General features: G+C 34.5%; 8 protein-coding genes across 8 annotated transcripts; 3 read left to right on the forward strand and 5 right to left on the reverse strand.

Moving 5' to 3' along the window:
* Positions 1-17,032: 17,032 nt before the first annotated feature.
* Positions 17,033-174,597, reverse strand: LOC144446260 (RNA-binding protein 41-like). The gene is made up of 7 exons (XM_078136012.1): positions 174,567-174,597; positions 162,735-162,802; positions 151,749-151,922; positions 144,764-144,968; positions 94,061-94,277; positions 34,941-35,088; positions 17,033-17,531 (listed from the first exon to the last, which is right to left on the reverse strand). The coding sequence occupies exons 2-6, from the start codon at positions 162,773-162,775 to the stop codon at positions 35,060-35,062; spliced, it is 666 nt and encodes a 221-aa protein (XP_077992138.1). The 5' UTR covers positions 162,776-162,802; positions 174,567-174,597; the 3' UTR covers positions 17,033-17,531; positions 34,941-35,059.
* Positions 174,598-174,882: 285 nt separating this feature from the next.
* On the forward strand, positions 174,883-182,484 carry LOC144446703 (MSL complex subunit 3-like). Its single transcript, XM_078136523.1, has 11 exons — positions 174,883-174,987; positions 175,657-175,739; positions 176,594-176,689; positions 177,143-177,234; positions 177,747-177,787; positions 178,189-178,299; positions 178,790-178,965; positions 179,539-179,709; positions 180,010-180,680; positions 181,298-181,382; positions 181,925-182,484. The coding sequence occupies exons 1-11, from the start codon at positions 174,883-174,885 to the stop codon at positions 182,028-182,030; spliced, it is 1,737 nt and encodes a 578-aa protein (XP_077992649.1). The 3' UTR covers positions 182,031-182,484.
* A 6,107-nt stretch (positions 182,485-188,591) lies between these two features.
* Positions 188,592-190,945, reverse strand: LOC144446658 (anaphase-promoting complex subunit 10-like). Its single transcript, XM_078136473.1, has 3 exons — positions 190,853-190,945; positions 190,308-190,459; positions 188,592-189,756 (listed from the first exon to the last, which is right to left on the reverse strand). Exons 2-3 carry the CDS (start codon positions 190,450-190,452, stop codon positions 189,350-189,352), a joined length of 552 nt encoding a protein of 183 aa, XP_077992599.1. The 5' UTR covers positions 190,453-190,459; positions 190,853-190,945; the 3' UTR covers positions 188,592-189,349.
* Positions 190,946-191,954: 1,009 nt separating this feature from the next.
* LOC144446668 (anaphase-promoting complex subunit 4-like) lies at positions 191,955-205,552 on the reverse strand. The gene is made up of 21 exons (XM_078136486.1): positions 205,508-205,552; positions 205,124-205,381; positions 204,134-204,239; positions 203,680-203,884; positions 203,236-203,307; positions 202,744-202,855; positions 202,053-202,178; positions 201,580-201,663; positions 201,023-201,109; positions 200,050-200,234; positions 199,474-199,574; positions 198,691-198,742; positions 198,018-198,120; positions 197,505-197,561; positions 196,514-196,753; positions 195,417-195,520; positions 194,318-194,419; positions 193,990-194,061; positions 193,239-193,436; positions 192,897-192,999; positions 191,955-192,185 (listed from the first exon to the last, which is right to left on the reverse strand). Exons 2-21 carry the CDS (start codon positions 205,232-205,234, stop codon positions 192,060-192,062), a joined length of 2,346 nt encoding a protein of 781 aa, XP_077992612.1. The 5' UTR covers positions 205,235-205,381; positions 205,508-205,552; the 3' UTR covers positions 191,955-192,059.
* Positions 205,553-206,794: 1,242 nt separating this feature from the next.
* LOC144446261 (rho GTPase-activating protein 19-like) lies at positions 206,795-216,600 on the forward strand. Its single transcript, XM_078136013.1, has 11 exons — positions 206,795-207,008; positions 207,490-207,570; positions 207,816-208,025; positions 208,374-208,630; positions 208,882-208,974; positions 209,601-209,852; positions 209,985-210,098; positions 210,483-210,554; positions 210,908-211,123; positions 212,286-212,483; positions 216,466-216,600. Exons 1-11 carry the CDS (start codon positions 206,795-206,797, stop codon positions 216,598-216,600), a joined length of 1,842 nt encoding a protein of 613 aa, XP_077992139.1.
* A 1,051-nt stretch (positions 216,601-217,651) lies between these two features.
* On the reverse strand, positions 217,652-221,980 carry LOC144446779 (ribonuclease H2 subunit A-like). The gene is made up of 6 exons (XM_078136614.1): positions 221,804-221,980; positions 220,642-220,840; positions 219,937-220,024; positions 219,343-219,480; positions 218,320-218,534; positions 217,652-217,793 (listed from the first exon to the last, which is right to left on the reverse strand). Exons 1-6 carry the CDS (start codon positions 221,934-221,936, stop codon positions 217,652-217,654), a joined length of 915 nt encoding a protein of 304 aa, XP_077992740.1. The 5' UTR covers positions 221,937-221,980.
* A 1,323-nt stretch (positions 221,981-223,303) lies between these two features.
* LOC144446936 (uncharacterized) lies at positions 223,304-227,215 on the reverse strand. Its single transcript, XM_078136782.1, has 3 exons — positions 226,120-227,215; positions 224,352-224,618; positions 223,304-223,896 (listed from the first exon to the last, which is right to left on the reverse strand). The coding sequence occupies exons 1-3, from the start codon at positions 227,213-227,215 to the stop codon at positions 223,583-223,585; spliced, it is 1,677 nt and encodes a 558-aa protein (XP_077992908.1). The 3' UTR covers positions 223,304-223,582.
* A 6,340-nt stretch (positions 227,216-233,555) lies between these two features.
* On the forward strand, positions 233,556-237,863 carry LOC144446262 (metabotropic glutamate receptor-like). The gene is made up of 2 exons (XM_078136014.1): positions 233,556-235,580; positions 237,390-237,863. Exons 1-2 carry the CDS (start codon positions 233,556-233,558, stop codon positions 237,861-237,863), a joined length of 2,499 nt encoding a protein of 832 aa, XP_077992140.1.
* Positions 237,864-242,449: the final 4,586 nt, after the last annotated feature.

Consider the following 242,449-nt stretch of genomic DNA (forward strand, 5'->3'; position numbering starts at 1 on the left):
TAGTAGTCTATCCGCAGAAGTGCCAGCATGTATACTTCTTCTGAAGGAAGTAATGAAGTGCAGATATGTCAATCATAATTTATACGCTTCCCATTATCAACATAATTATACCATTTCTACCAGCGAATTATTAGAGCTTTTAAACCTGTCTTTATGTCTGTACCACGACGCAAACGTGATCAAGCGTTTCTCTTTAGTTTGGAAAGAACAGTAAATGATCATTAAAGTCCAAATGCCATAAAGCAATATGTTCATTGATTCAGCACAGTAATGCCCGTGGTCTCTCTATAGCAACGGTCGCTGTATCTAAATGTACCTATTTTACTGAAGGTGTTGGTTTAAATATTGATGAGTTGCTGTATTATTTCCATTCAACTGTTATAACATGTCAGCAACAAAGCATGGCCTAGGACTGTTCTTCAATTAAACCTTTTCCTCTTTCTGTAGTTTCTTATAAAATAATTATTAAATTTGCTTACTGTATAATTACTTTCTGTATGAAGTTTTTCCCTTGGAAAAATAAACGAATTGGAATCATATTGATTAAATCTTAACCTTACGAACAACTGCAATAAACAAAAAGGTGTTTTCTATAGTATTCGGATTACAAACAAAAGATTTCAACGTTCCTTGCATTGGCTGCAATACAAAATTAAAATCATGATAAATAAAATATGTTATAAACAATGTACTTAGTCTCTCCTGTCATAAGTAAAAAAGTACCACTGTGATAGGTTTTCATGTAATTTCAATTTTGTATTTTACTAAAATGGAAAGTACTATAACAATGTGTCACATCTGATGATTACTCCTATAGAAATGTAACGGATCAAACGATGCGATTTAAATGCATAGCAATGTCTGTATCTGTCGGTCTAAAATCACATGTTTTTCTTTTGTTTGTTAGTTTTTGACCATTTACACCTTTATAGGGAAATAATACACATTTGTTTCCATAAGGTTGGCATAAAAGGTATTCATGTTAGAAACGCGTCTTTCAACAGCAATACAAATCCTAGCAAACAATTACTGACAATTCTTTGATTCGACGAACTATCGCGCAAACGTATTGAGCACTGTAAGTTTATATTCAATACAGACGACATGTAGAATTAGACACACCATGATTATCATATATGCACGTGAAATGGTGGTGCTATATGTCACGAAAACTAAGGCATCTAACAAAAGTTGGAAAGAACATACAAAACAGAACACGCCGAAGTTGGACGTTTTATGGCACACACAAAACAAAACAAGCCGATATTATATGTTGTACATCTCATGGCAAGAAAGGTAAAGAACGAGCGATATTTATGTATATAATTGATCAGTTCATACACAATACAGATGTAATTCTCTTTATAGTTTATTAAGATTATGGAGATAACATTCTTTATCATTTAAGAATATTACAGCTGATAAACAATTTATTGTGTTCTTTAATAGGTTGTTTATTTTAAGTACATGTAAAATTGCACTTCCTTGTCGGTACATAGATATATTCAAGCCTATGCCTGACAACTGTTTACATAATTCTTATAATTTAACATAAATTTATAAATTGAACATTTATTAATATTTATAATCGCTTCAATTGATAGATTTTGTCTGACAAGGTTTAATGGCAGATCTAATCATTTGCATACTAATGAGGAACATATTGTACATTGCACACATTTTGTCATAGATTCGATGACGTAGTGACAAAACTTTTAAAAAACGTTCCTTTAAAACAGGAAAATGACCTGTTTAGGTTACCTAATTCTGTAGATAGCACTAGTATCGAGGAGTGTACACTAAAATTGTCATAACTTGGCAAATGATAGTTCTATCTGTATTGAAGCACAGCAAGAACTCCTCAATGTTGCAATGATATATATGTCAGCGACCACTTTACTGCCTGAATAATATAATCGTTATTGGGTTTAATGGAAAATACATGCCATGTAATACACAAACCAGACATTGCAATATTCGTATGTTTACATAAGGGTTAAAAAGTTCCGAAATTGAATATTTTATAACTCAATATCCCTTCAACACAGGGAGATTACATTTTTCTTTGACAGATTTTCAATGGTACTGGGTTATGAATAAACTTACACGGGGAGCAGATTATATCCACAAATACCATACAAATTGTGAGTATTATAAACGTTATCCTCTCTGCCAACTCGTTGCCTTGGGTTAACCACCCTTTCAATACCAGTTATTTGATTGACTTTGAAAAAGAGTTATATTATTCTAAAATGGGGTCGAGAAAATAATATACCAAGCTGAACCTTATTGTTTCTACCATATACTTGTACGTCTTGAAAACTGCCACAATTTCAAAAGCTAAGGAAGGCGATATCTTGTTGGGATTTAATTTCCTCGTGCTCACTTCTTTTCCTGTTCAAATAGGTTTACATAGATACTGCGTATAAACAGTTTGTCTGTATTGATAGAGACTAAATCACCAACGCCTGACACCACTCTGTTTGATTGATATTCCCAAGAGATGATGTAGCACTGTCAAGCCGCGAGACATAAACTGCCGGCAGGACTGAACACATGAAATTCAAAGTAGACTTCTAAGAGAGGTACGTAAATGGGGAAAGTAATCTCTGTTAAGCTTACATTGACATTTTAGTAACGATAGCGGGATAATTCACACTATTAGAGCGTGTTTTAAGAATAGCTGTCATTATCCTGTGTGGACACCTAGCCTTTTCGAACGTTCAATGATATTGACAGAATGGACATTTTTACCCTCTGAAATGTCGACTGTAGGCCAAGAAAATCATATACATTTGGTAAATTTGTTGGTGCATTTTTAACAATATGATAGCGTAATTTATAACCAATGACGAAATCGTGTATGTATGTATGTATGTATGTATGTATGTATGTATGTATGTATGTATGTATGTATGTATTTAAGTGTGTGTGTGTGTGTGTGTGTGTGTGTGAATTTTTCTATGTGAAAATATATATTTATCGTAGGCTTTTTCTTCGTCACAGAGAAAACTGCAGAAATGAACACGGGAATCCCGTTTTCCTATCAAGGAAAACTCTGTATATGTCTAACAGCAATAATATTTATATGTAGGCCGAGCGGCTATACCAAAAATCCATAACTTTATGACAGTGTGGTATGTAGAACAAATACTATGACAGTCTATTTATATGTATGGCACGCATTACGCTGCGATAGGTTGACAAGCTGTACTAGAGCCAATAAAGCAAATTATTCCGAGACACAAACGATCACAATTGTGGTAGTGGAATAATATACATTGGTCGATATATTTATGCATTTCGGTAAGTTAGTATCGATTACAATAGTAATATTCAAAGGAATCCAATCCCGACGTTCATGTAGATAAACAAGAGATAAAAAGACGGAGATTTCCTGTGCATCCTCGCCCACGTAGACAAAAATGGTAAAACGACTCATTATTAACGTTTTTTTCCGTTTGAAGGTGAGGGAGATATTTAGTGAAAGCGACAAGACAAGACAAGGACGTACGTACAATACACTGAAGACTATAAGATTACAAGAGTGTCTATAAGAAGCATGTGCTTTATAAATAAAATTATAGAAGACGCGACGTGAAAAGTGATAGGGACGGACCGTGTTAATAAATCTAGCTCATTTGTATTCGTGTTGGCGATCTAGATATTCAAGCAAATCAAGCGAACAAAATGTTCAACGGTGGCAATCACAACGGAGAAAATTGCTCACCGTCTACGCTTCATTTCACTAACAGTGCTTTGCTGCGTGGCCTGGTCTCTCAATATCGACAATGTAGCATTTGTGCCATGTAAGAGAGCTGGCTGATTGCTCAGTTTTCAAAGTTTCAAGTGAGGTACTTTAGCAAAACAATCAGGCACGCATACGAATGAACCAATGACTGGTTTGCGTAGCCCATGATTGGTTTACGTAGCCTATGATTAGTTATGTAGCCTATGACTGGTTTGCGTAATCCTGGCTGGTTTGTATACCCATGACTAATTTGAGTGGCCTATGACTACTTTGCATAGCATATGACAAGTTCCTGTACCCTATGGCTAGTTTGCATACCCTATGACTGGTTTGCATAGCCTATGACTAGTTTGCGTACCCTATGACTGGTTTGCGTACTGTATGACTGGTTTGTGTACCCTATGACTGGTTTATGTGCTCTATGACTGGTTTATGTACCCTATGAACAGTTTGCGTAGCCTATGACTGGTTTATGTACCCTATGACTGGTTTTGCATACTGTATGGTTGGTTTGCATAGCCTATGACTGGTTTGCGTACCCTATGAATAGTTTGCGTAGCCTATGACTGGTTTATGTGTCCTATGACTGGTTTGCATAGCCTATGACTGGTTTGCGTACTGTATGGCTGGTTTGCATAGCCTATGACTGGTTTATGTGCCCTATGACTGGTTTATGTACCCTATGAATAGTTTGCGTAGCCTATGACTGGTTTGCGTACTGTATGGCTGGTTTGCATAGCCTATGACTGGTTTATGTGCCCTATGACTGGTTTATGTACCCTATGAACAGTTTGTGTAGCCTATGACTGGTTTGCGTACTGTATGGCTGGTTTGCATAGCCTATGAGTGGTTTGCGTACCCTATGACTGGTTTATGTACCCTATGACTGGTTTGCGTAGCATGACTGGTTTATGTGCCCTATGACTGGTTTATGTGCCCTATGACTGGTGTATGTGTCCTATGACTGGTTTGCATACTGTATGACTGGTTTGCATACCCTATGACTGGTTTATGTGTCCTATGACTTGTTTATGTGTCCCATGACTGGTTTATGTACCCTATGACTGGTTTGCATACTGTATGACTGTTTTGCATACTGTATGACTGGTTTGCATAGCCTATGACAAGTTTGTGTACCCAATGAATAGTTTGCGTAGCCTATGACTGGTTTGCGTAGCCTATGACTGGTTTCTGTACCCTAACTGGTTTGGGTTTAAGGGTACGCATAAAGGAATGTTAAAATATTGTATTAATGAAGTCACATTCATAAGTAAAAAATACTGTCAGTACTAGAGAAGTCACTGACACGACACACGGATGAACTCTGTGGGATTCAATTTTGAATAGTTGTAGTTTACTCCCTTGAGAGATGTTACTAACATTTAAAAGACGTGGCTAGATAGGATTGAAGAGAATACATCCTGTAGGATAATTGTAGACGTGAAAGCAAGGCGATTAGATTCTTTGATCATGACGTGGTACCAAAATACAGTAAATGTATTCAGATTACTGAAGCTTACCACATGTATCCTTAGAAGCAGATAAGACTTAGTCTTGTTGAGTTTGAGTTTCTCTACATATCCGAATCTAGATAGGAGAGTTACATGCCTCAAATACTACCAGACCAGAGTAACTGTAGAGTTTTAATTAGACGGCATGATAATTTTTGTTACATCTGAAGCAAGCATACAAAATCATGATACATTTTATCTCACTTTGAACACAAATCAACATTAATGACAATGTCGGACGAAACAAGGAAGAAAGACTCAAACACAGAACTATTCATTTTGTTCACAGTGAGATAAAATGTAACATTTCATGTGCAATGCAGGCTATTAGTGCCTGTATTTTGTTTGTGTAATTTGTAACAAAAAATATTTGTGCAAGATGTAAAAAACACCGTGTCGCCTTATTGAGACTCTATAGTCACTCTGGTTTATGTAGTAGTGTGGACAAATACAGAATGAATATGAAACACTGTTTACTTTCCATCTCATAACACTTCACAATCATATAGTTATTACGGGGATGCTATATAATATGTGTTACAAAGGTGCTCTCACTCTGTAAGAACATTGAAGCTTAATTCATAATTTTTCAAAACTAAATTCCACATATATAGAAAATTTATAGTTGCTACTTCTACTGGCTAAATGGTTAACTTTTTTGGTGTTTGTCATCCGTATGTGTCCAGCAATACTGAAGCTAAATTCAAGAGAACACATATCCAAGATGATTGCCTGTAATGATTTAATTTTGTGTTTATGCTCTAGGTGTAATTAATTCTGTGAGCTGAAACTTGTGCTATTCTCAAGTATAGACACACAAAGATACACACATGGCTACAAGACTTTTTTAGTGCATCGGTTCATTGCTATTAAATAGAGGTGTACACAAAAATAGACTTACATGACATAATATTGGAATGGTTTGTTACCATGGTATATAGCCATTATTGAATAGAACAAGATGGTCCTTAGAAGATTTTAAAAATTCCACTGGGAAAATTTCATATTTTTATATTACAGGATATCCAAACTTTGATACATGATGGTATTTACTCACATTCCAAACCTATGGGCATGTTAGACCATGTGTTGGGCAAACAGTGGTCCATCGGAAAGGTGACAATTCACCATTCAATAACAAAACTACTGCCATGGTATAGACCCAACAAAAAGTACGCTGTGTTACAACATATGATATAAATAAAAGTCACGACATATCATGACTACCGCTTGGGTAGGTGTCTCCATCACAGTTGTAGCTGAATATGTTCCCTCAATACGTCTTCTATAAAAGCAACAAAAGGTAACGTGTAATGCCGAAGAGACGTCTGTATCGAAATGGCATGCAACCACCTTGTCTCCCGTGGTGCTATAGACAGTTCTGTCGTGTTTAAATATATTACTGTTAATAATTACAACCATATGAAAACAACATGGAATTTTATGCGTGTAACATTGAAGCTTATGTGAATTGCCACTCTAGTACGAAGAACTGGGATTTGCAGAGAGTGCTCTGTAAATCACGTTCTCTGATTCCTATTTCGTTATAATCATGAGGAGCAAATTATCTACTTTCGGTGTATTTCGCACATTTTAACTTAATTTGCTGGAAAAAAAAGCATTAGCCCTTTCGATGGTTTTCTTTACATCGCGATACGTGTTCTATAAAGTAACGAAAGATAACGTGTAATGTTAAACAAATATCTGAGTTTTGCAATGAAATCGCACGCAGTCACCAGGTCTCCTGTGGTGATACACAATGCGTTAGCGCTTGAATGTTGATAAACAGTCACAGCCATATGAAAAGCAGCCCTGAATTCGTGTTTAACGCATGTAATAGTGAATCGCTACCCTAAAGTTATAATTCAAAGTAATGAGTTCTTCAAAGTACGTAAGTGTGCTTTGTAAATCAAGTTCTGATATGACCATTAAGCTGAACGAGTTGTGAAAGTGAAAGTTCTGTACTTTCGGTGAATTTCACGCATTTAAGGGAAAAAATCAGCAACATTTTCAATAATTATTTGCAAGGAATAATACAAACAATAATATTACCTATTGAATGCGGCGCGACGCACCATGTAACATTCAGCTACACATTGTATATCGCAGCAGTCTGCTATAATAAATCTCATATATATCAAATATTTACTACCAAACCAGACAGCAGTTTCTTTTTTACGTCTAACACGAGTTTTGTAACAAATTACATAAAAGAAAATACAGAAAGTGATAGCGCGCACGCATGTGAAATGATATATTTTATCTCATAATGATTGTGAACATAAATCGGATGACACAAGGAATATCCAAACTAAAAATTGTTAACAGTTCGTGTGCGTGTGCGCTATCATCAGTGCCTGTATTTTGTTTGTGTAATTGGTAACAAACACAAAACAACCATTGGGCTCTAGTCTTTCTGGTTTGGTAGTATCTTTACACACAACTTAACAGCTATGATGAACTGTGCGCACAGCACCTTGTCTACATGAAATACAGCACAACTCTGTATGTTATACTAATGAATAATTAAAAGTTATATGTAAGATGGTCTTGATAAGTTACGTCTTGAAATCTTAGTTGTAAAAACTCTCCCGCAAGTAAGTCAGAGTTACTTTCTGTCTTCTGCCAACTCCGGGGGGCATACTCATTAGGCAAACATATTGAAGTTCAACCCCCAAAAAAGAACAACGATTTAATGATTGTCTTCGTGACTCTTCCCTGTCTTTATCTCCCATTCACGAGTTTCTTAAGTAAATCCGGAGATGATTACTATACTAATCAAACATACGAAAATTACCACCAGCGTCAGAGAATGAAATCTGTCTCGCCAATGGGCGATGTTCAGTAATGCACAAGCAAAGGTACTTATACGAAGAAACTACATAAAAATATCCGTTGGCGCCCAAACCATATGCCCTCAGGATTGAATGGATAAGATCCAGTACTTCAAAGTGGTGTTTGTTGACCTTGCCGCGCCCTTACAAATGTACATGGCAAATATGCAGAACACGACACATCGACGGACAGTTACCTAATTCCTTGCTTCTACTAAATGATAAAATTATTTGATAAAAGTGATATTTTCTCTCCAATCGAATGCAAATCTCAGATCCTAGGTGGAAAGCATTTCGGAATTTATGCTTTAGCGGTAGTATACTTATACTATACTATACTTAACTTACACTGATTTGCCGAAGGTACAGTGTCTATCTACTTCCTACTTTTTTCCTTTGTCTGCTGGAAAAGTTTTCATATGGGGATATGTTTGAAAGTATACATGTATCTCTCGTTTTTGTGTGCAGGCAATTGTAATAAATAATTCCACCCCTGTGGTAGGTATTACAAGGCAAACAAGTGATAAGATAGAGAACATACACGTAGTTCGTCCTTCGTAACATCATAGTTCATTAAATGGATATTGCTAGTTAAAACTCTTTTGTATATACGTGGTTTATCTGAGACACAATTTGGCATGGACACAAATACCATTGGTACACATGTACGAATGTCAATAATTGGTTCGCAGTTATAACGTTCGTTTAATTCAGTGGTGCTTAGTGATTTTTTAAAATAATATTTGATGTTTCCCTGTAGTTGAACTTGTTGAATAAATACAATAATAATTATTATTTATTGAAATAATATACAGCCGCATTAGCACAACTCGTGCTTATAAAAAGTCAGAAAGTACAGAATACATATTAGCTTCGTTTTGGTATTGTTTCATTCTCGCAACCAGAGTATAGTTTTCAACTAAAGCAACGACAAATCGAGGGGGTGTCTGTTAAGCGCCACCTCGAAGAGGCTAGCAGTTTTACGAAGATGTGTTGTTTGGACGGCTTGGACTCACAGTAGTCAACAATGAGGATCAGAGGTTTGAGTTTGCAGTTCACTATATATAAGAATTGACATCTTAACAAAGTTCGTAATTTGGTATACACGTAAGTTTACGTTTTCGTACGAACCGTTATGATAGACTTCTCGACACCATTCCAAATTTATACACTACTATTAGTGTAGCTGCATTTCCAAATTCTATTCACTTCCTTTACTCAGAAGTCACCGCCTTAATTTAAATAAAAAGGGAATATCATGAAAGTTAGAATAATTATTATATTAAAAAGGGTGATTCGTCATCATGACAAAGACACTTGTTTTCTGGGTTATATCTTTGGGTTGCTACATGGTTCAAGCAATTACTACATGTTACTTATACTATGTACATAGACCTTGAACTTTACAAACCCATGGAATGTTTTAGAGCGCAGCAAGACATATACGTTGTTTGATTAACTAATCAAACGATTGTCCAGTATACTGACGATCAAAGCTTTGAGTTTGCAGTTCACTATATATATGAATTGACATCTTAACAAAGTTCGTAATTTGGTACGTCAGTTTAAGTTTTTTGTATGTATCATTACCGTAGACTACTCGACAAAAATATGACAAATTTGAATTGGAATATTTGATATAGAAAGATGTTCACAATGGTTAGAAGGGTTATCCATTATCTTGTTTATATTATCTCTTTTGCTCACGTTTAGACATCGCTAATTTATTTTTAGAACACGAAGTGAAGATATGTGCCTATCATGCCGACATAGGTACAATTTATACCGTCTATTAGGATTTACAAGTTCATTTCCTGTAAGATGTATCGTTTATAAGGTTACAATAAAAGACAAAATTAGCTACTAAAACTACACCTAGGATTTTAAGAGGACTGACTTTCCTTACATGTGAACTTTTTGATGCTGCTTATTGTGAATAGACAAATGTCTTTAAAAACAAAACATTAAGTTGAAAAAACACTGTAAGCTTATACTGACAATGGTCTCTCAAAACAAAGATTTTATAGCAATGATTGGTAATAGACTGGAATCGCACCACACAGGTATTTCGTATACAGCCGATACCATTACAAACATTAATTAGTGCTATGGCTCATTACAATTTAGATTGTATTAAAAAACGAATTTTATCCTAAGTAATATTTTGATCACAAAATTCATTGATGTGTCCAACATTATGGACAAAAAGTATTTACAGGTAACCTAAAGAGCTCTAGGAAAGGCGTCAATGATTACGAAAACAATGTTGTGCTGGTTGTTCAAGCGTGCACTGAGCAACCATTTCTGCTAGAAATGATCTCTTCCTCGCAGTTTAGCTAGAATGTGCGAGAAGAAGACATTCCCTCGCATGACGTATGCGAGATTGACATTTTTCAGAGCCTCCCTACGACAATTCACAACTTCGCAGTCATTCTGCAAGATTCATTTTAGAATTACCTTTTATTTTATATCTCTTCGTGAGAATTATAACATCTCGCAGTAGCCTTCTTCGCAGGGTAACGGTGAAAGTTTAGTCGTATCGAAGAAAGTCAGTGAGAAATTAAATCGCATGGAGGCTAATGGTGTTCTGGTATCTCATGCAAGGAAATAGCGTTTTCTAGCTATAGGACGTTATCGAAAAGCTGCCAGGAAGTAGTGATTTCTCGCAGAAATGGTTGCGTAAAGTTTGTGTTGAAAATAAACAACGTATACATTTGATCGGAAAGACTTGGGATCATATCAACACTCTGTTAAGAGGTTCATTTGGTGGATATCTTTATACTATGTGTATTTTGTATTGAAAACGCCTGAACATCACGTATATCTTTTTTCACTAAAGTACACGAGAATGGACTGGAAGGTATGCAATGGGTCAATTTCAATCTTAATCTCAATATGCCCGGATTCATAATACGGTGGCTCACAGATTGATTATGAAATATTCATTAGATCTCCAGGGTGAAAAGCCTGTGTCAGATAAAGAAATCCAACGCAAATCATAACCTTATAAAGAATTGAACTCAGGGTGATTCCATCAGCCACCCCCACAGGGATGAACAAACAAGTACTTGAGAGCCATGGAGTATTCAAGTGTTATTCCTTTAGTTCGTACGTACTATAAATATTTCATGGACTCACGTGGTTGTAAGTTTTGTTGAGAGGTGATACATGTCAGATATATCATGATCTCTTGATCTTCTTTGGATTGAAAGTAATCCCGGAGCCAAGTAAAACCTTAGTTAACTTGTCTCAGCAATACTGAAGTCACGAATTTTGTTTCCATTATCCTTACGATTAAATGTTAGCAGTGAGGTGAAACACTAGTAGCCAATATGATTGGTTTGTGTATCTACACCAGGGATTTCTGACATCACATTGGCTCCAGTGGTATTACCTAGATACCTTGTACTGTATATATGCATAACATTGTTTTCCGTTTCAAGTATAAATTCGCAAAGAAATATTGGCAATAGTGCCATTTCGTTAAAGGAAGGAGTGGAAATTAATGGCACATTCTCTTCGATTGTATAGCCACATGGCACATTCCATTCTCGTGCATACTGGTGCGCTTTAATGTTGTTCTAACGTCAATGTGGTAGGTAGTAGTCGGTCAATTTATCCAGCTAGTAGACAATCAACATCTTAAAGGGTTTATAGAAAACATTAAAGACAGAAACTAGTCTCAAAAATATGCAAGAGAAACATGTCTGTGTATATTTCATAGCAGACACATCACTTCAAAGAAATTATATGTAACTAGTGTATGAAATATTGGAGTTTGATTCACTTTTTGATCAAGAAGATAAAAATTGGTTATATATTTGACAGATACTTAAAGTAAGTTTCTATGTATGTCGTTTTGATCCTGAGCTGCTGGATTGGTAGGTTTTAAACCAAATGTGGCTATTATTCACTGGCATTATCATGCATATGTGTATATGTAATATTGATCTATCTCCCCTGAACAAGATTTCGACGAAATTGATAAAAGACAGATGAACAGACAGACGGAAAGAACCCACTGCAATACCCCCTGCTCACGCTGTGCCTGAAAGGGGGGGGGGGAATAAAAAGACACGCGCGCGCGCACACACACACACACCCGCACGCACGCAAGCGAAAGTATATGGACGAATAACTCTAGCAGGAAATGCTACTCGCTTACCTTAATTTAAACAAAGAACTTTTGGAGAAAAAAAATGACAACATATATTTGATCGTGAACACATATGTCCAAGAATCTACATGCTGTTTATACATATTCACTTGTTCTCAACTGTGGACCGATTCATATATATTGACATTAGATGTTACTTACCGGACACCTTTTTTAAAACTCTCAACAGTGACACCTTAAAAATCCTGTTAACTTCATTTTACATATAAATGAGAAAACTCCCAATTAATCTACCTTGGCGAATGTAGATATTTAAAACTGATTTAATTTCTAAATATTTGTGTTTATCTGCTATTGATATTTTACCATATTACCATTTATATGAGTTTGTGTTCAATTTAGACGTTTCTTTTCAAAGTTCCTTTTTTTAATTTCCTTTTCACTGTGAAGAGCCGTTGAGCATTTTGAATATATTTATGGTACAGTATTTATACATTTTGTTCTCTACCATCTGAATCTGAGTAAATTTGATTTCATTTATATTGCATGTTCATACATTTGCTGATTTGATATATACCCGTTGTTTCACAAGTACCATCGTTGTAAAAAAAACATCTAGTTCACTCATCTACACAATGGGGTACTTAAAAGATCATAAGTTCATGCTCTTTAACACTGGATAAGATTCTCAAATCCTGAACTTCTGTCAAAGCATATAGATTAACTGTGTTAAATAGACAGGTTTTACTCGAGTCTCTCTGTGTTAAATAGACAGGTTTTACTCGAGTCTCTATGCACTGATTACCAACACAAGAGGTATTTAAAAATATATCAACGTAATTAGGGAAAATACATGTAAATGCTGCTAGAACCGGAATGTGATAAAAACTTATAAAGACAAAATGTTCTTGGTCCAATAAAGTCAAAAACAGTTGATGTTTTGGGAATATCCCTTCCAAGAGCTGAATTCTCATACTGTTGAAAGTGTTGGACAGATAATATAAATTTGAAAGGGCTGAAGAACAGTGAGCTCTTCCAATCATCGATTTCAACGATCAATGAAGTCAATGAAAGGTCAAGAAGGGGCTGAACCAGCAAGTGGGGATAAAGTATAATATGTATCTGGCATTTGTTTGCCATGAGATTGTGATTTTGGGGGTTGAAAAATTGATATATAAGCCTACAGCCCAGTGCAGTCACTTCCCTTGTGGTGTTTGTATGGATGAGAATATTTAGAAACATAAGTATATTATTTCGATAGTATACAGTCCTGTTTATACATATATACATGTATATAGATAGATATTAATGAGTTTAAAATGATATTTTCATTTACCCATTTTATTTTGTGTATGTATATTTTATATTTGTCTTTCTAACATGGTTTCTGGTCTCCTTGTGGGGTATGGCACTGTACAACATTTTACCCACAACTCTCTCTGATTTGTAGTGTTGGACATCATCTCCTTGAAGTCTGACAAATCTCACCGGTGTATAGGGTTTTGTAAAAATATTTTTTTTTTCCATTTGGCAAGCGTAGAATTGCCACTGATGAGTTTCTGAATACCCATTTTCATCGGCTCTGGTATCAATGATTTATTGTAGAAGGAGTAGCAATATATTTTAGGAATTTGTCAGCAGATTTTCTTGAAAGACATGCAGAATATTTGCAACGAAACTAAGGAAAATATATGCACCTGTTATGACTTTGCCAAAGATATAGATTTATTTGAATAGGTATGACAAAAGAAATTTACATACTAAAACTCATCATACACACTGACTGCCCAAGTTATTTACACTTTGACATTGAAAAGTGTTTTATTCACAGCACATGCTTAATTTAGTTGTTAGTACATTTCTGTACAAAATTTAGAACTTTATTTTTGATTCCTAAGCGTTCTTTTGCTACATATTAATTAAACTTAATTAATATGCTTAAAATGTTGAAAAGTATGGATTATTGAAGAAGTTATTAAATAAGGAACCTCCAAGCATACCAATCAGAGATAGTTGTGGGTAAGATATTGTACAGTGTATGGGCTAAAATATCCCCAAACTTGGTATCATGGCATAAAAATGTCAATAATAGAGAATTAGTATCCCTCCGAGATCGTAGAATGTTAAAATGCTTCTACGTTATATTTCTTACATAGATGGAAAAGGGATGGTTAGATCTGTCATCACCATCTCGTGTTTCACCAGAATCAGTGATACAACTCCCCCTACATAAAGATGAAACTTTCTGTAGCACTAAGTTAGAAACTGACTTGGAATAACCAAGATTAACATACACATTTGTGTGGTATCAGGAATGTATAAACAAACATAAATAATTTGTTTATACAGGATAACTGATGACAATAAGAACAAAAATCTTGTCAACTGTTATGTGTAAGGGATGGAGTCCTTGTATTTCCTGGGATGTGATAACCCCTCCTGTAAATATCTATGAATCTGTAGGTTTAGCATAATGAAGTAGAAATATCGTCCTCATCGCTGTCAGCTATTTCAACACTTTAATATCGAGAATGTTTTATCTTAATAAGTTTTTAATATGTCCCTGTAGTTTAGAAATCAAATATTTGTGCTTTAGCACTCTTACAAATGCCTAAGATGTTAAACAAAGCAGGTAACAATACCCAAGAGGTCACTAGTAGGCCAGATTTGAAATGTGATCTAATCATACTAGAGAAAAGAGTATTTTGGATGGCATTTTGATTGAAAGTTATGAAACATACCTGGTCCTATACTCTGCTTTGTAGTTACAGTAGCATGCTGTCTTCTAGCTATAACAAAGAAATGCAATATGTGATCAACTGACCTTAGGTAAATAAAAGAATGCTTAGAAAAACACTGTCTAACACCCCTTTGGCGTGTGCATACTACATGTTTGTAGAAGATCACTGATAGCTTTTGCTTTGTAATTCATGCTGTTTTACACTCAATATAGCACACAGACATAAATCAGAGATATTCAGTGAGACGCCAGTGAATAGAATGTACATCGTTGGTACACATCAATTCTCAGGCCTTTGGTATAGCATTAATTAATGAATTCATAATGTGAAGACATTACTTGTGCCTAAAGCTACAACTAGAGTATTCTCTGTCACAAATGATTAATGGGATATCTCTTCCTTTGGGGCAAACCTACACTTGTTAGTACTGGTAAACTTGCATGTCTAATTTTACAAAGATCAAAGGAACAGTCATTGCAGGAAGGTACAAATAACATAGGTAGACCACAGACCCTAGGGTTTATGGCAAAACATTAAAGTTTTTTTGAGGACATTTACACCAAGGATAGCATCAAATACAGGTTTGTACTTGTAACTGGGGGGAGGATATCAAATTATCTTTAACAGGAACATCACAATATATACTGAAAACACGAAAATCACAAGAGAATATATTTGAAGAATTATATTAAGGAGTGTATAAATCAACTCTTTGTTTTTTGAGAAATACAAACTACTTCCTACATTGATGTGATTTTGACAGCATTGAACACTGAAACATCACATCAATAAGACTCAAATACAATATGGAGAAGTTTCAAACACTTTAACAACAAGTTTTAGAGTGATTCAAATGCCATTGACCTATTTTAAACTACCGGAGTACCAGCTCAGTGGAGCAAACCTAATTATTCTAGTGCCATGTTGAATTACCCCATCCTTGTGATTCCAGTCAATGTTTGTAGTAATGTGTTACTACTTGTCGACACCATTCAAGTCAATGTAATGCTCATATTTGACAGCCCTTCAGTTTCTCAGCAAATTTTCAAGCATCAAATGAATCTCCTCCACCAGGGTTTTCTTAAATAATTTAGTGTAATGGTTTCGTAAATACAATTTTTCATTTAAATCTCAATTTTGGAGAAAAATTACAAAAGTTTAAGAAAAGCCTAACAAGTCTCCCATCTCCTTTCTCAAGTGTAACTCAGGACACTTTGATGTTTGTGTAAAGATGAACAAACTCTCCAACTGTACAGACTAGATATATCCATGAGAGATTGCCTGAAAGCCTACATATTCTCTGAGTAAGTATGCACACTGTGTTCATAGTATACATTTATGCCAAGGTATCATATACACCATTCAGATATTGCTGAGTGCTTACAATGTCCTCAGGAATGCAATTTCTTTCCTGTAGAAATTTTGCTTACACTCTTTTCACTTCACAAACATACAGAGTAAGATACAGATAAGTCTCACATTTAAAATGTTCATGTTTATTGTGTATTTGTGTGATATATACATTGTACACTGTGGCAGAGCAGACTAAAGTTGTCTCTACCAGTGACATTTATCTCAAATAACTATCATGGTTGTTTTTCAATAAAATGATAAGAAGTAAAATACAACCACCCAGTGTAGTACATCCCCGATGATGCTGATGAGATGTCAGCAAAAGTTTGGGATTCTCAACTAATTTTTTGACTCTGAGAGTAGAAATTTTCATAACCAGTAAATAAAATACATTTCACAGAAATTGAAATCATCTCAACACAATACATGATAATACTATTCTTCTAGCCTAGCATCTGAAATGATCCTTTTAAAATGAAGAATTAGATACAATGTTTCAAATGTCAAAAAGATTAATACATTGTATCATTACTTGCTAAGCACTGTAAAAGACATGCCTTTATTCATTACATTTTATGTTCTTTGACCTTACTTGTAAAACCACAAGTTTTTATGTGGGGTAAGTATTACATTGGGTAGTGGTTTTAAATAGTGAATAAAATAAAGTTAATATATAATCTATGTAGGTTTTTTTTTTTTAGCAAATTGAGATTTAATAAGTTTTTCTTACATGTAGATACAATTTAATAAACATACTTTTTCATAACTTTTTAATACATCACATGGTATGATAGTAATCACCAGTTGAAAGTGCCAATTTCACTATAAATACCTGTGCCTTTGTTTTATATAGCACTCTGGCATATTGGGTGCATGCATTTGCCAGCTGACTGTCAGTATATATGTTTCACTTTAGAATCTTACAAAATTTACTGAATGACCTTTAGAGATGTGATGTATTTACCGTAACCATACCGCCTATGCCTTCTGGTACAACACCATGCATAATCAAATAATGCTGGAAATCCACATAGACTGGGTTTTAGCTTAATCTGGCACACTTAAGTTGCTTACAGGTGCACCATATCAACTTTCCTTTCTTCCTCGTGGGATGTCTGTGCATCACACAGCTCTAACTGTGTCTCCCGTATTGTATTATGATAGGTTTACCCTTCATTTGATAGCCATTAAGTAAGCATAATGCCTTCTCAGCTGACACCGCACCTACAGGATCACAAAGAATATGTTAGGTCTGTAGGCTTTTCTACGTGACATGTAACACTAAAAGATTTGAATACTGTCATTTTATACTATTTTAGTTTCTTGAATGAACACAACGCAAAACATGAGAGCAGCTGAAATGCAAGCAGATATCTGATCTACTGCTAGTATGTGGGAGTAAAAGAATGTCAGCAACTTTTTTCAACTTGTTAAGCTGACATGATACCATGATTAGGATCATAATTCTCTATTCTCTGACTTATCGTACCACAATGCTTCTATGAAGAATGTGACAGAACCCATGATGGTGAGTGCAACTGTTGCATACTAGGGTGATTTGCATGAGTGCTTACATGTTCTCTGTAGCTGTACTTTCATGAGTGTATTGAATGGAAGTGCAGCAGAAAACACTGCAAGGTGAGTGCAAACAACCCTTAGTACCAACACTGGAACTAAAAGTCATGGGGGTCTGTTATTATTAGATATGTTTACCCAAAGCAGCAAATTCTGAAAAAAATCATACACTGTGACCACATGATTTTTTGTACAAGAAATGACTGCTTATTTGCATATCATCTGCATACATGTATAAAATAATGTTTTCAGTACTGCACTGTAGTGAAATTACCACTAGTATGTACATACACCTAATGTAAATTATATGTAATATTTGACAAATTTATCCATACAAGCATGCTGCTCTACCCCTTTTTAACATTTTAAGCATTTTGTCTTTCCCCCTGCAACAACACCATTTAGTCATCAGGCACTCTGGTCCTTTATCACAACAAATTCCCTCATCTAACAGCATACAATGCAGCAGAAGCAAATATGATGTACTAAAACCTTGCCTAGCAGTTTTGTATGGCTCAGGAATAATGTTATGTGGACTATTATGATGAAGACTTCACCAATATTTTGAAGTCACGCATGTGTGAACAATGTGAATTTACATCCTGGATTAGACCAGTGGAATCAGGTTGCAAGCTAAGATTTTTCCGACCATTTTAGTGCAGTACAAAGTGTAACTTTCTTGTAATCATAATGTAATGTTGAATATTTAAGATAAAATTTTTAATTAATAATAAAATTAACAATGGTCAAATTTATTTGCGACTTCAACTACATCAGCTGGGCAGGACATTATTACAATTATAATTGATAGAAGTGCAAGGGGATATACACAATTACTGACAATATAATGACAAATGGTATAATATCATATTGCTTCCTTCCTCAGTACCCTTCAACTCTTCAAAACATTTCCTGTTGAACATGAGCAACAAAAGTCTCAAAACCTTGTGGGCAAGATGGAGTCATATTTGCAACAGAAACCTGAAGCTCATACTTTTCACCCCATGAGATTGACATTCTATACTTTATTTCATATGACTGCAGTTTTCTATATACAATTTTCTATTGCAAGGATTTATGGTTCATACATGTCTTGGTCAATCTTTATGATTTTAAAAACAAGGAGTATTGGAAAAGTCAAAATAATATATTTTTATAAACAATATCTCAACTTTTGCAAAAATGGATATCACACCCTAGGAGCTTTAGATAGTTGCATGTGTGTGGCATCATCTGGGCAGGACAACATCACAGCTTTAATTGCTAGAAATACAAGGGGATATAAATATTTATTCACAATAAACACAAATTTATGGTTATCCTAAAAAGTTGATTTATGCAGTCAAACTTGAAATTACAGTAAAAGAATCTAGTGAGTTGTTATTGATCCCTGTTATCATTAATTAAACATGAATTTTGAGCCATTCCTATATTCATCAATTATTCAAAATGAAAGCAATCATTTATTTACGCATTGGAATGATGGTGGAAGTGACAGTGGCAAATGTAGGATGCTGTCCTGTGTTCAATGATGATACTTTAATAACATAGATTTTTGTAAAAAGTGTTGCATCTATATGTACAAATGTAGGATGCTGTCCTGTGTTCCATGATGATACTTAATATACATTTTTGTAAAAAGTGTTGCATCTATATGTACACTTACATTGATGTGGGTAAGAAATACCTTTGTTTGAGTATAATTATGTTTGGGTAGAGTTAAAAGTCCTTGGTGTCTTTGTTTCAGTTCCATGGTTATTCACATACATGTGTGCTACTGAAGGCTGTCTACTTACTGGATCTTCCACTCTGGCACACTTGTTCTCTATGAAGTATGCTCTAAAAGCAATTTCAACCCGGCAACCATACAACAAATTCAGTTTTAACCATACCCCAAAAGCTGTTATTAGATTGCCCATATATAGAAATTTACATAATAATTGTATTATATGTTAAATATACATATTACACTACACTTGTTCATAAACTCCTGTGTTCTTTGGATTCTTTGCATGTGTACACTTACTCTTGTAATCACTCCCATTGTGACCAATTAGGTTAGATGGGCATTTTCAAAACTCAATAAGTTTGAAATTGCTACCAGGACAAGCTGGATAGAGAATGAATGTATAGTGGAGTCACAGATCCAGCAAGTACACAGGCTTCTGCTATTTTCAGAACTAGCATACCAATATGTTGGAACATGTGTGTGTGTGCACGCGTGCATGCTGGATGTGAATTTTAAGGGATCATATCAAATTTAATTGGTCACATGAATGAAAGGACATTTATACAAAGTTTAGATGTCTGAAATAAATCAGAAACATACACTTTGACAGCAAATCATACGCTTCCTTGTAATGTTCTATAGTGGTGATATTCTCTATTCGACTGTAGCTTTTCAATTTTAACTCTATATTAACAAAGATCTACATATTTGCAAAAGAATCAAGTGGCAAGGACATTATTTAGAAAATATCATGGCATGTGAACTAATTCAATAAAACACTTGCTCGCTTACTTTTCAGCTGAGTTGCTGCAATCAAGTTTCCATATTGAAAGAAGCAAGTCATTTCATTTCAATTGTTCACATTCAATATTAATGTTCCCCCAAAGCTTTTTACAAATACTAAAAATGAGCTACTTGACTGTTGTACAATATTGATTTTGCGAGTGTTATCACTCTGTATTGATCTCCTAGTACATATATATAGTCTTCTCAAAGTAGAAGATCCAACAGTAATGCAGTATGAATGTGTTTTGTCTCATGTCTCTAGGGATCTTGCAAACATAAATCTAAAGTGAAAGGGGCTTGTGCTTGAAGGGTTACACAGGTTCAATGACATTATACAGTATATTGAAATGAGCTCTCTGTAGGGTGCACAGTGTACAGTCCAATTATACATTTGTCAATCAAAGTCATACCTACCATATATAGTTTACAAAATTTAGCACCAGCTGTGGATCATGGGTGTTAATTATAAAAAGGTAGGGATATATCGTTTTATAGGTTCACATGATTTACTTTCAGTCACTGGAATGAATTAAATTATTTTTTATCCCATTTAATTTAGGTATGAAGAGCTTACTGCAAACTTTCTGACAATGTTTTAGCACAGTTGATGTACAACTTAAATAGAGAATTACGCCACCCAATACCTATCTCTTAAGTGACAAGACATCAAACAGATTTCTTGCATGATTATTTGACAATGATTATGGTGTTTTATTTACGCGAAACTTTGAATGACAGATAATTCTGATGCAATTTCCAAATACAAGAAGTATTCAAGATTAGCCCATTTCCTTGTCAATGATCATTCGACTCACCTGTATTTGCATATTAACATGTACTAAGTCAGGAATATCCCTCGACTAGGATAGTTATCCCAATTTGGTATCGGAGATAAATGACCTTGAGCACACTGGCATACATAACTATGACATTTCACATATGGAAACAAGTAATACATACTATGCTTTCTACTCTCGATGACCTTCAAAAAAGCCAGGGGTCAGACATATGTTGTCAAGCACAATTTTTCAGTACACGTAATTGCCGAGTATTATGTCTGAAGTAATTTTATCTAATTATCCTGATCAGAATATATATTGAAAATACATTGTATGTTTTTCTTTCAGATTGGGTGATATTCCTGATGCAAAGTTTAATGTTTATCTTGATTGATCTACATTGTATTGTGTTGATGAATAAAAATTATTAGAGTGTTCTATTTGCTGTCATGATTAACAGAATACCACACAATTATTATATTTTATCTTTTACAGAAATAATTTATTCTAATGTGAGCCTAGATTCCTCTCTCTCTCTCTCTGATTGGTCACCCTATTTTCAGCAGGTGAATCCTCACCTTGAATTTTTGATTATTCAAATAAGCATTTATAAGGCGAGACAACCCCTATCCGAGACACTTCCAGAATGGGCACCTTGCTGTAGGTAGCATCACTCAACTGTCACTAGATTCAACCAACATGCCAAGAGTTCAATTAGTTATAATTCATTATATTTCTTACTTTAATTAGTCCTAGTACTCCTACTTAATGAATTTTTGTCATGTTTGCCTTATCATGCATCTACTTTGAGCTGTGTAAACTTTTGTATGCTTTTCCTTTTTGCATACTTATTGTAGGTTAGTTTCCTATTGTTTACATGTTGCGTGAATAAAGTCTATTATAAATAATTATTACCTAAAACTCAAAATTTTTGAGATAAGTTGCTTTTTATTTATTGTGGCAATCAAGCAAAGTTTTTCATATTATATATTATGGAATAAACAGGTATTTTTTTATTTATTATGACGACCAAGCAAAGTTTATCATATTATATATTATGGAATAAACAAGTAATAAAAGTAATGTTACTGTAGTATTATCTTCTGAATATTTTATCCATGAAATGGTTTCTACAGACTTTGAATCATCATTTCTTCAAAACTGTAAGTACGCTCTTGATGAAAACAAGCTAAACCTAATAAATTAGTTGTTGTCATCATTATAAGTTTTTCAAAAATTTGTTGAAAATTGTGAACTCGACGCACAAATACGTTACATACAAGTCAAAAATAATAACAAAATAATTTTACAATATTCTCATAAATTTACCTGCTCTGAATAAGCTTCATACTTACAATTCCAACTAAATATTTAAAGTAAAGAAAATACTATCCTGATATTTTTGACACATAATCACCCTACACATATCACATATTCTTGTTTGTCATTGGCAATGTGCTTATAGGTTCATTCATCACTTCATAAAGGTTTGAACAAAAATCTAAACTAATCACTCGGCGAAACATTAGACGGTACTGATGGATGCAGAGATGACAAACCAATGTCCTTAAACAAAGTGAACACTTATAATCATAACATTATTAGTGAATAACCTGTGAATGTTAATGGGTGAAGGAAAGATTCTTACCATTAGAAAATGCTTCAACTTGACAAGGACTATAAAAACTGATTTAAATTAAACTGCACTAAATTTGTTTCTTACAGACAAGATGTATAGGGAAAATAGCATTTGTTTGATGATCGCTTGAAGTTATTAAACAATGTGACAACAGCACAATTACAAACCCCTCAAGAAATTATTGTTAATTTAGTAAATTTGCTCATACAAAGTGCCTTTCAAATTGTCAATTTATTGACATACCCTGTAATCAAAAGTCAGATGAAATCATTCCATGCTTTGTCAAGTCTTAGTAATGAATACTCTTGGAATTCTTAATAAGATAGAATATACAGCTGTCATATGCCTTGATGGCTTGAAATGTGTAATTTCCAAACTCAGAGCAGCAGGATACTTTGTAAGTATTCACAAACTCAAGAGTGGACATGATTTTCCTCTCACCATGTTCAGTCAAGTGTATATGTCTACTTGAATTTGATACTTGCAGCAGGGAATTGTTTATTGGTAGACATACCTCCCTAGACACTTTATCTGTCATGATCTGGTTCAATACAGTTAGCTAGAAATAACTCATCACATTGCTGAGTTGTTTAGAAGTTTACCACGCTTCTGTTCAAAAGATATCTATTAAATTGAAAGATGATGACAAACTCTTGTGTGGTCTACATATCATGTCTTGCTGTTTAAGAAAGATTCTGATGACAAGCAGCTGCTGATTAGACAAATAATAAACACTGAATTAAGACAGTTGACCGCTGATGGGCTCTAAATCAAATGATATCACAAATCAATGCAATAAATGCTTCATAGGCAGAGGTCCTAGGTATCCTATTTTGTTATATTATTGGTCTCAAGGGATTCAAAGATGGGAATTATGCAATGATGTTACCTGTATTAATATGCAAAATTATGGTACTCCTGCAATGCTATTTAGGGTTAGCATTCTCAGTTAATTTCAATCCAGAGAATTAGTTTTGAGATATTGATTATACAAACAGAGATGTTATGGAATCTATTAAAAATGCCATTGTTATGCTAATATTTCACACAATACTGCTCTACAGGAATAAAAACTGAAATAACATATGAGATATTCTTCATACACATGTCTAGACAGTGGACAGTTTCTGCAGGGAGAGTCTTTTTGAATATTTCAACAAGACCATCAGGGCAGTATCAGCCTGTAAAATAGTTCATACATACATGAGTGTCTGTGTAATTTTTTTTTGCTACTGTATAAAGAAATGCCAGTGTCTTTGTCGAGACTGATACAAAGAAACATTCACTTCTTTGGCAAGGAAAGCTGCAAGCGTGATTCTTACAGTCGCTTTTCAAGAAAGTTGCTGTCACTTCATGGTTTGTATGCTTGTTTGTCTATATTGACGCCTTGCAAACCTGTCACCATTGTTCACCATTTAAATCTTGTCTCCATTTTGATTGTTAAGCCAGTGCACAAAGAAAAAATACACAAAAGTGACATAATTTAATTTATAGATTGAATCAGACATTCAAATTTTCATTTCCGATAGTGTATTTTTAGAAGGACGTGTATAATGTTACCGTAGAATGTTAATGGAAATGTACAATACTAATGGCTAGCAAGCCTTTAGATACTCTTTGTACTGTAAAATTCTTCTTAATCAATCAAACACTATGTTGTTACAGGTGCAATTTCAGGAGGGTCAATGTTTCCTAGAAATATGAATACATAACCAGAAATATGAATGCTTAAACAACTGTATATTAACACCAGAAAATAACAATTTTATACAAGGGAGCCACACACAATATCAATATCATGTGTATCTGGTAGAAGATGACAAAAATATCGAAAAGCAATGATATCTGATATTTTTAGGAATTGTTAACTGTATGTTCAAAGAGATTTGTTTAACAGATGGATGCTAAAAGTTGGTGACATTTTGATATTTATAAATGGTAAAATGTTGAATTGATAACTTCTAATGGCATTGAAGGGCTAATTTATTCATAAGCTTTACAGGGCCATAATTCAAAACGTATTCTCCATTGGTTATATATGCAAAGTTGAGCTATATGTATGGCAATAATGCATACTAATAAAGGCAAACCGCTCTTGATCATTAATGCCAACAAATTCATAATGCCTGCCCTCGTTCAAATATGTGTCAATGCACTAACATTTGAAAATTCTACACAGTACTAATGTTCATCTGACCTACATTTCATTAATCATATCAAATAATGATTTTGCTCGATCCAGACACAGCCTATTCTTCTATCCCCTTGTACCTATACATAATTTTATGTTACCAAATAAATTTATTTCATTACACGACTCTGCTTGTTTGGTGTTTTAATTATATATTCATGTTTTTTGAGACTGCTAGACAACAGCTGGCTGACTAGAAAAGACTATGATGATAGTCATTTTTTTTTTCATATGTTAAATGTTCATATTTTGGTTTCAAGTTTAATAACCATAACATAGTAACACATTAAAATTTACTGTTACACCAAAGGATTCTTGGGAACTATCTTGTCAAACTTTGCACCATATGTGTCAATTATGATTTAAAGCAAATGCTGTAACTGCAATGTTGTAAGGATATGAGGCTAATAAGTAGGGTTTTGACATGTCAAGATTACAGAGCCCTTTATTCTTGTTAAGATTCTTTACGCACACAGTGAATGTATGGAATTTCTGATCAAAGTATCTACCGATACTATTATTACTTCAGAAAGCAATGTACACAATGAAATATGTAAAAGTCACTCTTTGGTCTTAGCAATGCACACCCAGGTTGTATGCAGATAGTCACAAAGCTACAATGATTACACAAGCATATGGGAGCCACCATTCTGGAAAAGTGATCAATGTCATATACACGGCAACCTTGGTCATACAGTTTATTAGGTGAAGAAAAGTATGTAATTAGTGTACAAAATATATATAACATATGACACCATATTTTCTTTACAAGACAGTGCCAATGCCATTGTAGCATAACTGACTTTCAATACTGATATTAGTCATAGCTGTGTCGTTAGCCTAATTTGCAGATCATTTATCATTTTTTACATTTTAAACATATGCTCATTGTGAGTGGACATGAAAACTTCCATATCAAGTACATCAGCTAGCTGCTTTTTACTTAACCTCTTTTGACCAACAATTCTTTTTCTTTAAAATCTAACTTATAAACCAAGAATTGGATATCTTCAATATACATGCAATTGTTCCATTGTTCATGGCCCCTCAAAATATACTCAGAAAATTATAAAATAGAAGGCTGATAAGCCCACCAGTTTTTGGAGTTCACAGTTTTTCCTTTGTACCCTTTTTTGACCTTCATATTTACATAAAAACTAAACGTTATTACTATCATTATCACTGATCCATCCATTCCGCCTTGATGACTCTCCATTCTAATACTTGTAATACACACGTTCACCAAGTACAACATGTCTATCAACCCAGCTGTTCATGACTGTATGTTTTGACCCAAAAATCAATAGTATTTAATGTGAAATTTACATTCAAAGAATTTCCTCACATACATGTCCCATACTCACAAACACATACACTGTACTATCTGAATATCACTGGTAAACCCTGGTTCATTAGTTGCACTAAAAGAACAATTTCAAGTAATTTTGTGTAGGGATACTAGTATGACAACCACACGTACATTTGGACAAATTGATTTTAAGCTAGGCACTAATTCCTGCATACTCCTCTTTCACCATCCTATCAGAATACAGGATAAGCCAGAGTAATTGGACTGGTAACTATAGCAACAAATCGGCAGCTTGGTTCACCTACATGTTCAGTGAAGAAATTTCTGATTTGAACAAAACATATTTGGATTGGTTCGTGGTTTACAAGCAAAGTGGGAAAAAAGTTATACAAATGATTTTTTTAATAATGAACCATAATGTAGTTCACCTAAAATAGGAATCAAAGAAATAAGGGAAAAGATGATCAGAAACAATTTTTTTTACATATATCCTTCCTGATTATGCCATCACGAACAATAAACTGGGTCATTTGTATTTCAAATTAACACTTTCAACCTCCTGCCTCTTGTCAACCCAAAACATCTTGAAAAACACCGACTGAAAGCTATTTGTACTCCATTAACATAAGTAGAACTTCAGATGGGCCACTCTTTGTACATGCTGATTGACAGAACAGAAATAACTTTGAAATGTGAGAAGACGAGTATCCAATAACTGTAATACAGCTTTACATATATGTATGCCCAGGATCACATTTATCTCAATGTCTCTGCGTATCTCGAAAAAACTAAAAATAACATTCTTACTGTATCTATTTTGATATTTTCAATTGCCTTTCAGATTGAATAGCTGACAGGAATCACGCAATGGTATTTTGGTGTATGTATAAATTCCTCGCTAATAATGTAGATGTCGTGATCTAATCTATCTGTACACTGGATCAGCTGGATCAGCTGTAATAGAGTGAGCATATATAAGCATTCCATGGAATGTCATTTGGGCTGGGTTACATTTCTATCATCTGGTGACATGACAATGTTATCCTACACAGGCCGGGCTATTTTGGTCCTGCCACACTTCCCGCAGTCAGGTTACTCAATGCAGGACTTGTTTTCTGTAATTTGTAGTCTCACTAGGGAGGATGTGACCCTGACCTTGTTTTCTTACATATGCAGTGTACCCCAAGGAATAAAGTTGATATGAATCAGGGTTAATGTACAGGTTAACAATCTAATCAGTTGGAAGTGATAAAATCCATTGACATTTTAACACTATTTTGTGGTGGATATAGTAATAGTTCTGGTTCTTTCATAATTCACAAGGGAGGGGGGGCAGTACAATATTTACATGACGGCTGTCATTGCTCTTTGTGTAAGTTAATATCATTCTTCAGAAAACTACAGTGTTACATCAATGCCACTGAATATATTTTGTTTTGTGGTGTCAAACATTCAGACAAATAGTCAATTCATGACTTTCAACTCTTCGTCACTTTTCCATGTTCACTTTTGTCTGCAGCAAGTATAGTTTCAAACAATACAGCTGACTTACTTGTTATAGAGTTCACGCTAATTATTATCTAGCTATTAATTCTGAGTATTAAGTATTATCAAACTTGTGTGTAGATAACGTTAAATACAAATACTCTTAATGAGGGCACCTTAGCAATTATCCAGACTGGTATTTGAATGTTGTATGTGCATTCAATATGCAAAGTAGTGTATATCCATACATACATAGTGTACAGTTTAACTTTGAACCACTACTTAGAACAGAGTGTATATATTTATGTCTTTAATATATAATGTACAACAAAGGTAAGAATATTTAACATGAAATGCATCTTGGAAATAAACTGTAAACTTTTGCTGTTTATACTTTGTTCATAAAAACTCAAGCTCATTCTCAATTAAAACCAAGAAAAAAAGTCAGGGGTCACCATGTAAGTCTTTGAAATAGAGGTCAAAATATATCAAAATTATGACATTTTAGAATCCAACATGGCTACTAGTATATAGAACTGAATACTATGTTTACTCTACGGGAAAAGACAAGTTTAATGATTTCCATGAAAACAAGATGATGGACCCTAATTTCTTTTATTGTTTCAAACGGGTCGAAAGCAACCTTTCATGTAGTCGGAGAGATTTAAAGATTTTTGAATTTCAGTTAAATTTACCCTAATTAATTTACCCATTATCAATAAGCACAACTTGCAATCATGTCTCTTTATAACTCCTACTCTTCGACCCAACATGTCATCCATAGATGACACATAGGCTACAAATTCACACCTTTAAGTGCCCCCCCCCCCCTTAAAAACAAAGCATCTTCCCTATTTAGGCCATATCTGTCATTACTATTTACACTTTCATTGAAGAGGTCTACAGAGAATACTTAATACATTCTTGTAGTGCTGAACATTAGATACAATCTGAAAGATTAGGTAAGAATCATATTACACAGCTTACCTCTCCTTTGATGTTTTCCTTGTCAGATTCTTTGAATGATTTTTGCCAAATTACTTTCCTCAAATACTGACAACATATGTAATAAAATGAAATAGACAAACTAACACTATTGTTTTTCTATTATGTGATTTTGTTTACAATCTGTTATAACCACAGTAATGGCATTTTGCAAGATGAGGTTAATGATTTTTCTCGGGTGTTCTTTCCATAGTGCCAAGCAATGTTGCAGTCAGTAGCGGCCATATTTGATTTGTCATAACGACCCTACCATTCAAATCAAATAAAAAGAATGGTTGTTAAAGCCAGATTTGTCAATAAACGATACTGTTGAATAGCTAGTTATGTTTGTATCATGAGAACAAAACTTATCAAGTTCACAATGCATGGGAGTGGTGATTGAGTGGTTGGGGACAGATTAGTAGTTGTGACCGCAATATTTATATTACTGTGACAGTATGTCGCATTCTAATTTTTGTAGGACTTGCATATAATCATAATGTAAAGGTCTAAATAACGATGTATTTCAAAATTCAGTCAATGCATTCTACTGCAACATACCCAGCAAAGGTTTTCATCATTACTGTATCTAAAAAAGTAGCGTATTAAATAAACTCAGTGATAAGGCCAAATATATCTGATGCTGATGACACTGCATTACCTTATGGTAATGATGCACAGGAGCTTGAGAACAAACATGAAATCTCCAATAAAGACAACAGATTTCAGTTGAAAGAACACAGAAACTCAACTAGCTGCCTCAGTTAATTCTATGTTTCTCATTGTTAAACACCTTTAAAGTGATGGGTTAGTTGGTCGATTAAACGTTACATTAAAAAAAAAAATCAAAGTATTAAAGTGTCTGTGTACATGTTGGTGATACTTTCAATTCATTATAACACTTTAATGGTCTGAAAATGACTTAAAAAAGACAATTAACGTCAGAAGGAAACTTTGAATCATTTGTTTGTAATATAAAAGATAACAAATTTCAGCAATAAAATGATAAACTTTGCTCATGATCAGATAAGTACTTGAAAGATGGGGTTAAGGTTGCTATTTTATAATCAGTGACATGTTTTTTCATAATCCTGCCATTAAGGGTGTCAATTTTTTTCTCTCACCAGATTTAAGAAATATAGGATTGGTGGGGTCATGAGAAAAAGATTTAACTATTGCCACCCTAATTCAGAAAAGACATCTGTATAAAACAACAGGCCCTCATGTAGTGAATGCAGTAATGCCATAATACTCAAATAGGCAAAAAGTGGGGTAAATATTATGTATGGTATATTACACTCAAACAATGTTCCCTATCAGATGGAAAGTATATCAAGAAATGTGATCATCTTGCAGATTCCTATCCAACAGAAATCAACCTCCTGCGGCTAGACCAATGTCGTTAGATGAAATGATTAGTAAAAATATTTCCCTTGAACACTAATGACCTAAATGATTATATAAAATAGACTGTTTTATCACTAAAGGTGGACTGAAGGACTGGGTTAGACTGCCGATTAAGATGGCAAATGAATATGACAGGGAGACAAGATTGACTCAGCTGTGTTAAGTTATTTTACAAAACTGTGAATAATGTAATCATAGTAAAAACCTCTGAACTGTTAGTGAATGGTATACTCTCCAACCAGACGCCCTTCTTTTTAGTTTGTATTTGACTGTAACTGATGGTTAATAAGCTGTATGATGTTCAGCTGTCACAGTTTACAGTTTGTAGACAGTCCATTGCATGTATAAAGAGACACAGAGTCTGCTGGACTCGACTCAGATGTGTTTTGATGTTAAGCACTCCCGTTTGCATTATGATCTCTGTACCTAAACATACTATAAACTGTGTACATATTGTCAGTAGTTGTCTGCTTCTCTGCTATACAATGCATTCTGCTTTTAATGATGCTCCATATGTTTCCGGTGTGTTCATCACAGTATGTTTGTTTGATGTGTACACAGCCTGTCTGCAACATTTCAAAGGTATTACAGGAAGATATTAGTACACTTTTGCCTTTCCTTGCTTTTACTTAAACATTATGCCGTCAGCTTTTAAATCATCAATGCCTTCAAACATTTTCCAAGTCACTTAGAAATGACAGTCCATATTCCTGAAACAAGTTGTGAACTTTAATACTTGATACAAGAAATTTAATTTTTGTGAAATTGTACTCGGTACGTGCAACAGCATTTAACCTCATGCTCGAGAGTCATGTAGAAGAATGTTGACTTATTCTCATGTGCATGTGAAGCACGTGGAGCAGAAGTTATGGTGCCAACTAAGAAAACGAATAGTCATTTATTTTTATGATACGCCTAGGCGATAATATTCTATTTCAGGTACTGAGAATTGGTCTTGTGATTCTCCATGAACACTCATTCATGGAATGGCTATGAATACGTTGGTGATACATTGAGGCCTTTATAAACAAATGTATGTGTATTATGGAATGTAGTAAGTATAGAATGAGTGTAGAATGGCTACCAGTACTTTGGCTTCCAGACTTCAATATCATTTTTTTTTTTTTAAAACAACTTTAAATCACATACATAACATATGGTTCAACAGGTGAATGAATGGCAAGGTTAAAAACATGCTTGTATAATTATGCACAGTCATGTATCGTGTATTTCAGTGTGGCTTTTGGTGATAAGCTGGCAATTTACTTTTTTCCATGTATTAAGTATAATTTCAAGTACGTGCTTAGCTCCTAATTGAGAGAACTATACAATATAAGTACATCAGACCCTTATAAAGTTGTGGTCACCTTCCAAGTCATGATTGATGTGAGCAAGATGCTATATCCTGGATTATATTAATTTCTCATTTGATTTTCAGGTTGTTGTCCTGAAAAAGGCACTTTTTTTACTCTTTCATTAGTGAGCATGTGTTAAAGGTTTAAGTCTTGTTATTTGATACTGGAAGTATACAAACGCTTTAGATGTGAAAAAGATAAAGACATGACACCTTATATCAATTACTAACAAGGTGAATACATCATTGTACCCCACAGCCTCTTCTACGGCACCATCCAAGACGCACTGCCAAGTGGCCATGGTTTCATTCACATACAGAAGCAGTATTTATCAGTAGCTTTGTATATCAACACTACAACTAATCAGATTGCCTCATGCATACCACATGATATACAATGCCTTGGCAAGACACCAGATACGTACACTGAAAACTGACTTGGGCAAGTTGGGTTCTTGTTGCTGAAATTTAATTGGAATGATATGAACAGAAAATAACGACTTATAAATCTTGCTTGGAAGTATCAAATAGGGTTTGTACCGTCAGGTACGATCGCGAGTTTGTAGCAAGTTAGTACAACAGTCATACAAGTGTTGTTTACATATACAATACTTTTGCTTGATTTTGGGTTGAACGTTAATAAGGGGCCGGTCGTTTTTTTCGGCCAGGAGGGTGTGTTGTGTCAACATGCTGTTGTTTTAGTTTGTGTCTATCTCAGAAAACGAAAGGTTCAAATACCAGGGTAATATCTCTTTTCAACTTCTGTTTCAAAATCCCAAGACAGGTGTACAATGTTAATATGATATTTGGAGATAGGAGTTCTGCTACAGACTATAAGAAGTGCAATGTTTTAAACATTAAAACTTGTCTGATGAGGGCATGAGACAGACAAGGCAAATGTAGCCAGAGGTGTTTCCATTGGCAATTACCTACTCTAAGAGTAAACTGTAATGCTTAGTCACTGAAGAGTAACATTGTAATGTAAGTGCAATAATAACTAACAACGTAGCTCTGAGCAATTTTCATTATCAGTGAAAAACTTGTCAATTCTCCTTGAAAGTTCAACAGATCAAACTATTTAGTGACTATTCGGTGACTGAGAAATGCAACACTGGGAAAAATTACTTTTCTATTCTGTGTATGCAAAACCTAGCATGACCACATCTCATGGAAAATTTGACAGATTAAGTCTATGTGTTGATTAGGTTTTTGCCTGTAGTTGTTCACACTGTGTTTGTCAAATTAAATACGCTTCAAGTCAGGAGGGTTTGATCCCTGGTATATCGGGTCACCTAATACATTAAATGTATCAATGCAGTGTTATTAAATTGTACTAGACTTAAAGTTTGGTGTACAAGCCATGATTAAATCGTCAATTTGACAGTTTCAATAGTTGTAAATTTAATTAGAATTTGTACAAGTGCATGTTGAAAGTATTGTTAGAGGGTCCAAGTCAACAAATTTTAATCAACATTTTCATTTAACCAAAAGAGACTTTAATTATAGCTTGGTTTCCACAACTGGATCTGATGAATGGCTGGTATCTGACCTTTGACCTAAGATATTAAAAGAACAATGTAATATATTCAAGATCTCCTATCATATCTACGAATCATTTCAATCACACTGTGACTTTACAGGTTATCTAAATAGGATAAGGAGAGATGTATATATATGTGTGTGTGAATATACAATGCTCTTTAAACAAAATACAGTTTCAGTCTTCATTTCAAGGTAGTTGATATTTAAAACACATTCTCACATTTATATACATATAGTCCGAGGCAACTCTGGCTTGAGTACAGTCAGGTGTATTTGGTAGCTATCATTCTGTTCTCAGTTAGCAATCCAAAGATCCTAACCCAAGGTGTATTCATTTTGAAATTACACAGTCACAGAAATTGGTAAACGAGGCCTCCAAATGTCATTATTTATTCAAATTAAAGAAAAGTATGAGCCGAAAGTCATGTTATTGAGGCAAAAATCAACTTTATGGAGCTGTGCAGCTCAAAAAATTGAAATCAGAGATCATTGAAAAGGTTGCTATTAAAGGTTGAGAAAGAAGTAAGTGGATTTCTTGACAGTTTGACATATTTCACCCGGAGATAATCCGTGCTGCATCAAAAGGTCATGGGATTTGTGTCTGCCTATATTGTTAAGGGCTTTTGGATCTATGACTGAGAATGTAAGCATACCAACCAAATATGCCTGACTCCATACTTCAAGTCAGATACTAGTATAAGTAGTGATGAAAACTGTCAAACATACTGTTGAACTTTCACCATGGTGAGGAAGATCAAGGTATATAGGTAAGAATACTAATATTCATAGGTTTTCTAGTCAGAAAACATAAACTTGATTGGCAAAGATATGACATAGCGAATCTCTTAAAAGTGAAATACAAAACTGAAACTTGATTGGCAAAGATATGACATAGCGAATCTCTTAAAAGTGAAATACAAAACATAAACTTGATTGGCAAAGATATGACATAGCGAATCTCTTAAAAGTGAAATACAAAACTGGCCGGCCTTTAGTCTTAATCCAACAACAAAAGTCATTGTAGCAATCAACATATACAAATTTGAAGCAAAGTCTTAGATATTTAGACTGCTGAGATATATTTTAAATTGTAGCTTAAACTAATAGACAAGAACATTAGCAATTATTTGGTTTTGTGAGGATCCTGATCTTGAAAGTAGTGTTAAGGTCATATCAGCACCTTTTAACATGAAGTCCTTCTCTCAGTGTAAAGGCAAAAACCTGCAAACTTACATTTAAGCATGATTTTTGTGAAAATTATCTATTCCAAATAAATCAATCTATCAAGCAATCAATCAACCAACCAACTAAAAGACATTGTTTCCTTATCAATCAATCAATCAATCAATCAATCAATCAATCAATCAATCAACCAACCAATCACTCAATCAACCATTCACCCACCCATCAACCAACCAATCAATCATTCAATCAAGCAAGCAATCAATCAATCAATCAACCAACCAATCATTCACCTACCTACCTACCCATTAATCAATCAATCAATCTATCAATCAATCAATCAATCAATCAATCAATCAATCAATCAATCAATCAATCAATCAATCAACCAACCAACCAACCAACCAACCAACCAACCAACCAACCAATCATTCACCCACCCACCTACCCATCAATCAATCAACCAATCAAAAAGTAACTTCTCCTGCAAACCTCTCTGTACACAAATGAAAATGTTTTCACCAGTAGGTGTATTATTGCTATTAGCAACCATGAGATAGTGAAAGTATGGTCTGACTTTGATAAGATTGGCATATATGCAATTCTTTGATATGTATAACATAATAATATATTCAACATCAATTTTGATTATAACAGAATGTAGCACTTACTGTCGAGGGTAACAAATGCCTGACCTTTCATGCGCCCTGATAATAGACGAAATAGGATTTTTGGTCCCTGTGGCTGCTGGTATCTAATGAATAGAGAAATCAGATCGGTCTCTGCCACTTTAGGGCTTAGGTTCTTCAAATACAACACCTGCAAGGGAATCACAAAATGCATTGTTATAAAATTATACCCTGAGGAGAAGCAAACCCAAATATCACTTTGCTTGAAACAACATCGTTTGCTAGAATCATTCACGTTAATCGAACATTGTGGTAACCATTTACTTAATATTCAGCACCGAGATGGCTCATGAGGGAAAACAAACTATCCTTAAAGTATGTCTGTTGAGACTTTACAAATTGGAATATGTTCTTCACGACTGAAATATAATCTTGCCCAATACAAACTGTTCATGTTACTGTACTTTAAAGATCAACATACTAATCCAGGAATGTAGATAGGAGTTGATTGCTGGAAAAAACAAACACATGTTTTCTCCTTTTTTCGTAATTTTACAGACTGTTGAATTCTCAAATGACCAGGAATGTTTTACTTCCATCTACTTCTTACATTCTTCTACAGCCACCAAAATCAACTATAGCTCTGATTATACCATGCACAAGCCAAATTATTGTTTCTGAAGAGAAAATATGGATTTTATACCCTTAGGCTGGCTGTTCTATATCATGACAACCTGTGTCTACACCACTGTTCCATGGTTAAAATTGACATTATTTTCCTGATTTTTCAGAAATTATGCTTGAGGAAGTATAATCATATTATTCCCTACTGTTTTATTTCATTCAGCTGGAAAATACTTGTGACCTAAAAGTTTTGCAACTGCAGTTGCTAGATGAGGCACTTATGTCACTCATATTTTCCTTTGCTGAGCGAACAGAACTTGGAATAAGGTAATTATGTGTACTACATGTACAACATTCACACCATGTTATAATATTAGAGAGCATTCAATTTCAGTTGGTCTATACAATGTCATCATTAGAAATCCATTGATGTAGGCATTCTTCTCCCGTTTGCACACATTTCAGACAGCTATACATATATTATACCTACAGCTAATACTAACATTCTTGCACAGTAGAAAATGTATGGCATTTTCATGGTATTTGATATCGACATATATTTTCATTCACAACAACATTATGACTTCATAATTATACGTAACTAAGACATCAGTAAAAATACTATCAAAGACTTTTGCAAAATGGTGCAATTTTATATATAATAAACATATCAAGACTTTGAGAAGTATATATCAAACATTAGATGTAAACTATTTTTGTGTTGTAGAATAGAAATTGATATTTGACTCCAATTTTTTTGTATTGTAGTGGTACTAGTGAAGTTACAATATTGGAATCTAATTTTTGCTAATGTCTGAAAGATTCAGACGAAAGCTATTTAGTCACTTCAAAGACTAGATTCCAATGAGGTAACTTCACTACTATTATCTTTGTTGTTGTCTACACGCTACTTGATACATGTACATACACATACATGATAATTGAATACACTACTGAATTTATTTTTTGCTGATCTATTTTGAAACCCTGTAACAGTCAAAAACTAGTCAGAGTTTTTGAAACTGTGTTTAGGAAGCCATTTCCCTTGAATTCTCTTAGAGGGCCCCGACTACCTGAGTTAAGATATTAAGTGGTAGATTCCTTGCATTTGTCCCATGTATACTTTCACCTGAGATTTCTTTTGAATGATGTTCTTATCAATTAAGTACATATTGTGTGTTTAAAATTCAGATCATAATGAAAGGCGCTGTTTTTTTCCCCATGATATTTTCCATTCTGAAGTAATACCAAGAAAACTTTGATGAAACCAGATCAAGTGTATTAAAGCTGCACGATTTAACCATCAGTCTGCCATCAGTTGTTACAAAAACCAACATAATTCAGGTACCTTCAACGGCAAGAACACAGCAACCTTTGAAGTTTGCAATCTCTGCTGACAGCAACTTCATTAATATTATATATAAGATGTCATTTGTCTGACTGGGCAAAGTCTTTGTGATTAATTTCATAGGCTAGGAAGATTAAAGCTGCATAGGAATAACCAAGTATCACAAATCCCCCTTGGTCTGTATACCTTTATTAACATTGGCACTGACAAGATGGGAATAATAAGTGAAAGAAAATGTCAACAACAGACTCTAGTACCATCAACAACTGGTGGCTCATTTGACGGATGTTATTACCGTACTATTATTACAAATACCATATAATGAAGGTAGGCAAAGGTCGTGCCACACTGTTTGATTATCCTTTCTACGAGTCCTTTCCTCGTCAAATTCGGTATTACTGTTCATTTTACCTGCACTGAGCTTGCTGATTACTTGGATAAGTTGTGTGGATCATAATAACTTCTTCAGATGTATGGGGAAGACTTCAATTTTAAATCACCCTTTTCACAATGAGTGTAATTGGAGTAAATGTAGACTGATTTTCCACAAAACACCAGATTTTTTGTAATTTAAACTCAAGCTCTGTCCAAACTAGTCTTCGTGTCAACAGAAGTGGAGACTTCTAAAAGTGCATATTAAACTAATGAGGTTGCATGCTACTCAATATGTTATTTTGTATATTTAACTAATTTGGTCAAATATTTATTCAGCTACAGACCTCTTCAGTTTTGATAATATTTTGTTATTTCATTTTCCAAAAATACTGCAAAATATATAATACTGTCAATTTCATTTGAAAATCCAGCAGATATATTTTGTAGTCAAAATGGGGAGAATTAATTCAAGTTTGTTAAACGTATATGATGCAGCAATTGAATGATAAAGTACAAAGAACCATACACAGCCTACATGGTGTTCATAGTATGACAACATTGCATACATAATATACTGTTGGTATGATATCAGACTTGTGCACAATATTAAAGATGAAAAGAAATTTTCTTCACTTCAGCTCTACTAAAAGTGATAGGTCAAGGTCTGTGAGTGTCCACATTTTAAAAATAATTGAAACATATGTTTGATACTGAATACAATAAATTTTTACTACAGAAATATTATATTCCCTCGAGTAATGCAAAAATCAATAGTTGAATTTATTACTAGTGATTTCAAAAAATGGGTAAAATGAACCTTTCAAGTTTCAGACTCCAGATATGCTAATATTCCTACATTTACAAACTTTACTAATTTTTTGTAAAGTCAAAACTATGTTGTTTCAACCTGTTAAAGTAATATTTCTTTGAGTAACAACTCTTCTCTGAGATTTGTTTGCGAAATATATAAGTTAAATGAATCAATTTCAAAAATTGGATTTTTAGCTACTTTTACGGTGAAATCAATTTTGTATATATTCTGTGGGTTTTATAGACACGGTTACTGATTATTTCTAGCCAACTATGTACAAACTATATAAATCAATATAATCCTTATTGCATTTATTTGAAATTTAAAGCAATAAATGAGAATGGGTAAACTATGATGCAACTTGTCTTTTCCCATGACAATTTACCATCCTCAAAACATGATAATGTCCTATGTTGTTGGGGTGTGTCATCGGTTATTGGACAGTATTGTCACTGGTTGTTGGACAGTACTGACAATGGTTGTTGGACAGTATTGTCACTGGTTGTTGGACAGTACTGACAATGGTTGTTGGACAGTATTGTCACTGGTTGTTGGACAGTACTGACAATGGTTGTTGGACAGTATTGTCACTGGTTGTTGGACAGTACTGACAATGGTTGTTGGACAGTACTATCACTGTTTACTGGACAGTATTGTCACTGGTTGTCGGACAGTAACAGTATTGTCACTGGTTGTGGAACAGTATTGTCACTGGTTGTTGGACAGTAACAGTATTGTCACTGGTTGTTGGACAGTATTGTCACTGGTTGTTGGACAGTATTGTCACTGGTTGTTGGAAAGTATTGTCACTGGTTGTTGGACAGTATTGTCACTGGTTGTCAGACAGTAACAGTATTGTCACTGGTTGTTGGAAAGTATTGTCACTGGTTGTCAGACAGTAACAGTATTGTCACTGGTTGTTGGACAGTATTGTCACTGGTTGTTAGACAGTATTGTCACTGGTTGTTAGAAAGTATTGTCACTGGTTGTTAGACAGTATTGTCACTGGTTGTTAGAAAGTATTGTCACTGGTTGTTGGAAAGTATTGTCACTGGTTGTTGGACAGTATTGTCACTGGTTGTTGGAAAGTATTGTCACTGGTTGTTGGAAAGTATTGTCACTGGTTGTCAGACAGTAACAGTATTGTCACTGGTTGTTGGACAGTATTGTCACTGGTTGTTGGACAGTATTGTCACTGGTTGTTGGAAAGTATTGTCACTGGTTGTTGGAAAGTATTGTCACTGGTTGTCAGACGGTAACAGTATTGTCACTGGTTGTTGGCCAGTATTGTCACTGGTTGTTGGAAAGTATTGTCACTGGTTGTTGGACAATAACAGTTTTGTCACTGGTTGTTGGACAGTATTGTCACTGGTTGTTGGACAGTAACAGTATTGTCACTGGTTGTTGGAAAGTATTGTCACTGGTTGTTGGAAAGTATTGTCACTGGTTGTCAGACGGTAACAGTATTGTCACTGGTTGTTGGCCAGTATTGTCACTGGTTGTTGGAAAGTATTGTCACTGGTTGTTGGACAATAACAGTTTTGTCACTGGTTGTTGGACAGTATTGTCACTGGTTGTTGGACAGTAACAGTATTGTCACTGGTTGTTGGAAAGTATTGTCACTGGTTGTTGGAAAGTATTGTCACTGGTTGTCAGACAGTAACAGTATTGTCACTGGTTGATGAATAGTATTGTCACTGGTTGTCAGACAGTAACAGTATTGTCATTGGTTGTTGGACAGTATTGTCACTGGTTGTTGGACAGTATTGTCACTGGTTGTGGGACTTTACACACAATAACGTTGTGTACACCTGGCACTTGTCATATGTCCAGTGCACAAATATATCTACCTTCAAGCTCCCTTTGAAAATTTATGCATAAAATTGGAACTACCATATAATAAAATGACTTATCAGTGAGCATTTAGTTACGATTAACTGGTACATAAAACATGATATTTAGCTTGCATATAATAAAACAGACATTATATTACTTGGTACAGGAATACTGTATAACAGATCGGATGGAATCCATATATGTTTGTGTGTCGCTGACTTATCCACAACTAGAAAATGACATTCAGTACCAGGTTGCCATTGGAGTACTAAGTTACATTTAGGAATGAAGAAGTGGGAGTGGAATACAGATTTTGCAGAATAGGATAGGAAAGATTATAACTCAGTTGGACTAAAGGGTACTGTAAGGTCAACTTTTTTATACAATCAAATGAATGAATCTAGCTTGAATTTGAAGTATTAATTCTTAAGAGCATACCCGGAAGCTTTGAATACTAGTATTGTATGCAACCAGAGTGGCTTGAGACTTTGTAGAGGATTGGGTACGTAATGGCCAGTAAGAGGATCAGCTTTTTGAAAAAAGTTGATTTCATGAAAAATGAAGATGCACCTTATTTGTTGAGAAAATACCCCTCGACTTAATTAGAAATAAGCCATGAGAATAGTAGATCCCCAGTAAGTTTTTGACATTTTGCAGATTTTTCTAATCAAATGGCTACAAGGCAGACTGATTACATGGAGAAATCGTAAATCTGTTTCCCCAGTAGAATAAAGTAAAGCCCATCACGTTTTTCTAAAAAGAAGTTTGTTGTGGATTTATGATAATCAATAGAAACATCATACTTTGTTTGATATCTTAACAGAACTATCATACAGGGCACATGTTATCAAAGCCCCTACTCTTATGAATACATGTATTACATAGGGGAATATTCAAATCAGTTTACTTACAGACCTTTAGCATGGAAAGAAATGTTGGTGTCTGATCTTGAAGTCACGACTTTTAACATTTTCAAAACTTCTTATATACTTTTCCTTCTATTCATATAATTAATTCATGAATAAATCATAATACCTGAGGGAGAAGAACTTGTGCCTTCATTACGGATTCTTTATATAGGCTATATTACTACCAGCAAAAAATGAATGCTTTCTAATGATTGTGTCTTTTGAATCATCTCTTTTATGGTTTGGATGTTCCTAGACCAGATAAGAGATTAAACTCTGTGACTTGTCAGCTTGACTGGAAATATCACCAGCTGTGGGGTTGAGGGTGAAGAAATTGTGTCAACAATTCAAAGCTTTCACAATTGTTACTCTAGACTGTGTCACTCATTGCTTTGATGAAAATGAAACTATCTCTAAATCATTCACCATTTAGATTATTTTTGTATGGCAGCACCTGAGATCTCTTTTTGTTAGATTTATATTATTGAACAAGGATGAATTGAATTTCTCCTCTTTCTATTTAAAACTTGATTTAAAATAGGATTTGACTCGGAGGGAATTTGTCTACATCTCTGACAGTCTCATTCTAATAAAAATGAGGTCATTCACATAGCAGATAGGTTTTTTTTTATATAAGGGATTACAACATCATTTTTGATTAGTTTTGTTAGAGGGTATACAATTGTTGTTGTCAATTTGTGATAAATTGCTACTGCTGATGAGTAAAGGAAACACTTCACTGAACTGTAGTACTGTGTTTTGAAGGATGAAGAAACAACATGAGCTCACAGATGAATTTTGAAAGCCTAGGAAAGAACAAAATAACATAAAAGTTAAAACTTTAATATATCACACTAAAAATGATATCATAATTTAAATTACGATTGAAACATACAGGTTTAATTATTTGTCTGTGACCATTCTGAGTCTGTTTGACTGACTTCTTGAAGTATACAAAAAACCTTTATGCTACATGTTCATTTGAAAATATTAATCACTATTTTATAATTATGAATATACAAATTATCATACACTTGATACTATGTTCATAATGTATGCACTGAAAAAGAGCAATAGTAGCTTTGATATAAAATTTGCCATCAAATAAATTTTCCCAGATGTGGCTGGAAGAAGACAAATAGTGCTAGTTTCAGAACCAACGGTTCTGACTTATATTAAAGTAATGTTTCACCTGTTCAGATTGACAGGCTTTGTCAAACTGTCTGCTTCTTTGCAGTAAACCTTCCTAGTGACAATGCCAGAAAACAGACAGTTTGACAAATCCTGTCAACCTGAAAAGGCAAAATATGACTCATAAATAATTTGAACCTTTGTTTGTTTTTTAACAGGATATATTTATGATTATGAATCACAAAGATTATAATATTTATGACTATGTTTTATTAAGCTGATTAACGTATTCAAGGATAGGAGAAATAACGTATTATAATCAGCCACTTTCCATTATACAGACAGGGAAAGTAATTTAAATATCATCACAACAATATTCCTAACTTCAGTCACACATACAAGCGATACATTTAGTATTCAAAAGAAAGAATTTCCAGTGTAAAAACATCACCGAGATCCAACATTTTAGCTTCTAATTGACCTGCCACTGTACTCATTATTCTGGATCAAATAAAATAAGGCATGTTCGAGAAAGAAATACAAGCAGCTGTTACACAAACATCGAGTTCATCAAAGCCATCTTATAGAAAGCTTGCTGTGATATGTTTCAGTGTAAATATTGACAGCTTGATAAGGAATGGAGCAGATTGATTCATAGACAAATAATGGTACCATCAGATTGTAAACATACAACTTTACATTGTTTGCTTTTGATGTAGTAACTGTATTAAATTTCAGAACAGGTCTGTTGGCTTTGACAAAAGTCTCTGACAGTTCAATTGAAAGTAATGTATGTTGACAAGTTGGAACTCTATCTAGGCTGACGATAACAAGAAATTAATATCCCCATGCACATACAGAGAGACAGACAGACACAGAGACAGACAGAGACATGCAGATAGACACGTTTACATTGACCTCAGTTTTGCTCTAAGGTGTTTAATCCATTTTCCTTTCCTAGAGTAATAACAATAAACTAAACAAAGTCAATTACTAATACGCAATAGGCTACCTTACCAGTGACAAATTGTGCCAAATGCCTATTTACCTGCCTATCTATCTTAATGGTTATGAGATAGGTTGCAATTTTGTCAAACTAGTACATGTATTGATATACGCTTTAGTTAGTTTGTTTTCATCAGGTTTAAACTCATCAAATATTCTTGACACTATTACTGAATTACTTCTACCTTGTCCGCTGTCCAACTTGCTTGAGTAGTTAGAATTGATTTTCGCAGATTAAAAATAGATCAATGACAAGGTTCTTCAGGTTAATGGAACACGATCTTCATGTCTGTGCTTTTTCCATAGTTACTATGGTTTTTTAAGATAATCTAAATTTGATGCAAAACACAATTTACCTTAGCAACATCTAACAAAAAACTGTAGTTATGGAAGACAGCACCAGCAGACATAATGTGATAATTGTGAAATATTCGTACAGAATTCAATTGTGGTTTGTAACATTCTTTTCATACTTTTTACAAGTACCATACCACGAGTACACTTTCTCCATGTCATCTTTGTGTATTGGTATTGTGTTATTTTAGAGTCCAACTTTTATAAATAATTTATTTTTTAAAAAAAGAAAAAAAAGAGACCTATTTAAAAGTATGAAGGGCTTTGACAATTTCATCTTATACATTGGCCTAACTTTTATTGTTTAAAGAAAAAACAACAGCTTAACATCTATAATAAAGGACAATATATTTATGAAAGTGAATAAAGTTTTGAAAATTTAACAATTTCATTCTATACATGATGGCAGACAGTGAATAAAGAACAATCACACACAGATGCTTGACATCTCTCCATGTCAAACAGAAGGAAAACAAACAACTCATTATTATCTGTAGACATTTAGGATTTTTGACAAGGTTTTTTTATACATACTTGTACATGAACAGCTGCTTAGTATCAGATTTCTGACTTCATAAATTTACTCCACTACTTGAAATAAAACACTTTGGTGGTAACAGCTATCCTTATCACCATGAATTAAATATTGGTCTTGTCATGTGTTATAGGTATTGATTGCCATACAAGTCAAACAGACACAGCAGGTTTACAATCAAAACCTTGTTAATCTTGGTGAATAGATTGAAATTGAATACCGTACAAAAATCTAGAATTGACTGAATTAAAGAACTGACATTTCTGCTAATTTTAAAGAAACAGTTTTATTGCCTATTTTCAAGACTTTTCCTGATTTTCAGCTGGTTGTGTGCAAGGTTTTTAAAATTGTCATCTGGTAAGTCACACACATATATTAAAGTGGAACAGAGATACATATATTAACAATTACAAATGTACAGAACACAAATATAAAGACATTATACTAAAGAATCTATTAGTATATCCTACAATAACATACATGATGCATGGTTTTCATCAGCTTTTGTTGATCACTGTATTTATATGGAAACTCTTTTGTAAACATGCAATATTATTAGTTATTAAGCTTAAATAAATAAGCTAGCCATAGTGTACTATGTGGTTCAGATAAAAAAAGACGTAATTGATATCAGTCCACAATATACTATAGCTTATTTTGATTAATTATGCAAAGAATAATATTTTTTTAAAGCAACCTAATTCTGTCATTGAAACAACAGACAAAAGAAACTGACAAATACACAGTAATGAAAATCTATTTTAATTCTCTGTTTTATACAGCGATTGTCATGTAAAAGGGGTATTCTGTCAACTACACTGAAGAGTGAACTGTTCTCTACACTATTACATGTACAATTCACAAATAGTTGAATATCCATTCAAAACCAAATCCTCCAACAAAAATTCACTGAAGCAGCTCTCATGCAAAATAACATTTATCCACGTCTAAAAACATAGTAACTTGAATATTAATCATTTGACCACCTGTGTTTGATGACAAAGTACACCAGTTCTGATATCAGCCTTCTGTAGAAATGTTTACCGATGAATACACTTCAAAGCTTCTAAATATATTGTGTTGACATATGATAGTATATACTTTATTTGCATATTAGATGTCTATTTTGTTTTCCTATTGGTTATGGTCCATCATAACAAAATACATTAAATAACGATCTTCCTAACTTGCATATTACCTCAGACCACTAACGTTAGTGGTCTGAGATATTACAGATAAATGCCACTTCTTCTTATTGGTTATGACCCATAACAAAATATGTTGTTTAACAATCTTACTAATTTGCAAATTATAAAGGAATGCTTCATCTTCCTATCGGCTATGATCTATCATACCAAAATGCTTTTTAACAATCTTGCTAATTTGCATATTACAAATAAATGCTTCATCTTTCCATTGGCTATGATCCATCTTACTAATTTGCATATAACCACTAAATGCTTCATCTTCCTATTGGCTATGATCCATCATGACAAAATACGCTGTTCAACAATCTTACTAATTTGTAGGGCATATTACAAATAAATGCTTCATCTTCCTATTGGAGTATTGGCTACAGGGACTTGCCAGCATTGGTTGGCTGCAAGATAATGAAACCGCTGTGCAAATACTTTGCAAGGCCTGTCAACCTATACTGACAGACTAACTGTGAGTCAACTAAAATTGGCACACTTTAATAGCAAGATTTCATTAATGTTTTTGTAACCTGTAAGGGATGAAAACTTATTACTCAACTGACTGCTGGGGTAAAGTAAACAAATTGACTTCATGTAATACCTACTGATATCTGTCTTCCGTCATCAAGAATAACATGATGATTTAATAACTCTCAGTTTGCCAACATGGAAGAACTCTGATAACCTCTAACAAGTGTTTGAACCACGACTGGTGTATGTGTGTGTGTGTGTTTCACAGTATAATGTACATTGTATAGTGTGACCAACACACTAAAATCAATTAAACTCTTCAACCCAAACTATATTACATGTATATTGACATCATACATAATAAATGACAATCCTTACAGTTTGCAATTAATTTCAAAAGAGAAATTTGATTATTATGCAAAATGGGATACAAGTGCCGCTTACTGAAGGATAGTTAATAGAGAAAAACAAATTGACAGAAGCGTTATTCACACATTGTCTATTAAGTTGAAACTGAAGACAGTATTTAGAAAGCACCTATTAATAAATGCTGTTTTTCAACACAATGACTTGTTTCTTGCAAATTTGACCTTTAAGTTAGGTACACATCAAGTCGAGCATAAAGATTTACTTGTCTCTATACTAACTATTGTTGGACTGACAAATTTTTATTTACGAAATTTACTACATTTTCTGCAGACTTCAGATGTCACTTCCAGGGTTAGCCAACATTAGTTAATGATGAAATCAAGAAGTAAATCCCTGGTAACATACAGTGAAGGACATTTGATCAAGTAAGTAATATTGTGTAAACAGTTATGATATGGAGAAACAGCATTCATTTGACATTAAAACTCACAACAGGTTTCAAAACTCAGAATCAGGTTTCATGTATCCTTACATATCCTTACATAAAGCTTGCCGACACTGTACTTCTCACACTTTTACCTGACAACGTTCTTGTGAGGAAATGTTCTGAGCACTGACTTTTTGGTCAATGACATCATAGTGATATATGCTTGAAAAACACTCACCTATGTAAGGAGCAACTTCACTTTGGTGTTAACAACATGGTCAAATAGAAATCTCATACCATACAAACTCTAGACATTTCAAAGTTATGTCTACAAATGGGTGAAAACAAATTATCTGACTCATTCACTAGTACTATTATTGATATATATATGCCGGGGGTGGGGGGGTTACTCCCATAGAAAGGTATATGGGTATGTGCCACCCAAATGGGTCACTTTTCAGGAAAAAAGCCCTAAACATGTGTCATTAACGTTTCATCTAAATAACCATGGGTCGATAACATGGGAAACGTCTTCATGCTTTAGAATTACATTCACAGTATCAGAATAAAGGTAATTGACTGGATGATTGTGACTGGAAAGCCCTAACAATGAGTCTGTTTTTGAATTATACATGGGTTGATTTTATAAAACTGTCTGAAAATTTGGGGAATACCTCCTCCAAAAGTCTATTATGGCACTTATATTGAAAGGAGTCACCAAACATCATATTTTCTGATTTAGGTAATTTGAATATGTGGTCACCTCTCTACCCCACCCCATCTGTTCATGTATTAGCAGACAGGGGAGGCAGCGATATTAACTAACAGTAATATTATCTGTAACTTTACCAAGATAATAGCCTCCAACAGGCAAATTTTAATAACAGTACATGTCACATGTATATAAAAGAGGACATGTCATGTACATATAAAATCATTAATAAACTTTTTATGGTGATGATCTAGGTTTGCCTGTATTATTGTGGTGCACAGCAGACAAATGGTTCAGGTTGGACAGAACGCAGATGACTGATGGAAGTCACTGTTACCATGGTATCTCCCTAAAGGCACTGCCTGTAGGGCTAATAAAAAACTATTATGAGGAAAACGAATGTTTCATGAGACATGTTTTATTCATGTGTTCAATTTTTAATATGAAATATTTAATAACATCACCTACATACTAACCATAAAGAGAAATATTTTTATGGTAAAGTATTTAATAACACATCATGTATTGATATGTTACTTAATATAAAACGAGGTTATCTTTACAGAGGTATGATTTTGGGGATACTAACATTTTGTTTTGACTGCAGTCTTTGATTGTCTGTGTTAGATTAATCATGGTAATATCAATAAATATATGTAGCTCTATGTTATAATGATGGTTGTTCGCAGATACACAGACTTTAATGATTAATCAATCATTATTTGTGGATCAATCAACTGATCTATAAATTTCATTATTACATGGCTGTGATGTATATTGCGTAAATCTAAGTGTTGTTGATGTTACAAGCCTAATTTATCATATGAATGTTGACATCTGATATTGCAGGCTACTGGGAGGATGAGATATAGTTGCCTTCAAATCAGCCAACAGTTATGAATAATTTGCCTCTCGGGGATTATACTCAAAAAGGATGCATATATAAAACTTACAAGTATACATTTCACATTCAGGACTATACCAAGTACACAATGAGCCCAGTCTCTTCCTCGTACTTTTGAAATTTCAGTTAAACTGATTGATTCCATTTAACCCCAAAGACTAAAATTTGCTATCTTAATTTACAAGGCAAAGGTGTGAAAATTAATCAGGTATCCAGTCAGGCAACACAGAATCTGTAAATACTCTACTTGAAAACCTCCAACAGTTTCAATAATTGACATCTTTTGAGTAATTCAGAACTATTTCAGTCACCAACAGTAATTTTAACAATTAGCAGACAGGAGTGGTGATTGACTGTATGTGAATGAACATACTGCTTTTATATCTAGAGTAAATCGCCTCAGGCTATATGATGGTTTCCTTTTCCACTTGAGGCTGCAGTCTTCATATTCCATTCACGCTTCAATTCCCTGAACTTTCACTTTCCAAATAAAATAGAGATGGACACATGTCACCATGAAAAAGTGAGGTTGACAGTATTAAAGTGGGTGACATTAAGGATAACAGATCACTTTGACAATAAATTATCCTTAGGCCTTGCAGGAAAATTGACGTCAGCACATTTCAACAAAAGAAATAAAATATTCCATTCGGTGACTCGTATATATATATAATTCCATTCACATGCATACACTGAATATGTACTCTATAATTCATAGTATGTAAATTATACAGCATAAATATTGACCAATATATTCCTTGATATTGATTTCTACATTTAATGTTGATTGAAACAATATACCGTGAAATACGCAACAAAGAAAGGTATTATGTCTCTCAAGTACTCTGTTACAGAGCGGAGTTAACATGTATACATATTAGAAAATCTGGTAATACCAATAGCAATTTGCAAATTGCCTGCCACATGGCTATCGATAGTACTCAGTGGTTCTGTCTATAGCTTTATCAAATGTACAAGGATCAAAGTAGGCATGCAAGATTTGTCTGAGTGCTAACTTATCCCTTCACCATCATGGTCTTTGAAGGTTCTAAACTTTAAAAAGATGAAAGTAAAGTACTTTTAATGCAAGGCTGAAAGAGCATACTGGGTTAATGCATTTATGAATATGTCAATCACTTCAGATTAGACAATTATGATAGCTAAGTGCAAAGTGCACATAAATTTATAAATAATGGTGTTAAAGATTGGTTTTCTCGTCATTATTCATTAAATGTTAACATTTTAAAATGAAAAAAAAAGTGACAACATGTGCCCTGGTACTTCTACATGTAGCTATAATTATACTGAAATCATGTCAGAAGAGCTAATGACACAGCAAATATGGTATGAAATATGGGATACATCAGGAATGAATTATACTGTTTCCGACTCTGACAATATTTCCTTCCTGATCTCATGGCATTTTACAAATTTTATCCTTGACATAAAAATTTCAGGTTATGTTTTTTTTCCCATCTAAGTTAATTTTAATATTATAAGTAGGTTAACTTAGCTTTATTTTTCAAAGTGTATCAATGAAATCTTACAATCACAGTATTGTTGGGGCAGTCTTCAGAGAGAAATACATCTATATAGAATGTTAGAGAATAAAATCATCTATACATATAGATACTTAAACTGTTCAACTATTTAAGTGGATGGGTACTTAAACGAGAAACCAACAGCCTTTGACAAGTACTGACTCAAGCTACTTAAATTGAAATCATTTCCAAGCGACAGTACAAAGTGCACGGGTATGTGATTGATATTGGAGACTTATCCAACAAGGCCTGACATCATGAAAGTCAATACAGCTGTAACTTTCTCATTATGATAGCAAGTCTATGGATTATAAGTGACGGCTTTCTATCATAACTGTACAATCCATCAGCATTTCCTGGAGATGTGCCTGTTAATAACATGGATAAGATGGCAGGTCTCATCTGCTTGTCATTAAAAGTACTTCTCAAATGGCAATTCTAACAAATTGCATGCAATGTGGCTTCCGACAATTAGATCTTGGTTTGGCACAAAAAGTAACCATTAAGTGCAAAATATGCGAATGAGGAAATTATCAGTTTTGATAAGCAATCACAACTAAACTGGTCAATTCATTCATATTTAAATCATTGTTAATTGCATATAAAAGAAATTTGCATATACAACTACATTTGCACTGTCGCATCATTTGAGCATGTGAAAATATCAAGGTGTTTGAAATGAATAATAAGTGAAAACATGAAATGCAAGGTATGATCTAAAAATGCTCACATGTGCTTTGTTCACCATTATCTCTTTCTTGAATAATGACTAATTAGTAACCCTCTGAACACTTAATATTACATAATAAATGACTGAAATATTATGTCAGTTCAGGTTTGCGTTATCTACATTGCCCAAGTCACAGGTGGCATATATTTGATAATAGCTAAGTTAACATGCATGGTGTAAACGTAATATGCATTAGGGTGACCTTATTTATTTCTAAGTTTGCCATCAATGGGTCAGTTGGTTTGTTGGCTGAGAAAGAACCCCCTAAGTATAAAGTGTTAATGAAATTTCAATTTTGGATGACAATAGGTAATTTCATTAAAGATCTCAAATTTCAGCACTAAAAGCAATATTGATGACTTTATCATTAATCAGTATGCAAATGAAACTAATTAATATGCATGATTTAAATAAGATATATCCAGATGTAGCCGTTGCTTATTGGAATAGGCCATTCCAAAATTTGACATGGTGGCACTCTACTTCCTGTCTGTGTGTACCTTGGGGTATACATGGTAAAGGTTACTCAGTTAATCATAGCACACTGCTGCTTTCCTCAATGTCTGAACAATACGAAAAATATCCCTGATTTACACTTCTACAGAATACCATGGGACAAAGCTCTTGAGAATCGGTACAATGAGGTGATGATACCCCAATTTGAGCAAGGGTGCTATATTCTCAATTTCATGTTTGCAGTTTGGAATGGCCTATTATATACAGCTCATTTGGAATAAAGGCCCCAATATATTACTAATGGCAAGACAACTATTCAATTTTCTACACAAATAAGCTCAAAAAACTAATTATTAATAAGTATGTGCACCATGGGATATTTGAATAACATTTCACTGAAATAGTCAGCTATTCTTACTATATTGATAACACAGACAAACATACACATAAACAGTCACTGTCCCATAGGTATCTTACTCGTTGCATTGACTGGGCTTTGAATATACATGAAATAAAAAATAATTCGTCACTGTCTGTATTTGATGTTTATAAATGCCCTATAAAGTGTTTCCGTTGTGGTAAAAACAGACATTATCTATCTCTCTCTGTTTAGTAATTTCAACACTGATCTATGAAGTATCACAAGGTTAAAGATGATATATGACTTTATCCCTTATCATATGCATCAACATCAAACCTGGAGTACCTATATAGCTGTCGCTACATTTTACAATTTCAACTTTATCCTTTGGGGTATCTACAAATGTAAGTGGTTTTGCTTTTCAATCTTTACTCTATGCATTACCATCAATTTTTGAATCTCCCTAGCTACATTTCATCATTTTGACACTTATGCATTAGAGTGCATGTCTACAAGTAAAATTTCTTTGTTGTTTTTTCTTCCTGGTGCCATGCACTGATATACAGACCTTGGCTGTCAATCTTTTCACGTGATAGTCTCTTTCTTCTAGACTGTAAGAAACATCATGTGTTAAATCAGCTTTAATCTGGCTTCTCTCCATACATGGAAATTTTAGACATTTTTAGTATTCATATAAGAGCTTCTGCTTGACATGTCTACTGTTAAAAATATTCCCAGCTATTTTTCTTTCTTCAGACAAGGAAAATACAAGGGGCTTATTACAGTCACTACTTGTCTATAGTGACTAGTAGTGACAAAGCCCTTTAATAGGTCACAAGTATTTTCCAACTGAATGACGAAACATATTGGGAAATAGTATAATTATACCTTAAGTCCAAAGTATGAAAAATTGCAAAAATAATAAGTCATATGAAATGTTTTGATTTGAGGACCACAAAACTAGTGACATAGATGCAAGTTGTTGTGATATAGGATGACCATGGTGTAAAAAGACATATTTTTGTTCATGTATGTTCAACATAACTTGCATGTGGTATAATGTTGTATCTTGACAACATAGAAACTTGTTAGCTTCCATTTCCCAGTGGTAAGCAAAACAGTTGATAGGTTCAAATGGATGGTTCCTCACAAAGGAATTATTATTTCTAGCTAATTGTTATCTTTGGATTGACTAATACACAACATACTGTACCATGTCGTTTCGCCATAATATATAATTTCTCAATTCAACAATTCTGGGAATTATTTCTAGCTAATGGTTATATTTGGATGGCCTAATTCTGCAATTGTCAATATTTTCGGTATGTCAAACTGACTTAATTTATAAAACAGAAATTCGTTTAATGAATTGTTTCATTATCATACACTTGGGGCACAATATCCTACTTCAGCATGCAGTTCAAATATACCTAGGCTGCACAAACCTCTGATATGCGTGTGATTTCAAAGAACATATGCCTACTTTTTAACATGAGGTTTCGGAGTTTCTGAGTACACAATTGAATTCCATGTAATTGATATATCTAATAACCCCTTGTACCATCTCGTTGTGTCATTAAGTCCTAATTAGGCTGCAGTCATTCACTCTTAAAATTTTATTCCATTAGTCATACAACATTATAAAATACAACACCTAAAGTACTAAAATACGAAAACATACATTAACTCAGCACTGTCACTTATCTATAATTTATTTCTAACCTATTTCTGAAATACCATTCATTACTGGTCATAAAAGATAGCTAATTTCATAAGAGCTAAAGTACTCAAAGATACAGAAATGTACTTTTTTTTACATTCATTTCTGAAAAATTACTTTCTCAATTCAACAATTCTCATAAATAATTTCTCCTTCCCAAAGTGCCAATATACTAAAATACTAAATCAATAATTCTATGTCATTTATTTTCACCTGAATTATTGCTGTCCCCACTTAAAATGTTCCATAAATAGTTCCTAATTCCTGTGTGTTGAGATCACTGGTAGCGCATTTTGAATCATCTGCATATTTCTTTTTCCAATTCCTTAATTTCACTTTCTAATTTTCATATTACATGAAATATTAATATTAATGTCAATATTGAGCAGTTTCAATATTTTCTTATCATCTAGGTGTTAAGATGTACACATCAATTCAGCAATGAGTGAAGAAGAGCCCCTTTCCTCGGAGACAAATTATTCAGTTTTGTATATTGATTAACTAACAAATATTGGGTGAATATCAAATTTCATTAGCCGTTTGTGTATCCAACAAGTCCTGGGAGAGTTAGTTAGTTCAGTTGACATTTCTATCAAGTAGAACAGTCTATAAAAATAGTGCTAATGGCACTGCAACACAAATGACTATACGTGTACAGAAATTCACTTACCCGTTTACACCAACCTGTACCTAAACTCAAAATACATGTGTCTTGCTATCTTGAAATTTGTAAATCCCTAGTGTTCAGAAAGTTTTAATTTGAAATTAAGCATTTTCGCACTTTTCTCTGTTGTACATTTGTGATTGGTTGATGGCAATATTCTGTGTATGCAAACTATACCTTTAGCAATACGTCAGGTACTAGAATATCTGTCTCCATTGAGAATAATCTGAGATATAAAGCATTCATTTATGAATATGTTTGCAGTCTAGGACCAAAATCATATTTTCACTCCTACACTAGCGTTGATGACATTATCTTAGATCATCTAGACATAGATTGAAAATTAATCACTATTGATAATTAAACCAACAGGTATTTTATGAAAGCAATATTTTAAGCACAACTACACTAATGAACAATCAACCATCCTAATGATCATTGAATTAATTCAACTTATCTTGAATTCCACAACCAAATTACCGGACAGAAATATTTTATGAGGCATTGGGATTTGTTCAACTGATAAATGGATTTATGGCCTACAACTATACAAAATAATTTGCAACACAGTTTGATGTCTCATTAAATACTTATAGACAAATATTTAAATACTTCAACTCACTTGATAGGCTCTGTGTTTGCATAAGTTTTTGCTCACATTTTCTGCCCCAAAATGCTAACTGATAATGTATTTTCCTTGAATAATCAACCAACCAACCAATAGTAACATCACCGACATCAACACATCTCCACATACACACGCAGACACATTTCAATCCCTTTAGCTTTATTGTACCTCAGGTCAGATGTGCTAAAAACAGAATATTGAAATCCCAGCAAGCTATAAGAGATAACAGGTGCCTTGTGGTCATTATGCACAGGAAAAGGAACTGTCCTGAGGCACTGCAATGAAAACAACAGTCACAATAGAAAGAGTAGTTCAAACAGAGCATAAACTAATATGCTACGTATCCACCCTTATATTATCTGAGATGATAGACATTGTTAATATATGTTATAAATAGAATGCTGGCTCCCCATTGAGTGCATAGAAAAATATTCCTGGCCTTAACTAAGTTTAGTAGAGATTAATGCTTCATCAAACCTAGACTAGGGAGATATCCATCATACCGTAAAACATTTGCACATTTTAATATTTGGTGAATTACCCATGGATGTGTTTATTTATATGTGAATTTTAATTGTGTTCTTTTTTCACAAGTGGTCCCTAGGAGTTCAGCGTTGAAATTACTAACACATGATGCCTTGTCATTATACACTCAGTACAAAGTTAACAGCCCTTAGATGTAGAGAGACAATATCCTTAATGTTGGATAGCATACTGTTCATGGTTCAAAGAATCAATAGAACTGTAAAATATTGTTTGTATGGAATGGTAAATTAGAAAAGAATGTGATGTTTTGATCCAGGTAAGTAAACACAGTAAAGACAGCAAAAAATAGTTACTTTGGAATGGTAATTAGAAACAAATGTAATGTTTCAAGCCATCTACTATGGACCTTGATCTTGCAATGATTTAATATTCAATGTTTAATGTCTCTAAAACTGAACATGAACATCATGAACAGAGACCAAGGATATAAACTATCATCTGGAAATACTGCCAGTTTCAAGTACCATCAATTTTAAATACTGCCAGTTTCAACTACCATCAGTTTTGGATATATTACCACTGACCAATTAATCATGATTGTGTAATCAATGTCTGAAGTAGACGGATTGAAATATTGCATTCGTCATTGTTCCAAAGTAACAAATATAGTTCACTCTCCCATCCCAATTTTGTACTAACACATGACAAAACCACAGTAGTACACATCCATTGTGATTACATACCCAGCTTCCTAAATGCATGAAAATGATAACTGCTATGTGTTTGATACCTTATGTACACCAAATCATACTATCTTTCCCTTAAAAAATAATTGCATTTATTTCCCTTTATTAGTTCATCAGATAAGACATATTATTATTATGCTAGTTCAGAGAGAGGCATTAACGTTGAATAATTAAATCATTGTGTGATCAAGGTCAATAGTAGATTGTTTGAAACATTACATTCATTTTCAATTTACACTTCCAAAGTAACTATATTTTACTGTCCTATCAGATAAGCTGTTCAATAAAAGTTTTTATGAAATCATCTTCATTGTTCAATCAATTCACAACTTGGGTTCAATCAATACACAAATTGTTATATCAATGAAATCAATGTTCAAACAGTTTTTCATTAATTTCATAAATTTCATAAATTGTGTGATCATTCATCATTTACTAAACACTGCAACTTATTAGCACTGTATATATTTCAACTGTTTGGTAAAGTTGTCATATACCAATGCCAAGTACAATGAAATGGCAAAACATTGATTTTGGTTTTTGGGCAAATTTCAATCTTTCGTATTGATAACTGCAGTATTTGAAACGGGGCATTATTAAGTAGGGGAAATCTACCTGGGTGTCCATGTTATTTTACCTGGGTTCCCAAACAATATTACCATAGACTCTATGGGGAAACACTGCCATTTTACCTTTCTCCCTTTCTCAGTTTCTGTTCATGGGTTTCCCAACCTTGGCAAAAACACTATGTAAAATAAATATTCTGGATACTTCTATACCTGTTTTGTGAACTCATAATTGACATAAAATGTTATTGTTTTGTAAACTCATAATTGACACAATTTTTTTTTTTTTTATTTTTTGTTTTTGTGCTGGGAATTTCTCCAGCGATTTTCTGATAGACATATACACACAATCACACATAATGCTACAGAGATCCATTCAGGTTTGGGACTACGTGACAGGGCTATGTTGCACGCTCTCAGTTGTGGAACTATTCAGGCAGTCCACAGGCTATCCCGGAGTCACCCAGGCCCAGCAAACATAGCACCTGTGGACGCCGTGTGTGTAATCATCCTCGACTTTTTGAGTCATTATTCCATGGCAGGAGTTCTATATAACGTGAGCTGAGAGGGGAAAATCTAGTAACTTTCCATCATGTACAATCAGTTTTAGAAGCCTAGTGGGAACTATATATTTATACTTGTTATTACATATATATTACCAATAATGAAAATACCTTTCTGATACTCTTACTAATATAAGACTATATTTCAAGATGAATTTCCTTTCTTATTTTGTTGTCCCGTTTCCCCAAACTACCAGGGGAAATTTAGCCATTGCCATATCACTGTCATAATATAGTTACTGTTAGATGACAGATAGCTAGCCTAAGCATTCATGGTGACAATGTTCCCTTTTCTCAAAGTAATATTTTTTATTTGAGACAATAGCTTAGCTAGTCAGTTGACGTTTGTAGTTGACATGATTTCTTGTTATGTTGTGTCGGTTGCTTCTCTTTAATGGTACTATACTGATATTGATTCAAAAGCAATACATAAAAAATAATTGAACTTGTGTTTTATTATATTGAGACTGTGTAAGATTTTGACCTGTATGCAAAGTTATGATGTGCTGTCTCGTTCTGATAGTCAAATGCCTAGAGTGAACAACTAAGCATCTGCAAGTTGCTGGTTGAAGCCTTGCCACTGCCATTTTCTGCTTTTCTTGGGCAAGATTTAACCACGACTGTTTCCTTCTCCAAAAAGATCAATGACATTTTGGTAAAAAACTTAAACTCACAACTAGACAGATGTGTCTGAAATTTGGTGGCGATGATTCTAGGAATGTGTAGATGAAGGATTGTACATGATATTTTTGTCATAATGTTGATATGCAAATTCTATAAAACGTTACTTTTGGGTCAAAAATCTCTAAGTCTAAAGCTACTGGGCAGGTAGGTCTGAAATTTGGTGTGGATATTTCTGGCAATATGTAGTTGACAAATTGTTCATGACATAATGAATCCATTTATGATATATTCACACTAAATTCATAATCACACTTGTTGAAACAGTCTGGATGTCTTTTAAATGACAAAGAAACCAAAATAAAATGATAAAACTTTGTTTTATTAAAAAGGTCAACATTTAACAGTAAATGATAACTTTTGCCAATATATGCATTCTAGACAGGTGGCGTAACACCATTTTGGAGGATTGTTATATGACAGATAAAAGCACAACATTTGGCATGAATGTTCCATAGGATCTACTTATTGATTTTAGAAGGGAAGTCCTCTTCATGGTGCTGCCATCTTTAAGTTTACTGCATTATTTGTTCTGATCTAGCTATAGAGGGCATACTTTTTTGTATTTCTTGGTCAGATTCCATAAATATAGGGTAGGTCATCATGTCATGAGAAACACATACATAAAAAGGGCCACCCATATTAAGGGAAATGCACTTCTCTGCAAATACTCCATTGGTAATACATAAAACAAGTCATATTTTTTTTTATATAAATGACAAACAAGGCATTTAGGTGAAAATCCGTCCTATTTTGTCTGCATGTGGTTGAGTTGACATCACAGACAATACTCTATTGATGTATACAAGGAGCTGGGGTCATCAACTAAGAATAAAGGTTAAGGATAAGTCCTGTTGTACTTCCGAATAATTGTTACTCATACACACATACAATATACCATTGCTGTCAATCACAAATCAGCATGGAGCCATGAAGTCTGAGCCTCACAACACAGTTTACTGATTCCAACAACTACCATTTATTCATCCATAGATGTAGCCTGATGGTTGCTAAGCATTTCTTTCAATGATAATATTTTTGATGATTGTAAACTGAAAACTTTGCCATAATGATCATTTTACCTGCAGATATATCAATTAATATGATCAAAAAATAACAAAAACCTACAGTTTAGGAGTGGCAAAATCAGTTCTGTGTTGCATATTTGCCCACTTATGTAATCTTCTCTGGGTTGAATACCCCTCGGTGCAATGGCTGCTTTTGTATTTCTTTAATTATTTACACCAAATCTTTATCTTCCCTGCCTATGACTGTAATCCATCGCTTACGTTATCTCCGTAGCATGCAGTTAAAATAGATACGTAATCCTAACACAGCTCCTCTCAGGGCATTTTATGCTTCAAAACATTTACTTGAAAAGGAAGTGAATTTTCAAATGTGAAAGTTCTACATTTCACTTGTGAAATGCTATGGATAGAGGCCCAAAAACAAATACCATAAAATAAATCCTACAGTGCTTACAATTCTTCCAACACATGGATTTGCCACCGCACATCTACTGTTATCAAGAGACATGCTATGATGACACTAGGACTACATCTACTATTTCTTTGGGTTTGTAGTCATTTCTGTCTGTTCAGGCTACATCAAAGTAATGCATTTCTTGGAAAAACCTCATGTTTTTCATTCACATAGAACTTGTATAAATCATGTATTGTATTGATACAGATCAAAGAAACAGACTTTGCTTTGAGGGGAAAAAATCAGCTTAAGTTATCAGAAGGAAATAGAAGTCCTACCTTATTTGGTTGTCCTGGAGTGTAATCTTTAAATCTGGGTATATTCCTTATTTCTGTAAGACTCAGTCTGTTTCTGACAATCTCTTCCTCGGAGATAATCTCTATGCAGCCTTTCAATTGTATGTGTCCACTGCAAGAATGTAGAACCTGTTCCGTATTTGCTGTTGATTTTGTGGGAGCTGATATACTGTCTACAGCAGATGACGTCTTCTTCTCTGTAATATCTAGATTGATGCTGTCTCTTTCTGGATGTTTGGTTTCCAAGCTTGCAAAGTCTTTCAATTTTACAGTGTTTTCTTTCTCTCCTTGCAATGAACACACGTTCTCATGTTCTTGTGTTTCTGTGACAAAATTTGGATTTTCACACCCTTTTGTAATGTTATGTATCAATTCATCAGTGTCATGTTGACTTTTCATGGAAAGAGTGTCTTCCAATGTTTTAGGTCCAATTACAGTATCTTCCTGATTATCTTCATTTTTATACTCCTTTACCTTTTTCATTTTCCTTACACATTTTGCTGACTTGGGAAACAAATCCACAGCAATACTATCTAGATGATTCATTGGGTGATTTGGAGCCATATAAGAAGCCGATTTCTCTCCTGGAAGTATGATTAAAAAACTAATAATGTGAATTTTGATATAAATAATATTTTTGATGGAAGAAAGGACTAGAACATAATGGAATGAACAGTGTTAAGCAATTCTTTAAGTACTTTTGTGTCTATCATGCCAGTTTGTATGGTTTTAGGAAAAACATAGAAAAGTTGTTTTAATTTTATTTATTGAAATATCCACAAAAATTATGCATTTCTCATCCACATGGTCACTTTAAACTTACAACAATCAAAATATTTTCATATTTATTACTTGTTATATTTACGTACGTGTAAAAAAAATATTAAGTGGACAGAATGCATATTATTTAGGTAAATCAGTAATAGTGATGTAATTTTATGAGTAGCAATTTTTGTGATTTATCTATAATATGTAATTTGTCAGATTGTACATGTCATAAAAACCTTTCGTTTATAAAAACCCCTAAAGTTCATTGTGGAAAAATGATTCATTTATTTGACAACTTGATTAATAATGCAAGGAAATCGATGCTAATATAACTTTGCTTCTGGCACTTTACAACTTAGCAGTCGTTTGTATAAATTTTTCAATTTTTAATCTTTTCCAGCTATATAGAAGTATTAGACAGGTGTGACATTCATTTAATATTGTGTTATGTTTGTTCATATATATACAGATCCTTTGCTGAAATTATGAACAAAATGTAGAAGATTTAACCAATTATTAGCAAATGTTCCATTTTTATAAAGCCTGCATATTTTGTAGTAAGAGTAGAATTAGTTTGTTTGAATATTACTATAATTCAATTGCTTAGCTCTACCTGTCCTTCACTGTCACAGGTAAGAATGGATTTTTAGACTGCTTTTAAATTATTTCAACAAAACAGGTGAATTATTTTAGTTTCCTGTATACTTTGATTTCCAGTTTCAAATTTCAAAATGTTTTGTCTAGTCATCATTTGAACTTTTAAATATATACGCATACTAATATGATACTAAATTTGTATAATAAAAAAACTATGTTAATCAGCTAATTTCCATACTAGTTGACTGGTTATACAGCCTTTAAAATGTATTACATTTCCCTTCTCTTGTGTTGATTCCAATCACCTAGAAACTTTTACAAAACATTCCAATGATTTGTAAGTCCATGAATACTAATTGACTAATTAGCATGTTGGCAAATTAGCTTTTTTTGTATTATTGAATCCTTCATACAGTATATTGATTTCTATTTATCAAGTAGGGTTAAATTTTATCAAATTATCCTTTCGTCTTTTATATCTATGTATACTACTATGTATAATTTGCATAACCTGAGATTGAAGATCCAGTCAGTTGTAAGAAAATCTGTGAATTCTAATCAGCTCATATCCATATTAACATAGAGTTCGAATAGTACTCAGTTGCCCTTATAATATGTTGCTTCCAGTTGTCTCAAATCCTCTTTGAAATTATTCTGTCAACTTTTAATTCGTGACTACAGACTGTGAACTTTGTGACACAAATTCCATCATTGACAATTCTCAGTACATGAAATAGAATATTAATGTCTAGGCACATCATAATAAATAACGAACATTTGATTTCTTGGTCAACACCATAATTTCTGCTCCATGTACTTCACATGCATTACTATAGGCGTCTCTAGCATTAGGTAAAATGCTATTGCAGGTACCAAGAATTCAACCATTTTAACAATAATTGACTGGTAGGTACATATTCTTATATAGGTCAGAAACATTTACATATCACCTTCATATTCAACAATTCCAACTCAAATGAGGTAAGATAAATTAGCAGAAGTACATTTGTAGAATTTACATATTATGATAATAATTGTGGTAGTTCTTAAAGCTCGTGGGGTCAATGGCATAGCTGCCCTTCTCTAAATGACTTCATTTTGACTAGAGGAAATGAAACCATTATAGTGATTTTTCATTACTTTCGTATAGCACACGTACGGCCAATTAAATGCAAATTTTTTTATTTTGCCGCAGGCAAGATTATACTGTATATAATGTATTCCATTATACAAATGACAAGAGGGCATAATGATCTGCTGTTTAACAGAAAAATTCTGAATACTACAATTTGCAAGGCAGCCCATTAGGTGTGTAAGTAGGATTACATTGATAGAGTTAATATCCAATGTATATATATGAAATTTACTTTATATACAAAATTCTTTAGAAAACACCATGGTGACCAATGATGTAGCCGACCAGTTATGAAAGACTGGACCAGTTCGGTGCTTTAAGGAGGAAATGAAGTCCATTTGGAAGGCATATTGCAAAATATATAGTTACAGGTACACTAGCTGCAATTGGAATGTTTTGAGAATTAAACTGTTTTGTTAGTGGTAATGCCTTACTCGTAATATTGTATACCCTCAACTGTATTAGTGCTTACACATTCTCGTAATAGTGGGAATCGGTGGTGAAAGGATTAAATCACCTGTGGGTAAACATATTTGTGTAGCTGTATGCATCATATTGTACAATCACCATGATTTTGACCAGTTACTCAATCTCTAATAAAGCATGTACACTGTCAAAATGTTGGTATTTTAATTTAACAATTTTCAGTGAATATTATTGTTTGTTTTCTGATCGAAAAAATAACCCTCCAGTTGCAGCTAGTGCAGCTTTAAAAGGAAACGCTAATGCAAGGGCATTGTGGTGGTTGTCTGGTTTAAACGAAACTATGGACTATTGGGTTGTGAAGATTGTAACATAAACAGAGGAAGATATCAAATCAAATGTGCCGAATTTTCCAATGAATATCAAATTGCATGTACAAGATTAGTAACATTCCAAGTTTTGCCTATATTCATTTACTAAAAGTAAAGTTTATATGATTAAAGAAATTGCAACCATGTACATGCAGTTCCCCAAGGGGTAGACAGGTCAATTCTCTATATTTTAAGCCTATACATGGATGATATACTTCTTGAAAATTAATGAAATTAGAGGATAAAAAGTACATGATGTCAATCTATGGCAAAAAAGCTTTTATGTACATCTAATAAAATTACAAGTTAAGTAGTCATATTCTATTTGTCCAAACTTGACCTAATACTTACCCTTTGCTCAAGTTCACATGTCGTCACATATATATATATTGATTCATGTATTATCCATACATTTGAGTGACAGCCACTTTACTTTATGAAATCACTCTCCATCCACCAAGTGCTCAATTTCACATCATAACAAAGTAGCTTGCCGACAAACAACTGAGGCAAGTTGGCCATTTGGACAGGAGGCCCGGACTCCTTATAAACATTGAAAGTACCGACTTGATGAAATGGGTGATTGTAATTACTTTACTTAGGAAGCATTGGAACCAGGTGAACAGTAGAGTAGTTGTGACATTCAATTTTCACAATATAACTAGGTATGTTTGTTGACTCATTGAAAACTAGGGATAAGTTTGACCCCTAAAGTGAGTGTCAGTATATATGTGTCAATCTACTAAAAGCAGAACTAATCACAGTGGCAAGCTATTGCCGTAAACATGTAGCTTGTCTGAATAATTGGGCTGTGAAACTTCTCCTATGTACTGAAAATATAGTCCTCAAACTGGGACATAATGCATCAAGTAATAGTTATCTCTGTGTGAGTGCCAACCACTTCAACAGACACATTTTTCATATCAAACAATGGTAGTCGGAACCCATCTAAAAGATCGGCTCTCCCTTGTACTCGAGAGACTTAACATATGGTTGTCACCTTTTAATAACTACACACACCTATAGTGCAAATGTATATTATAATGATGTCACCTAGGATTTGTGACAGGTAGGATCAAACATCTTGCTAACAAGGTCATTTCAATGGCCTTTGTATCTATTCAACTTGAGTCTTATGTATATAGTTTAGAGTTCAGACTATTTAATAGCATGACACTGATAGAATGGTTTTGAGCTGTAGAAGCACTCTAATTACATTCTAATATTCCATTCATCACTTTCACACCATTCACCACATTCCGTTGACTCATTTTGAAGTGGTATGTTTTATAAAAAGAAGTCATTATTCTCCCCACTCCTAGGACAACTGAATCATTATCTATTTACACCTTTGAACTACTTTACTATGAAGTCATTTTTGCTGAGGATGAGTGAGAAGAACAAGTCTGAAGGTTTTTTCATTTTGATCATACGAGCCCTAGAATACATGGTGTGAATGAAATATATCACATAGAAATTTACACAGCTAGCATACCAATTTCAAACCAATCCATTTAACAAACATCCCAAATATTACATCCACATGATCCAAGTATAATAATATTTCAGCCAAAAGATTATAATATGACAGATTTGCATCAAAGTTGTGATTAGGGGATTTGTGATGTACAGTACAGAATCTTTGAGAGAGAAAATGTTGGTGTTTTAGAAATTTAGAAACAAGTTCTTTCAAAAGTGAGTTTGACAACCAAATATGATTGATAGAAATGGAAGTATACATTGTCATGTATAATTCATGGATAATGTCACCTTTCTTCGTATGTGGGAATTTTACTGCAAAAAGAAGAATGAAGTGAACTAGTGGCCTTGGCTTCTTTACTAAAACAAACACAATTTGTGGTATTTTCTACTAAAAGTATATCTTTTCATGGTTGGACATCATACCTTCTGTAAATGCATCGTAAACATGTTACGACTTTTTCAGAAATTCATGAGTCACTGTAGACACAATTGATTATATACACATCATTCTGCAATTTCTCTAACTTCAGGGTTCAACTAGTAGTGATTGAAACCATGCTTGGCTTTTCCAAGCTTTTATTGAGTTAGTTATTTGTGACGTCTGTTTTTCTGTGTGTTTTGTGAAGTTTGTTTTGCCATAAATCTTGGAGGGGTCCTGTACAATATCTATGGTTTTTCCCTGTCCTTTGCAAAGTTTGATTTTCCTAAATTTTTTGTGGTCTGCTTTTCCCTGTTTTGTGAGCAGTTTGTTTCTCTCTATCTTTTGTGAGTTTTTTTACCTGCCTTTTGAGTCTGCTTTTGTGAAGTCTGCTTTTCTTTGTTCTTTGTGAAGTTTGATTTTCCTGTCTTGTGTAAATCATGGGATGAATACAGAAAATTTCTATTGATATGACTTATTAATCATGTCAGGTCATTTAAACTTTTTAATTATATGAGAATTTAAAGAAAAAATTGTAATTCAGCTATTAATATATTCACTTTCTGTTAATCTTAATTCATGGGAGAAGCTCTCCTGGACGTAGTTCTAAATCTCTTACCATTGCAATGAGATTAAGATGTAGTCTCCGAATAAAACATTAAGGTTAGAAATTGTCAGAGTGGGATGGATAAACCAATACTGTGAACTCACAAACATCAGATTACTTTTCATTTTCATTCAACACCTTTTTATATTGATGGTGTTTGAATGCACGACACAGGCAACACAAGAAATAAGAAAAACATAATGTCATTCTGATCTAATTAGACACTCTACTGCTGGTAAAGTTAATTGACAAAATACTGTTTGACTGCCATTTCAAATCAATACCACATTCTGTGAAAAAAGCCACAGAATATGCAGGAAATTAAAAGCTGTGCGATCATCACTCAAGGTTCTGATCAAACTGTCAGGTATTAGATATAATGGCATTGACGTTTCTACAAAGTAATATTATTCATTTGTTGAGTAAATTAATTAAAACAGCCGGGGTATTCATATAACTCCTACTACTTACTTTGATGAAAGTATACAATTGAGGTCCTTAGGTGGATACATGATCATATACAGTTCACACTGACTTCAAAAGTAAATCTTGCCCATATTCTTAAGTCCTAGCAGGGCTTCTCTTTGAAAAAACCCACTTTGGGGCAGCACACTTCTTTATTAAATATAGTATATATAGGTTATTTGTCATTCTATTTAGTTTGTTTGCCTACAGGCTTGCTTGGAAAGTCATTGATAACATCCCCTGGCATTTTACATGATGTGATGGATAATACTTTCATTTCCTGTACAGCCCTATACCTAAGGGAAGAAAGAAGATTTCAAAATTCAAAAAGTTTAGCAGTTTAATTATTTTGCTTTGGTGAAAGCTGATATGACATTAAAGCTGTACTATAGCTGCAACTGAAATGGTTTTTTTTTTGTTTTAAAAAAAAAATATTTTGTTACTTATATATGTAAAGCAAAATAAAAAAAATTGTGTGTTTCCGATAACGCTGCCAAGCCTAGTGTAAGCCACCAACCCTATTCATTTTTTAAACATTTAAAACAAAAAGTTAAGAAATGCTTTGTCTTCTTGAACTTCATGTATGTCAGTTCCCCAGTGATGTCTGTACACATTTCATCAAGCTATCACAGAATGGGTATTCTGACTGACATTTCATTTGTTTTCGGGTCGAAGCAATATTTTTCAAAAGAAGAGCAAAAAATAAAATAAAATGAAATCCCAACCTACCTATCCTACTTTAATACTGAGGCCATGTTATCGGAAACACACAATTATTCTTTTTTGTATTGAACCACCTGTAAATAAATGTATTTGTGCAGCAGTATACATACAGATAGTAGAATCAATCCCATCAAATTGATTTTTGGGTCCGCTCTCAAAAATAGGCACTTCCAATGCGATTACAATTTCAATCTGTTCCTGTACTACTTATCGATACAACCGACTCCTAAATAACATGTAAAATGTTTGATTACTGTTATTTTAACAATTTTCAGTGAATTTATTGTTGGTTGTCTGGTCAAAAAAAATAATACTCCAGTTACACCTTGTGCAGCTTTACCAACAACTTAAGTTTCATTTCTTGATTACATGGTTTCAAAGATATTTCTGAAATGTCTATAATGTTTGTCGCCAATATTGATATCATTTCACGTAGCAAAGGATAACATATTATTTACAGTATATTTTATTTTTAGCTTGCTAGTGTTTCTTAATAACAATATTAACATTCTATCAACTGTGGAGCTGTCTAGACATGGAATATTCTGTTCAGAATGATACCATAACTATAGTTAGTATAAATTAGACTTCGCAACCTTACTCCATACAATGTTCTTGAACAAACCAGTTTCATCCAATATACAATGGTAGTCCCTTTAAAGAGCTTCTTATATACATGAGAAAATGATACATTCCATTTTCATACTTGCAAAAAAAAGAATACATGTAACACTAACTGGCACCTGTCATACCGAGCAGCTATCTCATATGACGCATTATACTGTCAGATATGAACTTGTTCTTTGGAACATGTTATTTTTGAAATATTTCATCAAATAAAGCTGAATTAATCCTCTATTTTGTTGAGATTTAGCATTAAAGTTGTACAGTCAACAAATATATATACTAATACTGTATCCTTCCAAGTAGTGTACTTGGTAAAATATAGTTTAACAAGAGGGTGAAAAACTGTCAGGTCAGCTACCTCAAAGTCTAGTGACAATTAACATCTGCAGTCATTCATTGGATGATTTGGTCACCAGAAGGTGGAGACTTTGATGTAGAGAAGCTAAATACATTACGGTCAATGGGTAGTTTGAAATGCATTTAACTTCTTATTACTTCACTCAAGAGGGCTCACCTCCATGTTGCCTTGTTCATTCATAATAGCTGATACCATGAATAATAGTGGTCGATGGTATACAGACAGTAAAACACCAATAAGTAGATTTCATGACAATTACTTGTTCACGTTACAGACTGGAATACTGTGTATCTTCTCAGTATAAATGCCTTCCTGTATAAACTGATTTGTGATATTGATTCATATTGATGACAATTCCACAGACCACATTTTTCAAACTTTAATTCTGTAACTTTAAGTTCAATGGAATGGCCAAACCAATTGACAATGATGGTGAAGGAGCAACACATTAACTTAGTATTTCAATATATTTAATATTCAGCTTAGGCCTAAAAAATAAAAATTGTGTGGTTCCGATTACGCTTTTAGAATAGGAGGGGCAGGTAGATTATTTTTTCTATATTTTTTTATTTTTATTTTTTTCATTTGTGAGTGTCTAGTTCAGGTAATGTGTTCCATTTTCCATATGGTGTTTGTGTTATTGTCTTCTTCCCAACAGATGTACAGCCATTACAGATTGGAAGAACAGTTTTATATTGTCTTTTTAAGTTTCCGCAGCCACTATTTCTCACGAGAATTCACAATTTTTGTGATTTAATTATTTTTTTCCTCAAATATGGAAAAAAAAATGTTTAGGTGTCGGCACTGTAAAACTAGGTGGGGTCATGTAACTGGAACCAAGCTTCAGCTGTAAAACAAAACTCCCTAGCACGGTATTTATTCAGAACTAGTTTTTACTTTAGGAATGCATATATTTCAGATTGTGCCAGCTGTGGTTATTTTATATATAAATGATTAACTTTTTCCTTTGCCACTAAGTGAGCTCTAAAAACTAGTTATTAAGTTTTACAAAATTAATATGTGGCTTCAAGCCAATTATAGCTGTAAATGTCTGTATCTAACCTGTATCGGTTACAATTTTAACAACGTGTCATTTTTCAATAAACAGTGTTTCAAACCACAATATCAGAAATTTTTTTGCCATAAAAAAAAGAAATTAACTCAAACAAGTATAAATATATCCTATGACATGCTGGCTTAAGGGAATAAGGGAATTCTTTATCTTTTACAGTTCAACAATTTTTGTATCACCATGGAAAAAAATGAAAACATGCTGAAAAAAATGTAAACGTGTTTCATAGTCAAATAGTACATTAATACAATAAACCAGACTCAGTAGTAATGTGTATATTATAATCTTGTTTTGTTCAACTTGTTGTTACGACCTCCAAAAATACACTGGTGCATTTGCTTGCTCGAGGTAAGCAGGAATGAGGTGTTTCATGCAAAGACATATAATGTAATTACTGGCAGTAACTCGATCATCAAAATATAAACACCACATGAGCCCCAGATCCCATAACTCTGTTTACTGATAGAATGCTACATGTTTTAACAATCCAGTACAACTGTTAGTGTTACTTTATAATTTCCACAGATATAAACAAACTGATAAATGCATCACTTGAACCTTCATCAGAGGTACCCGCTGTTGTTTTGTACGAGTTGTATTGTTGTTTCTACCTAATTTTGTGTTTGTGTGAATTCCTTCCTTGGCTCACCTCATTCAAGCAAACACAAAATTACAGTTTTCTAGACAGGGAAAATATCAAACTTGACAATACTAATTGCGTCTTTGACTGTTGCTACATGCACATAGATATGTACAATTTATTCTTTGAGAATTTTAGCTTGAAAGAAGATCACTCATGTATCTGCCCCTGACATGAAAATGTCCGTCTGGTACAAAAATGAATGCCTCTTTATGTCATATTGACTTTTGTCATTTTAGCATGTGAATCCATATGTCATAAAATAGAAATTTCTGTATGAAAACGTTTAATAATTGATCTATTTACATAGACTACAAAATTCATATGTACATATAAAGAAAATATCTTGAATAGTCTGCAGTATAATGGAAAGTCTATTGACAACCTGACTTTAATATTTTGTTCCCCAACCTTTCAATCTCTCAAATATGAATATATATCACTTTTGCAACCTGAATGGTATCCATGACAACAGGAATTTGGTTGATGAAGAAACTCACACTTTTTTGTAGAAGACACATCCAGCCTTGTTCACCCATTCATTGAAATGAAGTTCCGTTAGGGTCAGACATGTAGAAGTTTTATCACAGACAGTGACTTTTCACAATGTGGCTGAATTTGTTGCAGCTAAATTATGACGGCAGCGAGTATTGAAAACATATGTATGTCAATCCCTTTAATACTCTGGAATTAATACCGATGCAATTATTGGAAAGACAGGCACAAAGAGATGTCTATAAATTGATAAAGATTCCAAATGCAAGTGAGATTAATTGTGATGTTGGGATAACTTACAAAATAATGTCATGACATCTATTATAAAGTTGTAATTACATACATGTACTAGCATTGTATTTAGTTCCTGACCAGGAATGTTCTAACTTAAACCATGCAGAATTTGAAATCAGATCACTCCTGCATAATACATGGTGAGGTTTTAACATTAACACGTAAATTGAGAATACTATCAAATTCATACACATCCAATCAATCAATCAAAAGAATTTGTATAGCTCCAAAATCCAACACGATGTAATGTTCCATGGCACTGAACAGGAACAATAGTAGATCGTAGTAAAAGTTAGAAAGCTCTTGCAAGCATATACATGTATGTCATGATATCCTTCTTGAATTTACCGACAGTTTGTGATGAACAAAGTTCCAGTAGTATATTGTTCCATAAGAAGGGTGCTGGTCACAGGAGTGCACGCTCACCATAAGACTTTGTAATACGATGGGGTACGTGGTATACCCAAATAAGAATAGCTTACACACACACTCAAAATGGAAATATATAAATGCATCACTGCATGTCTTAAAATTAATCTTTATTCTTTGGCATTTACCATAAAATCCAATTGAATGTAACCTTTGCAAAGTTAACAGTAGTCAAAATATTGACAGTACACTGTCAGCTTGACTTGTGATAGAGTGTACAACATTTCATGCTTAATGAATTCAGGTTCTATCAATAGAGCCATGGCTTATCTCCAGTAAAAACTACAAATTCAACCACTTCATGCATACCTACGAAGATTTAGCATTTTCATATAAATCTTAAATCATTGGAGAATACCGAGTTAAGTGTTACTTCTAGCTGAGACTTAAACACTAAAGGCTAAAAAAAATTGTTTCGTTCTGGTTACATGACCCCCACCAAGTTTTTCGCTGCCAAACCTTAACTTTTTGTTATGTATTTGAGAAAAAAATAAAATCAAAACAATTGTGAAGTCTCGCAAGAAATAGTGGATGCGGAAACTGACATCAACTTGAAAAGACAATATAAAACTGTTCTTCCAATCTGAAATGGCCGTTACATCTGATGGGAAGAAACGAATAACACATACAGAGACCATATGGAAAACAAATGGAACATATAACTACCTGAACTAGACTAGACACTCGAGTACACATGAAAATTTTTTTTTTTAAAAACAACCACATCTACCTACCCCATCTATTTTAAAATTATATATAAAAAAATCGGAACCACACATTTTTTTAAGGCCTTATATAAACTGATGTACACAACAAAATCTTCTTTCAGTTGAATATGAATTGAATATAAATTATGTTATGACCTTAGTTTTGCTAGTCTAAGATCATTCATAATGAAGACAACTGTGTACAGTCAAAATCAAAAGGCTTGAATGAGTGCAAGTTTTCACTGGATGTATGTGTTAACAAAATTGTAGCTGTAGTATTTGCAATATTCCTGTTGATTTTTTTCACTGCACTGCACAGAGATTTACCTTGTTTGTGCCATTATTGTACAACCAATAAGTCTCATATTTATTGGGTACTTTGTAAAGTTTTATATTTGCAAGGCATAAATGCAAGGTCAAAATGAGCCAAATATTCTGTTAGCATAACATAACCAATATACATGAGGGTCATTATACCATGCACGAGCCAAGTGGAACAAAAAATATGGAATATATACGCTGGTCGTTCTACATCACGACAGCATGCATCTATGTCATGACAACGCATGTCTGCATCACTGGTTCTGCTGTTTGCGAAATACGAGTCAAAATGTTCAAAATTGACACTACTTTCCTCAATTTTTCTTTGATATTAATAGTGCTGATATAATTATCCTATTTTCCAATATTTTTCTTCATTCAGCTGCAAAATACATATGACCTACTCATCTAGCGACTCATAGTGACAAAGTCCCCTTACGTCACTCGTATTTTCCTTGACTGAACGGAGAAAAATATTGGGGAATAACATCTAAATGTCTGTTGAGGTGAATTACAAAGAACAGCCCGGACCATACTTATACTAAAAAGTAATAGTTAAAACGTATGCTTTTACACTTTGTGACATGGACTGTTTTTACACTGATAGTGTAAACACTCACTAATGGATTATTTACGCACTTGTCTATACTTGTAATGTTCAGATTAAAAATTTGATTGTCAGAAAGAAAGCTGGCCTTATGGTTTATATCCACAATTCCACAGTGAATTTCTATGCATGCATTGTAAAAATCAACTGACAAGTCATCTGTGAGATTGCTGTATCTACAACGTAGGTTTATTTTATACAGTATAATGACACTTCGTATCTCTAAATTGATAATTTCAATAACTATATACTGAACAAAGACAATTGAAAGAAATCCCTGACTAACAAAAAAAACTTTTGTTAGTCTTGAGTGAGGTCGAAGTTGAATGTTAGAGTAACACCCTTTATCTTAATGATTCAGCAAAATAGTTTTAAAAAATCGATGACCTCTACAACTGGACCAGAAAAATTCCACTATCACTTATTGTGACACCACAAGTCAAAATGTTCCAAATTATCTTTCCAAATTTTTCGCAAGTTATGCTTGAGGAGGTATAATTATATTATATTATATAGCAACTCAGTGACAAGGCCCCTTAGGTCACTAGGTCACTCATATTTTCCTTGGCTGAATGAAGAAAAATATTGGGGGTTAATATCTAATTATCAGGAATGTTATCATTTTAAGTCTGTTTATGTTGACTCAAATTTCATTTCATTCTTGGTATTTAACAGCTGAGGTAAAACCACTTAATTCTTTATTCAGCAGAAAGAAATAAACAAGAATAAGAATGAAATGACATTGCATATGAATGAATTGAAGTAGATACAAACTTGGGTTGCACCTGCCTTCTATCAGTCAACACTGTTATATTAATGGCGTCAGTAACTTCCCTTCAACCGTACTAAGTGATGTGAAAGTGGTTGAGATACTAAAATTTCTATAAACTGGGATTTCAAAACATTTCAAGTAACAGAGCCAGTAAGTGGACAATGTCTAGAAAGGAGTGTGTATGTCTAATGTGTACTAATGTAAAGAGATGATATACAGACATTCTGAGTGAAAAAGGGGCACTGCAGTAAACAGAGACACGTATAGTCAATGGCAAGACGTCATTAAAAACAATGATCACATTCTAGCATTTTTACATTAAAATTTTTCACAATGAGTCACAGAAGGGGTGCCATGTATGTTGTCACTACTGATTAATGAAACCAGAGATCTGTTTTTATAATGTATTTATATCATTTTACACCATATGTCTTCTTGTTCATGTTTTGGAGATTACTGTGAATGATGTGTTCTCCTGCTAGAATAGGCTTCCAAACAGATGTTTGTCATTAATCAGCACAACATACATGACATGTATTATGTCTGGAATATGAATCCATCATACATGTAAACTTGCATGCTGCCTTTCATTTACACTGATCTGGTTCATATTGTCTACATAGAATGGCAGTTTCTCATAACTTGGAGATGTGACTGTGCTCAAACCCATGATCAGACTGGATTACAGTGATAAATGTCTTGAGCTATCAGTAGTCTATTGCAGCTGCTATTGAGTGATTAGCTACCTCTTATATTCCAGATTTACAACAAACAGAAGCATTAATTGAATGTCTCCTACATTTCCTAGTTCTTTCCTTTTCAATTTTGCAAATCAGTAATTTCTTATGGACAGATAATGCCTCAGGATTATCTCCGGAAATGGTGGTGTTTTTATAGGTTAATACTGATAGTAAAATTACCTTGCACAGATAAGAAGAAATCACTGTGTAGATTGCTGTACTTTCTAAATAAATATATAAAAGATTGGCAAGTCTCGATATTAAAAAAACTTTTAATAACAGTATTCAGTTTCACTTAAAAGGGGGCAAAATATAGTTGAACATACTTTCAAAACATTGAGACTGATTATTGCCTCCCAAGAGCTTTGCAAGGGAAAGACATGAAACTAGCACTGGCATCAAATTGACCTAGGGCTGACATTGAATGAAACTAGGGTTGTCAGTCAATGAAATTCACACTGAGTCAATGAAACTAAAGCTGACAGTCAATGAAACTATGGCTGACAAGCTGTCAATTTAAACTAGTAATGGCATTTAATGGACCTAAGGCTGACATTCAAAGAAACTGTTAAACACTGAGTAAATGAAAGGCAGACAGTCAATGAAACTAGCGGCATCAGTCAATGAAACTAAGTACTACTGAGTCAATGAAACTAAGGTTGTCAGTCAATGAAAGTGTGGTTGATGAACAGTCAATGAAACTAGTGCTCACATCCGATGAAACTAAGTTCCTTGATGCTATGAAGTGGTAAATGTATGATTACAACAGGTTCAATTTTTCAAAACTTGTATCAACCATTAAATATTAATTTCATAACAAATACTGACTAAAAGCAAGCCAAGAACAGACTGACATGACTGCATTGGAATAACACACACAGTCTGTAATACATAATAGTGTGCAACATTGAATTGGTGTGAACGGTAATTTCCAAAAACAAAAAAGTATCTGAAAACAGTCTTTGAATAAAGACATCACTTTATTCTGAACACTCAGTATATTCTTCCTAAATAACAAAAGCAAATGTACAGTACAGCTTGCTAAGTTAAATATAGAGGTAAAAAAAGATTGTAAAGTATCTAAGCCAAACTGTAGATTTATCTGTCTCATTATTAAACTCTAACAGGAAAACATGACCAAATGTTGAATAACTCAATTGCAGGTATATGCATACCTATATATAGAAACAAAAGTAATCTGGTCTACAGTTTCCAAGTGGAAGATGGAAGTACTTTTAATATCAGATAATATGTCAGGCTCAAAATATTCATAAGAGATGAAAAATTGAAGATATTGTGTCCCAATTAGCAAATCCTTCAAACCCCCTCTCAGATATGTCAAATGCATCAAGGTACTTTTTATCTGGTTTGCAGTCACAGGAATGGAGTTGAATACATAAACAGTTGATAAAATAACCAGTGATAGAGGATAATCGACAATATATAATAGGATAGTCTACACAACATTTCAGATGCTCAGCTTGCAGGTCAAACTGGTGCAAGTTTTCTTTTATTCCGACTGCAGTTTGAATTGTTAATGTCCTGTCTAAATCTTAATATCTGTTGTGATGGTGACAATTTGTATTATTTATTTTAGTCATTGTGATACATATTTCAATGTTACTATCTGTATTGTAGTTTGTATTTTATGTGTAGTCATGAATTCAAATTGTCCAATGTTGGGATAAATAAAGTTTCTAAGTGATATTCATACACATTGAAGATCCATATTGTTGTTGGTGAAGATGAATTATAACAAAGTACAGGCAGTTATTCTTAATGATACAGAATAAAAACATAATTATTAATTAATTTGAAAGATTGCTCATTATGAGAGTTTTAGTAATGAGTTATTCTTTGCATCTTTAAAATGCAATGATTGCTTCAAAGAGTGCTGCCCAAAGCAATTCCACAGTGTAATTTATATTTTTAAAACATTTCAATGCAGCTGGAAGCAATTTCTGTAATTGCAAATGATGAAGATTTTAAGATGTCCACTTGATTGATTACAAAGTAGGCTATTAAACAGCTGGACCTATCGTTGATGAGGCAGGGTGTTTGATAACAGTCTACAAAGATGATTTTCGGAGGACGAGTAGCTATCCATAGCTGAACACACTTGTGCCTAAAATCAATTTTATTGTGATACTGTTGTCAGCAGTAACAGAAAAAATATACCATGTGAGCAAGGTGAATAAATTTCAAACGACAGTATCGAAACAGTGATAAATTACACTTTTGAACAAAGCAATCTAGAAATAGCTGTAACTGCTTCCAGTCACCCATTGCTTTTCAATGAATCATAAACAGTCTGACTATAGTAATAGCATATTGTGTGGTTTGTGTAATTATTTTAATGGCTGGTGTTTATTTTCTAGCGGAGTTTTCTTTTATGTGCTCTTTTTATTTACATTTGGGAATTGAAAAGTGAATTTATGAGCCATCACCCATCCTTGTAAAATGAGGACAGATGTGGACTTTACACTCCCTGGAGTATGAATCCCCATGTGAGTGAACATCAGTGATGAAGAAAAATGTATACCATCATAAATCTAATTAATCTCAAAGGCAATGAAGATAAGTATTCTAACATTTTTATTTGTTATTGTAGTTATGAGAGAAATATGTGTGATTTTCACATCAAATATGTTTTATCAAAAATTCACCTTCTTCAAGTCTATGCACTACCTGTTAGGACTAATAACTAGTTTCTAAAGGCAATTCAGTTTACAAAGATTTATTTTGAATTTTTACAGTTACAATATATTTTTTCCTATAGCAATCCTGCTATGATGAAAGAAGTTTTGGGGAGTTTCGTTTAGGCCTCAGAGGTTTTCATGACCTAGAAAGATTTTCCTAATAACTATTTATGATAACTCTTGGGATGAAATTATATAATCCGTGATTATAGTTTTTTTATATGAAATTCTACAGAATGTGTTAAAACATTTTCATAAAGCTGTTGTCAGATACACTCTTCATCCTGTTCACTGCAAATTTGATTAATGGTATATTTCATAGTGTAATGAATGTACTACATTTCATACATAGGTGATTTCAACTCATCTTTATTTAATATCTTTACCTGTGATTCTGCCTAATCCACTCTGATGGGTGTCAAAGTATATCTATTCAATCTATATCATACATGCGTCCTTGGGGATTTATTACATTAACGCTGTTGGCTCTCTGGCTCAGAAAAATGGAATTACAAGATTTATATCCAGAAAGCATACTACACATATACATGACAATTTCACTGAAATTAAACTGAAGCTTAGTATTTCATAATTTACACGGTTATTTTGATTTAAGTTTGTTTTAATTCTTCCTGATATTAATGGCTTTCATTTATTACTGCACATTATATATTTGGGGTTAATATCGTTTTCCTAGTACTCCAACCTAATGTAAAAATATGAGTTCGTTGATAACACTAGAATCAGTCCAACTACAATGCATAGGTGCCAGTGAATCACAGAACCAGAATAGGAAATGAGAATGCTATGTCCTCCTTAGAATGCTCTAGAGTATGCCTTGTTTATTTATAGCTCATGTTTCTTATTTTTGTTCAACTGTTGACCCTGTCTGCTCATGCACTTATTGCAACGTATAATTCAACATTGTAGTGTTCACCTGCCCCACTTTGAGCATCACTTACAATTGGCATGCATTCATATCTTATGTCATTACATCAGGCAAGGGACTATTATCGTTAAGTCTATATTTTCATTACCAATCATTTAAAGACAATGAACCCTTAACGTTCATCATCAACATTGTATTTCTTGTACAGATAGGAAGAAATTATACTGATATGCATTCTAGTCATATGAATAATTCAAATGAATCATACCTCATGTTTTGCATAACTAATCTCGAAAACCAACATTGTCAACTTTTGAGTGCATTGAGTATAATGAAATCAGCCAACATCTGTTCATAAAGTACACATGGTACAGCTGTGTGAGGTTGTTATTCCACTGTTTTTACACCCATCTGGTGATCATTTGGAGCATTACAGTGACAAAACAATTATAAAAAGAACAAAGGATGAAATTGATAAATGATATTACCTGACCTGTGAATCATAAATAAAATTTCCACAATAGTATCAAGTTAACAAGTGTAGTATCATGTCCTATTTTTGAAAAGCCAAGATCCACACCAGTGACTGCAGTTAAATGCAGGTGTGTATTACTAAAATACTGTCCCTGCTTCAATTCAATGGTGATGCTGGACAGTATTCTTTTTTGTGTGGAGTAGGTTGGCTGTATGACTATGAGGACATAGTGGAAGAAGCCTGCACTCAAAGGAATCAATAAGAAATATAGAGCAGTTCGAAATCATAAGTGACTGTGGGTGTATAATTGAAGAGTGAAGCTGGATGTAACATTTCTAATATTCAGTGTGTACATCAAAGCAAGATGTGGGTGGTCAACATGTTATGATGTGTACAATTCCACTGATATGGGTACATGTCAACACTATAGTCTGGGCGGGGTACACAAGACATACGTTTACATGGGTACATATTGGCACTATAGTCTGGGCAGGGTACAATTAATTGTATAATTGGTATGTGTTGACACTACAGTCTAGGTAAGGTACACAAGACATACCCCTACATGGATACATGTTGACACCATAGTTTGGACTGTTGACTGGGTACTATTATACTTACATGGGTACATATTGACACTACATAGTCTGGACTGGGTACAATGACATTTACATGGCTACATGTTAACATATCATGCCAGCTAAGATAGAGGGCTCACATATTCCTGGATGTATAAGACATTGCTGGCAATATGAATATACCATATCCTCAGTACATGTAGCTTTACCAAACAAAGAAACCCTAGTTGTTTGCTTATTGTTGATTGTAGACAGCACCCCTTTGTGTTAATGGTTTTCAAAATTGTTCAAGTTGATGTAATTGAGACCACAAACTGTTACATGATTACATACTTTCCTCGATGACTTACTGTGATACTTACATGCCATGGCCCAGCTTGTGATCTCCTAAGTAAAAGGGTAAAAGTTATTGTCTGAAGCAATGATATGCAGGTAACATCAAAGGTATGATAAACTCAACAGGGCGTATGCTATGATTTATGTAGAGGTTAAATTTGTCTAAATCTACAGAGAAACTACTGAATGCTCTCACTGCTGACACAGTATCCTAGTTGGTACCTTGCCAATTTTCTAGGCCAGTTCTTCAAAATGACTGATTCCCAGGAGAAATCACAAAAAGAGGTCTTATACAGTATCATGTATAACCATTAGACATTGCATCACACCTGCTATAAAAGATATATCAATTTTGTGACTGGACTGATCAAGTAATATATACGATGTTGCCTGGTGGCAACTAGCAACTTAAAGAGGTACTGAAATTTGACCCAATATGTCCTTTTATAGAACTAATTCGTATCGCATAATTTATTTGATTGAATACTAAATTATTATAGATGTTTTGGCAGCGACTATTGTTCTTGGTATGGTTCAATGATATTCATCTACCATTGCACGTTTACTAAATTTACTGGATCAATGACTTCAAATTACCAAAGCAAATTCCTCTGGAATGAAACAGTCATAATTTGTCATGGTCTGTTTAGAACACACCTACTTCAGTCCATGGAGATGAAAATTCATTCAAAGTTACCCCATGGTATGATAAAAGCACAACAATTTGTCAAACTTATGCACCCAAAGGCATCCATGCCTAATTGCCATAAAAGTTTAATAAAATATGATGTCCACATGACTTGAATGTTATAGTAGACAAGCTAAAGTTGAAAACTGCAGCCACTCTTCTGGGACAAATACATGTAAATTGTTGACATTTATCTTCCATATTCCTGAGGGTCTTGAATGGTTTTGTGTACTGTTGCATGACTATAACAATAATGTACAAGATACCATTTAATTTGCAGGGGTTTTTCTGGGTGCCTTGACATTGTAGTTACAGTTGGGTAGTTGCTATATGAACAATTTATTTACTCTAGATACTTCATTAATTAACACTGACAAATTGCTTGACATGATTCATTGGGTCTCATATGGTGTTCTGTATGGAAGTAAAGGGTAATAAAGCTCATTTCCCGACCCACTGAAATACATGCACATTAAAGACTTCATCATCTCTATGTTGCTCACATATATCACATACTGTACAGGGGTGAAAAAATCCACTGGTCCTGGGTCCGGGACTAGCATGTTTTTTGGGGGGCAGACCACACAAATTTTACCTTGTCTGGTCCGTCGGACTAGTACTTTACTGTTAATAACTATGTTAAAAAGTCATCTGAATATATTAGCTTATAATATTTTGGCTGACATATTCCACTGTGGTCAATCAATTTCTCCATACAAACAGAATTTTAAGCAATGATCAGAATAAAATTCTTTATAAAATTCCTCATTTTTATTAAAGGTGAAAAGTTACAAGGCTATGCCAAGTCCAATACTATCTCCTAATAAGAGAATCATTAGCACAACTAGTTGTTCTTATGGTATGGATTACATATTCACATTACAAATATAGAGTCAGTTATCAAATTGGAGATGCCAATAACATAACGTTTCCTAATTTTAGCAGCACCATTAGCAGTAAGTATTAGCATCAAGCACTTCCCCTTATAGGTGATACAAATGTAAATATCATCTAAACGGCTTTGAACTTAACTTTTTCCTTTAAACCAACACCTCATGAACTTGTTCAATATATGTTCATATAATGCATACAATGGTAACATAGAACATTCATACTACAATGTATATATAAAAGGTATGAATTAGCTACAATATAGTTTTTGTTATTACAAATTTTAACTAATATATTATCAATAAATGACAAAAAAAAGTAATCTGATTCAAATTTAGTATTCAACTTAAGGTATGTAAATGAAAGTAGTCTCTGAAATACAACCGGCAAACTTTTCATGTATTGGCAAATCTTCTTCTGTACCTAATTCTTATAGCTTTCTTTTTTACATAGTACCTTTCTTGTATAGATTATCAAAGTAATAGCAAAGTCATCAAAGTGTACATCTGACCTGCTTGTCTTTTAAGTTTGGTCTAAATTGGGTTCATTCATGCAATAAATATGGATTTTAAAGACACTTTCATGTTTAAGAAATCAACAAGTTATAAGTAGAGTTACTCTACTTTCGATGATTACTCTGCTTCTTAAGTGCTTCATACAATTTCATCTAGCTAGCAGTTAAGCCATGCATAGACTCCTGTGTTATGCAGGGACATGATGCTGTTTCTAGTCTGGATCCATTAAAAGCACTAGATCACTAAAGTAGATGCATTGAGATACAAATAACCACAATTCAATGCACATTGCACCAAAATAGAATTTGAGTTGCTGTAGGCTACTGAAGTATGAAAATAATTTGAAAATGGAATCTATCTAAACTTGCCAGGAACTCTAAGAAGGGATATGCATGAAAGTAAATGAAATCTCATCTGACTGGGATACTTGAATAGAATAGATAAGTTAGAGTTCAGTTTTCTAAATAGTTCAGTTAAAAGTACTGTGCCCTACATGGTGTGATTGCCTAACTGCTATATGTACTTTGTGCTGTAGATTCCCTTCCAGATTTTATTTCAGGATCAAAAGTCACAAAAAAATTGCAAATTTCTCATTTGAATCCTTTTTAGATTCCATGTACAGATTCAGACAGCCACAACCACTCTGATCCTTCACTTTACTTCTTTCTAGATATCAAGTTTTGATTTCAAGCAATAAAATGCAAATTTTCAGCATCTATTTAATCCTGAGACATACAATTGGACATGACTCTATTGCTAATGATAATTCCAAAAGCAATATTGATAGTTTGATGACACTTTATCTGGCAAATAGCAACACTTGAGGTCATTCTGTCAATGGGATCTTTTTCTCTAGTTGCTATCATCACATAAATCTCAAGCACATATTAATCATTAAAAACAAAATTTTGCATTGAAATGTTATTTTCAAGTGGCTTGGCATCCTAATACTAATTGACAAAGCTGAAATGAAGCAAAGATAAAATTGTTCAAAACAAGAAAGAAGAGATATTTCAGAACTATTACAGTCCAATATTATAACTTTAAGGTTTGACGCTTAAGGGCCCATTATTCAATCCCAGGTTATCACATTACCATTATCAATTTGGCAGTCTCAGTTCAAAAATGCTTTTGAGAAATCAATGAAAAGTCATGTCAAATATGTTTATAAATAGCAAAAAAACAATTTCATGTATTACCGGTATTAGTTGGATCATCAGTTTGTAAGGGTCAATCATTTATTGCATTTTTACTCAAATCAACAGCTTGTACATTTGTCATTTGAAATCTGTCACAAAAACCACAATAGAAATAAGACTTAATTGCATTCATTCTGAAACACTCTTGTGAGGTTGCCATCTGATAATCACTGAAATCAGTGACATGATTTTTTTTCTAATCCTGCTGTAGAGGGAAATGTTGAAGAAATATGTGATCAGTCAGGTCATGAGAAACAAAGAATTAAATACGGCCACCCTTAGAAACGTTAACGGTTTATTCTTTTCTTGATGACAAATTTTTTTTTGTGACTCTACCCGACAACTGTTTCACATACCTAATGTTTAATCCTGATCCTAACTGGGTTTTTAAGTAAAAAAACTACTCTTACAACTCTTCTTGTCAAATAGAATGATTACTAAATGATTGCGTTTTAACATTTTCTTTTCTACAAGTGATTGTGCGTTCTCATGCAGAAGATGCAGAAAGAGTCCTTAGTTGGCCATTCAAAGCTGCAACTCAGTTACTTCACGTGCGATATACAGAAAACCATTACCAATGGTTAGATCAAATGTTGTATGCTATCCTTCAGGCAATAAAGGAAAGTACTTAATGCCATGGTTATGGAATAGGTAGGAATCCCCATGGGGTTCTAATCACTATCAGATTATGGTACACATTACAGGTAATATGTACCGCAACTAGACTACTCATTTCATTAGTACTTCTAGAAATGATGCCTTGATTGTTTACAATGAGTTTGTACATGTATTACAAAACAGACTCACTATCAATTGTACATGTTGTTCAATATCATTAAACTCATTTTTCATATAGTTTGATCTCTTGATTCAGAGAAATTATGTACCTATAAGATTTAATTTACATGCAGGAATATCTCTTTTCTAAATGGTGACGAAAATGTCAAATATGATGTGATGTGATGTAATGAGAAAGCCTTTGACAAAAAGTTAGATTTAATTTACTAAATATTTGAAGATTTTTCTTTTATGACTGTAAAGTGCATCGATACGCAAACACAGCATGAATGTTGAATTAACACTAAAATCACAGTTGATCGATGTATGATCATCCTATATACTATTTTGTTATGCATGTAAAAAACATTCTATATATAAATGTGTCTAAAGAACTGCCACTCTGAAGTGTTGCAAATATAGATATGTGATTTTGAATATGCAATAATATTCACATGTATCCCATTCATACAAATGAACCATACAGACTCAGCGGTCTGTTTCTTGCAGTGCTTTTCCAAATAAGTTTGTATTTGTTTATTTTATACTTCTTGTATATATCAAATATATTCCAAATAATTTGGTTACACTGCAGGACTTTTTCCCATAAATCACTGAATTTCCCCTTTGTTTCTCAGTTGTTGTTCGCTGAGTATGAATTACACAATGTATGCAAAAACATTTCATATAGCTTATTAAAAAAGAACAGCAGTTGTATTATTAGATACAAAATGTGTTATTCCACAATATATAAGGGCCTTGTTACTTCTCGTCTTGACCTGTAGTGACAAAGCCTTCAGGTTATAGTATTTTCTAACCGAATGAAGAAAAAATATTGGGGAATAATATAGTTATATGACCTCAGGCGTGATTTATGAAAAAATGGTAAAATAATGGCAATTTGGAATCATGTATGACTCATAATTTGAACACCACAGAATCATGGCATGGAATGACCAGGGTATCTGTTCAAAGATTAAACTAGTCAAGAGTTTTTAAATAATAGTGAAAAGGTGATTCTAGCTTTTCCATGTTAACTTTTTAATACTTGACAAATGCTTCGGATGTGATTTTATACCCATAATTATTACATTAATGCAAAACCACGTCACATGCAAAAAATTGAAATGGCATGATATTTTTTTTAAATCAAACCTTTGACGTAAACTATTGATCTGCTTAAACAACCTATTACTATACACAGTAAATTTACCAGAATGGCAATGACACTCTTGTGTATTGCGGAAATTTAAAAACAGCATGTAACTGGAAAACTGCCTATTTACCAATTCCTTTCACTAAGGAATGTCAATCATGGCTGTAAATACTATATGCACCACACTGCTATACTTTAAACAAATATGGAAGAACTGATACTTGAAAAAAATAACATTTCAAGATGCCGTCATTCCAGTAGCTATCGTACCATCCCTGTGAGAACTCCACATAGATGCATGCTTTTACTTTGTTTAAAATAGATTTATCTATACAGAGAATCACGACCTTGCCCCGACCTGTAAGTCAACGTCCTCAAGATAGCCTTTCAGATAACAGAATGCAATGCATGTCATACTTTATACCTTAATTGAAAGATAAGATTCCGAAATAGAACGATTTTAGGACAAAAACTCAACAATAATGAACTTGAAGTCTAAAGATCTTTGATGATGCATAGTTCTACCTCAAATTCATAGTACATTTATTAAACAAGGTGCCTGAATCAAATAAAACATCTCATAATGCAACAAATGAAAGTCTAAATTAAAGTAAGTGGTACTTAATTTGATATTTACTTAGTTTTACCAAGTCAGAAACAGAGAAAATGAAACATCAATAGACAAATATAGGTAATTATCACACTAATATGAAATATTTGACAACTAACAAACATGTAATTTAAGTAGCAGAATTAAACCTAGGGTGAACATCGATCGATCGTATAAGGCCACAACAAACAGCAGGGAGGCAACGTTGTACAAATACACAATGCACTGAATTTTTGATATTCAAGTCTGTACTGGTTAGCATAACGCTGTGTGCTGTGGTTAAATGTAAGAGAATTTATAGAATGTGATAAAGAGAAGATTATCTGGCATCTTCCAAGCCAGTTTTCAATGTCCACCAAACAATGTTCTAATCCACAGGCACTTGTAAGTATGTACAAGAATAGTTGTAAATCGAAACATAATTGCTAACAATGAACAGGTGCAAGTAAAAGGATGAAATGTCTGGCAGATGTTAAAAGTGAACTACCCTGTTATGAATGAGTTATTCAAGAACAATAAAAAATAAGACCTATCACTTAAATATACTCCTCTGACTTCAAAAGAAAGACTATAAGTACTTTATTCATGGCTTCATTTTTCACGATCGATGAATGAAGACAAAGAATATAAAAGCCAAAAGGGAAGGTTCATCATTATATATCACCTATATATCTGAGATAGCATTTGAGTAATGATGTTTTAAATACAACATTGGGATACATATTACACTTAGCTCATTCATCACATGATTATCAAAATGAATAGTTACATAATTATTTACAATGTGACAAACCTGGGTTAAAATGTGAGCATTAACAGTATAATTTATGTCTGTAATGTAAACAGCATATTGCCACAAACTCTTTAAATATAGCTCTTACTTGTGCTAACGTGTGGTGACAGGAGTTGAATTATCATTCATCATTGGAATGTGACTACTCCAATAGTAAGGCACTGTAAGGTCATTCTGAGGTCATCTTATCATAGAGATGAAAGTATTAGGTGACTGGAGGGGAAAACATAGACAGCAGCATTATAGTTTTCATTTTTGAAAATCAAAATATTTTGTAATATGAAAATTCTTTTGTAAAGTCAAATTCTCATTCAGGTTTGCCATAAATAGTATCTCGTAGCACAGTAAATATCAAACACATATCGAGGAGATCATTTGAAGTTCATGTCTAAAATGTGCTGTATCTCCTGAACATTCTTATTTCCTGAGGTAAGTACAAAGAAATTCAAGGCAACTTTTTTGTTCATTTTTTCAGAGACATAAAATTGAAGGAAACCATAACTAGAAAAGTATGAAACTAAAACATCATTCACATGTGAGTAATGCACAAAGTTAATGATCTGTTACTGCAAATACAAACTGCCATGTTTACTCAGATGATCTAAACAAATATTTTTCTTCTGCTGCAAATTGTTGAAAATTTTTCATAATGAGCAGATATCATATGAGGCTAATCCCTGGTTTTTGTCATGTACATGTGATGCTTATATGGATCAAGACAGCTTAGTCTGTCATATCCATCAACAACACTTCCTTCTTCAGGCAACAACTCTGACGTATTCAATATCAACAATCTAAAGACTCAGCTCTCTTGCATCATTTTCATGAAGGTACTTAAAAGTGAGTTCATAAACTGAAATCAATATTTATGTATTTGCAACTGAGATAATGAAATGAAAGGTGAAATCTATCAGTCATTCCTGACAACAACGCTGGGTGTGCAATAAAGCTTCAGGCTGATTCATAGCATCATTCATCACTGCTATCAACTTTGTGCATCCAATGGAAACTTTGAACAACCTTATCATATACCCAGTATCACTCCAATTTAATTCAATGGTGAGCGCATCAAACATCAAACTCACACAATAATTTTCCAAATCATGCACTGGCAAACTTTGCCCAAATACAGCAAATGGAATGATCATTGATATCCGTTTGCTCCATGATTTGACTTTTATTTTTTTTACTATCTTTACATTGTTGCATAATTTACATAACTTTAATATGTGATTCAAATGATGTTTCTGTGTCACGACATATAATTATGGTATATGATAAAACTTTTACATCCTAGATATGGGTTTTTTGGACCCTGGCTTTAAGACAACCAGCCATTCTGCCATACATCGATCCACAAAGAACATATCTGGGCCTGAAAGATTATTATACAAGATCCAGATGAGTTTATAACAAGGTTGTGATTTCCTGTTATTTAGAAAAGAAAGCAAATTTCTGACATGTCTAATAATTATTCCTCAACCTAGTATCAGGAAAATAATATGTACAAAAAGCTTTTTTCATGATTATTTCTTTTCACTTCACTTTCTGTTATTCTTGTTAGTTGAAATCACTCCGAAATTCATATATCCATAATTAACATCCTTTTTGACAAGCAACTAAAAATGAAAAAATACCATTAACAACTTTCGATATGTACATGTAGGGGTATGTAAGTAATTAAATTGTACATACAAATCAAATCCAATATGTGGATATATATTATTCACAAGTCCAATCTGTACTACAGCTGCTGGAGTAATTACTCCTACAATATCAGATATTGTAGTTAAATATGGATTCACTCAATTATCAACGAAGACAAGCTATAGCACTTTGTTCATGTTAGTGTTCACTGCATCTGTTTGATACATAACAACCACATAGAAACAAATAAGGAACCGCATATTCTACATTAATATAACAAGATCACAACTGTTTGCTACATTTTTTCTGAAGGAATAAACCATTACACATACTGCTACTATGGTAGAATCAGACATGCACATGTTTGCATGTTAGTTCATTTCATTTTAAAAGACCACAGTTTCTAGAGACATTTTGTCCAAATGGAATGAACTAACATGCCACCATGCAGACATCCTAAACTGCTATCTTAAAGTGTAGAATGTACAGTTAATTATTGGTTTCTGTGTGGTTGTATCAAACAGAGCCAGTGAACGCTAAAATGAAACGAGTTGTAATTCATTGAATTTTGAGACGAGACGTCTCCAAACTTTCATTTCAAGTCTCTATTAAATGGTGTTCACATGCTACAACTGCATAATGACATAGTGGTACAAGTGATCAACAAAACACATGCAGTCTTCAGACAGGTCAAATCCCATCAGCGAGTCAGCTGTACAAATGACAATATATCATGTAAACAGCAGAAGTATGTCAGAATTCATTAGAGAAAACACAATGTCGGTATTTGGGCAACATGTCAGCCATCTTGATATAACATTGTATTATCATATTACACTTATATAAAAGTTATTCTGACCTTTAGAACTACCTAAACATATTATAAACTAAATATAGCACAATGTCCCTGTTGCTGAGGAGGTTACTTGTCCTGCTCACATCAAGTGGTCATTCACCTGACCTTATCTGCACTTGCAAATGTTTGAGCAGTCATATGTAAGATACAGCTGGAAACCTGGCAAAAATTGAATGATGTCTTTCTCCTTGTCCTTGGAAATTGTGACAGTTTAGGTGTTGAAACATTTTTAAGGGTTCTGCTTAAGAATTCTTTAATATCAAATTAATCTTGAATTAAACTTCTATTGTCCTTGAAAACCTCAATTTCACATATTAAAGCCTTCAATGAATGATTGATCATGTATTTTCATAGCATCTATTTTAACTCCAAGTTATAGTCCAGAATGTTTTGTACTCAGATTATATTATATCCCTCTTCTAATGTGACACTGAACTACTAAATTCTTCATTCATGTCTATGAAGAAATAAAACTTAATCACTTGCACAGGATATTCACATAAATGGGAATATTTCACCACATCTATACACAGGTGATAGTTTTCACTAAGAAAGGTCCCCAGGGACAGGTTTCAGTGATGAGGTACTCATCAATCATTTGGAAAAAAATGTAACCTAAGATTGATGCAGCTGTCACACGAGATGTGTTCGCTGACATGAAGAAAAGATAAATAAAGAATCTCCACACTGTCTTTCAGACAAATCATTATGTAATTAAATGGAGGACTTGTCATTTGTGATTAGAATTAGTTTTTTCCTGATGAGTAAATTCAAGTATTCCATTTCCTATTAACTTGGTTGGCATAGTGTGCCTTCTGGCAATAGAAGATGTATAAGCAATTTTATCACCTACCTTGGAGAGGTGTCTGTAACATGTACTCTTTTTAGACCTGCTTGCCATTTCTCATTCATTACCTGCTCTAAAGTTAATTCATCTAACAAGCCAGTCACCTGTCCACCCAATCATTACAACATTAGATTTTAAAGGCTCAGGCTGACACTCACCGGTCTTTGTGAGTTATAATGAACAGCCAAAGGCTGAAAATAGTTGTTCTTTGCAGCATTCTATATTAGGATATCTGCATGTATGTTGTAACTGTTCACTCACATACATACATATACACACGCTTACTCACTTTTTAGTCTAACCACTCACGAGTACAAACATAAGTATAGTCCTGAACTCCTCATTTTCCAATTTTCTTGCTAGATAATGTCATCAGCTGCAATATTGCAAGTTGGCTCAGACAACCCTGATCACTATAATGGCTCTCATTGTGATAACAATCTTATTGATAGCTACTTCATGAGTGAAAATGGCTCTTGAAACCATTAAGATGTTTCCCAATGTGGCTTAATATGTCTTAGACTTATCCGAACGTGATAATTTTCTTACCAGGTTTTTTCCTTCCATTGCAGATTTGCAGCATATGCTATTCATGAAATTATTATGCCTGGTCCATCTTGAAAGAGATTTGGAAAGTTTTATCAATCAAGCTTTGGAAAATTCATCAATGAATGCATTTATGCTCTACATACCATATGCAATAAATTGTTATATCTTGATGAAGCCTTGAAACTCTGCTGAAACGTGCTTGAGCTCTCCGTTAATGGAAAACTAGTAATCAGAATAAATATCACCAGAACGTACATTGAAACAATAAAATCCAATACTTGTTGATGTACATTGTTAGCTGAATTTTATACAGATTGTACTTTTTCTGCTGTTTGTATATTAACATTTATCAATTGTTAAAGTCTTAAACAAGTATCCATTCTCTATTTCAAATGTATGCAAAGTTGAGTTAAATGACAGTGCTTTTTAAGGTAGAATGTGCCTCGAAGATGGAAGTCATTGAAAATCAGAGCTCGCAAAATCTCTCCAAAATTTGCCATACGAAAGCTTGTTCCTAATCCTTTTGGAATAATAAAAGAAATTATGGGATTCACCATCTTGTTTTCAAATTAATTGACAATCTTTTATTTTCAAATAGATAAAACTATTCAGCGGCCATATTGAATTCCAAAATAACATAATAACTTTATTAATACTTTGATTTCTTTTATAAAAGATTTGTATGGTGTCCACTGATTTTTTTTCTTGATTCCAAATTAGAATGAGTTGGAGTTTTCTTAAGCAAAGTAAAAAATTACACCAAAAGTTTTAAATGCTAAAAGCATGTGTGAACTTTTGAAAGTCTTATATTTTTGGGAGGACAGGTTTGCATAACTGCAGCCACATGTCATGCCAAACTGTAGCTGATTTTGTAATTACAATTTGAACATTTCAGCACTCAGAAAATGATGTATTGGATCTTATCTACCTTAAGACATGTGTCGTGAAATTTGTTAATGCTGTACACACATCCTTATTTAATAGAGCTGCATCAATCTGATATGTTATTGTAATCATACAAATGAACACAAATGGACCTCCTTCAATAATGCTAATTGCAACTGTAGAAGGTTCTTTGACAATAGCCTGCTATAACAACAATATTCCTGTGCTCTATTTCAGAAAAGTGTGTGCCACCTGGCAATGTTATACAGAATTTAATACCCCATCGCTAATTACATGGAAAAATGTCATCTTACAATTGTAACAACTCTGCTTATTTGTGACATTAATGTGACTGGTTACTGTGTTCATATATGATAACACATATCCGGAGTATTCAGGCTGACATTCATAGGAACTAGCTAGGTTGTTGACATAGCTTAAAAAGTTGTAAAACTGACAGGCTGATATGTGGTATACATTCAGATTTAACCAATGATTGTCTAACTCTTGGCAGACTTCGACAACAAAGCTCTATTCTTACTATTTCTACTTTTACAATATGTCTTCCTCTACCAACTTTTCCCTCATTTCACCACTATCATGGTCACAGACAACAATGATATGGGAAACAAAGATTGGCCTTTATACAATGTTCAAATATGGAACAAATGTTCAGTTTCATTCATTCATAAATTTGTAAAAGGTCAGATACTATTGAAGAGTACTAAAAATAGTCAACAGCATGGCACTTAATGCCTAGACTACAAATTGGATATAAATTAGTGTAAAACCTAATGTAGTAACAGAGTGTCGTGAAATATTTTTGTATCAATATGAATTCAACATACTGAAGTCTACTGGGGTTTTTTCCGTGTTCTTTTGAATTGTTTTGTCTATTTTGAATAAACATATGGAATGACATGCATGACTGAAAATCAGAAATAATGGATACTTCTGTAAATATCATTATTGAATCTAGCATACATGTATGTTTCTGATCTTTTATATTCATTTCAATTCAACATTTTGAAATAAACACATTTTCAGCAACGTTTTCATTGTTCTTTTTTGGTATTTATTGAAAGGATACATAGAAAGGAATAACTCAACATATTTCCAAAAGCTCCTTATGGCAGCAATATTTGATTTCTGATTGCTGCTTACATTGGCTTGTAAACAAAATGGTGGCATGGATCCACGTTTCATTCCATAGTGTAAATTTTGCAGTATGCAGTACATTTTGCCATAAACACAGAATTTATTATCATCAATGATGGTGGGTGAACCATCAAAAATAAGTGTTTAATATATCAAAGAAATAACTTTTAATTTAATTCCTGCACAACAGTTTTCAGTATGTAGTATTTAGTATGCAGTATGTTGTACATTATATGGCATGTACATGCGCATGCATGTGTTTATTTGTTGACAACAGTAAATGTCCTCAATCTCTGAGGGTTGTTAGATTGAAATGTATTTGATGGATCGCCACGTTAACCAGGTCTTTAAGAAAGTCAACCATAATGTATACAACCTATGTCACATTTGTAAATACTTGAATCAGAGTGCTTATGAAACATTGGTTTATATTTTAACCAGTTCTCATCTAGATTATGCAAACTCCATATTGTATGGAATACCTCTGTATCTGTTTGGGACATAGCACACATAATGCTGTTTGAGTAAAAGGTTTGAGAAAATATGACAAAATGTCACAATCCTTCATTGAATTACACTGACTGCCTGAAAAGTAACAGCAATTTTGCTAGTTTTTAAGGCCTTGAATGATACAGCACCTGTGTATATCGAGGATATAGCTCTCGCTATTTACAGATCAATTTATCTGAAACTCTATCCGAATGAACTGAAAAGGAAACTTTTTAAACAGTATTACATTTCATGACCATGTGTACTACAGTCATTTTAGCTATTCTGTCATTATTTTAACCACTGCACACTTTACCTTGTTATCTTTTTATACTGTATGTGCATTGCTTATGAATATTTAAAATAACAAAAGGCATGTTTAATTACAGAATAAAGTTAATAATAGTAGGAAACATAGTCTTGGCCGGTGTTGATGCACCTCATTGTATGTCTAACACACTTTAACATGCTGAATGCATTCATGACAAACTTGTGTAGCTACAGTTGTATTGTTCATTTATAAATGTCTGTTTAACACAGCTTAAAGGTAGCGATAGAATAAACAGGTGACTTTCTTAGATCTTCTCTTTCTTAGATGGAGATACTGACCCCCTCCCCGCCCCCCTTCTGGACATGAGTCACACAACACTGTGTCATATGGCCGCATCACTTACACAATCACCTCAGCATCACACAGATACTGTGTCATATGGCTGCATCACTAACACAATCACCTCAGCATCACACAGATACTGTGTCATATGGCTGCATCACTTAGTGACTTACACAATCACCTCAGCATCACACAGAACTGTCATATGGCTGCATCACTTACACAATCGCCTCAGCATCACACAGAACTGTCATATGGCTGCATCACTTACACAATCATCTCAGCATCACACAGAACTGTCATATGGCTGCATCACTTACACAATCATCTCAGCATCACACAGAACTGTGTCATATGGCTGCATCACTTATACAATCACCTCAGCATCACACAGAACTGTCATATGGCTGCATCACTTACACAATCACCTCAGCATCACACAGAACTGTCATATGGCTGCATCACTTACACAATCACCTCAGCATCACACAGAACTGTGTGATATGGCCGCATCACTTACACAATCACCTCAGCATCACACAGAACTGTGTCATATGGCTGCATCACTTACACAATCACCTCAGCATCACACAGAACTGTGTCATATGGCTGCATCACTTACACAATCACCTCAGCATCACACAGAACTGTGTCATATGGCTGCATCACTTACACAATCATCTCAGCATCACACAGAACTGTGTCATATGGCTGCATCACTTACACAATCATCTCAGCATCACACAGAACTGTCATATGGCTGCATCACTTACACAATCATCTCAGCATCACACAGAACTGTGTCATATGGCTGCATCACTTAGTGACTTACACAATCACCTCAGCATCACACAGAACTGTGTCATATGGCTGCATCACTTACACAATCACCTCAGCATCACACAGAACTGTCATATGGCTGCATCACTTACACAATCACCTCAGCATCTCACAGAACTGTGTCATATGGCTGCATCACTGACACAATCACCTCAGCATCTCACAGAACTGTGTCATATGGCTGCATCACTTACACAATCACCTCAGCATCACACAGAACTGTGTCATATGGCTGCATCACTTACACAATCACCTCAGCATCTCACAGAACTGTGTCATATGGCTGCATCACTTACACAATCGCCTCAGCATCACACAGAACTGTGTCATATGGCTGCATCACTTACACAATCATCTCAGCATCACACAGACTGTGTCATATGGCTGCATCACTTACACAATCACCTCAGCATCACACAGATACTGTGTCATATGGCTGCATCACTTACACAATCATCTCAGCATCACACAGAACTGTGTCATATGGCTGCATCACTTACACAATCATCTCAGCATCACACAGAACTGTGTCATATGGCTGCATCACTGACACAATCATCTCAGCATCACACAGAACTGTCATATGGCTGCATCACTTACACAATCATCTCAGCATCACACAGAACTGTGTCATATGGCTGCATCACTTAGTGACTTACACAATCACCTCAGCATCACACAGAACTGTGTCATATGGCTGCATCACTTACACAATCACCTCAGCATCACACAGAACTGTCATATGGCTGCATCACTTACACAATCACCTCAGCATCTCACAGAACTGTGTCATATGGCTGCATCACTGACACAATCACCTCAGCATCTCACAGAACTGTGTCATATGGCTGCATCACTTACACAATCACCTCAGCATCACACAGAACTGTGTCATATGGCTGCATCACTTACACAATCACCTCAGCATCTCACAGAACTGTGTCATATGGCTGCATCACTTACACAATCGCCTCAGCATCACACAGAACTGTGTCATATGGCTGCATCACTTACACAATCATCTCAGCATCACACAGACTGTGTCATATGGCTGCATCACTTACACAATCACCTCAGCATCACACAGATACTGTGTCATATGGCTGCATCACTTACACAATCATCTCAGCATCACACAGAACTGTGTCATATGGCTGCATCACTTACACAATCACCTCAGCATCACACAGAACTGTGTCATATGGCTGCATCACTGACACAATCACCTCAGCAGCACACAGAACTGTCATATGGCTGCATCACTTACACAATCACCTCAGCATCACACAGAACTGTGTCATATGGCTGCATCACTTACACAATCGCCTCAGCATCACACAGAACTGTCATATGGCTGCATCACTTACACAATCACCTCAGCATCACACAGAACTGTCATATGGCTGCATCACTTACACAATCACCTCAGCATCACACAGAACTGTGTCATATGGCTGCATCACTGACACAATCATCTCAGCATCACACAGAACTGTGTCATATGGCTGCATCACTTACACAATCGCCTCAGCATCACACAGAACTGTGTCATATGGCTGCATCACTTACACAATCGCCTCAGCATCACACAGAACTGTGTCATATGGCTGCATCACTTACACAATCATCTCAGCATAAGACTATAACCAAATCATCAACCAATCCTTCAAAGTCGAACATATTATTTACACTCACTGGTTGTAAGATGACTTAGCTGATCTGCTCTGTCTGTTCCTCTGTATAATGATTTTTCAATTTCCATTTCATGTCTGCTCATAACTTTGACATGTGAAAAGGTTTCTGGTTCCTTTTCAGCCAATTTTTCTTCTCTTGATTTGATTTTCCGTTCTATATTCTTCAGTTTTGCTGCATATGCGGCTGGGGCCATTCCAAGTTTGCTCTTCTTGGCTGGCTGAAATAAGAAATGAAAAGAATAATGATTACATATCAATAAATTATTATATCCATAATAATCTCCAATATTACTCTTCATAGTCTGTCTGTCTGTCTATTCGACTGTCAGTCTACATGCATACATGTATGTACGTAAGTAGGTACATACAATACGTGTGTGTGAGTGTGTGTGTGTGTGTGTACAATCATGGGTATGTGTGTGTGTACGTATGTATAAATTTGAGATCATTTGTCGCAAGAGGTCGTTTACAGCTCCTGCAGTGCGAAAGTCTCATGACCCTGTACTATCCAGAGTCGTACACTAAATCATGTAAAATATGCAATCATCCCACTGAAACAGTATCACACATTTTGAATGGCATAAAGTCACAAGTGGTTTGATCAAAGCTGGTTTACATATAAGGAATTCCAAATCCATCACCAAATATTGTAGTGTAAGCTCAATAATAGGTTCATACAAAATTTGGAGATTGAGATGTAGGTACTATAACAACCAGATATCACGTGAACGTTTGACATAAGTGACCAAGAGAAACTCGTTCACTAGTCAGTATGATTTCCTGCAAGGTATTGTGTGTGTATTCTGTAAAGGAATTATGTATACTAAATACTTTACCTCTACATGCTAAGTTGGAAATAAAAGAATTTGATATGTATGTATGTATGTACAGGACATGATGTATTTCTATGGGTAGCATCAAAGTGCCACATCTAATGCCTAGAGTAACGACATTGACTAAACGTAATGTGTAAAGATAACATAGTGTAAAATGGGAACACAGTCATCAGGAACTAGACTATCAAAATACATAATACCCCACATCATTGTTATTGCTTTGCCATGTCATCTATTTACAGTCATGAAGTTAATAGATAAAAGTGAGCCATTTCATCTCCTTTCTGTGCTTTCTTGTCTCGTTTACTGTAAGTACTGTCAGTCTTGTTTACTTTGTGTATTGCTTGGCTTATTTATTTTGAGTATGGCTTGTCATAATTGTTGTCTTTGCGTACTGTTATTTTTGGAAAATTAGACCTTAATGGATATAGTTATTTGTTAGAGAAACAATCAACTGTGAGAAATTGCCTGTCAGATTAATGTTAAAGATTGAAAAGTCTTTGTATTAAACCTGGTCACTATAATTGACAAGAATCGACATACTTCCACACTTACTGCAAGATTGTCATATCATTACCTATCTTCAAACTATATTCTCTAGTGTTTGCCATTAAAGTGACAATGTAACAAAAAAGTTTGCAAGAAGGGTCATTCATTAAGATATGCATTAATAAAACTCAACAAAGATTGCCTATTTCTTATCTTTTGGAGGTGTCCTGTCTTGTGTGAAAATAATCTAATTGTCTCATACATTAAACCATCATTTCTGATACAAGATTAAACTGAAAGTCATGGTTTTGCCATCAAATCATATTACAACTCTAGACATGCACACTTTTTGGACGAACCTACGCTACAATATAATACTCTTCAAGACAATTAATTATGAAATCTAATTAAAAAAATAAATTAATGTCTATTGACTAGATGGATAATATCATGAATATTTTATGTATTAAGTTTAACTAGCTCAATCACTATCATAGATAAGGGAAGTCAGCACTCAACCGTGATGGTGATATAATTGCCTTACTGATGATAACAAACAATGTCATGTCTATATTTTAATGAGTAAAGGTGTTATTGATAACTCAAAGTTTTCTTTAGAATGATATCATATGACAGAATTACAGATGTGGTGTACTTCTTGGTATTTGCTGAGAGCTTGTGGTGTTATCTGCAGCTATACATTAACATGCATAGCGAGTACAGCAGAAAACATCACAAGCACAGGTATGATATAACGTTTTTGGTATTGTACAGCAGGGACAAATACCACTGTGTATGCCAATGCAAATAATACTGGTACATAATCTTTGCATCTATGGCAAACATTTTACCCTTTCAGTGGATTCATAACTTGATAATTATAACATATTTTATTACTCTGGTCTTTATTGGAATAACATTTTCATCAGAAAATGATGGAAAGACATGTTGACCTCTTTAATTGTGACTGATTTTGACTTTACTGGCAATGAACCTGATGTGTGATGATTGGTTGGCCATTACCTGGTCGACACGATGATGACACAACCACAGTTAATGTCAGTAGCTTTACCAAGTTCAAAATTGTAAAGTTAGGGTTCACTCAGAATATACTTCTGTATGTATCACTATATTTAGCATGTATGATGTTGTGTTGGTGAAAAGAATGGCACAAAATTTAATAAACCTCAGATATCTTTACTGTAGATTGATCACAAAACACCATCGGTTATTGCTAAACTTTCTGACACAATCATTTATTCATCTGTTTGAAAAAAAAGATCCTGCTTCAAAGTTCACTATTTCATACAAGTAAGCACAAAAAGATGTGCTATACACAACTGGCATAAAAAGATGTGCTATATACCTTTAAGTATTGACAACTGGCTATAGTTCGTACAAACACGTAAGTTGTGTTTTACAAGTTGTTCATCATCCCTACACTACAGCAGACTACCTAACTTAAATGTTGAATGCTTTACAGACACCTAGTAGCATTTCAGATAGGAATACTCCGTAGACATTAAATTAAGATTAGCATTTCAGTGTATTCTTAATAGACACAGGAATTGTCTAAGTCTGGTAACATTTTAAAACAATCGAGTCTAATTCCTTGAATCAGAAGCAACACAGAGTGCATGCAGTGTTTTATGATAAAAGCTTTGATACAGGGCAAAAGAAGCATAAAGATAAAAACACCGTCAGGAGGGATTGGTTATATGAAACTACTATTAAAAGGAAGAAATAAAGATAAGAATAGAGCCATGTGGGGATTTGTTCTGCCAACACGGAGTCTTCTTTACTTAAGTTCACGCTAGAATACTTATGCTGCAGCCTGTGCAGGATTAAACATATGCATTAAGTTCGCATATCTTAAGTAGTCAACAAGCTTGGGAGGACACTATTTCTTGAATTTTTCTACTGAGTACTTTCTATATAATGAACTTTCCTTTTATGAAGTTTTTGTGGCTTCCCTTTGAATGGCAACATCATAGATCATGCCACTTTTTAAACTCAGCCCTGGTTTAACTGTAACATGATTCTCAAAACTTTGCATAGTTCATACCTCATTCCCAAATATGATTTGCTGTTCAGCTGAAGCAACTGAAATTGACATAAGGAGTCTTGTCATTACAAATCGAAGATCTGTATGTCACAAGTATTTCCACATGATTGGAGATATATAATTGGAAATTATATCATCGTACCAGAACAGGCTTTAACTGACGTGAAATTAAGGAGAAAATAATACTGCGCTTGTGCAGAATCAATGCATTTACTACATTGTTAAGACATAGAACCAAAAATAAAAATCCTGTACTTTCTGTTCAAATGCACACAACTTGGCTTGCACGTACAAAGTAAAAGAATAGATAATTGCTCATGAAAGCTACACTAGCTGCAACTGGAACATTTTTTGAAACTGTTTTGTTAGATGTAATAACTTACTGTAATATTGTACAGTACACCTTGAACAGTATTGGATCACCAAACACATTTGTGTAGCTATACACATAATTATGGTAAATCAAATCCAATTGATTTTTAGGTCCACACACTAAAATCAGCACCCAATGTGATCATGATTTCAACTTATTACTGTACTACTTATGGAAAAAATAGACCTCTCATTATCTTGTACAATGTCTAATTATTGTATTTCAACAATTTTCAGTGAATATATTGTTGGTTGTGTGATCGCAAAAAAAATACTCCAGGTACAGCTTGTGCAGCTGTAAATTCCAATTGTAAAAAGGGCCTATAGTATTCATCATGTCTATGGTATAGGCTTGGATGACACAAAGATATTATTATCCAGGTCATGTTCATGTACTCTTCTCCAATATACACATCTTGTACAGTGTACAATGTAAATAGTACATTTTTTCTAATCCATATAATTATGTGTACACACAAGGCAAATTATATTCAATTCCAATTACACATCACATTTAATAGATGAATTAATTACTAAGATTAGATCAAACACCCAGTGTTTATTTTGTTATGCCTTCTTTAAAAGCTAAAGCATGGTCAGATTTCATTCGCATTCACGGCCAACACACAGAAAATAATGGGTTCTTTCCAAAGAAATGTTTTATCTGTGATTGTTAATGCATATACATGTAGTGTGATACAGGAGTCATAACTCATTACCATCAAACTGTCAAAAGACAGCATGTAAAACAGATTAGCCTACTCAAAAGAGTGTTATATTGGTCGTTTTATTTGTAAAGACCAAGAAGGAAATATTAAAAGGCTAAACAGTGCCTGGCCCATTAATGTGAAGCTTTATTTTAGTAGTTAGCTATAAATTAACCTTTTGTGTGATACCTTGAAGGTGTTACTTCTATATCATTGTAAACTAGATGGTTTTACTTCTTATGTGTGGATCATTGCAGCTTTGGTGTCTAACTCCAGATCATCATTATTATCACATTAAGCATATATATAAACACACACATGCATGCATGTACACACGCACGCACACACACACACACACACACACACACACACACGTGTACATTTGTATATATGCTAATACTCATGTCTTGTCATGAACATTTCTACTCAGAGTTTCTTGAAAGCAAATCCCAATTGTTTGTTGATGTCTCACCACCATTGTCAGGGGTGTACTACAATGGGCTATTGTCATTGTTGTACACCCTGATGATGCTGACGAGATATCAGCGAAAATTTGGAATTTGTTTCCAAGAAATGTTTGACTCCGTGACTAAGAATGAACCCAGAGTCCATGACCATTCATTCTTGCAATACTCAATTTATGTCATTCGACAGAATTGTTCATATTTTCTTACCTTTTTCTACCAAAGTATTGTGTTGCTTCCAATGTGATATTAGATTTTAGCTATTTGTATCTATTTGCATCACAATACTTTCAACCAATTTTGTTTTCTCTTCGACTTCTGGCAAATAAATATGTACTAAGAACCAAACAATTATCAAGTGTATTTTGTTTGTGGGTACATGTCATGTTTTTAGAATAGATTTGCATAGGCACAAATTTGCATCACAATACTTTCAACCAATCAATGATCAAGCATGTCTTGTTTGCTAGGTACATGACACATTTTTCGAATAAATTTGCATAGTAAAAATTTACATCATGCTATAAATTACCAAAACAAAGCCAACCACATTAATATTTCAAATAGTAATATGTTCATCAGGAATGTAAAACAAGTATTTGATGTGTGAAGCCGCCTTCCCCATGTACACATCTCATAGCCTAGATTCTTGTCTATATTGTTACCCATTTTCTAAAAAATGAATTTTAAAAAACTTATCATTTTCAAAGTAAACGATCTTGAAAAGAAATTTCTAAATTGGAATACAACATATACCATGTACTGTAAAAGAAAGTGACAATATTGTCCTGTCCATTAACAATTTGGCTTTCTTATAAAATACATTAATTAGACCGCAAGTGAATCTTAATTAATACAATCTGGTCAAATTGATCGGAATATTACAGTATAGTAAGCTACATTTATTTGGCAGCACACCCCTTCCCCATCATTTCAAAGTATAAATCATATTTTCCATAGTTGTGTATAGCAACCATAGTGTGCAATGGTTACCTGTGTAAACATTTCTTCATCAAATACTGAACAATAGCCACATGGATGACAAATGGGTAATATTATTTTGGATGTATTAAATCCTTAAAAGTTAATGACGTCATCCTTAGAGTTTCCCTGCTTTAGAGCCTTCTTTACCAAGACTACTATTGCTAACAACATACAATGTACTAACAGAAGAACTCATGCTATGATGACGGCACAATTTATCTGATTAATTCTGCAGTTCTGAGAAAAGACATCAAATCCTACATTTCACAGCTGTGCAACAGGAAGGGAAACTGCTAAGTCAGTGTAGGATACCCCACTCTGATTATTCATCTGGATTAAACCAAGTAGTTGCTGAGATGAGAGATAAAAGAAAAACTGACTTTGTATGTATGCAGTGTAACAAACAACAGTTAACTGCACTTTTCTGTTATCTCTGTTCTGATTAATGTCCAGGACGAGTTTTAAATAAGTCTTTCATCTGGACATATGGGTAATGTCCAGGATGAGTTTCAAATAAGTCTCTCATCTGTACATATGGGTAATGTCCAGGACGAGTTTCACAGAAATCTCTCATCTGTACATATGGGTAATGTCCATGATGAGTTTCAAATAAGGCTCTCATCAGGACATATGGGTAATGTCCAGGACGAGTTTCAAATAAGTCTTTCATCTGGACATATGGGTGATGTCCAGGATGAGTTTCAAATAAGTCTCGCATCTGTACATACGGGTGATGTCCAGGATGAGTTTCAAATAAGTCTTTCATCTGGACATATGGGTAATGTCCAGGATGAGTTTCAAATAAGGCTCTCATCTGTACATATGGGTAATGTCCAGGACGAGTTTCAAATAAGTATCGCATCTGTACATACGGGTGATGTCCAGGATGAGTTTCAAATAAGTCTCGCATCTGGACATATGGGTAATGTCCAGGATGAGTTTCAAATAAGCCTCTCATCTGTACATATGGGTAATGTCCAGGACGAGTTTCAAATAAGTCTTTCATCTGGACATATGGGTAATGTCCAGGATGAGTTTCAAATAAGTCTCGCATCTGGACATATGGGTAATGTCCAGGACGAGTTTCAAAGAAATCTCTCATCTATACATATGCTGAGTCATATAGGTAATATTAAGAAAACCCAATATATCGTATGATGTATGAATGTTTTCAATGTCATCATGAAAACAATTATCAAGTGTACATACATGTATAGTAAAAGTGCAAGTAATAGGGTGAACTTCACTTGAAGTGTAGGAGAGATTACACTCTAGATTAAAATTAAAGGCTTTCATATGTACATGTAATACAGATAATCACAAAAACGCCTTAAGATTAAAATCTTATGATTTGTAACTGTTTTGAATGTCATTGTGAAAACCATTATATCAAGTGTACATATAGTAAGTGTAAGTAATATCTTGAAGGGCAGGAGGGCAGATGTAACTCTTGATAAACAATGTCACATTACTTAGTGAATCATTGTTTAGTCCATATGACATGAAATGCATAATTTTTGTGTTATCTCCAGTATAGAGTAGGACATACTAGAGTGTTTTGGGACAAAATGTTAATAGCTCATGCAGCGGCCGCCTAGCAGCTCAATAATTAGTACGCATGCGCTTCCTATATACAATGCGATGTTTTTGTGGTGGTTTTACCCAAGGATGCATTGCAGCACAATGACTATGCATGCACGTTCGTTCTACATACAATGCACATTCTCCACATGGAGGGCACTATCTACAATATCATCATGAGGCAGCTGGTCACAAATGAACCTACCCTGCACGAGATTATGAGCTTTGCCTAGTTATGATATTAAATATGGCAGTCATGGAGAATTGTGTCATGCAAGTGTAACGATCCCTATAAGTCAGCATTTTGATAGGATACGTTGTTTGATATTCCACAGGGATGGAATGTGACATGATATTCTAATTTCTACAACAAAGTAAGATGTATCTTAGGACTACATGCTAATAATTATGATAGTCGAGATATGTGACATGAAATTCTAATTCCAACCACATGGAGATCATTTTACCAGGAATGTGTAGCTAATTTTAAAAGTATCATGTAAAACTGGAAAAGTAGGCAGTGGTACCTACAATGGAGACCCATGCATTTGCACAAGAATAGAAATATAGTGATTCAATTAGTGAAAGAATTTTAAAACATAAATTCCTGAAAAAGCAGCTGGCAGGAAATCATGGTTGTTTTTGCCCGCTACCTGTGACACTTACTACAGCACTGTTTTACTCAACATGCATTTATGACTTCAGTTTTACCAAATATGTCATAACAGCAGCAGTAACTTTGTATTCAATTTAAAACAAACTTATTTATAATGAAGACAGGTATAATATTTATCTATATAAATTTCTTTTCTAAAGTCAGTAACTGAATATACTGTCTGTAAAAATGAACAAAAATTGAAGAATTATTTATTAAATTCTTCTATCAGTCATTTTTGTTATTTATTAATGAGTTGCTCATATTAACAAGTGGATAAATATGTCCAATAGAAATTGTCCCAAAACTGCTTTAACTCTCATATGTACATATTGCAAAAAAAAGTTTTTGTTTGTGCCTATGTTAGTAAACTGAGACCTCAATTACCAGAGTAGTCTCTGATGCAAAACCCAACCAAACATTTACTATGCATAATTGTTTGCATCTGTTGTAAACATTGTTATCTATTTCATTTATTCAACCCAACCAACCCAACCCAACCTAACCCAACCCCACCCCACCCCACCCCACCCCACCCCACCAAACCCAACCCAACACAACACAACACAACACAACACAACGCTATGCAATGCAATGCAACACAACGAAACGCAACGCAACGCAACGCAACGCAAAACAAGCTATGGAAACTGTTTTAAGGTTGCCATCCGCAATAGAATAAGGAGATAAATAGAGGAAGACCATTTGTAATAATTAAGTTTTCCTAAAACAGACAATATTATTATAGGTTCAGAGAGGTTAAGCTACATGATAAATCGTAACCTCAACTCAACCTGTTAGTGTTTAGTGATGTATAAACAAAGCTACATGTAAAGATAACCATCTTTATGTCTATTTTTTTACTTTTAAAGAGATCTTAATTAGCTTGCTAATCTGATGGAACCTTAATGGACCAAAGGGACTAAAACGACCTCAATTTGCTAAATGAACTAGAAACAAATTATGTTGATGAACCAGAAAGACATTGATTTATCAGATGAACTAAATAAACAATTAAGCTCTCTCTACATATGCCCCTTAATGTTTTGCATGCTTATCAAAGTCAATTATGGTTTCTGTTGTTTCTTTATAAGCTTTCTTTAAATGCCAATGCCAGATTAGGATTATTTCAGTATGAAATACAGCTATCTGGCAGAGCTCAGTAATAAGACGGTCCTGGACTCAAGAATGACTGTATGTTGTTCCACTGATAATAATAACAATAATAATTTATAATAATGTTTATGTTTATTTAGTGCTTTCCCACGCTGTGTTCAAAACTCTACAAATTATTACCCCTACCACGAATCTATAGCGGCGCAACAGCCCTTTATACTTCCTCAACTCCCTGGGGAGCATACAATCTATGGCAGCCTCTGTAAGTACATAGGATGAAGAATTCACATTGCACCCTCTATCCTACCAGGCACCAAATTATATAACTCGGTTGACATGGTACAAATCTTGCCCAGGGACTTTAACCATTCAGAAACAAACAGCAGTGATGAGGCTTGAACATGCAACCTGCAGATTCCAAGCTGACCACACTAAACATTCAACCATCATGGCTCAATGTATTAAAGATATTAGTAATCTAAGACCATGGGATCTAAACATTGGGGTTTAAGCTTTCAAAATATTTATGTAGAAATTTGAGTCATCCTTGGTTCATTTAATGTTCTTGGACATTTGAAATGTATACTTCATAGAGGAGCGACTCAAGTCAGAATCATACTGTAACATTTCATGGAGGAGACAAGCCATTCTTGAAATATCAACACATTTGTCATTAGTCAGTCAGTCTTCTGAAATGTAACTGATCAAATATTTGTTTAAATATTAATATTGTCCAGGTACAACTTAATAAGCAAATTGCTATGAAGCATATACTTTATACAAAAGAAAATGTCGAAACATTAACATATTAATACTGATCAAATATTCATAAAAATATTAATATCATCCCAGTACAACTTAATGAGCAAATTACTATGAATTATACCCTTCATACAAAAGAAAAAGTCATTGACAAAACATTAACATATTAATTATTAGGCTTAAGATGTATAACGTATAACTGATCAAATATTCTTTATAATATTAATATTGACCCAGTACAACGTAATGAGCAAATTGCTATGAACCATATACTTCATAGAAAAGAGAAAGTCACTGTTGAAATATTAATATGACATGATGTATAACTTATAAATGAACAGATATTCATAAAAATTAAGATAATCTGCTAATCTGCATAGTAAAAGAAATAAAACATCAACTTCTAATTTTTATATTTTAAGAAAAAACACCTTGAAAACAATTGGCAATTGTTATTAGTAATTGGTTTTCCAAATCTGATTGATCTTTTCCGACATCAGTTTTGTATAATGATGTTGTGAAGAAGTGTCCTTATTGCCTCATAAAATCACTGGATTGGAAAATGAAACGGCAATATATTCATATAAATTATTTAAGAACAATTTTTTAACACCCAAAGACAAGTAAAACAAGTAAACCATTTTCCAACTTTTCACTTTCAACTTTTCAACAACCATGATATATGAAATAGTGCATCATAACTTTTAATTTCAATCGCTACCAAAATCTTTCTGTTATCTCATGTATATTTCATGTAAAACATATTCACCATCTCAACCAGTGAGGGCGCTGTGGCTGCATTGAAAGATATAATTTTGTTTATAGTAAACTTGTATTTGGAAGATGAAGTTGGTAGTTTTGCAGTCTTGAACTGAACCCAATTTAGTATCAACACTAAGGTTCCATTAATAAAGTCACTTACTCTATACTTAGTTCAGATACATATTTCTGTGTTTTTCATTGTAATTTTTCAACCACAGGAATGTATCACCATCACTTTCACTTCACCCTGTGCACTTTATTTGCAACAAATGTCAACTACTTAAACCTTTATTTCTGCTTTTAATGTATACATTAACCTCCACATCCCTTGAAAATGGAACATCGATACCTTCTGCATTTCAAATCATCGGGACAAATTTCCATTGCACTTTCCTTGACGCCTTTCTATATACATATACATATACCAGCATCTATCATCTAAAGATAAAGTTGACCTAATTTTTGGAATACGTTAACACAGTCAGACTTTAATCGTAACAACACATCAGTACAATTCAGAATATTGACAGATCACAGCTTTGTACCCTAGGGATAGTGACCTTAGGTTCAACTACTGATGGAAGTTAATATGTCATCAGAGACATTGTATAAACTTCATCTGGTTTTGACATTTTGATGGATATTGTTGCAGTGTACACTCTATGTCACAGTTTGGTTCAAGGGCCCACATTTCAGGTATATTACAAAAGGCATGTCACTTTTCAATAAACCTATTGGCATTATACACCGTTACAAAACTGTCTGTGTTGTGAAATTCCCAGCTGAAGCAGCATAGGTTATAATTCTCATCTGGAACCTTAGAGGTATACATGTACTTTACTGTAAACATCTTAGAAATTTAACATAAAACATTTAGAAATTGGTTTCTATTTGTGCTACATCTATACCGTACCTGTATACAGATGTCTGTCGCAGTGTCAGCAGTTTGTCTGAGAAAAATTTATCAATGGAGAAGAGAAATAAATAGAAATCCTTTTTCAATATATGAGACAGGATGAGACAAGATGTGGCCTCAATTGTGAAATACATGTATGCTGTTACTGGTAAAGATATTTCCATAATTACCTTTCTCACATCATATAGACAAGCAGAGTGATATCTATATTCAAACCTTGACTACTAAATTATTGACATCTGACTATTGAGACCAAATACACTCTTAATGAAACTATACCTCACAGATTGTCACACGTCAAATATTTCTGGTAAAGCTTCAAAAAAGTCAAAAATGGAAATTATAACAAAAATCTGAAATTATCAAAAGTAAATATAAGAATTGGTAAAAAAAAAAAAAAAAAATCATGATGAACCATAATATGATGGATAGAGTTCTAGGAACATACTGCGTGGACATTTAGATTTGAATTAAAATTACGCATTAGAAGTGATAAATTATTTCAGTATAGTTGGTCATCATTAATATGTACAAATGAACTTTACAAGTTCACTGTTGTGTAATAATGTACGAGGATGGGGGAGGGGGAGAGGGTATGCGTTATTCACACTAACTAATACTGAAGCCATTGAGGGACAGCCCTCAATGGACTTCTTAGGAAATAAGCTCTTGTAAGTTGTATGCTTATTTATACAGAAATATCCAGTATAAATAAAGATATTGTTAGGTACATGTTATATCATAGACCCTATTACAAGTATAGGATATTTAGATGTTATTCCCTGCTATTTCTCTTTGTCCAGCCAAGTGACCTAAGGGGTGTCTATTGACTTGTAATGACAATCCTTAGGTCATAAGTATTTTCAGGTTGAATGAAGAAAAATATTGGAGAATAACATCATTTACCAGTGTCAGTAATATCAAAGAAAAATTGGGGAAAGTAATGGTAATTTTGAACATTTTGACTAATATTTCGAACTCAGCAGAACCAGTGAGGTAGACATAGCACTTGTCATGACATAGAATGACCACAGTATATATTCCATTTTTTTGTTCTAAATGGCTCGTGCATAGTATATAAATGGTTATATACACAATTATACACATCCATTCATCACTTTTATTTGTTGAGTGTTACACACCAGTTGAAACACAACTCACAATGTTAGGTTTGCCAAGCACTGGATTTTACATATTAAAGTCTCATGTGTCATTTGTGGCAAATGCACAGAACACTGGGATTCATGGTCACTGAATCTTTCAATTTAAATGTTAAGAACAAAATCTATCAGATTACTGGGTAATTTTTTTTTCTGAAAGCCAAAAATCTAAAACAAAATTGGTTCACAATCCATACCACAATATTAATATTCAATTATTCAATACACAATTATTCAAATCTAAATTTCAATAATTTCCAAATGTAAACATTCCACTGTGGGAAGGACCCCCACTTCGACCCCACCCCTGACATGCATTTTAAAGTGACTTGGATGATTGATGCATTTCACCATGGCTTTCTAAGCAACATGGGAAATAAGGAAACAAATCAGTACAAGAGAACAGCTCACATCAGGATATACCTTGGGATTATACCTGATACTTGAAGAAAAAATACATGAAAATTATGAATTTTAATGTCAAACTCTTGTTTGTAAGTGCCCCAAAACATATGGAAGATGAGCAACACACAACCACTGCTGCACATTAAAGTACTTATTAACTGTACTTCAAGTTTGACAGTCACATTAATGTGCTGACATTGTATGTTTGTATCAGGCCAAAATCATGTTATGTTTTTAATACAGGTTTAATCCATAAAACCCATGACAACAGAAACAAGGACTTATGAATAAATTTGCTAATTAGATTTCTCAACTTCTACAAGGCTCAAGATTCCCATGTATGTCATAAATGATGTATTCACTAGATACCTTTCGTAGACCCCATTAATAGGGTTGTCTTTTTTGTAAAGAAAAAACACACCTCAATTTACACAGTATTATGTTCTTTCCATGGCAATTTATACCTATCTTAAAGCTGCAACAGCTGCACCTGGAACATTTTAAAAAATATTTTGTTAGGTACAATAACCTAGTTTTAATATTGTACACCCTGAATAGTATAACATCCCCTATGATAAAGGTATTCTATAGCTGTTTACACAATAAGATCAAATTCAGTTTTGGGTCCGCACGTAAAAATCAGCGTCCTCAACAGGGATCAAGATTTCAACCTGTTTTTGTACCGTTCACGGATAACATGAACCACTGGTTAATATGTACAGTGTCTATAAACTATTGGTATTTTAACAATTTTCAGTGAATATATTGATGGTTGTCTGATCAAAAAATGATACTCCAGATACAACTTGTACAGTTTTAAAGTGAAAATTCAAAACCTAGCTTTGGCTTAGATTCAAACTTGTCACTACACTACCTACATGTAATATTGACCACTACATGTATTTTTATATTAGTAAAATATAATATGGCATAGTAAATGACCAATTTCTAGTGAACATATTGTTTGGTTATATGATAAAAAAAAAATGTTCCATGTGCAGCTAATGCACTGAGGTTCAGCAATACTTGAGATTTTTAAAAATTTCATATAATAAAAAAACACACCATTTTATGAAACCACTAGTGAAAACTAGAGACAGAATGCAGTATTCAGGGACTAAACTGTTAAGTAACTGAGTGCTTTATCTATCTATACTTCTTACTTGTGAGATAAAATAAACACACACAAATCACTAATACATGCAATAGTGATCATCAAATGGGGTCAAAGGTTAGCAAATGCTTCCGTTTACTATCAAAGTAGTCTGAAACATATCTTTACAATGACTACCTTTTAGTGACTGATACTTTATTAAGAACAATTGTACTAAAAAGTTTTTTAATCACAATTTTTTTAAAAATGAAATTCCTCTTAAACTTTTCTAAATGTCAAAGCAGGACCCTGTAACTTGTCATCCTATTAATTTGGAAATGACAGGCAATTTCCTACTTTACCAATTTAGATACAACTTTCATCCACTGTGAGATCTGTTTATCTGGGGCCTGTCAATCAAATAATCTGATAGTATTGATGGAACTTTTAGACTGATTGGAAAAAAACTTGTTGGCTTACTCCTGCAAATGGAATGTCTTTAGAGATAAATTCTCTTCTTTGTTGTTCCGACGATGTCATCACGACGCCCTTATTTGGGGGGAAAGCAACACTGATCGCACATACTGACTAAACCTAATGGCAGCAGATATATTCTATCGACACTGTGATGTACTAACAAAGTAGAAAATGCTTCTGGAAGAGTCTTGGTGATGTTAGTAGCCTACTTCTTTGAAGATCTAAACAGTAACTCAAGTTTGGTTTTTAAAAAGCTGTTACTGTAATATCAGACCGTAAGATGCAATGATGTCATTCAGACCAATTGGTCTTCTTTTTATAATGGGTGTTGGCTGATAGGTGTTGCACAACACATCACATCTTAAAGACTACAGTAACTGTTACAGGAATATATTATTAGTGAAAAAACATTTAGTCTGTATGTGACATATAGAAATAACCTAAATCATACATCACACAAATTGGAGGACTGTCTGAACAGCAACACAAGTTCACTTAATAGCTATTCTTTATACAATAACACTGCTTTGAGCAAAAGTCTGTTCTAAAATAAATACAGATCACTAATTTAGATAAAAACAGAAATCATCAATGCTTTAACATTTATTTATAGTCAATTAAGCAAAAAATATTCATCAATGTTATAATGGCAATCATGCCACACAACATATAAATGCATGAAGTAAGAAAGTCATTACCACTGTCACAAGATTGTATCAAGAATAAAATGTAGGTGAGGTTGCAGTAAAGAAAGAAGTGTTATTTGAAGCAATGTGTGCTTGACACTCACTGATTGCTTACCATTCAGATATCAATATGTTAAGGTTACTTCAAGATATTCTGAGGTAATCAACTTTTTTTTCTATCAGTTGGCATGGTAGGTTTTTTTCTAGAAAGCTTTTGTTAACTCTATGGTATGTGGAGATTACCGAACTATGCACTACTACAACTCTACAACTACAGAAAAACAAAGATGCATTTGCTTGAACGAGGTGAGCTAAAGAACAACTTCAGGCAAAGAGAAAATTATAGTCTGAGTGGCAAGGCTGAAATATTGAAAAAAAATTGCCCGACTTGAAGTTTTTGGCAGTATATTTGAAATTTTGGCAGTATATTTGGTTAGAGTAACATCAGGGCCTTCAGAAAACTGATGTTGCCCCTCTGGATTCTCTTGCGCAAACTCACAGGAGACGGTTTCTATGGTAACATTGACATTATTTTGAAGGATGCTAAAACATTAAAAATGTCATATCTCGCGACCCAGAAATGATATAATCATGATTACAGTATGTTTATATATATTTTAGGGGACAGGGAACTCAATGATTACATGACCTTTTCGATGTCATAGTCAAAATTCAAGGTCAACTTAATTTGTTGCACTTTCATCGAAACATTCATTGAAACGTTTCTGTATACTTCCATCAGATATGACTGGTAAAGCTGTAAGTAGGTCAGAAAATGGCAAAACATACAATCTTTCCGAAAAACATGAAAAAAGTATATATGAAGTTGTTTTGTAGCAAAAAGCTGTTACCAAGAGAACAGCTGTCAGTATCCCCAATTATATCAAAATGTTTAAGTGCTATTGACATGATGTAAGTGTTTGTATATAGGGTTTTGGGAGCAAACAATTCACTGATTACATGATCCTCTCGGTCCAAGGTCAAGGTCATTGTCAAAATTCAAGGTCATCTTAATTTTTTGTAATTATCAAAATACCGTCGGAATCTTTTCTATAGCTAACATCAGACATGATCTTTACAGATGAAAATCGCTCAGAAAATAGCAAATTATAAAGTCTTTCAGGAAAAATACAACAAAGGCATATACTGAGCTATTTTTATTACAAACTTCTGTTGGCAAGACAACTGTTATCAAGATCACCAAAATATTAAGGTACTGAATATCGCAGCGTACCAAAGTGCTACAGATATGATGCAAGTGTCTATATATAGGTTTATGGGGACGGGCAACACACTTATCACATGATCTTTTCGATCCAAGGTCAAAGTCATAGTCTAATTACGAGTTCACCTCAACTTTTCACTTTTATCGAAACACCCACATAGGTGTTTTGCTATAAATTACTGCAGACATCAGATAGCAAATTACAGTCTGTCATAAATTTTGTAGCAAATTTAAGGCATATTCAGGGTCAGCTTACTATGGGGTAAGGGAATTGTCGAGAAAGGGGTTCTGAAAAGGAATGACGCCTGTACAAACAAGTACTATAAAGATAGCTACTCCTACTTTATTGACATCCAACAAAAACCTACAGATCACACAGAAATGAAGATTTTCCTACATTCCATACATATTGGCTCAAATTTGATATTGACCTTCATTTGATTGGTCAATTAGGAAAATATAGGATTGGTTAGTAGAGATTGTTTAGACTTGAGATTAATTAATTTGATGTAACTTGATTGATTATGTAAATAGCAGGCTAATTACCGAGGCTAATTACATTGTATCTCTTTGCATGAAACTTGTCTCATTCCTGCTTTAACACAAGCAAGCAAACACATCAGTGGTTTTTTGTGCAGGTTGTAGTATTGTGCATGTGGCATCAGAAGGTCACAATACACAATGTAAATCTGAAAATACTAAAAATTCAGACATTTCAATATTAAACTTGGAAAGGCAATAATACCATGTGATAAAATTTCATTGCCAACAACGACCTGCCCTTTCAATGTAATAATTATCAACTTCCGTTTTACTGTGAGAACACAAGTATTCCATTTGAAAGAATAAAGGATCAGATATATACAGGTTCATCAATATTCTCTAACTATAATTTCATGGCAAGATAAACCTTATAAGCTGACAAAATACTTGTTAGTATTCATTATGGCACAAGCTGAGTCACTTGATATTAGTTTGATTTCTGACACGTGATGCACATGTTACTATTTTCATCATATATAAAACATATGGACTCAAGCTATCAAATACTTCAATTTAATAGTATACTGTCACAGTAATAAACTGATTACAATATTGTATTTGGAAGGGCTAATCACATACAGCTCAGGGGTCATGCGCTGCACCTTCCAATGTGAATATTGTTTTGAGATGTTTACTAACAAGAGCTGGACACTAAAATGCAAAGGTTTGGTTGTTCTTTAAAGCACCATATGTAATCCCAAAGTATATTTTGGTTTGATCTGTTCTTCTGTTTTGATTGCCTCTCTTTCTGTTCTCTCTCTTCATTGCTCAATGAAGTGCAGGGGTCAGTCAAGTTACATGTGTCAATTAGGGTCTCCCTCCCCCACCAATGGACTGTTAAAGTAACAATAGTAGTTTTTAATTAAAGGGCTGAAAATTTTCAATTGAATTTGTATTTGATTTATTTATTCATTATCAAAGGTGATTCTCAGTATAATAATTTTCACAACTGCCATTGGAATATTTTTAATTATTTCAAAAGCAACAAGAGGCAGCATAATACTCAAAAAAATAAAGGTTTAAATTTTCATTGTTTTAAAGGTTGTTTCTGTGGTCTTGAACAGTACGAGTGAGTTTGAGGAAAATGTCATGTAAACAGTTCACTAATATTTTTGTGCAGTATGGTTAGATTTGAAAGGCATACCGGTATATCCATGTGCATATGTACTCTATGAGTATATTCAGTGATGTAGATAAGAAGTGATGGTTGGTAAAAACTGGCTATCTATAATTTCTTGCTAGTTAATTTTAAGGTATTTGTTTTAAAATTCTTTGTTTCCAACCACTATTTAACCATTGTCGGGCAGCTTTATGGGTCTCTCTCATAGGTATTATCCCCTACTTTTCAGATTTTACCGCTACTTTTAATGTTTCATATCTACATGCCAATCCATCCTTGTTGTTACCCATGCAAAATGCATTATATGTCATTTTTTTAAACATATTTATCTACTTTAATACCTAACTACCCTGTTGGTATTTTAAAAACACAACCATTTGGTTGTTTCTATGGATGTGGTCTTGTTGCTAGGGAGACATGTATTCACTTTCTTGGATATATCTACTTGCCTAACCCATCTTGTTGTCATCTTTGCAATACACACACTGTTCCACCATTTGGCTGTTTCTATGGGTGTGTTCTCGTTGCTAGGCAAACCTTAGATCATTTCTTGAATGTTTATACACATGACTACCCATTCTGGTTTTTATCTTTGCAATATACAGCATCGTTTGACAGTTGTTATGGCCATGGTGTTTGTTGCTTAGGAAAAACACTGTTTAAAGGAAACAATTTCAATCCATTATATTCTGGGAAATGCTCTGAGTGATTTCTTTATACAGACATATACACACGAAGACATGTACACCACATATGATTCTACAGATTTCCATTTAAGTTTTGGACTATATTGCATACTTGCTATATCTCATTACTATGGAACTGTTAAGGCTCTGCCAGCTACGCCACATTTATCCTGAGTCACCCAGGCCAAGCAATACATAGCACCTATGGGCTCTGCATCAGCATTCTCGCAAACCAGAGCTGTTATTTCTTTCGCGACACTGCATCATGGACCAAAGGGTGTAGCGAGCATGTAATTGATTGATTTATTATTTGGTTGAATGACTGATCGATTGAATGATTAATTTTTGTGGTGAAATAAAACTTATTTTGTATGTGATATTGATCAATTGACTCATTGATTTTTGTGGTGATATTAACCTTTTTTTTCTTCTTTCCCTGGCTTCTTTTCTCTCTTTCAGCTGTATATAATTCTCTCTTTATTGACTAAATAAAGACATGTCTCTTCTTATCTAAATTAAAACACTCCTAATCTTATAATTGCCAAGAAATGGTTTCATTAACACTTTGCTTTATCTCTTATCTTCTGGGAGATTATCACACTCATTCAAGCAAATATATATAGTTAGTGCTGTTTGAGTGTTTGTCTGGTGTAATAATCACCTAGTAGATAAGAGATAAAGCAAATTTTCATGGTAACTGATCACTGCTAATAATAATACATTGACAATTAATTACATGCTCACTGCACCCTGTGCTTAGATGGTGCCATAAAAGAGGCTGTGGTTTACAACAATGTGTGTCACTAATCACCCCGTACTCTCAAATCATTACTGCAGGATCGAGTAACCCCAAATTCCCACTAGTCTTGTGAATGAGACAAGGTTGATTGAGTGGTCAGCCTACCAATCAACTCTGTGAAACACTCACAGGTCAGTCACAGAATATCCCTTTTCCTGTGGGATTTGAACCTGTGACTTCCTGACTGTTTTGGCATACAATTACTTCCTAAAGTTTACACTGCACTTTAACTGCAAAGCCTACAGGTATCATTAAGGTTTTATCTTGTTTAGTCTACTTAAAGTTTAAACAACTTAGTGATAAAACTGTACCATTAGCTTTAATTTGTCAAAGGGTGACCTGACCAAGGTAAAAGTCATCATGCTTGATAATGCATGCAATCCTAGTATCATGAATAGGTACATATTATCACAAATTTGATGACAAGGAATGTGCGAGTCATATACCTATGTTTAACAGTATTAGTTCTTTTTTTTTTCTTTTATAAGAAGGAAAAAAGGAATACATGACAAAACACATTACAAACAAACCACAAGACTAATACAGGCAATTTTTAATGACAACCATGCCATTTGACCTAGCAAATTTTGTCAGCGAAACTTTTTGTAAGAGAAAGGAATTTATGTACAATGTTTAAATATGTACGCTTACTTATTCATAAGTTAAAGATTTGCATTACTTTAGTGTCTTGTAAGCCCTAGGGGCTGGGTGTGGCTATGGGTAAGTCCACACATGACACTTTAATAAATAAACATAACATAACAACATAACATAACATAACATAACATAACATAACATAACATAACATAACATAACAGACAACCAGAAACACCTACATGTCAAAATAAGTAATAAAAGAACCCCATTAATCAATATGTTTACCGAGTATATTCCTAGGGTGTTAGTTCTAGTGAAGACATTGACTGATGAAATTATAATAGTTCCCCTGAAGTCACTGAAACACACGATAGCAGAGCTCATATGTAGGTCAGGTCAGAGCAACTTAATGTATTTTGGTCCACACATAGCTCAGCCATATCTCCACATATTGTGACCTCATTGACTCTCCCAAAGGTTACATATTCAGCTGCTTGAGAAGTTTCAGAAGAAGTGTTCCAAATATTGTCCATTAACCAAATTATAAACTCATACAACTATAAGGTAATCTAATGAAAAGTACACCACAAGTAAATACATTCACTGCCATGAAGTTATCATACGTTCAGCTTTGACTAGGAGGCCAGCTACACTAAAATAGAAATTTAGAATAGCACCGACCTGACAAAATCATTGTCCTTACACACAATGTTATTCCAAAATCAAATTTAAGCCACTATCTCCATCTATCTCAAGCTATATATACACAAAACAGACTTATCTTTGTTAAACTTTAGCTCCCTTCTCTGGCCACAGAGGGAGCTGTAAGTGTTGAGATGACCATTATGCTCACTATCACACATTTAATACTTAAATATTCAGATCTAGAATTTGAAGATGCATTTGATTTCGGTGAAGAAATTATTAAACCGGTGCTAGATAAATATAATATATTTCTTATTAAATCAATTCTTGATTATTTCTCCCATAATTATGTAAATAATAATCAACTAATATATCACATGACCAAGGGATTTGCAATATTTAAAAAAAAAAAAAAAGCATTTCGAAAATTAATTGTCAGTTGCTACAACAAATCTCAAGAAATATAACCAATTGAAAAAACGTACCTCATTACCTTAGCTACAACATGGGTGTTAAACAATGTACCTCATTACATCACCTAGAACCTAAACGTGTTAAGTTGTCTAGACACAATGCTGTATTGGAGTGTTACAATAATTAGATGCCCTTGATAAATTTTATTACTTGGCAAGAAAATCTAGTTATCTCATGAGTAAGTGGATAATTCGTGATACAATATAACACCTTACTTCATATGTTTATTAACCTAATATAGTACATGTATATGAAGGAGACTGAATGTGTCACACTAGACACTACAGTCCTACATTACTGTCAGCCCATTTCATGTTATTATCGTCTTATGTTCCTTACGATAGACTTACACATTGCACAAGACAACTAGCAAATAAGTTTCACAAAGATATCTAGACTTGTTTTCTTTCATTCCTGAAACATGTTTTGAATATTATTTTACAAAAGTATAATATTTAGAAGAAAAAAAACAAGCAAGTCCTTGATGTGTGGATTTATGTTCTTTACTATTAATAACCTTTCATATTGCAGTTCAAGCTGCACTGCTCCCATAAGTATCTGAATTTCTAAATTCCTTGGTTGAGATTTTAACCATGTTTGCGCTCAAATCAACTCAGCTGTATTAATGGGGACCTGATGGACAGATGTTAGTTTGTGAATGATTTGATTCAGTGCACTGAACAGATGCTGCAATGGATTACTTCCTAGGGAGTTCGAGAACTATAAAGGGGTGCTGTGCTACTATAGATTTGTGCATAGTCCCTACACAAAATTTCACAATTTTGTAATTTCACAATTTCGTGTAGGGACTACGATTTGTGCCAAGAGTATTTAGTATGTATTATGCTTTGAGCATAGTGTGGGAAAACACTACAAAAATGCATACAGAGTATCAGTATCCTTATAACTATATTTGTTTAATATCTTCCAATGGCTTTTTATTGGGTTTACTGTCTTATAAGATATTTAAAACTTAACGCCACAAAAGTGTCTAAATTTTACAAGATTTCCCATACTTAGTCATAAAGTTCTAATCCTTGATATTATAAATAGATATTATTCCTTAATATTTCTGTTTGTTCAATCAAGGAAAATACGCCTGACCTAAGGGGTCTTGTCACTACAAGTCAAAGATGAGTAGGAAAACCCCCAAAAGTATTTTCTATACTGAATGAACAAAAATATTGGGAAATAATGTAATCATACCTACATGTACATACCCAGGGCTCGAAATTAACTTTTTTCTTTGGTTGTCTTAGTGGGCTACCAATTTCAGAAACTGGTAGTCCAAGGATGTTGACCAACAGTCCTTTATTTCTGAACTGAAAAGAGTTCCTCTATTGGAAATATTTGTTATTAAAATATTTTCATGTCAGTAAATCTTCCATCCTTTAAATCATCGCATAATTAGTGGTAGCCTGTGCGGACTACCGGCTGCAAATTATGGTAGTCCCATGACAAGAATTGTAGTCTGTGGACTTAGTCTACATAATGCACATAATTTACTTTGCAGCACATGAAATGTTCTGCTCTGTTCTTTTGGTGATATTCAATAAAAACATTCTGATCGTAAGTGTGGCAGGCACATAGATACATGTATACAATAAAATTGCTATATTTCACTCCCTGTGAATATTGCCATGGAAACCATAAAAATGGTAGAAAACATTATACAAACATATGACAGGTAGTCATCTTTTTCTGTCACAAATATGATTGTGGATTAAGGAAGATACTTTAACATCAAAACTCATTTCACAATTTTTAAGACTAATAAGAGATCTTTGGAAAGGCAAATTCCTACATATGACAATTTTGATCAATATAAAATATTTCCCAGAAACATAAACATTTTAGATAGGTTGAGTTGTGAAAGAGATGAAATACTACACTGAGAAAACAGTGTATGTGAAAGGATGTCAGTAAAAATGATGATTAAACAGGTCATGGAACTACTATAAATTAGTTCTCATTACGCTGAATGACAAGTATTTCCTCCCTAACACTATCAAAGTCAAAACATATTAACTGTTACATTAACGTACCATTAAACTACTTAGTATTACCTAATGAAATCTAATGAGAAGCAGCTTATCTCAATTAGTGTTTGTTTCCCAAAGGTGAAGGATAGGAAAGGTGTCTTGATAGTTATGATTATCCAGCTTACCCAGTAATAACAGAATAATCACGGGATTGATACTGTCCACAACACTTAAATCAGTTTTTCCACAAAGGTTTGCTGTTCCCTCTGTATTGCACATGAGTAATATAACATACTCAAACATTGTAGCAATACACTAACCCTCCAAGTATTCAGACATGGCCATGTTATTCATTTAAGTGTTTAGTTTCTTAGTATTGCTCGATTTTGTTGATTTGATCAAACTTGCAAATGATCATGTTCAACTTGGAAGGTGGTTTGCACTTTCTCTGGACACATCTCCATGACTGACTGAACAAGAACTAGAAGGAGACTACACATGGCTTTGCCAATCATCTATAACTGCATACACAGAATTCTTCGGTAATTCTTATCAACTAAGTTTATCTACAAAATCACACTGTGTTGTGCCCATTCCTTAATACACACAGGTCATATGACTTTTATTGTAATATAACTGTACTGGCTATGAAACCTGTTAAACATGTGTACATGGCATTGAGCACTGTCCAGTTTGATAGATTGGTTATCTGTTACAGTGTTAGTTGATCAGTCCAATGTTAAGAATTACTTTGCCAAACACAAGGATTAAACACCACAGCAATGAAGCTGAATAGAAGATTATGTGTAGTCCAATTAATACATTTTGATAGGATTTGTCAAACTTTTGTCGCACTAATTTAAAACATCAAAGGGAAGGATTGGAATATGATTGATAATACTTTTATTCTCTCTTTCTATTATGTATACAACTTGATTTAATCCATGAAATTAGTTCAGAAGAAGGAAACCTTAGTGGACATCATTATATAGGTGAAATCCTGAGCTACTTTATTTGATTCTCAATGTACAACTTGACCTCATGCTCTGAAAGTTCATTTTCAGCACAATACACCTGATAATGATTTTGAACTAATGTCATAAGCTGAAGTATAGAACATCAAAAGTATCTGAGATAAGAAGTGAAACTAGTCTTGTTGGGTGTAGATTGTGATAAAATCAAGAACTAACTTGTAGCACAATCAATTGTTATATGCTTAGAATTTTGGCAAACCGAAAGGAAAATGGGCCAAGTTTTCCATATGATTAAAATTTTACATTGATAAACACCTAATATTTATTCATAACCTATACTCTAACATCCTTGAAAATGTATTAACGCTACTTGTCTTTTTCAATTTAGGTTATGAACAAACGAGAGTACAAAATGTATACATCAGGCCCAGGGTTCTTCTGTCTTGCACTGCATTGGGTAGAACAAATTTCAAAACATCTTATCTATTCCCTCTACTATCCACGATGTGATTTTAACAGATCACAAGATCACATTCCGTTCCTTCACATGTGACCTTGTTGACTCACAGTGACAGGTTGAGATTTGTTATGCCTATCAGTCACACAACTGTTCCAATGCTATCTATATTACCACTCTAGGTATACACAGATTACACTAAGCTGATGTCTTGATAATACTAATCCAAACATGTCCAAATCTTGTCTCTAAATATCATATGTCACAAACAGACCTGTGCTCTTCATTCTAAGTCACTCAACTTTGATAAATTCTTTGGGTTCATGTCATATTCACTTAAAACACGTATGAAATACAACAGTAGCTGTATTTTGTTAAACTGGAAATATTTCTTTCATAAATTCATCGGCTGGACTGTTCATGCCTAATGTGTAAACACAACATCAAGTCAGTGTAGACAGTACCATCAATGACTAGTAGCCAGGTAATTCAGTCAGTGTAGACAGTACCATCAATGCAATGACTAGTATACAGGTCATTCAGTCAGTGTAGACAGTACCATCTATGACTAATAGACAGGTAATTCAGTCAGTGTACATAGTACCATCAATGACTTGTAGACAGGTAATTCAGTCAGTGTAGACAGTACCATCAATGACTAGTAGACAGGTCATTCAAACAGTGTAGACAGTACCATCAATGACTAGTAGACAGGTAATTCAGTCAGTGTAGACAGTACCATCAATGACTAGTAGACAGGTCATTCAGTCAGTGTAGACAGTACTATCAATGACTAGTAGACAGGTAATTCAGTCAGTGTAGACAGTACCATCTATGACTAGTAGAGGGGTAATTCAGTCAGTGTAGACAGTACCATCTATGACTAGTACACAGGTAATTCAGTCAGTGTAGACAGTACCATCTATGACTAGTAGACAGGTCATTCAAACAGTGTAGACAGTACCATCAATGACTAGTAGACAGGTAATTCAGTCAGTGTAAACAGTACCATCAATGACTAGTAGACAGGTAATTCAAACAGTGTAGACAGTACCATCAATGACTAGTAGACAGGTTATTCAGTCAGTGTAGACAGTACCAGCTATGACTAGTAGACAGGTAATTCAGTCAGTGTAGACAGTACCATCTATAACTAGTAGACAGGTAATTCAGTCAGTGTAGACAGTACTATCAATGACTAGTAGACGGGTAATTCAGTCAGTGTAGACAGTACCATCTATGACTAGTAGAGGGGTAATTCAGTCAGTGTAGACAGTACCATCTATGACTAGTACACTGGTAATTCAGTCAGTGTAGACAGTACCATCTGTGACTAGTACACAGGTAATTCAAACAGTGTAGACAGTACCATCTATGACTAATAGACAGGTAATTCAGTCAGTGTAGACAGTACCATCTATGACTAGTAGACAGGTAATTCAGTCAGTGTACATAGTACCATCAATGACTAGTAGACAGGTTATTCAGTCAGTGTAGACAGTACCAGCTATGACTAGTAGACAGGTAATTCAGTCAGTGTAGACAGTACCATCTATAACTAGTAGACAGGTAATTCAGTCAGTGTAGACAGTACTATCAATGACTAGTAGACAGGTAATTCAGTCAGTGTAGACAGTACCATCTATGACTAGTAGAGGGGTAATTCAGTCAGTGTAGACAGTACCATCTATGACTAGTACACTCAGTCTGGTAATTCAGTCAGTGTAGACAGTACCATCTGTGACTAGTACACAGGTAATTCAAACAGTGTAGACAGTACCATCTATGACTAATAGACAGGTAATTCAGTCAGTGTACATAGTACCATCAATGACTAGTAGACAGGTAATTCAGTCAGTGTAGACAACCAGTGTACAGTGTCATCAAACACTATGAGATAGGTATTTCAACTAATTAGATGGCTTGAATACAGTCCAGTGACGGGTTAGTGTAAATTGTATAGAGGAATCAATGACATGTACCTCATTGTAGCAACTGCAACACAACCCCACCGCTTACCCTATATCAATAGTCATTCAGTCAGTCTAAAAAATACTTCTTGAGTTTGAATTACACTGAACAAAGTAAAGATTTACTTCCATTTTTCACTTAAAATTCATGACAAATGTTCCTCAGATTATGCCTGAAATAAAAATTCATAACATTTTACAGCAAAAAGTCAATGAATAAGTCATGCATCATAATTGATAAATGAGTAGCCCCCTGACATACTTTCATTTCTATTGAGTGTGCTGCAACATACAATGTTGCCATTTGAACTCGTTTAACGACAAGACATTGTACACACTATACATCTTTTCAATTCATCAGCTAGGGAAAGTGGTGGCCAAATTAGAATTTTAAAGTGGCCATATGGATGAGAATTTGGTATTTATTTTGGATTTTTATTTTATAAAACAGCTTCACTATGTTTTTCTACTTGAAAAAATAATGTGAAATAACATATACCAAGTCCATGTTCATAACTCAATACATTACAAAAAGATGCAAAAAGTGCAAAAAGTTTGTTATTGTACGTACAATAACAAACATTTTACACATTGTTTAATGTTTTGCCGTTTATTGAGTTGCAAACATAGACTTGGTATATGTTATTTCACATTATGTTTTCAAGTAGAAAAACATAGTGAAGCTGTTTTATAAAATAAAAATCCAAAATAAATACCAAATTCTCATCCATATGGCCACTTTAAGAGAGACAAGTTAATGGTAAAGTATCATCAAAAACATTTAATTTGTACCTTGACGACAGAATTTCTCCTGTTGTTCAAAATATTTTTCAGAAAACCCACACCGTGATGACTCTGATGACACATTTCAATTTGACGTTATGGATTGGTAAAGTTGTTGATGCATGCCACATGTACAGTTATGGGCACGACTTGGTTATGATTTGCCTCATAATTGGATGATGCATGTACATTTTTACAATTCCCTCATCTGACATTTATGTTGTATTCTGTTTGCCCAAGGTTAGGCAATAGTCCCACTTCCTTAGTTCCTATAAAACACCAACATCTCTAGATTTGACTGAACAAAATACTGTACCAGAAAAACTGCACACATCTCTCAATTAATCAACAGAATGTAGGTTTCAGACATGATAACTCAGCCATGTGATAGTGCGTGTCCTGTCCGTACCCCATTGCAACACTTCACCATTTATATGTAAAATACTTGAATGCACTCAAATATTTGAATTACAGAAGCCTGAATTTAAACTACAGGGTAAACAATGAATGAATGATACAGAAAAATCACACATATTTATATATACTAAATACTGATGTACTGTAAAGGAAACATATTTGCATGGGAGCAACGTTATGATGAACAATTTAGCTATTTAGCAATCATAATTGGCACACTCATGATTTGTTTTATGCTTTGATATTACTATTTACATTGACTATGAAATTGTTAACTTAATTAAACATATCAGGTAATTATTTTATTCCTACAAATAGTATTTCCATAATGTGGGGGTACGGACAGGACAAATGCCCATTGTAGTGAAATTCCAGGAATACTATTTGATGATAATTACATCGTTAGTATATAAAGATAGATGATGCTTTATGTCCTATTGATACATACAAACAGAAAATGAAATACACTCCTATTATGGGTTTTAGATATAGGGGTACGGACAGGACATTTTTTTTTCGACGTAACACATACCTTAAGATTTACGTCAATAGTGTGAAATTAGGTAGCTACTCCGTTATTTATTTGGTTTCAATAAAGAAGTAGTCATAGTATCTGTCTTTAATAATCCATTTCCTAACATTTTAAAGGGTACTGTTTGATCTAATGCTGGATTTTTGTCACGCATATGAAAAATACAGATTTTTGTAACAAAGGGATGTGTTACAGTAAATGTGTACAATTTTCTAAGTTATTATAGTTGTTTATTTCTTTTGATTCAGTGCCAAATATTTACTAAATTCTACTGCAAAGTCATAACGCTCAAAACTGACCCATTTTTGTACCTAAAAATAGTCGGAGTTTGAACAATTCTTGGTGGATTCACTTGAAATTTTCAGGAGTTCTAGTTCTCAAAGCTCTCCTCAAAATAAAGTTGGCAGATAGTTCCTCTTTGGCACAGTATTTTGCAACTATGCTTGTAACATTGAAAATTTTGTAAATGTACCCTGATTGTGACTGGACATAGAGGGCACAAAGTTAATTCTAAATGACATTACCTGTGCAGATGTAGATTTAGAGTATGCAGACCTATGATCGTGCACTTTGGTATGATCAGATAAAACTCACAAACTAACGTCATGACCAATAATACTTAATAAGTAATTAGAGTTATTAAAGAATTCCCCTTAGGAAAGACACTTATTATGGGAAATCCCTGCTCTCTCATGTTGCATTAAAAATAGTTATCTTTAGTTGTATCCTTAAAAGTCGAAAATGGAGCTTTGGGTCGTGACCAAAAGCTCCATTTTCGACTTTTAGTTGTATCCTTAAGAGTGGCATGTCAAATTGGCTTAATTAGATGACACACTGTTTATAAGTAATGCTTTCTAAGATCATACACCATATTAGTCATTACATGCCATTTGTACAGATTTAGACAAAATCAAAAGATTCCAAATTGTTAAAAGTCTGTCAAAAGATAGCTTGAGTGAGAGCTTTGTAAAACTAAACAGATATTTGATGCTTGTTTGTTTGTATTCTAAAAGGCACCAGTTTGTGTTTTTTGTGTACCTTAACTAATAGTTTAATTAGCAACTATTTTAATTCATATATCAATACAGCATTCCAGATAACTTTTGTCAATACCCATGCTTATTTATCTTCAAAGAAAACAACTTGTATATTCATTATGGCAATAAACATGCATTGCGCCACTTTGTGTTGTGTCATATTGCACCACAACATCGCACCATATTGTATCATATCATACTACATCATATCATATCACACCATTAGCCATATCATATCATATCATAATCCACCATGCCACATCACACCATATGACACCATATCGCATCATATTGTATTACACAATATTATATCAGACCATATTGTATTGTATCATATACCATATCATTACTGATATGTATTGTATTATATCATATTGCACCATAATATATCATATTTCACCATATCATGATTCAGTGTATCATAGTGTATCATATGTCAAATTGTCATATACTTTGCCATTCATTGCATCACATTACACTGCATACCATCACATCACATCACATCACAGTATCTACTACCTGCATTGCATTCACATTCTGAGGGTACAGTTTGAAAGAAAACTCAGCCATTATACAAACAAATTTCAGATTTACAACAAAGTGTGCAAAGGTTAGAAATCATAAATGTTAGTAATTTGTTTTTACTTCATCAGAAGTAATACTATACAAATTACAATAAACTCTTGACTTTTAATATAAAACACGGTAGAAAGTAACCTCAACTATTGGCTGTCATTGTACAAAGACATCGACATGTAATGTGATTCCAATAATCCCTGTAACAGAGCATATGGTAGAAACCTACATATCAATTATTCTAATAAAGCTTATCTGATTTAAGGATTACCTAAAGTAACTTTCTAATTCCCTGGATACATCTACTCACTTTGTTTCTCCCTGCGGCAATGTGGAATATTAACCACAGAAAGTTACACAACCGTAAAATGACTGCAGAGGTATACATCAAAGGGAAATTGTTTGAGGATTGCTGTAGATAACAATGGGCAATGGTGATTATGTTCCTGTAAAGCCAGCATGTCTATAGATCTGTGACTCAGTTTTACTCATCCTAACTCTGGCTTAGCCTGTCTACTTAGGCTGGAACTGCAACTCGGCTATACTGAATTTCCATCTGCATGACATGATAGCGCTTTGAAAATCTCCTTGGCTGGTTTTCTCATCCATGATACCATTACTGTTCTTTGAATTTGCAAGAGCCAGTGCTTTGAATTTGCAAATGAGCCAGTGTTTTTGCTGAAGTTTTGGAACAAAAGATGGACAATCTGGTGTAAATTTCCATATTTTGTATCCTGATGTCAATGAGGAATGTTGGGTAATTTGTAAATACCTGGGACTTCATGTAGATTGTAGATATACAGTTTACCTACTAAGTTCTATGCCCTAAAAAGACTGTTTGTGAAGGAACAATGTTTAGTTTAGTTCAAGTATTTGTATGAGTGAGATGGGGAGTGAAATGGCAAATACATGTACACACATGAAGTGCTTTTTTGAAATTTTATATTCTAGAGTGTATATACATTTACTGTAGCATAGTGCCAGTTGCAGTATAAGTCACCTATATGTGTTTGTCATTTCTTGTAACAACTTATTTACGACCCTACAACCAACTTCTTAATAACTTTGAATTCTTAGCAACCTTATAATCACCATCTTTCTATACATGTACCACACATTTGAGTAACAATTTACCTGTACCTAGCTGTAATGTAACAGGCAGACGTGTTAAGTCATACCCATCACTTGTCATCCATACACCTATTCTTACTGTACATGCATGGAGCCCATAGGAAAAACATTAACAGGATGTGTGGTAAAAGTGTAGTTGCTGGCTATAAACATTATTTCTATGCATGCTACAAGTTGCTCAATACTCATGTAAACCTTGCCCTGAAACACAGAGAAAACACTAAGAACTGAAATGTTATGGGTTTCATTAATCTTTTCCTATAATACTACGTAATCATCCTATCCAAAGGGCAATTTGAAGGTTTACGGTAGGAATCTCATATTATCTTTTACTTACAGTACTGAGATTATACTTTTATTACAGGAACATCTCAAATTGTTGCCTATCCTTAGAAACTCTAATTGACTATGTTCATATCAACATCTGCTCCCCACATGAAAGTTTTTGTACAACTGTCATTACCTGAAATAGAATTTTATTATCGAGGTACGTTAAGAAAATGACAATCATTTTATTCCTTTTTCAATACCATAACTTCTGCTCCACACACTACACATGCATTACTATAGGTGTATGTAAGAATAAGTCGACCTTCTTGTTCTATTTTGACTCTCTAGCATAAGATAAAATGCTATTGCAGGTACCAAGATTTAATAAAGGTAAACTTTTAACTGCCACAAGTAAATAATCAAGTTTTAAAGTCATATTCTAATCATGGTCAACTCATACCATTTTCCAGTCATGGTCAACTCGTACCATTTTCCAGTCATGGTCAAGTGATACCATTTTCCAGTCATGGTCAAGTGATACCATGTTCCAGTCATGGTCGTGATACCATTTTCTAGTCATGGTCAACTTATACCATATTCTAGTCATGGTCAAGTGATACCATGTTCCAGTCATGGTCAAGTGATACCATTTTCCAATCATGGTCAACTCATACCATATTCTAGTCATGGTCAAGTGATACCATGTTCCAGTCATGGTCAAGTGATACCATTTTCCAATCATGGTCAACTCATTCCATATTCTAGTCATGGTCAAGTGATACCATGTTCCGGTCATGGTCAAGTGATACCATTTTCCAATCATGGTCAACTCATACCATATTCTAGTCATGGTCAAGTGATACCATGTTCCAGTCATGGTCAAGTGATACCATATTCTAGTCATGGTCAAGTGATACCATGTTCCAGTCATGGTCAAGTGATACCATTTTCTAGTCATGGTCAACTCATACCATTTGCCAATCATGGTCAACTCATTCTAGTCATGGTCAACTCATACCATTTTCTAGTCCTGGTCAACTCATAGTCATACCATGTTCCAGTCATGATCAAGTGACACCATGTTCTAGTCATGGTCAACTCACACCATTTTCCAATCATGGTCAACTCATACCATTTTCTAGTCCTGGTCAACTCATAGTCATACCATGTTCCAGTCATGGTCAAGTGATACCTTGCTCCAGTCATGGTCAACAGATACCATTTTCTAGTCATGGTCAACTCATAGTCATACCATGTTCCAGTCATGGTCAAGTGGTACCTTGTTCCAGTCATGGTCAACTGATACCATTTTATAATCAGGGTCACTCATACCATATTCCTGCTGTCATAATCAACTGATACAGTTTTCCAGACATGGTCAACTGTTTTTTGATACATATGTCTGGGTGAAGTGATACTTTTTGTTATTGAACACAATCCCTCTTGTTGTTATCATTGTGAAAGAGCTACTCTTACCTATCCCAAGTTCAGACTATCACTGTGTGACCAAATTTGGCTTGCTTGATGCCAGTGTTCTCTTGTGTAAGAAGTCTTTTTCATAAATCATAAATGTCTACTCGAACTCAGAAAAAAGTTTTGATTGAAAATCCCTAGTATCTGGCTACATTTTTGTAGCATGGGACCCTGAGCCATGTGAAGATGAATTGTTTCATTATGAGTTAGATTTTCCAAGAGTATACTGAAGAAAATTTTAATTTTACCAAAGTGGTTTCAACACTACACTTTTTAAGGATTTCCAAATGTGACGCACTATATACAATACTGAGAAGACACTTGACAGAAACCAAACCAAAGACATCATCACGAAAGACAGAGAGTAAGATTCATCAGTTAAAACACACATGAAGTGTTTTGACTTACAAGTAATTCAGGTTTATAAGCTTATGTGACAATATGAGACAGCCCCTAAGACTAATTCCATTCTTGACCCCAAGGCATGTATAAGTAAATCAATCAAAAATCCTGTCTTGTGGGTATTTAGCATATCTGTCATTGACAGTGCTATTAGCTTTATGTAACTTTAAAAAAAGGCAAGGTTGAGGAAGAGTTGAACAATTTATGTGTAAACTTACCATTAATCGGTTGTTGACAGTGTTATTATATAGTTCTGTGTACTTTATGAAAAAAAAGGTGGGGTATTGGAAGAGATGAAGAATGTATGTGTTATGTTTGCATTAATCAGTTATTGGCAGTTATTATATGTGATTGTATGTAACTTATTAAGAAGGAAGGGTCATGGAAGAGTTGACAAGTTTGTGTCATGTTAGCATTCTATCTCTTATGTATCATTGCTACAGTAATACCACATTCTATCTATTATAAATATTAAAATTACAAAGGAAGAGAAAGGAAACATTATAAAAAAGTTTATATGTACTTTTTGCTCTAATCTGTTTGAAATACAAGAGGTAGTATGCTTGAAAACGTGAGAAATACAAGAGGAATTGAAAGATCAGTCACTCTTTAGTCTTCACCTAGTAATATATAAATTATCACAACAAAGGTAAAGATGAAGTCAACATTAGGAATTTGGGTATATAAGTATACAAGGTATACACTGCTACATTTTATTGTCAGACTCAACTGAAATCTTACCAACAGTGTGACATTTCATTATCTGACTAAAACAAAAATCTAACCAACAGTGCGACATTTTATCGTCTGACGTGAACAAAAATCTTACCAACACTGCTACATTTTATCGTCAGACTCAACTGAAATCTTATCAACATGCAACAGTGTGACACTTTATCAGCTGACTAAAACAAAAATCTTACCAACAGTGCTATATTTTATCATCACTCAACTAAAATCTTACCAACAGTGCTACATTTTATCATCTGCTTTGACAAAAAATTGCTACATTTTATCATCAGGCCTGACAAATAGCTCAGAGATGTTGCTAAATCTTATCGTCTGACTTGACAAAAAATCTAATTAACATTATTTTCCACATGGTATCATCTGGAGTGACAAGGATCAGAATATAATTATTATATTTTAGTTAACTGACTGTCTAAAAAAATATCAGATTGGATGCGCCACAATTAGATTTACCTCAGTGTTGTCCTTGTACATTTAACTGATAATGGTAGCTCACTGTCTGCAGAAAGGATCTGTAGCACTGTTGTTTAAGATGATTGTTGTGCCAGACAATTACAGAAGCAATGTTGGCAAGATTTGTATTATGCCACTTATAAAATAAAGCATTGTTAGTAATATTTTTGTTCAGTCAGACAACAGTTTGTTTAAGATTTCAGGATCTATGTTGTATTTGACTTTTTCGTGTAAGAGTTAACCAACAGCAAGGAGAGCTATGAGTGTAATAACTAATATATAATGCCTAGATTCAGTTCCTATGCATAAACCAGATTCAAATCTTGCACTTTCAGCATTAACATGATGTCATCGACCTATCTGGAGAACAATCATGACTTAAAATCTACCTCAAACCAATCATAGTCTGCAACCATGCATTTTGCAACTTAGCAGACAAGAAGTCCCATGTAAACTGAGCATAATAACTGAAATTGCAGTAAATTTTCACAAGGAAGCTTTTTCGATAAGTCAGTGTTGATGATAATAGCTCAACTCATCAAAGTCAGAACTATCTTCCCATCCATCTAGTCTGTTTTTTTTGTAAAGTAAGCACAGGATTCGCTTTGCGGTGTTTTGTCTTATCTAAAAACCTAGGAAAGAATGATTTTTATCAGGACCTTTTCAACTTGTGGAAATTACCAATCATTACCTGAAGAATACATGCGCCAGAACAGTACATGACAACATCACAACTCACTCTCCCTTGATAAAGGCAAGGTATTGCATTCTCTACTCAGTGTCATTTTGATTGAACACTGGAACCAGCCCAAAAGAATATGCCTGCACAGTATCTGACAACATCATAGCCCACTCTCCCTTGATAAAGGCAAGGTATTGCATTGTCTACTCAGTGTCATATCGATTCAATACTGAAAACCTTGTAATCTGCCAATTTGTAATTTGTAATAACAGTAATTGTTAATAGCAATATAATACCAATCTCCTTTTTGTTCCAATTTTCCTTTTTCAGGTCTACTTGCAAAAGTACTTGATATATAATTTACCCCTTTTTTTCGAAATCTTTACTATAATTATGGTATGAAGTCTATTCATGCAAGATAAATTGGGATATTACCATTTAGATATTTTGATGTAAGGATGGTGAAATTAAGCATTAAAGCCACAACTGTAACTCTTTGCTAGTAACCGAAGCAAATACAGCAATTATAGATTTCATGATAGTTGAAATTACCGTCCGTATATGTCAGTTCACATTTCTGTACAATGCGTCTAATATAGTAGCATAGATTAAGGTGATACTTTGTTGTATAATGCACCATAATAATGGCTCTCACAATGCTGTACAGTGTATCCTCAATTTCACCTTTTTCTGTACATATTGAGCAGAATGCCAAATCTGAAAAGTAATAGCATGTCTTTTAACCATTACATAAAAGTCCTTTTTTAAACATATATTTCACAAAAAATACAAGTATGAAGTTACCTTTCTCTAAGAAAAACTAATTGGTCATTACTACGTTCTAATATCTCTATTTATCCCCATGTATGTAGGACATTTTCACTACAGTGAAAACAAGGTCTATCACATGACCATTATATTATCTGAAACTTTCTGAATTTTTTTTCTTTTTAAATTAAAGATGTTTGTATCTAAAATTATATGAATGTGACTTTAATACTGATAAATTAAAGGTGATTACATTATAGAATTACATTTTTACTCAATCAATGCACTCTAATGTGATTCCCATCTATATTCTCCATGGCAACGTACTTCGGTGTATTACACCTCAATTGTATGATATTCTTCATATGCTTTCATCTTTGCGCAATGTTTAAATACACTGCATGGCATATACACAGCTGTGACTGTACATTGACCTTTCAACTGTCACTCATTCAACTCTAGGTGGCGCCCATTCATTCTCTGTCTGTGAAGAAGTGAAACTCGACCAACAATCAGTGTATTTAGCCACAGGCAGTAAACAGGTAAAACCAAAGTGACTTCTCCAAGTGTTTCGCTATGATTCCCAGCAGACATTTAATTTGATATCATGAGAATCAATATATCCATTTATATATCAAACAGGTATGGAAATGAACATATGATACATACACAAAACACAATTCATACACACAACAACCAAAAGTAAAACTACTATCACTCATTAAACTCAGTCTGACATCAATTTCCTATTACCACCCTGTTCAATTTGATTCAATATTAACTACATCATGAATATGTGGTCTCTTATAAAAAGCAGTGTTTCATTATTTCACAAAATACTTAACTGTCACTTTGCCAATTGCCTTTGAATGTTGTATACAATATTGAACAGCAGTGTGGATTAATTCCTATGGTTTCTTTGATCAAATACACAGGATGGTGCCAATATAGTGGTATTATCCTACTTCTGTGGTTGTCAAATTGGGAATGTTGATCTCATGCCATACAAAGGACTTAGGTCAAAGCTTTACTCTAAACATTCATATGTAGGTCAGGATCATTTCAGTCTGTATTATTGACATCATTACTATAATACATCAAATACCAATTGAATTACAAATGTAAAGCACACTCTTCCAGTCTTTGAACTCCTCACTACATACAATCAGAAAAACTCAAACACCAGCCACAGATTTTATTTTTGCAACTTGAATTTATTCTCTAGTTTGAAAGTGATGCTGTCCACCTTGAGATGCTGAATAAATCTCACATAAAATTCCTATACTTTCTGTAGTATGAGTTTTTAGCTCTTAGAAGGGTTACTTCCAAAATGTCAGCTATTTACAACTTTGTTGTGCATTTTATCTCAACAATTTTTTTATTTTTTTCCTACACTATCAGTAGTGTTTGGCTCTGGCTTTTAGAAGGGTTACTCCCACAATGTCAACTATTTATATAACTTTGTTCAATGGACTGTGTACATTTTATCACAACAAATTTTTATCCTATACTTTCAGTAGTATTAAGCTATTATACCTTTTAGAAGGGTTTCTCCCAAAATGTCAGCTATTTATAACTTTGTTGGACTGTGTACATTTTATCTTTAATAGCAAGTTTTTACATAAAAATCATCCCCAAAGCCTTCTAACTGTACATCGTCTCTGAAGAAGAAACTGGTTCTTTATCAATTGATTGATTGAAAACTTATATAGTATGTATCCATGATGATCAGTGTATGCCCTGAAGTGATGAAATGAGTATAAAATGACACTATCGTATGACAGTACTCATACATACTTTCTCTACAATCCTATAATGTCAATGAAAATTTGTTAGGTACACTAAAATATTATGTGATATTCCTTTATAACCAGAATATCCTCAGACTATATTTCTGATTCAGTCTGAAATGGATAACAGAATTAGAAGACAGAAAGTTAGAAAATAGGTGGACAACATTGATTATACGATGCACAAGCCAAGTTATTGACTTTGAACAGAAAATATGGATTACATAATCAGGTTGTTCTATATCATCTATGACATTGACAACCCTTCTCTGCGTCACTGGTTCTGTGATGCTTGAAATATGAATCAAAATATTCCACCATTATTTTTTCCAGATTTTCCTTTAGGAGTAAAAAAAATTGTGTGGTTCCGATTACATTCAACTCTAAAATAGGTGGGGTAGGTAGATTTTTTAGTTTAGTTTATTATATATTTTTTCATGTGCTAGTGTCTAGTTCAGGTTTTCCATTGTTTTCCAAATTATCTATGTGCTGTTTATTTCCTCCTATCAGATGTACAGCCTTTACAGATTGGAAGAATAGTTTTATATTGTCTTTTTAAGTTGATGTCAGTTTCCGCACCCACTATTTCTTGTGAGACTTCACATGATTATTGCGATTTTATTATTATTTTTCCTGAATACGTAAAAGAAGTTTAGGGTCAGCAGTGGAAAGCTAGGTGGGGTCGGGTGACCAATGGAAAACCTGAACTAGACACTCACACAGAAAAAAAAAATATAATAAAATAAAATAAAAAATCTATCTACCCCACCTATTCTAAAATTGAGCGTAATTGGAACCACACAATTTTTTTGATTAAGCCTTCAGTACAATGTCTGAAATTAGTTTTGCCTTGTATTCCTAGTAAATGCCCAGAGTAAGTGATTTCTAAAAACTTGATGCATCAATCAATGTCACTATATCAATGCAAGTCATATCTCTCAGGAAGTCTCTTTTTAAATAAACCCAAAACAAAACAGGAATGTTGAATTCTTCATAGCTATTACTATTTTTACCACCAACATAAAACTTTTATGGCCAGTATGAATAATATATTGCTAGGAAATATCACATGAATAAAATAAAAATGAAATGCCAAGGTCCAACCCATTAATTATTTTTCTATACCCTGAAATGTAAAAATAGAATTTGAAAAGTTCCATTAATGGTCTGCGTAAGGCTTTACAACAAAATTCTATTGGACAATGTTGTACAGAAATCTTATGGCCTTTTCTGTTCATCTATTTTGACACATGGTAATGCATTTTTATGAATGGCATTCCAGTTATCTTATCATAGCAAAATAATGAAAAAATATTCTCTTTTTAGTTTTCAGTTGATTGAGGTGAAAAAGACCTACATATGAAAAATTGCATTTGTTTTAATTTTTTTTCCAGCCTAACAGTCCTGAATCCCAAAATTTTTTTTCTGTGCATTCAAACTGCACTTTTGTTCATCTTCGAGCTCATATATTGAATTATGACAATGAATTGTACATCAAAGGGAAGGAAGGGCACAATATTGTAGCCAGGAAAATGTTGGGAAGAAGAAAACAAGTGGCATATTTTGCTGCCTAACAGTTCTAAAACAAAAACTTTTTTCCAAGTATGCAAAATTACATTTTATGTATGGAGGAGTGTGTGGCAAAATTTTTTTTATGATCGCTTGTGTTCACAATTATTATTAATATTATTATTATTATACACTGGGTTTAAAATTAACAACACAATCCATTTTTGATAATTCAGAATACATTTCATAAGTAATGGTAGAATGACTGAAATTGATTTTAACTTTTATAATAATACCTTAGTAAGCAAATTCAAGCTTCTGCTAGCTACTCACACAAAAAACAATGAAACTGAATCTACTCAATTACAGCCCAAAGACTTGTCATAGTTTTACTATCTCTACCTATCCAAACCGCTAGAGATACTAGTACACAACAGAAGTTATAATTGCATTCAGTTTCAATGATCAAACACATTTGATAAGAGCCAAATTCAATCAAGTAACAACAACAGAAATGTAGATAAGTAACATCTGTCCAATTAGTGTAAGTGCTAAACCACAGTGGGTGGGTTCAACCAGATCTATACTATAAACTTGAGATTGGGATTTTAGAATTTTACCCTAACTGTTTATATTATAGACTATAGTGTCGATTTGGTCGCATTTACCCATTGCAGTTAGTATTAACACACTGGTCACTATCTCGGATTTTTGTTGATGTTATTTGATTGCACAAGGCAAATCTTAAAACATTCATATTTCATCAATGTTATTGTTGAAGTGGTTGTGTCTCAATTTTTATGGGTTTCTGGTGTGTCCTGTATTGTTTCTTTTGTTGTTTTTAATCAAACTGTTGTGATTTTATGATGTGATGTGCTTGGCAGTTTTTTATGTATTTTTTCTCAGGATCACATTTTTAAATTATGCGATTTGTGATGTACAGATAGTTGAGACATGTGTTGTGTAATGGTCTTCAAACAATAAATTATTAGTACTATTATTATTATTAACATGGCTCTTGTCAATCATGTTTGGTCACTGAAATTGAACGCAATCATAATTTCCATTGTAGTAGGCTATTAAACACAACGAGAGAGTGCCTGATAATTTTGTAAATGCCTATTATGAATTTATCTCTACAATGCAATTATTGTTTACCATCTGCCTTCGATATTGATGACACCAGAGGTATTCAGATAAATCTTGTTATGACTCCTACATTATTGAATGGATAACAGCTGTTTGAAGATAATGACACCTGTTTGTGAAATTGACCAAAATTATTCCTTGTGTAATATTTTTGTATTGAACATTTTGGAACACAAAGTCTTGAACACACGACAAAGTCTATAATTTAAGAATTAAAATGGCACAAGCCGAGTTTGTAAGCATTTTGTTATTTAAATAAAACACTTAATACATACGACTGCATGAGCTACAATTGGAACATTTTTTAAAACTGCCTTGTTAGATATAATGAGTTCTGCCAACAGCACATGATGGCTATATTTCATTAAACAGAATACTGCTTTGCATGTTTTAGCATATAGCAATAATCATCCCACCCCATTTATAAATTCAGGTTATGCCCATTTAATAACATATAATGTGCCGTAGAAACACAGTGTAAACTTTTGCAGCGCTATTTCTTGTTCAAGAAAACTCAAACCCATTCTTGGTTTGGTCAAGGAAACAATTAGGGGTCACCATAAATAATTTTTAAATACAGGACAAAATCAACATTATGCCATTTTAGAATCCAATATGGCCACCGACTATTGATAACTCTGGGTGGGTGGGGGGTGGGGGGTGGGGGGTGGGGGGAGAGAGAGAGAAGATCATCAATTTCCTTAAACTGAAAACTGATTTGAACTGAGAATGAGTTTGAGTTTTATAGAACAAAGTAACAGAAAAAGTTTAAAAACAGTTTAGTTTCGAGGCATATTCTAGGTTTTCTAATAACAATAATATACATATATTACATAGTTATGTAGCATCATCACTGTGCAGTATTCCCTAAGTCTTAAACCAGGAGGAAGCCAATATTAACAATATTATTATCAATACAGGCAACAGACGTTTGTTCAATTGCATTCAAACCATTCAGACTTGCTTTCTGTTTTGATAAATTTGTTAACCCTTTGTTGGTAAAAACAAATGAAAAGCTGCTTTCAGGATGCTGCGTGATTTTCAATTAATTGTGTCCAGATGGTAGAGAAAACAATATTACATGTATACAACTGAGTAAAATATGGTTGGAGAAATTCTACAACAAAGTGGTAAAACATAATGAAAAGTTGGTTTCAGTGTGTCCTGTGATTTAATATAATCATGCCCAGATGGTAAGGACCAAAATAACACCTGATAATTTAGTGTGAGAAATGCTGCTATACATGTAAATGAAAGTTGAGAATAGTTGAGCAACCTCAGCTATATTGAATTACAAAGTTTAATAGGTAATATATTGTATGCAGAGTTGAACAAACTCAGCTAACTTATATATACACCCCACTGATATCATGTAATAAATGTTGGGAAAACTCTGCTAAGTGAAGGTTATAGCTGTGACTGTGAGAACATAATATTTACAAGTCAAAGAAACTCCATGTTCTATTTGAATAGAGTCACCAAGATGATAGTTGACAAACCTAGGTTAAGTATGTGAAGTGTAGATTATGCATTTTATGTCAGACTAAACTGAAGTGACATAGGCACAGCACTGGTTTCCTGCACACTTACTAACTTCCCATTTAACCAGGATATAGAGATCATTTTCCCATTTACTGCAAGGCAAGTCATGAAGACATCTCTAAGTGCTGTGTCAACCATTATGTTTACAGCACAAGAGGCAGACACCATGATGGCTTGAGTTTCAAAGCTAAAACTAATTTCACATAAGCTGTTAGCAGCATTTCCTGGCTTGTGGCACAGTATGTACATGATGAAAACTATTTCATTAATTATAAATGTGAATGTCCTGTTCACTGGAAGGGTGTGAGGACTAGTTAGAGTATGAAATAGTCATCAGGGGGTACGATGTTTAGTAGTCACAGCTAATATTATTTATAGTATTAAACTGAGTCTTGATGCTTTAATAATAATAAGTAGTATTAAATGTCAGTTTACATTCAAAAACAGTTTTTTACATTTGTACCTCTGAATCCTGTCTTCATGGTATTTGGGTGACCCTACTTTTTTTCGTTCCTCATTACTTTTTCATAGCAACTATGGGTAGGTAGGTCAATTAAAAAAAAAAGTCATTTAAAGAAAGTCATCTTCTTCATGTTTGTCTGCCTCTCCATTTCTTCCTCTCTACCTTCTTTTTATTGGATTGCTGCTAACAGGACCTATCCCAGCTTCTCTACACAACTGGCATGTTTAAAAACATAAAGCCATTGCTTCAATCTCCTCTAAAACCCTCCCCTCTACTTGAATAACTTCCATCATGACAGAAATGCTCTGTTCATGAACAAACGTCGGTGCATCACGATGACTGTAGATGACATCACAGTCCAGACAATCTTGCCAGAGAGGGTGCTGTTCCATTAAATATTAAAGGAGGGTGAAAATAATAAAAACATTATTTTGATGTTGGAGCTGAAAATTTGAGTCGGTTGGGTCATGAGAAACAGAAAAAGAAGAAGATAGGATCACCTTTATCATGAAAACAAAAACTAATAGATGGACTTGATACATTCAGATGGCCAGATGCATTCAGCAAAACTGTTCATATAAGGGCAAGGATAAATTGCTAGTCAGTCAACCTAACAAGATACGACATACCTATACAATGATAAGGACAAGGACGACCTCATATCATTGTGGTTTTATCATCAAAGGACAAGGTACAATGTTATTAGTGATATTGCCATCAGTTCTGTGGTTTCAGATTCATTCACAACAGGATAATATTGATATCACGACAATCATCTAAAATCTCATTTCTATCTATTATTAGAATAAAAGGAATGTATAATATCCTTGTAACACTTTTATCTACAAAAGCTGCCCTTTGAGTTCTAAAATAGAGTGCAAGACCAGATGATGGTACTAATGAGAGTTTGATTGACACATATGGTCTAACCAACAATCACATCTTTTAATAACAAAAATGGATTAAAAATTCTCAGTACCTAGACCTTAAATTATTTTTTTTGAGTATACGCATAAAGGTAGGTCTGTAGACAGTCCGCAGTTGCTTATATTTATTTATTTTATTATCATTATCATTTCGCTGTTGTGCATAATTTGCAGGATAAACAAATCTTCATTCAAAGAGCATACTGATAGTTCCCTACACTAATGTGGCATTAATCGATTGTCTATAATATTGTCCTACAATCAACTGACAAGTTCATATAAAACAGGGTCATACAGCAGAAATACCGAAGGGTCGCCAGAAGACTGTGCATATCATACACAATCATTTTATGTTCCCCAACAAAAATTTAGATATATAAGAAACAGGCTTCCCACAGACCCCTCATTACAAAAGTATAAGGCATAGATATATGAGACAAGGTCAATGTCTAAGTAGACAGCCTGTCTCTGATAATATGGTTGTTGACATGCACTTAGATGGTGACTCAAAAAAAAAAAAACTTTCAAGGCTTGAAATTTATTTGAAGTTTATTTTAATAGCATTCCTATTTGAGCCTAAATATTGATGGCCAAGATCAAAAGTCTGTTTTAAAATAGAAAGCTAATCTTTAGAATGTAAAATGTTAAAAGTTTTGACTGATGACCATGAATATGATGGTTAGTATCTTTATATACAGATGACAAATTTTAGGATATAAAATTGAATGATAACCCTATGATGCAACTTCCAATGTTATTATACACATTTTCAAATTGACCTTAAAGATGAAGATCATGGTGAAAAGTCAGTTTCTGAATAGAAAGCTTACCTCTAACAAATGTGGGTATACAAATGTGAAGTGTCTCTAATTAAAAAAATTTCTAAGTTGCCAACAACTCAAGTTGGTCAACGTCAAATTTAGCGTATGATTTGAAAGCTTATATTTATGTAAATAGGTGCATACACTTGAGGTAGCTCAAGCCTGGGGTCTCAAGGTACAAAACTTCCATTTCACAATAGGGAACTTGCAATCCAGACTGGGCATGCTCAGATGCAAAGGATTATGGGATTATCTGTGGTTATCGTAATACCTAATCTGGAGCTACCGATAAAATAAACCTCCCACAATGGTCAGGGTGACTATGAATTGATTATTTGTGTAATGTAACATTATTGTTTATAATACTATTTGATTAGAATTTATTATCACATTTCCCATGATGCAACATTCAACATGGCGGGTTTGCAAGTTCTCTATTTTGGTATCCTACCAAAGATATGAATGTCTGGATTGAAGCTGTTTGTGAAAACTTCAATCAAAGATCTCATTTCAAATTAGAAAGAAACAGAGAGTACCACTCAACCACTTGACAAGGACTCCTTTAATAATCACATATCAAAATAATCACCAACATTTTGTGGTAATTCATTTCAAAGAAAAACAACTGATTGGTGCATTTCTGAAATGTTTAATATGTAGCCTGAGGACATTTCCATGGAAAAAGATATAGTAATCTCTTTGAAATTCCTACTTTAAATATATGAGAAAGTTAAAGATTCTCTAGTTTCATGAAAACCAGTCCTCAGGGTGTATACATCTTTAAGAAGACTAGATCCATGATAATAACAATCTTAGTATTCATGTCACATCTCAATCATATTGTCTCTGGTGTGTTCCTTAACATGCCATACTGCACGTCAATCAAAACCAGTCAAAGTTTTGTCAAAGTTACTGTTTAGAGTATGATTAATAATATAATACATAATTCATATAATACGGTCTTTTCTCTACAAGCAAAGCTCTGGACAGATATAATGGAAACTATAGAATTTCTTATCTTTGTATGTTATTTGCAGTATCAGCATACCCATTTGACTAGTAACCACATCATATTAATGCAATTTTAGGATGCATGTAATACTCTTCTTTTTTTTGTGAGTGTTTAGGATTCTTAAAATTTTTCTTTGCACACATTACGATATATTCAAACTTTTCATGGTTCATCATTCTCTCTTTACATCGTCAAGTAATTCTTGAGTCGTGTGCTTTATTTGGACTATCTTACCTCCACTTGTTCAAAACTTGAGAGATTCAAATCTTCTGAGATTCTACTAATTTTACAAGCTGTATTATCTACAACTTTAGCAATCTACATAACAATATCATTTGTGTTTACTAAAACTACACAGCGTCAATAATGTTCTCTCATATTTTGTCAGGAAAATGCCCCTTTATCATTTATATCATATTTTCTACCATTTCCTCCGGTAAACAAAGTTATGACTCTTGTAATCAAGGCTTCGGTTTTTTAAGATACACACAAAGTAAAACTACTGTTGTTCAATGTGGTAGATTACACGAGTGGGTGATAGTCGTTCCTCTGTTGTGCAACTTTAATCACCCTGTGATCAAAAGAGTGTAAACATTGGAAGTCCCAAAACAGTACACTGCAAGTTTATAAAACTAGCTTTCAAAGAGTCACTCTACTGAAACTAATATAATCAAACCAACATCCATTCAATAGCTTATCACTGTTGTATCAACAAGCTGTGACAAAAGTTTTAGTTTGTGTCTATCTCAGTAAACCGATGCCTTGATTACAAGAGTAAAATTTTAAGATAATCTAGAAATAAACCATATTTTACACTCAGTTTTCTTGAAAGCATGTATGAATCAAAGTAGTAGGCCAGTAGGTCTAACAAAATATGTATAACATGATGATGATGATGATGACAACGACGACAGTGATGGCAACAATGGCTATCTCAGAATTAGATTGTGGTACACCCCAACCCCTTCTAAAGATAATACTAAATCACACAAAAAATTCCCACAAAACCTAATATTATCCAACTTAGTTTATCCCACTTTGTATTCACCTTTGTACATTGCCAAGCTGTACGTCCCCTATGACATATATCAATATAAAGATTATCATTTGGAAACTGACAGGGGCACTCTGTGCTATAGCAATAGGTCAAGAATTATATGCCAATAACTTGCAATCAAATGATTAAATTGCCCTCTTAAAAACTAAATAACTTTCACGACTTTGCTCTTTGATTTCTTCTATTCTATTCTATAAAGTGATTACAGAGATCTCTTATAAGTATTAAGTAATGAATTTACCAATCTTCTTAGAATTACTTGGTAATAACAGGCTTGGTAAAATTACACAAATTGAAGCAAGGATGCTGAGAAATAATTTAACCATCATGAGTCGATACTGAATAAACTACTACTGTATAGCAGATATGCCATTAATTTTGACAACTTTATGACAGTTTCCGTAACTCAGAATATGGCATTTGCATGAGGACATTACTTATGGTCATAAGCTTTTTATTACAAACACATTTTTATGACAAGTACCACTTTATTAATCATTGATGTAGTCACTTCTGAATCAACACCTTTATTCCAGTCACTTCAAAACCAATTATCCCAAACACTTCAACAGCTTTATTCTATAGTCACTTCAACACCTTTATCCCAGACATACACTTCAACACCTTTACTCCAGTCACTTCAACACCTTTAGTTCAGTCACTTCAACACCTTTATGTCAGTCACTTCAACACCTCTATCCCAAACACTTCAACACCTTTATTTCAGTCACTTCAACACCTTTATTCCAGTCACTTCAACACCTTTATTCCAGTCACTTCAACATCTTTATTCCAAACACTTCAACACCTTTATTCCAGTCACTTCAACACCTTCATTCCAAACACTTCAACATCTTTAGTTCAGTCACTTCAACACCTTCATTCCAAACACTTCAACATCTTTAGTTCAGTCACTTCAATACCTTCATTCCAGTCACTTCAACACCTTTAGTTCAGTCACTTCAACACCTCTATCCCAAACACTTCAACACCTTTATTCCAAACACTTCAACACCTTTATTCCAGTCACTTCAACACCTTTATTCCAGTCACTTCAACACCTTTATTCCAAACACTTCAACACCTCTATCCCAAACACTTCAACACCTTTATTCCAGTCACTTCAACACCTTCATTCCAGTCACTTCAACACCTTTATTCCAGTCACTTCAACACCTTTATTCCAGTCACTTCAACACCTTTATTCCAGTCACTTCAACATCTTTATTCCAGTCACTTCAACACCTCTATCCCAAACACTTCAACACCTTCATTCCAGTCACTTCAACACCTTTATTCCAGTCACTTCAACATCTTTATTCCAGTCACTTCAACACCTCTATCCCAAACACTTAAACACCTTCATTCCAGTCACTTCAACACCTTTATTCCAGTCACTTCAACACCTTTATTCCAGTCACTTCAACACCTTTACTCCAGTCACTTCAACACCTTTATTCCAGTCACTTCAACACCTTTAATCCAGTCACTTCAACACCTTTATTCCAAACACTTCAACACCTTTATTCCAGTCACTTCAACACCTTTATTCCAGTCACTTCAACACCTTTATTCCAGTCACTTCAACATGTTTATTCCAGTCACTTCAACACCTTTATTCCAGTCACTTCAACACCTTTATTCCAGTCACTTCAACATGTTTATTTCAGTCACTTCAACATGTTTATTCCAGTCACTTCAACATGTTTATTCCAGTCACTTCAACACCTTTATTCCAAACACTTCAACATGTTTATTCCAGTCACTTCAACACCTTTAGTCCAGTCACTTCGACACCTTTATTCCAAACACTTCAACACCTTTATCCCAGACATACACTTCAACACCTTTACTCCAGTCACTTCAACACCTTTAGTCCAGTCACTTCAACACCTTTAGTCCAGTCACTTCAACACCTTTAGTCCAGTCACTTCAACACCTTATCTCAGAAGGACGACAACTTATTTCAGTCAACATTGACAAACACACTACAAATCATTAATATTCAAGTTAGTAGATTTAAGTTAATAATGCTGTTGTTTTCTTCAAATATTTGTACTTCTATTCCTCTTGCTGTGGCTGGTATAGGATCAGGGTGTGTTTCTGTTGGTCCGTTGCCATTGATGAAATGGCGAGAACATACATATGTGTCAATGCTGTTGCTAAAACTCTGGCAGTTTAGCTTGACCTGCCTTCCGTTATCTTATATGGTTGCTATGGCGCATCACGCATGATCTCGTATGATTTTGTGTTACGAAATATGGCTTATTATACACATACATTGTAACTGAATGTGTTTCAAATCACACCTGCATGTTTGTGGGGCATATTGAAATATTAATGCTAAAAGATTGAAATCAGATATTTAACATGATACAAATCAGTGTTGTGAAACTGAGAACCCACTCAGGCAATTTTCATTAAACGCCAGAATGCATGTCTATGCCCAGATCTGTTTACTACAGAAGAAGTGAGATGCTTCTAACAATTATGATAATAAACCCAGGAGTGAGTCTGTGTTTCTTTAGCCTAGATCCTTTGTGCTGGACAGGTGCATTTTGACTGCATCCTTTCGTCAAATGCTTAGACTTTTAATATGCAAGTCTTTCGTCCAAAATCATCCTACCAGGAACTTTATAGAATGTTCCGATGAGAGTAGTTTGTAAGTTAGATGGAATACTGATATACCCATTTAAAAGAACTAACAACACTGAATATATTACATACATGGCTGGTTACCATTGTGACAAAATATCTCCGGCCCCCACAGCACATATAAGTACATCATGAAAGAACTTGTACTTTTCTTTGAGGTTACAATGTTGTAGCGATCAAAAGTGAATGATATGGTACTGTAACGGTTTTATCATACATAATATACTCAGTAGAATCATGTATCCAGAGGGAGCAGAAGAAACTAAGTTTAAAATTGTAGAAGCATGGAAGTTCATCTTTTGGTTACTCTGGACATGTGAAATACAAATAATTACACCTTACATTGCTTGAATTCAAACCCATACATTTCAATATGGTAATGACACTTACATGCAAGTTCCACCTGCATATAGGTCAGTTACTAGGGATAAAGATAATATCACATACTGTCGTACATAAAATCAATATTACAAAGTTTACAGCATTTCTTGTATGTTTTCTCTCTGACTCTGGGCATATTTAGAGATTCATATAAACCAGCTCTCTGTATAGTATCATTTCCTACAGAGACTATTTTACAATACAAAACAGAGAAAGGTATAGACACTCAATATATCATTGCATAACTCCAGGACATGGAAATTAGATGACTACAGTATTTGGAAATGATAATCCTACAATTACCACATCACCTGTTAGCATGTCTAGGGGGAAATTAATGCTAAGTGCAATCTTAATGTCACAAGCGTGGGTGTCACTGATTGTTGGAAAGTGTGAATGATAAACACTGTACATGCATTTTGTGGCATTTTGTGACATTTTGATGACACAATTGATTCAATAGCTAATGAAGTTACCCTATGTAGGCAGGCAACAACTCTTGGTGACATTTTGTATAGTGCAACTAACCAATGACCATTATTCAACAGAGCTAGAAGTGCATTATAGTTCACCTGTACTTCTTGTCAATAAAAATAATCCCCATTCCCTACTGTACTTAAAAAGTGCATGTGAATCAATTCTTTTCATAGGTTTAAATTCAGTAACTTAGCCTCAATATACATAATGGGAAATCTGGTTATGTATCAATTATTCTGATTATCTATCTATACAGTATATGCATTATTCTTCATATTAGATGGATTTACACATAACATGACGTAAAATGTACTACCTGAAAGATCAATCATTGCTCCTACTTAATATTAACAATGTATTATGCAACAGCCTGTAGTGTGAGTGGTTACATAAATGGTACAACGACTGGATCTTTCAGACTAGCATGTATATGCATGAGCATGTGTATGTGTGTGTGTGTGTGTGTGTGTGTGTGTGTGTGTGTGTGTGTGTGTGTGTGTGTGTGTGTGTGTACACATGTGTATGCATGTGTATACATCATTGCGTCAGTGCAGTAAGGTCATATCTGCTATGCAACTGTGCGCGCACACATGCGTCCGTGCATGTGTAGTCATACATAAATGTTTACAATGTTTTGATGACTTACTTCAGGACCAGGGCAATCCTTTCTATCGTGTTCCAATTTCAGTAAAATCTCCTCTTCTGTAAGACCACACTGACTGAGATGCTCTAGTCTTCCTTCCTCAGCTTGTAGTTCACTAAATTCTTCCAAACTCAATTGTCCAGCAGCTCTCTCTATAAATGGCTTAAACGTTGTACCTTCAGTGAAACTCTTGTGTTGTGCAAATTGCCTAAAAACAGCAGAAAGTACATTTCATAAAGTTATACACAGATTTTATCATTGACTTTATCCTAAAGTTTTACAGGAAAATAATGAAAATGTAAAGGCCAGGGTTTCAATCCAGGGTTCTTGTACTAATGTTATCTTATCAATGGAGCCATAGCCATTCTTTGTTCAAACTTTTTCTATAACTCTGTCAGACTTTTTTACATCAACATTTGAATCTTAATCCGAACTGGACCTTTAAATTGCAGTGCATGTAACTTGAACTATTTTTCCATAATTCAGTTCTTATATTTGTCAATAATGTTGTTGCACTAACTGAAGCATGTACAAAAACTCAATCAGCATCCCACAAATTGCCAATTTGTTGACAAACTACTACTTTTCTACATGTTTACAGTCAATACATTTACCTCTGTCAGAAATATTTTCGCATTAATGTCAAGTCAGTTTGTTAATTCAATAAAATATGCATGTATTAATTTTCCGATGAGTATGTTTTGATTAATTGTTATGCAAATAATATTCAGATTTGTAAGTTTTTTGATACATTCTCGCTGTGTTGTTCACTTAATACTGTTCATTTCAGAAACGCCTCAGTAAAACCAAACTACGGATAACCCGAGTTCATCAATAGGCAAGTCGGGTTGTTGACAATCTCTAAATCTGTTTGCAATGTCAACTGTAATACGATTATAAAAGTTGTAACAGCTGATAATGTCCCTTGACTCAAACGATTCACTCCTTGAAAGTAACCTTCCACTCGGAACTACAATTTTTCTCGTTCCATAGTTAGTTAAATCATTTTTTGAAAAATTAAGCACAGAGATACTTAAATAGCAAATTCCCATATCTGATGTCCATATACCACATGTAACATCGTCAATGTATGGTGCACGATGTATCCTAATGTTATGATCGCGATCAGATCGTGACCTTTCACCCAAGCCAAATCGTGACCTTTCACCCAAGCCAGTTGTGCCTTATGGCGGAGTAACACACTCACTAGTAGTACTTGCACACATTCGGTAGGCAGCATTTCAGTCTTGACCTAGTACCTGTACCAGCAACGACTCAGGCTTATCAGATGTAATTACAAAAAGCAAACACTTAGTTATGGTAATGAGCTGATAAGGATTGATAAGAAAGTGCAAGAATTGCACTTTGTTGGTAAAGGCGATGTTCCCCTCATGTACAGTAGTATGGTAATATTAATCAAGTGGTGGGGCATGACGTCTCATTAGCTCTGTTAGAACTATTTGTCATGTCCTTCACTATTGTAACTTTAGTGTCTGTAAGAGTACATTTATTATTCATACATTAGTGAAAATAAAGCAATACAAAATACAAAAAAAAAATAACTTTAATTTTTCCAAAATTCGCAATTTAGTTTGGTGTACATGGCACCATCAATGACAAATACTGAATTCAGCTAGACAGGAGGATTAAATTTAAAATGTTGATGAAAAAGGTTTCTGGTAATTTTTTTAAGAGCAAAAATTAGTGAAAAATGAAAAGTAATACATACTGGGCATTAACATTAAAATTTGAAATATCTTTTGGTAGGATAAATATGGCAAATAGCATCTACTACTAAATCATACTTTTCCTATGAATTTGTTTCTCTGAAATTAAATTAATATTTAATTAAGTTAAAACATTTCAATTGATTTACAGAAATCTAAAACTTCCTGACTTCATATATAATGGGAGTTTGTGCACACAAATCTATCATAAAAGACCCATAAAAATACTCAAAACTTTTGTTCAATGTTTTATGGTAATCCATGATAAATCATCAACTACATTTTAATTTTAAAACTGCACATAAATGATATGCATAAAAAAAATCTTTCTCTCCTCTTCAAATGTCTGAAGGCTATTTCACAAGAAAACCTGAAAGGTTCTCTAGCAATTACATTAGCAGTATCGTGACAATCTTTGCTTTGGCCTCTGGCAAAAGGTGCAAACACTTTACAGTAATTTGATAGTAAGTGATATGAAAGTTTAAAGTGCTCCATCCAGCATTTTTCCCTGCCAGCACAGTTTTCCATCAACACATTTACACAATGCATTGCACAAAAAAATCATACAATCAAGCTGACTTTTCTGTAAAACGTCACCTTATATTCCGACATGCTGTAGTACTCTTAGGTCACTGCTAACAGAGAAAGAACGGTACATTTACACATTCCTGAAGACTCCAGAGAATAAGTCGACATATACATACATTATTGTATAAATGTGTACATATCCTACAACTACCTTTATTAGGTTGGTTGGTTGGTTGGTTGGTTAGTTAGTTGGTTGGTTGGTTGGTTGGTTGGTTGGTTAATTGGTTAATAATTTGCTTGCTTGTTTTTTGTTTGTTTGTTTGTTTGTTTGTTTGTTTGTTAGCTAGTTTGTTAATTAGTTAGTTAGTTTGTTTGTTTGTTTGTTTATTTACCAAAAAGATAACAACAGGTGTACACCCGATAACAGTATCTCACAATATAAACTATTGACATATACACATTCAAAACAATGACACATTCCTTGAAAAATAAATTTTACAAATATTTACAATTGACATATCCAAAACAAAACGACAGTGAAATTAAGAAGGGTATGTTTTAATTGTGTAAATGTACTATTCTCTCTTTCATTTTATGAATCAGAAATTCACGGAACAGAAATCTAGTGACTATGATTGTGATAAATTATGCAAATAATGTAAAATAATATCAAACTGATCACATAAAACAGATTCAGACAAATATTCCATTTTGTTACTGTTGCAATGCTATTTAACTTTTATACAACAGTAATTTAGAAATACCACACAGAGACAAAACTACTATTAGCTAAAAATTGATGAAATTTTAATAGTATTAAAGACTAATGCATTAATTCATAACTAGAGAAGAGTCCCTCATGGTAAATTATAACATTTCAGTAATATTTCCAAAGAGAATTTCGTGTAAGTATTTATCATAGAAAAACATTCAGATCAGATTTGAAACATGCCGTGCATTATCAACGACAATCAGTTGAATATAAAGTTTACATTGTATTGTGGACTAGTGATAGTTACCTGGGAGATTACATATACATATACATATATGTATATGTTATTTGCCAAATGCCGTTCCATATCTTGCTATGAGAGGTTATTTTTCCGGCAATAACGGAGAGCCGGAGGCGAGCCGTTATATACATCACCTGTGACTTTGAATTCATTTTTGAATATCAAAAAACGTTGTTTCATTTCAAAATAAAATCACTTCTGCGTTATACTGTTGAGCGTAGCATCACGCACCTCTCTGATGACTGTAATGCGGTTGTTTACATCTCAGCCTTAACTTTACAATCTGATCAGAGTGCATGTTTGCTCAGTAGTATGATGTAATGTTTACGATTTGCATATCACTCAGTGATATATTCCAACTTATAACCATCAGATGAAAAATGAGTGTGTCCTTGTTTTGCGTACTGTACTCCATTTAAATGTACAGAAATGTTTATGATGTGTTTTGTCGTACTAGTATTAAATTGCACCCTCTGTGGCAGTAATTGGATATCGTTCATAAATTTAGGAATTCATGTTTACGATCGCGTGACGACTGTGCATTCGCTGTCACTGGACTTTTGTCATTCTGTGTGGAATTTTTGACAATTTCCCTCTGACACGAATTGTACAGTTCGAAGACTTGTTACAATGTATACAGGGATGATTTGATAAATTTGGCATTGGAAATGCAGTTTATAGCTGGATTTCTAGTTGTCTGCCAGGTTTATTTACAAGGGGATGTGCAGTGATCATGTGATACAACAAGCAAAAATACGGCTGTTGGTGAATAATACGCCAGCATATCTGGATGGCTCTCGACCAATCAGAATGAGAGATTGTTGACAGGTGATGTATAAATACATATATACACACACTCAGTCTATGTAAAATGTCTATGTTGGAGTAAACAGTGCTCAATACATATGTATGTAGAGCGGTGTAATATATTTTTTCCATATATATATATTTATTTATCTATACCTTTTTTTGCCATATTAATAAATTAAGTGAGTCTTTCATACAGTACTTATACCTCACAGATTGCATAGTAAGTCCAGTCACTGACTGTCCTCATAGAAGACCTGAAATCTCAAACAATAAAATTGGGACTTTAGCAAGCATCTTTGTTCTTTTGACACTAATAAGTTGATTTGAGATACCTGGAAAGAATGTTATGTGGTTTAACGGCTACTGCTGGTTGAACATTAGGAGGACTATTTAATGTTAGTGATAAAATGATCGTGCCAGATAATGGTATACACAACTAGGGATGATGGCGGATATTGAAGTGAAAACAAATTACTAGATGGTGACAAAATGAGTGATGTGCGGCAGCATAAGTGTTATAGAATATTGCCACAGATTGAACACTGATAGTAGTGTTCACAATAACAGACAATTACGGTGTGGTAGGGATGATACGGCAGATGAGATCAGAACATACGTAGCACAGATATAAAATTACTTTAGGGTGAAACAGATAGAACTCATGGGAGATGTAAGTAGTGTAAAAGAACATTCCTCCAGGAGGAATTGATAAAACTGTGCTCACAAGTAACGCTTAAGTCATTGAAGATACCGCCTACATCATTGCTATTTTCGTTAAGTATCATGATGGGAAATAGTCAGTAAGACCAAAGGTGACTTCAATTTGAATACACTGACCAGAAAGTCAGATTTTGGAGCAATACACACAGGTATGACCTACATAATGACATGTATATGTTTAGAGTATTAAAAACAATGTGTTATTTGCATCATTTGCATGACCAATATTATAGTAATTTGTATACATGTTTAGGCTGCTGGTTTAGGGTACTGAACTCAAAGTGTTCTTTGAATAGTAATAAAAGTACCATACATACTCGGGTTAGCGCCCTCACACGGGCAAGCGCCCAGTGTGTTTGTTTAGTTGCGGTTGACCGCCCACCCCCACCCTCCCGACCATATATTTGTTCATTTGTTCATCAAGGAAGATAAATTATAGCAGATAAATTATTTACGATCTAGGTACCTTACGCATTAAATAAAATTGGATGAGATAATGGTGAATGTGTGAGTTAATTAATAAAAGAAGGACGTAAATGCTATCATGGTGAATAATACAAGATTTTTGTTTGTTCATGTATTATGTTTCATGTCGTTATATCTCATATGGCACGATGTTCATGCTCATTTCTTGCACTTTCATGCCACTAAAAATGAATTCAGCCAACCTTTCATTGATCTTTGCCTGCAGTGCTAATACCTCAGAAGATTTAAAATGTTGCAAAATCACGCAATTTCAAACTAAAATGTTTCGTATTTTATTGCAAAACAATGATATCCTAAATGTGCTTACAATGTATTTGCTACGGTCATATTTATAGTACTCGTCTGCTGTTGGAACAAAGTGCCAAATTTTCAAATCCAAGAGTACAGAATAATGTAAAAATAAAAATAAGCTAATAACAAAGCTAAAAGTTTCAATTCTTCTTTTGTGTTATCATACCTTTTGTACGGATGAAAAAATGAAAACAAATCCCAAGATCTGATCGACTTGATAAATAGTTCAGCTGCCATTTTATTACATGAGGTCGCATTATCTTGTGGGTGTGATTCGAACACAAACTTTGCTTCCATAGTGAGGCATCCCGACAACAGGAATCAAATTGATTATAATGTGGGCTACAGCATACGCTATGAATTCAGTTTGAAAACTACTGTTTCCGTTTGTGGAAAGAGAGTGATGAAAACCAAGCAACATTTACAGTAAATATTAGACATGGTTTTAACCTCAACAAAAATAGGGTACGCGGTTAGCCACCTATCCACAAGTTGAGGGTGTGGGCAGGTTAAATCTGCCCAGGGTGATAAACCCACGTCAACGGTATGACCTATATAATGATGTATATGATTATAACCTAAACAACATGTTCTTTCCAGACACATTCACATCTGACAAAATGGTAATTCTGTTGAGAAATCTGTGATCAATCTTTGCACCTAGGTACGTTATGCACATATATTGTATCTCCAACTGTGATATTACATATAAATGCTCATTGATTCCCTCTAGGCATTATTGGTATATCCTCTAGGGTAATATTGGTATCATACTCACTTCTCTAGGCATACCCGGTAAATTGGTATACCCTCTAGGGTAATATTGGTATCATACTCACTTCTCTAGGCATACCCGGTATACTAGTATTGGTATACCCTCTAGGGTAATATTGGTATCATACTCACTTCTCTAGGCATACCCGGTATATTAGTATACCCTCTTGGGTAATATTGTTATCATACTCACTTCTCTAGGCATACCCGGTATATTGGTATACCCTCTAGGGTAATATTGGTATCATACTCACTTCTCTAGGCATACCCGGTATATTGGTATACCCACTAGGGTAATATTGGTATCATACTCACTTCTCTAGGCATACGTATATTGGTATACCCTCTAGGGTAATATTAATATCATACTCACCTCTCTAGGCATATATTGATATACCCTCTAGGGTAATAATGGTATCAAACTCACCTCTCTAGGAATACCTAGTACATTGGTATACCCTCTAGGGTAATATTGATATTATCATGTTCACCTCTCAACACATATATTGGTATACTCTCTAGTGTACCACATGTCAACACAGTTGTGTAATTGAGAATCTGGCAGGATAGTGGTTGCAAAGTGAATGCTTTAATCCTATGCACTCATGCCAGATCCTGATATTTGAATCAAAGACTAACCTTGCTAAGGTAACATTGGTATCAAGTTGCTTGCCAAGCAGTCTTTGTAACTGGATTTCAGCCTGGGTAACAACTCCCTTGCCTGGAGTATCCAGACTCTGGTCCTCATAAGGTGTGTATGGATCATCTGTTACACGTGTTACCCCTCTACTTTGATATCTTCTGTGGTCACCACTGTAGATTAAAGAATAAATATATTAAGCAAACAATTATTTAAAATTCTCCCTAAAATTACACATGTTCAGTGATTAATTTACAGGATTTTACAGAGTACACTCTAAAACTTACCATGATATATGTCTATGTTGACATATTTTTGTTGTTTATTTATTTTTTGTCTGTCAGTCAGTCAGTCTGTCTGTCTGTCTGTCTGCCTGCCTGCCTGCTTGCCTGCCTGCCTGTCTGTCTGTCTATCTGTGTCTGTCTGTCTCTCAGTCTCTGTCAGTCAGTCAGTCAGTCAGTCTGTCAATCTATCTCAGTATGTCTGTCTATCTATCTGTCTATCTGTCTATGTGTCAGTCTATTTGTTAGTCTATCTGTCTGTCTTTCTGCATGTCAGTCTATCTGTCTGTCTGTCAGTCAGTCTGTCTGTCTGTCTCACTGTGTTCATTTGTGTATTTGCTGGACAAGATATAAACAATCTGTACATATCAAACTCAAAGAAAGAAATTATAGTAAGGATCATGGATCTGGTGAGGGCAACAGAGAAAAAGTATGATTATAGATATTCACAAAGAGTCTCAATAACCACAACTGTGGTGTTTTTCAAATTATAAATCAGATTTAATAAATCATGTCTTCACATCTCACTTAGGAAATCTCCTGTTATTTACAAGTCTCCTTAAAATGAACTTCCTCCTCCCATAGTTTCTGCACTGCACATTCAGCAAGCATGTGAGATCGATTGTACCCTTAGGTCTATGCTGGGAATGTACAATACATACTAGTTTACAACATCGTGACAAACCACACCCTCTTTTATGGCACCGTACAAGACGCTCCAAGATTCATTATTTCACAGTGCCATCGAAGAAATAACAGCTGTGGTTTGTGAGAATGGTTTACATACAAATTACAATCACAACATTCTTTCGAGAAAGGTGCTGTAACAATGTACCTATACTAAGTACATTACTATACACACTGGACATTATCAAACACAGTACAATTTTGATGGATGTGAACTTTTGGTGTAATTTGTCATTAAATCACTCATGTCATAAACGTGACAGCTTTTACAGGCATTGAATAATGTGATATAAAGAAATGTTGTGCCGGATGGTAAAATGAAGAGAAACAATACATCAGGTACTATCATTTACAACATTACAACAGCTGAGGGAAATCGATTCTTTTCAATATTCGCCGCTTGCAGCACTTGAATTTTTTATGACCACAAGATGTGTTCTTGCTTTAATTACCAAAATACAATATTGTCAGTAAAGTCTTTTACTTTTATGTGTGTATTGACTTTTAATAAATGATGGTGTGTCAGGTGAGGTCATTCAACAAACTTACATTGAGGTTTCAAATTGTCACCATCAGATCAGGAACTCACTAAATATATTAGACTCAGCATAGCCATAATAAAATGAAAAACACACACATACAGATCAGAAAATCATTGTCATAAAACCACAGGCCTCTTTGTGAGAACGGTGGCGCCATATTGTTTTATGGCCCCAACAGAAAAGTAATGCAGCTCTGGTTTGTGAGCAATTAATACCATAAAGATAACTTCATTTAAGGGGAAAAAACAGGCAACCTACAAAATGTAGCAAACCACTAGTTGTCATGACATTTATTCTGTACTTTCATTTCTTAATTTCTTTACAGATAGTATGACCACAAACAGTGATCTACAAATTCAATTTCATTTTGCATTTTATAGTGTGAAGTATTTGACATTCACATGCGGAGTTTTTAATCAGTAAATTGAAATCATTCAAAACTAATATGGCACCCCTTGATGCACTGCATACATGATACTAGAAAATTACTTCCAAGGATCTTCTTTTACCATATCTATTACTTAATAAAGCACCCCACCCCCACCCCCATCCTGATCTCAAAAAGTATTTTATTTTCAAATGTTTGTTCTTGACATTCATGTCACACTTAGTGTGATCAAACCCTATAAGCATCATTGACCCATAGTTTCATAGTCTCGGTTACCAAGACTCTCACTGCTGGGGGGGGGGGGGGGGGGGGGGGGGGGAGAGACTCTACTACAAGACCATCCAGACAAGACGTAACAACATAATCCCAAATCACCCACACCAGATCTCTCTCCCAGAACAACTCATTCTGGGGAATACGTCATGTCCAACATTATACGCTGAATGATCCAAGTTCCTTCATGACGAATTTACATGTCTCAAGCAACTGATGCATCTTAATTACAAAGAATGGGTCTCATAAGCCCATTCTTTATGATTTGAAAGAAATGTAATGCATGACTTTTTGTCTTCCGGTGTGGACAACTTGGGATTACATTTCCCCAGACTCTCGTCTCATAGTATAGCCTCTGTGGTGAGAGTCTAGGTAACCAAGACTAATAATGACAAGGTCCCTCTGCTTTATAAGTTAATTGTATTTTCCTTGGCCGAATGACAGAATGCTTATTCAGACTACACACACATAGATGTCAAGCCAGTGTACACAGTACCATCACTGACAAGTAGACATGTAATTCTCATGGCTGCCCACACAGTTCTATGTACCATGAATCATGGATGAATATTGCCAGCATGACTCTCTCATAACTTCTGTCCTTTAACAACTTTTTATCTCAGAGTTTCTATACTGGAGACATCTAGCCCCACATGAAATATTTGCCAAAGTATTATCATTGGCCCTTCCTTTTATTGCTTGAAACCCAATCACTCATCCACACCCCTTTTGCCTTATTTTCTAACTGACTAAATCCCAATCAGTGAATTTACAGCATAACTAGTCTGAGTCTGGACTGGTTCAAAATGAGGCATCAGCATATTACACTAAACAGCATACTGGATGACTGCATAAGCCTGAACATGGCTCACTGTGAATGTCACAGTCCAAACAACAGGTGGGTATGAAACAATAGTTGGAAGGGCTGGACTACTCCAACCAATCATACACGAAAAGCCAGGAGAAGAATGAAAACAAATGAAAACATTCCAAACAATATAAGTACTAAAACTTTAACCAATACACATGTTCTGATAAGCTGACTGAGAGGTTTTGACTTTGTACTTTAGGTCGAATGTGGTTGCATGTTGGTATGAGCTAATTAGATTGATGAGACCTATTTTCAATGTTATCTTTTTCACGGATCAAAACTAATGAAAAAATGTTGGAAAACTGGAGCTACTGGAGCTTGAAGTGACATTTGTATTATTCCCCAGTTAGAAAAAATGATTAGTTCTCTTATTAGTGGAAATATCAAGGGAACAATAAGCATCATGAACAAAACAAACTATATTAATTGTATGAATACAACATATGATTACAAGGTAACTATCCTCTGAGATACAAGTATGCATGACCCACAATTCATCATCATGGTGTATTAGGAGATGTGCCATGTCATCATATATTATATATTTCATGTCACAACACTGGCATTTAAATATAAATTGCCAATCAACCAAAGTTATGACACTCATCATGTTATCAACTGTTGTTTCAACAATGGCTATTTCTGTCTCTCACACCTTTACAATGCCATTGCATACCTTGTCCCCATCTTCAAAGGAGGTAATAAAGATCGATCGGACACATCAAACTACAGGGGAATAACCCTGCTGCCATCAATTCACAAATTATTCGAACTATGCATTTCTAAACGTATGCAATCCTGGCTCAACGAAAAAGCCATACCACACCCTTTACAAGCTGGATACCAACCTGGCCAGAGTAACATAACCATAGCCTTTGTCATTCTGGAGACAATATACCACCATATTGAAAGACACAGCAAATTATTCATGTGTAGCTTAGACTTCCACAAAGCTTTTGATTCCATATGGTGGAATGGGCTATTTTACAAGATGTATTATGTGGGCATAAATTCAGAACTATGGTGAATTCTACGTACAATGTTTATTGGTCAAAACTGTCAAATTGCTTTAGGAACGCATGTATCGAACTCTTACCCGATCTCTCAAGGAGCACGACAGGGGAGTGTTCTTTCAACTACACTTTTTTTTATTTATATACATGACCTATTCCTTGAACTTGAAGATAGTGGCCTAGGATGCTATGTCAGCCCGTCTTTTCTAGGGTCGCCCGCCTTGGCCGATGACATTTCCATATTGTCACCAACTTGCTCTACTTGCCAGACACTGCTTGATATAGTACGTGCATACAGCTCGAAATGGAGATTAAAATTATCCGATTCAAAAAGTCGCATTATAGTATTTGGAGAAACCAAAAGTGAACACAAACGATTGTATCAACACAGGAACCTGTCCTTATATGGCTTGCAAATTTCAAATACGTCGTCAACAATGGAACGTACACTTTCTGCTTGTAAAAAAGGCAGAGGTTTGATTAATTCTCTACGAACTGTTGGGGTTGGACCACATGTCAGTGCTGAATTATGGAAACGCATGTGCCTCCCAGCAGCCTTACACACCTGTGAACTGTGGACATACACTAATACTGAATTAATAATGCTTGAAAAGTGTCAGCGTTACGCTGTGAAAATTATTCAAGGTCTACCTCCGAGAACTTCAACAGATTTAACTTTTAATAGGAGCTCTAGATTTAATGTCAGTAGAAGCCTATATTGATAAGTGCAAATTACGCTTTTTGGGAACTCTATGCAACAGTGACAATTCGTCGACTAGGAACCATAATTATATTTCTACAACGTCTTTTTGAGTTCAAACTTTCTTCAGTTAAAAGATGTATGGGTTTCATTCCTGATATTGTGGAAATCTTGTCAAAATACAATCTTTCATGCTTCCTCGATGACTTCTGTACAACAAGCTACTTTCCTCCTAAAACAATATGGAAAACCATTGTAAAGGAAGCCATTCATGAAAACGAGTACAATCTTTGGAGACAGAGATTAGATAGTAGAGACGAATTATTACTCTTCTCTCAATTACAGCAGAGCCTTGTACCATTTCATCTGTATTTCCAATCTCGTAAGTTTCCTCATTACAGGCTAATAGTTTACAAAATAATGAAAATCCTAGCCTCTTTAGGACAAACTGAATGTTCTAAATGCCAAGAGCTCGTTGGAGATTATCTAACTCATTTATTGACTTCATGTCGTAATACAGCTGTACAAAGAGATATTTTCTGGTCAACTATGTTTGATAACATCAACGTTAACTTTGCTGTACATTTGTACAACTTAAATGAAGTTAATTTTACTATCAGTATTTTAGAAGATAGTAAAAAACACTTTCAACAACCGGAGGAATGGGAAATATTTCAAGATACAGTCTATAAGTTTATAGACACATGATTGGATTATGATGTCTTGTCACACTCTTATTTCTTACTGTCATTTTTTTTAGAAGATAGTAAGTATAAATTTCAGCAACCGAACAAATAGGAAATATTCAAGATAAAATCCTTAAGTTTATCGTTCAACTGACTAATGAAGTCATGCACTCTATACTTATTTATTCATTATTTTGTTTTTTGTATATTTGTGAACTGACTTGTAACTCTTCTCTTTGAGGAGGAACAAAGAAACAACAACAACTCACTCACTCACTCACTCACTCACTCACTCACTCACTCACTCACTCACTCACTCACTCACTCACTCACTCACTTCTGGAGTAATGACTCAAATTGTCTGGGAGACTATAACTCACATGGCGCCTGCAGGTGCTATGCATTGCTCGGCCAGAATGACTCCAGGATAGCCTAGCCTGTCAACTGACCGGGAAAGCCTTGACAGTTCAACAGTGACGTGAAATGGAGCATGTACAGTAGCCCTAACACATAGTCCCAAACCTGAATTGCATTTTGTAGAATTGTATGTATGTGTCTATATAAAATATCACTGGGAGCAATTCCCAGCACAAAAAAAAAAAAAAAAAAAAAAAAAAAAACTACCCTAAACCAACAACAGCATTCATAATCTGACTTTTCGACTCAAGACTAACAAAGGTATGCCAACTACACAACTATGACATTTACAAGAAAGTTACAACAAAGCTTACAACACCTTGTCATGTACATGTATATGTATCATTAATTATCAATATCTTTCATAAAGGACATTGTAAATGTCAGCAAATTTAATAATGAATAATTTCACTTCATCACTGAATAGCCAAAACATTGAAATTATCACAAGCTCACAAGGGAAATTCTGGTTCATGCTTCACTTCTCTGAAGTCATCAGGTATATTAAAATACAACTTTTATAATTTGATGAATGTATGCATCTGCATGGAGAAGTCATTAAGTAAATAAACCCACACTGATACCGACGTACATGCCACAATCTTGTTTCCCACGTAATGTATTGTGCCTAATAAGTCATTCACACAATTCTTATCCAGCCATCAAAATGAAAAAATTCATGAGATGTAAAAAATATTCTCGGTCCAGTAATTTCAAAAGAGCTGACATTTCAGGAATAACCCTTCCAAGAGCTGAATCCTCCCACTCCTGAAAGTGATGGCAAAGATATTATGATTTGAATGGACTAAAGTATAAAAGAACAATATGGCGATACACTAAAGAAAAGTTACTCATACACAATTAACTCACAAGATTATTTTCCACATTGACTTCTTGGTTAGGAAACAAAACTCACTCTTTATACTTTTAATGCATTATATTAACTAGTTTTTCTTCTGACAAGGAACTACATTGACAGTCTTCCACTACCATGGTATATAAAATAAACTTTAAAGTGACATAGTTTTTAACTTTAATAGCGATAACTTCTTGGTGGTTACTTTTGTTCATATAATATCATTCCAACTACAAAAAAATGAATCATTTCCAGCAACTGGTAAAAGTCTCATAAAGTATTCAGATGTGATGCCATCAAAACAAAATTTTTTGGGGTACCAAAAATTCAACATACTAGTATACTATAGTCTAAAAAGTTACTATTAGTCCACCACCTCTATTATGGTGTGTAATTTGTGGTTGTATGATGTGCATGTGCAGGGCAGTGTGCCCTCTGAGCCAATCTGATGAACCACATACCCCAGTACACACACAATTTCTAGTGACACACCACATTTAGTGTTCCCCTATCTCGTACAATGTGGTGACTCACACAAAATGCCAGTTTTTCTCATTTGACTAACAATAACATTTGGCTATCATAGGAGGGCAAACGGGTGCAAATGAAGTGCTGTTGTTTTTTACAAAAGCAATATTATGACACCTGCCTGAATCTTACTTCTGGTTTAGGTCTACGTCACATGACACTGCTTATGTTGCATGCTTCCTTTCCAATTTTTACATCTAACTATTACATTGCATCAATCTATTGTATCACGCATGCTTCCTGTCATGACTCTGTGCAGTGGAACATGTAAGGATTCCAAATTTTAACATTTTAACCCCCATCCAATAAAGTAACTTCCTTTCAATGTCGTCACATCTTAATGAAGAATACAAAAGATCTTTTACTTAACCATACAGAGACAAACCTATATAGAGATTTTATACAAGGTAAAGAACTGTTAAGCCTCTTTATAGGAGACAGTACAAAAAATTATAACATTTTAATAAGTCAAAAAATTGACAAATTTATCCAGAGATTTCTAATTAGTGCAATGGAACATAGGAAAACATGTTTAACCTGATGGAGAATTGTAATTTTTTATCTCTATCTTTCTCTCTTATTATTTCTTTGAAGTTATTAGTTGCTATTTTAACATGATATTTAATTTATTTTTTTTTGTATGTATTTGACTTCTATGTAAATGCTGCTCCTAATGTTTTTAGTGAGCCCCTGATATAAAAGGGATGCAGAAAATAAATAAATAAATAAAATTCAATGTCTACACACTAAATGTAAGATGTACTCTCTCAGCAACATCAGATTTACTAATTACCCCATACTGTCAATTTCAAATCTATAAATTATAATTAACATCAAATATATAATGAATGTTTGCCTCATGACAACTACCTCCAAAGAAGTGAATAGCAATTAATTAATTAATGAACAGAAATATCTTTACCCCTTGAAAGTAATAGTTATGATTAATAATTTCATTTCAACACATTATGATTAAAAGATAACCAACTATATTTGAACAATATTCAATGTCAACATCTCATGCCATTGAAAGTAAAAAGACATTCATAAATCTAACAGTCTCCTCTTGTGTTTCTCCTAAGGCCTAATAAAAAAAAACTGTGTGGTTCCAATTACGCTCAATTTTAGAATAGGTGGGGTAGGTAGATTTTTTATTTTTTATTTTTTTTTTTTTCATGTGTGAGTGTATCTAGTCCAGGTTTTCCATTGGTTTTCAAATAGTTTCTGTGTTATCTATTTCTTCCCATCAGATTTACAGCCATTACAGATTGGAAGAACACTTTTATATTGTCTTTTAAGTTGATGTCAATTTCCGTATCCACTATTTCTAGTGAGACTTCCTAATTTTTGCAATCTTATTATTTTTTTCTCGAATATGTAAAACAAAGTTTCAGGTCGGCAGTGAAAAGCTAGGTGGGGTTGGGTAACTGGAACCAAACAAATATTTTTTTAGGCCTCAGAGCCATACAGGCATGTTTTCATGGAAAATGTAAGAAATTGTTTCCTGGACATCTGATGGTGTGATCACCATGAATGAATAAAAGCAGTAAAGGACAAACTCATCTCATTTATTCAACACACACCCCACCCACCCATCCAACCACCCCCATCCATCCATCCCACCCCCATAATGACTGGATTCATCGTGCCTGCACTATATTCACTATGGTACTTATACTTGTACTTGTGTCTGCATACAAATGTACGTTCAATATGCACACATTTATAATAATAAAGTAATATACTACAATACAAACTATTTCATATTTTGCTAACCCTATCCAATTTTGAAAACCAAGGAAGAAAGGATGACATTGAGACATTAGGGTTAAGACTTGGTTTGAGTTTTGCTACAATTGCCATAGATGTTCTCCTGAATATTTCCATGCATTGAGTCACTCACACTGTGCTAAGTTATCAATGATCACCTCTACTTTTAATCAGTGATCACTTGTACCATCTCTGCTTTCAGGCCCGAGTGTGTCATGAATACATTCTGAAGGGGGAATTTTATTTGCAATTCAAAAACTAAGATGTGTGTAGGAGTGTAAAGCTGTTGTAATAATCCTTTTGATATACAGGGAGTTCAGGATGAGCATGTAGTTTGATTTAGACGAGATATCAAGTTGAGTGAGACTGGAAATAAGGTTTTTTATCAAGATGATAAATACAGACATCACGATTTCTTCCAAAGTGTCTGCTCTATATTTGGTTTACATAATGTAAACAATATTTATAATTATAGCATATCCATCATTACAGTGACCAGACAGACCACATAATGAAACATGTTCATAGTGAGAGGTCAATGTCTGTTATCTGTACTATGTTTCTCTTTACATAAAACCTTATAGTCGGTCTCACTGAACTTGATCTTATTGAAACTGCATGCTTACCCCAAATCCCCTGTAATAAATTATGAAGTGGTGTGAAAATTAAGTTTTTATTCATAAAGAGGGTATTCAGAAAATCAAAGAGGGCACTTTGCCCCTTTCACTCCAATTTGTTCACTGATGTACATACAATACAGAGAGAATACAGTAAACCTGGATATTTTCGCTAAAGACTTAATTTCACTTAATATTTCACTGGAAAACAAAACGCAAAAATAAGTAGTGACTAAAATACCTTCTTGTACATGAACACAATGTACCAATCTAGTAATTAGTAAAATTGGTCTTTGCGAATTAGCTGATGACTGTAAAATTGTAAAATTTTCTAGTGGCAAAAATATCTAGGTTTACTGTATCAATCCAAATTTTATTCATCGACATTTCTTCATGAAATAAAATCCATCAAACAAAAGTACAAGTAACCTGAATAAGCAAATTCTGACATTTGACAAAAGACAAGACGTGCCACAAAAATGTGATGCATTATGCACACCCCTCTAACCAGAAATTCTACTATATGAGTATAACCAGAGGAACTGTTTGGATTCAACCGTGATTGAAGTCCCTGTAGGCCTTCCAGTCATAATTTTAGACTAAGAGAACTTCGGATGTAATCTAATGGGAAAGTTTTTTTGAATACAGCTTCAAGTTAATCTCTGCTTCATGCTGGTTGCCTTTTAAGAGAGAGTGATATTTAAATGACACACTGCCTTCCAGTATGTGATGTTGTTGTGATGTACATGTATATACAACTCTTTGCTAAGAAGCTTGCCCAACCTATTAAAACGAACTATCAAGATTAGTGAACCTGATCTTGATAGTTCGTTTAACAGCTTGGGCAAGCTTCTCCAAAAAGAACTGTAATTGGAAACGGAAATCTTAACACTACCCTAATATATAAAACTACTCAGAAGTCTTGCTAACCTGAGGCACAAAGAAAGTTCGCATATAAGTTCTTTAAAAATATATTATGTTTAGGGAGGGGGGGGGGGGGGGGGGCTATACATGTAGATCTGTTTTGCTTTTTGTTAACAAACAAGTAGATATGTAAGTAGCATAATTCCAAATACCCAAAGGTATTAAAGATGCTATTTTCACCCAGAAACAAGCTGATATGCATGATTAATTGTAACAAGGAAATTAAAAGAACTTGAAAGACATCTTTATCTATTACTGCACATAGCAGCCTTGCAGCTGAATTGCTACAATCATTCAAATGGAAATGTGTGTCCTTTGGAAATTCCCTTGCTGTTACTTTAGTGAACTCAAGCTTATAACAAAGAGTACAATTACATATTGCCAAGGGTACATTAACAGCCTGGATTATGTAGTAAGCAATTAAATACATACCGAGGAATTCCTGTCCTGTCATATGAACTACTTTCTTCCATTTTCAATCAACTCTCAAAACTGTTATTCTGAAATAAAACATAACAACAATGTCACATAACAATCATGTCCCTCTACACTGTAGTTATTAAGTATTAAAATGTCTTTTAAAATACAGAACAGCATTTTGACCCTCAAATAGAAACTCTACATTAACATCCATAAATGGTGTGCACAAAGAAATCAAGATATGTGTTGGGTATCACATATATTTTGTATGTGTATCTAGCAGTGCTTTCTACAATGTAGCTTTGTTGTTATCATACTACATCAGTCTGTGTTTAACAGTGCTTTCTACAATGTAGATCTGTTGTTCAGATATCACACCTGTATCTAACAGTGCTTTCTACAATGTAGCTCTGTTGTTAAGATACTACATCAGTCTGTATCTAACAGTGCTTTCTACAATGTAGATCAGTTGTTCAGATATCACACCTGTATCTAACAGTGCTTTCTACAATGTAGCTCTGTTGTTAAGATACTACATCAGTCTGTGTCTAACAGTGCTTTCTACAATGTAGATCTGTTGTTCAGATATCACACCTGTATCTAACAGTGCTTTCTACAATGTAGCTCTGTTGTTAAGATACTACATCAGTCTGTGTCTAACAGTGCTTTCTACAATGTAGATCTGTTGTTCAGATATCACACCCGTATCTAACTGAGTGCTTTCTACAATGTAGCTCTGTTGTTAAAATACTACATCAGTCTGTATCTAACAGTGCTTTCTACAATGTAGATCTGTTGTTCAGATATCACACCCGTATCTAACTGAGTGCTTTCTACAATGTAGCTCTGTTGTTAAGATACTACATCAGTCTGTGTCTAACAGTGCTTTCTACAATGTAGATCTGTTGTTCAGATATCACACCTGTATCTAACAGTGCTTTCTACAATGTAGCTCTGTTGCTAAGATGCTACATCAGTCTGTATCTAACAGTGCTTTCTTCAATGTAGCTCTGTTGGGAAAATATCACACCTGTATCTAGCAATGGTTTCTACAATGTAGATCTGTTGTTATAAGATATTACATCTGTATCTAACAGTGCTTTCTACAATGTAGATCTGTTAAGATGTCACACCTGTATCTAGCAATGGTTTTCTACAATGTAGATCTGTTAAGACATCACATCCATATCTAGCCATTACCGAGGTGAGAAATCTGATAAAATTTGTATAGAATCCCATACCTGTACATATCTACTTTTGAACCCACTAAACATAAATGAGGAACTCAGGCAGATTATACCTCATACCACCCTTAACAGAAATATTGAAATACCGACACATACGATTAAAAAAAAAAGTTTTCCTTCATATAATTATCTTACCAACATTTTTCAGTAACATTATTATTTTTATTATTGCACTTATATTAACAAGTTATTAGAATATGGTTGTTGCTGTACAATGTATATTATTATTGGATAATTGAAAACTAACATTGGATAATTGAAAACTGGATGGTCTCAACAAAACTTAACTCAATGGGCTTCCAAGACTTCTGACTTAGCTTGTAGTTGTTATTGTTGGATATAAATTAGATCACAGCATGTACGACAGTCCCCTGAATCTAGGAAAGGACGATTAAATTACAAATAGCCCAGTACATGTCTGTATACATTTCAAACACTGTATAAAGAAAACATGGCTTTATTTCATAAATTTCACATATTTTTGTTTTTGTTTTTATTTTTGTGAGTTTTTAGGTGTTCTTTGGAATAAATAAAGTGACTGTGGTTTTTTCATGCAATCCTGTGAAAAAAAAAAAAAAAAAAAAAAAAAAAAAAAAAAAAAAATATATATATATATATATATATATATATATATATATATATATATATATATATATATATATATATATATATATATATATATCAACCATAAAACAGTGTTTCCTTGTTATAGAAACATATACAATACAGATGACGAAGACTGAATGTACATTCCTTTTTCAGACTGTTATGTCGATTTATACTCCAGTGAGAAATTTACCTGCAAGTCTGACATTAAACTAAAAACACAAACATGTTGTTTAGTCCAGATAGAAATTTACCAGAGTCTGACATTAAACTAAAAAGAAAAAACATGTTGTTTATCCCAGAGAGAAAAATTTACCAGTGACTCTGACATTAAACCCCAAAAAAAATATTTATTCCAGAGAAAAATTTACCAGCCAGTCTGACATTAAACTAAAAAGAAAAAACATGTTGTTTATTCCAGAGAGAAAAATTTACCAGTGACTCTGACATTAAACCAAAAAAAATGTTTATTCCAGAGAAAAATTTACCGGTGAGTCTGACATTAAACTAAAAACACAAACATGTTGTTTAGTCCAGAGAAAAATTTACCTGTGAGTTTGACATTAAACTAAAAATCAAAACATGTTGTTTATTCCAGAGAGAAATTCACCTGCAAGTGTGAGAAATGTGATGCTTTAGTAGTGTCTCATCACTGTGTATGAACTATGAAAATATTGAGTAGCAGTGTTATGTATTACTCAGTAAATACTTCTTTCCTGTTTCAAGGTAACAGTAAAAAGTGTGCCATCACAATTTGATGACATCAATAGCTAAACTAAACATCTGATACCATCAAAACACTGACCATAAATCTAGGTTCTTTGTCACATTAATCCATCAGAAAAAAATGTAAACCTTTCAGAAAATCCATTTTTTAACTTATGGTGTATTTTTATACAGCAAAAAGCAGTCTTCAATAAACATATTATTTACAGAAATTTTATGGTATATTACTTTGGCTAAAAGCTTTCAGAGAATTGAAAAGATATCTACACAAGAGATGTACATTACATTTCAAAGTTACAAGAAATGATATTCTGAATACAGAGCTGACACACTAATAGTGTGTTTTTAATACACAGCAATTTTTTTTTTCATTTCATTTTTGTAGAGCTTATCATTTCTTGTCAGTCCTACACCCACGTAACAAGAGTTCACAGTTAATATTGTGAAAGTTTTTTTACTAAGGTTTCATTATTTCACAGTGTTATAGATATGATACGAGTTGATAGAGTTAATACAGTTAGTAGTGGATATATTTATACTACACATTACAGTGTTTTATTTAAGGGCGGTAAGTAGGTAAAATCTACCGGGGTTCCCACATCATTTTACCGGGGTTCCCCACATAAACTATGATACATTGCATGGGAAGCACTACCAGTTTTACCTCTTTCCCCCTTTCTGTTACCGGGGTTCCCAATCCTTAGCAAAAACACTGCATTACTGGGAACAGTCGACTACAGTCCAGCTGAAGTTAGTCTAGTGCTATCCTTCATCGAATCTTTCAGATCTCTCTTTCAGAGACCATGTTGGCATCCAGACTAAGCTGAAGTGACCAGCTGATTTGGGGGCTGGATATCTGTCTTAGACTAGACTTAAATTAAAATTGGATGAGGGATCGCTAAGAATTGTGTCATAAACTGGAAGCAGTCAGTACAATGGAATTACTCCACTCCTAACACTGACTTATACATCCTCTTGCACCTGGACTGACCCAATCTGATTAAAATCTGATGTAGTGTACCATGGCATGATCTTCTTTTGGCTGTTATGTTTACTATCATTTTTCTTTTTGTGATCACTCGTTACATACATCTGACACAATACCATAGGTTTTCCTGAACCCAATCTCGTACTTACGAGTAGCCAACCAGTATCCGTCTTAAAATATACCACTCAACATTCAAAATTGAAATTGAGGACGACCAAACAATAACAATAACATAATTGTCTGCACTCTGTGCTCGTGCTGTTACGAGCAAATGCTCTGAAGTACCATACTCATATGTTTTGGCATATTGCGCGTTTTCATTAGATGAGTGAATTCACTCAGCACTCGTATGGCTCGGGAAAATCTATGGTATTGTGTCAGATGTATGTAACGAGTGTTCGTAAAAGAACAAACGACAGTAAACGTAACAGCCCAAAGAAAATCATGCCATGGTACACTACATTGGATTTTAATCAGATTGGGACAGACCTAGCCCGGCTGTGATCCAACTTTTGTTCACACTTTTCTAGTTATACAACTTCCTCACTTACAGCAACTAGCTATACTTAACTGAAGTTGTGTTTTGTCTGGATCTCGCCATAGAGAGCAGTATTATTAAATTTGTGATCAGATTCAAGAAATATAGGGTTTTGGGTCATGCTATTACAGAAACACAGAAATAGATATGACCACCCTTATTGGGAAAATAATTTTTTATGTCATCAAATCCTGAAAACATCAATTTTGTCATTCTTTGCCAACAAAAATAATCAAATCAAAATTTAAATCACACAGTGGATATGTATGGCTGAATATTCAATGTAGATCTTTGATAAAGAAATATCGGCATAGAAATATGTTCCTTGGAATCATAAGGCAAATTTATTTTCCCTCTTTTGGAAGAGTTTCTTTCTGTCAGAGAAGAAAGAGACATGTGACCCAATGATAACCATCATTAATAGGGACCATTAGAGTGCACAAAAGCTAACACAAATACGCTACTTTGTAGCATTTCATCTGTCAATTCTTTAGAAAGCAGTAAAGATACAACTGCCTCAATTACAGTAACTGCACACCTGTCAACAGTTCTAACATCTGACCCGGTTTAGCTATAACTGGGTCGACTACTTACACCACATGTAATATGAAATGAAAATGTGAAAAGAAGAATACAACGTTATTAGCCTTCATCTCAAAAAGGTCCACGGGGTCACACACTTGGTTATCTTCTACGAAGAGATGTTACAAGATACATAAAATTCATTGAAAATGTGGGCCTTATGTACAGTGATAAACCAACTTAATACAAATATTACAAAGATAAGAAATCGGATCGGAATATTTCCAAAAGCTGTCTGTTTATAAAAGAATTCACCTTGGTATCACTGGATGTCATCATTACTATTAGACAGATGGGACACAACAATATGATTTGGAAAAAATGAGATAAATCTGAATTTGAAATGACAACGCACAGCCATTCTATGCATCATCAGTAGTATAGTCTAACACACTGTATGCTCTGCCATGCATCATTGGCAGTATATTGAAACACCACTCCTCCATGCATCATCAGCGTTACATTCACACAACACTCAACCTCACATCATCAGAGTTGCATTCAATCTACTCTCAACACACTCCTGGGCACAAATGAAATGAAAAATAAAGTATCTTCATTTTGTAGAATACATGAACACTGTCATGAAAATATAGACATTGCTGGGGGCAAAATTCAAAACACAAAACACTCTTCTATCATATATTGTATTAGAGTTATTAACTATACAGTCACTGTGTCACTTTAATATTTAGCACATTCAGCGCTACATCAACATTTCATGATTTAGTATTAAATTACTACAATCATACTAATACCACCAGCATGACATTTTTCTGTGGTGTTTCTATATCACTGTGCTCTTAATTAAGTGACCTGACCCCGAATGTTCATAAATCTCTCAAATGGTTTTGATTTTATCAATTCACAGATTCTACAATATTAAGTCTCACTTTCCTGTATTTCACTTTTAGGTTCTTTGACATTAGATTCATTTATTTTGTAATTTAATAGCTCAGCACTGTCATTACATTTTTCTGAGCAAAATTGAACTTACCACAGTATAACTGTATCTTTGACAGATTCATTATACACTGTCCTATTTCATAATTTTGATTATTCAAACCATTTCATATAAATATCATAGCTCATATTGTATTGTTATGCTTTAAAACGTCTCACAAGTCATAATAATTTATCAAATTTCAATCAGTGTCACAATTTTTTTTTCAATTTCTTTGTTCTTTTTCTCCATATATTGACTGCATTTTATATCCAAAATACATGGTTCATACATGTGAAGTACAAAAACATTCCAGAACTTTCCAGGGGGTTTTCCAGAACTTCCCAGGGGTTTTTCACCAGTTTTCCTACAGTTTACCAGTCTGTAGGTAAAGTGTCTTGTGAAATGATCGTTTGACTGTCTGGGTTAGCAAGAATTTTTATTCACCACCTTTTTTTTTGAAAATATTTTCACACCATTTCACATTTACAAATGTAATGAATCATATAAATGGGTGGCTTGAGCACAGACAGGAATATTGATCGTCAATCAATTGATTGCAATCATTTTCCAAGAGTTTCAAGGGGTAGGGTGCATTTTACCAGGGGTTTCCAGGGAGGGTTTGAAATTCCAGCATTTCCAGGGTTTTCCAGGACCGTTAGAAATACTATTGGAAATACTACAGGGTAGTTTCATCTCCATACAGATAAAAAGCATTTTGTGACAATAAAAAAAATGAACATAAATAACAGAACGTGTATCCCAACATGAATAAAATATAATTTTGATTTATTTTCCACAGACAGACATAGCCTTAGATGTAATAAAATTCTGAAAAACATCTGATTATTGGAATATATATAGTGGTCCAATATTTCATTTTTGTCATGATGTGAGCCACAAGGATAGAAAAATATCTAAATCATGTTTTATGTGAAGCGCAAGATGTAATTTGAATGCAAAATTACATCATATTATGGGTAGGTAGGATTTTATTAGATTGCCACCTCATAAGATTATATTCTCCTCCATAAAGTCCTTCACTTATTCATTTAGGAACATCTTTACTCAAAATAACCTTTGCCATTTACTTTATTTTCACTTCACACTTTTTTATCAAAATATTTGACACATTTGAAGAGATCAGGGCACTATTGTACTGCCAGCATATAGACTACTAAAAAGAGTTCGCAGTCAAATCCCTTTCAATTACCGACCATTTCTGTCGTCTTTACATTTCCACTATCAGTCACTAAAGCCTGTAGGGTAGAAGTAACAGCACTACATGATTATGGAAGGAACCTTTTCATACGTGGCCTCTTGGTGGCAGTATACATGTCCTAACTGCAGTAATTTCGAAATCAACACATTTAGCATTTTCCAGCCAAATTTATTGGAAACATTTTTGCTTTTAATCTCTTTTGCTCAATTTGTAGTTTTTTGTATACAAACAAATACCCCAGTAGAACTTTTTGGCTTACCTCACCTTGATTTTAAACCAAAGTTATATAACTAATAAAACTTGCAAAGATTTTGTATGGAAGCAAAGGAAAATAATAAGGTGTAATACTTATGACTCTAGAAGAACCACTGACATGCATACTCCTGAAGATGTTTTTAAATTTCTTCACCTATTTTCTTATTTCAATAGATGTATTTTAGTCAAAAATACAAAATTATATTTCTTATGTTAAACCATTTCATGATGTCACTAATACCTGGGTTCAGTTCTAAGAATGATGACAATTTTTCTCCACCAACATAATCAGCTCAATTCCATACCATCAGAATATTGATAATGCTTTAAACACAAACAATATATACTTAAATATAAGATTATGATTATTTAGATTTTGATACAGACCACTTCCATGTGAAGTCATGATGGTTTCATGGTTTGAGTGGCCTGCATAGAATCTGCAGGTTGCAGGTTCGCGCCTCATTGCTGCCATTTCTATATGGCTAAAGTCCTTGGGCAAGATATGAACCATAGTTGTGCCTCAGTCAACCCAGTTCTATAACTGGGTACCTGGTAGAACAAAGGTAACAATGTAAATGCTTTAATCCTATGCGTTTACAGAGACTGCAATGGATTGTATGCTCCTGGGGAGTTGAGGAACTGTAAAGGCACATTGAGCTACTACAGATCCATACTTCTTGCCTCTCAGTCATAGTAAGTAAAAATATAGACACATCACAACAGTCAGGCTGGACTCACTTTGAGTGCTGGTATTTGGCACTGAATGGTTACTAACTGATGAAGACACACCATACAAGAAAATTGGTAGAAAGTAGTACATCAAGGTGGTAAGTGGGTAAAATCTACCGAGATTCCCATGTTATCTTACCTGGGTTCCCAAACAAAATTACCATAGACTCTATGGGGAAACACTGCCAGTTTTACCCCTTTCTGTTACAGGGATTCCCTAACTTTAGCAAAAACACTGGTACATATATATAGCAAAATATTGATACAAGTATATTAACAGACAATGTAGAAACGCCAGCCACACTGAGAGAATATACTCTTTTTTGTATATTAATTATTATTCTCTTTGAATTCCTGAGAATAAGCATATGATAAATTGGTTATTATCAGATATCAACTCTTCATTCACCCTGTCAGACCACCAAACAGTCTGAGGTTAACCAGTATCAACATTTGCACTTAGTCTGTTTCCTTATCATCGATTGACTCATGTTACTAAATCAAAACAATACTCACAATGATAGGAAAAACAAAAGAAGCAATATCCTGTAAGGAACAATGAGAGTAAACACATTGAAATGCTACAGGCAACCCAGTACTGTATATTACATTAGAAGTAAATTTTATTTCCTATGAACACCTCAGTAGTAAATACAGAACCTATCATCATTGAAGGTGTGAAAGTTTTTGAATTTTGGTTAGACGTGTGGAAATGAAGTTCAGCAATCACATTGACGCCAGGCCTCCTTCCCCCTAAATGTGTTTACTGAGCTCGTGTGACATTATGTGATCGTCCCTAATAACTCATAATATTTAGGTCAGCATGACAGAAGTAGGAATACATGCATCATTTCAATTTTATGACCTGAAAAGATGTAGAATACACTTCACTGTTTTCATACATTGTATGTCATGTTTCTACCAAATGTAAATAAAATCCTATTACGTTTCTACACAAGTAAGATAATTGAATTTATATCACACATACATTCAAAGTCTCTGTCTAGATTGAAGTGTATAGAATACAGCTACAGATTTTTTTGTCATACAAAGGAAAGTGTAGTTTTTAATTATCACTATTCTATGGATTAGGATCTGTTCGCAACATCAAACTGTGATGTAAGGAGTTTTTAAACAAAATGCTTCTTAGATCAAAATAGATAATTCTGCATGCAGGGAAGAGAGTTGTTTTTCAACAATATAAAGTTTTGCTTACGGTCGTACAACTATAGAACAACTATTTTACATATGTACCAGAGATTACTTAGACCGGAGAGTGAGTATACTAGTGCGATTTGCACTGCAGCGCAATACTGAAAACATTATTGCATACCTACATGCAAATGATATGCAAATGCAAACACAATCGTTCGTTTACACAAAAAACGTGTGATCGCATAGTGTCATTTTATGAAGATTTGTTGTTTTAGATAACATATGTAATATAACACGACCCCATGCCATGTGAATGCCAGTGTGGGTACTCAGGGTATTTGCACTCATGCTTGCAGTGTCTACTGCTGCACTTTCACTCTCACTGCACTTGTGAAAGTACGGTTGCATAGAACATTACAAGCACTCATGCAATACCCCGAGTACCACGCTTGTACTCACGTGTCAATGGGATCTGTCATATTATCTTTTGCTTTTACTGAACATTCAACTACAATATATGAGAGAACTATGAAAGTAGAATGTGTCTTGGAGAGACAAATTTCACTGAAAATCATTAGTTCTTAAAATCATCCACTGTCTTGTTCCAAGGAAACCGATAATCCTTTATTTTCCAATAGAGAAACACAGTGTTCAATGGCCATATTGGATTCTGTAATACTAATATTTTGATAACAAGTTTACATCGTTTGAAAAAATTTGGGTGGTAATACCACTAATTTTTTTTTTCTTGATTTTAACTGAGAAGGGTAGAGTTTTTACGAACAAAGTAACAACAAATGTTTATTACAGTTTATTTCCGAGATACAGTCAAGAATTCAGTACTTTATATAATATATTATATATGTACATAGCATTACTTATTACTATGGTAGCTAGATTACACAAGTGGGTTATAGCAGTGCCTAAATGGATATTTAGTGAGTGAGTGAGTGAGTGAGTGAGTGAGTGAGTGAGTGAGTGAGTGAGTGAGTGAGTGAGTGAGTGAGTGAGTGAGTGAGTGAGTGAGTGAGTGAGTGAGTGAGTGAGTGAGTGAGTGAGTGAGTGAGTGAGTGAGTGAGTGAGTGAGTGAGTGAGTGAGTGAGTGAGTGAGTGAGTGAGTGAGTGAGTGAGTGAGTGAGTGAGTGAGTGAGTGAGTGAGTGAGTGAGTGAGGTGTGCTGTCACTTGAGACAAACTCACTATCAGAGGGGCCGTCCTACTGTGAGTGTAATTACATCAATGACCAGTGATAGCTTATATCAACATGTCATAATAGTAGTTGTAGTCTGTGTCTCTGTTTGCTTGCCTACAGTTGATCAGTCATTCTCTTATATGCACAAAATTGCTTGATTAGAGTAATAATAGTTAACAAAATAAGGTTTATACGAAAGAATAAACTTTAGGTTAGATAAATGTTGACCAGAATTTCTCTTAATGTGTTGCTACTTTTGAATTATATCTGAAGGCCTTTAATGTGAAGTGTGTTTCTGATTCTTTCACTGGTGCCCATGATGAAACCTTTGCTGTGAACCTGACATCGGTTGATATTCTGTTGTTTCTCTTGGGTTTGTGGTGTAGGTTAGATTCTTTTAACTCTGTAGAATGTCTTTCCTTTTGATAGGTGCTGATTTTGTGAAAGTTGTCAGCGCCATAAGTATGTGTCTTTGATCTGAGTTAAAAACAGTAATAAATTTTGTTTCATTGTCTAATTCTTTGAACTTGCCTAGCCCCAGATTGCACTTAGTCTGGTAGAAATTTGTTGTCTCTCAATGTTATAGTTGTTGCATGTTGTGATGAAGTGTATTTCATCTGTATGTGTTGCATAATCTGTTTTCTATCTCTATTTTTAGTCTTTTATGTCTTCCAATTTCCATTTGTAGATCATGTGAGCTCAGTCTAATACTTGAAATTAAACCTACTTCCTCTTTGTTGTTCATAATTTTAAAATAATTGGCTGTTTGTACCTTATTGTGTAACAATTGTTATGTTCTGAGCTTACAGTCTTGTCTTGGTGAAATAATCTTTAAAATGCTCAAAAAGTGTTCCTTTGTGGTACTGTTGATGTTTGAAATTCCATATTCTTCTTTCATTTTGTTTAGATTACCTAGCCATGACCCAGGATAAATGTATTCTTGTAATTCTTCATGGCGTGATAAATATGTCCTTCTTATTGTCTTCTATATTTCTGTAGTACTGTATTACTTTCATTTGGTTGGTTGGTTGGTTGGTTGGTTGGTTGGTTGGTTGGTAAAAATGGCATTCTACCTAGTTCTATCCTGCACCCAATGCTACTTGTTTTGTTGTTAACATCCAAAATTTGTCTACACCATTTTAGATGGGGAAGACTATTGGACACCATGTAAAGCAAAGTCAACAATCCGTCACTTAATGCCAATGTAAGAAAATATGACATTTCACCAATCTACAGTGACATCATCACAGAAGGTGGACAGTTAGATGTAAAATAACTGACCAAGTACTTTCACACCTGAATTTACATATATTGAAGCTAACATTTTTCACACCTCTGGTTACTACTCAACACCTCCACTAAATTTGGCTCATTCTGTCATAAAAAGGACAAGTGATTTGTTCGAAACATGTCTGTTTCTCAATCAAAAGTGGCAGACGAGAAATTGTGTATGAATGATGAGGTCATGTACAAATGCCTTGAACCCGGGCTTGAATGAACGTGTTTTGTGCCTTGGCACTGTCAACATGTTGTGCCGTTATACATATGCAGTCATTCCATGTCCACTATCAATAACGTGCATTAAAAAAGTAATGTAATTTTAATTAATAAGCTTTCACAATATATCTACCACAATAATATAAACATAATGGCATCTTACCTTGCTTTGCCGTCTGCTCTTCTACGCGATAAATCACGGAATCGTCGCCAGGTGGCGCAGTCACTGTCGAAGTACGACGCGGCGTGTCACGTATAAAATCACGTTATTTCCGCTTTAACAAACTAAGCTTTCGTTGTAACGCCCAGCTTCTTGTTATGGTCAGATTAGATGGACTATTTAACCCATGTTTTATTACCCAACACAATTTGATACTATATTATTTGAAATATTGTCGTAAATATAACAGACCGTCATCACGACAAAATCTACCTTTTAACGGCGATCAGCTGTAAGTGCAACACCAAACTAGGGCAACATGTCATCGAGGATCCCTGCAGTCAAACCCCTGTTCGTCCCCGGCGAAAAAGTTCTCTGTTTTGAACCTGATCCGACCAAGGCTAAAGTTCTTTATGATTCTAAGGTATAGATTGAACTTATACTGGATTTATATGTAGTTTGATATATGTAATCGTATAACATGATAGCTTGATGCAGTCCCCTGGCACTCAATGTTATATTGATGTGCACAAACACTGACAGCTCAAACGCTTGTTTACATGAGTGCATATGCTTGAAAACTACACTAATGATAGATAGCCGTGTATTCCAGGAAGCAACAACATGATACATATTGTATAAAATACACAATCCAGCAGAACCGTAGTGCATATTGCCTCCTTTCTGACCTCTTGTTAATTTGCATACAGTTGTAAAACTTGGGGAAAGGTCAGGCCAGGACCCGAAGTCTTCATATGACCTGATCACACTTATTCTAACTTCACTTTTTAGAGAAGCTTCTGTTAGTTCAAACGCGGTGATAATACAATGGCGTCACATTTGCATTCTACGAAAAATGGCAGATTTAGTTTTCTAACAAAATTCGGCATTTTTAACATCATTCAAGTCATGGATGTATTAGTGAGATTCAAATATAACATATTATGTATACTACGTAGTTCAATCAGTTAAATTAGTCACATGTATATGTAGCATGTACCAAATTTCTGTCTTTGATATCGTACACGTTTTTCTTATTTGAATATGCACAAATCTTCAACTATTGCTACATTTTAATCTTTGAAATTGACAGGTTCTAGAAGTTGACTGGACCAAAGATGATAAAGGGAAGAAAGTACCAGAATATCTTGTTCATTTCAATGGATGGAATCATAGGTACCGTATGATACTAGAGTTGTGCATAAGATTACTTAACTTTCTTTACCACACTTAAAAAAAACATAGTTTTCGGCGTCGTTTGTATGCACACTGCACATGTATATATGCAGTACCCCAATATCAAAGAATTATGCAAAACAGTTGTTTAATTATGTAAGAAATGAGAAGGAGTTTAGAAAGGCCTATCTAGGTAGAGTATGACAGTGTTACCACTAACATTTTAAGTCTGTACAAGGACACCAGGTGATGAGTGAAGTCAAGGTCAACGAATATATTATTCTTTTTGATGGTGTATGAAACCTTTGACATGGTTTTATTAGACCACATGATCTCAATGTTTTGCCTCACAAAATTAATAAAATCATTGTTTAGAATATGAGAGATAGTGCTAATGTGTTGAAATTATAGTTTTGTAGAAAGTTAATAATTTAATATTGTGCCTGTAGAGGGCGCTGTCCATTATGATACATCTTTGCCTTGTACACTGCGTCAGTGAAATATGTTGGCAAATAGAAAGGCATAACTGATATGTAAGATGTTACCTCTGTTTAGATTATATCTATTTGTTATATTCAGCTCTTTTAATAGCTTTTCAAAGATGGAATGTTGCAATGAGTGTAATTGTAATTCAAATTCAAACATTGAAATTTAGAAAAGATGTGAAATTTCTTGCTTGATGGATCACACAACATTTTCATAAATACATTAATATGACAGGATTATTTATCAGCAGTAATGAATACAAATATGGCTTGAATCTTTGACTAGTTTTGCACCTTGACAGACTTTGGATCATTTGTTTAAAATTTCCCAGTTGTAATGTCAACAAAACATTGTTATTTGCAACACAGCTGGGACAGGTGGGCTCCTGAAGAATTTGTCTTAAAAGATTCTGAAGAAAACAGAGATCTACAGGACAGGTTGCAGAGAGATGCTGAAGAGAAAATGTAAGTGAATAAATCAGTCAAATTACCAAAATATCAAATATAACATTGTTGTATTGATATATGTTGTATGTTGTACATATAGTATTACAACAGTTGAACTGTTACAGTCTTTGATTGTCTAGAGTTGCCTCTGATCACAACATTGTTTTACCAGTAGTAGACAATTAAAACTGGCTGTGAAGGTGCTGACAGAGTATTCTCCTTATTACACTATCAAACTGACATACATTGATACAAAACAACATTGGGTGCCTCCGATTTCTTATCAGTTTGTTTATGTCTGTGAAAAGTTCATCCTTTACTATATAATTTCTTATAGTATTTTCTATATACTTGACCTTTGACCTTGCCAAACTTCTGACCATCATCAATTAGTGACATTTTCAGAATCACATGTCATGATAAAGGAAAGTCTTTCAATTTTATTCAATCATTAAATGATTTTATTTCAAGAAAAAAGAAGAAAAAGAAAAAGAAGCTGGATGAGATTATTGAGGAGACGAGACAGAAGAATTTGATATCAGAAAAAAAATCCAAGAATGAAGGTAAAAGTATTTCATGTACTATATATTGTTAGAAATGACCAACTAAAGTTACTTAGACTTTATCGGTTGTAATCTGCTATAATTCAAACACTATGAGTGCATCTTGAAGTTTGAATTATAGGAAAGTTTATGCCCACAATAAACAACCACTTTTTAAGTCAATTGAAAGAGATAATTCATGACTTTTGTGAGGCCTGTTCCTTGATTTTGCACCTTTACTGTGTTAACCTTTGACCTGTATTTGATTCTTGACCCACAGTTGACCTGTGATCCAGAGTTCTTTTGCACCATCATCAGCCATATACAGAAATAATATGGTTACAATTACCATAGCAACATAGTTTTACCCCTACCAACCCTTGACTATTTTAAGCAGTTTGAAAGCAATATAGTGAAATTGGTTTGAAAATCTGAAATTCTTAAAAATAAGGTCATAACCTCAAAAACTGAAGATAACAAAATACTGTTTGATATCATTATTCATGTTAATATGATATTATCTCTTACCCAAGCATCATCTGAAGATGAGGATGACACTGCTAATGAAAATGAGGTACGTTATTAGTTTTACAACATAATCAAAACCTTGCAGACCAGTGTATAATTTTTAGTAGCACAAATGAAATACTCACAAGACATTCATATAGCAAAGTACCATATACCACAACGGTGCGATAGTCTCTCACAGCAAATTAACAAAAAAGTTCTCAAATTATCGATCAAAGGAAAATGACATAGTTGCAAACAGAGAAGAAACATATTACTTCCATTGTAGTAAACCCTGACGATGCTGACGAGACATTGACAAAAATTTGGAATTTTCTTCCAAGAAATTTTTTTACTGTGAGTAGAAATTTTCATTCATGAATATTAATTCTCGTGAGGAAATCAATGTTGATGAAAGAAGTATTCAGAAACAATTCTGATTTTCAGTGTTTTTTCTTTAATCTGTAGACTTCAACTGAGGAAGAGGAACCTGAGCCTGAAGATATCCCAATACATATACCAGATGTACTGAAATCTAAACTAGAAGACGATTGTTACTTTATTAATAGCAAGAAACAGGTAAAACATCCACAATTACAGGGCTCAGTAGTCCAGGACACATAGTTTACTAAACATTGTATCTATAGACTTCCAAATTAGCAGTAGTTCAAGACACAGAGACTACTAAACATTGTTTCTGTATTGCTAAATTAGCAGTAGTCCAGGGCACATTTTTACGACAGTTCACTACACAGCCTAGTCTAGTTGTTATACCCCCAGGCAATTATGCTGAAAAAGTGACCAGATGTCACATAGCACCAAAGGGGTTTTGAGGACTTGCCTGGAGCTGCACACCAGAGGTACTGTCATACTCAGCATTTGGTACATGTAGGTAACCCTCCAATTCCAGATCCAAGGTTTTACTACAAGACTATACACAACATACACATACCAAGCATTCAGTGAAAATGCCCTACTTAGACAGTGTGACTAGCTTCAAATCTGAGTTTGAAACTTCCTTCTTGTCTATGGACTGAAAAATGATTTCACTTGTTCATTTATTTTCCAGTTAGTACAGTTACCAATACAGCCTAACATCATCACCATATTTGAGAACTATCTGAGATATTTTTCTCTGAATGTGCATATGTCAGAAAAACATCGTCCCCTAGCCTCAACAAATGTAGTTCATGGGTTATATGCAAATAAGACTGATGGACCACAAAATGTACTACCAGAACACAAGTAAGTACTTCCAGTAACCTTTTCTCAAGAGTTCAAAGTTCAGATACACATTAAAGCATCAGTAGCTGTAACTGGAACTTTTTTTTTTTCCAAAATTTTTGTTATTTTTGTGGTGCCAACAAGTTTAAAGTCATAGTGAAAAATACACCAAACCTTTTGGGGAAACTGTTTATCAACAAATTGTAGCTATGTGTGCTGTTACAAGGATTTCATCACTAGGCAGTCAGTCGTAAACACTTCAGCAACATACATAACTTTTTTAAACAGACAAAAATTTTGAAGAAAACAAAATTGTTCAAGTCACAACTTCTAGGGCTTTAAGTTACAACACTCAAATGACAACTTACAAGAATGGCATTGTTATAACACATATAATCTGTGGGATTTCATGTTCTGACCACTAGGGGGCACACTTTGAAGTGAATCACGCTCCCACTTGGTAGGAGTGGACATAGACACACAAATTCCTTGATAAATCATGGTTGCTGGATACAAGCCAATGAATGAAGACAGTTTATTGACTATAGTAACATTACTATGTTTCCTTGCAATATTCTCTTTTTTTTTACTTAGTAATGAATTAGTAAAGGAGATTCTGGAAGATCTTCGAGTCATCTTTGACTTTTCGCTGCCACTGGTTTTGCTGTATGGTTGTGAGCGTGCTCAGTACACCAAAATATCTACATCAACCTTCTTACCAGTATTACCAGCAAAGAGACGGGAAGAAGAGGATGAATTTTCAGGGTATGTTGACCTTTGACCTTTGACTCTTTTCGTAAATATTGACTTAAATGAGTAGTTTGATATGAACACGGATATATCATCTTCCAAATATAACAGACTGTTTTTGTCACAGAATAAAATCACCGCATTTGTTGCTACATATTTTATATTATAATAATGTACTTGTCATAAAACTATACATGTGGCAGTACATGATGTTATCGTTGTATTTTAAACAACATTAGAAAGGAAAAAGCGAGGAGGCTTTGAAAAAGGTACTAACTATTTACCAAAGGGAATTGTTGTTTTTATTCTTCATAGGGATCCAGAAATAACCTTCAAGAGTCACGGCACCCCACGCAATAAACAGTCACAGAAAAGAACAGCAAGCCCACCATCCCTCGTACCAGAATATTCACTACCATCAAAAATGATCAAGAATGAAATAGAAGAAGTAGAGGTTGTGACACCAACAAGAAGAATTACAAGGAGACAATCGACAGAGCAGAGATCAGCAGAGAAAAACAGTCCAGCAGTGTCACATGTAGCACCAACTTCAATCTGTGTAATGCCCTCTAGAGTTGAACTGAGGCGTAGGAATGAAACTAAGAGTACACCTTCACAGGTCGCTGCTTCACCATCTGTGGAAAAATCTATCTCAACAAGACATTCAACCAGAAATAATCCTCAACAGACGTCGCCTCCACAACAGACCCCACAACAACAAACCCCACTACAGATTACAGCACAGATCAGTCAACAACAGGTCTCCCAGCAACCACCTTGTATTGGCAATGGTAGAAAAGGTAACGCCAGTGTCTGCAGCAGCTCAAGATCAACTCCAGGAATTTGTGAAGTCAGCAATTGTTCATGGAATCTAAGAGATTGCACTGATGTGTTGTCATGGACACTGTTGCCAAGTGATTTTTCATATGAGGGCCCAACACCACCATGTTTGATATACGGAGTACAACATTTACTCAGAATGTTTGGTGAGTTTACGCAATTCTCATTACCTGAAATAAAATCTTACCATCTAGATGCGCAATGGAAATAACAACTATCAGATTTCTTGGCTGACATGATGGCTTCCACTCAATGCACTACACATGCATTACTACAGGTACACTCGCTATGCTTACAAAAGTTAGTCCATTTATACAAATATGTCGAGTAGGCCGTATTTCACTCACACACCATCGGATTATCTTGTATAATCAATGTTGATCACTCATAAATAATGATACAACTCTGGAAATCCAGCCTTCAGTTTACTATGATAGACACAAACTAAAGCTATTGTTCTTGAGTGTGGTAGATTAGACAAGTGGGTGCACAGATAGCGGTTCCTCTGTTGTGCAATTCTAATCACCCTGTGATCAACATAGTGTAAACATTGGAAGGACTAGAACAGTACACTGCAAGTTCATGCAAGTCTGTCAATAAAGCTCTGGAACGCCTCCCTACTGAGACTACAATTAACCAACCAACGTCCATCCAATAGCTTATCACTGTTGTATTAACATGTTGCGATAATAGCTTGTGTCTATCTTAGTAAACCGAAGGCTCAGTTACCAGAGTAATAATTTACTTTCTCCTCTTTTCACAGTGAAATTACCAGAAATTCTTGGACGGATGCAAATTCCAGCAAAGACACTAAAACCATTAGTTAAACACATAGAAGGAATTGTCAAGTAAGTCAAAAATATTTCCTGAATATGTCCTTGTATTCATCATTAAAAGGAAAGGATACCTTATGAATGCACTATGTTAATAAATTGGATAGTAAACAAGATAAAATGCACTGATTTCATTCACTTCTAGTTGTTAGTATGATGCTGGCATCCATCCAAAGTTAGGTGGAAGTAATGGACTGTCCTAAGGCAGTGTCCTTGATTGGCAACTTCCTTTAAATGTTTTGTCGACTGTTTCTGTTGTTGTTGTTGTTGTTGTTGTTGTTGTTGTTGTTGTTGTTGTTGTTGTTGTTGTTGTTGTAATTGTATCAATTTACAATATCGATAAGGCCCGTACATCACTTCCACCTAAGTTCTGATCAAACCCAACTCTGTACTGATAAATGAAAGTGACTGAAATGATTGCATTTTATCGCAAACCTTTTTTCATTTTCAATTTTCAAGCCATATTTGTATTTAATTTTCAGATGCAAATTCGTTGAAACATGAAATGTGTATGATAGTGATTTCTACTTCTTTGTTTGTATTTCATTTTTTTACAGATACCTTTGTTTGCCAGATAACCTGGAAGAACTCTTCATTGACACCGCCTATGTTGATGCTGAAGAAGTTTATGGCAACTTCAAGAAACCTGTTGCATCTCACTAACCACTGACTTTCTTGAGTTACTATTTTCAATGTCTTAGTGTGCTATTCAGAACTCCCCCTTTGTCTTTCATACTTTTTTAATGTACATGTGTATGATGTGAAGTTACAAGGACAATCTAAAGTAGAACATGTCTCGTGACAAATTTCACTGAAAATCAAAAGTTTTCTAATCTCTCTAAACTATGCTTTATGGAATCCTGGTTCTGATCCTCTTGAAATAATGCAAGAAGTTTTGGGGGTTAATCATTTTGTAATCCAAATTTTGATAAATATAACGAATCACTTACACATGTATCCTGTTCACGGTTGACCTTGACCTGTCTTTTGAAGGTCAATGGCAATTTTGTTGCCTGCTGAAGGATTTATTCAATGAAAAAGACAGTCCCAAGTGAACTTACATACATTTGTGTTTAGATCACATTGTTTTGCATTACCTCAACATTCCAAAGTCCAAGCATCGTTTTGTATTCTATTTATTTTTCATTTTACTTCTATTTTGTATCTTTGAATTTTACTCTTTTGCAACTAGTGTATAAAGGAATGTAATAAAGTCATGTTTGTATTCAATATTCAATATAATTTTTTAATAATGATAGTCTGCCAGAAACATGGCTGCATTCTTTGCATCATTATTTCACTGCCAGCATGAAGAACTATAGGTATCATTGCACAGTGTGATTTCTATATATGTAATATCGCTAAAGTAATCATGTACAAAACCTATTTTTTATTTGTTTCAAAATGTTTTTTGTTTTGTTGTGTTTGGTATATTTTTATGAAAGCTACAATCATTATACTGTTACTACGTTGTGTTCAAAAGCTAAAAGCTTTATGCAACCACAATATCAGTGTTCCGAATTTCCCTCTATGCCAATTTGATGCACCACTGATGCACACAATTTCTAGTGACAGCACCTATTGCTAACTATGTGGTGACTCACAAGAAATTACAGCTTTTTATCAATTTGACTCACAGCAAGAAAGTTTGGCTATCATTAGAGGGCACACTGAACCATATGTAGCAGTGTAACAGTTGGTCAAGTAGACTTAAAAACAGTTCATTCACTGAGTTGCAAAAATACTTAGAAAAATTTTGCATGTGGATAAAAATTAATAATGTTGAAATTTGTAGAGGGCTGAGAAGTCAGTTTATCTACAATAGAAGTTTGTGATTTGTCAACAGTTGAAATTGCAAAGTATACATTGAGTATAGCAGGTTAGTACTGGTTATGATTAGTTATGTTAGGTTAAGTGACTCTAGGTAATGGTAAATGGTGGGATTTAGCATAGATAACAAATATCTTTTGTAGTTTTTGTTCTTAGAGATCATTGTTATACTTACAACAGATAGGCCAGTTATGAGAACCAAAGACAATGTCTATGTTAGAACCATGAATATGTACATGTATTTACTCGTTTCAAGTTACAGAAATAACCTATTTTTGCTTCATATTTGTCTTTTACATCATTTTCTGAATGTTTTGTACTTTATGTCAGTTAAGTATTTCATCTTGTAGTAGTTTTAGATAGTAAGAATACAATTGTTATTTTTATATACAAAACTTTTGTGTCTGTGGTTTTTTTCTGTTGGAGTTTGTTTCTCAATATCTCTGGCCTAGTGTTTCTGTATGCAGTTGATTCAATAGTTAGACCAAACCTGTCCTGTCGTCTACAGCTAAAAATTTGTCAAAAATTATTAATGTGCTATCCATAACAATAATTTACATAAATTAGCATAATACTTTGCATAATCTAGAGCAAGCTGGTTAGTAAAATAAGTAAACTTGGGGTCTAGCGCTAGTATATATGCCCACTACAATCAGAATGACAAATTTATGTTATAATTCTTCCCCGGTGCAAGACAAAGCGGGTACACATGTTTGTTAGAAATTTCATGGAAAAGGGGATGTTTATCGTCGGCCATCTTGGTCTATGGGATCGTAAAAAGGGGGGTACTTTTTCAGATCACCCTCCGACGATAAGGGTAGGAGGACCTTTTTCTACTCTCTCTCTCTCAAGAAACTTCCCGAAAACTGTACGTGCAGAGTATGGATTATGTGTCCTTGAAATATAAAGGGGATGTTGTTTGTTGTGATTTTCTCCCAGATTCACTAAAAAAGGGTGTGTTTTTCTTTGAAATATTCCGGGAAAAGAGGTACATTTGAAATTTCGCTAACAAGCATAGGTACCCACCCGTTCCCGTCCAGGGGACTGCCACCGCCGGGAATACTTCATAGCCAAATCTGCTCATGGCCTAAAGATAAATCTCCACAAGTGGTGTTGATATACGGGGCAATAAAATGTTAAAAGTACATATTAAATGCAGGTTTCAGAGACAACATTTCACCACACTAATGGCAAGTTTTTACTAGGAATTACAATAAAAAGTTAGTCTTCCATGTAAATATTTCGGGAATACTAGTATACATGTATGAAGAGGTACGTGTGTGAGAGCAGCAGCTATCGATTAAACAGCGCCCCCATTGGTTACTTTGGGGATATGAAAGTCACGTGTTACTTTGACGTTCATAATGAGACAAGTTAGAAGCGAAAGACCACTTCTCTGAAAATTGTTTTTACTGCTGTTCGTACTAGTATCAGTCGACATGTCTGGATCTGTATCTTCAAGCGCTAATGTAACTCCGGCTAATAAAAGCACAAAGAACGTTACTTTTCGATCAGAAGCGTGTCCATTCTCTCCTGCATCAGTTGTAAGTGGAGGGTTCTTCGCAACATGTGGACGTGGTCAGACGTTGAAGAAAACATTGCTGGCAGAAGTGAAAAAACCAGGAGCAAGTCATCAGGTAAGCTATATAGTTTATGGAGACGCTACAGAGTTACACAAACCAAAACAACATTTGAATCACAGGCAAGGAAGTTCCTTGTCTGTGTTTGAATAAATGTCTCTTGTGTATCCATCGCTTGTACTTGTTGCTCGAGATAAATGTCGAGAGACAAAAGTCACCAACTACACCAGTCCACGTAACGTTTAAACCTCAAAAGTTTGTGTTTCAATTTGCACCATTTTCTGTATGAAATATCAATGTTTTGTCCGTCGCCTCTACGGTGACAGACTTTAGGAAATCTTGGCATACGTTTGTAATCGCCGTTGTTCCAAGTGTTCACCTCCAGTTCCATAGTACACAACATGCGACAGTTGAAGTTGACACAATTTGATGTTATTTGTTACACACCGAATGTGTTTTGTCAAGTTCAAGTTGTGGCATTTCTCTGACATTTTCAAGACATTTCTTTGGGTTTTAGCTTGGCGTCACTAGCATCGCGTCCAGTTCTTGACTCCTAATCGCTTATTTCCTGTTCACTTGACATTACACCACGCGTGCCTCATTAGCCAGTCACTTTTGGTATATGCATAAATAGAAAGTATTGTTTACATAGATAGAGGTGTAAATCTGTCTCGAATAGTGTGACTGCACTGGTCATGGAAGTATCACCGTCGGCGATACTTCTATGGACTGGTGAAGTAAACTCAGTTGTTTTATTTGTTCACAGATGATGAAGTGTGAAAACCACTTCCAAAACTATTCATACTTTGAGTTTCATGTTCACAACTGTATAATGTATTGTAGCTTGAAGGTTTATACTTCCATGATTGTAGCATAGGCTTAGCCCATTGGGGCATTGATTCATGTTGTTACTCAACCCTGTGTGGGAGCACAGACCCTCCTGGTGGAGGGTCTGTGGTGGGAGTGACCAGGGTACCGGGGTGAGGTGTTAACCATCACTGGCATCAGGAAAGAGTCATGTACACTGCAGCCATGCATGCAAGCATGGCTAGCATAAACCTTATTGTAGTCAGTGTACCAGCAAGATATAACCCCCCCCCCCCCCCCCCCCCATGAAATCTGGTGGAGAATAGTACCCACTCATTGCATATGATAGTGAAACATATTTTGGCTATTGACCTAAATTGTTATCCCTGTCCTAACCCCCTAACTTGATGTGTATTGTATAGTACATTCAGTCCACTGTCCTGCTATTGCTTTACCTCTGAATGATATTTATCATATGGTGGTCTTTATTTCAGAATGGATGTAACTGTAACCGTTCCAACACCAGTGTTCTGTGCAGAAGTTGTGGAACCACATTCAAAGGTAGAGTTCGTATGCCCTGCCCATGTCACCCAAACACAATACATCTGATGGATATGGTGTACTGTCCAAGCTGCAGAGCCACAACTCTCAAAGAATTTACATTCCAAAGTACAAGACCAAGGTCACAGAGCAGACAACTTTAAACTTGCAAGGTAGATTTGTATCTATCACAGAGACTTGAAGTTGAAGAGAGACAACTGACGTGTTGATTTTCAATGTGGAAGCTGTACAAACCTCATCATAGTGATTGAAGAGAGACAAAACTGAACTCTAAAATCTTTCCTATGACAGCTACTTTGTGTCAAAAAGAATGCTAGCTTTTCTTTATGTTGCCGTCCTATTTAATTTTTCTAAGAGAAAAGTCTTACAATTTTGATTTCTCACTGCAGCTTACATGCTGTATGGTAATTTCCTTGTCTTATCCCATTCACTTACTATTATTGAAGGAACTAGTAGTGAAGTGTTATCAATAATCAGAAACTTTCAACTCGTACTATTAAACACTGGCTTCAGAGTTTATTTGTGCAAAGAGCTAAAGATGAACAGTAATAACTAATTTGTGAATGTTGTCATTGGCAAGACTACAGATATGTGAAGTAAACAATATGTATGATTGACATTACTTGTAATGGCCAAGACAGAGGGTTTTTTTATTCTATATCAATGATGTACCATTTGAACAACCAAAGGAGAGACTGATATAACCAGGCATTAGTGTTGTTTAGGTTCTGTGCCATTTTGTGTGGACATCTTCAGTTTGCCCTGTGTCTATAATGTGTATTCTAGTCAGAAGTTGAGAATGTAAAATTCTTGTCCATGTTTTACATTTTTCCCTTACAGTAGATTTTACTAAGACTTGTATCTTTAGCTCTGTGTGTACTATCATATATATATATATATATATATATATATATATATATATATATATATCAATATAAGTTAAGTTTTGGTATTGCAGATCATATGGTATGTCACACTTCACTAAGGTTTTTGAACTTTACTAAGAGATGTGAGAGGGGAAATTTAGTAAAACTTGTAGAGTTACCCCATAAGTTAGTTATCACACAGCTTCAAGGTAACTGTGGGTCGAGTGTCAGTTAGAAAGTAAAGACTCCTGTAGTGGGATGAACCACAATGGAGTCACTATCTACAAAGCACTATAGGCTGTACTGTGTCATCTTAGTAAAAACAATGTCTTCATAGACACTGTCACATGTAAAACAACTATAACTATATTCATAGGGTCTAAGACATGCTGGTCAATTTTGACAAAACCAACAGCAGCTACAGCACACTTCTAGTTCCATACTCCATGCCATAGCAAGCTATCTTTAGTTTCTGTGTGTTAAATAAAACATACTAGTACATTTTTAGAATAAGTTGGTCTGTTCATTCATTCATACAGAGAGTACATATAGGGTGATAACACAGTTTTAGAGCTCGTAACTGTGTATCTCATGTATACAAGGTGGTTTGTGTATGAAAGATTCTGTAAACCGTTCCTAGACTTATGATTTGCAACTGGTACTGAACCATTACAAAGACCAAACTTTCCATATCATAAGTCTGGTATATTGTTATAATGAATAATGTGGTTACCAAAGACATTCATGACTACATATTGTTCAGGTTTTCCTTCCTCCCTTTGTCTTCAGTGAACATTTTGTACGAGATACTGTAATACTAATACTATGATAGTGTGAAAAGGAATTGCTTACTCAGGGAGTTTGTAAACAGGTCAATGCACCTGGATGTTTTTGTATGATAATAAACATATTCTCATTCTTTATATAACAAGTTGTGTTCATTTTCATGTACAGTGTGTAAGAAGACTAACTTTGGGAGTGTCTAGCTGGCCTAGAAGTGTGTGAGAGAGAGAGAGAGAGAGAGAGCGCACATGGGTCAGACCACAAAACAAGTGGTTAGAAGTGTGATTGAACAAAATGTTGGGCTGATTGCAGTGGTATTTAGGGAGAATAATATTTGTGGACATCCAGCAGGAAAAGTTAAACAAATGTTTGCAGCATGGATATGGTTGTGATGTCAACTTATACTGATCAAGCCAATTCTACATCAAGCCTACAAAAGAACAAATGACTAAACATAACAGCCCAAAAGAAATTGCAAAGTGTACACTACATAGGATTTTAATCAGATTGCCCCCATCACACCCCTACTTGAACAATGATACCAGTACTGAAGAGCAGACACAGTATGAAAATAAGGAAAACTACAGTACATACAGTATATACATGAGAAATGTTAGATACCTTACATGTAATTTCAAGCTACAATTTATTTTTCTACTAAAATTTTCTTATACAAAACACCGATTATTACACTTTCAGTTTATCTAGAATAATATTGTTCATATATAGAGGAAGGTGGAAAAGTTCATGGGTAAAATAATATTAAGTTGGAAACAAATACTAGCTGTTTTCAATAAACTCATACACAGCAAGTTGAATATATCATAGGGATGCTGGGTATTTCCATAAAAACAATGGCCAATGCAGGAACCTCTGAACTGTAATATCAGACTATCCATCCTCCACATAACAGCAATGCCCCTCAAATCACAACATGTAAAGCCAAACAGAGTTTCCATTCAGGAATGATAGTGTCAAAAACTTCAATAAGATCAATTACTGACTGCATTGCAGCATTGTTTTTTCCTCTTTGTTCATCTATCAGCAAAACCCCTCTGAGTGCTAGTCAACAGGCATGTCGTGACACTCCATATCTTATAGACTATGTAGGGTAGTGATAGATTAAATATATCAATACTATTAACTCCATGTTCTAACCATCAAAATAAATAACAAAGTACACATGATCTTACATTTTTCTCACTTATATAGGTCACAGGGCTTGAAATTAACTTTTTTTCTTTGGTAGTCTTAGTGGGCTACCAATTTCAGAAACTGGTAGTCCAAGGATGTTGACCAACAGTCCTTTATTCCAGAACTGAAAAGAGTTCCTCTATTGGAAATATGTGTTATTAAAATATTTTCATGTCAGTAAATCTTCCATCCTTTAAATCATTGCATAATTAGTGGTAGCCTGCACAGGCTACCAGCTGCAAATTATGGTAGTACCATGACAAGAATTGGTAGTCTGTGGACATGGGACTACTGTTAATTTCAAGCCCTGTAGGATCATAAACTCCTGGAAAAATGTGACGTCATAATTGAAAATATACTGTTATCTGATAGTACTATGCATGGCTAGTTCTACTGAATTAAACACAGGTGCTTTAGCGATGCTATTTTCCTGTATTGGCGAATAGACTTTGATTTGCCTCATGTGTGTATCTCTACCATTCTGGTGATTTGATAACACTGCTATCTGAATCATGAATGTTCTCACAGCCTTCTTTTTACTATCTTCCAATGGTATGGTCACCCAGCCACTAGGCTCAGTCAACTCTAGCACTTCAATTTCTTGTAAGTCATGGAAGTGGTTGCCAATCCGAACTGAAATCTTGTTTGGGGTATAACTCTCATCGGATTTGTAATCTGCATAGATACATATTCTGTCGACGGTTGTTTTACGACGAAACTGAATATTCACTAGGTGTGGTTGCGTACCATCAGACTGCCAATATGTCTCTATTAAAAAAAAGAAGTTTATAAATTACGATTTTATTATTTCTCCCTCTTCTTCATAGTACAGTGGATCCTCACTAGTCTGAGTATTATCCCACAATGATGTCCATACATGTAACAAGGTCAACAAACTATGAAGACTGAGCTAAGTCCTCAACAGCTGATTTAATTGTGTTTATTTGATGTAGAGTGAATTGTTTCAGTGGGTAGATTGTTCTAGATACATATTGTCAATGGAAAGAATGAGTTGAGGTATACATCTGTTCTTGCACGTGGCAGAAGTAGTTTAGAATGCTCTCTAGTCACATGTTTGTTTCCTGGATAACTCCCATTCTTAGCATGTTATCAATGAGATTATTCATCATCTTGTACATTAGTGTGGCTTTGGAAATGATTCTGCAGGTTTTCAGTGATTTACTCATATGCCTAATGTAAAAGTGAATGTATAAAATTGAAGCCCTTAGAAACACTGAAAATGCAGCCCTGTCATTTCCTACCCAAGGACATGTCTGTGTACTTTGTTGTTATTTTGTTTGAGAGAACTGTCTACCTACCAAGTGATCCATCTCTGAGTTGATCTACACCAAAGCCTGGTTTACAAGACGACAGTGACCAAACTGCTTGGCTTCCTATCTCACGTAATTTGCCTCGTTTTCCTGCTGGAATAGGATCCTTGTTGTCTGACATGGTTAACGGCATTGGTAAGCTGTAAGATATACACGATATAAGGATTTGGATACTACCACACTGTACATGATGTAACAACATTTAATGTTGTTTACAACAGAATCTCCGCTGTTGGGTGGGGTGTCTAATACTGTATACTACAGCTTGTGACTCGAGGCCACAAGTGTTTGACCCAGCAGCTACAAAATATCAGCTATTACAATGTATAGTTATCTAAATTAGTCTCAGTACAAGGGTATATATCCATTCCATGTCAGTATAATTACTCCAAACGTTAATAACACATTCCTTTTGACATTCACCACGATTCACTTATCGTCAATGTGAGGACAAATTCGTGTCATTTTAGTATCATATATCACAAAATTCACGTTCCAACGCGACCTGGAAGTATTTAAACTACAAAACTCACCTATTGTGTTAAAATCACTATCCGATACACTTGTGAAATTTGAACATTTCCGCCAAGGGGTCGCCTTGGTGTCAGCTGATTGTTTGGGGGCGGCCTGATTGACTGCGCCCTCACAGGGCAATTCATCTAAACCTTTGTTTTTTAATTGAAAAGCTACAGGAGGCCGCGGATATTCGCCAAAGGTTTTTATAATTGGATGTTTATGCTTTAGTTGTTAAATTCCCTTCAATGGAATGAACTGTAGACAAACAAGTAATAATAGCTCGGATGGAAAGAAAGACAATCACATCATATAACAGTGTAATCAAAATACTATTAAGGATACTGACTGAAATGTATAACATGTGGATAAATTGATCATTTTTGTTGCATTCTTTTATTTTCATTCAGTTTTTCACACAGGTGAATTCACTTCACAAGTTTTGCAATAATAGTAATTGTAAAGGATTATAATATCAAGCCAAAATTATTCTTTAAATTTTCAGAACATCATATTTTTACCATTCTGGAGATAAAGTGCAATAATTTTGCCACCACAAGCTGCAAAACAAATCATAACCACATCTCACCTCATTGCAATCAATTTTGTTTAGCAGAATGGTGTTCACAGGAAAACAAGCAACAAATTTTCCAAACCAAGTCAATTAGTCAAACTTTGTGCTGTGAACTATCTGCATTTTAGTTGTAGAAAATTCAAGTGTCAGTGATTATTTTAATAGGTTATATTCTCTATTGTTAATATGGCCAAACTCTGTCATAGCTTAGTTTCATACACACATAACACACACACACACACAAGCAGATACACATGGGCACATAAAGAGCTACACACACACATGCACATGCAAGCACAGAAAATGTTAAAATTGTGATAGTGAAGGTAGTGTGAGCAAGTGTGTTTGGTTGTGTAATTCCTCCAACTCTATCAAGGTTGTGTCAGTGATGTGTGTCTGTGCGTATCTGTTATGCATTATCACAATTCATGATACTCTATTTCCATGGGATGAAACTCTTGTTTATTACAAAGTCAAGAAGTCAGAAAACCCAAAAACACTATTTTTTTCACAATTTTATTCAACATGACAGCAAGTCATACTGTTGCTAGTCTGGCAGTGATTTATTCATTGAAGTAACAAAAGACATAATTTGTACATATCAATGTTTCTAGTTATGTTTCACATATATATAAATACATTTAGATAACTATTCATGATTCCGTGTTCCTTTCCTCAGTATCTTCCTCATCCATTCCGTCATTACTGTCAACCTCTCCTTCCCCTTCATCCTCAGCATCCATGTCAAATACCCTGACTCTACGACCACTGGAAAACATCTACAATATGAATAAAAAGTTCATTATCAAAAAACCAGTAGTCACATATCAAGGTAACACTATTATTGAGGAGTGAAATTAGTCAAAATTTTATGTTGTTGTACTCGTTTATTGCTGATATATATTACAGAAAGGCCAAAGTCCATTGACGATGAGAAGTAGTTCCTGTGTCAATTATACTTTGACAGTTTGTCAAAATATAGAATATTGTGCAATTTTCACTGTAAATTTTTTTCACAAGTGAGCTCAGAGACTGGGAACACCTTCTGTACTTTGCTAGTCAGACAGCATGATGGGTCAATGTTTGGTTTGCTGGCTGTAGTCATTGACACTGTTTTTGCTAAGGTTAGGGAACCCTGGTAACAGAAAGGGGGAACATGGTAAAACTGGCATAGTTTCCAATACAATGTACCATAATTTTGGTGGAGAATCGTGGTAAAATGACAGCGAACTGGCAGGTAGATTTGACCTACTTCCTGCTGTTTGATACCTTTTGTTACTACAACAGAGTGTTTTGAAATATGATTTTCAGGTTATTGGGAGGATGCTCAGAAAATATCAGATGATCTATTGCCCTTACTTCTTTGTTAAAGGAGAACACAGTGGTGTATTCAGTAAAATCCATCAACTACTAAGATCCTGGATAGACTACAGTGTAAAACATCTGTGAATTTAGGGGTACAAAGCGTGACAGTAAGATGACACACTTACCACACACGACACTCTTCGACTACCACTGACAGCAAAGAAACTAGCTTTCATGTTTTCAAGTCTTCTATACTGACTTACATAGGGACCTAGGTCAGTGCTCTTTCTGTAAAGGAGATCAAAAATAAATAAATGGGGAGGGTACGCAATACTGAACAATATCTGTTACTAAATGGAGAGGGTAGGAGATATTGAACAATTCTTGTGAAGGACATCAAAATAAATAAATGGGGAGGGTAATGGAGGAACTATCCAGTATTCATGTAAAAAGATCTTGTGTTTTGTGATACACGGTTTCTGTTAAAACATTCCCATACAGAACTAAATTTATTTATTTTCACTTACAAAACTGTAGTTGTACTGAGCTGTGGTTGGCAGGTTGATAGTGAGGTATAGGGTCTTTGTGTAGACTCTGTCAACGTACTAATTGGTAACTGTGCTAGCACTGAGAAGTTATCACCATCACTGCTATCTTCATGTAGTAATATAGACAATATTGTATCGTCATAAAACTGTACATCTAAGATCTTGTGTTGAGTACATCTGGAGAGAAAACATTACAGGAATGTTAACTTTTATTCTATACCAAGGAATTTCCTGCCTTCAGCCATGGGGAAAACAGGTTACAATAAATTGTGATATTGCATAGTTTGTAGGCTGCTTAATTGAATGTGCCACAAAACTGTGATTTTGTGGCGCCATGTAGCACAGGAAACTGGCCTAGCCCTGAATCATGTTAACTAGGATTGAGAAGTAAATATAAATGTCCTATAATAATGGCAATGACAGGTGAAAACATAAGTTTGCATATGTCTGTATATATTTGCATATTGGGAATAAAACACCTTGCCTTGTGTTTACAACTAGAGTTATAAAGTCTAGTGACCCTTTGAATAGAGGTGAATGACTGGTAAACCTTGACAATTAATATATTGTAGATGGTGAGCTAGTTTTTACTTGATATTGAACCAGTCAGCTTTCTGCAATAAGAATTCTGCCATCTCTGAAAAAAATAGGTGACTTTATCTTGAGTGTGGCATCATTTATGAGTTGATAGAGTTTAAAATTATTCACCATCTGATTATTTTCAACTTACCTAAATGGGATGCTATCGTTAGCAGACACTTCACCAAGAGTACCAAAATGAACTTGTAATACAACTGGAGTACTGAAACAAAGAAATAAATACTATAAATACGTCATGTATGGTACATTATAAACTAGACTGATTAATGCACTCAAAAATACTTATTTCACACAAAAACACAAATTACAACAAATAATCTCGCCATGATTTTTTCTACATGGAAGTAATATCACATCTAAAAACAGAATTTTCATTGGTTTGCACCATGCTAGTCTATTTAGACTTGATGTAATAGTAACAGCGCCCTCATTCAGATTATAAGTGTACACAGCCATACCTGTTAACTTCTCCTGACTTTTTAATGATGTACATTTCTTCTGAGGCAGTCTTCTTTGTGGTGAGGATTGAGTACAATACGCCACTATCTTCCAATGTCTGTCTGTAGAACAAAAAAATACGGTGATGTCACTGCTACCAACCATCACTGCATACAATCTCAGACCACCAAACAACAACAACAACAACAACAACATCAACAACTCTGTGTACAATGCACCACTACCTTCTAATGTCTGTCTATAGAACAAAAAGATGAGGTGATGTCACTGACTCCTAACATTCTACAAATGCTGGAGGATGTTAAAGTCTTCATACTCTTACACTGAGTGAGTTCTACGTGTATATTATATCTGGCAGCTGAAACGAAAGCTATGCACTGGGCTGTGTCATTTGTACAGGCAAAAAATTAAGATCACAATGGTCTGATATATGACATTGTATATCTAGATATACATGTACCAGTAACATAGTGGAAATAATTTCATTATTATAACAATGCAAAGGTTGTCATTCAAGTGTTCAAAAACAAAGAATATGTCTACTCATCTAAATATTTTTTTATGATTTCATACACATACTATGCCGGTGCAAGATATCATACTCCAATAATAATAATGTTAATAATGTCGTCTTTCATAAGTGCAGTCCCACTTTGTGCTCAAAGCACTTTACAATTATTACCCCTGGCAGGGCTCTATAGTGGTACAATGTCCCTTTATGCATCCTAAATTCCCTAGTGAGCATACAATCCATTGCAGCCTCTATAAGTGCATAAGATTAAAGCATTCACATTGCAACCGATATCCTACTAGGTCCCCACTTATACAGCTGGGTTGACTGGGGCACAATCATGGGTCAAATCTTGCCTAAGGACTTTAGCCATTCAGAAACAATGTGGCTCATACCTGCAACCTGCAGATTCCAAGCCAGCCACTCTAACCATTCAACAATCATGACACCAATGTCAAACATAAACTACATTTATGGATGTACAAACCACACTGCATAATGAACAAAAGTTATAACAATATCAAATTAGACATTTTTGTCACTATTACAGTGTATATTTTGCCAGTTCCCCTATTTTATCAACTTACTGTGTAATGGCCACAGGTAATATTTTCTTGTCGTCATGGTGACCAACTGTTTGATACAAATGATGTGATATTCCTTGTTTCACTAAGCCTTCTCCAATCACTGTCTGCAAAAAGAAAAATATCTTGTCAACTTTGGAATGATCAAAACATATCAAAAGCAGGAATTCTCCCAATGATAATGTGACTTGCTGTTGATTAATACATGCTAGAACCTACATTATAATTGCTCAGTGTGCTATATATATTAGTCATATATTAAAGGATTCTTTTGTCTGTTTCATTTCATATTTCAATTTACTTATAAACTCTTATGAGAAATACCACTTTGTGAAAATCAACCAAATTTCAATGCCATGTATCATCTCAATGACAGAAACAACCCAGATAGGGAATGTTTATATTTTGGTGATCATATGCCAGTGAGTCGCCACAAGTTCTTCACCTCCAAAACATGATACAGCCAGTCATATGCAAAACAGGGTGCCAGGAACCAGGAGTCATGCGTTTAACAGATTTAAGAGATATAATTGCTGGCTTTCTGGTTCAGATATACATTGTATAAGTGGACGTCACTTCTGGGCTTTTCTTTATTACTTTGAAATAACATTTCCATCATGAAGTAATGGAAAAACTCTTTTCAGTCCAATTACAGTACTCAACAAAAACCAGTTGTTGTAAACGGAAACAGATCTTTTGACCTGTATAATTGTGTGTTATTTAAAGTGGCCATATGGATGAGGATTGGGGTATTTATTTTGTATTTTTAATTTATTAAACAATTTTATCATGGCTTCCTACTAGAAAAATCAATGTGAAACAACATATGCCAAGTTCTTGGTTGTAACTTAATAAATTACAAAGATTAATGAATGTGTAAAATACATACAATAACAAACATTTTACACATTTTTTTAGCTTTTTGCAATGTATTGAGTAACAAACACAGTCTTGGCCAATGTTGTTTCACATTGATTTTTCTAGTAGGAAGCCATGATAATATAGTTTCATAAATGAACAATACAAAATAAATACCAAAATTTCATCCACACATGGCCACTTTAATAGAATGAAGACTACAATCCAACCATTTGACTTACTGCTGGCTTAGAGAGAACCAAGTTCACTTCCTTCTCAACATCACCAAACAGCTGGTACAGAGATTTGTTTGGATGGTGTTGATATAGTAGTTTACTATCACGTAGATTAGGACACGATTCTACAAACTGCTGCCATGGGTTGTCTAATATCTCTGGTAAGTAAGATAATTCTTCCTTCTTCAAATACTGACCAACTCGTTCCAAATTAAAACCAGAACCTTTATCAATCGAGTCTTTATCCTGAAATGAACAACAGCAACTAATCTAAGAATATATTCATCTCAAATTACCTGTTTTGTCACCTGTTTCCATGGTACCACAGTATGGTTGGACTCAATTATACTAATTTACTAAAATATGGACTCATTAAAAATAGTGTCAATGACATTGTAGCACTCTACTGATTATAGGTAAATTTATTTACACACCCTGAGTAACACTCCTACTAAATATACAAGCCATTAGTCAAGCAGTTCTCAAGTTTAAATCCTTTATCATAAACATATACCATGACAGACAGACAGACAGACAGACACACACACAGGCAGACAGATAGATAGACAGACAGACAGACAGACAGATAAACAAACAAACAGACAGACAGTTTACCATGCATATATCACTAAACCATAACTTCAGATATGATATATATCATTATAAAAAAATATTTGTTATGAGAATAAAAGAAAAGTTAAAAAGTTAAGTTTTAAAAGTTAGTGTTTACTTCATGTTGGTTACACAATTTTTACAAGTTATAATGTTATAATGTTGACAAACACAAGCAAGCCAATTCATCTAACCGCCAAACTTCTGTGTATTGAAGTAATTTTTGAATTGGTGTCAAAATGTCATGAAGTCTAGTCATGAGACAAGACAGAGCAAATTTAGAAAGTGTTATAATAGCAATAATGACATAGTTAGTAATCAGAGTTTTTTCATACTTCATCTCATTCCCACCACAAGTTGCTGAACTGGGCTGTGATCAACTTACACTGTGTAAATTTTCCTTCAGGAAATCTGCCACAAAAGTTATATCCTTTTGAGTCATCTGAAAGCAAATAATAATAACAATCACTCTTTAATATACTTGTATATATATTTGCTGACTGGAATGATGAAATGTGTAAATATAAGTCATGTACTTATTATTGGTCAGAACTCCACCTTTTTAAGCAAAATATTGTTTTCTGACAGAACAAACATTTTGAGTATCCAAACAATCTTTTATTGATCTACCACATTTACTCATTTCACTTATTTTAATGTCTGCAACTTTCACATGACTTAAGTTGCGCGATTTATACAGTGACACGCAACGAGAACGTGTAGATTGTTGAAAACTAGTCAGCTGTGTAAGGATTCATACTCAAACTGCAGGTGTGACAGGTAACAGAGTTCCATTTTCTACCAACAAACAATCCAGAGATATTTTAGAAGGGTGTAACAAAATAAAGTACACAAGGATTCCTTAGAATTTGAAGACTGTGGAGTTAGTGTGACTTACTTTACTTATTTCAGGTGGAATGGTTTCTTCAGACAATCTAAGAATAACTACATAAATCCATCGAAAGAATGCTTTGAAGTTTTGTAGACTTATTTCTATCACCCTAAATGAGGATATGAAAGGAGTGCAATGAATGTCACAAATATCATAATACAACATATTCATATCACAACTTCTATGGCTGTCTTTATTCACTAGGATGTATTTTGTTCTATTAACTAAACTTTAACATCAAACTTAATTCCTGTCAGGGTCAAATTTCAATGAGCTCCTCTCTTGAGACTCAATCCACTGAGATCTCTGTTTAATACCATGGTGTACACCAATGGAAATTTCAAATCCCTACGCAACTACCCTTACAATTTGGGGGCAAATCAGCATCAATATAGTATGATAGAAGGTATGAAGAATGCACAAAAGAGCAGTTTGGCAACCAAAATTGTGGTGTTGGAAAAATGATTTGGTACCCAACAATTAGGTCATTTTTTATGCATATTCAAATATCTGGTGAGAAATGTACCAATGACTAGACATATTTTGAGATGATTCAACATGTTTTAGTTTTTGGTACGCAATAAGAATATTTCAATATAAAACTAAAGTAACCACAAAGAACCATAAAGTTACAGACTTTGTTCTTTTCAGGGAGAGATGTAAAACAAAATATACTTACTGTAGTAACTCGTTGGCTTTCAATATAAATGAACCCACAGTTGTCATTGCACCTAGATATACAAACAACAGAGTACATATAATATCAAATTTGGGCAGTGCTTTGGTATTTACTTGTTAAGGTTTGGAAGTGTTTTGAAAAGTCTCACTGAGGTTCCTTGGGCACATTCTCTGAATATTAGATGAAGAGCTGACTAGAAGGTAAGCCCTTTATGAATATCCACATGGCAGAAGGAGACCAGGACCTCAATGTACATCATATCTCACATACATACAGTTTACTTGGGGATTTTGAGGGCATTTTGCAAGTAGATCAGATTACTGAACTTGCCAATGATCACAGTGTTTGGAGAAAACTTGTGGTCAATTGCTCTGTCATCAAGGGATGATAATGAATGAGTTTATCTATTTATATGTGTACTACTTTCTATCTACACTAATCTGAATCTCCACTTTATTACTGTACTTCATCACATTGATAAAACATAGAACTAATATGTTCTTGTACCATGACCAGGGGTTCTAATTACTTATAAGTAACGTTTCAGCTTTTCAGGTCAACAGGCTTTGTCAAACTCTCTGTTGGCTAACTTTAGTACTAGGTGACATAGTGGCAATGACATGATCATTGAAATGGTGTAATTGGCATGTCCTGTACTTGCTCTTGCAAGTGTGTATATTAATGTTTTAACCTTGTAACAACCCTAACTTGATGTAGACATTCATGTAATTCTATTGAAATAAAAGACTGATCGAACTCTGAACTGTGTTAAACTTTACATACCTTCAATTTGTGCTGGAGACAGGCCTATAACACCATATTTATCATACCATAGTGACATTCCTTTAACCTCACTTAAATGATATAGAAGTGCTTTACCAATGCTGTGAGAGGAATCAACCAAAATTTTCAAACACGGAATTTCACAAAATTTTTCTTCATAGTAATCACAAAGTGTTATCCTCAAATACTTTGCTAACACTATTTATGTTGTTTTTGATGTCACAAAGGAAATAGTTTGATGACAAGTTTTAGATTTTGATACTTTTACAAGTCACGTTAATTATACTAGTTTGAACAGAACACATGGGATGTCTAACTTAAATGTTTACATTATGAAAAAGTGTGCCTATATCATTGGTTAGGCAGTACTCATAATATCAGTCAAAGCCTTCAGAAACACCATTATTACTTCACACTTTCTCAAATTAAGTTTGCCCAGGTATGGTATATTCCCTAATATTTTTCTTATTAATTTGGAAAATACTCCTGACTCATCTTTGACTTGTAATGACAAGGACTTTACATCATTTGTATTTCCTACTATATAACTGGAATAATACCTAAGTCTCTGCTTACCTGTGTATATGTTTGATGACAAGTTTTTGGATATTGGTGTATGATGATTCCACTGACTGTCCCATCTTTTTTAAACCTTTCTCAGTAAGTTCATGTACAAGGAATGATTGGAGTTCAGGACTACATTTACCCCACATTAACAATTGTAGGAAATCATCACTCACTGTACCAGCTGTACACTTGGTCTGAAAATTAATGTATGATTTATGTGAGTAAAATAGTCTGATAGTACTCTTGATAGAGGTACATAAGCTTTCAGTGACATATAGCCTTGTCTCTCAGATATCACGAAATGACTTTATCTATCAGCATTTAATCTCAACATGAATATGCCTAACAACTGCACGATTTCTGGAAACTGAATAATACTGCTGTCATTCTCAATACAATGGTTGACAAGGCCAGATAAATGAAGTGGTACTATACTAAGCTGAACTGCTTGGGTTTGGTACATTGTAACCTGTTTCTCACAAACACATTGGGTGACATGAAGAAGGTTTCTTGAGGAAGTCTTTGTTCTAAGTGAAGCATGTACTCTACTGAAAATATCAGTTTTGGGGACAAGAAAGAGGGTTCACTGCAAAGAGTTCATTATAAAGCAGTTAGAGTGTAACAAAGTGAAATAGAGTGTTATGAACTTCTACAAATAAATCACATAAGTTCATGGTCGTTACCATTCTTCAGTTATACCGTTTCAGATCAAGTTGCAATTTTGTATTCTTTATTTGGTATTTTCTGTGGCAATATTTCTTCCTATCATGAATTGTACTCATTAGTCATTTAGTTGTTATTTATTCACATGTGCAGTCTGATTATGATATTTCACCACTATTCCATAACACTCTGTCATGATGGATAGAAATTAGACCAGTTAAAATCTGTGTGTGTGTGTTCTTTCTTATTTCTCCAGTGATTGTGGTTCTCCCCCCATCCTCTACTTTAGAAAAACCTGGCTTTCGTGACACACACTCACCTCTGCATACTTGGCAAGTTTGGATTCCATTTCTAATAAAATATCTTCATATGCTTCAGACATGGCTTTTAAAGTGTTATTTAAATACTAAAAGAAATACAAATAAAATATTTCAGCGTGATACCATTTTTGTGAGTAAATGCAATCTGGTGATGTGACATAATAAATACATCATACAATACTACTTCATTGTACTGATACTACAGTGCGTGATTAATAGTGCAAATGAAATAAAGTATGTGAAGACCACAAATTTGCCTGATTTGTCTTTGTAAACATGGAAAACACTTGCCAGAATGACAAAATAATAATAATTTTTGGAAAGGGTGTCAACACTCTTCTTCTTTCTTTACATACAAGATTAAAAGAACATACACATTTTTAAGAGTACCATGCCCTATTTGCACCATTAATACTATATATCTTCTAAAACATTTCCCTCTTTCTAATTGTTGGTACTTATCTTCAAATATTGGCCACATCAACAATCAGTTTACCATTACATTCCTAGACATAGCATCCCATATTACCTCATTCAGTAACTCCCCACGACTTACCCCAATCAGTGTTGTTATTGTCCCATACTTCAATGCAAACAATGCTATCTCTTGGTGTCTTGAAGCAAGCAGTGGAGTACCATACTAGAAGTGTACGACAAGTTCATAAAACTTTAATAATTACAAACGCTGGTATTTTTTATCGTTTACAATTGTAAATTTCAATACTTGAAGCACAGGAAAACGTTTGACATCAATTCTACAAACTTTCATGCAAACACATTTGTAAAGAGATCACATTGAACACCATGTAATACCATATTTTCATACAATTCCCTGTGACTGCTTTACATAAAATGACATGTGAAATCCATGTGGAAATCATCTTAAACAGACTCGTAATATTCTCTTGTCACATCACTGAACATAACATCCAAACAAAATGGACAACTTTAGTTCTTCCGACTCTGAGAAAAATACATTCTTTTAAAAGCAAACATTACTTTGAAATTGAAATAAACATAAACACTTACAATGACAAAATTGACATCATGTTTATTTTCACCATCACCACTAGTGGACAGATCATTACATTCCTCAATCACCAAGTGTAGGGACTTCAAATCTCGGCTCAGTGAGCCAGCAAGCACTTGGGATATCTGAATTGGAAAATATTAAAGTACATCAACTTGTAAAAAGAATGCTATGATTGTCCTCCTTGTGAAACTTTCTCACTCGTGGATACACACAAAGACAAATACACAGTGGTTACAAGACAAATTTTAAATGTCATGTCAATGTCACAGACAAAAGTGACCACTTGAAATAGTATGTAACAGAAGTAATATCAAGAAATTCAGTCATTACTAAAGAATAATTTCAAGAACATCTTCTGTACTTAATATGTGTGCTTTGTATTTCATCTTGTCAGTTTGTTAGTGATAGGAGAGGGGAGCAGGGGAGCTATATTTAAATTTATTTCACTTTTCATTACTTTCTATACACACACCAGTACACAATGAGATTCTCTTTCATTTTAACTGTTTCCTTGGTAGTATGGGTAATGGGAGGGGGGGAGCTATACGCCAGACAACTTCACTTTTATGTTCAGGAGATTGTTGTTATCTATATTTCCTATGTATCATACCTTATTAGTAGTTGATATTAACATACATATGGAATATAATGAACAATGTAATGCATTCATCAAAGATGAATTCTCACCTTTGTTGTTGTACCGGTAGTTTTAGATAGGTCAATGACTGCAACAGGACAGATTCCAAATGCTAATAAGTGAAGTTCATTCCCATTGCAACCAACAACTAGGATGTTTAGTCTGTCAGGAGAAACATACAGTTAGTTATAAATCAAAGGAGAAAAAGCTACATATATGACATCATACAGCTAGCATGGGAGATAGTATTAATTTCACGGGTACTGAAGATAAATAAACCTATAAAGTAGTATTAACGACACAGTAAGACATTTTTTTACAAACTACTTAAGCTTTTGACCACATGTTTTCTATTATTTGAAAAGAAGCAGAACAAATACTGTGCTTTAATACAAGAATGGTTCATTGAAAAAGAATGCATATGAACATCACAACAGGCCAAATAATTTTTTTTTCAATGTCTGCATGTGATGCTTTTCCTAAACGTTACAAACTGGTTTATAGTTCCACATCCCCAAATCAACATTTTAGTATTAATTTACCTTTCCTGACCATCAAGTTTTTTGGCATCTTCAGCATTTTCTTCTTTGTAAATTTTGGATAAAGTGCTGTAACTGTAGAGAAAATCATAAATAACATAATAAATTGTTCATATGACACATTACCTTAGCTTTTACTGGGTATTCATTTGAGTACAAGTCCATACTGATGTATAATATTTGTGATGGTAACTTGTGGCTGCTTTAACAACATTTAACATGATTCAAGTTTGCTCAATGTTGTTCTGATAAGTATACCAAAGTCCTTGCAAGAAACTAAGCCAGACAGCCAAATGTAGAACAAGTTTCATTCAATGTATTATTTGCTTTCACAATCAAAGTTATGTTAATGTATCATCATATTCTGACTGATAATTTTCATTGCAGTCAAAGGAAAGTTAACTTACAAGAATTTCTATCAAAATACTACTATGAGATAAAACCTACCTTTTAGATGGAGCTGGGAATTTTGGAAGGTAGACACCAGCTGAATCTTCTACCTTTAACTTCACAGAATCACCAACAAGTTTTTCAGAGACGTCAATCCACTGCATACAGGAGATTGAAGTAGTCATGGTGGATGTATGAAGAACTTCTGCATTTTCAACATCAACTACTAATAACCGACCACTACCATAACCAACTGCTAATACTACAAAACACCATATAACAGTTGTTAGACATTGATAATGTTCAAATGATATAAATTGTCTTGAGGTTGTCTTTTCAATGCAAGAATACTGTACACTGTGTTTCATCTTGTATTGCCTCTTTATCAAGTGCAGCTGGTGTTGATTTGGTGGTATAACGTTGGCAAATATTTCTAGGGCAAATTTTATAAATTGGACAGATGTGAAATTTTGTAACTTTTATTTCCATACTTCTATAACACAGTTCTTACCTTTGCCATCTGGCCTCCATGCCAAGGCAGTGACTTTCTTGCTTGTTTCACTGGCTGGTACAGGCAGAACCCAGACCCTTTGCCATGATAATCTATGAAGTAACACCTATGGAAAAAGTAACATTGTTTATGTTGATACAAACTCTGGTAAAGGCAAATAGGTATAGTATAAATGTGATTTTGAAATCAAAAACTTAGAAATATTATGATTCTGATTGTTTGGCTTAAAGTGATACATTATTTTGATGAAATTAATTACAATCTGCAACCACACAACTTATACATTGTGAAAACATTCATTATTTACCACCATCAATCCGTAAGTGCCTGCTGTAGCACAAACGGCAGCATGGAGTGTTTTGTTTTTGTTTTTTTTTGTTTTTGTTTGTTGTTTTTTTTGGGGGGGGTTTTGTTTTTGTTTTTGTTTTGTTTTGTTTGTTTGTTTTTTTTTGGGGGGGGGGGGTGTCCCAGTACTAGAGATCCAGAAAGTAAATATATCCATTATCAAAGTGATCAAGATATGTTGTAAATTTTCCCAAAACATGTTTCTGTAAGTGTGAAGGATATCCAACATTCTGTCTTCTTTTAGTGGTCTGAGATTCTGTGCACAAACTTGAAGGACTCTGTACACTAAGTCCATTCAATATAGTCCATAAATCTTCAGCCAATTGTTATGTTTCAATCTACTCAGCATATTAAAGGAAATCATTTTTCATGTCATCAGAATTTGTTAATTCTTATACAATGCACATGTACCATCATCATCATCATCTTCATCATCATCATCATCATCATGTGGAGGTTTTGTTTTTATTTTATTATCGTATTATAATACAAATCCTATTACCAGTATTTCTTTTTGGTTGTTCACTGTGTTGGTTTGTTATCCTTTGAAAATCATTTATCCATTCATTCATTACTGAATATATGAGATCAATCAGTGATTATAATAATTATAGTGAGTAAAATTATACCATTTTCAATTCTTACCTCCCCATGTACATTTGCTAGGGCGATAAGATCCATCCGTGGTGACCATAACATCCGCACTACCTCTGCAGAGAGATGTTTCTCCTCCAATTGTCGGAAAGAGCACTGCATTTTGTGGGTTCTCTGAGTCTAGTCTGCTGGTATGGTACTCCGCCTACAATATCTGACTGTCCTACGTTCTGCTATATATAAAGTGCGATGTTTACAAGTTGAAAGTCATGTCGCATGCCAGTCAACCAAATTCTGGGATGTTCATCACTTTAGAAATAAAATGAAAACGTAGCCTCTGTTATTGTCGCTTATACTCATGAATACATAATTATTCAACAAAACTTTTGTGTAAAATATATTCATATATAAGAATATGACAAGTAATTAACTCACCACCTCACTCTGCCTCGAACTACTCGCACAAATATAGCGCCATCTTGAAACTCTTGAAAGCGAGGCTTACGATCTAACCAACCAGATGCCGTGATGGATTTCTTGGAGAGCCAATCACATTTTGTTTTACTTCAATCAGTGAGTTCACCAGTCAGTTTTGAATTTCGGTGCGTGAGCTTTGCCAAAATCACTGCCAGTTGTCGATATCATAGACTAATCATAGACTAATGTGAATCTTCGTAAACTTTTTCGACACAAGATTTTCATCCAAGGTAGGTTACGTGTTTGCAAGCGAGAAGTATCAATATTTGTAATTGAAATTTGGACCTTAAAAAGTCGAAAATGTCCAATGGTGCGAAGCCGCATGCAAATGTTTTGATCAAGGAATGCCATTGTCAAGCGATTTTAAGCTTCATTCGTGTTATTAGTTATCGATATGTATGGTTTGCAAACTAGAGTCTAGGGAACTCATTTGGAAATGTATATTTTGTAATTTCATAGGGGTTTTCAATCGAAATGTTAGCATTATACCGATGGGCACCGGGGGAGGGATGTTCAATAAACAGCCGACTCGTCTGGATCAACACAAGTCACAAGACAGACAATAAATGCAAATATAGGGCTTCGCTGAGGTTTGCGATGTCTGGGTCGGACAGTTCGTGGTGTATTACTACTTGTAGCACTAGCTAGCTTCAGTGTATAACATGTACAATGTACATATCAGTTTTGTTTGAATAAAACTTTTTGGAAGAAATGAAATAACTCACATGTAACAGAAAATATATGTTTTTGTCTCGGAGAATAACAACAGCATATGATAGTTTGTTATTGTAACTTTTTGTTGTTTTCATTTGTTACTTTCCATTAGGTTCATTTCTCTGCCTTAAATCTATGACAAAAAGATAATGCCAGGAAAGATATATGTTATAATAAATTGATTAATGTTTATCACCACAGGCACTCAAATCAATGTGTAGAAAAAAAATATGTAATTGTAATTGTATGTATTCATAAGATATTTTTTTTTGTAATCATACACATTGATTCGAGTGCCTGTGTTTATCGCAGTGTGCCATTTAAATTTTCCTGTACTAGTGGTGGCAGTTATACATATTCCTTTTTTTCTGTGAACAAATTATTTATCATAGTCATAATATTATGATGAAATTTTGCATCTAATTTTTAGGAGCAATACATTGTTAGGTATTATAACTGCTCATAATGTAACCATAATAAAGCACATCCACCAGATTTTAACAAAGATGGCAAATTTTTTTCAGTGCAATGATGGCAACAAGGGCAATATATTGCAACCCAAACTACTATCTGGAAGCGATGAAACATAAATATCCAGATGTTTTCATCGACTGGTGTTGTACAGAGTTGTCACATGTACTAGACTTCAAAGGAACTGATAGTATTGGAGATCTTCTCAAAGGAAACATTGAGGTTAAATATCCTAAAAATTCTATCAAAAAAGTAAGAGGACAGAAAAGGAAAGGTAAGAATTAATAGCTAACTTGTAATCTAAAAGTGATTCTCAGACGCAAAGACATGGGATTACATGTAGTTGTGATACTACTGCATCTTAACTGTAGGGGGGGGGGGGGTTACCTGGGTGATTTGAACTTGAAGGAGAAGCCTCCTGCAAGAGTCTGAGCAAAGTTCTGAGCAAAGTCCCTCTGACAGTAACACCAGGAAATATGTGGTCTGGCTAACCAAGACTTGAATACATATCATATGTGACAGATTGTTGACAATAGTTTATCTATGGATTGATACTACATTTCCCATAGTGCACCATTCAAGATGGTTCAGTTGCATGTAACACATTGTGTACAAATCCTCATTTATGTACTCTCTGTGACCTGTTAACATAACTAGAAACATGTGAGTGTTTTACAAATATTTGAAATTACAACTATCAACCCATGATGATATTGATAATGGATAGATCACAGGGATGGTTTTTGATTATTTAGTTACAGGTGGTGTTTTTGGTGCTACGCTAACAGCAGAAGGTTATTGCCAAGCAAAGCTACTTATTGAATATTTGAAAAGACGTAAGTATCATAATATACATGTATGTTTTTCAAAGCTGTGAAACATAAATAGTAAGTACAAGTGTTGATAGGACATGGAAAGACTGAAGTGTCTCAAAAAAGATAAAGTTCCTGGTCATATTTGGATTGAATTTTTAGAAGACTAGTTATGCCAGTGTGGTTCTGTAACATTTTTCTATTTATAAGTAAACATAAAACACACTTTGAAAAAACAAACAAACAATATAATGGTTATTTCATTGCAGATCTCCATGTTGAAGGAATATTCCGAATTCCAGGGAATGCTGAGAGACAGCGGAAGCTGAAAGAAAAGATCATCAGTGGTGCAATAATAGATTTAGATACTGACATCTTCACACCACATGATGTAGCATGTACATTAAAGGCATTTCTAGGAGAACTACCGGAACCACTGTTGTCAGACAGACAGTTTCAAGCACATGTACAGGCTGCAGGTATAGAATCACTTACTGTACAGTAATACTTAGGCTCACATCCATTTTGTAATTTTTCTGAGCAGAAATACATTTATGCAAAAGTAAACGTGTCCACTTATAATCTTTCTTTGTGCTTTTTTCGATTTTACATTGGCGTCTTTAGTTTCACTTTAATAATAATGTACCATAGCATTTGATGTCCACCTTAATCAGGATGCTGTGTACTCATTTGTTTATTCTCACAACATCTAAAATTGTTCTCATATTGAGCTGAAATTGAGACACTTGAGCAATGGGTTAAAGGTCACAGGATGATGATCATAATAACCTGACAAGAATTTCTGTTATATTATGATTCCATTGCAGGTTTGACATACAAGTTAGAGGACTACAATCCATCTGGTATGAGTGAAGACATCAAGCAGAAATGGAGAGAGAAAAGGAAGCAAGACCATATCATGGCATTGACATACTTGTTTTTGATGTTGAACACTTGCAGTTTCAAACTCCTCCAAGAGCTCTTAGATTTACTTCACTTAGCAGCCAAGCAACAGACTAATAATAAAATGACAGCGTTCAACCTTGGTGTCATGTTTGCACCACATGTACTATGGCCAAGATATGTAAGTATTGGTAGTTACACCTTACTTTGCACCACACACACTATTTTGACTAAAGAAATTACCTCTCAGATCTCGCTCATTTGCTAATGAGTTTCTCATTGTGATGTTAAGCTCTAACTATTTGTAAATGCAAACAAAATGGCATAAAAATCATTTCAACATTGTAGATATAAACAAAATGTATTACAAAAGTCAACTATATCTGGCATAGCATATTAACAATTACACCATTTCCCTGATTGCTGTTTTAGTTTACCACTGATGACGTACGAGATCAAGACTTTGTAAATAAACTGAATACTGGAGTAGAGTTTATGATCAAACATTCACAGAAAATTTGCAAGGTAAGAGTTCTCATTTTTGCTTTCTCTGGAATTCTTCCCTTACCACTGTATTTAGACAGAAAGATTTGTTGTTGTGTCCACTTATATACATAAGTGGAAATGACGATGGATCTTTTTACACTTTGCCACCATTAAATTGAACATTCCATGGTACTTGGTACTATACATATTTTATTGAAAGCTTTCCTCACAAATGTGAATAAGAGAACTTATAGATAGCAGCTTAATACCTATCAGTGAATGATTAATGACAATATCACCATAAATATTTTCATATTGTAATTTAACAAGTAATACATGTATTTGGGGTTGTCTGTGGGCAAGCTGTTAGCCTCATACAAATGGGTTTGAACCCACCCAGAGTCAGCTGGGTTTGATTTTAAAAAAAATTCCAGATCCATATGTATGAATGATAATGCTCAGTTTTGCCCTACCAAACAACACAAGTTTTCCACAGGTACTTTGGTTTCCTCCAGCTTTAACGCTAGAATACTTGAGTGCTGCATAAGTGGAAAGCATATTCGAATTTCTGAATTTATTTTTTTTTTCATTTTGAACATCAGTATTCAAAATTGAGGCATTTGCACGCTGAAATAAATGACTTAACATTTTCAACTCTTTGACAGGTTCCTCCATTCATTCTTGCCAAGTGTGAAACGTACCTGAAAAATGGAGGTTCACTTGAACACAACGTTGACACCCCAATGCAGAGTACAAAGACTAAAACAGACACACCAGATGGAGTAATCATCAGTGGGCCTCAGCACAGTAATATCTACGTTAAGAGTCGACATACCACAGAGGAAGCTCTGGGACATCTTTATGACGATATCAAACACATGGAACCAAGTGCCAAGAAACGAAAACTTATGAAAAATGTAAGTCACAGCATTGTGAATGTTACTTCATCATCAAATGCTACAATGTACAGTTCCTTTTTTTGATCAAAAGATTTCCAAACTGAGCAGACAAAAATACATGACACCAGTTTAACTGTTGTTTCACTATAGTTTGCCAAGAACTGTCACATGCCTGGTACCCCAACCAATGTCAGAGAAGGGTCAGCAAAGTATCTGAGGGAGAAGAAACATTCCAGAAGTAAATCATTTGGTGGTGTTATCAAGGTAGGTCATCTCACTGGTCTCTTTGTTACCTGAGTTTCACTCCTACTGAGTGAATACACTCCAATGTGTGTTTGTCTATGTTTAATATATTTTGTTTTTCAAATCAAACGATACAACCTGTTTTTGAGACTTATCTGAATGGAAACTTTAGAGTCTTACCACAAAGACAGCTAATTTTGGACATGTCCGGAACATGGTCAAATTTTGACATGTTCAGTGCAAAGGTGTCATGGATAATATTGTCAAAATCGCCAAAATGTGAAATGTGAAAATATCTGTGATGTGTACTGACTAAACTAAGACATTGCATTTTTTTGTTTCATTATGTTTTACTGTAATTTAAAGCCATACTAACATATATATATATATATATCTCTTTGGTAGAAGCATGTCTTAGGTAGTACAAATAAGAAACACAAGAAGACAGCAGTCCTTTCACCGACCAGTTCACACATGGTAAGCTAAGTAACATTGGATGTACTATTTTTACTGCTTATTGTTTGACACTGTCACAACTCTGTCTGATATTACATAAAGAGCTTCCAGTAATAACACTTATTTACCAAAAATAGTTTTTTTTTTATAAGTTTTGTTCTCTACACAGTATGAAACAATGCAGATAAATGCCAATGCTGTTTTAATATTGTTTCCTTTCGACATATATTGCACTCTGACTCGACATTTTGCTGTTGCACCTTGTGAGGTTACCTTATGATATATTCTTTACTCCAACAGTTTATAATGTGAAATTATTAACACTACTACCTCACTTGGTAACTCTACTAACATTACTCTCTGTCACTTCACAGCCAGAGGTAACAACTAGATCGGTAGTGAGTGATGACTCTGTAGCCTTTCGTCTACTGCCCTCTATGGGCAGTATTAGACCTGTAGCGAATGATGACTCTGTAGCCAATAGTCTACTGCCCTCTACCAGCAATGCTCTATCACTAAAACAAGCACGGTATATTAAACACAGACTAAATGCACAAAAACTAACAACTCCTACAACGATGTCCAATCAGGTAATGTAATGAACTAACAGGTTCTGTCAACAACTAATCAAAGGCAGTGATACAAACAAATAGATTCCAAATAACCAATGAAATGAGGGAACACATTTGCCTGTGTTACCAACTGGACACAGTGACAACAAACTGCACTGCACATAACTCATATTTCTGTCTATCTATCTTATTTATCTATCTATCAATAACAAACCACTACTATCACTAATATATTTGTTTTGTTACTACTATTTCCACTAACTTTTAATAAAAAGTCAAATATAAAGAAAACCCTGACTCACATATTTATGAGGTATATGTCAATACTTCCCTTGCACTCAGACTGCTTGGTTTTATTTAAAATACAAGCTGAACTGTATATTGTGATATTTGTTCCTGAGACATTCATCACTGTGGTTTGCTACATGTAATGTCAGTTCAACAGTATAAAGTAAGGTCTTGAAAGAAGCATCAAGGTACTACAAGTATTACATTAATGGAGAATAAACATCACACATTGAATATTGGATGGTGAAGACTTACTAATGCAGTGCACCCCTACACACACCAGGTGCATGTACATCAACAAAAGCAAACACTACCAACTAACTCATAGTTTCATGACAAAAAACAAATACCAGCGAATGACTTTGAGTCATTTTGAAATAATATTAAAGGGGCACAAGCTGAGTTTATATGCATTTTGGTGTAGTTTTTGCTGCATATTTAAAAGATACACACATTATTGTACTGACAGAAGTATACTTAACCACCACTTGTAATTGACTGAACTCAAACCTGGTATTAACATATAACCATAGTAGGTAATTTTGATACATATGATAAATTACATCATCGGACTGTAATCAACAGTTCTAACAACGTCAGAAGACAATCATAATGCTATACAAGACGTGCATTGAAATTAACATTATTCTAGAATATAATTTATACTTGAGTAAAAAAGAGTATAAACTCAGCTTGTGCCACTTTAACTACTCTTATTATTCAAGTGAATTTTTTTTGAAAGAGGTACAATACTATAGAAAGTCTTACCTGGTGGATATTACAAAACATAAATGTAACAATCACATTAATTCTCTAATATTCATTTTTTTTTCCAATCATTTTGACGCGCATGTTTTTTGCTTTATTTTTTTTACACTTTGTGTTTATCCAGACACCAACACAGCATGTCAGAGCATATAACAAAACTCCAGACTCAGTATCATCAACACCTTCTCACCACATCACTAAATGCAAACGTGATCCTTTACATCAGAGATTGTTTTCAACTGACATGCCATATGTTGATGCTACACCTAAACGATCACCAACCACTAGATCTATGTCTAGAGATACACCTAAAAATGGAAAGGTAACCAAACATATCATACATAATACTTCAGGTGAAATATCTTTTCTTATTGACTGTACGGGCAAATTGCAGCTCTCAAAAAAAGACATCAATAACTTGTACTCTGGTAGTTGAATATGATAACAATACATATCAATGACATCAGTTGCAACTGGTATCAACACGTTTGAACATTATTCTACACTTTCCTCACAACATGTCTCTAACTTGGCTTAATATACATTTGTATTTCAAAACCAGAAAAGGGAAATATCATGGAATAATAACTTATTATGTCATGAAAATCATGGGTATAAAGGTTTGCAGAGCTTGATATTAACCTCTTAAACAAGCATGTAATGATAAGACTTAGTACTTTTAGCATTGGAGAGGATTTTGATGTGTCCATACCACTGTGACAGGAGCAGATTTTCATTTGTATATAGGCTAGTACATGTACGTGGACATAACTAACCCCATAGGCAGACCAAGTGTTTTTGACACAAAATCTTTTTCATCAATATCTAGTTTTGAGATTCAGGACTGTGCACACTTGTAGTACACCATACAATGACAATTTACAAAACCACAACTACTGAAATGTAACCACATTATGCCAGGTTCATCATATTCTAAATGTTATTAAGCCAGCCTTACTTGTGATATTTACTTTGCCAAAAACTCAGAGAGGGTTTCACTACGAATTCAAACCTTTCAGCTAATGAGAATAATGCGCACACGCATGCTTTAAAAAATATATATATTTCAAATTTTAGCTGCACAATTTTGTATTTAATGCATTGCACAGCATTGCACTGATTGCTTGATAAAATGAAAAGATTATTTTCTTTTTAATATAATCAGTTGGTCATGTTTTTACAGTATGACATGACTTAGCCATAGGTAGTGGTTCATTAGACTGTCTATGATTTAGCAAAGTTGATCACTTTACATATGCTGACACAGCATTTTTACTTTCAAGGGTATCTCATCATGTTGTTTTATCTTGCAGGAAAACTGACCACACACTACCAAAGTAAGGACACTACCTGTAGCAGCTAGCTACACACAGTACAGACTTTTGTGGCCTGTAACTGAACATCAACATAATACTTCAGATTGATATTCTAGCTAAGTTACAACAAAGCTGTCATCTTCACACTACACAAGTTGATGGAATATCTGAGTCAGAATTGGGTTCCATGAAAGTAACATTTTCATGAGATAGACTCAGACTTTCTAGACCATGAATACAATGTATATATATGTGTATGGTCATCCTCCTGTATTACAATAAGTTGTACACAGCCAAACTACTTAAACCTTTTAGACAAACATTCTGGCATGACAATGCTGATATAATATACAAGTATTTCATTATTTGGTTTCTGAAATATACAATGTTTCACTTTGTAAATTAACCCTTCTTTGGAAGAAACCACAAAATGGTAGTTTTGTGTACAAGAGTCAACAGCTGATTGGCTTGTTCATCTTTTACTACTTCTCTTCATTCAGTCAACTAATAAGATACATCAGCCATTGCTTGCTGTTTGAAAAAAACTAACCATGCTAACTTCACTGCACTGCCAACACTTTCCTTTTTGAAAAATTTATGCAAATTTAGACGAAAAATGTATGCATGTTTCTAATACATGTATATCCTATAACCTGCACTTTGTAGAAATGGTAAATTTTAATATCTGGCTTTTTTACACTTTAACATTATTAAGATTAAAATCAGTATTGTCCATGAACCATTTTTTACAAGAAACATTCTTACTGCATGAATTTCAAATCAATTTCGTCAGAGGTGAAACTAATATATCATTCACTCTATTGGAATATTAGATGGCTTTTACGTCAAACTCACCCGACCAAAATACTGAACACTTTTAGCACATAAAATAAACTTATAATATACAAGATGCTTACATTTTTAGATTATAAAAGTGAACTTGTTAATTTCTGAAGACAGTGACATAATCCAGACGTGATATGTACTTAATATTTTCTCCAGTTTTTCAAATCCAAATATCAGCAAAGTAATTCAATACTACGGATATTCTTACAATTTACAAATTTTGTTTATTTTGTTTTCAATCAAAAACTGATCAGCAAACAAAATAATTTGCTGTGATATATTTAAGGTGCCATAAATGATTGTTATTGTACAAAAAGAAGCTCAAATGGTTGTTACTTAATAATAATTTGCTGTGTCCTGAATTCAATTTATGTCATTAACATTGCCCTCACATTGCTGTGTATATGTTGCAAATACACACATCACATGTAATCTGCATGTGATTCATACAGTTATAAGACATGTTGAAAGTGTACATAGTAAGATAAATCTTGACTTACAGCAGGAGAAACTGAGCTGTGCAGAATTGACAGAACAGGTACAATTGTTGCTTTTGTCTGTCTTTTGCAAAATGGTGATTTATATACATTGTAACACAATTGTAGCAAGTGTCAGTCTCTTGCAGTGGGTGATTTATATACAGTGTACCACAATTATTATTTATATATACATTGTACTTCAATTGTTGCAATGTCTGTCTCTTGCAGTTCAGACCAATCCATTCATTCATGAATGGTATATTCCACACACAGTGTACAATCGTGATGTGATGCATGATTTTGTTTCATTGTCCTTGTTTACTGACTCACCCTCTACAAGAAACAGACACATGCAACAATTGTATCCATTCCGTTGATTATGCACAGCTTAGTTTCTTCTGCTGTATTTCCACCTAAAGTTTGTCATACCTGTCACTCTTTGTAAATATTACATCAATACTTTGCTTGCAGTTTCTAGTATATATACCACATAACACCACAGCACAAGTTAGATGTATAGGGATTCATAGATAACACAGTGATATGGTAAAACAAAACTGTACAAAGTAGGAAAACCTTGACTAATTTCCTTATCAACTGTAATATCAGGGTTCATATGCACCTTGAATTTCTAAGGACTCCTGGATATTCAATTAAATGAACAATCAACATTACTGTTGTGAAGTGTTCATTAGATAGATGAGAAATGTATAATAAAAAGCAGGTGTGTTGACAAATGAAATCTATTTTTCTGATGAACACTCCTGGAAAATGACCAAAGTTGATTGATTACTCCTGGAAAATCCTGGAATGTTATTTCACTATGTGTATGACCCTAATTTACTCTATATCAAGATGTATATACATTTCACAGTATAGGACATATGAAAACAGGAAGCAGAGCTTTATCAATAGTACTTAAGGATAATAGTTGAACCTTAGTTTGGGTGTATTCCGGGCTATGTGGATACTTCATATAAAAAATTGTAATTTAATAGAACTTTGTGCTGATTTATAAAGAATTCCTTTAATACTTCTAATGTTTTTAACAGAATTAAAGTTAATATTTTACTTCTATATATACTGTGATTCGTTCCTTTCTTCCCTAAACCACCCATCATCACCACTGTGACCCCTCCCCTCCATCTATGAGTCTTTCATTTTCTGATATGCTTGACATCAACAAGCATTTGTTCTGCAAGACATATTACTCTCAAAATTATTTTCAAACTACCAGTACCCTTCCTTGTCTGTAAGGTACATTGTGACAGGGCACCCCCCATGCATCAGCCAACCCATTCTGAGTGCTAAATGATATACATGGCGTCTCAAGAATATGATCTGAATTACACTGTACAAGTGATATCCCTACATGTAAATCATATAATGATATGATAAGTTTTGTTTTGGGGGTTTCTCTCACTTTTTAGAAGACAAGTACAATTGTAGTCCTCTGAGTGAAGAGGTGTCAAAATTTGGATGTGGCAAGGATAAGACTATATGAACGCTTCAATAAAATATAAATTCTGTAAATGACAATGATCAAATGTTGTCCCCCTAATTATGAGCAATTATAACTTGCTTCTGGCCAAAAGTGTATTGTTTCTAATTAGGAGGCATAAATTTGCTCCTTTAAAAAATTTTGTCTTTGAATAAACTGAAGATCGATTTGTTCAACCGAGCACAAGCAGAAGTACTAGCACCAGCACAAGAACAGGTAATGTTTGTTGCCATAAGACCAATGTGCCTTCCATGCAGCTATCATCGACAGGAAGAAAACAGACTGGGAGAAGAATGACGAGTACTGCTCAAACCAACAGATACATACAGAATGCATAGACTACTACTTTACAGCTACTGGATGCCCTCATTTTCCCAACTTGATATTGTTTGTGTACAAACCCACGCTGGTGGCACAAGCTGAGTTTATAAGCTTTTTACTCTGCTGAAAATACTTGTAGGAAACTGTTAATGTCAATACATGTCTTCAATAACATCACAGCTGTCCTCTGGCATTGTTAGAACAGTTAATTGCATACTAGGGATTTCCATGACATTTTTTTACACATGGTAAATTACGCAATTGGATCATTTATAGGTCATATCTTAATACCAGGTTTGAGTTCAGTCAATTGCAAGTGGTGGTTAAGTGTGCTTCAGTAAGTACAATATTGAGAGTAATGTACCTTTTACCGGTAAATATGCAGCAAACACTACACCCACATACTTACAAACGCAGCTTGTGTCCTTTAAATATTTCACCATAGGTTCTGAAATCTAAACTTTTAAACACACACACATTTGTGCTACTGCAATATTAGAATAAAATACCACTAATGTTTATTGTCACACTCATTAAGCATGACCATATATTTTTTTATTTCTCATTACTTTTTCAAGGCAACTATGGGTCAGTCAGTCGAATTGAAAAAAAGTAAAACAATAAAAAATCATGTTTCTCTGCCTCTCCTTTTCCTCCTCTCTATCTTCTTTTTATTGGATGCCATGGTAACAAGCCCTTTCCCAGCTTCTCTACACAATTGGTATGTTCTCAGCCTTCCTACTTGAATAACTTCTGTCATGAAAGAAAGGCTCTGTTTGTGAACAAGTGTCGCCATCACCACCATGACTGTATATGACATCAAAAATCCATACTTTTTTGCCAGAGAGGGCGCTATTCTGCAAATATTAAAGTTCGGCGAAAATAAAAATATTTTGATGTCGGAACTGAAAATTTGGGTTGGTCGGGTAATGAGAAACAAAAAAATAGGGTCACCATAATACAATGAAATGAAACAAAATAATGTAAATCTTGTAAAAAAACTACACAACAAATGTAGGCCTTTCTTTCAAAAGTCTATGACTTGTTTAATATTTCTCTCTGTAAAGAACTGATGTTTCTTCTTCCTAGGATCAGACCCCTTAGCTCCAAAGAAATTATGCAATGATGGGGTACCCTTGGCATGCTCGTCCTCCTCATCTGAATCTTCCCTACATTGGAAAACAAAATAAACAATCTTTATCAGGAAAAATTTATGTTATGTGTCAAACTAAATATCAATCCAGAAGTTTGGTAAAAGAAACTAAAAGAGGTCACGTCACCTCCTGACACATTTTGTATTTCTGGTATTAATCAAGCTCAGACTGATAAATTTGTACTTTCCATACGCAACACAAAAAACAATGGATGCGACATTACAGTAACTAGCTGAGATTTTATACCACTAACTATGATTAGATTCAGCCTGTTGGCAGCGCCCTCAGTGGCAAGATTAGCATAATGAAACTGGAGGTGAGCCAAATAACTCCTTTTGCATTCCTACATGTTATTTTAATAACACCCTCCCTTCCCTCAGTGAACTTAAATCTATTGAAGTAAATAGGCTATGTATCATTTCTTTCACTGATATCAAAGCTACACACATATTTCTTCAAACTGTTCACATACAAAACCTATCTGACAGAACTCACTTAGAATCAAAAAGTGACACTTCTGTGATAGGATAACACCACTCACCAGTGAACTGGGACAGCACTCTCTTCTAGTATCTTACTAGCTGTAGACCAACTAAATCTAACAAACTGAGGAAAGCCAAATACTGGATCAGTGATGCTGCTCAGCCATTTTTTAGTAGCAGGATCATTTGGATAACCTGATCCATACTGTGATTCCGTAAAACATTCCAAGCCTTCATGGAATTTCCAGGATTTCACTGCTCTGTCCCTGCATACCTAAAACCACAAAAATGTTTTAATTTACAAAATTCTGCTTGGTGTTTTTAACATATTTGCTATCTTACACACAGGTATCAAAGTTGTACTATGATCATTTCAGTCATGTTTGTTTCAACATTTTGAGCTGTGAAACCTGTCGTATTAATAAACCACAACTGTATATCCTAAAACATGTTTATCCTGTGGGTAAAACATAGTAATAAAACATTCTTGTACCACGACCAAGGGTTCTTCTTACTTACGAGTAATGTTTCACCTGTTCAGGTCAACACTACACCACCTAGCAATAAAGCCATCAAACGAACAGTTTGACAAAGCCTGTCGATCTGAACAGGCAAAATATCAGTGGTATTAAGCAATAAGAACCATTGGTTGTGGTACAAGAACGTGTTATTACAAGTGAGAAAACATTTACATTAATAATAACAGTATACCATAGTAAGCATATCAGAACTTGGAACCATATTCAGATTCATATTCAAATCAATATTTGAATACTACTGAAGGCATTCTACAGAATGCAGTGCTGTACAACAATCTCTTTATAAGAATCTCTATCTACAAAGTTATATACAATGTACTGGGACAGTTGGAAGATTGACCAACTCAACCAAAATTACAAAGGTCATTCATGCACACATTCTTCGTTTCTAAATTTGCACAACCTCAACAAACCTTAGTGAAGACACTGACATTGCATACAAACATCACATCATCTGTGAAAACACTCGGTAGAAATTTCAAGTGTGTCACAACACTCACATAAACCAAATACAAATGTAAATCCAAAATGAAACCAACTCACCTTGGCACATATACTGGCAGCACTAACTATAGGAAACTTAGCATCAGCCTTTGGTGTAACTGTGATCTCTAAGTCTGGAAATATTCCTTTCAGATAATCTTGATACTTTCCTGCATCTCCCACTGTATCTACATACACCTATTAATAACATATCAAACATGACTTCATTTAGGTCTTCAGTTTCATAACGTCCCAAGGCTCATTTTTTGAGGAAAAAAATAACCAAATCCCTGCTTTTTTTCAAAAAGGAAAGGGCCATTTTATTTTCTTCAATAGTCAAGAAAAGAAACTTACAGTAAGGATTGAACTACATGTATTCTCCAATACAAATCTAGTTCTGATGTTTTATTTACACAAATTAGTCAGTATAATTCATCATTCTGTGATACTACAACCTTGACTTCAATTTTATCAATTTCAAATTTATCTAAAAGTTGCTGAACTTCAGGATGATAGCTCAGTGACTTCAGAAAACAATGGCTCTAATAGAGTCACTACAAATTTGCTTTAAAAAATCCATTTGTTCAGTATCGAACCTAAGAATGAAAAGTTTTAAATTTTCTGCTGTTAATTTGTTCATGACCTTTAACCTACCTCTTTGACATTGACACCATGTTCAAGTGTAAGTTTTAGTAGTCCTATGGCTGAGTTCTTAGACACTTCATTTAGACTACATTTAGCTCTGTTGGTTGACAAAATAGACACGACAATTTGATTTCATTAATTGTTGTAACTACACCATTACACAGTCCCTTCATCTATGATAGAGGGACTGCTACCATTGTAAAAGGATTCTCATCAAAGTACAGATTTATAAGCACATGAAACGCATTATAACATTTATATATACATGTAACCACTTATCAACAAGACTCGACCCACAAGTCTTATGGAACACATCAAGGTGGCTTGTTAAAGCATCACTGTTGTCATGGTTTCATGTCAAGTACACAGTGAAAGGCAGTCATGTTGATGAACAATCTTTCAACTATCAGACCTACCGGGTAATTAATATTGTTGTCAACTGGATTTCATTCTTTGTGATATTATATTAATATGATAACTATGAGGCTCATTTCTGACTTTCAATTTCCTTTGAACAATATCATAGCTTCACAATAACATTAAGAACACTTTTAACGATGAATAGCCACAAGTCTTTCCACATTGAACACCCTACCCTCATCTCTCTATCAGTCACCCCCCTCCCACACACACACACACACACACACACACACACACACACACACACACACACACACCTACCTACCCATCCATCCATATGCCTTCAAGCCTTACCTTCTTAGCATACAGTTTGATATAAAATTTGGTGATATAATTTCTGTCTTGTAGCCAATCAAATCTTTGGCTTCATCAATTTTACTGAATAATTCTTCTCTCTGTTCTTCTGATAGTGTCTTGGAGTCAGCAAAGCCCATCTCTGCCAGACGTTCATTTTGTGAGATTGGACAATAGCAAATGCCATACACCATCGGACCTGTGAATGCAATCAGATTGACATGGCAAAGTTATTTCCAGCATCACTTGTAGGGCAAAAAATTATTGTCATATCTTTACCTCTCTTCGTCTACTTGATAGTATTAAGCTATGACTTTCATATTTCATTTTGTTTTTTTTCAAAATTTGTACCATACCACACTCTGGTAGTGTGTGTAGCGTAATAATAAGATTAAAGACTTGCTCCTTTGATATACTGTATGTTACATTCTCCAAAGAAAGAACACTTAGCAATGTGTTGATCACATCATCAATTAATGCATGGATGTTAATTTATGATCAATAAAGTTGAACTTGGAAAAATTGGATGGTGCGAAGTTCAAGGTACAAGGCAAGATAGCCCTTTAAATGTGCTTCTGCACAGCAAGGACAATAGTGAGTATTGTTGGAGTTCATTGTTTCATGCAACATAAAAATGAAATACGTGTATTGCAATGATGACAACTGATGAAAAGCTGGTCACCGCATGGGTGGCGGGGGGGGGGACAGGGGTACGTACTCACCTTGTCTCAGTTACCCACACTCGCCGTTGAGGGCATACCCCCCCCTTACCCGATGATGGTATTTTTTTTCTACGTTTTTTTTTCAATATTCGCAAACACCTAATAACATCATTATTTTGTATTATGACCATCCCTGAATAGCTGATGAAGAAAAAGAAGTATCAGCTCACGACACAAGTGACTGTGCACAGTCGAAACTGTTATTCCTTTCCTAAATGGTTTTATTCTTGTCTATGACGGTCCTAATACAGGACAATGACGTTATTATAGGGATTGGCGATATTCTTATAAAATCGGTAGCGATGTCATACCCCCCTACATACGTGTTGTATGTATGTAGGGGGGGTATGACATCGCTACCGTCATAGACAAGAATAAAACCATTTAGGAAAGGAATAACAGTTTACAAGCGACTGTGTGACTGTGGTAGTGGTACTCACCGAGGACGGGTCCACGACCAGCTTCGTCGATCCCGAAACAGCATGGTTCGGTTTTACATATTTCCGGAATCTCTGATTGCACTATATGGTTAATGGTATTATCTAGTTCGAATTTACTGAGGTCGAGAGACATTGCAGAAGACGGTTCACGAGTCGGCTTATTGACAACAGACCGTGCACTTGCTCCCGCGAAAATTTTGTGTTTTCTGACATACGCATGCGCATCACAATACCCGGAAGTTGAGGTTGTATTACCTACAAACAACAACATGGGTCTACAAACATGATATGCGATAGTCGCGCACTTTAAAAAAACAAACAAGAAGAAAGTGATGATGAAAAGAGCGTGGTATTAAATCGTCCAGAAAATTATTTGCCTGCATCACTTACATTGTAAAATTATTAAATAAACCAGAAATATACTCTGTAATAAACATAAGATAAGATCAAGTTGTGACCCTGTCATCGGCTGGGTGGGTTCATGGGGGAGAGCCGGGGGGGGGGGGGGGGGGGTGAAATTGATATTTAGAATTACAATGCCATCATTGGACAGGACAATACAGTTACTTCGTACTTTGGAACGGTAAATTAGAAACAAATGCGACGTTTTGATCCGTCTATACGGACCTTAACCACGCAATGAACAATATGTTACCCATGCCATCATTGGTTTTGAAAAGTATGACTGGCCCATGGTTAAGAACTTCTCGGATTTGGTGGCGGAATTCAAAAACTGAACGTTATGGTTTTCATCCATTTTCTGTATTAAACCGTAACAAAATGAAACTGTCAGTGCTAGCCATACAATGGTCTTTTTGCAATGTGTAATTAGGGTATACAATTTAACTAGCGTCAATAGTGATGGTATATACGTATAATTAATATTAATAGCCAATGAATATACTAAGTCTTGTACCTTTGGGGAATCAAAAAACTTAATCCAAATAATCCCACAACTACACGATTCTTTATTATTTCCAAGTTTTATTGTGCTCATAGCCATTACCTGTTAACAAATTTTTTTTTTAATTAGACTCAGCTGATAAAAAGTCAGGATTGTATTGATGATGATCAATTATGCATTATTGTCGTCTACTTTTCTCTTATGGCGCCATGTACAGTCGATTTGTCATTCACTCTTTCTTCTGATAAGGCTAACTACTTCGTGACCAACATACAGGACATTACAAGTTCCTGTTCACTAGCTCTGTTCATGGAGATATGCCTTAAGTTTATACTCCAATGATATAACCATGCATAAACCAATAACAAAGGACAATGCTAATTACTAGCAAGATTGAATAAATACATTTTTTGCTACATTTTGTCTAAATGAAATGACCTAATGTGCTACTTTGTAGACATCATAACATTGACACTTGAATACCTTCGTCTAGTTGCCATGGTTGCAGTACGTTTACATGATTTAGTTCATTCAGACTAAATGTAGCCAAAACTTGTGATCTTGCTTTCTTAAGTGTAATGTGCAGTTACTGGTTCAGATTCTTATCGGTTGCTGTTGTATCAGCCAGAGCCAGTGAACACTAACCTGCAATGCCCTGTATCATTGTTATGAAACCATACGTAATTATAATACTACCACTTGAAATTTGTTTTACAGAGGGTAAGTGTCCGTTTTGGCGGAAAAATTCAAGGGTGACTGGTGTCTCAGATGATAAGTAAGTGTCCGTCTTGACGGAAACAGTCAAACGGTGAATGTTTTTTCTCATGTGGCAAGTGTCCGTCCCGGCAGAAATAGTCTAAATGGGTGACTGGTTTTCAAGTGTTAAGTGTCCGTTTTGGCGAGTATGGCCAGAACGAGTGGCCAGTTTCAAATTTTCGGTATGCATCGCTGACCTTGAAAGTTTCTTCTTTTCCATCACACGCCGACTGGACTTCGATCAGTTGTGATTTGAATGGATTGAAAATATACAATACTGGGTTTGTCTGGGCCACGTCCGATAAAGCACACACTGCTAGTTTGCCTTCTATGAATTCATGTGTCATTTCTATGGAAACGGGTGACTTTTCCTTGATGTGAGAAAGTTGTAGTACCAGTTTGTCGCGTGATTGTGGCCGAACATCAACTACTTCTGTGAAAAGAAGCAGAGAGAGAGAGAGAGAGAGAGAGAGAGAGAGAGAGAGAGAGAGAGAGAGAGAGAGAGAGAGAGAGAGAGAGAGAGAGAGAGAGAGAGAGAGAGAGAGAGAGAGAGAGAGAGAGAGAGAGAGAGAGAGAGAGGAGAGAGAGAGAGAGAGAGAGAGAGAGAGAGAGAGAGAGATAGAGAGATAGAGAGAGAGAGAGAGAGAGAGAGAGAGATTATTTCATGCGTTAATATTTCTTTTGAAGCCAATAATTTGTTCAAACTATTCAATAAATCAACACTAATACTCGGACTTAGAATGTGGCTAGATAACTAGTATGATGTTTGTTGTCGGATAATCTTAACAGCGTCATCTCCTGGCTGTCTCTTCCCAACTCTGTCAAGGTCACCCAATACCACAGATAACTGAGATAAAGTAGTCCCGGTATACAGCCAGAATCACTCACCTCCGTTACCATCTTTTATCCAAGTACCAGAAGTCAAATTTGCACACTGGTAGATTCTTTGAAACTCTTCTTCCTGATATCGTATGGTATTCCTCGCCGTTTCTAAATCAGCACGGAGTTTAGTGCATAAAGCCAGGGAAGCTTTGGTGATATAAGATAGGGGAACCAGTTGAGCATCATACGCCCTCCTGAGTGTGTCCTCGCTGAGACGACGAAAATCTACCACGTCAAGGATTCTACTCCGTTCAGAAGGAGATAGTCTGCTACCTGTTGTTTTTTAAACGTACATTAATGAAAATATTGAAGATTAAGTAACATTCATCTGTTACAATACAAAATGGCGGTTTTGTCGGTGTTTATGTAGTGGCTTTAATTTATTTTACTTATTCTCTCGAATTGTTATTATATAATATGTTTTAAAAATTCAATCCTGAACATGTGTCGTTTAGCCTTTTTTTCGACACAGGAACAAAAAAAAATTGAGAAAAAACGTTCAAGTATTAGACAGTCGACAAGAGTAAATTTTGCAACATCGTAAATTCCAACTATATTATAATGACACTTTAAAAATAGATTGAGCACATCAAATATAATTACTTAGGTGCTTTTTTCCCAGGCTTTTTTTACGACAGTCCTCGGCCCTGGGGACTCTTCAAATAAGTCTGGGTGATCAAAATATTTATAATTCCTCTTATGCCCTTTATCTGTCATAATGTTGACACATTGTTTGACATGTACGGGATTAGCAGTCCTCTACCGGAGCTAATATTAAAGTTTGTGTAGCGGGTTATAACCAACTCCTTGTCCGAGTTGCTGCTGAAGTCTTATCAGTATTGGATAGTGTAAGACAAAGGGGGATTTAGAAGGTGTGAATTGGGTTGACCTTTGTAGTTCAAGTAAAACCAGTCCAGCAAAGTCAGAAACCATATGCCTGCACATGGGAAGCCTCCATGGTCTCAAGAATGAAATGCAAGAGGACCAAAATAGTTTGCCAAAATTACGAGGAGAACTTAATTACGGAGAAAAATAGTTGTGGCGAGTAGTATTAAAAATAAGTCATACTACTGTACCATGAATGGAGTAGTGACTGCACAGTAAGGGTTTATGGATGAAGGGCACAACTGTAACCATTCAAAAGAAACGGTAAACATTTAAAAAAAAACTAATTTTACACATATCTTCATATGAGCTACACTATAAAATAAGACACGTCTCGTTGTTCAGCCCTATCAGGGCTTGTGAATGTTGCATGGCTTATTTGTTTCGCCGTGAACACTGCATGCTGCGTGTGTCCCCATCCGAATGTGTACATTTTTATCTCAGTATTATCATCACCTAGCCTGGCAAGGGGTGAGACAGTGTGTACTTTATCTTAATCTAGTCTAGCAAGGGTGAGATGGACTAATCCTGCTATCCTGTGAACTTGTCGGGCATAAGTACAATAGACACCGGTGGAAAGATAAACAACGCGGCTCCGCCTTGTTGTTTATCTTTCCACTGGTGTCTATTGTATACTTAAAACCAGCGATTACTCTTCGCTAACATGAAACATGCAACGACACCTAAGATGTTGTGCGAGACAGTAGTTGGTGCGTGGTGCGTTGTACATAGTAATTATGAATGAGAAAATAACCCTGATACGCTAACTTTATTGGCATATTTCCACCAAGTACTTCAAACATTGATAGGTTTGTACAGGTAGTAAATTTATTTGAATTTGACACCAGTTGTGTTTGGACGCTACTGATAAGACTGCAAATCAAAATACCTGATTTGAACAGCAGCTCGACCACTTGAAATAAGAGGTCATGACTTGAACGGAAATCAACAGGTGGCAGTGTTGCCATGGTCACAAACGTCTCCACAGATAAAGTCTTCGCTGATGCTATTTCGTACAGGTAACGATCGATGACGTCACATATAACGTCAGGGATACACATCTCAACAGAAAGGGCATATTGTACCAACTCGCTGAGAAGATCTGGAGTCATTTGCGTCAACTCTCGAACTGCGAAATTTCCAATCATTCTGCTCGCGAGTTGTAGTAAAGTTGAGAGACTTTTACATTGTACCCTCCATGCCATATTCAATATATCAATCACCCACTGCGTTGTGGCTACTCCCCGTAATATTTCTACAGGATTTGGTAATTCTAGAACAATTGAATCAAACACAACACTGACATCATCGGCATCCATTGTTGACTGAGCATCACTTTGTAAAATACCTGACAAATACTTGTTCGCGATCGTTGCTAAAATTGCCTTGGGAATGTCTTGGTCACGTGCGGAAATTAATAACTGCATGAAGTAATATAATGGAATGTCCACTAAATTGTCTAAAACATTATCTGATGTTGCATCCTTTGCCTTCTTGGTATATTTGTCGTCAGGTGTAGCCCAAACATCAAGGAACGTTTTGATGCATTTGCCGGTGATGTTGGCCTGTTCGGCGAGCGGTCCCAACGCACAACAAGATTTGAACACTTGTACAACTGGATCCAGGGACGTAAACCTTGATGTAAATAACACGTCTTGGAGATACTCGTCAGTTTGAGCCACAAGATTTCCAGGTGTTGTCATCTGGAGGTATTCTGCCGCACATCGTAACTGGGCTACGTTCTTCGGCGATACTTCAATATCCATATTATAACAGAAATCGGCTATCAATGAGAACGTCACGTCGTCGCCCGGGAAGTCTTTCAATTCGACAACGTCCTTGTCCACCATAGCACTTCTGGCTAAGGCTTTGAAGAAATCAGATTTGGCGTACAGTGGAAATTTGTGAAGCTGAAATCTACGCTTGTTTACGATCACGGTGATATCAGAAAGCTCTCCGCTCTGTCGAAATGCTTTAAACTCCATGTTGGTGCTTTTCCAGAATACAACAGTTTATCATGTGCAAACAATGCAACAATATGCGTGTTGGCACCGAAGCGTGGGTACGCTATTTGGCCATCAAGTAGTCTAGAGGCATTTATCAACAAAGCCTATTGTCACTCTATTTCATTGTTATCAGGAACCTTGTTATGAAAAGTTTTCTGAAAAAGAGCGAAGAAAGGCCGAGCGTAGTCCGAAACAATTGACATATAACAATGAATGACGCCGACCGTAGATTCATTCCTAGACATAGCTGGGTTACTTCCCATTGTTATAGTCACCGAGCGATTGTTTGTCAGTTGACCCCTACCCCAGAGCTCACCCCAGCTACAACCCCGGTTTACAGTAAACACATTTGCATATCAAATATTTAGCCGCACAACTTGTTTCATTATATCACTGTTTTGTACTGTCTGAGCCCTTCTACACGGTCTGAGTGCAGACATGTCCTTGGGTCATGGCAATGTATCATGACACTGCTTGCCATTAAAGTTACTGTCTCCATGGTTACACACACGATCTACATATTATGAGACGTAATGTAGACACAGTGATTATTTTCATCGTAGTTGCTATTTATTCATATACTTTGACTCTGATTACATATTTTATGCAACCATGCATACAATCATTCGCCGAAATATAATGGGCATCACTGCAAGTGCTAGATACTAAAGAACAAATAACATTTTTGTATGAGTTACAGGAGTATAAAAGGAGCTGATGAATACGCATTCATCCCACATCGATCTACAATCAATGTGTACATATAATACTAAAACATCAAAACCAGGCCTATCATGGTATCAGTTGGGCATTTTATTGTTGGGGGTTGTAGCTGCAGAATTCATATATTCAATCTGGCAATCCAACGTGATTGATTAAAAAAGAAATCATAAAATTAATGTTTGTGAAAGACATAATATTATTTGAGAGAATATGAGATTTTGAGAGTGTATCATTACATCATGCCTTAGGAATTCTTACTAACTCCAGTCCTTCAAGTTTCTTCCTTGTTTGATATCGAGTAATTTAAATCAGATAGGCTAGCTTATATTAGTTTGGGTTAGTTTAAATTAGGTTGGATTATGTCAGGTCAGGTCAGGTCAAGTCAGGGCAGGTCAGGTCAGGTTTGATAATAAGTGATCATACTAGACTAGTGTTGCTAACTAGTAATCATTTTCCAATTACTCTCAACCGCTGCTACTCGATGTAAGGGAGTGACGCCCTTCCGAGCATATTTATTCAGATATTTAATGTAGATGTATGGGGTGTAGATAAGGAGAGACTGGTCTAAAATGGGATATTAAATCTAGTAGTAGGTGACTTGTCTAGAACTGGAACAAATGTATCTAACTTGGGCTAAAATAGGTACATGTTTTGACAAAATTGGTCTAAAATGAGGGATTGGGCTCAGCACCAGAGTTGCCGCAACCCTAACAATCAAATGGGCGAGCCTCCTCTCCTGGGGAGCTCAACCCCTTCCTTCGTACCCCCCCCCCCAACCACCACCGCCGACCACACATATAATAAACAGATGACTGCAATCGTAAAATGTAGGATGCCTACATATAAACACACACTGTCATTAGAACTGGTTTTCCGTATAGTGCGTTTACTCCGATACATTGGTTGAATTTTATTATGTTTAGAGAAAGTCCCCGAAAGGCTCAGTCAACATAGTGCAAATATGTCCTACAGTTGTATACAATCTTCATCTTTGATATTTGCGTCGGTAGGGTCCCATTTATACTGGATGTAATTAGAATTTTGATATCTGTACGTTTATTATTTAAGTCCACTAAAAGCGAAATGTGCACAAAAATATCCACAGGAGGAACATTCATATATACGAGTTGTGAAGGCTATTGTGAATTGAGGATAAAAAAATTTATGTAGGATTGCTGTTGGTTGTTTTGAATAAAATAACAAACATGTATAGATTGTAAGATATGCCTGTTTCTATGTAAACTAAGGTTCACGGTACTACTGTATGTATTGACTATTTCACCAACTTTTACATGAAGGTATAATGACTACATGATTACTTTTACATCCCCCAGTGAACAAATGTTTCCATTTGTACTAGGTCTAAGCCCTGGGTTTATACACTCATGCATAGGATGCCGCACTTTGAATGATTACAATGTAAGTGTGTATTTTTTTTTGGTCAAGATCGTAGAACGCCGGAAACTGTTGCGGTAACTAGCTGATTTTTAAAAAAAATGAAATAAGCATCAATGGTTCGGCCTTGGGCCAAACGTTGCTAACTATTCGCTATTTGAAGCGGTATTGGTATGAATAAAACTGTACCCAAAGACATATATGCACCAATGGGAATTTAAAGGTGTGTCATATTTCTATAAAACACATAAATACTAGTAGATATGTGGAGATGCTATTACCATCGTCACGTATCACATCGTCCAATTTCAGTTTTGAAATAGAAATGGGTTTACCAACAAATTTGATCATGTGCAGTTTACAGCACCCTCGGGTTATTCTCCTATCTTTTATGTTGATATAATTTTACACGACAGTTCTCCTTTTAGTAACTTAAACCAAACCACCCACTTTTTGAGTTGATGGTTAAAACAGATCTCAGATTACGAAATAATGACGTTACGCCTTTAGCAAAAAAGAATCGTGTCTCGGTTTCATTGTGAATACTATCAATGTGGCCATATGACATTTTATGATCGTCGTTTTCGTTCCTGTCGTTAATATCCTCTGTGCCCCCCGTGATGGAAATCTCGCTTTCAATTACTAGAACGGAGTCTCGGGATGCCCTGAGGTATATTCGAACGACATTTATGAAATGGGTGATTTTGCCTCAGTCTGCTAGCGCTGTTGTTGTCATTTGGGATATCATCACAGTGACAAAATTTGCAGGTATGGTTATACTGCGTTGCTTGATGGACTGATCGACAAGTGTTGATACAGTAATATATATCCACGATCACCATGGTGACACGACTCTAAGATTTCTTCCGCGAGTTTTACAGTTCATTTACATCGGAATTTTGTTTTTAAGACTGATTTTGATCCACGAGTCAGAATTATCTGTTATCACCTTCTCAACAAATAAATCTATGAACACATTAAGTAATCAACAAGTACTAGGTACCGAAGACCGTATAATGTGACCGATTTCCGACGTTTTCTATCAATAGTTTGAGGTGCACACTGTTATTTATGGCCTTATTTTATTTACGCAGGTCTGATAGAGTCTCATCAATTCCATCTTGTAAACAACTGCTACTGATCTTACGCAGGCTGAAACTACTTATAAACAAATCTGTTTTGACTACAATTGGAATATTAAAACAAGCATCACTACTAACAAAATATATTGCCATCTAAATCTTTAGAGGAGGAGGGTTTCCGTTTCTTGCTTCACAGCATGACGCACGAACATTTTGGTTAGACTTTCCAATAATTATATTGTCAATTATTTCATCAACTCTTTGCAGTCCATGTCTAGCTATAATAATCAGCCATAAGCAAGAATAGAAATAATATTTTTGGCAGTTTTGCCGTAATTTCTTACTGTCCTGATTACGTCGAAGTGAAAAGTATTGTTCAGAAAATTGAGCTCAGAAGATAATCCGATAATCCACTCTCGTCACATATTATAGGATTACATGGAATTTCAGGACGTGATGTAATTCAAATCTGTGATAAGTTTAAGTAAAACAGAAAGAAATGGTAAAAACAACTGCTGAGATAAATTTGATAATAATTGGATTGTTTATAGATAAAATCTTTACTTGGATAGCAGCCAATGGGAGTGGGGTGTAGATAAAAAGAGGAAGGTAAAAATGTATCATCATAAACTTGGTTTTACTTATATTTTATTCCCACCACAAAATCTCACTTTTAACTGTAACTGTGATTTTTTGTAAATCAAATAACCAAAAGATCATTCACTAAAAATTGGTAAGTTATTTTAAAAAAGGGCACTGTATCTGTTAATTAGTGGACGGGTTAATATTACATGTAGGTAGTGTAGTGCCATATATAAATCTTTCGCGAAAGCTCAGTTCTGGATCTATCATTGCACTGGTGTAACTGGAGTGTCATTTTCCGATCAGACAACTACAATATATGCACTGAAAATTGTTAAAATACCAATAATTAGACAGTGTACATATGATTCAGTGGTCGATATTATCCATAAGGAGTACAGAAACAGGTTGAAATCATGATCGCCGCTGAGGGGGCTGATTTCTGGATGCGGACCCATAAATCAATTTGATTTGATTTATCGTTTATGCAGCTACAAAATTACGATTATAAAGGTGATGCGATACTGTTCACGATGTAAGCATACGATATTACGAGTAAGCTAATGTACCTATCACAAAACATTTTTTAAAGTTCTAGTTGCAGCTAGTGCAATTAACTTTAATTACCCTGTAAATTCTGAAAAGGTTACAATAACACTGAGTACGCCACCATGTTTACACTCCAAGTTCTAGTATTAAACATAATATACCATTGTGTTTTGGTGTTCGACATTGAACAACCACTGTGATAACATTTACTTTCTCCCATTGTGTTCGGCCTGTTCGATATTAAACGACCACTGTGAGTTCGGGCGCAATAATTTTCCCAATTATCGGAGTCCCTGCGTTCATTTCTTTTCTGATTGAGCTGCCTATACAATTCGATTCTTCCCAGCTTTCTAAGTCATTATCTATGCGTACAGTAAGCGAGGTGTATCCCAGAGTCCAATGGGGTAATTATGACGTCAATTTGGTAGTTTACCTGGTTTATGAATACGGAACCGGAACCCGTCTCTTCTTAATCATACCGTTCTATTACTTCCCTACATTTACTGACTTTGCTAACTCTAACTTTAATATTAGAAAATGGATATTAACGGCAGTACTTTTCTTTGTAATCTCCATGTTCCGACGGAGACGCACTTTTTTCTGACAGTGAAAGTAGAAAGTGGAACAGGAAAAAAATCTTCTCATTTAAACAACACTTTATTTACAAACGCAAGTGCAATGTCCGAAGAAGCTTTGTCTTTCTTTACCATTACATGTAACCAATCAACCATAGTGACAGTCTCAAATATATAGAAAAGAAAATGAAAGTGTATTTTTAAGAAATCGAATTATAATGAAAAAAATATACCTGCCTATCAGGAATAAGATCGTTAATGTATCAAGTTGTTGTAGAGAGAAAAAGAAACCTATTTTGTATTTCATTTTCCCTCAAGGCATACTTAGATCTTCGTCGTACATATGAAATCGCTGTTGAATAAGAAGAGATGTGATGATGTCACGTAAAGTAATTACAAATGATCGAGGGGTTAATGTTTTGTACAGGCGATGATATCTACTATCTAAGGTGTGAGGTATGGACAATAGGCTACCACCTGGAGGGAGATACATTTTCCATCCGTCCATAATCAATTTGAAATTTTGGGCTCATTGAACATTATTTAGGAAACGTTCTGATGTTGATTTCACAGGCATACAGTTTTGGGAAAACATTTACTGTCACGTGGTACTCCTGGCGATTTTCTCCTTTACTGTGTGTGTTTCTTTTTATTATGGGTATGTGTGGTTTATTTGGGTCATCATTACTCTTAACATGTTCTAGTCTTGCTGCTAGACGTTCAGGCTTTCTTTCGATACTATAAGCGAACGAAGTTTGCAGTGACGGCTTGTTCCATCCTCGATAGAGATGTTCAGTCGTGTGTCATATTCTATCGGAAGAACATCCGAGGTCTAGCAGATAGACTAAAAACATGTTCTGGCTTATCATTTAGTTTTCGTGACACGAATTATAACCCACTTTCACATTCATCAGACTGACATAGCTATCTGACTAAAGGCAAACTAAAAGGGACCTTTGTAACATTTATCCGCAAAGTGTTCTAACTTTATAAATTACTCACTCTGTCTTAAGTTGTCAAATTGTTTCTATTTAATCCGTAAATCTGATAAAACGGTCACGTTGGATATTTTAGTTGCTCACTTCTGACATTAGCGCCGAAAACACTCAAATATTTACGAACGATAAACGATAAACGTCATCTAGGAAAGTAGTTCACGTCAACGTGTTTTCATATTATCTAGGTGGCCCTTTAACAGTATAATATTAAAGAGGTTAGTGGGTCTTCTTGGCAAGGCAGGATATATAGTCTTTATAAATAAAAGGTGATAGGTATAATATTATATACTAGTACTACTAACCGGAGCGCATCGCTTCATTATATACCGGTATAGTTCGAATTACCCGAGTTCGACTTACAGAGATGGAAGTGACCAAAATGTTTACTTGGGTCCTTTTAACATCAGCGGTAATTATGTATTCGAGCTCTATTGATCCACAACAAGGGAAAGTGTACCGGAAACCTGGCGATATTGTTCTTGGTGGTTTATTCAATATGAGAAGTTATTCTATGGTAGAAGGAAAGTGTGTTCCGTACTCGTCACTGGGGTACTATATACGTATGATGTCGATGGTCTACGCCGTGGATGAGATCAACAGACAAGATGACGTATTGCCGCACTTACAACTTGGTTTTGAGATCTATGACGACTGTGCTAGTGAAGATACAGCAATAATGATTGCTTTACAACTTCTTCGTTTAGAAGAATCTGGAACAGGTGATGGTGTTGATGATGTGCGGACATCTTGTTGTTCACAGAGCCCCGTACATGGCGTTATCGGACCGCTGAGAAGCTCAACAAGTATCGCGACAGGGAAACTGTTCAGCATTTACCAAACACCACAGATAAGTCCATCAGCAACGACCGATGAATTAAGTGACGTTTCTAGATTTCCTTACTTCCTACGTACAGTACCTCCAGATAAACTTCAAGTCCAAACAATTATTGATTTATTATTACATTTCAATTGGACCTACATCAGCGTTGTCAACTCGGATGAAAGTTATGGTCGCAACGGTGCTGGGGAACTAAAACGCCGACTCAGTGATTATGATATCTGCATTGCAGAATCAGTTGTCGTGTCTGATTTCACCAGTGAAACAAATATCGAAAACGCCGTAGCGAGACTTTATAGCAATGGAAAGGCAAAGGTTATCGTCATGTTTTCGCTTCTCAAGCAAATTCGTAGACTTTTCGCGGCTATGTATAAGCTGAATTACACAAATTATTTTACATTTATTGCAGCTGACGCATGGGGGAGATCAGTGAATAACTTCGACCCGTACTATGATGTAGCGAAGGGGGGTATCTTCTTAGAATACATCACTACACCCGTTCCGGAATTCGAAGGATTCATCAGAAGTCACGTTTCCAATTTCTCTCTCTCAGAAACACCGTGGACGGCAGAGTATCTTCGTTGTCATAGTGACGATAACTCTACAAATTGCATTCAAGAGCAATTAGACGAGCATTTTAGTCAATCGAGTGGAGTTTCACCAATCATTGATGCCGTACATGTGTTTGCATTAGGTTACCATACATATCTTAATGAAAGATGTAACACGTCATCAGCCAACGATATGACGTATCAATCCTGTATTCACACAAATCTAGCTAACCTAACCAGAGGAAACGTCCTGAATATTTTACTGAATACAAACTTCAGTGGAAAAACGGGCCAAATTAGATTTACGAAAGAAGGTGACTATCTTGGCAAGTATATCTTGAGGAATCTTCAAGTTGTTGATGGTTCTTATAAGATGGTGAAAGTGGGAGAATGGGATTCACAGTATCAGCATCGTCTGTTATTGAATGTGGAAGACCTACAGTGGAATTCTGGCAGTGGACAATTGGGTAGGCCTTCCTCTGTATGCAGTGAACCTTGTCGCACAGGTCATGCTGTCGTTCCTTTGGACATGTGTTGCTGGGGCTGTTTCCGTTGCCAAGACAACGAGATTACCGTCAACGGGACAACCTGTGTGGGATGCGGTGTACATCAATGGCCAAGCGAGGATCGAGTCAGTTGCGAACCAATCATCGCAACTTATCTAAAATGGACTGATCCATGGTCAATAATGTCATCACTGTTTTGTAGTATTGGATTACTTCTATCGATCTTGGCCACCATTGGTTACATTTATCACAGAAATCATTTTCTGATTAAGTCATCAAGTCGGGAACTGAGTGCAATCCTATTGGTCGCCGTTGTCTTGTGCTATTTGACATGCATTGTCTTATTGGCTAAACCGACCAAATCCACCTGCTGTACAGTGCGTATCTCCTACATGTTGTGTTTCACTCTCATCTATTCACCAACTTTGACCAAAGCTATTCGTATTTACAGAATTTTCAATCGAAGCCACAAGTCTATGAAATCATTGAAAGCAACGAGTTCAGCATCCCAGTTGCTCATAGCAACCTTATTTCTACTTCCACAGGTGAATTATCTTTTATTTCTTACTTTTGATGTGTGTGATAAACAAAGTAAGTTAGTTAGCTGTCATCTTTACTGTTCAACTAAGAAAAGATGCTAACACATTACAAAATAATTGAATGTCTAAAGCAAATGAAAAAAAAGTGTTCTAGATTGTCATCACGTCCTTTATAGAAGAAAAGAGTCATGTACCGAGGAAAGATATTGAATGTAAGCAGTTTACGGATAGAACTTATAATTCTTAGCTATTGATTGATTTAAAAAAAATATAAATAACTTATTAAAGGGTTGATTTTATCCATAAGCAGTTCGGTAACAGATTGAAGCGTGAACGCAATGGGGAACTGATTTTTGAGTGCGGACCCCAAAATCGATTTGACAGGATTTATTATGTCACAACTACACAAATACGTTTATCCATAGTCTATAGAAAATAAGGTAAAGGACAAGTGCACATTCTTCAGTGATTTAGTTTTACAGATCGATGGAAAAGCAAACACTAAATTAAAACAAATCTGGTCGAGGAGAAAACTCGATTAACTTAATAATTTACTCTTGTCATCTGCATGGATGGAGGGGGCTGGGGAACCTAGATGACGCAAAGGGGACAGTGGGTGTAAAATACGGTAGTAGATTAGATCATGTAAAGGAACCGAACCAGCTCAAAGATCAGATTTTTATCAGATTGATACTCGAGCCGACAGATGACGCAAAGGGGACAGTGGGTGTAAAATACGGTAGTATATTAGATCATGTAAAGGAACCGAACCATCTCAAAGATCAGATTTTTATCAGGTTGATGCTCAAGCCGAGCTATATGATGCTGTAAAATTAGGTTGTTATGGTGACAGGGCAAAAGTAAGATGCCATTCGGGAGGAGCATCTTTTTATTAATAAATTTTAGATTAGGTTTTGATTTTTTTTATATTAACAAACATTCTTATAACAAATTTTGTATTTCCGCCAAATGCGCCCACGTTATTTTAAACATCCGCTACAACACATCAAAGCCATTTACAGAGTTCAACACATGATCAATGTATCATAACCTTTGATAAACTCGAAGTTTTCTACGATGTACCATTCCCGTAATTGCTACTAAGAATGCGTTCACTCTCTTCACGTCTCTCAAATAATGTAAACATTGTTTTTATTGACCCTGAATCATGTCATCTCAATGTAAACTCCATTCACAATCTCAAAACTCCATTGATATGTAGCATAGCTTACATTCCGTACTGACGAACCTACTAACCCAAATCTGAACATTGGGCGAGGCCTTGGGAGGAAATATATCCCTTTATCGAGTGATTGAAAATCTCTGTCAAATAACCACCAAAGTTTTGTTTTGGTCGTACAGGCAACCTTCATTCCAAAGTACTCTTTGGAAAAACGTACAAATAATGGGAATATATATATATATATATATATATATATATATATATATATATATATATATATATATATATATATATATATATATATATATATATATATATATATATATATATATATATATATATATATATATATATTCCCATTATTACTCCACTAGAGAGCTTCGCCACATTCTTATATGCACAACATATATAATTCTATATATAATAATAATTTTCTCCGAGCTACACAATTTTGCAGTTAGAATATAAAACACTGGGTTTACTCATATGTATGGTCTCATAGACATATATATCTTGTGTCTATCTTATTGAAGGGACCGTGACGATTTCGTACTTTCACAAATTGTGAATAGACATACAGACATGACAGTAGTTTTTAGTTCTTTAATATTATCCTGTCTTTTGTTTCACAGATATTGATTAGTACCATATGGATCGTACTCGTGCCACCTGCACCGATTCCACTGATGGCTTCAGCGAGAGAGAAACGCGTTGATCTGACTTGTAATATCACTCAAGGAGAGATGATCAGTTCGTTGGTGTATAACCTCACCTTGATCTTGTTCTGTTGTTATTTCGCTTTCAAAACCCGCAAAGTGCCAGACAATTACAATGAATCAAGGTTTATTACTATGAGTGTCTACACAACTCTTATTATCTGGTTGGCATTTATTCCTACTTACTTCACCGCTCAGTTTTCTACGTCTAAGATTCTACTCCTAGACTTAGCCCTGATGTTGAATTCTTCAGTCACGTTACTTTGCCTGTTCGCGCCAAAATTTTACGCGATCTACTTCGCCAAAAATATGGTTCAACCTTTCACTACCATATCGAGGTCGAAACAACCTGCTACAGTCAATCAAGAACAGTTTATGATGCAAAGATGATTTTAAAGAAAGAAATTAAATACCGGGCCAGTTGGGATCAGGATTAAAACTGTAATTGTGACGGGCAATTATGGCAAAGGCAGAAAAAAATGGTCTGCTGGAACAAAAGAATATTCCATAATCCTTATAACTCCTTATAACGATAACACTAATGCGAGAACATGGCATTATAACCTTGTCGGTTAAGTTTAAAGCACCCATTGGGGAGTAACCATGACAACAGAGTATCCACGTGTGCAACTAAAACCAGAATTATAGACTAATTTGATAACGTATGTTATGAGGTGACTCGATGGAATTGTCAGAAAGAAATGCGTGGATGTAGCTGTGTGTGGCATATGTCTGAGTATGAAAACTATTAATCCACGTATTATATTTTTATAATCCCATCAAGTCATCTTATATCGAACGTTATCAAATAGTTTGTCAAGCCATGTAAAAAGTAAAGCTAATGATAATAATAACAATGGAGGTAGAAACACAGTCCTTCCTACCTTCTGACATCCAATAACCAAACAAACTTCTAAATTCGTACACAGAAGGATATGACTACATTCAAAGGGTCCAGTTTAGCGGTAATTGGAGTTAAAATGGCATATTCCTACAATCTTGTGGGATTAGGTATACTTATCACGTTTCACATCGAATTGTTGTGAAGTATTTTTTAAAATGTACGTCGACCATCGAACTATTACTGTACAGCGGTTTCTTATAAATATTCGTCAAAACAGCGAATTTATTATTTGATTATTATCCACTTTTACTATAAAATACCCACCTTGACATAGCTGAGTAGATGTAACGTTAATTCAGTCATAAATATACCAGTAGGCTTAAATCTATTTTGTGGTGTATATAATCTGACGTGTATATTTGTAGTCCGAGCACAAGCTTTATCCTCCCCTTCATCTTGTAAATTAAATTAAATTTAAATTAATTCTGAAAATTTCTGAAGATATTATCGTTTGTAAACATTGACTTGTTTTGTATATGTTAAAAATATATGTAATTTTAATGTAATATTACAATTATTACGATGGTTAAATAAAATATAAATGAAGGGAATAAATGAAAGTATGGTGTCTTTTCGATGATGAATTCTGTAATAGATTATATTTCTCAACACACTATTCCACAAAATTAGATCTCCCACTCAAATCACTGAACTCCTGTAACACAATCTGTTAAAATTACGTCTCCACTGATTGCCCTACTGATAGCCTTTGATGACAAAATAACGAGATTGCACTACAGACATTTGTCAAGAATTGCTTTTCATCTTGTTTAACGGCGTGATTTCAATATTGTTACTGAAACAATCGAGCGCATTCTCACCGCTTCTCACTTGAGGACAATAAACGTTGAGGGCGCACTTGTAAATGTGGACGTACATTTTGACATACAAAGTTCATCGAAAAGACAATTTTTCTCCACACCACAATTCATTTTGGTGGATCAAACATTCACAGAAGTCTTGGAACTCATCAAGTCGACATGCCTACTTCTATACCTTGACAATTAATATTTTTGGACAAGACATACAATATCTGCATAACTCCTGTGAAGGATTTGTGGACAAGGAAACAAAAACAATGAGAAATTCAATGTTCACATTTAGAAACATTTGATGAGACATGCTTGTACGATAACTACTGAACTCATAAAGGTTCCAGCCTTTACAAATAATAAGCAAGGGCATCTTTACTTGCTGTTCAGTGCAGACATACGTGTATATAAGTGTTTTTCCAATGTACACGTCAGCAGCTATATTGGTAGTCTTGCTGCTAAACATTCAGGCTTTCTTCCTATATGATAGGCGAATGAAGTTCACTGTCAGTGCAGAAGCCCGGCCAGTGTTCCAACCTTGAAAGTGACCTTGAGTTGCTAATTGTTGTACTGTATCAGAAGACCCGAGGTCTAGCAGCTAGACTACTATATTTTGGATTCTAAAACAGCTTAAATTTGAGAACATTTTGACCTCTATTTCAAAAATTTGAATAGTGACCATTGATTTTTTTCTTGGTTTTAAATCTAAATGGGTTGGAGATTTTTTTGAACAAAGTAACAGCAAAAGTTTTAAAACTTTATTTCCAAGGTGCATTCTACATTAAAAGAACACCAGTTGTAGTTTCTAGTGTATATCAAAGTTATGACAATGAACACGTTTTGAAAATACAAATATGAATTTTAATTTCTTCTCTATATGGAACTACAAAATACGCAGTAACGCAAAACATTGACACAAAAATATACAACTGTATGGTATGTTGAGTTGAATATTCTCCAAAACATACAATTGGCAGTGTGTTGAAATAACTGGAGTAAAGTTTGCCAGGGAGTGTTTAAATAAATAGAAAATTATTATTAAATTAAATCACTCGCATCTACTTTCAGTACGGCAGTTAAAACATCTCCCAACATTTTCATAATCTGAACAGTTAAGTTCACATTTCCCCTCATCACTAGCTGTAAGGCTTAATTTATATCAATCAACAAGGTGTAGAATGTATGCAAAATTAGACAGGTGAACTTTGAGCCAATGAAAAAAGGCTGTATATACCAGTAATTTGTATGGTATGAACTTATTGATAGGTCCACCATACCATCCAATCACTGTATGGCTTACATCAAACTGTTGGTCTGACTGCACCAGGAACAAAGCCTGCACAGGATTGGTTAATATTAACCTAAAAAGTGTACAAATTTCTGTGGACTGTTATTTCTTTGTTGGAATTACTGATTAACAATGCAATATTTGTACAATTGTAAATTTTGATAACAATTGTATAAAATGTTTGTTTTCTTGTTTCTGAGGAGCCAACACACTTTGTTCGAATTCATTAAAAAAAGCACTACTTGTACAATATAAACATACAAATATCATCTCTTACTTGTGTTTTTAAGGAAAATGGCATTAAAAGTACATGACAAATAACCTTTCCTGTAAAGTGTACAATTGAGTTCATTCAATCATTCTACAAAATACAATAAGCAATTAAAATGAGAGAATGTAGTATAACTCTATTTATAATGTAGACTTACTGACTTTGAATCTGTCCTGTGTTCAATATTGCAAGAAACACAATATCATATATATGTGTAAGAATTCATATATATAACATTTCAGTGAAAGTAATACTTGCATAATAGGCCCCCCAAAAAAGAAAAGAATTGTTTGTGGTCAGTGCATGCATCACTTAAATACTCTCGTGTCGGTCTTTTTTTTGTGTGTGTGTTTGTCCAGCCCATGCAGTCTGCAAATCCGAGGGGAAACACAAAAATAACCCTCCCTACTTCAGTGAAGACAACTGCAGAGCCAATCATGAACAAGCACACACACTTGCTCAAAAGTACTAAATAAATAGAATGGTAACTGCCATAAATACATGTAGGAGATCGAGTGACAGGTTTGTTCAGAATAAAAAAAAAACTATATTGTGTCGTCGCACCACTTTAGACAAAATGTCCTGACCAGAAACAATTCTCTGTTTTTTGGCCATAACTGTCATAAATTTAGAATATCAGTGGCACTTGGTAAGAAATCATTAAAAGAGACTGATAGAAATTATTGACAATATCGTAGTAGTAAAGAACTTGTGTATTTCATCTGAAATCAAAACATGGTTTGAGAAATGAACTAGCATTGAAAGTGTCATATAGATCATACATAATATTTGCATAATTAAAGAATTAGTAAGGTCACTCCAGTGGTTTAGAAACGCAATATTGTGTGTGTGTTGTAAACTGCCCTTTTTCAAGTTTTTCTACAAAAAACATTGCTTTTTTCCCCTTAGATGGCCTTCATACTGGTAGTGAAAGTAGACTATACCCTAAAGCATAAATCAATAGAGGTGACGAAATTTAATCTTTTATAATTTCATTTAAGGTCTTTCCAAGTAAAGAAAATGAACTTCCATGAAATATTGAACACCGGAGGAAAAAAATAACAATGTTTAGCATTCAAAAAGGAGGCTGCATAATGCTATATGGCTATGTAGACATGAATATTTCTGTAAAACAGTTTTTACCTTGGACATTAACTAAAGGGTTTTGCTTGGACGAATTTAAAGAAAACCACAGCTTTACATTGCTTTCTGTTTTGAAAAAACATACATCCTTCTTTAATTCTTATTTCTGATTTAAAATCATCCTAAAAGATACCTCATTATAAAAGTTTATAGTCTATGCTAGTTTGGTCAGTTAGTTCACCTGTTTGCATGTCACAAGTTCTCTCCAATTCTTAATGCCTTTGTTATCTTTTTCAGACACAAGTGCCTATGCCACTTTACATTAATGATTCTGAAGCGATTGAATGCCTTGAAGTTTATACCTTGAATGCCTTTGTAATCTATCTCAGACACTATCACTTGACAACAGACATTCAAATGCCTTGAGGTATATACTTTGAATGCCTTATCATCTTGCTGAGACAAAACCACTAGCTTGACCAGATACAAATGTAATTAAATAACTTGAGATTCATACTTTGAATGATGACATTCAAATGCCTTGAGATTCACACTTTGAATGCCTTGAATGACAACATACATTCAAATGCCTTGAGGTTTATACTTTGAATGCCTTAT

Source organism: Glandiceps talaboti, chromosome 15 (assembly GCF_964340395.1).
Source record: "Glandiceps talaboti chromosome 15, keGlaTala1.1, whole genome shotgun sequence".
In the NCBI taxonomy this organism is placed as follows: domain Eukaryota; kingdom Metazoa; phylum Hemichordata; class Enteropneusta; family Spengelidae; genus Glandiceps; species Glandiceps talaboti.

Excerpts from the sequence above, each read along its gene's own strand:
- LOC144446260 (XM_078136012.1), bottom strand. The coding sequence starts at position 162,775 with ATGGAAGAAAGTAGTTCATATGACAGGACAGGAATTCCTCG. Across the intron at positions 144,969-151,748 it reads ACCAATGTTACCTTAGCAAG|GCAATTTGCACAACACAAGA; the intron begins GTTAGTCTTTGA and ends TGCTGTTTTTAG. Across the intron at positions 35,089-94,060 it reads GCTAAGTCATCTTACAACCA|GTGTTGTATTTGAAGAACCT; the intron begins GTGAGTGTAAAT and ends ATTCCCTTGCAG.
- LOC144446703 (XM_078136523.1), top strand. The coding sequence starts at position 174,883 with ATGTCATCGAGGATCCCTGCAGTCAAACCCCTGTTCGTCCCCGGCGAA. Across the intron at positions 176,690-177,142 it reads AGAGATGCTGAAGAGAAAAT|AAAAAAGAAGAAAAAGAAAA; the intron begins GTAAGTGAATAA and ends TTTTATTTCAAG. Across the intron at positions 180,681-181,297 it reads ACATTTACTCAGAATGTTTG|TGAAATTACCAGAAATTCTT; the intron begins GTGAGTTTACGC and ends CTCTTTTCACAG.
- LOC144446658 (XM_078136473.1), bottom strand. The coding sequence starts at position 190,452 with ATGCCGTTAACCATGTCAGACAACAAGGATCCTATTCCAGCAGGAAAA. Across the intron at positions 189,757-190,307 it reads ACTCAGAGATGGATCACTTG|AGACATATTGGCAGTCTGAT; the intron begins GTAGGTAGACAG and ends TTTTTTTAATAG.
- LOC144446668 (XM_078136486.1), bottom strand. The coding sequence starts at position 205,234 with ATGCAGTGCTCTTTCCGACAATTGGAGGAGAAACATCTCTCTGCAGAG. Across the intron at positions 204,240-205,123 it reads TAGCAAATGTACATGGGGAG|GTGTTACTTCATAGATTATC; the intron begins GTAAGAATTGAA and ends CTTTTTCCATAG. Across the intron at positions 201,110-201,579 it reads CAATAACAACACTGATTGGG|TATTTAAATAACACTTTAAA; the intron begins GTAAGTCGTGGG and ends TATTTCTTTTAG.
- LOC144446261 (XM_078136013.1), top strand. The coding sequence starts at position 206,795 with ATGGCAACAAGGGCAATATATTGCAACCCAAACTACTATCTGGAAGCG. Across the intron at positions 208,026-208,373 it reads AGCACATGTACAGGCTGCAG|GTTTGACATACAAGTTAGAG; the intron begins GTATAGAATCAC and ends ATTCCATTGCAG. Across the intron at positions 210,099-210,482 it reads CATTTGGTGGTGTTATCAAG|AAGCATGTCTTAGGTAGTAC; the intron begins GTAGGTCATCTC and ends TCTCTTTGGTAG.
- LOC144446779 (XM_078136614.1), bottom strand. The coding sequence starts at position 221,936 with ATGTCTCTCGACCTCAGTAAATTCGAACTAGATAATACCATTAACCAT. Across the intron at positions 220,025-220,641 it reads TCAAACTGTATGCTAAGAAG|AGCTAAATGTAGTCTAAATG; the intron begins GTAAGGCTTGAA and ends GTCAACCAACAG. Across the intron at positions 218,535-219,342 it reads CTGCCAGTATATGTGCCAAG|GTATGCAGGGACAGAGCAGT; the intron begins GTGAGTTGGTTT and ends TTGTGGTTTTAG.
- LOC144446936 (XM_078136782.1), bottom strand. The coding sequence starts at position 227,215 with ATGGAGTTTAAAGCATTTCGACAGAGCGGAGAGCTTTCTGATATCACC. Across the intron at positions 224,619-226,119 it reads CGAGCTGCTGTTCAAATCAG|GTAGCAGACTATCTCCTTCT; the intron begins GTATTTTGATTT and ends AAAAAACAACAG. Across the intron at positions 223,897-224,351 it reads GATAAAAGATGGTAACGGAG|AAGTAGTTGATGTTCGGCCA; the intron begins GTGAGTGATTCT and ends TTCTTTTCACAG.
- LOC144446262 (XM_078136014.1), top strand. The coding sequence starts at position 233,556 with ATGTATTCGAGCTCTATTGATCCACAACAAGGGAAAGTGTACCGGAAA. Across the intron at positions 235,581-237,389 it reads CCTTATTTCTACTTCCACAG|ATATTGATTAGTACCATATG; the intron begins GTGAATTATCTT and ends TTTGTTTCACAG.